This window comes from Colias eurytheme, chromosome 16 (assembly GCF_061535395.1).
Source record: "Colias eurytheme isolate Ceu_HAF_F1 chromosome 16, ilColEury1 Martin Lab GWU primary, whole genome shotgun sequence".
Classification (NCBI taxonomy): domain Eukaryota; kingdom Metazoa; phylum Arthropoda; class Insecta; order Lepidoptera; family Pieridae; genus Colias; species Colias eurytheme.
This window is the reverse complement of record NC_142995.1, coordinates 2232456-2520813: the sequence shown is the minus strand read 5'-3', so window position 1 is coordinate 2520813 and position 288358 is coordinate 2232456. Positions and strand designations below refer to the sequence as shown.

The 288358-nt window shown below is 33.3% G+C and overlaps 22 protein-coding genes, 2 long non-coding RNA genes and 6 other non-coding genes across 34 annotated transcripts in view; 15 read left to right on the top strand and 15 right to left on the bottom strand.

Annotated features, from left to right (window-relative positions):
• Nucleotides 1-530, top strand: part of LOC149901618 (uncharacterized) — a 7654-nt gene extending 7124 nt beyond the window's left edge. For both annotated transcript variants that reach the window (XM_090110943.1, XM_090110942.1), the window contains one exon: nt 1-530. This exon is cut by the window's left edge. In XM_090110943.1, coding sequence (XP_089967069.1) covers nt 1-313 — 313 coding nt within the window. In that variant the 3' untranslated portion in view covers nt 314-530.
• Nucleotides 531-3100: 2570 nt separating this feature from the next.
• LOC149901617 (uncharacterized) lies at nt 3101-6603 on the top strand. The gene is made up of 11 exons (XM_090111147.1): nt 3101-3254; nt 3411-3545; nt 3751-3900; nt 3974-4029; nt 4212-4442; nt 4643-4774; nt 4921-4991; nt 5111-5192; nt 5490-5614; nt 5822-6013; nt 6579-6603. Exons 1-11 carry the CDS (start codon nt 3101-3103, stop codon nt 6601-6603), a joined length of 1353 nt encoding a protein of 450 aa, XP_089967273.1.
• A 68-nt stretch (nt 6604-6671) lies between these two features.
• On the top strand, nt 6672-64739 carry Dhc98D (Dynein heavy chain at 89D). Its single transcript, XM_090110659.1, has 80 exons — nt 6672-6725; nt 7056-7148; nt 7387-7577; nt 10285-10483; nt 10917-11164; nt 11321-11465; nt 11631-11744; nt 12019-12199; nt 12512-12658; nt 12924-13006; nt 13183-13309; nt 13508-13750; nt 14075-14244; nt 14364-14551; nt 14781-14942; nt 15484-15684; nt 16624-16915; nt 17087-17245; nt 17382-17618; nt 17725-17978; nt 18198-18346; nt 18591-18700; nt 19373-19551; nt 19901-20096; nt 20203-20300; nt 20383-20518; nt 20594-20680; nt 20757-20899; nt 20970-21148; nt 21319-21501; nt 21685-21810; nt 22282-22535; nt 23098-23286; nt 24444-24616; nt 24821-24986; nt 25159-25317; nt 25477-25571; nt 26497-26754; nt 27018-27177; nt 27348-27446; nt 29390-29513; nt 30062-30246; nt 32848-32940; nt 46750-46902; nt 47469-47624; nt 47996-48166; nt 48607-48795; nt 49062-49191; nt 49502-49599; nt 49815-49940; nt 50211-50388; nt 50884-51014; nt 51316-51458; nt 51620-51712; nt 51834-51936; nt 52233-52430; nt 52545-52689; nt 52872-53089; nt 53264-53469; nt 53557-54075; nt 54209-54356; nt 54441-54576; nt 54909-55063; nt 55353-55571; nt 55845-56009; nt 56119-56227; nt 56492-56655; nt 56826-56921; nt 57153-57331; nt 57773-57932; nt 58283-58484; nt 58771-58913; nt 59258-59416; nt 60230-60401; nt 60874-61005; nt 61750-61909; nt 62306-62525; nt 62970-63149; nt 63854-64000; nt 64306-64739. Exons 1-80 carry the CDS (start codon nt 6672-6674, stop codon nt 64450-64452), a joined length of 13179 nt encoding a protein of 4392 aa, XP_089966785.1. The 3' UTR covers nt 64453-64739.
• Nucleotides 27480-27598, bottom strand: LOC149901616 (5S ribosomal RNA). The gene has a single exon (XR_016457650.1). It is a non-coding gene; the product is annotated as a 5S ribosomal RNA (ribosomal RNA).
• On the bottom strand, nt 30640-30758 carry LOC149901615 (5S ribosomal RNA). The gene has a single exon (XR_016457649.1). It is a non-coding gene; the product is annotated as a 5S ribosomal RNA (ribosomal RNA).
• TRNAA-AGC (transfer RNA alanine (anticodon AGC)) lies at nt 34118-34190 on the top strand. The gene has a single exon. It is a non-coding gene; the product is annotated as a tRNA-Ala (tRNA).
• A 2870-nt stretch (nt 64740-67609) lies between the features above and the next one.
• LOC149901612 (ufm1-specific protease 1-like) lies at nt 67610-71769 on the bottom strand. Its single transcript, XM_090111189.1, has 4 exons — nt 71634-71769; nt 71387-71557; nt 70326-70535; nt 67610-67767 (listed from the first exon to the last, which is right to left on the bottom strand). The coding sequence occupies exons 1-4, from the start codon at nt 71760-71762 to the stop codon at nt 67624-67626; spliced, it is 654 nt and encodes a 217-aa protein (XP_089967315.1). The 5' UTR covers nt 71763-71769; the 3' UTR covers nt 67610-67623.
• Nucleotides 71770-74356: 2587 nt separating this feature from the next.
• LOC149901610 (uncharacterized) lies at nt 74357-88017 on the top strand. Its single transcript, XM_090111146.1, has 18 exons — nt 74357-74603; nt 82953-82992; nt 83488-83514; nt 84161-84208; nt 84292-84330; nt 84420-84458; nt 84541-84570; nt 84655-84693; nt 84778-84816; nt 84896-84937; nt 85017-85055; nt 85140-85178; nt 85273-85311; nt 85473-85484; nt 86440-86478; nt 86851-86874; nt 87613-87651; nt 87989-88017. Exons 1-18 carry the CDS (start codon nt 74595-74597, stop codon nt 88015-88017), a joined length of 612 nt encoding a protein of 203 aa, XP_089967272.1. The 5' UTR covers nt 74357-74594.
• Nucleotides 75541-77961, top strand: LOC149901611 (uncharacterized). The gene has a single exon (XM_090110912.1). It carries the CDS (start codon nt 75549-75551, stop codon nt 76944-76946), a length of 1398 nt encoding a protein of 465 aa, XP_089967038.1. The 5' UTR covers nt 75541-75548; the 3' UTR covers nt 76947-77961.
• Nucleotides 88018-88427: 410 nt separating the features above from the next.
• LOC149901609 (uncharacterized) lies at nt 88428-90263 on the top strand. 2 transcript variants are annotated; one of them, XR_016457600.1, is made up of 6 exons: nt 88428-88493; nt 88836-88853; nt 88945-88980; nt 89340-89363; nt 89611-89640; nt 90072-90263. It is a non-coding gene; the product is annotated as an uncharacterized LOC149901609 (long non-coding RNA). The 2 variants fall into 2 exon arrangements; XR_016457599.1 differs by lacking the exons at nt 88836-88853; nt 88945-88980 and having other exon boundaries at nt 88430-88493.
• Nucleotides 90264-91142: 879 nt separating this feature from the next.
• LOC149901608 (uncharacterized) lies at nt 91143-92937 on the top strand. Its single transcript, XM_090111228.1, has 2 exons — nt 91143-91421; nt 92437-92937. The coding sequence occupies exons 1-2, from the start codon at nt 91407-91409 to the stop codon at nt 92749-92751; spliced, it is 330 nt and encodes a 109-aa protein (XP_089967354.1). The 5' UTR covers nt 91143-91406; the 3' UTR covers nt 92752-92937.
• A 2523-nt stretch (nt 92938-95460) lies between these two features.
• LOC149901607 (uncharacterized) lies at nt 95461-96749 on the bottom strand. The gene is made up of 3 exons (XM_090110843.1): nt 96632-96749; nt 96508-96550; nt 95461-96432 (listed from the first exon to the last, which is right to left on the bottom strand). Exons 1-3 carry the CDS (start codon nt 96644-96646, stop codon nt 95618-95620), a joined length of 873 nt encoding a protein of 290 aa, XP_089966969.1. The 5' UTR covers nt 96647-96749; the 3' UTR covers nt 95461-95617.
• A 23937-nt stretch (nt 96750-120686) lies between these two features.
• LOC149901606 (uncharacterized) lies at nt 120687-121713 on the top strand. Its single transcript, XM_090110925.1, has 3 exons — nt 120687-120779; nt 121009-121051; nt 121356-121713. The coding sequence occupies exons 1-3, from the start codon at nt 120765-120767 to the stop codon at nt 121664-121666; spliced, it is 369 nt and encodes a 122-aa protein (XP_089967051.1). The 5' UTR covers nt 120687-120764; the 3' UTR covers nt 121667-121713.
• Nucleotides 121714-127136: 5423 nt separating this feature from the next.
• On the bottom strand, nt 127137-134425 carry tamo (PUB and ZnF_RBZ domain-containing protein tamozhennic). Its single transcript, XM_090110960.1, has 7 exons — nt 134165-134425; nt 132449-132622; nt 132012-132211; nt 131456-131635; nt 130550-130682; nt 128968-130083; nt 127137-128591 (listed from the first exon to the last, which is right to left on the bottom strand). The coding sequence occupies exons 2-7, from the start codon at nt 132594-132596 to the stop codon at nt 128215-128217; spliced, it is 2154 nt and encodes a 717-aa protein (XP_089967086.1). The 5' UTR covers nt 132597-132622; nt 134165-134425; the 3' UTR covers nt 127137-128214.
• Nucleotides 134426-134657: 232 nt separating this feature from the next.
• On the top strand, nt 134658-135474 carry LOC149901604 (uncharacterized). Its single transcript, XM_090110646.1, has 3 exons — nt 134658-134789; nt 135127-135236; nt 135321-135474. Exons 1-3 carry the CDS (start codon nt 134727-134729, stop codon nt 135472-135474), a joined length of 327 nt encoding a protein of 108 aa, XP_089966772.1. The 5' UTR covers nt 134658-134726.
• Nucleotides 135475-135951: 477 nt separating this feature from the next.
• On the top strand, nt 135952-137112 carry LOC149901603 (uncharacterized). Its single transcript, XM_090110635.1, has 3 exons — nt 135952-136037; nt 136124-136233; nt 136774-137112. Exons 1-3 carry the CDS (start codon nt 135981-135983, stop codon nt 136925-136927), a joined length of 321 nt encoding a protein of 106 aa, XP_089966761.1. The 5' UTR covers nt 135952-135980; the 3' UTR covers nt 136928-137112.
• A 158-nt stretch (nt 137113-137270) lies between these two features.
• Nucleotides 137271-139039, bottom strand: LOC149901602 (calcium and integrin-binding protein 1-like). The gene is made up of 5 exons (XM_090111336.1): nt 138900-139039; nt 138708-138810; nt 138272-138419; nt 137992-138116; nt 137271-137614 (listed from the first exon to the last, which is right to left on the bottom strand). The coding sequence occupies exons 1-5, from the start codon at nt 138989-138991 to the stop codon at nt 137504-137506; spliced, it is 579 nt and encodes a 192-aa protein (XP_089967462.1). The 5' UTR covers nt 138992-139039; the 3' UTR covers nt 137271-137503.
• A 2470-nt stretch (nt 139040-141509) lies between these two features.
• mi (cyclin E-interacting protein minus) lies at nt 141510-148239 on the bottom strand. Of its 2 annotated transcripts, none has more exons than XM_090110818.1 (7): nt 147081-148239; nt 145332-145720; nt 144735-144890; nt 144059-144190; nt 143120-143672; nt 142245-142420; nt 141510-141970 (listed from the first exon to the last, which is right to left on the bottom strand). In XM_090110818.1, the coding sequence occupies exons 1-7, from the start codon at nt 148062-148064 to the stop codon at nt 141583-141585; spliced, it is 2778 nt and encodes a 925-aa protein (XP_089966944.1). In that variant the 5' UTR covers nt 148065-148239; the 3' UTR covers nt 141510-141582. The 2 variants fall into 2 exon arrangements, with proteins under 2 accessions (XP_089966944.1, XP_089966945.1); XM_090110819.1 differs by having other exon boundaries at nt 143120-143657.
• Nucleotides 148240-149711: 1472 nt separating this feature from the next.
• Nucleotides 149712-163306, top strand: Jabba (jabba). The gene is made up of 8 exons (XM_090111018.1): nt 149712-150022; nt 157362-157511; nt 158061-158212; nt 158577-158777; nt 159529-159663; nt 160222-160489; nt 160984-161017; nt 161325-163306. Exons 2-8 carry the CDS (start codon nt 157364-157366, stop codon nt 161350-161352), a joined length of 966 nt encoding a protein of 321 aa, XP_089967144.1. The 5' UTR covers nt 149712-150022; nt 157362-157363; the 3' UTR covers nt 161353-163306.
• A 777-nt stretch (nt 163307-164083) lies between these two features.
• Nucleotides 164084-164156, bottom strand: TRNAV-CAC (transfer RNA valine (anticodon CAC)). The gene has a single exon. It is a non-coding gene; the product is annotated as a tRNA-Val (tRNA).
• A 187-nt stretch (nt 164157-164343) lies between these two features.
• Nucleotides 164344-174752, top strand: LOC149901596 (trimeric intracellular cation channel type 1B.1). Its single transcript, XM_090111004.1, has 7 exons — nt 164344-164597; nt 168194-168350; nt 170711-170883; nt 171337-171436; nt 171826-171946; nt 173477-173635; nt 173903-174752. The coding sequence occupies exons 1-6, from the start codon at nt 164477-164479 to the stop codon at nt 173630-173632; spliced, it is 828 nt and encodes a 275-aa protein (XP_089967130.1). The 5' UTR covers nt 164344-164476; the 3' UTR covers nt 173633-173635; nt 173903-174752.
• Nucleotides 165234-165305, bottom strand: TRNAP-CGG (transfer RNA proline (anticodon CGG)). The gene has a single exon. It is a non-coding gene; the product is annotated as a tRNA-Pro (tRNA).
• TRNAP-CGG (transfer RNA proline (anticodon CGG)) lies at nt 170077-170148 on the bottom strand. Its single transcript has one exon. It is a non-coding gene; the product is annotated as a tRNA-Pro (tRNA).
• A 2259-nt stretch (nt 174753-177011) lies between the features above and the next one.
• LOC149901595 (UDP-glucose 4-epimerase-like) lies at nt 177012-188348 on the top strand. 2 transcript variants are annotated; one of them, XM_090110767.1, is made up of 8 exons: nt 177012-177150; nt 182565-182820; nt 183222-183335; nt 183797-183973; nt 185848-186028; nt 186993-187081; nt 187627-187819; nt 188207-188348. In XM_090110767.1, the coding sequence occupies exons 2-8, from the start codon at nt 182581-182583 to the stop codon at nt 188296-188298; spliced, it is 1086 nt and encodes a 361-aa protein (XP_089966893.1). In that variant the 5' UTR covers nt 177012-177150; nt 182565-182580; the 3' UTR covers nt 188299-188348. The 2 variants fall into 2 exon arrangements, with proteins under 2 accessions (XP_089966893.1, XP_089966894.1); XM_090110768.1 differs by lacking the exon at nt 177012-177150 and adding an exon at nt 182245-182482.
• A 451-nt stretch (nt 188349-188799) lies between these two features.
• Nucleotides 188800-191914, bottom strand: Mettl4 (Methyltransferase like 4). Its single transcript, XM_090111111.1, has 5 exons — nt 191641-191914; nt 191207-191442; nt 190678-190806; nt 189265-189602; nt 188800-188936 (listed from the first exon to the last, which is right to left on the bottom strand). Exons 1-5 carry the CDS (start codon nt 191845-191847, stop codon nt 188800-188802), a joined length of 1047 nt encoding a protein of 348 aa, XP_089967237.1. The 5' UTR covers nt 191848-191914.
• A 3037-nt stretch (nt 191915-194951) lies between these two features.
• Nucleotides 194952-196383, bottom strand: LOC149901593 (uncharacterized). The gene is made up of 5 exons (XM_090111145.1): nt 196297-196383; nt 196080-196169; nt 195555-195761; nt 195262-195352; nt 194952-195097 (listed from the first exon to the last, which is right to left on the bottom strand). Exons 3-5 carry the CDS (start codon nt 195699-195701, stop codon nt 194952-194954), a joined length of 384 nt encoding a protein of 127 aa, XP_089967271.1. The 5' UTR covers nt 195702-195761; nt 196080-196169; nt 196297-196383.
• A 102-nt stretch (nt 196384-196485) lies between these two features.
• On the bottom strand, nt 196486-196997 carry LOC149901592 (uncharacterized). The gene is made up of 3 exons (XR_016457627.1): nt 196888-196997; nt 196718-196817; nt 196486-196622 (listed from the first exon to the last, which is right to left on the bottom strand). It is a non-coding gene; the product is annotated as an uncharacterized LOC149901592 (long non-coding RNA).
• Nucleotides 196998-198651: 1654 nt separating this feature from the next.
• Nucleotides 198652-255828, bottom strand: LOC149901591 (zinc finger SWIM domain-containing protein 4-like). The gene is made up of 23 exons (XM_090111303.1): nt 255514-255828; nt 214714-214807; nt 212839-212966; nt 212014-212225; nt 211567-211647; nt 211106-211393; nt 210508-210635; nt 210206-210283; nt 209817-209909; nt 209330-209499; nt 208796-208905; nt 208186-208435; nt 207597-207747; nt 206778-206919; nt 206033-206256; nt 205753-205877; nt 204986-205164; nt 204282-204397; nt 203883-204033; nt 202787-203008; nt 201759-201881; nt 200978-201164; nt 198652-200564 (listed from the first exon to the last, which is right to left on the bottom strand). Exons 1-23 carry the CDS (start codon nt 255809-255811, stop codon nt 200434-200436), a joined length of 3681 nt encoding a protein of 1226 aa, XP_089967429.1. The 5' UTR covers nt 255812-255828; the 3' UTR covers nt 198652-200433.
• A 10430-nt stretch (nt 255829-266258) lies between these two features.
• Nucleotides 266259-275319, bottom strand: LOC149901590 (uncharacterized). The gene is made up of 17 exons (XM_090110793.1): nt 274912-275319; nt 274414-274590; nt 273788-273965; nt 273257-273436; nt 272836-273012; nt 272427-272545; nt 271717-271858; nt 271412-271482; nt 270978-271197; nt 270404-270595; nt 269725-269822; nt 268971-269090; nt 268518-268676; nt 268112-268189; nt 266991-267062; nt 266617-266793; nt 266259-266436 (listed from the first exon to the last, which is right to left on the bottom strand). The coding sequence occupies exons 1-17, from the start codon at nt 275188-275190 to the stop codon at nt 266365-266367; spliced, it is 2511 nt and encodes an 836-aa protein (XP_089966919.1). The 5' UTR covers nt 275191-275319; the 3' UTR covers nt 266259-266364.
• Nucleotides 275320-276973: 1654 nt separating this feature from the next.
• Nucleotides 276974-282319, top strand: LOC149901589 (uncharacterized). Its single transcript, XM_090110792.1, has 5 exons — nt 276974-277126; nt 278617-278854; nt 279690-279852; nt 280047-280208; nt 280630-282319. Exons 1-5 carry the CDS (start codon nt 277093-277095, stop codon nt 280753-280755), a joined length of 723 nt encoding a protein of 240 aa, XP_089966918.1. The 5' UTR covers nt 276974-277092; the 3' UTR covers nt 280756-282319.
• The last annotated feature ends 6039 nt before the right edge of the window (nt 282320-288358 follow it).

The window sequence follows — 288358 nt, the reverse complement described above, 5'->3', positions numbered from 1 at the left end:
AAATAGATTTAACATAAATGATTTTGGTGTACCTCAAGGCTCAGTTAATGGTTACAGAAATCCAAATCAAAGACAAGACATCAGCACTGATATAGACTATACAGTAAATCACCCTAACTTTGGCGATAGAATTAATAAAGTTGATACATTGTATGATGGGCCATCTTCATACAATGCTCCACAAAGCTCATATAATTATGAAAGGCCACAGCAATTAATAGATAATAATAAAAACTCCAAAATAGAAGATTTAGATAGTAATGAACCCAATGGTTATCCCAAAACGTCTCCACTAAGAAAATTTAACACGTAAAGATCCCCTTAACGTAGTACATAGTACCTAATGTAAATTTAAGAAGTCCAATTAAGGTTAAGGTATTTATAAGGAAATATTATTTATGTTATGTTAACGATGTAAGTTCAAATATTTACATTATTGTAAAGATAATTTGTATGTCGTTATAAGTTGTATGTATAATAAAGTAAAGTTAATAAAAACTGTGAATTTAACGTGTAATAAAACATATTGAAGAGTCGTTGTCCGTTGCTTATTTTGCCCCATATTGTCTTATAACCATATTATAACATTTATGTAAGTTTGAAAGTTTTGAAATTCATATTCAAATTCAAATTCAAATTATATTTATTTGCAAGAATGTACCTAGTTACAAATTATAGATGTTTTAATTACAATATTATGTGGCTAATACATTCTACCCATTGATTGAGTGTGCAAATATTGAAAAGAAAGTTGATTAGTCTAATTATTTAAATGTACACACAATGAAATAAAACAAAAACGAAAAAACGATTATTGACGCTACTTAAAAATTAATATCTCTCATTATGATTATTTATTATCTCATAATATAAGATCTCATAGTACAAATATTTCTTCCAAGAAATCCTTTTTTTTTTCAACAATGAATTATATTCGGGCGCTGACACTGTCATAATTATTTTGTCCAAATAAGATCACTGACATTTTTTGAGGTGGGAGGTGGGTGGGAGCAAGGTGGGAGGTTTAAATCCATATTCTAAAATGAGACAAATTACAATTTGCTATCGAACACAAAGAATCACGTCAATCGGATGTAAACCCACGAAGTTATCGAATAACAAAATATAGGCAGTGACGATCAAACACGCCCACTCACAAATCTTTTATGCCATATAATAAACGAGTAAAATATTATTTTGTCATTTGGCATGAATAAATCTGTGAATAAATCAAATTTATTAAAAAAAATCCATAGATGTTTTTTAAACAAATTTTAATTATTATCTGTGTTGATTATTATGAATGTGATTATGAAGCACTTATGAAGTATCCTATAGCTTCTTGCTTCTTGCCATAACAGAAAAAAAAAAAAGTATCCTATCCCGCTCTTTTATTCTTCATAAAAAAACGCGGGAATCCTTGAATTTCGAACGGATCGTTTTCATCGTTGCCATGACAACGGTATATTTATTGAAACTCAGTTGTTTTGTAAATAAATGCGTAGAAACGAAAGTTCTAATGTTTACAAAAATGTTTAAAAGATTAGTTTTAGGCCAAAATGTTGTCTAAATAATAGAAACAGTTGGATTCAGTTATTTTAATTACATGTAAGTTGCTTATTTTTAGTAAAAGATAGTTCACCTAAATCTAACATGCTCACATACAAAATTATCTTACTTGTGTTCTGTGTATAACCAAATAGAACCAAATATTAATAAATGTTTTAAAATGAAGAAGTTACAAACTTACATATTAAAGTTAATTTCTATTAAATAACTTCAAGTTAACTACAAAATGTTCAACTGGTCGGGGAGTTAAATATTTGATCGTTGTTATCGGTTATAAAAATTATTAAACAGTTTATAGTTTCCTAAATAAACTATTATATTATGTAGTTCAAATTATTAGTGAAACAAAGCACGGAAAGTATGGGAATTTTAATATTATTTATAGACTACTTTAGTAAACTTCTATACCTGCTTACTCCTAATCAATGGTCCTGTAGATACGAGAGAGTTTTATTTATCCTCCTTAACTACCATAATTTATTTTCCCTTAATCCAAAATTTCTTTTAGACGGAAAAGCCTTCGGAATTAAATTATTTATAGAATACTAGCGGTCCGCCCCGGCTTCGCCCGTGGTACCTACAATCAACATGTTTAAACTATCCTATCTCTCAAGTTGGATCGAATTGCACATGGTGTGCGAATTTTATTATAATCGGTTATGTGGTTTAGGAGTCCATTGAGGACAAACATTGTGACACGAGATTTATATATATTAAGATGCTGTGTAAGGTTATAGTCAAGTTATATATTATGTAGTTGACTCGCACTTAGCGTTCTGAAACATAAATTAAGAATTCTATCTAATCTAATGAAGAATCTAGTATTTTAATATTTTCAATATTGCTATTTTGTTCTAATTCGGAAATCATGTTTTGTATTGTTTTCTTTAATAAAAACAAGTCCCTCAAATCATCAATGATTTTTTTTTTATTTTCTTTAAGAAACCTTGCTTGATAATAATCAGCTGCAGTTGTTCAAATGTTAGGCGCATAGTTTTAGATTATTCCATTTTATTTATTACTAGCTGTGCTCTGCTGTTTTACCTGCATTGCTCAACCCCTATTGGTCTTAGCGTGATGATATATATATATCCTATAGCCTATAGCCTTCCTCGATAAATGGGCTTATAACACCGAAATAATTTTTCAAATTCACAAAACAACCTAAACACCGTTTACCATCGTTAAGTTATAAATAAGCATAAGAGATTACCGACTTTAAGTCGTAAATTGAATCGCATTTAATATTCATCATATGGTTCTAACGCCTAGCGTTATTATCAGTGTTCGTTGCAAATGCACGTGAGCAAAGGGAAACAGCAGATGTCCTTATGTCTATAATATATCATCAAGCTCTGTATTGAAATGTATAAAACAAACAGGAACCAAAATGTCCAGTGAGTCAGACAAGCATTCTTCCATGGAAGAACCTCTATACGATCTAGACATACGATCCGACCCTCGCGTGCAATGGATCAAGGAACGCATCCTCAAATTTATTGGCATGAACGATGAGGATCTCTTCTATAATATGCTGGACGAAGGCGATGCTAAGCAGAAACTGATGACATTCATTATGGCTCCAGTGTTGCCAAATGAACTGGGACTTGACAAGAAGACGTTTTATGTGTCTAAAATTATTGTGGATAAACTCATTCATGAGGATAAGGAGTTTACTGAGTGGAGTAAGTATAATATATTATTGTATTTGGCACCTTTGTTGCGATTGCCGCATACTGTTCAATTTTTCGTGAATGTCGAGGTATATTTTAAAGATAATTTTATTTTTTCACATTCGATATAATGCAATACTATTTAAAAATTATAATTTCATGTACTAGGGGTAGTTCCACCCCCACCACCGCCTCCGCCACCACCGCCAAAGAAGAAGAAAGGCAAAAAGGGCAAAGGAGCTCCCGAAGCTGAACCAGAACCGGAGCCGGAAGTCACCGCGAAGAGCATGAAAAGTATGAAAAGTATGAAGAGTATGAAAAGCATGAAAAGTATGAAAAGCATGAAGAGTATGAAACATTTTGCGGGTAAATAATCTTTTATTTAACGAGCTAAGACGCGAACGAGCGTTGTGTTAACTTATATTAATTCATGATAGGCACATCCTATGAAAGTTTGAGATTAAAATTTCAAATGAATTATAATTTAATGTAACGTTTGCAGAGGAAGCAGAAGAATTGGAAAAGGAAGAAATAGAAACAGTGGCTGCGGTAACTGAAGTCAGTGAGAGCGAAATGGAAACGAAGACATCAATAGATTTGCGTCTAGAAGAAGAAGAAATGCCACTTGTAGCCGAGGATTCATATACCTTCCCACCACGTTAGTATTTTATCGACTTGATAAGAAATGGGTGTTAAAATATATTAATTACCTACTGTTGGTATTTTTTTAGCACCAGACGATCTTGATCCAGAAGTCGATGGGACGTTAGAATTTTACACCGTTATTGTGAGTATTTTGAGAATTCTTCATCTTGCCAGATTCGTAACAAGTCTGATCGAAAGCCCTATAATTCAAGAATAGCTGATAATGATTAAACAAACTAGACAATAATATTCCATACGGTTGAACCTTAAAAAATACTTTATGCAAAACAAGACACACAAATGATTTTACTACTTCTTCTACAGAGATCAGTTCCACGTATAATTCAATATCCAAAATTAGTTCCAATATTCGGAGCTTTCACTCCACAAGTGGCGAATCGTAATCGTCGATACATATATTTTGTGCGGCAAACTCAAGAGGAGATACCTCTGCTCGAAACAGAAAGACTCACAAAATTGAAAATGTCAGAATATATTTTGTTGGGTTCAGTTAATGGAAAGGTTTTGATGAGTTTGGGATTGCAGTTGAAAGAGGTTTGTGTCGTTATTATAATTTTGATTGTGAGGATTTAAAAAGATATAAAAAATGGTTTAGTGGTGTTTCTATCTTAAATACTTTTAAGTATGAAAAAATTAGTTCTAGCTTCAGAATTGGAAAATAGTTTACACTTAACTAATTAACTATCAACTAATTTAAAATTGTGATTCATTTGAAAAGGAATGTTCTTCTTCAGGCATACATACCACTATTCGAGAGGCAATTTCGAGAAATAAGCACAATGAATGCGCAATCCTCGCACGCAATGCTGTCCAGGCAAATATCGTTTGCTGGCGAACATCATAAGATGGATGAAACTGCATCGGATGTAAGATTTTGAAAATTAATCAAAACATTATAATTATTAAATTAAGATACGAGGTACTTTTTTTCAAAGATGAGCTTCTTATGTCTTTTGAAATATTGTAGAGTATATAAGTAAATCGATTAATCACTAAATATTTCTTCATATAGGTAAACTATCTGCGGCCGTCAGATTACAGAAGGATGTCTAATATTGCTCGAGGAGAAAATGCGGAAAGGCGGTAAGTTGATCTATAGTTTTATAATCCCCTCTTATATCTTTTACAATCATATTTTTAAAGATACAATTTTCATAGAAAAAAATTGTGGACATGTGTGTTAATTGTTGTACGTTTTACAGAATGAGAAACATGCGTTCAGAATCCTTTACACATACTCATAAACATAGCATTACAAGACCAACATCTTCGATTACAGCTCATGTAAGTTCGTTAATAATATTTTCAAAACTGTTACTGCCTTTGAATTGAATAAACTTACCTATTGTTTCCTTAAATAATTTGTACTTCTTTAAAAGATCTTATTTGATCGATCATTACAAATTTATTTAAAGATTTACATAACTTCTCTTTCAACGTAAACATTCCCTATTCAATATTCATTCACAATCGGTTTTTTTCAAACGAATCTGATAAAGTTTTACCAAAATTAGTTGGTATAATGGCTATACAATTTCAATATATTCATTCATATTAAAATATATATTTGAATTTGTTTAGATGACATCATCACTAGATATACCATTGACGAAAACAGCTAAAAGCTCACAAAAAGCGGACAAGCAAAAGACTACGGCGGAAGAAGTTATCTCTGATATTAGCGAACTTGTTTCTATTGTTGATTGGTAAGATGTAAAAGTAAACGTTTTAATAAAAGTAATGTGAAAACATACAACAATTCTGTGAAAAGCTAACGTCAATTCCATGACGACATAATTAGCTCTAATGATAGCTGTTTTTATTTTGAATGTTTTAAAAGATTGTGGTGATATAGGCGAAAATTCTGAAGCTATTGAAGATATTGACGATTCACAATATTTGGGTAATTTCAGGACAATAGAACACATAGAGGGTGAGATACAACTGCCAATGCCAAATATACCAGCGCTAACAGAGCCGCATGCGCATATCGATGTTAATGATCCAGACTTTGTAGCTCAGTTGGAAGAGGCGGTTATTATGTGGCAAACGCATATAGATTCCACCATTTCTGCCTGTTTGGGAAAAGTGAGTATTAAATCAAAGTCAGTAGTTTTAAAGATATGATTAACTTCCGGAACTTAACTTTAAAAAGAAATGTGATGTTTTTTCCTTTTGAAATCATAAAAAAAATTATGAATAGAAAAAATTGACAGTGAATATACTGATAATAATATGAGAGGGCGAGTCACCACCTGCCAACAATTTTTTGCTATATCTTAGTAGAAAGGCAGGTGCCATAGTCTTCCATAGTCCTTAATTCCGGTCCATTAACATCCCATTCCATAGCCCAGTTTATTTTATTCCCTTATCTTGCAATAGTCCTACATCGGCCGCGGACTGCCCAGGGCTGTATTTCTATAGTGCAGTCATGGGCAGGCTGCGGCTGGTGTCCCACAACACAGTAAAGTTCTCGAAAGGGCCTCTGCGTGTTGGACCTGTGTCCCCACGTAAGCCTTCCAAAGGACCGGGTACCTTCCTTATGATGGTACCCGAGTATTATGGAATTGAGATACATAATAATTTGAGCGTTTGCGTCGTGAGTGAGCTAACAAAATAATGGAAAAAGGCAATTTATGTCAGGGACTTTACTAAATCTTAATTGTTCAGACACGAGAGGGAGAAGGACCGGTAGCTGAGTACAAGTACTGGCGTGAAAGAGATGCAGAGATATCGTTACTTGTTGAGCAGTTGAAACAACCAATGGTAGTGAAGATTATGGCTTTGCTTGAAAAAGCCAACTCTACATATTTAGAGGTAATTATTACTTGAACTTTTTGTCTAAAATTGATCTAAGATAGATCAATTTTAGACAAAAAGTTCACTCATTTATTTATTTATTTATTTATTTATTTATTTATGATAAGGTACCTTACAGCTAGTGATACAATTTTTGAAATGAATAAATACTAAGCTACGCCAATTAAAAGGTACACCAGTAGGTAGTAAAAATAATATTAAAAGGTACACCAGTAGGTAGTAAAAATAAAAATAATATACTCATGTTTTGTATGTCCTGTAATGTACTCACCATCATTTATCATTAAGATTTACTTCTCAATTACATGTTGTGTGATAAAATTATAGGGCTTCAACATTTATAAGGAGAGATTGCTAGAACAATATAATTTAGCTGGAGACAACTTGAAATTCCTTTCCACTTTGATGAGATTCTTTACTGTAAGTATAAGATTTTTTTTTATTTTAACTATCAACTTTTTATTTAACTTTTTTTAAATTTCAAAGTATGTAATTGTAAAGAAGCTTTTCTTTCTAAAATACATTAAATTGTCATCGTATCGCATAATTGTGAAGTCGTTTTTGAATAGGAATAGGTTTCACTATTTAGAATGTACCTACATAGATTTTATCAATCATAATTTTTATTTTACAAAAATATCAATTACCAACATTATAGGTGATAGAAGACGACTCACCACTGCAGCAAGTGATAGATATATTACCGGAACTAGTAGAGAGCATCTACATGATGTGGGTGCTCTCCAAGGGCTATCGGACGGATGAAACTATGGTGCCTTTGATGGCTCGGATATCCTGGGCTTTGTGCGATAAGCTCGAACGATTTCTTAATGTGCATAAGTTGTTTGAGTAAGTTTAAGTATCGAAGTTTTAGTTAGATTTGTTGCCCCGCTAAAAACTTCTTGAGCATATACAGGGTGTAATCGTTAAGTGTGCACAGGCGATTTTTCCGTAAGTATTACAGAGAACAAAAAACTTTAAACTGATATCGAAAGTACTTAACCTAATGAGTAAAATGGCGGTAATAAATTTTTAAAAATAAATCGAGAAATATCAAAAAAATTATCTTTAAACCCTCCCATACATTAAGTATGAAATATGAATATCCCATATACATTTAATATGAAACATTTTAGCTTTCTTTTTCTTTTTTTGGTTTTCTGCTTTAATTACTTCGCAAATTTGAAGTGACATTTTCCACGTTTTTCCGGACATTTTCACGCATTTTCCGGATATTTTCCGGGAATTTTCCGGACATTTCCCGGACATTTCTCAGGCATTTTCCGGGGATTTTTCAGGCATTTCCACGCAAAAAATGTTATTACTGTATTAAGGACTATATTAATGATAAATCACTTGCTGATGTGTAATAATGATTTGCTTATAATTGTTACTTATCTATTGACTTATTAGTGTATATTTATTTTATTAATGTATTTGACTTAAATTTAAAATAATTTTGGACTTTAAAGATAGAATTATTATTTGTTTAGCTGTAATATGTATTTGTAATTTCATATGCCTAACAGGCAGGATATGGCGGGACTTATGTTTGTATAAGATCTGAATTGTACCCATATTCATGAATAAAAATATTTGAATTTGAATTTGAATTTGAATTTTCCGTACATTTTCACGCATTTTCTGGGTATTTTCCAGATATTTACCAAACATTTTCCGGACATTTCCCTGACATAGCCTGTAAATGTCTGGAAAATCCCCGGGAAATGCTCGGAAAATCCCCGGAAAATGCCTGGCAAATTCCCGGAAAAAAACCGGAATATTCCTGGGAAATGTCTGGAAAATATCCGGAAAATGCGTGGAAATTTCCGGAAAACCGTGGAAAATACCTGGAAAATGTCTAGAAAATATCCTGAAAATGCGTGGAAAATTCCGGAAAAACCGTGGAAAATTCTGGAAAAACCCTGGAAAATGCCTGGAAAATATACGGAAAATGCGTGGAAAATTCCGGAAAAACCGTGGAAAATTCCGGAAAAACCGTGGAAAATGCCTGGAAAATCCCTGGAAAATGCGTGAAAATGTACGGGAGAAGCGTGGAAAATGCTCGGAAAATCCCCGGAAAATGCCTGGGAAATTCCCGAAAAATAACCGGAAAATGTGTGGAAATTTCCGGAAAACCGTGGAAAATACCTGGAAAATTTCTGGAAAATATCCGGAAAATGCGTGGAAAATTCCGGAAAAACCGTGGAAATTTCTGGAAAAACCCTGGAAAATGCCTGGAAAATATCCGGAAAATGCGTGGAAAATTCCGGAAAAACCGTGGAAAATTCCGGAAAAACTGTGGAAAATGCCTGGAAAATATCCGGAAAATGCGTGAAAATGTACGGGAGAAGCGTGGAAAATGCTTGGAAAATCCCCGGCAAATGCCTGGGAAATTCCCGAAAAATAACCGGAAAATGTCTGGAAAATATCCGGAAAATGCGTGGAAAATTCCGGAAAACCCGTGGGAAAATCCGGAAAATGCGTGGAAAATGTCCGGAAAATGCGTGAAAATGTCCGGAAAATATCCGGATAATATCCGGAAAATGCCTGAGAAATGTCTGGGAAATGCGTGGAAAATCCCCGGAAAATGCCAGGGAAATGCTCGGAAAATCCCCGGAAAATATCCGGAAAATGCGTGAAAATGTCCGGAAAAAGCGTGGAAAATGCCATTTCAAATTTGCGAACTAATTAAAGCAGAAAACCAAAAAAGAAAAAGAAAGCTAAAATCTTTCATATTAAATGTATATGGGATATTCATATTTCATACTTAATGTATGGGAGGGTTTAAAGATAATTTTTTTGATATTTCTCGATTTCTTTTTAAAAATTTATTACGGCCATTTTACTCATTAGGTTAAGTACTTTCGATATCAGTTTAAAGTTTTTTGGTATCTGTAATACTTACGAAATAAAACCGGCCAAGTGCGAGTCGGGCTCGCGCACAAAGGGTTCCGTAGCAGCAAATATAATAAATTACAGTTAAATCAACCTATCTCAAAAACTATAAGAGATACTTTGATCAAACCAAAAATCGTTGAAAGAGTTAATTAGCATGCATCACCTCTATTTTTTTTAGAATTTTATACCCCGTAGTTATAAAAATAGAGGGGGGGGGACATACTTTTTACGACTTTGAGAGCTGATATCTCAAAAACCGTTCACTTTAAGAAAAATGTTTTTTAGAAAACTTTATATCATTTTAAAAGACCTTTCCATTGATACCCCACACGGGTATGTACATCGAAAAAAAAAATTTCATCCCTCAGTTACATGTATGGGGGGCCCCACCCCCAATTCTTTTTTTTACTATTTAGTGTCATATTTTTGTAGCGGTTCATACAACACATATTCCCATCAAATTTCATCACTGTAGTACTTATAGTTTCCGAGTAAATCGGCTGTGACAGACGGACAGACGGACAGACGGACAGACGGACATGACGAAACTATAAGGGTTCCGTTTTTGCCATTTTGGCTACGGAACCCTAAAAATCGCCTGTGCACACTTAACGATTACACCCTGTATAGACGACATCTTATGATTATGCATTAGTAAACCAAACGAAGAAGTGCTCTCTCTGGCCCGCGCCGGGCAAAAGATAATGGAGACGTGGCATGCGCTGTATAAGGAGACGCGGCGTGGTATCGAGCTGAGTGGGAAGGGCGCGCGCTGGGAGTTCGACCAGCCGCTGCTGTTCACGCGCACAGACTATATCGGTACCGTGGGCCGCGACTTGGGCGACGCTATACAGGTAATTTGATAATATGGGTGCTAAAATAATAGCAGTTAGCAAATGAAGAAGTGCTCTGCCTGGCCCGTGACAAACGATCATGGAGACGTGGCACGCACTATACCAATAGAAGGCTTTGTTTATATTATACTGATGAAACATTTTCAAATATTGTAAAGTAAAACTTGTAACTGTAAGTAAATTACATAGAACTAAGTTAAAGTTAGTGGCAAGTTTTCAATTAATAGCTATCCGAACAGTCAATCGATGGAAATCTGTTCTTTATTCTTATGTAAATAATATTATATAAAGTAATATTGTGATTAAGTACTAACCTTGTCAATTTAATCTTATTTCCCAACAAAAAACAAACAAAAACACACGTTAAAAGTAATTTCTTCAATAACTTTGCTATTTCAACAATACAAAGCAATCATAACATTCAATTGTTCAGGTGCTAATAGACTTCGAGCGTATATTCGGTATGGAGCTCAAGTCCATTATCAGCGATCCGACTCAAATCGACGACGTTCGGAAACGTGTCAAGAATCTCGTCTATCCAATACGGACTATCGACTTTAGCGTGTTTGTGTTCGACAATAAGGAAAATTGGGACGTGATCATGAGCGATTTCTGGACCGAAGTGCGTTACCTTGAGGAAGAGGCTAAGAACTATATTAATGCGTGTTTCAGCAATTTGCGGTGAGTTTGGGAGATATTTATTTTATTTTATAAGTACCTTTCTGTTTCATTGCATTTTTTTATAAACATTATTTAACTATTAATATAATTATTGATAAGTCCATATCGAAATATGTCTTATCATCTTTTTATAAAATTTATTTTCAATTAATTTAGAAATGCGGAAGAAGCTCTAGACGTCCTATTAAAGTTTATAGAGTTCGACTTGCGAGATACGATAAAACGTCAGCTCGCAACGAAGTTCGACCTCGTTATGCGACAGTTTATCAAGGAATTGACCGCCATTGAAGACAAATTTACGGTACTTATAATTTTTTCCTGCTTACTTTAAAGTTTTTGGCGTTCATTTTTTACGTTATTAGTCAATTATTTTAATTTGCACATTTTTGATAACAATTTGTTTTAATTGCTGTGTTCACTTTTATTTTGTTTACCATTTTTATACTTACTTTATTCATATTTACAGCGGTTTCGTAAAAACCCACCCTTGTTACGTAATCATCCACCAGTCGCTGGCGCGATCTACTGGGCCAGAGCCCTCTTTAATAAGATGAAACAACCTATCATGAAGTTTCAAAAGGTATTTACTAAATTTAATAATAAATTGATATTTAAGGCTCAGTAGTTAAGTAATTCATGCTTATGTTATAAATGAAAGAGTCTGTCTGTCTGTAACGCTTTCACAGTTAAAAATATTATTAAATAAATTAGCCTAATCTAATGAACACAACACGTGAGTCTTAAGATACTAGTTACCTAAGTTCAAAACATGAAAATGCTTCTAGCTTCAGCTTAAAAGGTAAGAGATAGTTCTTAGATAGCTTCTAACAACGTTATATTACTTTGAAATACAGATAGAAAAATTAAACGAATGCGAGCAAAAGAAAGAAGCGTTTCTTCAATATAAAGCGTTCTCGAAGCTAATCAAGGAATACGAGCAGACGAAGTACAAGGAATGGGTCGATGGTGCGTCGCTCTTTGTGGACAATCTGATGAAGAAGAATATACTGCATGTGGTTTTTAAGAAAGAGGAAGGTAATAGATTAAATATTAATTAGTTCAAATAAAACAAGTGGCAAATTAATCGTTGTATGTTCCGTTAGTAAAATATTGACAAAAGGTCAATTCTGGTCATGTTTTTTTCAAATTAGCGATTAATATTTATTTAATAACAATAAGTACAGGTTAATAATTATCTGACTTGCATTTTGTTACATATTTTGGTTTGTAGGGCCATCCAAACTTACAGTAATAATACTTTTCTATTGGTCTTTACCTAAATATATGTACATTAAGCTTCCTAGAAGTTTCTATCGATTTTATCGAAGTAATTGCTCTTATATGTAGAAGCAGCGCCATCTGCCCAACGCGGTATGCAACTGACAGCAGCGGGAAAAGCACACGTCGCCAGGAAGAAGGCCTCAGTTCTATCTCTCCGACCTGTTGATATTGTTAACAAGGAGATTGCGGATAAACGACGGAGGGATAAAGCATGTATGTAGTTACTGAAAGAATAAGTTTAAAAAAAGTCTTTGAAATGTTTGGAATTTAAAATATTTTGTATGGTTCAGGGAACTACTTGCTAGCGTAGATTAAAATATAATAGGTTTAAATCCGTTAAAAAGTTTTTATTTCTAAATTTATAATACTCGCGTAAATTAAAACACAAGAAAATACTAAGGTTAATTGTTTTGAAATTTGCTGATAAGTTCATACAACTTAACAATGCAAATGTGAAATAATTTACGACTCTTTTCAGTAATGTTGATGAGAATACCAGGACAGCATTATGAAAATGTACGCTCACCAAGCTCTGTGTCTCTACTGGCTAAAGAAGGATTGGTAATTGTTTATATTTTATTTCAAGTGTTTTTTAAAGATCTTAGAACTAGAAAAAAAAAGTAAAAGAAACTCGCATAAATTTCGACCTAATGAGTCGGTAATAAAGTTCATAATAGGTTTCTGTTTGGAAAATATTAAAAGGAATTCCTATTGATAATGAACATGTTTTATACCAGACTGATGTCACATGGCGGGATTTAACGGTCCACAAATTGATGCAGGAATATGGTCTCGAATTTCAGCCCAATTTTGATAAGCACATATTTTTGGTAATTCATGAAGCTGAACTAATGGAAAAATTGGGTAAGGGAATCTTTATTAGAATACTGCTTTAAAGTCATTAAATTAGTTCCTTTACAATTTTATAGAACTCTAAAGGATGACTTAAAACATGGTATCTTTTTTTTGGTATCCTGGCAAAACATGGCATGGATATTTTAAGTCATTATTTGATCGTGTAATGAAAACGCCTAGAAAAAAATTGATACAATTTTTTTCCAGGATTCGACCTACCCTCCAACATTCGAGATGTTGCCATGCAAAAGGCGAGATTATACTACGAGCTAGAAGCGTTAGGTATAATCATTGAGAAGTACAATATCAGTACCACTTCATTGAGTCCATCAGAGACACATCTAATGAAGAGACATTTATTGGACATGGAGAGACATATCCTGCCTGGTCTGACGAGAATCACTTGGACTGCGTTAGGCATAAATGATTATATCAAGGATATTACTAAAGGTTAATATCGATAGGTTTAGTGATTTTCAAATTGATAGAGGACATGTAACTACACTAAGAAAAAAATAGAATAAAATTTGTTGTCTATACGATAGTGCATTATTTTATTTTACAATATAATAAAGAACATAATTTCATAGTCATGTGTACTAAATAAATATTATGACGAATTAGATGAAAAAATCAATGCTAAGAAATAGTAATGTGACCTTTATCTAAACTCAGATATACTAAATATTATGAATTAATATAATATTTCAATTAATAACACAAATGGCAAGTCACAGTAACACGTTCTACAAAATTATATCTCAATGATTTCAGGCCAAAACTCGTTACAAGCGGTCTACCAACAATTGAAAATGGTGGAAAAGGAGATTCAATTTCTCATTGATCAGTTGCAAGAATTCGATCTATTCCCATTTGTGAAGCCGACGAATTATATCGATCCAGTGACTAAAGAACCTGATGATACTTGGCTTTATCCTTGCAAGGTGAAATTTTTAAATAAACCATTTTTTACTGTACTGTATGCAAGTGATAGAAAAAGTCCTGTTTGTCATACGTTTGATGCAGTATTATTACCTTATCCTAATTTTGACTTTGATTTCAGACATACTTTGTCGAAGTTGAAAACGAACGCTTAGAAAGAATTGCCATGCTATCACGCATATACGAACGTATTGGTCCCATTCTAATGAAATTGGAATACTTGATACTAGGAACAAGTACGGGTCGGTCCGCAGTAATGACGGCGTACTACACTTACTGGGAGAAGAAAATTTTTAAATGCTTGGTGACGTAAGTTTTAAAAATACGCTTCTTGCTGCTTTTTATCACTTCTTATATAAAATTTTTAATATAGTAACTTATATACTAAAGGTTTTCCAATTTTCTACGTTACACAAAAGGCTATCAAAATAAACTATCCTCGAACTATGTTTTCTTCGTGCAGAAAAAATCAATTCTTCAAATGTTTTCATCATTGCGTCAAACTATATCTATTAAATTAATCCTAATTATTATTCAGGCTAACACTAGAAAATCTAGAGGCGTTCCAACAGTCCCTCAGCGAGAAGACGCCGCTGTTCCAAGTGGATGCTGTGCTGGTTCCACCAGATATTACTATGCGACCCACTCCTGCTGAAGTTTGCAACATTTTGGGATATAATATTAAACATTTTCTGAACAGGTTAGTTAATGTCTTGGTATTAGTTTGCATTTCTGGTTCTTCAAAATATCTGAATAAATTATGATCAAATACCGTTTAAATTCTTAGATTATTTCGAATGCCAATACTATATTTTAGTTTATAATCCTGTATTAAGTGTGCAATAAAGTATTTTTCATTCATTCATTCATTCATTCATTCATTCATTCATTCATTCATTCATTATATTTTTTTTAAATGAAAACTTCTTTAGCGGCGTTGAGCACTTTTTCTGTAATGGGTATAAAATCTTAAACTCGCGTCAGGACACGTGACCTGATCGAAAAAGCGTAAGACGGATGGATATCAAACATGCTCAGCATACAGTTTTCACTTCTGCCGGCGCTCCCGGAGTGCAACCCGTCTTTTTTTCTTTCCCTTTTCGTCTTGTTTATATTTTAGTCATATTTTGATAGAAAATGTATGAATTTAAAGACTTTAAAAATGGAATAATAATTTCGGATAATAAAATCGCGTATTAGAATAATTTTAAGGTTATATGAATGATACGTTTTTTGTGTAGATTAACAGCATTCCCTCGCTGGATGAAGAACACGTGTCTTCCATGTCCACCACAACGTGTGGCTGAAGCGACTGGAAATGAATTCTACGTGTTCTCATACTTTGAGGATGTACTTCGGGTTGTTTCTATCAATGATATGACGCTGCTTATACAAGACACTATCTATCGGCTAACGCAAGATATTAATACGTATATTCAGAAGTGAGTAAAAAGAAATTTTTGTTAGTTAATTGTTAAGTGTAAGCCGTTGGTTTTCATATAATAAGAATAGATTAAATAATAATTGTATTAGAAGAAATCCTTTGATAAAATATTTATCTGAAACTCTGTCAGGAAGTGATTTCAAACTTTTGTACGATTAAATTAAATCATAATTAATAATAGTTAACTCTTTGGGCGTGTCCACATGTACACGGCACGGCGCCGTCAACGCGCAACGATGCGATGTCGCGGCGCGGTGTGTTGCCGCGTCGTAGAAATTAACGTTGCCGTATCGTAAAAATTCACATCACTATGCCGCAACGTTACAAGGCACGGCAGCCTTGGCAGAGAAGTGGCAGTCTGTAGCACAGTGTGATCAGATTTAACAAAATTCTGCGATTTTAGCAGAATATGACCCCACAGAAATTCTGCTAGTTGCTTGGTTAATCTGCTAAAATATGCTAAACATTTTAAAAAAATCCTGAATTTCTGCTCTGCTGAAGGGTGGCCAAGGCAACACACCAACAAAAACGTTACATAAAATGGAAATGATAGATTTTTCTATGTTTCTAGCACAACTATTTCAATGAAACCTAGTTAACTTACAATAAATGTTGAATTATGTTAAGATTATTAATATTCTGCTAAAAATTTTCAACTTTATCTATTGTGCGGCGTATTATGCTAAGCCCTAAATCAGGGTTCATATTCTGCTAAAATCGCAGAATTCTGGTAATTCTGATCACACTGTGCTACAGACTGCCACTTCTCTGCCAAGGCTGCCGTGCTCCGTAACGTTGCGGCATAGTGATGTGAATTTTTACGATACGGCAACGTTAATTTCTACGACGCGGCAACGCACCGCGCCGCGACATCGCATCGTTGCGCGTTGACGGCGCCGTGCCGTGTACATGTGGACACGCCCTTTGTCTATTATAGATGGCACAAATACCAACACTTATGGGCGTTCGACAAACATCTATCTTGCGAAAAGTACATCCAAAAACATGAACAAATTCACAAGTATGACGAGAAATTCTTCTTCTTTGAAGATATAATAGCTGATTTACACAATCATGTTAAATTTGTTGATGTTGGAGCGATTAGAGTTAACTTGAGGCCAATTATAAAACAAGTGCAGGATCATGCGCAGGAATGGAAGAATATCCTGGGACACTGTATTGCTGCAAAAACCAGAATGAACATGTACGACTTGAAAAATCAGATAGAAGTAAGTACTATTATTAAAGATATAAAGTAAAATTTAGAAATTAAAGAGTTAATAACAGTCTTAATATGTACTTTATTTATTCCCATAACTCGCTTTGAGTACAGATGATTAATCATTAAATTTATAGTTGAAAGTGCCTACTAAATCAATCATTTATATAAATATTTGTAGCAACTTCGGACAACTATCAATATGAACATCAAGGGATTAGAAGACTTCAAACTTGTAATGGCTGCAATTGCCCAAGTGGCTCAATTGACTATTACAGCTGAAGTAAAGTATAGAGGCATGCAAGAAATATTCAATATGTTGAGACAACATAATATAGATGTAAGCCCACTTATTATATAAAAAAATTGCATTCTCCACTTTAAAAAAAATATATATATAAAATTGAGTTGATACTGAATACGATAGGTATAATAACATCATCAAGATTCTGAAACTAAATCATGTTGTAACTTAGGTTTCAGACGATGATATAGAGTTTGCTAAGAACCTAGAAAGTTCCTGGGGGTCTCTGTGCCAAACTTCACTGTTCCGAGGCAATACCCTCGAGCAGACAAAGGAAAAATTCTCTAAACTAAATGTAGTCGAAATATCTAACTTCTTAAAAGAGTTGGACGACTTTGTTGAAAAGTTCGACTCTGAAGGACCAGCTACTGTTGGCGATGATATGGATCGAGGATTGATATTGATGGAGGTAAAGTTGTATTTTACACAAAACACAAACCCTATTTAGAAATTAAATTAGAGGTCCTAATAAAAGTTATTTATAAAATTAAATAAAATCGCTTTTCAATTTACAGGAATATACTAAACACTTTGATGAACTTGAAAATCGTAAAAAAATGCTTCAAGCGGCGGAACAATTATTTGACAATCCATTAGCTGATTTCTCCAACTTCAACCGAGCTAAAACAGATTTTCAAGCAATGGAACAAGTTTATAAAATATACAAAGCGCAGAAGAATGCGCGAGAATTGTGGGCTAAGACGCTGTGGGTCAATTTGAACCCACAAGCTTTGGTAGATGGTATTGAGCAGTTCTTCAAAGAATATAGGTATGTATATTATATACTTGATGATCAATTAAGTAGTTTCTATACTATCATGTACCAATATATAAATAGCTTTTATCTACTATCAAGTTATTTTTCGCACGAAATGTTTACGCAGTATTTTAAATCGTTTTCGGTGCGATTAACCTGAATAACGTTATAAATAGATTACAGATAAAAAAAATCTTTAACACCTAAAATTAACAAGCACTATTATTACAGAAAACTACCAAAAGCAGTGCGTTTAACGTCAACAGGTCTCATGTTAGATCTGAAAATGAAACAATTCAAGGGTGTTGTCCCGCTCATGGTGTCGCTGAAGAACGAGGCAATGAGAGAACGACATTGGAAGGAACTTATGGCTAAAACGGGTAAAGCTTATTTAAATGGATGAATGAAAAATTCTTCATTAATTACATTATGCTAAATACAGAAATGCAAAAAAGAGCGATACAAGTAATTACATGTACAGAGAGCGGTCTTATCGCAGTAAGCGATTTATGCCAGTTTATGATAGAAAAAAATAATACTATAACGTGTTAAAATTAATAAACGATATATAAAATATACGATTCATATAAAATCGGTTGTTTTGAATTACATAATATCTTACAGGTCAGACATTCGACATGTCTCCGGAACGATTCACCTTGGAGAACATGTTCGCTATGGAATTACACAAATATCAAGATGTCGCCGAAGAAATCGTTAACCACGCTATCAAGGCAAGTTAAAACATCTATAATTAAACACTAGAACACAATCACACCATCTACAAAATAACTATATATAAAATAAACTTTGAAACTCCAATTCAATTGCACGACTCATGATGCGAAGCATCAGAGAGTGCTTTACGATCGAAAAATTTTTTTCGCCTCATTTTTGCAGCTATTCTTATTATTATAGCCTTGTTAGTTCACGGAATCAAGATATTTTGCATACTATTGTCGAGATAATTTAATGGAGATTAATCCCATACTTTTTAAAAATTGATTTACTTCAATAGAATTGGAAAAAAACACCGAAATAGGTCAAAAAATTTTCCTGTCCGTCATGTGTGAAACCTGAAAACACTATAACTTGTGAAAAAATCCATCATTTGAGTTAATTTTTTTTTTTAAATATTCTAATCGACGATTGTAGGTCACTGAATGCGAATGATTAATTAATTCAGTGTCGTTTAATTGCAATTAATAAAAAACGAAAACTACAATAAGTTTTTTTTTTTTTTATATTTCATAATTAAATGAGCATTATGAGTCGTGCACTTTTGGATTTTCCAAACTTTTTTATTCAATTCTCGATTCAAATTAATTTCTTCAAGATTAAAATATATTCGATCCAATATCAATCCTTTAACTTCTTCTTCAAAACATGCTCCAATTAATCTCCAGGAGCTAGCAATAGAGCGCGGCGTGCGTGACGTCCAAGAGACATGGGCTAACATAGCGTTCACGGTCACGCGGCATTTCAACCGCGGCGAGGACCGCGGCTACACGCTCAACCCGTGCGACGAGATTACGGTCAAGCTGGACGATGATGCTATGTCGCTGCAGAGCATGGCAGCTTCACAGTGCGTATTGGCACTGACACTGATACTGACATTGACACAGATACACATACAGCAAACAGGCCACACCGCATACCATAGCTACTCACAGCTACACACAAATACATACAGCTAAAGACACCGCTACACAACTGTTCACATCTACACACAGCTTCACACGTCGATATACTGCTACACACAGTTACACATAGGCAAGCACAGCTACACATCGCTCCATACCGGTATACACAACTACATATAGCTACAAACAGCTCCTCATAACTACACACAACTTCGCACATAGACACATTAATAAATGACAGACACACACTCAGTGATGAAGTGCTTGAAAACTTTTGATATTTTTTTTCAGATTCATCGGCCCATTTCTTACAGTTGTTCAGACATGGGAACGTCGTCTTTCATTAATATCAGAAGTAATTGAAGAGTGGATGGCGACTCAGAGAAAGTGGTTATATTTAGAGGGGATATTTGTTGGTGGTGATATAAGGACACAACTGCCTGAAGAAGCGAAGAAATTTGATGATATTGATAAGAATTTTAGGAAGGTAATTTTGACTCGAATCCCAATCATGTGTTACTCAACATTAATGTGTGTCTACCTATACAATAATATTATTATTATTCTATTCCTAAAAATAAGTGTTTGTATAGATTATGTTGGATACTGCAAAAAGGCTAAACGTCGTAGACTGCTGCACAATAGGTGGCAGATTGGAGGAATTCGTAAATTTGGGATTAGGATTACAAAAGTAAGTAAAACATTCAAACATATCTTGTTTCTTCAAAAAATAAACCGTTTCATATCAAATTTCTTACTTTCTTTATTAATAGGTGTCAAAAGTCATTGAACGAGTACTTGGATTCAAAACGCAGAATTTTTCCCCGGTTCTTCTTTATATCGACGGATGAGCTTCTATCCATTCTAGGTAGTAGCGAATGTAGCTGTGTACAGGAACATATGATAAAGGTAATAAATGAAATAAAAGAGTATTTTCGAACTTCTCAAGTTAGAGTTGAATTAAAATATGTGAAAATTTTATAGATGTTCGACAATATAAGAGCTCTTGACTTATACGTGGATCATACGAATCGACCAGTTGCAGCCAAAATGATTTCTGCTGAAGGCGAGGTACGAGATATTTTCTACAGTAAAATTTACGATACAAATAATTCAAAAACTTTATATTATTTTTGTCTTTTCATAGATAATGGATTTCCGATATGTCGTCTACACGGAAGGCAGAGTTGAAGACTGGATGAATCTAGTGCTTAAAGAAATGCGAAGAACCAACAAGTTTATCACTAAAAAGGCAGTCTTCTACTACGGAAAGAATTGGCGAGTACCAAGGTAAAAACATTTTTTTATGAATTCACAGATCAAAAATGTTGGTGATGTAAATAAATGTATATTGTTTCAGAACGGAATGGATTATGGAGTACATTGGCATGGTGTGTTTAGCAGCTAATGGCATATGGTGGACCGCAGAAACTGAAGAAACTTTCATAAGAATAAGGAAAGGAAATAAACGGGCTATGAAAGAACATCTAGAGCAGCAAAACGAACAGCTAGATGGATTGGTTGTTAAAGTTAGACAAGGTAAGGACCTAACGACTCTTAAAAATAATTTTAATAATGAAGTAGACCATTACTGTTAAATACAATAGTTATGTTACCTTAGCAATGAACTGATTTAAAACAATATTCCTTGTTCATTATAATTATTTTATGTAAGACAAAACGCAATTACTTGCCTTTGTGTCAAACAGATCTATCATCAAACGATCGTCTCAAATTCCGCACAATAACAACGATCGATGTCCACGCTAGAGATATTATTGAGGGTTTCGTGAGGGACAATATCACGGAAGCTTCCGAGTTTGAGTGGGAAAGCCAACTTAGATTCTATTGGCTGAAGAAGGACGACAATCTCTGGATTAAACAATGCACTGGTATAATTGAATCAATATTGGTATTATTTTAGTTTTAATGAATGAATGAAAATACTTTATTGTACACCATTATAATTAGGAAAAAGACATACATATGCAAAGAGACATGCACAAAAGCGGATGTATTATTATTTATTTCACTCTAACATGTTGTAAATTTATTTCGATTTATTTCATTCCAAGGTGTCTTCGAATACGGATATGAATACATGGGGCTGAATGGACGGTTGGTAATCACTCCGCTAACTGACCGAATATATTTGACGATCACACAGGCTCTTACTATGCAACTCGGAGGAGCACCAGCTGGTAATAATGTGCTTATTTTTTAACATATAGATATAGTAAACTATGTCTATATGTTCATAATGGCTTAAAAATATGAGATACATGCGGCGTTATTTCTTAAATAAGTGACTAAACCATACACAATATTTTTACATAATACAACAGAAAAATTAAATAGAAATAGCACGTAAAGCATATACATTAGATTACTAGATCACATCCCCTTCACAAATAATCTTCCTAGCAGGGGCTAGAGAACCAGAAAATACAAAAATTTCAAAATTATCCTATTGTAGCACGAATATCATTGTTAGTTTGATAAAGGTCTAGTTTCCGCAAATACACTAAAAGCAATTGTTATCCGACTTGTAAATTCGGGATTTTGAGCTTCCAATTGACAACATTTCATAATTTTAAGCTACTTGTTTTTTTATTTCAATCAAAACTTGATCAAAAGTAACCGGTGTTTTTGCTACACCTCACATTCCACAGGCCCAGCAGGCACCGGCAAAACTGAAACCACAAAAGACCTGGCCAAGGCACTTGGTCTCCTCTGCGTGGTCACCAACTGTGGCGAGGGCATGGACTTCCGTGCGGTGGGGCAGATCCTCGCGGGGCTGTGCCAGTGTGGGGCGTGGGGTTGTTTTGACGAGTTCAACCGGATTGATATCAGCGTTCTCTCTGTCATATCCACGCAGCTGCAGTGCATACGGAGCGCGCTGCTGATGAAGCTCAAGCGGTTCACGGTGAATTATTGAATTTGGCTTAACGTGATAGGATGACTTTTGTATTGATTGGATATATAGACACAAAACCTTTATCACGTAACTGTGAGGTTTTCGGGATATATTTTACAGCTTCCCTATTCTAAAAAAAAATGTGTGGTTTTATGAAACCACGGTAAAAGTGAAACTGTACGAACGGTTCCGAACACTGCTTTGTGTAGCGCATGTCGCGTGACGGTCGGCTGCCGAGTAGGTATACCTACTCGGCAGCCGCGATACACGCGACATGCGCTACACAGACCAAAAAGTTTGAGACGATGTAATAAAAGTTTCACTTTAAAAAAAGCTTCTTATCATTCTTTTTTATATATTCTGATTTGCTATCATTATAATATCATGTTACTGTTACGGATCTTACAAATTACAAGCCAATCTCTTTATAGTTGGAGTTGGAGAAAGAACTTTTATTTTTTTTTCACATAACTTTAGTCACATGGTGCTGGTTAATGCAGCAAGGTTAAGTCCTTCCAAATAGACATATTTATGTGTCATCATCATCTATTCATCGATTTGTGTATTATAGTTTGAAGGACAAGAGATCGATATGGACAGCAAAGTTGGTATCTTCATCACCATGAACCCGGGCTACGCGGGCCGCACTGAACTGCCGGAATCTGTGAAAGCGCTGTTCAGACCTGTTGTATGCATTTTACCCGATTTGGAAATGATTTGCCAGATATCCCTCTTCTCTGATGGATTCTTGACAGCAAAGGTAAATTCAATCAAGCCATTTTATTCAAATACTTGTTTTCAATAATCCAGTATGCATTGTATGTAATTTTTTTTCATTCAGATTTCTGATGATATCTGCAAAATTGTATTGTGAAGCTTTCTTAATATATTATGTGTAGTGTCCGACCGAAACTGGTTTCCAGGCCGAAACCGAAACCGAAACCGAATGTTCGGCCGTGGCTTCAGTTTCGGCCGAAACCGAAACCGAAACCGAAACTCACGTGGTCAAGTATGAAATTTTTAAAAATACTGAACTTTGGTGCATTTTACCTATTATTTTGCCTTAATTAGGGCATGAAATGAAAACATAGTATATTAAATTTGTTGTAATCATTTATCTTTCTTATATATAAAAATGAATCGCAAAATGTGTTGGTAAGCGCATAACTCGAGAACGGCTGAACCGATTTCGATAATTCTTTTTTTATTATATTCCTTGAAGTACGAGGATGGTTCTTATGTAGAGAAAACGTAAACATGTACCACGGGCGAAGCCGGGGCGGACCGCTAGTTTAATATAAAATAAAAAAATAATATTTTTCAAATCAAATCTAATAATAACAATTTTAATTTTTATTACTTTTTCAAATTAAGTTCTCAGTAAAATCAGTCATCTAAATCAAATCAATAATTGTTACTGTTACTTTAAATACTTAAGTTTTGGTATTTTGAGATCTTTCTCTTTATTAAAGAGTCTTTAATACTTTGGATTGGTATTTGTACTTAGAAGACTTTAGAAGAATAATCAGTCTCTTTTAGGTACCTCTTATATAAAAATAATAATTATTAATTACTATTACACCCAGTTCCAATCTCAACATAGATAATCAAAAATTGTTTCCACCAGCGTGGGTCAACCAACGTTTTGACAGCGTCCGTCAAAGCGTTGCCGAGGAAAACGAAGTTAGGCGAGCGTGAACGTGTGTGAACTAAGTTCACTGAACTTGCGAAATAAGTTTCGGTTTCGGCAAAAGTTTCGGCCGATTTTGGCCGAAACCGAAACTGCGGCCGAAACTTGATTTTTGGCCGAAACTCGGCCGAAACCGAAACCGAAACCGAAAGTTCGGTCGGACACTAATTATGTGTTGAAAATAGTTATATTGTATGTGAAGAATAATATTATACGTATGATTCTAGGTATTGGCAAAGAAAATGACAGTCTTATACAAAGTGGCGCGGGAGCAACTATCAAAACAATCCCACTACGACTGGGGTCTCAGGGCACTGACTGCAGTGTTGAGAATGGCGGGTAAGCTTCGACGAGATTCACCTGGACTTAGCGAAATTATGGTGCTTATGAGAGCACTCAGGTTAGTATATATAATAAATTTTTATGTTCTTTAAAAATAATTAAAGTTCCTTCTTGACATCGCATAATATTTCTCGCGTTTTCCGCAATGCTGTTAAATTTTCCATCATCATGATTTTGATTTATTTTTCCATTTCCCCAATATCAGTAACACATCTCCTAAATTATAGTTTGATAAATTTGTAACGTTTTCATAATATTTTAGAGATATGAACCATCCAAAGTTTGTGTTCGAAGATGTACCGCTATTTCTTGGTCTAATAAAAGATTTATTCCCTGGACTGGAATGTCCCCGCGTTGGTTATCCAGACTTCAATACGGCAGTCGTGGAAGTTTTGGAAAAAGATGGATATATTGTTCTACCGCATCAGGTATATAGAAACACTGTTTAGTTACTTAGGTAACAACGTCTATTTTAAATATACAATTTTCTATACGTACGTACATAATATGTATCAATAGATATTTAATCGATTCAAAACAACTTGAAAATTGCTTTATATGATTTTTTAAATTTATATTTATGTAACAATTTAATGAAAGGTGGATAAAATAGTGCAAATGTACGAAACAATGATGACGAGACACTGCACGATGCTGGTCGGACCGACGGGTGGAGGAAAAACTGTAATATTACAGACATTAGTCAAGGCGCAAACTAATTTGGGACTACCAACTAAACTAACGATTGTTAATCCGAAGGTTAGATTTTACGTATTTTTCCTTTTTTTGTTGTTGGCTTACTTTCCTTTAAAACTGATAAATGCCTAAAAAAGGTCTCTAAAAATACGATCCGCTGTATTTAAATAAGTATTGGAATTTTCCAAAAAGTAAACTCACTCTTTCTATGTGACTTTACAGGCGTGTTCGGTGATCGAATTGTATGGAATTTTAGATCCAGTAACAAGAGATTGGACTGACGGTCTTTATTCGAAAATATTTCGAGAAATGAACAGGTTTGATTCATATTTTAGTTATTTATAGTTACTATAGTGGAGCCAATTTAATAGGCAACATTTGACGTCTATCAATTTTATCTTCATAGGGTGGTAACCTGCATAAAAACATCGATTAAAGTGAATTAATCGATACGGACTTGAAACATTTGTCAATCGAACTTGAAACACATGTCAATAATTTATGATAATTTTTATTCCCAAGTAATCAATGCATTCGATTCTAGATGTCAGATTTCGATTTTTAGAGTAACGTCTTTGGTATTTAAAAAGAAAAAAGGTTTATTGACACAAAATTGTAGCGACGTCAGTTCTTTAAATCAGAAATTGTTTATTATGTTTAGAATGGTTTATCAGTAAAATCAAATCCTAAAATTACTTATATCGGTCATTATTATAATAAATATGTAATCGTAATTCAAATTCAAATTCAAAAATTCAAAAATTCTTTATTTGGAACATAATAACAAATTGTACATAAACTTAAATTACGATGACATCCGTAAAAGCATAAGAGCTGTGGCACGGATGCCAAAAATTGAAAAAAGTTAAGCAAATGTGCAGTTCTAACAAAACGAAATATCATGTTATTCTATGTCGTCGTTACTAGGTTACGTTGTTGAATTTTGTTGAACTGTCAAATGTTGCCTATTAAAATGGCTCTACTATACATATTGCTACTGAATATAAGGTAGGTACATAATATATGACTTCTAATTTACTTTTTACCTGTCGTCAAATGGAATACATTAATTTAAATAACGATTTATAATTAACTTAGTGAAAGCAGGTAGATGAATAGAGGTATAATTTCTAGTAGACACGGTCAACAAAAACTCTATCATAATGTTAGTTGCCGGGAGCAATAGATCTCACTTTACTGGAAACCAATTCATGATGAATTGATGTTGATTTCACATAACAGACCAGCAGAAAAGGACGAGCGCCGCTATTCCCTCTTCGACGGCGATGTAGATGCACTCTGGATTGAGAACATGAACTCAGTCATGGATGATAACAAACTGCTCACACTCGCTAATGGAGAACGAATCCGACTCGCGCCATATTGTGCTCTGCTGTTTGAAGTTGGTGACCTGAACTATGCGTCACCCGCGACAGTATCGAGGGCGGGCATGGTGTTTGTGGACCCGAAGAATTTGGGATATGAGCCGTATTGGAACAGGTCAGTTGTGACGTCATGAGGCTACTTATGCGCTGATATTACATTCACATATTTTGCTCTCCTAGATATGACACTGCCTATACAAAAAGAAATAACACTGCCTGTAAAGAAATACTCCTTGTCCTTCTTTGGTGTTCTAAAACATTAAATCGTTGTTGTGGTAAAAATAGTATCAATTTTAGAACACATACAATACTTTGAACATGATATTTATTCACATTGTATTCATGCCATTGAAACAAACATATATTATAATGTCCTAGATGGCTCCGTGGTAGAAATAATGAGGAGGAAAGGGAGCAAATGGCAGGTCTCTTTGAACACTATGTGCCGGGTGCTATCAATTACATCGTTTTTGGTCTATTCGGTCTGCAGCAGCAGACACCGTTGAAAACCATTGTACCGCAGACACCGCTCAACTTGGTAAATATCCATGGAAATATTCCTACAGATAGTTGATTATCCGCTTCCATATTCTTGCTATGACATATTCAATGTTCATAGTTCTTGAAATTCTTACATACATTTCAGTAATAACGTTAGTTAATAAGGTACTGTATTCTAATAATATTATCTGGTACATAAATATACAGGTTGTCCAGCTCTGCTATATGATCAGCGGTCTCCTACCAAACAGGGAGGATAGCAACGAGGAAATAGACAGAACGGTCGTGGAATGCGTATTTATGATTGTGAGTATAATTACTAACAAAAAAAGAATAAAAAGCCAACATCACGCGGTGTTCCCAGGCGGTCACCCATCCAAGTACTGACCGCGCCCGACGTTGCTTAACTTCGGTGATCGGACGAGAACCGGTGTATTCAACGTGGTATGGACGTTGGCATTTTGATGCGTGAAATTACAAATCTTATTTTATAGTCCTTTTCACCTAGGATGATTCCTGTGACACTTCATTGTGTTCCGAATTACGTATTTTGTGTTTAAAAAGCAAAAATAATTTTAATGCATAATATTTTTATTTTAAGGCGGCATTATTACCAAAAATATAAAAATGAAACGTCTTAAGCTACTAAAACAAAAACAGTATTGTTTAGTTTAATATAAGTAACGAAAAAAAAAATAAAATAACAAAAAAAAATAATACCTACGCAATTCGTGTACATGAAATCGAACGTTGAAAAATTATAGAGTTGGAAAATCATAATATAATCGACGCCTATCTTGTGATCGTTTGACAATCGCGTCAATCGTCTGTACGAGTCCGTCAGCTTTGTATATGTCGTGGCCATATCGTAAATTTGCTCATTTCATGATATGATTGGCCATTTCACGAAATGGTCGCATTTCGTGAAATGGCCAATTTAGTTTGGCCACATCATGATGTGGCTTGAGCAGATCAATGTTAAGAAATCGTTTCACGATATGGCCAACTAAACGCGCGGTTTTTTCATGAAATGATCAAAATTATTTGATCATATCGTAAAATAGTTACATTAATCATTGGTAGAGGCGCTGCAAGCTCTGTGTTTATGTGATAAGATGGCGGCCGCTGGCGAAATTTAATTATTCGCAGTTAAAAACTTCATAATTCGTTTAATAACAATATGAAGAAAGTCATAGCAAAGAATTTACGACGGTTCGAGTACTATGGAAAATGTGGATATCTTATATGTATTGAATTAATTATTAAATTATTACTTTTTAAAATATAAATAATTATTATTTTTTAAAAATTATTATTAAATTATTTTATTTAAGACGCATTTTTTCTTTTAGGATATATATTTATATATCCTACTATAGTATTATAATTGTTTGTTTTTTAAAAAGCGATCCGCTTCTGGCACTCGCCGGCCGCTACCGCGGCACGCTCGCTTTGCTCGCTCGGCTCGTGCGTTGTTCATCAAAATCTAACCTAACCTAACTGTTTTTTATTGCAAAAACGATTCGCTTCTAGCATTCGCCAGCCGCTGCCGCGGCACTAACTTAAATGACATTAAACCAGTTTTTAGAATATTCTGAATTTTTTTAAATATTTTATGGATTCTTTATATCTTATACGATCTGGCCAAATGTGGATGGCCAAATCGTGAAACGTTGACGATTTAACGATCTGATCAAACTATGTTGGCCATTTCATGAAATGCGACCATTTCGTGAAATGATCGATCATATCATGAAATGAGCAAATCTACGATATGGCCACGACATATACAAGTTGCATTTTTATATTGATACTTTACGTGGTATTCTGTTATTATGACTAATTGTTATTGTTCACTTTTTGTCACTGTTGTTTGCTAAGATTCCTTAGTTAATTGTTGGCGAAATGCCGAAATAACTAATTTTGGTCCTTTATTCAAATCGATTTCATTTCCATATAAAATATTATCGATTATCGGAAACAATTGATACGATTTCAGTGAAGGCAATCTCTACACGTGTCAACAATCGATATGTCACAGGAATCATCTTAGGTGGAAAGGACTATAGTACGATTTTAATTTATTTTTTGTTGTAAAAATGGGTGTTAGATACTTAATGTACATTAATTATTTTAAAATAATTTTTTTCATAATTAAATAATCATTTTCAAAAACATTGACATATAACAAAACTATAAACTTACTGTTACATTATTGTAATCCTTATTATGTTTTATATCCATTTTAGTCGATGTACAACAGCCTTGGCGCGGCGATAGTGGACAACGGCCGCATGGACTTCGATAACTACGTGAAGAAGGCCTGCCCCATGATGCTGGTTGAAGACACCACCGAGAAGAAAGCCACCACGAGTATGTTTATGATAGTTTTTAATTAAAAGACTGTAGACATTTATTTTTAATTTTAATTATTATTTAAGTTGAATTTGGTTTTGCTATATTTATAGAAATAAGGAATTATACTCAATACGGGAAATGAATGAACATACACCTAGATAAAATCAAGACTGATTTTATTTCATAACTACCCACATAGTAGGTAAATATGATCTACAGATAACGTAAATACACAACAGCATTGTCTCGTGTTGTGGTGTTGTTGCAATCAAAGCTAACTTCGGCATAGTTTGTTTGGATTCTTAGTTTGAACACAATATGCCAAAAAAAAAGACGGCTTGCACTCCGGGAGTGCCGGCAGAAGTGAAAACTTGATTATTAACGTTGAGCATGTTTGATATCCATCCGTCTTACGCTTTTTCGATCAGGTCACGTGTCCTGACGCGAGTTTAAGATTTTATACCCATTACAGAAAAAGTGCTCAACGCCGCTAAAGAAGTTTTCACTTCAAAAATAATTTTATCGAAACCTAATCATTTTACAAATCAATTTTACCACCGCAGAACACTTTCCCATGGGTTTCCCCACACTATACGACTATTGTCTCGAACTGAACACGAAGACGTGGGAGGCGTGGGAGTGGCTCGTGCCGCAGTACGAGCACGACCGCGACATGCGCTTCTCCGCGATCCTCGTGCCCACCGTGGACACGCTAAGGCTTACGTGGATCATTAAGATTATGGAGAGTGTATGTATAGTTTGCTAATGTGCATATTCATTGTGCACTTTCCAATGGGTTTCCCAACACTACTATTGTCTTAAGTTGAACACGAAGGCGTCGGAGTGGCTCGTGCCGAAGGTTTCCCCACACTTTACGACTACTGCCTCGAGCTGAACACGAATACTTGGGAGGTCATTAAGAATGGAGAGTATTGAGTATATCTTTTTATTTCATGCTTGTGCCCACTGCTATAGATTCTGGTCTTAACGAGTCTAAGAAAAGCTTTTCACATTTTGATAGATGTTGCTAAGAAGTTAACTCACCAAAAAAATATTCACTCGTCATTTTCGACACTATTAAAAAATAATAATAATGGACTACAATAAAAACTTACAAATTTTATAAAAAAATTAATCAAAAAGCCAACATCACGCGGTGTTCCCAGGCGGTCACCCATCCAAGTACTGACCGCGCCCGACGTTGCTTAACTTCGGTGATCGGACGAGAACCGGTGTATTCAACGTGGTATGGACGTTGGCATTTTGCTGTGTGAAATTACCGAACAGATTTTAAATAATGGCAAATATTAACATACAAATTGATTCATCGCTTATATAGGTCTACCAGAATCTGATGGCATATTTATATTTACGAAATAAAAGATTTTCATATGGCAATTTTATTTGACAACTATCAAATTGGTTGTCAAATTATTTGTCTTCTTTGCAATTGATGAATAATTTTTAGGATTTTGTCTAAAAAATCTTCGAAAATGTCGAAAAAGCCGCTGCGAACACAAGCAAGAGGTGTTGTTTATAATGTGTATAGAAAAACATTCGATGCAGAAGGGTCAAACACATCACAATTTTCAATTTTGAATATTTTATAGGTAAATTGGACTTACCCGTTTTGATACTTAAAATAAAAAATATTATAAGTAGGTAACTATAATATTGTTTGTTGATTACAATATAATTTTATGAAAACTTATTACAGGAGTTTCCAATACGGCTATTCGTCAAGTCCAAGCTGTCAAAGTCAATTTTATAATGTGTGTATCTTTAATACTTACGAAAATAAACATACATAGTTTTATTTTGTTTTTATTTTATTTTATAAAAAATGATTATCAATCTAGTTTTGATCTGCATTATCATTACATCCATATTTTTACATGGCATAATGATAATGAATATACAAATATAGGTATGTGTAAATAATATGTATTACATAGATAAAAGTAATATGTATATTATACATGTAAGCGTACCTACATGATATTAAGTGGATATCTCATTATTAAGTACAGTATTGTTCACTTGTAATGTGACTAATGATGTTGGGGACAAAATAAAAAATAAGCAGTATCAAGTAGGGTTGTAACGGAACTCCGCCTCCGCCTCCGTTACTGCGGAACTTCCGCAAAGAATTTAACCTCCGCCTCCGCATCCGCCTCCGCAAAATTTATGCGGAGTCATATCGGAAGTTCATTTACGATCACAAACAACTCGAAAGGAGCGACGCTAGGCGACGCGGCCGCTCGGCTGCGTGTTTTCAAGTGAAATGGTTCAGTCCGAACTTATACGTTTGCTAACCCTTTATGACTCGAATGTTGCAAGCCGAGTTGACGATGATGAACCTTCTGTGGCCAAGAGAGCGAGATTAGCATCAAATGCAAGTAATGTTGACCCAAGCACAAGTTTTGAGATTTTGTCACCAATACAAGGTGTGCATTCCAACCTGGCTGATATGTTGAAGAATTGCAGTGATGAAGAGGAATCGGAAAATGATAGCATGGATACCAACAGCAACCTCATGATATGGAAAACACTAATTAATGAATATAATAAAGAAAATAGACTCCAACTAAATGAAGATCCCTTATTGTGGTGGAGATATAACATTAAATATAAAGTTTTTGCTCCCATAGTTCGCATTTACTTATCGGCGCCACCAAGTTCAGTGCCAAGCGAACAGCTATTTAGTGCTGCTGGTTTAATTTACGAACCCTTGAGAAACCGCTTAGAAGGCGAAAAAGCCGCAAAGCTTTTGTTCGTAAAATATTTGTCTCTTGTCAATTTTGATTACTAAGATGAATCATGAACATGTATGTACAATTGTGCACATTATATTATATAATATAAATAATGGTTGCTGACTCTATTAATCATAAATTTATTTATATTTTCCCAACAAATTTCACCTCCGCCTCCGCCTCCGTTAACCTCCGCATCCGCGGAGGCGAACCTCTTCACCTCCGCATCCGCCTCCGCCTCCGCTAAGTAGGCCTCCGTTACAACCCTAGTATCAAGTACGTTCAGTCCATTTTCCCTAGGGTTGCACACTCAAAATTTTGATTTCCCAATTTGCCATCAGATTCTGGTTTACCTATAATATTATAATATCTATAACACGAGTAGGTATTCATAATTAATTATTAATTGTAATGCCAACGGAATTTTGATGATTTTTTACTTTGTTCTTCTAAACAATACCTAACTCTACTCTTTTCTTATTTTATTACTTACTTAAGTACTACCTACTATATTTTAAAACACATGGTGTTCAAAAAACAATAATATAAGGATAAGATTACTATGAATCTTACTAATAAATTACATTCCTTAGGTGGAAAGGCCAGTGCTTCTGGTTGGTGATACGGGAACATCTAAAACAGCAATCATCACGAATTATTTACGTGGCTTACCCCCAGAGAAATACGTAAGTTATTTTTTTATTACCTAATTAGGTTTCAAATTAAGTAGGTATACATATAAAAAATGTTTATTATTCACAATTTTTATAAGGTAATATAATTTTGTCCTTATCGTTGAACGTAGGTACTTATATACAATCATAATATAACATTATGATCGATGTGAAAGCACGTAGACCTATCACCTAAGATAACTAATGGATAAAAAAACTGTATAAATACAATACCTAGATAGTTAGGTACCTACTTTATAATGACTTTATTTGTGTAACTGTGATTATTCTTTCACGATTAAATAATTATTGATATTTTTTATTCTATGCTAATATGTAACATACTGTCCGCATTGTGCACAGTATATTATAACCAATAAAAAGTATTATTTATGAAGATACGGTCAATGCGCAGTGATGCATAAACAAAACTACCCGATAAATAAATTATTGATTTTTATAATTTATGGATTTTAAACCAGATTTATTCCTCTTTTTTCCTCGCTAGTGTTAATAAATAATAACGCTTTGCTATACTTAATACATTTTATGTGTATCAAGTGTTTATATATTATAAAACAAGGTGTTCATTAGACATCATGTAGAACATCTGTAACATTTCACGTCTGTATATCCTATATGTCTGTAATCCTGATAGGTATATACTATATCCCACCTAAATTTGAATTTGCGATCGCAAGGTCAATCGCCTTATAAAAATGATGTTAATAAGATCAAAAACAGTTCAAATATATTTTTTTTATTACGCATAATATAAAGTAGGTACTCAATGAAGAATGTATTATGTAATCGCAATGCAGTATTGTTATCCAATATATTATTTCTATATCAGTCCGTGAATTGTAATGTAACATCTGTTAAAATATTTTATACTTAGTAACATTAAATTTTCTAAAATATAGAAATCATAATACCTATTATTTCTAACTAGAAAAAGTATACACTCAAATAAAATTTTAATGAGATTAATTAGTATGCATGCGTTACTATAATGTGAACATTGAATGTTATAAATAAAACGAGTTTCTTGAAAGATTTATCGCATTTTATCTTGCTTTAAGGACATTTTATTACACGATAAATTTTAATACAATGCTATATAAAAATTAAAAATACATGTTCTAATCTTTCTCATATTATAATTGTTAATTTCGCACTGTCATTCACCGGGGGCGTAGCTCAGATGGTAGAGCGCTCGCTTAGCATGCGAGAGGTACCGGGATCGATACCCGGCGCCTCCAAGTAACATGATTATTTTATTTTTCATTTTCTACGATATTATTTATTTTTATTTATAAAATTATAATGTTATGAATAGTTAATAATATTATTAGGAATAGTTCTTTTTTATTTTCTTTGAAAGTAAGTGTACTGTACACACTTAACGATTACACCCTGTATAAAAAGTACCTAATGACGTTTAATTCCAGCTTCTTTATAGGTAACTAGCTGTTGCCCGCGACTTCGTCCGCGATTACGTCGTTTTAGGTCATTCGTCGTTTAAAAAAAATACGTGACACTTTATTTTTGAATGTTCTTAATTGTCTCTTATAAAATTTAACTACATTAAAATTGAACACTCTGAAAATCTTAAAATCGGAGAAAATTGAAAATCTGAGGAAAACATGAAGGAATGTGATTTAAATTCTACATTACTTAGTATTTCAAATAATAATCTAAATTAAATGTAGATTAACAGTTTGAGCGCACCGTTATAGAATATGTACCTAAGTATTAAATTACGTTAGTTTACATAGTAACAAAACAAAAACACGATGACTTTCTTTCGCGCTCGGTACCACAAACTAAGCATGTTAATGGTACGTGGCCCGCGTCACTTGACCCCCCGCGAGTTCCCCTCCTTTGCTATGCGAAAATACATTCGTCGCCCTGCTGTAGGAAAAATTGTAATACTGTGGCCTGGGCGTTATACACGCCCAGGGAGTTCCTGAGTGCCGATAGACGTCCGTCTATCGGCATTTATAACAAATATCACCATCTTGAGGAAAAGCTTCTAATGTCGATTTAAAACTGCATACATACGAATTAACCTGATGAAACATGTTCTAAAATTGTGAAATGAGTTCAGTTTTAAATTCGAGAAATATTGATAATTCTTGTATTCGACTATTCGTTGTAGTCGAATACAAAATATATTTAAAGAAACTTAGGTTGGCCTTCAGGCAAAAGGGATCCTATCAAATGGTAAACTTGACCTGGTATCTTAAAAGTAAGCATGAAAGGACCTTCTGATAATTGTTGAGCACCAAAGGATCATTTGAAACGCACTACTATAAGAGCGAATATTGTCTAAGAACTGTTTAGATTGCACGTCATGTTCCTCTAAAAGTAGTGATTTCAAAGGTTCCGGTGTATCTTCAAACGAAAGCCGACTCCTTACTCCACTTTAAAGCATTACAAAAATAACATACTACGTTAATATCGCCTATACAGAAGATGATCTGTAATCAATTGTGAGGTTATAAGAAAACCCACTTTTATATTTGTCGGACCCCACCACCGAATTCATAGATTGATCTTCTATGTTTACCTCTAAGTCATTAAGACTATGCGAAATCTGTCTGCAGTAAGAGGGGCCTCTCGCTATTCGTCCGTTTCCAGAGACCGAATAGTTTCAATTCTTAATCTTTCATTAAACAAACTTAATAATCGTTTTTGTCTCAATTAATTGTAATATTCGCGTCCCTACTCTAGTCATTGCTTATGCTCATGTTCATCTTCAAGAGATCGAATAATATTATGGTGCACCCTATCATTTGTCAAACGGTCTTCATATTGAGTAAAAGTTTCAGATTCTCGAGATAAAATGTGACGGCCGTGATCAGCTGTGAGACGTTATACCCTCTCAGTGAAGGTTTCGGTCTCACGGGATAGTACATGCCGTTCGCGGTCAGCTGTGAGCCGCAATTCTCGTTGTGAAGCGGTTTCAGGTTCTCGGCATAACACGTGTTGTTTTCGGCCTAGAGTATACCTCTAACGATTCTTGAGAACTCTTATTTCTCATTTTCTTAGCTTTGCTCGAATTTCGAGATAAAGATTTTTTAGGTGGCACTGATGCATGAAAATAAAAATTGAGTTAAAACGGACTGAGAGTGTAATCAATACATATAATAAAATTCTAGAAAAGTGGTGTCTGTACAATGAAAATATGTAAAAAAAAATTAGCAGGGGTTATTACTAAATCGATCCCAAACCCAAAACTGTCGTTAAAATTTTTTTTGTCTGTTTGTCTGTTTGTCCGTTTGTCCGTTTGTCTGTTTGTCTGTATGTTTGAACACGCTAATCTCAGAAACGGCTTATCCGATTTAAATGCTGTTTTCACTAATATATTGTGGTAATCTTCATTTAACATTTAGTGTTTATTTCATGTCAATCGGTTTATAAATAAAAAAGTTATGACCATTTAAGTATTCACGGAGAACATTTGCTAAGGCATTCTATGGTACACTATTATACAGTGTAAGATAAAACGTAAGTTATCTGTTATACGCTACAGTTATTTCTTTAAAATGTCCAGGTGATCATATCGAAAGTCCCCAAGGGTGGGGTGGGGGTGGGGGGGTAAGCTGAGGTAGTAGGGGGGGGGAGGGGTCAAATTAAAATTATGTTTATTTTTAGGTAAATTTTATACATAAAATGTCCTTTAAATTATGTCGTATTACATATATTTTTAAGCCCCGACGCACAAAAAGATGAGAGATAAGTGTTTGACCGCTATGTGTGTATCTGTTTGTTCCACCGTAGCTCGCTAACAGGTAATCCGAATTCGATGCGGTTTTTTGTTAGGCAGCATATTTTCCGACGCTGGTTCTTAGATAAAGTGTATCAAAATCGGTTCATCCATTTATTATACCTACCTATAGGGATAAAAGTGGGAATGAAAAAAATTAAAGTTGTCGAATCTAAGTGATATATATTAAATGAAAGTGAATGTTTTATCAAAATCGGTTCATCCATGTATTTGAAATAGGTATAAAAGCGGTAATAAAAAAATGAATTTTGTCAATTATACTCAAGTGACATATGAAATGAAAGGTCATGACGTGTAAAGTTTAATTAGACGTATTGAATCAAAATCGGTTCATCCATTTACTATACCTATATATAGATAAAAGGGGGAATGAAAAAAACGAATGTTGTCAAATATACCTAAGAGACATATTATATCAAATGAAAGTGCATAACGGGTGAAGTACAGTTAGTTATATTTTTATCCAATTCGGTTTTAAATCCATTTGTTAGACTACAGAGGTAAAAGTGGAAATGAACAATAATCGAATGTGGTCAAATAATATACTCAAGCGGCATATCAAAATATGAAAGGGCAACGTGTGAATTACAATTAGTTAGTTATGTTTTATAGAAATCGGTTCATCCGTTTATTACATATACATAGGGCACTTTAGGGTAGGACTGTTGATAAAATATCTATATATATCGAAATATCGATATTATTATTTCGAAATATCGATATTTATTACTAATATTTTTTGGACGATATATCGATAGTTCGGTATTGAAATATCGATATCGATGGTCGATATTTTTTTTAATAATTTTTTTTCCGTAATTTATTTAATCTAAAAAATCATCGTAAACTTAATGTTAGCAGTCGCTTGACAATTTTTTATCATCTGAACGAGTTGCTTCTTCAATCAATCTTTCAGTGCCTAACAATCTTAGTAGCCAAACAGCTGAACATATTTAAAACAAAGAGTATTTTTAAAAACTCTTACAGAAAAATATTGGTATTGGTATACATAATTGTCTTATTTAAATTTAAAAAGTAATTACCAAGAACTATAACCTACTACTTATGTACATTCATAATTTAATTTGTTTAATAAATCTACTAGACTATAAATTGTGTAATCATTTTTGAGCTGACTTACGATTTTTTTTTTAAATAAAGCCGATATATCGAAATTTTTTTCGATATATCGAACTCCGATACTGATATATTTGAAAATATCGATACATCGAAAATCCGATATTTTAAAAAATATCAACAGTCCTACTTTAGGGGTGACAGTTGTTGGATAAATAAACCAAATGGAGCATCAAACGACAGGATATGACGTGCAAATATAGATACAATTAGATATGGTTTACATCAAAATCGGTTCTGCCATTTACTAGGGGTGGAAAGGGAAGTCTGTGAAAGAAGAGGGGACATGGGAGCGAGAGGATAGCCACACCCTGGAAATTTTGAACTCTACTCATAGCCACATAGGCCTGGCCATTGGCAATTTTTTTTCCTAAATATACCTTCTTCCTTCTTCTTTTGCCACTGTGGACCATTGCAATTTGTGCACGGTTACGGCCCAACTTAAAAGATTTCAAGGAGCAAAAAGCTTATAGATATCAATATGATGTAGGAATGTAATATGGAGGTAGAATTGATAGCTCGGTCTCGCTCACTTGAAAATATTACATGAAAATAAGAAAATTTAATTATAAAAGAAAATTTAATAAAAAAAACCCAACGCAACGAAGAAAAAATTTTAGGAATAAAAAATTTTACAAACTTTCCGACGATCTTTAAAATTAAGTACCATTATAAAAGAAAAAATATGATATACATATTATGATAATGATGGCATGGCAGCCCCGAAGACTTTGTTTTTTATTTTTATAAATATTTAAAACTAGCTTTCCGCCTGCGGCCGTTTCCGGGATAAAACCTAGCCTATTTTGCTCAGTGAAGATGCAGCTTTCTGATGGTGAAAGAATTTTTGAAATCGTTCCAGTAGTTTATGCGTGAAAACCATACATACATACATAATTACAAACATTTCCTCTTTATAATATCAGTATAGATGGTATTTATTTTTAAAGATCGTCGGGAAGTTTGTGAAATTATTTATTCCTTTTTCTATGCACTTTTATTCGTTGCGTTGGGTGTTTTTTAATTTAATTTTTATTGCATGGTCTAAACGGTAATTAATTACTACATGCGTGAGACAGGAAAGATCTGATTTGGATTTGGTGCTGGATTTGATAAAAACTGAGTATCGATTAAGCTGATCAGCAGGCCAAGACTAATGACAGAGAATAGAATAACGTTAAAGAATAGAAACTACTATCGCAAATTTTTTACATAAACTCATGATATTTTAGTAATGGTTCGGTCACACTACCAACGGCGACGACGACTACGACCAAAATTGTCCTCCAGACAAAATTGGTTTTAAAAAAATATTAAAATTTCCCGTCATTGCGACTGAATGAAAATTTTGTTCGTGGTCGTCGTCGATGTCAATTAGTATCGATAGCGGATTCTATTCCTTTGCGTTTTGACGTTTGTCTCGGCGCTCAGTTGCTGCACGATACATTGTTAAAAACACACATACAAGAAAGGAAGGTAAATAAATTTGCTCCCCTCGACCCTGGTGCCTAAAAAATAATATGTCATAATTTAAAAGAAATTTTACGTAAAAAATTAATTAGGCATTTCTTTTTTATTTTTTAGCTCAGTTTAGTCATAAATTTTACTAACAGTTCTTTTAATTATTTATGGTAGTACGTGTTTACTCAATAAAAGTTAAGTTGTAACTACTATACAGTCACTATTCCACGCGGACGAAGTCGCGGGCACAGCTAGTAGACAAATATAATCAGAAAGCTTCGAACTCCTAAGCTATCGGAAGTTACACGTGTTATTGTGAGTCAACCATAAAAGATAGACATTTATGATGTCGGGAGATATTTTTTATATAATAAGGAGAACATTTCTTTCATACATGATTTCTGTGTAGCTTTAACCATTAAGGTTGCACACGCGACGAAAGCTTAAAAATGGAGTTACTGCTCTGCTCAGGAATATGAAAAATAATTGTACCAAGTTTCGTTTAAATCCGTCGAGTAGTTTTTGTTTCTATACCGGTTATACGGACAAAAATTTTACTGTTTGCTTCTTTGGAATCAGTGTCGATCCCTAATCACCCCGTGATAGTTATTTAGGAAATATATTTCATGTACAGATTTAATATACCTAAGTATACATAATATATTTAGATTCCAATTTCCATGTAACGTTAAATTCGACTATACAATAACTAACAGACAACGCAGGTTACTCTCGTTTCCGTAAGTTGAGGCGGCTACATATTCGGTCCTCATAACATCACTTTTAGTGAACGAAACGACAGCGCGGTTTAATTCGATGCCAACACCATCAGAAAAAAGGAAATATTTTTAATTGTGAAAAAATATTATGATTTACACTATTTTAATATAAAATATATGGCTGTGAGTGTGTAAAAATAAATCCAGCTAGTTTCACATCACACTTATGTTTATAATTAGCTATACGACATGAAAATATACATATTAATTACCAAGCAATAATCATACAGGTAAATACTGAACAAAAGTATTAACAGTCAAAGTTTATTTTTACTAACATTTAACAACACCCATGTAAATGATGAAGAAATGATAATTATCAACGAACTAACCTTTTCTATAATACTTAACACAGCACATTTTTTAAATTATCTTGCTCAACTCTGCTCAAAAATTTTAGGGTTTTGTTGGAACTGTAATGTGTCAAAACTATGATATATCTAAACTACGATACAACTTGCATGCGGAAATGCTCATTACAATCAGTGAATTTAAAGAATAACTAACAACAACTATTCAATTTTATTGAGCTGATGAATATCTTTTGCCTGGAAGAGATCACCGCCGCCTAATAAATATACTGTGTTTTCTTATAAAATCGTAACATAATTTCTTTTATCTACTAAATTTTAATAAATAAGTTCTTTTTGTTATTTTTATCTAAAAATGATCTTGAGCTTATATTAGGCAAAAGTATACATTAACTTTTTATAATTTCAGGACCGCACCTTAAATGGGGTGCTCGGAAAATATGCCTACGGATTATTAATAGAGAAATGATACCTACACAACAAAGTTATGTTGGTTCCATTTTATTTATAAAATATAATGAAAATGGGCAAATATAAAACATATTATGTAAAATGATTAAAAATAAATAAATGAAGCAACTACGATTCAAAGAAAACATCTTTTTCAGTGTGAAAATGCCCTAAGCAATCCTGGATGATGAGTAGGTATAATATCATGTACTCTCATTCCAGTACGGTCGGTACCTCGATAGCCATAACGATAAATATTATACAATACAATACAATACAAAATTCTTTATTTAACACACACATACAGAAGAAAAGAAAAGAAAAGAAACAAAAACATATAAGACAGATACAACATGTTAAATAGGCGGCCTTATCGCTTTCAAGCGATCTCTGCCAGGCAACCTTTGGATAGGATTAGTTTTAATTAAATACAATTAAAAAGAAAACAGACTAAAAATAAAAATAAAAAAATATATTTATACAGGTATAAATACTGATATTAATACATTATATTATATACATACATATATTAATACAAAAATATAGACTATAATACACATACTTACATACATGCAAATATATAAATATATATACATAAGTAAATAAATAAATAAATATATATATATATATTTAAATATATATCTAAATATATGTCAAATATTATAGCTGATTAAAGAAATGGTCAAATATGAGTTTTTTAAATATGTTTAGTGATTGAGCGCGTCTTATGCTTATTGGAAGAGCATTCCACAAGAGTATAGCTTGCACATGAAACGAGTTATGGTAAAATTTGGTCTTGTGAGGTGGAATTTTTAAAAGTAAATTTTCAGAGCAGCGCAGATTAAAGTCGGTGCTCTCTCGAAATTGGAATTTTTCCTTTAGGTAGCCAGGAGTTTTAGGATTAAACAGGACACGGTATAGGAGTTGGAGAAGGTGGGTATTTCGACGCTGACGTATTGGTAGCCACTTGAGCTTTGTCCTGTATTGCGAGACGTGGTCATACTTGCGCAAGCCAAAAATGAAGCGTATGCAAACATTTTGGAGTCGCTCAAGTTTGTCCAACTGGATTTCGGTCAGGTCGGGATAACAGACATCGGCATAATCGAGGATGGGAAGGAGGAGGGATTGTGCAAGAGAAGTTCTGGTTGAGATGGGCAAGAAGTTGCGAATTCTCATGAGTGAATGCGATGAGGCAAAGATTTTCTTGTTGAGCTCATTTATTTGCGGTTGCCAAGATAGTGTTCGGTCAATGGTGACGCCTAAGCTTTTAATGCTATCACTGAATGGGATTATGGTACCGTCCACAGTAATAGGGGGTAAACTAGACCAGCCTACCCTTGATATGAATGAAGAGCTGCCGATAATAATAGTTTTGGTCTTAGTAGGGTTTACTACCAAGCCATGAGATCTACTCCAATTCATGATCAAGGACAGGTCGTTATTTGTTGTTGCTATGGCAGACGGTAAATTTTCGAACGTGGACATTGTGTAGATCTGGAGATCATCTGCATACATGTGAGAGAAGGAAGTAAGCGAAAGAGAGATAGAGTTGATAAATATAGAGAAGAGAAGAGGAGAGAGGACGCCACCTTGTGGAACGCCAGCAGTGATGTCAGACCAGCTAGAAAATACGTTGTCAATTTTAATCCTTTGCTGGCGTCCCAACAAGTAACTTTTGAACCATACAATCACCGATGGAGATATATTAATTGAGCGTAGCAGTCCCAATAGGATGTCAAAATCTACGGTATTGAAAGCATTACTGAAGTCCAGTAACGTGAGAATGGTGAGCTGCTTATCATCCAATGCTGACCGTATATCGTCGGTGATCTTGGTGAGAGCAGTAGCCGTACTATGTCCGGGACGGAAGCCGGATTGGAAGGTATTTAGGATATTGTTTTTATTAAGGAAATAGCTTAACTGTTCATGAACTAACCGTTCGAGGACTTTGGATAGGAACGGAAGGATGGAGATAGGACGATAGTCGGAAAAGGAAGTAGGGTTTGGCTTTTTCGGCAATGGAACGACATGGGCGTCCTTCCAGGCATTAGGAAATATTCCGTTGCTGATGGAGGAGTTGAATATGTGGGTTATGACGGGAGCAAGGATATCTAGGATAGGAAGGATCATATTACGACCGATGCTATCACTACCGACGGCTTTGGATGAAATCGATGATATGCTCTTCTTAATACCACATACGGTGAATTGTTTGAAAGTGAACGGTTGATATTGAGGAGTCGGACAAGATGAAAGATTATTCAATGTGCGTGACTTAAGTTCTGGATTAAATACAAGAGAATTATGGGTAAAGTGGTTGTTCATTAGATCAATGTTAGTGTTAGGAGGGAGAGAAAGTTGCTGCTGTTAGCCAACTCCTAAGGACTTAAGAAATTTCCAGATCTTAGCTGGGTCGCCGTTCTCGACCGAATTGGAAACGTGGCGTCGCTGAGCATCTCTACACAAAGTATTGCAGTGATTCCGTATCCTATTGTATTTCTCCCTGTTAGCCGGTGAGTTGTTCGATTTCAATTTGGATTTCGCCCTATTTTTAGAGTTAATAGCCGCCTTGATTTCTTTAGTCAACCATGGTGCCGGTAGTTGTTTAATTCTTACAGGTTTAATAGGAGCATGAATATCATATAATTGCGTAAGTAACGAATTAAACACAGTGACCATATCATTGACGTCACTTGCACCATACACCTGCCCCCAGTCCAGCTTTTCAGCGTCATCCGCCAGACGATTCAAGTCCATATCACCAAAACTTCTCTGCATGAGGATTTGGGGTTTTGGTTTAGGGGATCGCAACTTGTAGGAAAGGAAAAGGAGGTCATGGTAAGAGAAAGCCTCGGCTGGTAACTGCCCGTGCTTGCCCACAAGATCAGTATTAGAAACAAGGATAAGGTCTAAAAGTGATGGAGAACAGTTTGGGAAGAAATGAGTAGGGTTGAGTGGAAGAACATGTAGATTGAACGAGTCAGCAGTAGAGAGTAGTCTTTTGGAACGAACATCATCCTTGAGCAAGCAAGTATTGAAGTCGCCCATAAGAACAATATGATTGTACGATGGTACATATTTCTCTAAAAGCTGATCGAAGGAGGAAAAATAGTCTACGTGACAGGAAGGACTGTAAAGGACACCGAGGAGCAATTTGGTATGGGATAGGGAAATCTCGATAAGGAGGTGCTCTGCCGCATCGGAGGGAGGTGGTTGGGACGAGCAGTTAAGAATGGAGAATGGAATATGAGATCGAAGGTAAATAGCAACCCCACCGCCTGTCCTACCGATGCGATCATTGCGAAGGAGTCGAAAACCAGGAATGGAGTAACAGGAGGAGGGAAGGGAAGGCTTAAGCCAGGATTCGGAGACAAGGATAGCATGGATATTATTATTGGATTCAAAAGACATAAGAAAATCGGGATAGTGCGCTGGAATGCTCTGCGCATTTACGTGAACGACGTTAAAGTTTTTTGGGCAGTCAGAGAAGTTACTTAAAAGTGTGGATTGAAGAGGAAGTGTAGAGCTATAGTAGCTATCTTCACTGCTGACAGTATTGTCAGATGAAGATATAAAAGAATGAAAGCTATCGTCATTTGACATAATTGTTAATAAAATATAGATATATATTTATATAAAAATAAATAAATAAATAAACAAAAAAATATTATAAATTTATACAAATAACCAAAAAAAAAATATTTAAAAATATGTATACCGGCATAACCTCTACCCAAAAGTTACCTTACGTACAAGATTTCGGTAATTTACGGAGTTATATAAATAAGTACACAACACATTTCAACGGCCAAAAGACTAGTATTCAAACATGAAATAGGCAAACTTTGTGATGGCAATTGCAACATTTGACATGTGACAAATATCAACTGAATTATGAGGGTTTAACTTATAGTAAACAATATATACAAGTACACTTACATTATTATTTAATAAACAAGTCACATAAAACTTAAAAGTTAACTGAGAATCGACATACCTAATAGAAAAAGTAAAGTTATAAAGTGATAATCGATATAATCTGAAACGGCGCAGGCGCTTCAAGTTGTATATATTAATAAAGTAGTAACAAGCTGAGGGAAAAGTTGAAAACAAATGATACATTACTAAGTACTTACATCTATATATATATATAACCACAAAAATAAGTATAGGGAATAAAAGAAAGAATAGTCTAGATAACAAGAAAGTTATAACATATAAGGGAAAAGGATTCCTACTACTTCTTGACTACTCTTCTTGATCTTTTATTATAATCAGATAACAGCAAAGTCAGAATAAAAATCATAACTTGTACAGTTGTGAGTGCAAAATTTATGTTTCATTTGGCAATAACATTTTTTTCGGTACTAAAACGTAGTAGTTTGATATGTGGTTGGCTGCCCCTCCTCTCCTTCCTGAAAAATATCCTCCAAAATTACCCGAGATACTTCCAATGATTGAACCATACGTTGGACATTAACTTCAGTCAAAAATTGACGAAGCGGATGATTACTAATTTCCACTTAATCCTTGCTGCCACTATCTTCATCATCAAATCATCAATTTTCAAGTGGTGTTGTAAAATTGTCAGCAGAAATAGTCTTCCAAAGGCGATATAATTTTATGAACATTGAATCTGTAAATAAAAAATCAAACGTTAATAATTGTAAATCAATAAAAAAAGCTACTTACAAATAAAATTTTATCAACAAACTACTGTTCCCAACGCACCTCAAAATCTTGTAAAAGTCAAAAAGAATTCATCATTTTATTATTTCATTCTAAAAGTGTAATATAAAACCATTATAAAACCAATAAAAAACATGAATTGCTATCATTATAAAAATAAATACCTATAAAAGTAACAACTTACCTTTTGTGGGAACGCATGGTGAAAATTCACAAAACACGAAGATTGAATTTGATATTTTTGGTTTTATGACATTTATTTTAATTTAATTTATTTATTTATTTATTTATTCAAATGCTTTATAAATATAAATTTATAAATAATAAATTTATAAAGAATAGAAACATTCAATCACGAAATTATGTGGGTTCGAGTCCCGCCTCGTGATCGAATTTTTTCTATTCTTTAAGTATAAATTTATAAAACACGAAGATTAAAAATGTAACCAATGAACACTATCAATATTAGATTAATTGTAATGGTGTCTAGTTTGACTTAAAATAATAAACATCTACCCTCACTTTTAAAAATGTAGTATAATCACACGAAATATAAGCGCACCTTATAGGGAAGGGAAGATATGGGTTAAAGAGTTAAATAAATAACATGATTATATTTAAATTATTAATTTTCAACAGTTGTTCAGTAGTGATAACATGTAAATTGATTTGATTTTTACGAAATCTCATAGATGGCGCTGTTTCAAATTTGTCTTTATACTACTAAATTCATTAAACTGTTTCTCTGCCCAAATTACGTAAATGACATAGTTTTTATTTTGTAAAGCTAGATAATAGCATGGCTTACTCGAAACCAACATTTAAACATGAGTCTTTAGATTGTACGCTGTCGTAGTACACGGAATATGTAAGAAAAATAAAGGTTCACAGCTCCTCCCGCGAATGTGATATCATGATAATATGTTTAAACTATCCTCACCCGACCTCTTAGGAATATTCATGCAAAATTTGAAGTAAATCTATGCAGTACTTTCTGAGATTAGCCCGGAAATACATACAGAAAAACAGACAAACAGACAAACCGACAAACAGACAAAAATTCTAAAAACTATATTTTTGGCTTCTATATCGATTATAGATCATGGATCAAGTATTCTTTTAAAAAAATATTCAATGTACAGTTTTGACTTTCCTACGATTTTATTATATGTAAATAGATAATAATAATTTTCGTGTATAGATAATCCAACAAATGAACTTTTCGTCCCGGACCTCGTCCATGGACGTGCAGCGCAATCTGGAGTCGGTCGTGGAGAAGAGGACCAAGGACACTTTTGGTCCACCGGTCGGCAAGAAGATGCTGGTCTTTATTGATGATATGAACATGCCCATTGTAAGTTTTTACCTATCTATATTCCAATTTTATCATAATTTTATGAAAGTTAACTGAGACCAAATAAACCGCTTTCTTATTGACAATGTTTATTCATTATTGTTTATTGATGTAGCTCATATATTTTATGAATCAAAAGGTTAAATAATATTATTATATTACCTATTGTGAAATAATATTTTTTACCATTTTCGTTATAAGCTTCTTACTTAACTACTCCCTTTGAAAATTTCCGTAAGTATATATTTTTTTCGATAAACAATCTCGAATTTCCAGGAAAAACAATAAAGGACTTTGATAATTATATTCGTTCAAATGATCCGATTTCCAATATAAAAATATTAGAAAATTTTATATCGCGATTTTTTTTATATCGAGCAATAATTGATGTTAAATATCGTGTTTCATGTTTCAATGAACCGAAATAATATTATGTACATACTTAAATACAATTATTACCAACGATAAAGTTTTATTTTAGATTGTAGAATTCTAAATGTGCGTAAAATTAAAGAACTTATAATTATTTCAATCATCACTTCTAACAAATTTTTCTCCATAAACAGGTAGACACATACGGAACACAGCAACCAATAGCGCTGCTCAAGCTATTGTTCGAACGGAAAGGTTTCTATGACAGAGGCAAGGATTTGAACTGGAAGAACTTGAAGGATATTGGGTTCCTAGCGGCCATGGGGAAGGCTGGCGGTGGTAGAAATGATGTGAGTTAAAAATATTTTTTAAAAGAATAAGACAAATGAATTATGATGACAAATTTATTAATAACTAGCGGTCCGCCCCGGCTTCGCCCGTGGTACATATTTACGTTTTCTCTACATAAGAACCATCCTCGTACTTCAAGGAATATAATAAAAAAAGAATTATCGAAATCGGTTCAGCCGTTCTCAAGTTATGCACTTACCAACACATTTTGGGATTCATTTTTATATTATAGATTACCTATAGATAATGATGACATCAAATTATTTCTGTAACTTTGTCAAAATCAAAAAACCTAAAATCAAAATCTTATAATACCAAAGAAATTGACAACACATTGTCTATTTATCTTTTAATAATAATTCATTCGTAGGTGGACCCGCGCTTCATATCGATGTTCTCGGTATACAACCTGCAGTTCCCCTCGGAGGCTACGCTGCAGCGCATCTACGTGTCCATCTTACGCGGACACTTTGCGATCTTCCCGGAGGACGTGCAAGATATCGTGGACAAGATTGTGCAGATGACGCTCGATCTATACAAGGTAGGTATTCTATATGTTGTGTAGCAGCAGTTCTAGAAGTTTAAAAGTGGAGTTTTGTCGTGCAAACAGAAAAAGGTAGTACAAAGTGAAACAATATCTGCCATACTTTCATCTTTCCATTCTTATATTCTAGAAATTTCAGGAAGTTTTTTAAACAAGTTGAATTTTGCCGTGCTAACCTTTTTCTGTATTTTGTCTGATAAAACAACAATGTTTATGTATGTTACATTAAATTTAGGAAATCTTAATGCACCGCATTCTAACTCAGCTTGAATGTTCTTTAATTTTGAAACAAAAAAATGTCTCGATTTTGTAAAGTATTATTTCCCATTGGGTACGATGGCATTGACATCATATTTTGTATGCAAAAAAAAGAACAAGTATGTTGCATATCGTGATTCGTGAACACGGTGAAAATTATAAATTTCATCGATATCCAGATAATAATAGTGGACCTGCCGCCCACGCCCGCCAAGTTCCACTACATATTCAACCTGCGCGACCTGTCCCGCGTGGCGGCCGGGCTCTGCCTCACGCACCCCAACTACTTCGGGGAGCGCCGCGCTGTCGTGCGCTGTTGGCGGAACGAGTTCACACGGGTTATATGTGACCGGCTTATCAGTGTGCAGGTGACTGGAAAAAGAGGATAAATATGTACAAAACAAATAAAATATTAACTCTGGAAATTGTTTCGAAATGAAATTGTCGTTAACTTTGACAATTATTGTGATGCAAAAAAGGTAAATTGATGGATTTTTAGGTTTTCCTGTTATAAATGATACTACCGTTTGTACCAATCCTACTGTTACTGTGTATTTGGATACCGAACCTCATTTTTTCCCAATAAAGAATCTTCAAAAAAATCTACACTAAAATACTTATAACAAATAACCAGGACAATGAACTAATGCGCGGGCACATACAAGAGCACGTCGCAAAATACTTCCCAGAAGAGGAACCGGTTGTGCTCGAAGAGATCGTCGTTCCTGAGGAAGAGGAGCCTACTGGAGAGGAGGAGGAAGATGGTAATAATATACAAACAGCAGTAATAATTAGCTTTTTCTCTAGGCTCTTTCAGGTGGATCCGAACTTAAATTTAAAAAATATTGCTTATGAATATCAGAAATAAGCGACACGAACAACATATCAATTCAGAATTTTTGTCCATCAAACTCTGCTGGTAAAATAATTATTGAAACTGATCGAGTACAAAAATTTGCTTACATTCAGACACGATCGTGGTAAAAATTTAAAATTTTTATCATTATGACATCGTTAAAACAGCACAATATTTGATCGCAAACGTAATGTTTATGGTTTTGATATAAATTTAAGAATTCGCTGCTGAGCTAAAACCAAAAGCTGAAAAGGTTGAAGAACAAGAAGCGGTCATAGAGGAAGAGGAGGAAGTTGAAGTTGAGAAGCAGCTTACCGTAAGTAAAGTGTAATTAAATTTATAACACAAACTAAAACGTAAAGAAGTAAACAAGAAAGATATTTTCTCCATAACTTTCAATTATTTATAGAATTTTTGAGTTATTTGGTCATCCATCAAATGAAGGAACTTCAGGAGAATCTTATCAACAGTAATCACATAAAACGTTACGGAATGTATAATAATTATGATTTTATGACAAATTTATTTTAGTTGGAAGAATACGTGCTCCGTGATCCGCTCCTGTTTGGTGATTATCGAAACGCTCTCGACGAAGAGGAGGTGCGCTATTATGAAGATCTTTTGGATTATGAGGCGGTCTATTTCCTTTTTCAAGAGGTATGTCATCAAATACAAACGTGTATTTGATTGTTGCAGCTTGTTGAGCAATAATTGTTATTCCTATTTGATATTTTGTAGTTTAAGTGTCATGAGCAATTGCAATTAATTTCCTATTCTGTAATTACTTTTCAGAATTAGTTCCCATTCCGAGACGCCGTTAATTAGCATAGAGAGTGTTTTTTGTACTTTATTTCAAGTAACTTTGTACGAACTTTCCACCCTGTAGGTATACCGTATAAGTATCTAAGACAGCTCACTTTATCGCAGATCCTGGACGAGTACAACGAGCGCGTGGGCAAGATGTCGGTGGTGCTGTTCGAGGACTGCCTCGAGCACCTGACGCGCGCGCACCGCATCCTGCGCACGGACCGCGGCAACGCCATGATCATCGGCGTCGGCGGCTCCGGCAAGAAGTCCATCTGCCGCCTCGCCGCCTTCGCCGCCGGTAACTGTTGTGTTGTCAAACTCAAACTCAAAACATTTATTCATTCAATTAGACTTCTTTTAGAAGCACTTTCGTCATTACATATTTTAACATTTACCACTGATTGTGGCGACGTGACGTGATGTGATGTGACGTGACGTAACGTGACGTGTCGGAGTGTGCTATTTGTAGGGATAGACTTCAAACTGGTCAAAGTATGAATTACATAGATTTACCCCCGTAAACGGGTTCGCCGCTATGATGTTTAAAAATTTACTACATTACCGCTCACATCTTATATATAAAATTCTCGTGTCACAATGTTAGTCTGCATACTCCTCCGAAACGGGTGGACCGATTCTCATGAAATTTTCTGTGCATATCGGGTAAGTCTGAGAATCGGCCAACATCTATTTTTCATATGTACCACGGGCGAAGCCGGGGCGGACCGCTAGTTTTTTTATAATAATGATATAATTTAAATTAATCAAGTTATTGTTCCTTGTCCCGATGCAGGGTGTGAGATGTTCGAAATAACAGTGACGCGCAATTACAATGAGAACACATTCAAAGACGATATGAAGCGGATGTACAACCAGCTCGGCGTTGATGGCAAACCCACTGTGTTCCTTTTTACCGCGGCTCAAGTATGTGACAAAGTTATTTATATGCGTTGGATAGTATTTTGGTAATATGCGTTAGTAAATTTAGAACTGCTTGTGTTCAAATGCTTTAGAAACTGTTGTCACATTATTTAAAAAATGTAGCGTTAAATTTTGCTCTTAGCTTAAAGAGATGAGAATTGGAGATTCAGGTGAGATTGAAAATATAGATTGCTATGATTTTCTGATCATACTTTTCTCTGTGTCATCTAATTTTTTAGTAGCGTTTTCTTTATCAATTTGATAATATACGTGATTTTAATATCACTTTACTCCTTGATTCTAGATATTAGAAGAGGGTTTCTTGGAATTTATCAATAACATTCTTATGATCGGAATGATTCCTGCTCTTTTCGGTGACGATGAGAAGGACGCCATCATTAATGCTGTTAGAAACGAAAGCAGTGAAGCGGGATACGGCGTTGCTAAGTAAATTATTATTAGAAAATAGGCTTTGTTCAATATCCATATTAAATATTCCACATAAAAAGACTGTAAAATTTCCATATTCAAATTTTTCCATGTCAAAGCAGATGATTAGATCTCTATGAAATGTGGTACTGAGACAGATTACATAAAATTGTTTTCAGGGACGCAGTATGGAACTTCTTCTGCAACAAGTGCGCCAACAATCTGCACGTGGTGCTATCTATGTCGCCCAGCGGAGATATATTGAGAAATAGGTATAAAATAACCAGATTTTACTGTCAACTATAGGTTTCATTATTACCCCAACTCACTGTTTTACTTTCATTTGTTTCATAGTTTTAACTTTGTATTATCAACTCCTGTTTGAAATTTTAGGTGCCGAAGTTTTCCCGGCTTAGTGAACAACACCACAATTGACTGGCAGTTCCCGTGGCCAAAGCAAGCGTTATTAGCTGTTGCTAATGTATTTCTAGCGGATGTAAGCAAATAAACTCCATTATTATGGACGCTGCTTTCAATTTCTTGTGTAACACCAATTGACGATGATAATTATTTATTAAATCATAAAATAATGTTGGGTTCACAACATACTGCATACATGTATTTTAAGAACAGTTTTTTTTCATTGATATTATTTTTTATGCTAACCCTTATTAGATTTGCTAGATGTATAACCATTTCTACGCTTGCAACATATATAAAAGCTAAGTAAAAACATTTCTAAAAAGTCCAACAATTCATTTTTTGTTATTCACAATAAACGATTTCCACCAGGTGGAAAAAATCCCGGAAGAGTTTCGTCCAATCATAGTAGAGCACGTGGTTCACGTTCACATGTCGGTAGCGCGATACTCGACGGAGTTCCTCTTGCGCCTGCGCAGGAACAACTATGTCACGCCCAAACATTACATGGACTTCCTGACTAACTATCTGTCGCTGCTGAATGAGAAAGATGCTTTTATTGTTGCTCAGGTAACATTTTAAACTATATAACATTTTAACTATAACAAAGGACATAAATGTTGCAGTTAAATACCTAAATCATAAGGAAGTGATACTATACCTCTAAAAACTAATGGCTTGCAGTGTGAACGTCTTATTGGTGGTTTAGCAAAAATAGAAGAAGCTAATGTACAATTAGAAGACTTGAATGCCAAATTGGCTGTACAAAAGGTGATTGTAGCGGAGCAAACTAAGGAATGCGAAATATTACTGAAAGAGATTTCAGTGGGTATGTAAAATTTCTATTCCAACTACAATCATTAAATTTATACATTATTAATTCTTAAATGTCAGAAATATTAAATATTAACTTATTTCTATAATGAAACATTCAAATGACGCAAAGAACTATTTGACAAAAATACCCGTGCATACAAACAAACAAAAACAACTAAATATATAAACACACAGCCACGGAAGCAGCAGTAGCGAAACAGCAAGTGGCCGAAGTGAAGAGCGCAGAAATAACAGAGCAAAGTAAAGTGATAGCTGAAGAGAAGTCGGAAGCAGAGGAAGCGCTTTCCGCCGCACTACCAGCGTTAGAAGCGGCTAGACTTGCTCTAGCTGATCTCGATAAGAATGATATTACCGAAATTAGGTCTTTCGCTACGCCGCCAGAAGCTGTGCAGGTGAAAAAAAATATTTTGCGTAAAGTAACCCATAAATCAATAGTCGTTGCTAGGTAGATTTGTTATATGATAGCACCGTTCTTTGTGACATATTTTTGTACATGTTTTTCTATTTTTTGTTGCATATGAAGTAAGTATGTCCATTAAAATACAACTTGATAATAATGTTCCTAGGTTGTGTGCGAATGTGTAGTAATTATACGTGGCATCAAAGATGTAAGCTGGAAAGGAGCTAAAGGGATGATGGCAGATCCGAATTTCTTGAGAAATCTTCAAGAAATGAACTGCGACCTGATAACGCAGAACCAAGTTAAAGCTGTAAAGGCACACATGAAGAAGAGCAAGAAACTAGACACTATGCAACAAATTAGTAAAGCGGGGTTAGTTTAATAAGTAATTAATTAGAGATGTTTATTTTACAGTACACATTGTATTATTTATGAATAATATTTCTAAAATATCCACAGATACGGTCTACTTAAATTCGTGATTGCCGTACTTGGATACTGCGCAGTATACAAAGAAGTGAAACCCAAAAAGGACAAAGTAGAATCACTCGAGAAGGAATACACAGAAGCGTGCAACTATCTCGCGTCGCTGAATCGTGAAATTGACAGACTGCAACGTACTTTGAACGGACTCAACACGAAATATGAAACTGCAATGTTGAGAAGACAAGAACTACAAGAAGAAACAGATATTATGATGCGAAGATTGGTAGCAGCCGATAAGCTAATGTCTGGTCTATCGAGTGAACAGAAACGGTGGACTTTGGACTTGGCAGCATTATACGTGGAACAATCTAGATTGATCGGGAACTGTTTGCTTGCTTCTTCTTTCTTGAGTTACGCTGGACCATTTTCATTCTCGTTCCGACAAACTATGATTTATGAGGACTGGTTGGGTGACGTGCTCGAAAGAGGTATACCACTGACGATGCCTTTTACGATTGAAAGGAATTTGACTAACGAAGTTGAGATCAGCGGGTTTGTACCTTTTCTTTCTGTATGTTAAAATATATAAATTTAAAAAAATATAGAGTCGGATTTTTTTTCGCGATGTCGAGATGATAAATTAGATTTTTACGTTTAACGTTTAAAACCTTTCCTGTATATTTAGGTGGAATTCAGAAGGTCTCCCGCCAGATGAGTTATCAGTACAAAACGGCATCTTAACAACCAGAGCATCTCGATTCCCGCTCTGTATTGATCCTCAAACACAAGCGTTAACTTGGATCAAGAAGAAGGAAGCTAAAAATAATTTAAAAGTGTGTACTAATATCTGAATAAAATCGTAAATTTATTATGATAAAGGTTGTAAAAAAAATTTCATGTGCATGTTTCTTTTGTAGGTTTTATCTTTCAATGATCCTCAATTCCTACGACATTTGGAAATGGCTATAAAGTACGGAATGCCAGTTCTATTCCAAGATGTCAACGAGTACATTGATCCAGTTGTGGATAATGTGCTCGAAAAAAATATTAAAGGTAGAAATTTATAATCATTTTATAAGCAACTTTTGAACCTTTTCTTTCATGAAATGTTATTTTAGCGGTATTTACAAATGCTGATTCTATAGGTGTTATCTTCACGCGAACTATCGAAGACGTTATCTTTTCTGAAGTTTTCTAAAATCCTTTAAATTTTACCTAAAATTTGACACAAATTATAATAAAATAACATGGAAAAAAGATGAATGAAAAAATATGATGAGTTCCTACAGACCTATACATCTTATTAAGCATTGTATTTATCTGGTGACCCAAACAAATTGAGATTCGTTCTTCTTTTGTTTTTTTCATTTTCTCCCCACGTATAGTGGAGAGTGGTCGCACGTTCGTGATGCTGGGCAGCTCTGAGGTGGACTACGACCCGAATTTCCGCATGTACCTCACCACCAAGCTCGCCAACCCGCAGTTCAACCCGGCGGCCTATGCGAAGGCCGTTGTTATCAATTATACTGTTACCGTTCAGGTATTTGGAAATGCTCTGTATTTTTTTTAATAACAGTTTTTCGCAATGTGCTCTATAATATTATGGGGTTGGATTTTGTGATCTTATCGTATTATTATGTTATATCGTATTTGTTTTAAAAGCCAATGCAGTCGACATAAAATATAACTTCCTCCTCCTTTTTAGAAGGCAATTAAAAACTATAATTTATTATGATAATGCTGGCGATCTCGAAATTTTTAAATATTTGTTCTTTATTCATGTCGCAATATTAAAGACCAATATTTGCAAACGTTTATTTTTTCGCCAGGGTCTAGAAGATCAGCTCCTCAGTGTAGTCGTACGAGCCGAAAGAGCAGATCTAGAAGAGCAGCGAGAAAGTCTAATCATAGAAACGAGTGCGAACAAAAGTTTGCTTTCGGGACTCGAGGACTCGCTGCTGCGTGAGCTAGCCACTTCCACTGGTAACATGTTGGACAACGTGGAGCTGGTCAATACGCTAGAGAATACCAAGTCGAAAGCTGCTGAGGTAATTTTGCAGAAGTTTTGCAGAGTTTGCAGAGTTTTAAGATTAGTATTAACATCTATTCTTTTGGGCTCGAGGACTCGCTACTGCACGTATGGAGTAAGGAATATTTCATCTCAAGTAATCGTGCTGATTGCTTTTCGATATAATAGAACGTAATAAAACAAAATATGTCTAATGTTACATTATCACAGCAACACGAATGAGCAAACAAAGTCGATGAACTTATGTCTGGCAAGGTTCTTCTTAATGCTACAAATCTACGATTGTTTGTAGGTAATGGAGAAATTAGAGCTCGCAGAAGCAACAACGAAAGACATAGAGAAATTGAGAGATGGCTACAGACCGGTTGCAAAACGCGGCTCCATACTTTTCTTTGTCCTTTCTGATATGGCCGGCGTCAACACCATGTATCAGTACTCGCTATCATCGTATTTAGATGTAAGTATCACTGCAGATATACAATAACTTATTTCCTGTTTTCATTCAAATACTTTGCACTTTTTGATTTTTAATTTTGGTGAAATCGATAAAATATATTTCCCTACAGGTATTTTCCTTTTCGCTCCGTAAAGCGATGCCAAACGTCATATTGGTGAAGCGTCTCAAGAACATTATCGACATGTTGACGAAAAACGTGTATGATTATGGATGTACAGGTGGGATATTTTTTTTTATTTATACTTTTATGGTCAACATAATTTTTTGAGCTATTTGTAAAAAAGGGGTTGCTTTGAGTGTGAATTTTTAATAATAACAACTGTACTTTCTTATTTAATAAAACAAACCTAAATAGCAGTTTAACGCAATTTGGGGAAACATTTAAATAAGAACTTTTTAAACTTAGCTACATATTATGGTTGCAATCTTATCTCAAATAAGAAAAAAAGAATAGATGAACTATGTATAAAATTTATTCTCAGGTATATTCGAACGCCACAAGCTGTTATTCTCGTTCCAAATGGACATAAAGCTGGAACAGAGCGAAGGCAACGTGAGCCAGATGGAACTGGACTTCTTCATCAAAGGGAACATTTCACTGGAGAAAGCGGCGAGAGCGTGCCCCGCCAGTTGGTTGCCGTCGCAGGTTTGTTATTTAATTTCGATGTTATTTACTTTCTCATGTATTTTTGGGAATGCTCGATGTATTCTTACACGTGAATAGCCAAGTGTGTGCCCACCAAATTAAGAATATTCACCTTGCACAAAAGTAATTATTTTTTATTATCGATTTTCGACTGTCTTCTCTCGTTGCAGGGTTGGCAAGACATCATGAAATTGAGCATAGACTTTCCAGAAACGTTCGGAGACTTGCCGGATAACATTAACAATAATCTTGAGCAATGGCAGGAGGTTTGCTACACATACGCTTAATCTTTTATCGTATTCTATCGTAGAGAAATTATCATTTTATAACGATTCTTCTACCATACCTTTCTGATTCCTTTAACCACATATGCTGACTAAAAGCTAGTATTTTATAGTAGCATTACAGAATAGTTAATGTAGCATACAACCTTCTTTTTACCCTGTACCATGCCAGTTAAGCCACGGATCATTAAAAAAAAGTTATTTCGCACGTAGTGGTTCGACAGCGACGCGCCCGAATCGTCCGAGATCCCCAACGACTACCGTTCCCGCGTGAACCCGTTCTCTCTACTCATGCTGCTGCGCTGCTTCCGCGTGGACCGCATCTACCGCGCGCTCACCGACTACATCACCGTCACCATGGGCGAGGAGTACATCACGCCACCGGTTATCAGGTAAGCCTTTGTGAAAACAATAGTTTATAATATGATTGATGAAGAAGCAAATAATATGGTTGCATGTTCGTTCTGACTTCTTCTTCGTCTGCCAAAAAGTATGTTATTTTTATTTATTTATTTTTTATTCATTTATTCAGAAAAAAGAAACTTTTACATTTCTTAAATACTTAGTTACCAATTAAATTTAAAATTCAAAAAAGTAATTTTCAAATTACAAATTTAATAAAAATAACGTCAATAAGAAGGTCATTTAAAATAATAACGAGTCTATTCTAAATTGGAAGGCTCATGCACAGTTAAATTAAAAAAAATCAACGAATCATATCGTCAATGTATGTGAAAAATATGTGCCATAGCACTAATTTTCAGGTCCATCTCTCATCTGACGTTTTCAGCTTAAAAATATCTATCGTTTCTTTAAGTTTTAATTCTCTACAGCCTCGACATGATATTCGAACAAACCACACCCTATACGCCGGTAGTGTTCATCCTGAGCCCGGGCTCGGACCCAACTGCCGATCTGATGAAGCTCGCGGACCGCTGCGGCTTCGGCGGCGGCAAGTTCAAGTATCTCTCGCTGGGGCAGGGGCAGGAGGGGGTGAGATAATTGTATAGATTTGTGTTATAGTGATAATTTAAATAAGAAAAGAATGTACGGACCGCTGAATAGGATTTTATCAAATGATATGTAAATATTTAATGATAACTCCTCAGTTCTCAAAATATCTTGAGCAGATTCAAATTACAATATCGATAAAAAAACATTCAAGCACTTCTCGCTTGGGCGTTTCGTTTTTTACGACTATCTCTTCTTCATAATTTGATTGCTTGTAAATTTACAAAACTCTAACACTGTAACTTAGTTCTTTATATTACATCTAATTTACTACATATAAAATATTTAAACTGCATCTGAATTGCAATTTGATCCTATAAATTCTCCACCAGGCTGCCCTATCCCTGCTCGAAGGCGCCATCTCCCACGGTCAATGGCTGATCCTGCAGAACTGCCACCTGCTGGTGTCGTTCCTGCGCGAGCTGGAGAAGCAGCTCGAGATGATGGAGAAGCCGCACCCGGAGTACAGACTCTGGCTCACCACGGATCCCACGCCCACCTTCCCCATTGGTATACTGCAGAGGTCGTTGAAAGGTGAGGATAGTATGCGAATAGAAATTAATGGAAATATTTTTTTAATTAAAATATTGTTTAAATTTAAACTTACACTTGGTGGAAAAATAAGTCGATTGTTATAAATGAAATTTTAAATGTTCGTTACCTGTGTGAAATCAACTACACTTACTGTTTTTTAGGAAAATACTTAAGATAAATTCGCTGATTTTGACCATTATAATTCAGTCGTAATAGTTATGTTTGATTTCAAAATAATTTAATTCTAATAAGTTTAAATATAGTTGACTATCCTGTAATATTTCAGTGGTAACGGAACCGCCAAACGGGTTGAAACTGAACTTACGGAACACTTACTTCAAGATGCGTGCGCACGCGCTCGATGAATGTCCACATCCGCAGTTCAAGAAACTTGTCTACGTTTTAGCTTTCTTTCACGCAGTTGTACAGGTAATTCTTTTTTCTTTAGCTATTATTAATGTATACAATATAATAATATAGAAAAAAAAATTATTGGTTTTTGTAATGAATAAGCTGTATTTTGTATTTTCAGATCTATTTTACAATTGTATAATTTTTTGGAGTTGTTAAACGTTCAACTCATTAAACGTTCATTTGCCACGGCCTATAGATAACAAATTTATCAAGTTTTCATTACTATTCTTCTTTTTTTCACCCAAATTAAAACTATAATTACAAGAGCACAAACACGTAGCGCCGTACAGTCTACAGATGAGTTGAGCTATCTGTAAAATGTTCTGCCTATAGCTGGTTATGTACATATGTTTGGCTAGGAGCGTCGCAAGTACGACAAGATCGGGTGGAACATCGCGTACGACTTCAGCGAGTCGGACTTCGTGGTGTGCATGCAGATCCTGCAGTGCTACCTCGAGCGGTGCCACGCCGCCGCCGGGCCCACGCCCTGGGCCACGCTCAAGTATCTCTTTGGAGAGGTGGGGATTTATTTATTTTAGGATGTTGTTTTTGAAGTGAAAACTTCTTTAGCGGCGTTGAGCACTTTTTCTGTAATGGGTATAAAATCTTAAATTCGCGTCAGGACACGTGACCTGATCGAAAAAGCGTAAGACGGATGGATATCAAACATGATCAACGTTAATAATCAAGTTTTCACTTCTGCCGGCACTCCCGGAGTGCAAACCGTCTTTTTTTAGGGTTCCGTAGCCAAAATGGCAAAAACGGAACCCTTATAGTTTCGTCATGTCCGTCTGTCCGTCTGTCCGTCTGTCCGTCTGTCACAGCCGATTTACTCGGAAACTATAAGTACTACAGTGATGAAATTTGATGGGAATATGTGTTGTATGAACCGCTACAAAAATATGACACTAAATAGTAAAAAAAAGAATTGGGGGTGGGGCCCCCCATACATGTAACTGAGGGATGAAATTTTTTTTTTCGATGTACATACCCGTGTGGGGTATCAATGGAAAGGTCTTTTAAAATGATATAAAGTTTTCTAAAAAACATTTTTCTTAAAGTGAACGGTTTTTGAGATATCAGCTCTCAAAGTCGTAAAAAGTATGTCCCCCCCCCTCTATTTTTATAACTACGGGGTATAAAATTCTAAAAAAAATAGAGGTGATGCATGCTAATTAACTCTTTCAACGATTTTTGGTTTGATCAAAGTATCTCTTATAGTTTTTGAGATAGGTTGATTTAACTGTAATTTATTATATTTGCTGCTACGGAACCCTTTGTGCGCGAGCCCGACTCGCACTTGGCCGGTTTTTTATTTTCTCATCTCGTAGGTGATGTACGGCGGTCGCGTGATCGACGACTTCGACCGTCGCGTGGTCGGCACGTACATGGATGAGTACATGGGCGAGTTCCTCTTCGACAAGTTCCAGCCGTTCCACTTCTACCGCGATGCGCATTGTGACTATGTGATACCGCCCGATGGGGAGAGAGAAGAATATATTGGTGAGAGTTTGGCTGGTTTTGTTTTTAGTTGCTCTGAAGGCCGAGACAAACGTCAAAACACAAAGGAATAGAACCCGCTATCGATACTTATTGACATAAGCGTATGATGTTTTGCTAAGGATTTGGTCACCCTACCAAAGACGGCGACGACCACGAACAAAATTGTCATCTGAGCGTTATTCGTTATTCTATCCGTCTGCCATTTGACTCAGCCTGCTGGTTTTCAATAGAAAAGATATTTCAGAAGAAATCGATAATTTGTGCAATGATTAACAATCACAATTTATACTTTATCATAATATACATCAGCTATTTTATATTTATTATCTAAAACAGCCTTTACCAGCTCAATGCTCAATCAAAAAATAAGCCTTTATCCAGACTATAATAATTTATATGCGTGCTAAATTTTATCAGAATCTGATCAACAAAATATATGTTTCACTTTCAAAAAATGATTGATTTTTTACAGATTTCATCGACACCCTACCACTAGCGAACACACCAGAAGTGTTCGGTCTCCATCCAAACGCCGAGATCGGCTACTTTAGTCAAGCTGTCAGAGAGATGTGGGGACATTTGATTGAACTGCAACCACAAACCAGTAAGTAATTAAACTATAGCAATAAAATCTCCTTAATTTTTGAGTCATCTTTAAATTTTACTCTACAACATGTATTTTTCCCATTATTTTTCCCAGTAATTATCCAGGAATAATTTTTATATTATAAGATTAAACATGTGTAGATTAGAAGGTAACAATAATATGTAGGTACTTAGCCATGTTAATCACATCTTTATTATGTTTAATGCAACCAGTAAGGAAAGCAGAAGGTAAGTTACTTTTATATTGAGACGCATATTTTTTGTACTGTTGTATTTTTTAATCCAAACATTATATTTTATGCTTTTGCCACCAGTCAGGGAACCGGAAAGTAAGTTACTAACTTATTTATTTTGACATGTGTGTTGGTTTAATTTGTATTGGTATGGATTTTTTTATTTCTTAAATGAGAGTGAAATTCAAACGGGAATTCTTTAATTTTCTTAGTTGGTTGAAGTTTTTTTTTACATTAAAATTTCTATCGTTTTATGACTGATACGTCTTGTGTATTATTTTTCTCTTATTTCTGATCGATGAATGTAATTAGCGCTTATTGGTTTCTGTTAAAGATTTAATTACCTTTTTTTATTGTCGATAGGGAAGCGCTTGACCATAATCTCGCCTGATGTTAAGCTGAGTTAAAATGGTAAAATGGTACGCCCTTCCCTAGAAGATATATGTTCACTCTGCGCTTGAATACTCTGATGTTTAATACATATTGTCTCATATATTTCATCCCTTTAGGCGATAGCGGCGGCACAATGAGCCGCGACGACTTCATCGACATGATCGCTGTGGACATCCTCAACAAGCTGCCCGCTGAGTACGAGATCTGGCGCGTGCGCAAACAGTTCGAGATGAACATGACGCCCTCCGCTGTGGTGCTACTGCAAGAGCTAGAGAGGTAGGGCTCTATGTAGGGGATTGTGATTTCTAGCTAGATATTACTTAGGTGGAAATTTTCTTTCAGATTTTTATTAACTAACTATTTTTTCAAAGTAGCGAATTGTTGTCAGATTTACAAACTTTTCACTTCCAAAAGCCATCGGTTGCCACTTTCCAGATTTGTAAACTACCCCACATGGAAGGAAATTCGTTCTAGACTTTCAAATTTAAGTTTCACTTCCCAAGAGCAATCTGTTTTCAGATTTATGAACTACCCTCTCTTAAGCTTAAGAGCGCATTGCTGAATTTTCAACTACCCTATCTCGATATCAAAATATTTTCAGGCTTTCTGTCTACAAATAAACGAATTGTTTACAAACTTAGTAAAGTACTCTCAAAAGCGATATTCTCCCAGATTCAACCGGCTCATAGCGAAAATGCGCAGCACCCTATCCCTCCTCCGCAAAGCGCTAGCGGGCGAGATCGGCATGGACGCAGTGCTGGACAACGTGTCGTACAGCCTGTTCAACGGGCAGCTGCCGCTCGTGTGGCGCTCGCTCGCGCCCGCCACGCGCAAGGGGCTCGGCGGATGGATCGAGCACTTCACCGCGCGCGCGCAACAGTACACCGACTGGGTGAGTGTACACACAACGTGTAAAATGTTGCACCTGGTTTATAGCAGTACATCGGCTGCGTGAAGCACTGCGGGCTGTAGGGTAGTTGGAAATTTTGGGACTTGTGATGCGAAATTATTCCCAAGTTGCTGGTTTCAGAACGATTTATTACAGCATATGGTGGATAGGTCCATCGTCCTATAAGCGAGTTATTATGTTTTATTTTATACGTAAACTGGACGCTTGTCCTGGGCCCGACTAAAATTAACTGAAAAAAAAACAATCCTAACTCTACATTAATTAGTAATATAGCTTTCTACTGCTGAAAGAAATGAAAAATTACTTTAGTGTTACTTTTTTGAATTTAAGCAAATTTTAATTTTATTTTTTGCAAACATCAAAAGAATAAAATCTTCGCTTTAACCTTAATCTGATACATGCATTTATATGTATATGATGATCCAGGCAACAATGGAGGAGCCGATAGTGATCTGGCTGTCCGGCCTGCACATCCCCGAGTCGTACCTGATCGCGCACGTGCAGATCGCGTGCCGGCTCTACACGTGGCCGCTCGACCGCTCCACGCAGTTCACCAGAGTCACCAAGTATCTGGTGCCCGATGATATCGAGGAGCGGCCTGTTACTGTTAGTGAACTGTTTGATGTTTAGTGTTAGAGTTGTGTGCTTAGTGTACTGCTAGATTAATTTGTTAGTGAGCATTTATTTATTGTGTACCTACTGCTTAACTCGGTAGCTATAATTTGGGTTAGTGTACTGTCTGACTCATTTTCTCATGTGTTCATGTGTTTAACAGTAACACTGTTTGACTGATTTTGCTTCGTGTACTGACAGCTTAATTTGTTGGCACCTTTTTACTGTGTATTGTGTAGGCGTCACTCATTAGCTATGTGTTGTGTTTAGTGTACTGTGTACTGTATAGTTTCTTTTAAATGTACTGCTCAACTCGTAAGCGATACTTCACTGCCTGAATAATAATTAGCGATACCTCACAGCTTGACCACCTTTAGCTTGCACGTATTGTTGGTATTCAAATTACAATTACATTTGTGTTTGTGTTGTTTATTTGATGTTATAATACACTAGCTTTCCGCCCGCGGCTTCACCCGCGCAGTCAAAAAAAACCCGCATAGTTCCCGTTCCCGTGAGATATCCGGGATTGCGTCATTTTCCCGGGATAAAAAGAAGCCTATGTCCTTTCTCGGGTGTCAAAATATCTCCATACCAAATTTCATGAAAATTGGTTCAGTAGTTTAGGCGTGATTGAGTAACAGACAGACAGACAGAGTTACTTTCGCATTTATAATATTAGTATGGATGTATGTGCACAGGGGTGCTACGTCCGCGGGCTGTACCTAGAGGGCGCGCGGTGGGACGCGGCGGACGGCTGCCTGCGCCGCTCGCACCCCAAGGTGCTGGTCACCGAGCTGCCCATCATGTACATCATACCCATCGAGTTTCATAAGCTCAAGCTGCAGGTGAAGCTACAGCCTAACATTATCGATACTTCCGACTAGACATTGTTTTAAAAATCTGCTCAATTTTTTTTACAAAAAAACTAAAATGCCTTCAAATTGTCTAAACTTAAATAATTAATTAAAAGATTTAATGCAAATGAGCGAGATTTATACAAAAAAAAAATGATTTATATCATTAAAGAAATCCATTTTTTCATTGCCATACACCAAAATTATTTTTATATTTTTTTTTATTAGGTATGTTATGTCTGTGTGTGTGTAAATGTGAGTTTGTATGTGGTTCTTTCTTTCTCAAACTCCAACAGAACACGCTACGCACGCCCGTATACACTACCTCTCAGCGGCGCAACGCGATGGGCGTCGGGCTCGTGTTCGAAGCGGACCTGTGGACGGCGGAGCACTACAGCCACTGGGTGTTGCAAGGAGTCTGCCTTATTATGAACACCGATTAATTGTTATTATATTCCTATCTACCTTAGATAATTATTAAAACTACCAACAAAAAAGAATCAAAAAATCCCAAAAAGTGACTAAAAATATTCATGTCGAAGCGAAAACAAGCTTATTACAATCATTTTAAGGTGTATTCATAAAATGTATCAAAAGCATCATATTTGAACGAAAAAATTAGACCTTATTTATATGTAGTCGAATTTACAAACCACAGCATTTTTGAGTACTCAGTTGTTATTAAGTTGTTAGGTATACGAATTAATAATATGATGCCCCAAGCTTCATCATAAGTCTTAGATCATTAAGTAATGGATAACACACGCAGGCGTTTCCCCTTTTGCCGAGGTATAAGATTATTCGAATCGAAAAATCTTATGCTTTCATAAAAACTACTTGCGTAATCGATTACGAACACTCTGCGTATTCGTAAAACATCGAAAGGACGTCTGCGAGTGCTCCGCTAAAAATGCCGTTTTGCACTGTCATGTCTTGCAGAAGCAATTCAAACATGTCGAATATTAAAAAAGATGGAATAACCTTTCATTTGTGTATATTTTTTTATTTTTTTAACGTACATTTCTAATTAAATGCAATTTCTAATAATCGTCGATGTATCGTTTAGCGATATGATCAAGACAAATAATCGAGTCATGTGTTTACTCGATCATTGATGCGGCTTCACGAGACTATCATGGAAAGAAAATATACAAATTTAATCTTTATGAACTAAGAGATAAAGTTGAATTTAAAACGCGATATTGAACCGCATTCCCCACGAGACTATAAAGCGATGTAGCGAGACTATCTTGAAGAAAAAATATACAAATTTAATCTTTATGAACTAAGCGATAAAGTTGAATTTAGAACGCGATATTGAACCGCACTCCCCACGAGACTATAAACTGATGTAGCGAGACTATCTTGAAGAGAAATTCAAATTTAATCTTTATGAACTTAGTGATAGAGTTGAATTTAAAAACTCGTCGCTTAAAAGGTCGTAAATTTTTACGACTTTCTTAGTGACGGACTGCTTTTAACTTGAACGTCGATAAAAAAATATTTTTCTAAGTATAATTTGAAATGAGATGAGAATTAATCTTTATTATATTACAATTTTACACAACTGCATAAAAAGGAGTATAATGTTTATTTTGTAAATCTTGTATATATTTATTAAAATTTACGCTCGGCTACTTTTAACAGGCAGAACATTTTAATCGTACGCAACCCTTCGTGCGCGAGTCCGACTCGCACTTAGCCGTTTTTTTGTAATGTTAATCTTGTAACCTTTCTATTAAGTAATTTGTTTATATGTATGTATTAATATTGCGTATATTTCAGATTTACAAAAAATCGAATTACAATTTTTATTATATCTGTAGCGACACCTCGGTACAGAAATAAAAAAAGACGGGTTGCACTCCGGGAGTGCCGGGAGAAGTGAAAACTTGATTATTAACGTTGAGCATGTTTGATATCCATCCGTCTTACGCTTTTTCGATCAGGTCACGTGTCCTGACGCGAGTTTAAGATTTTATACCCAACGGCCAACGCCGCTAAAGAAGTTTTCACTTCAATAAAAATTTCTTTACCGATATTTATTTTATTGAATATAATATGTGATGTGTTGAATAAATACATATTCAAATACAAATAAAATGGCGTTTTATTGTTTTTTCGTATGCATATAATAATGATGAAAACGTTACAAATGACCTAGTATGTAGTATTTTTTATGAATATAATATTAATGTTATTTCTAATTTCAACAAAATTATTATTTTTGTAATATCGATATGGTTACATCCCTTTAGAGCGATTGTATTATTACGTATATGTACAGAGATTTTTCTGTGTAATCGATGTATGTGTGCAAAAACATGCTAGTCTGCCAATTTTGTATTAGTTTGAGTTTGTAAAGACACAAATTATTTTTGTGAATGTGTGATTGTTTTTCAAAGTGTGAGTTACCCTCCCCGCACCAAAATCGGCAGAAAGTTTAGTTAGAACATTTGCCAGCGTGCTCCATCCATTACTTAATGATCTAAGTCATAAGTATTATAACATCATAAGTACATTGTAAACAAACGTTCTTCTTAAAGTTATAATTAATATTATCATAGTCTTAATTAGTTGTTTATATTATCTAAAAACCCAAGCATAATTTTATTTCTCTTACCGATACCTTCTTGGAAATAATTTTAGTTGGAAATGATATCTTATCACAAGCTGTTTGTTTTGCAGAAATATTTTTAGTTTTTTATAAGATAAATGTTAACTTTAATTTATTCAATAAAGACTGATTAAGCTTTACCATTGTTTTGTTTTAAGTACACCTCATCTTTACATTATAAATGAATTGAACCAGAATAAGCTGATTTCAATCTATACTTATAATAAATCTGTAGAGAGGCCAATTCTGTACATGAAATATATTTAAAAAAAACTATGAAGGGGTGATAAGGGATCGCTACTGATGCCAAAAATGCAATCAGTAAAATTTTTGTCTGTCTGTCTGTCTGTCTGTCTGTCTGTATATTCGTTATAGAAACAAAAACTACACGACGGATTTTAACCAAATTTGGCACAATAATTATTCTTCATACTCCTGGGCAGGTTATAGTAAAAGAATCATGTAAATCGGTGTAGAAACACCAAAATTATACATGAAATACGCTATAAGTCATCGCGCGTGAATACAGAATCATGCAGCCATAAGGATTATTTTTGTGTATCAGTTGCCGCGTTCGACGCGCTTCGCGGCGGGAGCTATAAAAAGGCGGCGGGTCTGCACCCGTTTCGCGTTGTCATGGCATCACGTGTGAACGGCTGAACCGATTTCGATAATTCTTTTCTATTATATTCCTTGAAGTACTAGGATGGTTTTTATGTAGAGAAAACGTAAATATGTACCACGGGCGAAGCCGGGGCGGACCGCTAGTATGAAATAAATCCATACTAATTTACTACTATAGTATTATATTTGTATGAAGTTTTAACTGAAAACAGTAAATTTGTCCAGTGTATAAACTGCTTAAGAAAGCAGTTTATATATAAATCATAATTTTATCTTTAAAAATGTTACAACCTGACTGCAAAAAATTGACTTGATAATATATATTCACCATAACATAGATTCAATAATGAAATCAAAACTGTATTTAAATAATTTATTGCACACATTTAGATTTAACTTGCGGTAAACATAGATTATAAAAAGATGAACTTAAAAAATCTTTGAGAGGCTGCCATTTCACCCAGCCTTTATTTTGAAGGAATTCTTTTGTTTTCTCTGAGCCCACATAGTGTGGATCCTGAAACAGGAAATATTAAAATTTGAAATTTTTAAATAAATAGCAAAAATTGTTATGTATCAAAACTTCCCCTTCATAATAGTTTAACTGTTTACGATGCCTGTATGTTTTTTTATCCTTTTCACACCTAACTTGGCAAGTTGGTGTGAAAGGGATAAAAAAACATCAGGCATCATTCAACGTCACATTTTCTTGTTACAAGTTAATTGTCATAGTGCAATCTCCAGTGTATTAGATATAAGCTTCTTGGTCTTACATATTCCTATACTTTCTTATTAAATATATTTTTGCAGTGAAACTTCATTAGGCATGTTCGCATAATGGCAATATTGTCACGTCCGCGTTGTGGAGTAAGACAATGATTTTGGTAAATCTGAATTTTGCCAAAGAAGTTTCACTTCTGACATGTGTCCTCGGTACACACACTATACAGTATACAGGGTGTAATCGTTAAGTGTGCACAGGCGATTTTTCCGTAAGTATTACAGATAACAAAAAACTTTAAACTGATATCGAAAGTACTTAACCTAATGAGTAAAATGGCCGTAATAAATTTTTAAAAATAAATCGATAAATATCAAAAAAATTATCTTTAAACCCTCCCATACATTAAGTATGAAATATGAATATCCCGTATACATTTAATATGAAAGATTTAAGCTTTCTTTTTCTTTTTTGGTTTTCTGCTTTAATTACTTCGCAAATTTGAAGTGGCATTTTCCACGCTTTTTCCGGACATTATCACGCATTTTCCGGATATTTTCCGGGGATTTTCCGAGCATTTTCTCGACATTTTCCAGGCTTTTTCCGGACATTTCCACGCATTTTCCGGATATTTTCCAGACATTTTCCTGGCATTTTCCGGGATTTTCAAGACATTTTCCGGGAATTTCCCAGGCATTTTCCGGGGATTTTCCGAGAATTTCCCGGAGATTTTCCGAGAATTTCCCGGGGATTTTCCGGATGTTTCCCAGACATTTTCCGGACATTTCCCTGGCATTTTCCGGGGATTTTCCACGCATTTCCCAGGCATTTTCCGGACATTTCTCAGGCATTTTCCGGGGATTTTCCAGGCATTTTCCGGATATTTTCCGGACATTTTCACGCATTTTGCGGATATTTTCCTGGTATTTTCCAGGGATTTTCCACGGTTTTTCCGGAAATTTCCACGCATTTTCCGAGCATTTCCCAGGCATTTTCCTGTTATTTTCCGGGAATTTCCCAGGCTTTTCCGGGGATTTTCCGAGCATTTCCCGGGGATTTTCCAGGATTTTCCAGACATTTTCCGGGAATTTCCCAGGCATATTCCGGGGATTTTCCAGATATTTTCCGGGGATTTTCCGGAAATTTACAGGCTATGTCAGGGAAATGTCCGAAAATGCCTGGAAAATTCCCGGAAAATATCCGGAAAATGCCTGGAAAATCCCCGGAAAATGCCTGAGAAATGTCCGGAAAATGCCTGGGAAATGCGTGGAAACTTTCCGGAAAATGCCAGGGTAATGTCCGGAAAATGTCTGAGCAACATCCGGAAAATCCCCGGGAAACGCTCGGAAAATCCCCGGAAAATGCCTGGGAAATTCCCGGAAAATGTCTGGAAAATCCCGGAAAATAACCGGAAATTGCCAGGGAAATGTTTGGAAAATATCCGGAAAATGCGTGGAAAATGCCTGGAAAATGCCCGGAAAATGCTCGGAAAATCCCCGGAAAATATCCGGAAAATGACAGGGAAATGTCTGAAAAATATCCGGAAAATGCGTGGAAATGTCCGGAAAAAGCGTGGAAAATGCCTGGAAAATGCCCGGAAAATGCTCGGAAAATCCCCGTAAAATATCCGGAAAATGCGTGAAAATGTCCGGAAAAAGCGTGGAAAATGCCACTTCAAATTTGCGAAGTAATTAAAGCAGAAAACCAAAAAAGAAAAAGAAAGCTAAAAATCTTTCATATTAAATGTATACGGGATATTCATATTTCATACTTAATGTATGGGAGGGTTTAAAGATAATTTTTTTGATATTTCTCGATTTATTTTTAAAAATTTATTACGGTCATTTTACTCATTAGGTTAAGTACTTTCGATATCAGTTTAAAGTTTTTTGTTATCTGTAATACTTACGGAAAAATCGCCTGTGCACACTTAACGATTACACCCTGTATACTTTTTTTTTACTTGGCCAATAGATAATATTAATCCTTCAACAAGTCAAATTATAAGAAACTAGCTTTCCCCCCGCGGCTTCGTCCGCGTTTTCAAAGAAAAACCCGTTCCCGTAGGATTTCCGGGATTAAACCTATCCTATGTCCTTTCTCGGGTATCAAAATATCTCTATACCAAATTTCATGCAAATTGGTTCAGTAGTTGAGGCGTGATTGAGTAACAGACAGACAGATAGAGTTACTTTCGCATTTATAATATTAGTATGGAAGTATGGATATTCATACATTTACAGGCTCCTGAAACACAGCGAAAGCTATATTAGGAGTCTGGGGTCCTCTTTTTTGTGTAATGTATTTTGGTTCAATAAATGATTTTTATTTTATTTTTTTTTTTTTATACTTACAACAACCAATAAACTTGAGTTAGCCCCATCATCATGTATTCCTATGATCCCTTTGGAAGAGCAATCCACATCACCTCCCATCATAACAGGAGAGCCATAATTTATAAAATGGGTTTTTAGCGCATCAACTATGTTATCTAGACCTTCTCCTTTGTTCACGTGTAAAATTTTACATGGAATGTCATATAGCTTGTCTATCACAAGACATACCTGTAATTTTAAATTGATACTTAAATAAAATAATAATATGTATTAAATGATTATAAAAAAGAGATTACAAAATGTTCATTTTCAATTAAATTACCACATAAATGAGGAGGGTCGGAACAAAAACCGATAAACGACATGCTGTATTTTTTTCTTTTTTTTTTGTAATTTCGATGCTTTTGCATAATTTTACACGATAAGCTTATTGAATCTGTTCTAAAGCCGATGAATCTAGTAGAAAAATGCGCTTCAAGTTAAATGATCTATACAGATACCGATAAATCCACTGATGAGGTAAAAGAAAATTGATATCTTAACAGAAACCGATAAATCCTACATAAATTTGATAGATTTTTATAAGGTTGAGACAAAAACCGATATATCAATTTTTAATTTTTATTTATTTAATTCCTCATATACTTAGTTTTAACCAAAAATGTTAATGGTTTTTTCACAAAGCGATAAATCCTTAGTTGATTTTTTCAAAAAACGATAAATCCGGATAGTCTAAGCAAAAACCGCTATATCCATTTTTTTTTATTTTTTTTTTCGTTTATTAATTCACACACGAATCTGTTGATTTGGCCACCAAACAATGTTGCTAATGTTGATATATTAAGATTTTCTACTCTCTTTAACCTAAAAAAACAAAGAAATAAAACGTTTTTTCCGATTTGTCAAAAATCTTAGAAAGTGGATTTAGCGGTTTTTGTTCCGAAGCTCCTCAAATAGATTACAAGTAGTTTATTTAAATCCGATATACTTAAATTAATATGTAGATATATCACTCACTTATTTAACACTTATTTTTTTACTTATTAAAAATTGTTACCTACTAAGTACATAAAACTTACTTCAAAACTACCAATCCACTGTCTTGAACCATGAAAAGACTTCGGTTTATCCTCCAAATCAACTAGTATTTTTTGTATCTCCCTAATTGTTGGTACTGAAACATCTTTATTAATGTTGTGTTTCATCCAGGAACATATTGTTTGCAAAGTTCTATAGCCACAACCCCAACCCTGTAAATAATATGGAAATATAGGTTATAAAATATGTAAACGTCTAAGAACATAAATCGTAAAAATCATACAATACCCTATCATCAAATCCATCACATAAATAATGGTAATACTCATAATTTCCATTTACTAAATAAAAATTATCTTTAGAAACATTCTCATCGCTTTCGTGTACGTTTAATAACAAATTCAGTGACTTTGACATTTTAATTTTTTTCATTTGACAATTGACATTCATTAATATAACACTTGGCATTTAGTCAGTTACCAATAAGTGTCAAAATAATATAATATAATCCTAAAAATATAATATAATCATATAATCCGATATGAACACAAATGGATACAGTATAATTATCGTGTTATTTAAAAAGATATCTACATTTTATTAATTAAATTGTCATCTAGATCTATTCTGTAAACTAGAACTGGTCCATTGAAAAGTTACATTTGGGGTTGCATTTTTTAGAGGACGCAATTTTATTTTTTTTGATGTGTAGGGGGGGTCAGTGTGAAGCCATCACCAAGTTTGTGGGGTCGCCACCCTTGTCCCACGGCCGCCATCTTGAAAATAGCGGTTGATATGGTTTTTACGATTTATCTCTTAAACTATTTATTTGATAAAAAAAATTGTTTACATTATTTGTTGCAAATTAAATACTCTACAACTTTGATCCTGCAACTTTTTGTCGTAGAACTATAAATAAAAAAGTTATAAGCGAAAATGTTCAGAAATTAGAGATATTTATATTTTTCAATAAAACTTTTTTTTATAATTTTACGTAGAAATGATATTTGACCATTTTTGTAGATTGTTTTTCGAGGAACAACTTTTATATACAACATTTTTTCATTAATTAAATAGCTAAGGTTTTACAGCGCTCCGAAGTGAGTACTAATTTTCAGTACTCTGAACTATACAGTATACTTATATTATGTGTGTACTAATAATAATTTGTCATCAGTAATGGTTTTTTTTGTTATTATAATATTTTTAATAATTAATTTTGCAATATCACTAATAATTAATTATTGAATCTTTTCCCCGCCACCCAGGAGGTAGAGTCTGGAAGCGCGACTTTTTTTTACGTCGAAAAGCAGGTCTGAAATGTTCTGCAGTGTGCGTCTATTGTTCTGGAGTATGAGAAAAGAGCCAATAGCCAATATATTATGTATAGTTAAGAGATAAGAGTACTAAAAATAGTACTCACTTCAGAGCGCTGTAAAACCTTAGTTATTGACGTTATGAAAAAATGTTGTACATAAAAGTTGTTCCTCGAAAAACAATCTACAAAAATTGTCTGATATCATTTCTTCGTAAAATGATAAAAAAAAGTTTTATTGAAAAATATAAAATAATGGCTCTAATTTCTGAACATTTTCGCTTATAACTTTTTTATTTATAGTTCTACGACTGAAAGTTACTACACCAAAGTTGTAGAGAATTTAATGTGCAACAAATAATGTTAACGATATTTTTTTATCAGTTAAATAGTTTAAGAGATATATCGTAAAAACCATTTCAACCGCTATTTTCAAGATGGCGGCCGTGGGGACAAGGGTGGCGACCCCACAAACTTGGTTTTAGCTTCACACTGACCCCCCCTACACATCAAAAAAACAAAATTGCGTCCTCTAAAAAATGCAAGGTTAGGGCTAAAAAATGTAACATTTCAATGGATCAAACTATTATATTTATAGTTAAGTCACAGTTATAGTACTAGTACCACAGACAGTAGTGTACCTATACTAGGACGGTGACTAGGACTAAATCGGAATTTGAAACACTGATCCATGATTCGAATTCGCATATTTTCAAATTTCGTTATAATAATAATATTTTACTGCGTACTTTACTTTAGGTGATTAATTTAGATTCAGGTTTACTACGCTATCTACATTATAACTGTGTGGGTTGAAATAATGACAGATGAAGATAATGAAAAAAGTAGAGCAATTCATTATTCAGCCAGAGAAACCAATAGGATAACTGGATGAAGCCCAGGGCTCTCTCCATTCTGTGTATTTTGTAATTAAAAAGAAACTGACTTTCCGTAGACCTTCCTTGCCTTCGCTGGGCAGCCCCATGGTAATGAAATGTTTCAACGCTGTAAAAAGTAACGATAACTGACTTTGGAATTCTTTACCTGTACCTAGATGTTATGAAATTATGGTCTAAATTGGTTTGCCCTGCTATGTACAATAAAGCATAAATAAAATACATATTGGTAGACCAGCTAACTCGAAAAATACCTATAAACCTGTTTCCCTAGTTTTTCCTTCAAAATAATAGTACTTAAGTATCTATGTATTTATAATTTTATACCCTTATTACTTTTCATTTATGTATTTTATGTATTCAGTATTATTTATTAGGTACGTTCCATAGCATAGCGTAACAAAAAATCGTAATTTTTCTCCTTTACTTTGGGCTGCCAATTTATAAAATAGGTAATGTAAAATTTTCCAGATCGCTAGTCGCTACATAAACTACACAGGGAAGATTTTTTTGTTTGCTTGTCGACAATTAAAAATGAATGTGATTTTATTTCATATCGATAAAAATCTGTGTTTTCTAAAATCTATAGATTAGGTAAGTAGTTACCTACCTAAGTAAAATCTAAAAATTCTAAATCAAGAAAAAATCAAGAATACGTCTGCTAAAAGGTACGTCTGCTCGAACATGATTATATTCCTACGGAAGGTCCCAAAAAATTATAAGAAAACTCCTAGCATCAAAATAATCATACCAAAATAAACAGACTGCAATAGCAGACAAACGACCGCGAGATCAAGATCAATTCCACTGAAAAATTTAAAACAAACATCTCCAAATCCCAGTATTAATATCTATTTGTGCACAAAACAATTATCGGAACTCATCGAGGAAAAAAATTAACACGTTTGTCAATGTTTGGTAATGTTTGTTTGCTATGAGCGGGGTTATCTCAACGTATAAAAGTCTTTGCGCCGAATAAATCGACGTTATTCTATTTTTGACTGTTAATCTTTACTGTTTGTGTTTAATTTTTTAAAAATGAAAGCGGTACGTATTTTTTTACCTTCTTTTTTTAATTATTGTCATTAATCGATAATCACATTTACATATTTATTTACTTGATAGATAAATAATTAAAAAAGAGCATGTGTTCCTAACATACCTGTCAGAAGTGAAACTTCTTTGGCAAGATTCAAAGATACCAAAATCGTCCTTCTTCCATGTAAAAACAGCAAATTAGGATTAATTTAAAGACGATGAATTTCAAATAATAATCGACTCTTTTATGTACATGAAATCAGAAATGCTTAGGTAGGTACCTAGGTGTCTAGCGCTAAATTATGTTATGGCGCCAAAAATATTATTATAAATTATTGTCATGATATTTTGTTTGCATTATGAGAATTCAAGGCCAGACTGAAGTATTCTTAAAACTTGACATTTGATGCTATGAACATCTATTATTATTTATCTGTAACCTTATCAAAAGTCGCTAAGTATAAATAAAATAATTAATTATGTTTAATGTACTATTAAATATTGTAATACTGTGCTATTACCTATCATCTCCATTAAAGTTACATTTAAACCATTTTTGGGGTAAACGTGATGTTTTACATATTTAAGTTAACTCTAATTTGAAACAAGGTTAAGTTAATTATGAGGTTTAGGGCCGATTTTTCAATGCTTGGATAAAACTTATTCGTCGAATAATGTATAAAACTACCATTATAAAAACGTATTCTAATAATTGCCCGTATTTGACAGTTTATGTGACATTTTAATATTATCGTGTAATACTTTATTGGAGAGAGATGCAAAAATCCCACGGGGGTCGATGCTTGTTTGTGGTAGTGAAAGCACGTGTTATTGAAAAATTTTTCATTATAGTTTTCTATTTGGTGTATATTTCATTCAAGCTACGATTTTTTTTGTTTTTATTGGTGGTGGTTGTATTGTATAGTGTTTAGTGGTAAGTATACTAATCTAAGTATGGATATCCCTCCGGATCCGCCGGATCCTCCTGATCCTAACGATCCCTCCCAAAATGTACAGACTCGCCTTCCACACAAAAGGCATTTGGACGATGATATTTCAAACGTCACAAAACTAAAAAAAACTTCTGTGGATAATAATCCTATAGCGGCATCTATCCAGACAGTTTATACTCACCCTATGTTATCTGAGGGTGAAAGAAGGTATTCGGAAGCAGACACTGGCCCATTCCTTGTCCACTTATGTAAAAATGAAACTGATCTTGCTTCTGGTTCAACTTTGAGATCTGTAAAGGTAGGCCAACTTTTAGTTACTAATGGTATTAATAATATTAAACGTGATGGCATTAAAATGATAGGTAGGAATCGAGTCTCTGTTGAATTCTCTAATGCTGATGACGCCAACAAGTTTTGTCATAATCCAATATTGAGTAATAACAATCTTACTGCATCCATCCCTACCTATAATTTTTCTCGCATGGGAATAGTTAGAGGAGTTCCTACTGACATTTCCATGCAAGAATGTGTAGAAGCTCTAGAGATTCCCCAAGGCTTCGGAATGGTGTTAAAGGCCCGTAGACTCAACCGAAAACGAAAAACTGATGAAACTACTGAGTGGATTCCGACGACCACTGTTGTCCTAACTTTACAAGGACAAAAATTACCCGATAGAGTCTACCTATATAAATCCTCCTTAATTATTGAGAAATATCAACTTCCAACTATACAATGCCGGAAGTGCTGCAGGTTTGGGCATATCAAATCCCAGTGCCGATCAAAACCTCGCTGCTTCCGGTGTGCAAAGGACCATGATGGCATTGATTGCAATGTTTCTGAGTCTGCCGCTTCATGCATCAGTTGTTCAGGTTCCCATCTTGCTACGGACCCAGTGTGTCCTGAACACTCAAGACAAAAAAATATAAAACATATTATGTCTGAGGAAAACATTTCTTACTCCGAAGCTTCCCTACGTTTCCCCATGTCCCGCAAATCCTTTGCTGATGCAACCCGTCAAACCCCTTCTTCTTCAATTACATACTCTTCTCAAAATCCGCCCTCTTCCCCTACCTTGTCCTCTTATAAGAAAACCGTTTTCTATATGCCTCGTCCTAGAGCTCCTCTTGGAAAAGGCTATGACAAAGCAACCCATAATAACATTGTTCGAGATCCCCAACTAGAACCGCAAAACGGGTGTGCCTTATCAGGCACTACCCCTATTACCAGATCTCAAAGAGAGAGCAACGTCCTCATCTCCTGCCTGACATTTTTCTATGACATCATTAAAACATGTAGTGATGTCGACTTACCGCACAACGTGAAAGAAATGTTATTCAGAATTCTTGACACTATCAGATTAAATAATGGCTCCGAAGAGCCTGATACAATGGAATGCTAGAAGCGTTCGACCAAAGAAACATTCAATCATCAGCCTTATTAACGAATACGACCCTGTGATATTTGCCATATCTGAGTCGTGGTTAGTTCCTAAGACTCGTTTTACCATCCCAAATTATGTGTGCTTACGCAATGACAGAGCCGACGGTTATGCCGGTGCTGCTCTGATTATTAAAAGATGTATCCCCTTCTCCCAAATCCCTATTCCCAATCATAGTGAGGATATCAATGCTGTTGCAGCAAAAGTTTTTGATTTTACTGTTTTATCTATATATATCTCGAAACCTTGTTCCTCTTTAATTCCTGATTTGTACTATATATTCTCCTCTCTCCCCGGTCCTATTTTAATTTTGGGGGATTTTAATGCCCATCACACCTCATGGGGCTCCCATAAGTCCGACCTATTTGCTGTATCTCTATTAGAACTGTTTGATGATCTCAACTTATGCATTTTAAACAATGGCTCCCCTACTCATATTGTTTTACCTAATCAAAATCCTAAAAGTGTTGTTGATTTGTCCTTGTCTTCCCCCTCCTTATCTCTGTCCTGTAATTGGTCCACTCTCCCTGATTCCCATGGGAGTGATCATTTTCCTATCCTCCTCTCCTTTGACCATAACATCCCCGAAGCCCAATATGTTCCGTCTCTAAAATTCCACCTGTCTAAAGCTAATTGGTCTAATTATTCATACTCTTTAGAAAATAAAATTAATCTTTTTCCCCCTATTTCATTTAATAATGTATTGCTTGTTTATTCCCAGTTTGAATCCTCCATCCTTTCATCTGCCAATGCTAATATCCCTCAGAAAAAACCATCTCATTATAAACCCTCTACTCCTTGGTGGGATCAGGAATGTACAGATATTGTTCGCCAAAGATCTGATGCGGAAAAAGTATACATTTCTAGTATGACACCAGAAAATTTCCTAAACTTTAAAAAGATTTCAGCTAATGCGAAAAAAACTCTTAACTCCAAAAAGCGTTCTGGATGGCTAAATTTTTGTGAATCCCTCTCTCCTAAAACCTCTCCTTCTCTAGTCTGGAAACAAATTAAAAGGTTTAGAAAGTCATATTCCCCAATTTCCTTAACCTCTAACAATACCTCCCTTTGGTTAGATGAGTTTATAAATAAATTAGCTCCTACCACCGTCCCTGCCTCTGACCTATTTCCCTCCTCACCCTCCTTTCTCCCTCCCACAAATAACCTAGACTCGCCTTTTTCCATGGATGAACTCTTATGTGCCCTTGATGGACTCAAAGATTCATCTCCTGGTATTGATGAAATTCCCTACTCATTTTTAGTCCAATCAACAGAAAAGACTAAGGTATTATTTCTTGATTTAGTAAATTATTTCCTTTCCACCGGCTTCATTCCTCCATCCTGGAAAACCCAAATTGTAATCCCTATCCTTAAACCAAACAAGAACCCATCAGATCCTAACAGCTATCGCCCAATTGCCCTGTCCTCCACTTTATGTAAAATATCGGAAATTTTATTAAAAAACCGGCTAGAATGGTTTGTTGAACATAACAATATCCTGGCTAAATCTCAATTTGGGTTCCGCAAGGGATTTAGCACTTTAGATAGTATTGCCGTCCTCACTACTGATATCCAAATTTCCTTTAAAAAAAAGCAGTTCCTTGCTGGAGTCTTTCTAGATATTGAAGGTGCTTATGACAATGTTATTCTTCCAATACTCAGGCAAAAATTGCATCAGCTGAGTATCCCCGAGAGGTTAACAAGGTTCATTTGCAATCTTCTTATGTGCAGATCAATCCAAGTAAGAGTTGATGGATCTTTAAGCTCTCCTAGATCCATTTGGAAAGGTCTCCCGCAAGGATCTGTGTTAAGCCCCCTTTTATATAGCCTGTACACCTATGATTTGGAGTCATCAGTAAATAGTTTTTGCAACATCCTACAATATGCCGACGATATTGCGTTATACTGCAGTTCATCCTCTATATCTGAAATAGAATGTAATTTAAATAGTGCGCTCTACTACCTACATGAGTGGTTACACCCACATGGCCTATCTTTATCCGTCTCAAAAAGCTCTTGTGTAATTTTCACCCGCAAAAGATTAGTTCCTCCTTTAAACCTTTTTTATAATAATGATCCCTTCCCTTTTCATGATAATGTAAAATTTTTAGGAGTATATTTAGATTCCAGAATGACTGGATTAGTCCATTCAAATTACATTGCTAAGAAATGTGAGAAAGGCGTTAACGTTTTGCGTGCGTTGTCGGGAGTTAGCTGGGGCGCGCACCCTTTCTCTCAGAAGCTCCTGTATAATGCTGTGGTCCGTAGCCACTTTGATTATGCTTCATTTTTATTGGAACCATGTAATAAGACCGGCAATCAAGTTTGGGACAGAATCCAATCTAAATGCTTAAGGATTATTCTGGGTGCTATGAGATCCACAGCAATTAACGCCTTACAAATAGAATCCGGTGACCCCCCTCTTCATTTTAGGAAACAGTACTTGTGTGATAGATTTATTTGGAAACTTTTTCAAAATTCTTCCCATCCTCTCCTTGCTAGATTACAAATTTTACATGGTTTAGTTGACAATAACTCAGCGTTCCCCCTCTTAAAATCCTACTCATTTATTTTAGCATTACCCTATACTTTGTATAAATCCCCCTCCAATCCTATCTTTTGCTCTCCTTTTGAATCCCTTCTTTTTCGCCCAAATATTGAATTTTTTAAAATTTCAAAACAATCCCCCGACGCCAATCATAAATTCAACAGCATTTTAGCTGAAAATTGGAATGGATGGACTCCAATTTTCACTGATGCTTCAAAAACCTCTGATATTGAAAACGTGGGTATAGCTGTCTGGATGCCAAAATTTGCCATTATGTTGTGTCGTAAATGCCCTCCAGTAACATCTACCTTTGTGGGCGAGGCTTTAGCTCTGTTAGAAGCGGTACTCTACGTCCTATCTCATAAGCTGACTAAATCGATTATTTTCACAGACTCCAAAAGTTGTTTACAGGCATTGACTTCTAATCAATTTCGTTCAAAGGTGAAATATCCGGTAATTATTAAATTAAAAGAAGTCCTGTTAGAATGCAAAGTAAATGATATTGATGTTACCTTGGCTTGGATTCCTGGACACAGTGGTATCACAGGTAATGAGTCCGCCGACCTGTGTGCTAAAGCAGCCATTAATATATCATCAGAGACTCATGAACTTACATACTCACATGACATTGTTGCACTTGCGCGCCCTAGACTTTTTGAAACATGGAAGGATTTTTGGTCTATGTCAAGTAGAAGTAAGGGCAAATTCTACCGCTCTATACAAAATGATATTCCTCCAAAACCATGGTTTTTTAAATATAAGGACATCCCCAAAGGTGTTACCTCTACGATCTGCCGTATTCGACTAGGCCACGCAAGTACTCCAGTGCATCTAGCAAAAATCAGGGTGAGGGACAACTCAATTTGTGAATGTGGTATTGATGAAGCTGACCTGGACCATATCTTTTTTAACTGTACAAAGAATTCTTCCCTATATGATAACCTTCCTCCTACCGTTCCTCGTCCTACTAACATGCAATCCCTCCTTTCATTAATTAGTACTCGATTTGTTTATGTTATATCTAAATTTATTATCTCTAACAAAATAAAACTGTGAATATTTATCAAGCGTCCAAATATTGTAGATTTTAGTTTTTATGTTATACTTTGTACATAGTTTACTGTTCGTCCTTTATAACAATTAAATTAACCTGGTGTTGGGAATTTCTATATATTGTGTGTGTCATTTTTTTGTTGTAGATATCTGCGCTTGACTGATACATTTCAGTTTCTTATAAATCTATGAGATGTAAAACTATCCACAACGTGACATTGGCAAAATTGTGGCAACGCAGCACTGCCATTTATAAAATAAATTGAATTACTTTATTGGACGGATAAGTTTTATCCAAGCATTGAAAAATCGGCCCTTAACCATACATGATACAATTTTACAATCTTGACATTAACCATAAATGTAAGGTTATCCCTTATCCTAAGTAAATAAAGGAAATACATACATAATTTTATTATTGTGGAAAATGAGATAAAAAAAAATGTTATGACATGGTTATGACCTTTTACTAAAATGATAAACAATTGTCTAATAATAACAAGTTAAGTGTTTCTTAATAAATTTAACTATAAATTGGTAATATATTTTATTTTTGAAATTTGACTTTTCTTAGGGCCGATTTTTCAATCCTTGGATAAAACTTACCCGTCCAATAAAGTATTACACGATAATATTAAAATGTCACGTAAACTGTCAAATACTGGCAATTAGAATACGTTTTTAAAATGGTAGTTTTATACATTATTCGACGAATAAGTTTTATCCAAGCCTTGAAAAATCGGCCCTTATAATATTTGGATGGATATTAATAAAAGCAGCTGTAGTTTAGTTACAGCTTGTATACGTAGTATATTATTATTAGTCTGTGGTTACAGCCTACAGGAAACTAACGATTTAAACTATTTAAACGACCGGCTTGGTGTTAACGTAACCACTAATCTTGAATCTGGTACTCAGTTAATGCATGTTTAAGAGCAAATTATTTGTCTTCACCTGTCCTTTATTATTCAGAACTTAGCCGTTTTTTAAATATTAAAAACCATCATCGGATGTGACCACGAATATTCAGTTATGACTAATTTTTCTAGACTTATCTACACAGGAAAATGTATCAAATGTGACAGTTTAATATCGATAAAAGTATTTCTTAGAACATCTTCGTTTTCAATTTTATCTTATCGTGACAATACCAATCGAGTCTAGACTCATTACCTATATATAATATATTTTATTGTTCATAAACTGCAACCAATGCTGTTATTATTTTTAATTTCTCGCATAGTAACGCATTGATAGGTTCCCGCAAAGAGTTCACGGCTAAGAGCTTCAAAAAAATCGTAACTAACTATTTTTCCGAATTTAAAAATCCGGTTCACAAAAGTAAAATACAGGAGGATCAAGATTATCTTAATACTATTATAAAGGCGAAAGTTTGTAAGGATGTATGGATGTATGGATGTATGGATGTATGGATGTATGGATGTATGGATGTATGGATGTATGGATGTATGGATGTATGGATGTTTGTTACTCTTTCACGTAAAAACTACTGAACCGATTACAATGAAATTTAGCACACATATAGAGGGTATCTTGGATTAACACATAGGATAGGTTTTATCCCGGAAATCCCACGGGAACGGGAACTATGCGGGTTTTCCTTTGAAAACGCGGGCGAAGCCGCGGGCGGAAATCTAGTAAACTCAAACTCAAACTCAAACTCAAACATTTATTTATTCAATTAGACTTCTTCTAGAAGCACTTTTGAAACGTCATTAGGTACATATTTTTAACATTTACCACCGATTCGGAAAGCAGTATCTACGGAGAAGAATCGGCAAGAAACTCCATAGTTGCTCTTTTATTTTAGTAACCATATAAAACCAAGGGTTTAATAATTTAAACTGTAATCAAGCCAATCAAGCTCTGTTATCTGTAGAGCTTGCTTTTGGTGTACCAAAGAAGAAAGTCACCAAAGAAAGCAAAGTGCACGAAAAAGAGAAGATATCATTTTTTGCAAAATGATTTCGAAAATCGAGTTTATTTTTTTAATCGTTATTAATTGCATTGAATATTAATTATCTAATAACTAGCTAGCAAAGGCTTAATCGTCTTTGCAACTTTGTTTTGGGGCTTGCCCTTGTCATCAAAAGTAAACCCACATAGTTAGTTCCCGTTTCCTTGGAATTTCCGGGATGGAACCTCTCCTGTATCATAGGATAACCAAGGCCGTACCATATTTCATCTAATTTGGTTCAGTGTTTTATGCGTAAAGAAGAGACAGACAGACAGAGTTACTTTCGCATTTATAAGATTAAATAATTTAGTTGAGAGCATAGGAAAATGAGGACAATATGATGCATTCTAGCTATTAAAATCTAAAAATAAATGTTTTGTTTTTACAGGTACTTCTTCTCGCGGTTGTCGCACTCGTGTGCGCCCAAGGTGAGCGGCAATTATTAATTACATCAAATATTGATCTATGTAGAACAGTCCGAATCCTCCAATGTCACATTGGTGCTAATAAACGATTTTCTATATCTATTGTTACTTGGCAAATGTTTAACGTCTCTATTTTTGACCTTAAATAATTGTCACAAACGATAAAAAAATATAGTTTCTTTTCATACCTAATATTCCAAATATGATTTGCGTAAACATTTATAGAAAATTCGCAAACAATAATCACTACATAGTATAAAAAAATACAATGTATGCTTAAATCTTTAAAACCATGCAACGGATTTTGATGCGGTTTTTTTTTTAATAGATAGAGTGATTCAAGAGGAAGGTTTTAGTATATAATTTATTATGTTTTAGACAAAGCGGGCGAAGCCGTGGGCGGAAAGTTAGTCATTTTTATTTTGAAAATTTGTAAAAGCTTGCAATTTATTTGGCCTGTTACCTTGTTATTGAAAATACTTTTTTCTCTTGTTACAGCATTCGCCGGCCCCTTCAGAGGTCAAAGTAAGGAACCAGACTTTGATTTTTACAATTCCACGTTATAATATTTTACATAACTGTGTATTTACACAGTTATCTACATATAAGCAATACTTTCTTCTAAAGCTCCTGAGGCATCATGAATTCATGAGTCAAACTGATGTATAATAACTTACATCATGCTCTTTTTATAACCTATTTATAAAGCCCTTGATTGTTGATAACCCTTTATATTATATCTGAAGGTCTTATTGAGAAATACGTGTATTTATACACATTATGCTTTTTTAAAGTTGTGTTGCATGAAGCCTGATTGAAAAGGGTTTGGGAACGGTCTCTTCACTCAGATTTTACACGCAATATTTTTCACTATGCTTAAGTCATTGCTTTGCATGCTATTACTACTACACCTACTCATATTATCCTTATAAAATTTATAAGGATAATATGAGTAGGTGTAGTAAATTTATAATATAAATCATTTAATGATGTACATAATTATCACCAAAATAGATGTTCAAATAAGTATAAAATCAAGTCTGGATATCAAACTTTACAAATAGAATAATGATATAATTTGATGTCCAATACTAATAGTGGACCTACCTACCCAAAATTTTAATAATTTAACTAAAAATATATATTTTTACATATATTTATTCATTTTCAGTGCAAGTATGGGATAATTATAGATATAGCCCCATCGATCCGAACCGCGGTAATTTATATTATTTTAATAAAGTTTATTATTGTCTCAAAATGTAGTATATTCACAACCATTCTTATGCATTTTATTTACAGTATATTTTGGCAACTATAGACCTTACGATCCATCTATGGGTAACATATTTTTATTATTTATTTATATTATTTTTTTTATTTATATTTAATTAATTTGGGTATTATTACAACATTTCATATTTTTGCAGTGCATGTTGTCAACAATTATCCGAATGATCCATCACAGGGTATGAGTAAGAATATAAATAATTAGATAATTAAATAAATAAAAAATGGCAAGAATTAATTTTTAAATTATTTTATTTTCAGTTAACGTTGTTGATAATAATCCTTCTCAGGGTATGCATTTTAAATATTAATTTGAGATCAATACAATAGATACGTTACCTACTTATTTAATTTATTAAAAAAATATATTTTCAGTTCACGTAGTCGATAATAATCCGAATAATCCGTCTCAGGGTATGAATTTTAAATGATTTTTTTAATTTACAATAATTAATTTAACTTTTAATCATAAATTAATTACAAATAATTTATTTTCAGTTCACGTAGTCGATAATAATCCAAATTATCCGACACATGGTATGAATAAAACATTTTTAGATTTACAATATTTTTTTTACTTTTAATAATAAATTAATTATAAATTATTTATTTTCAGTAAACGTAGTCGATAATAATTATCCAAACAATCCGTCTCAGGGTATGAATTTTAAAATATTTATTAAATTTACAATTATTTAACTTTAAATCATAAATAAATATAAATAATTTATTTTCAGTTCACGTGGTCGATAATAATTATAATGATCCAAGCCAGGGTAAATAAATAATTATATTAAAATATATTTAAAAAATTATATTAAATATTAAATTAATTCATACTTATATTTTTTGATTTTCAGTTCATGTAGTCGACAACAACTACAATGATCAAACACAGGGTATGATTTAATTTGATAAAATAATTCAAATAAATGAAATACAGTACACTAATGAGTCTGAGTAAATGAATATAAAAACATCATTCCCTTTCAGTACACGTTGTTGACAACAACCCTTACGGACATCACCAAGGTATAATTAATAAACAATGCTTTCTGCTTTATTTAAACCAAAAAAAAATAACTAAACGAGATAATAAACAAATAAAATTCACAAAATTGAAGCCAATCGTTAGGCACTTTTAATTTTTTAATGATTTTTTTTTTAATTTTTACCTTCTTTCTTTAAAACAGGTAACGGACAATGTAAGTAAATTATACAATATATTTTAATATTACATTTAAATCAAAGCAATTTTTTATTAAAATGCATTATATAAAACTTTTCATAAAGAATAACATCTTGTTATTTCATCAATGCTTTTTTGGTATATATCTACCTATTTAAATCATTGCTCTACAAATTGGCTCTACAAATCATTAAGAGTATAGTAATCGTGGTAATGACAACCGTAATTATAACTTCATTCATCCGATGTATATCTTTAAAACTAAACAAAAGTTTAATTTAACATAATTTAAAGCATTTTCATACGCTTGCAGTCTATAAGATAAGACAGCTGAAGACTAAGATTATGTAATCTGTAGCCTGTAGGTTATCAAGTTTTTTATTTATACGTATGTAAAACACTTCTTATAAAAACATTTACGTATTTCTTTGAATAGATACTTTGCATATTATTAAAATCTATATCAATTAAAGTACCTGCTACCCTAAGAGCATCATAATAACTAAAGTATATACATAGATGCTTGCATATTAACATAGATATCTACTAACGCCATTGCCAGTCATTAAAATTAATACTTTCTCTTGCAGGGTTGCATGGGTATAAAAATAAGGTTTTTGTGTATACTTGACATTAATGAACAAAAATGTGCTTCCAAGACACATCCTATTAAAAAAAATGTATGCGTGTACTAGAGTACACACGTAAGAAGTGAAACTTCTTTATAACCTTAAAAATGTCACAGGTATGGCGTAACGCAAAAATGTCACGCGTACGGCGTAACGCAAAAATGTCACGCGTACGGCGTAACGCAAAAATGTTACACCAAATTTTTGTCCCACCCCGATAAAGAAGTTTCACTTCAAATTTAATAATATTATTATTCAAGTTTAATAATATTATTTCTGAATAACAAAATATAATTTTACATTAGTTTTTTTTTAATTAATGGTTCATTTGTTTTATTTCAGTTGTCGAAGATCAGGGATTCTACAGACCCACTGTGAACGGTAAGTTTGGCTTTTTAATTTGAGTAATTTTTCTCAAGACAAAAGAAATAGAAAGATACCGGCTGAATTGATTCCTCGTTTTTTTGAAGTCGGATAAAAAGCTAAGTGCTAAAATTAAAATACAAAAGTTTATAGAGAATTTTTCCATAATTTCACATCTTCAAATTACCAACGAATCGGGTTTCTTAAAATAAATTGCGTAACTAAATATTGTCCAAGATAAAACAGATTATGCAAACTGCGGGTTATCTCGTTTGCTATGTAAACAAATTCTATTGATTTAACAATATTTATCTCTGTATGACTTATTTCTTAGAATTTATTTTCAAAAAATATTGTTTATTAAGCATAATATTTTGTTTTATTTTACAGGTAACAACCCGGGACAAGGTGGTTGTAAGTGTTATCCTTTCCTATCCTACTAATATTATAAATGCATATGTGTTTGTTGGTTAATCTTTCACGTCTCTATGTTCACGTCACTGCAGTTGTGTTTAATGAAATTAAGCACACATATAGAGGGTAGGTAGGTGTTTGGGTCGCAGAGCTAGTTAAGCAAGCAAGCAAAGAGGGTAACTTGGATTAACACATAGGATAGGTTTTATCCCGGAAATCTCACGAGAACAGGAACTTTGCGGGTTTTTCTTTGAAAACGCGGGCGAAGCCGAGGGCAGAAAGCTAGTTATTTATGATTACGTATGTTTGTGTATGAAAAAAATGTTTCGTATTGTTGTAAAAAATGTTTTGTCTTGTATTATTAAAGCGAATGATTGAAGCGATAGCTAAAAAATTTGAAACCAATGGTCATTTCTTGTCATTTGGCTTGCATTCTACTTTATAATATTATAAATGCGATCGTAACTCTGTCTGTCTGTCTGTATTCTTCACGTCTCAACTCCTGAATTGATTCGAGTAAATTTTGATAAAGACATACTTAGGGACCCGCGAAAGAACATGAGCAAATTTTTGAAAGTCCACGGGAACGAGAACTATGTGGGTTTTCCTTTACTACACAGGCGAAACCGCGGGCAGAAACAAGTTAATAAGTGAATTAATAAAGGCATCAGTACAATCCTTATACTTTTAGGATGTGTAATTTTTTTGTAATTATTCATAATTTTTTTTTTATTTCAGTTGTCGAAGATCAGGCATTCTACAGACCCACTGTGAACGGTAAATTTCAATTTAATTCTTCTATAATATTTTCCTTTTTATTTAATTCAATTTCGATACTAAAGTTACAACAATTTTAAAATGAAAACTTGCACTTTATCAATCTTAATAATATAATTTTTCCAAAATATATATCTAAATTGCGTCTTTTAAACTAATTTTAGAACTTTATTGTCTAAGATAAAACAGATTATGCAAGCTACGGGTTATCTCGTTTGCTTTTTAAATAAATTCTATTGATTTAACAATTATTATCTCAGTGTGACTTATTTCTTAGAATTTATTCATTTCTTCAAAAAAATATTGTTCAATAACTCTATGCTCTTTTATTCTACAGGTAACAACCAAGGTGGCTGTAAGTATTAAATTATTTAAACATTTTTGTTTGTGTGCACACTGCACATACTTAATGTGTGTATGGAGTGTCGAAAAGGGGAATTTGTGTTTCTGTGTATAAAAGTTTTAGATATATTATTATGTACAAAGTAATTTAAAATTTAGCGTGTTGTTGTTGAGGCGTATGGGTAAATCCACCTACATACATATTATAAATGCAAAGATGTTTTGTTAATTTTGTTTATCTTTCTTTCACGCCGCAACAGAGTGATTTTATTGATTTAAATTTGTCTCTAGAGATAGTGAAGATCCTAGAGAAGGACATAGGCTTTTAGCAGCAGTAAAAGATTTAATTTTCAACAAATGATACTATTGTACCTTAAATAATAGGAAATTACAGCATTACATTAAAAAAACAGTAAAATAAATTATGTCAATGTCCTGAAATACTGTTTTGTTTATTTTTACAGTTGTTGTTGATGAAGCTTTCGGCAGGCCCTCAGACCGTAAGTATAATCAAATGCAACTTATAAAAATAGGTTATATTCTTACTTTAAAATACGAATTTAAAAAGTGCTTATTATTGAGTTAGAATCACGACAAGAACTGAACGGATTTTGATGCGGTTTTCAGAGTTTCATAGCTAAATACGACTTTTCCGTTTCACATAGAAGATCGATTCTTTCTAATCTTAAAAATAATTGATTATCATTAAAATTGTATTTAAAACATATTATTAATAAAATCACTATTATCTTTGCTCGTTCTTAATGAGGATTATTTTTAGTTAAAATTAAATTGAATTTTATATTTTTATCATAATATTAATATCCATATTATTTTTACAGCCAATAACCAGGGTGGATGTAAGTATTTATTTCATACAAAAAAATAGCTAATACATATTATTATTCACCAATTTGCTTATTCACTTCATTACATTTTCATCTATTTCAGATCAAGTAGATGAATTCTTTAACAGAGACCGTAACCGTATGTATAAAAATAAATTAAATATCTGTAATATAAAATTAATTAAACAATTTCTTGCCCAACTTTAAGACGTTAAACTCTAAAATGCTGTTAAACTCTGAAAATCACAATCACAATGCCCTCTTTAATTAATTGCCGAATGGTAAAATAAAAATAATAAATAGGCTAGGTACGGTACTTGATTAAATAAACAAAACTTGTATAGAAATCAATATTTAAAGAGAAAATAATATAAGCACTACAAAATGTGAATAGTGAGATACCAAAGAATATTAGACTTTATCTAAAGTTATTATAAAACATTGTCTAAATTTAAACAATACAATAATATTTAAATTTAATACCAAAACCTTTTTCAGCTAACGGTGGATACGAGCCAATTGGTAAGAATAATTATATAATAAAAAAAATACGTAAATAATTAATTATATACGAATCCCATAAAATTACAAATAACTATTTCCAAAATACTTGAGGTATTTAACCAGATAAAGTTCAGAAAAAAATCCATATAGGCAAGGCCTATCAATTACCGATCGGTATTGCCATAAGATTATAAATTAAAAAAAAATAGATTGAAAATCAAAATACATATTGAAATAATTAAATTATTATATTTCTTCTTTTCAGACACGCAACCAGCTTTCGTCGATGGAGCTTGTATGTTCCCTTTTGTTTATTTTCTTAATCCTTAAACTAAAATATAATACAAAAATACATTCCTACAAAAATAATATAAACAGATATCTATAAAAAAAAATTATAAAAATGTAATTTGTATTTGTAAAAAGATAGAAAGGGTTACCTACATTATTTAAACAAATGATGAAATTATCACTCCCTCTATAGCTTTTTGCAAAGAAATATAAATAGAAACGATTTTAAACAGTTCAGATATAATTAATTTACCATGAAAAAAAAACAGAACACGTAATTCAATATTTTCCATTCACAAAATACATATTATTCTATTCAATTTAAATACAATAACACCCTATAGAACCACATTAACGACCACCAACAATAGCTTTTTAGAAAAATATAAAAAATGTTTAAGTATGATTTTTTAAACTGTTCTTTTATTTTTTCAGACAACAGACCTCACGCTCGCGGTGGAAACTAAACAATAAGAACATCCAGCCATATTCAGATTTCTTCTTGAATACGCTTATGTTATTAAATATAATGATAACTAATACCAGTGACTTAAACTTTACATCTTTGTAAACTCTACCTTCAATAATAAATGTTTAAAATGAATAAAACTGTACAATTATAATAGACTATGTTGTTTTATTTAATTTAAGCCTTTTAAAACAATTAACAATGAAAATATGATATATCCTTACTTATAGATTAGAAAATATGTAATATGTCTTTAATAAATTAATCATCAGAGAGCCTTAGCACACAAGTAGATTTTGGAGCACAACATAATAAATTATACATAGATAAATATTATTATGGTAATAAGTACTTAGTTACTGTTTCAAGCATTAAACAAATTTCCTTCATTTTTTACATCAGAATTTTGAAAAAGCCACTAACTAACCTGTATTTAATTTATTTATATGTATACTAGCGGTCCGCCCCGGCTTCGCCCGTGGTACATATGAAAAATAGATGTTGGCCGATTCTCAGACTTACCCGATATGCACAGAAAAATTCATGAGAATCGGTCCACCCGTTTCGGAGGAGTATGCAGACTAACATTGTGAAACGAGAATTTTATATATAAGATTTATTAGTTATTTACTAGCTGCTCCGCGCTGTTCCACCCCCGCGGCTCCTCTCCTGTTGGTCGTAGTGTGATGATATATAGCCTATAGCCTTCCTCGATAAATAAGCTATCTAACACCGAGGGAATTTCTCAAATCGGACCAGTAGTTCCTAAGATTAGCGCGTTCAAACAAACAAACTCTTCAGCTTTATAATATTAACTATAGATTTTTAAATCTTTTTACCCAAAAGTTACAATGTATTTAAAGGATTAAACATAATACACTAAGTAAAGAAAATCTATCTAATACCACAGAATACAATATAATAGTAGCTAAATGCTAATACAAGATGGACTTATTGTGGTACAGAAATATTGTTAAACATTGTATCAATATGTAAGCTTAAAAACTAATTAATAATAGGTACTTAACTAAATCACTTACATATTAATGTCTTTTAATTTCTTATTAATAAATTAATTGCATCCGTTTCTTATCTCGAAGGAAATCTACAATAAGAGATGTAATTGTAACAATTTTCTTTATTTCCAAAGAAATAATTAAATAATTGACAGAATGAGGCTCAAATTGTCGTGTGATTTTTATTGTTTTAATAGTGTTTGAATGAAAGGATAACTGTAACAATGAGTATATAAGGATGTGTATGTTTTAATTGAATTATAAGGAAGTTGATCCTACATCAAGATGGCAAGATTTCTGGTGAGTGCATTCAATGTACTTATAGCGAATTCATTTAAATGTAACCTAATATATTTATCTCTTGTTAAATTAAGAGTTATTTCTAATATTTTTCTAAATATATTATATATTTATTGTACCTAATTACGTTAATGCGTCGTTTTGTAATAAAAATGATTTTATATGTAACTAGCGGTCCGCCCCGGCTTCGCCCGTGGTACATGTTTACGTTTTCTCTGCATAAGAACCATCCTCGTACTTCAAGGAATATAATAAAAAAAAATTATCGAAATCGGTTCAGCCGTTCTCGAGTTATGCGCTTACCAACACATTTTGCGATTTATTTTTATATATAGCTAGCGGTCCGCCCCGGCTTCGCCCATGGTACATGTCTATGTTTTCTTTACATAAGAACCATCCTGGTACTTCAAGAAATATAATAAAAAAAGAATTATCGAAATCGGTCCACCCGTTCTCGAGTTATGCGCTTACCAACACATTTTGCGATTCATTTTTATATTATAAGATAAGAAGATGTAACGCGATAGTAAGGACCTATATAGTTCTCAAGGGGCATTAACAATATATTAACCTCGTTGTTATTAAAAAGTTTTTAAATTATTGTGATCTATAGTAGACTGTAGAGCGCGGCCTTATGCCATTGAGCTAACTCTAAATGCTTCACATTTTATTCCGAGTTTTCATAGTCAAACGCCAAATCCATTTCCCACTTTTTGAGTGTTAGAACAAGAAAATCTTTTATTCATTTAAATTAAAAATTAACTTCTAAATTGTGTAAACCAAAAACAGCTAAAGGGGTTGTTTAACATATTTTTTTAAAGAACCTACTTCAATAATTCTTGCTCTTCACAAAACGGAAAAATTGTTTAAGATTTTTTATTTTATTGTACCAATTAAAGTACTCCACAGTCCAATCCACCTATACAATATTGATACCCTTTATCTTTTATCTTTTAAATAATTTATCCAATTGAAAAAGATCCTAGTAATAAACATAATGTTTAAATCTCCACAGGTATTGACATGCGTCTTGATGCTGGTATCAGCGGCACTAACAGAAGAAAACTCTGAAAACCCGAATAATATGAATCATAACATGAACCCTGACATGAACCACATGAATCCAAACATGAATCACATGAATCCGAATATGAATCACATGAATCCGAATAATCCAAACATGAATCACATGAATCCGAGCAACGTAAACCAGAATATGAAGCCGCCTGGCGACGCACCAAAGCAGCATAACCATAATACAACAAAAACGCAAGATTTACCAAAGCCACCAGAAAAACCTGAAACCCCAACAACCGCTGGAAAAAATTGAGTCAATAAATAATATTTTGTGTTAACGGTATAAGTTGTGAATAATATAGATGTACGTTTTGTATCTATGTATGTTTAATTGAGATTAATTTGATCTACGATGACATTTACGCTGTTTACGGACTCGCTATACTTACAATATACCTATGTATTGACTAATGATAGACAAATAAATATTGCAACATTATTATCGTGTCTTTATTTAATTAATAAATTTATTAGGACAAACTTTTATAATATGGTTATCAATCGACAACGTATTATTTTCCGCGCCTCTACCTTCTTGCGACATATCCAAGCTGCCGTCTATCATACATCAAGGGTATCCCTTGTAATATATAATTAAATACAGGAACTGTTCAAGCTAACCAATAAAGATTGATTCATATTATGTGTTTACATAAACACTAAAAAATAAGTATTCTCAAAATGCCTGCAAAAACACTAAAAAATATATGACTGGGAGTAAACCAAATCACCAACAATCTATTGATGTGTTAATTACATTCAGTATTTAAATTTAGACTTTCGTTAATATGCAAAATGTGAAATGAACGTTGTACATGTTACAGTTCATGAAAGTTTTCAGGAAGAGTTGTGGCAATAAATTTAAAAATTATTACGTGCTCTGCTACCTTCTGTAGCGAAGCAGAATATTTCTTATCAATTATAAATACGAAGGTAACAGTTTTTTTTTAATTCGACGATAATATGTTAAAGATCGATCGATCTATAAGTATAAAATGCAATATCTAAACATATAATTCCCTCCAGTAAAAGTCCCTTTTATATATGTATTGTATTATATATGTATTGTGCAAATAAAAGGGATCTTTACATGATTTATATCTCGAATATTTCTTATTTATTTACAATAACATAAACATAACAATAAACATCTTGATAACATTAAGTCACGGTCTGTATTTATTTTATTTAGAGATCCTGCAATAAATTATGAAAAAATTCTCACCAAATAACTAATACGACATGGTTTATTACTAAGGTATTAATTTTAACATACAATTTCAAAAATTCAAAATAAGCAAACAAATGAACCAGTATTATTACTACCTTAATGTTAATTTATTGTTAAAGCCGGCTACTCACGTACCTGCCGCAGGGGCAATATTGGAACAATCTAGGTTGCACGACGGTCGGAGCAATTTCAGCCGTTGTCTAAATTGCCCCGGCTTGCCTATACACTTTACAATTATTAAGGAGCCAAATAAGGGTGCAATTCCAAAATTGCCCTTGCTTCAGGTATGTGAGTAGCCCACATTACATACTAAACATACATAAGAATAAATGCAAATATACCATTCTATAATAATTACACTATTTGTTCACAGTAATTAAAATGTATCTGTAATTTAATTACTCATGAAATTGAATGGATAATAATTAACGATTCTTAATTAATTGCTATTGTTTTTTAAATCGGTTAAAATTGCACGCAATATGAGACAAGAGATGTGTTATTTTGAAAGACATTAATTACCTATAATAGTAATGAATAATTACTTCTGTTACTATTTACGTTCAAATTATATCGAAGTATTGAACAGAATATATATTTTTCAAATAAAAAAATGTGATAAAGTTATAATGGCATTTATTTAATCAATGAAAATTGATTGATTAAAAAGTAATTGAAATCTGAGCCACTGCCAAAACTACTTAAGGCACTTTATTGGTCTCAAAAAAATTTCAGTACCGTGATTTGGTTTTTCCTCATCGATAAGTTGACTTTCGTATATTATAATCTGTTATTTAAAATAATAAAAGAACCAAAAACAAATATATGAGAAATTAAAAAAAAACTGTTACAACGATTGTATTACTGTAAAAATAGTGAAAATTGTTTCTATTTGTTATACCTAATATATGTACCTATACCATTATATTTTTCATTTATTATTTTATGTAATAATGTAAACGGACCACTCAAAGCATCATATTTAAAATTAATAAACAAAAGGAAAACGCAAACAAAAAAAGCTAAAAATAGTCTAGTATAATAATAAAAAAATAATTTATTTCCTAAAATTTCAAGTGGGCAACGCCTAAACAATTCGTCGGATATAAAACAAGGGAAACCTATATTTGCATATGGAATCTCAAGGAAATATTTGATTGCTGTTTCCTATTAAATCATTGGAAATATCCTATTTCGTAAGAATTTATTGCTGTAATCATCCCTAACTAAGCCTTGAATAAAAAAATTATCAAGTCTCTACCTCAGTTGGATTGATTAAATTTATTTTCACTTTCTATGTATAAATAACTGCATCTGACTATATCTTATATGTATTTTATAATTATAAATATTTTTTAATAGAGTTAAATAAGTATGTATTTCATATAATTTTTAAAAGACACCATGTATTTAGACAAGGAAAACTAAATGTTGAATACGTTAATATTAAAAATGTTCATCAATATTGATCCATATATGTATAACAAATTTTTATTAGGTTAAGGAGTGGCTTTGAGATCAGATAACTTTATATTATGTGGTTAATAATGTATAATTTCTTTCTTCATGTTATAATTATAATTTTTATTTTATCTTATAGCAAGTTATGCCACATATTTTTATGAATGAGCAGTAAATGTTTGTATTGTGTCATGTGTGGTGTTTTATGTTCTCTTCAATGTAAAATATACAATTTAATAATAACACTCAGACGACAAAATAAAAACAAAATTTAAAACAATTTCGATGCAGTTTATTTAGATTATATTTACACAGTCCTTATGATAATCTGCCGCTAACCATTTCTATAAGGGTTGACGAAATGGATGTAGAAATTAAAATTTTCTATCTATGACATTGGGTGTCTAATCACTGTAGTATGGTTCGTTTAGTGACCGTAGCCGTGGTATCCGTAGCCACCGTTGCCGGCGTAGCCACCGTGTCCGGCGTAGCCGCCGTAGGCGATGGCGGGAGCGGCAGCCACCACAGCGTGAGCACCGCCGTATCCGCCGAGACCACCAGCACCGCTTCCCAAGAGGAGAGCACCGTCCTGAGCGTTCCTGGCTACTGAGTCGGCGACGGCCTGAGCTTGGGCAGCGCTAGCGGCGACGGCGGCGGCTTGGGACCTGGCAGCGTTGGCGATACGAGCGGCTTCCATAGCACGGGTGTTGGCGATCGCTACGGCCTGGACACGGGCGGCGTTGGCGACGCGTTCGGCTTCGATGGCACGGGACAGTTCCAAGGCGCTGGCGGCGGCGGCGCGTCTCGCGGCTTCCGCGGCTCTGGCGTTCTCTAAGGCGGCGGCCTGCGCTCTCTGTACGTTGGCGATGCGAGCGGCGTCCAATGCTTGGGCGTTCTGGATGGCGTTGGCTTGTCCGGCTCTGGCGGCGACTTCGGTGACACGGGCGCTCTGGATTCCGGCGGCGGCTGCGTTTCCGATCTGGGCGGCTTGGACGGCCTGGGCGTTTTGAATGGCGCTTAATTGTGCGGCACTGACTGCGCCGGCGTTGTTGAGTGGTGCGGCCGAACCGGCACCTAATCCAAGACCGGCGCCTCCTAGCCCAGCTCCGCCGTAACCGCCGAGACCAGCCCCTCCGAGACCGGCTCCATAGCCTCCGTGGATGGGAGCCGATACGATCACTGGAGATAGGTATCCGGTTTGGGCAGTGTGTGAGTCCGCAGCAGGCTTCCCTTTCGTCGCAGCTGAAACATTTAAGAGATTATCATCTGATGCTCTGATAGCCAATACAATTATATCGTATCATGTTGCTATCTAACCTTCTCCTAGTACTTCATACGCCACTGCGAAGACAAAGAGAATCTGCAATGGAAACCATAAGTTTTTAACAATTCGAAATTTATAATTTATCAAAATGTCCTGTAATTGTCATGCCTCTCTTACCGTAAGTCGAGACATGGCTAAGTTTGGTTTGTTGGTTTGCTGCGAACACACTAGAACAAGCTGTGTTGTTGTAATGATGCCTTCCGAAAAGTTACCTGCATTTTTATACTGCACCGAATTAGAATTAACATCGAATTAACAATTCTAATAAACGCCCTATTTGAATAATATTATTTGTTCATGTAAAAACCAATTGCGGACCGGTATGCAAGAACAGCTACGGTCCACCACCCTCGTAAGCGCTTTACGCAATTGGAAATAGTCAAAATCAGGTCTTATCGCAATTTCATAAATATTAAAATTGCTTACGCGTATTCGTTGAAAAAAACGCGATCTTCTTGGTGAACTGTGCACGAACGTGGGATTCAGGTACGGAAAGAGCCCTTAGCAAATATCCTCAAATATAATGACAAGGTTAACGAGATGATTATGTATTTACAGGAGCGTTAATTGTTATGAAAATAAGAGAAATAACGCAATAGCTGTCAATGCGAATAATTACATAGTAATTTACGATGATCCACAATTTACAATGTAGGAACTTAACGGTGCATCAAGCATTCGATTGTTTGGAGTTCCTCTGAGCTATTACTTTTTATAATTAAATGATTTCATTAACATCCAATTCAGTTACATCTTACTTAAAATATTAAAATTTCTAATCTATATAACATATATAGGTTAGAAATTTTACCACAGACTAATAATAATAAAAGTAACCAAATTTAAATTCATAACAAATAAACTATGTCGCTGAAAAATCACCATATTAGTCTTCTTAGTTAAAGACTCTAGAGCAAGATCCGGTGACTATTATAAAAAGATTATAAATTATTATGAATGAAATAATCGACTTTATATCTGAATCTTAATTGATATCTATCTCAATTCATTCATGAAGCAATAGACGTTTTTCATAACTTAATAGTTAATTGATTATGCATGTAGATTACCAGGAGAAAGTAAGAGTAATTGAAATGTTCATTTTATGGTAAAAAAGCTGTGTATAGTTAGAATAATAGATGCAGCATGCTGAATGCTAAGCACAAAAAATTTAGGTCAGTCATAATTATGCTTATTCTTCCATAATCATTGCATCTGCTCGCTCGTTCGCTTATCCTCGGATCAAATCCAATCCTATGTTGTATGTGTATGTATGTTTGTTACTCTTTTACGAAAAAATACTGCTGAACCGATTACAATGAAATTTAGCACACATATAGACGGTTAATTTGATTAACACATAGGATAGGTTTTATTCCGGAAATCCCACGGGAACGGGAACTATTCGGGTTTTTCGGTTCGCGGACGGAAAGCTAGTGTTTTATACAGGTTTTATATACATTATAATATTGGGGCCATAATTTTTTATTTACTATATTGGAAATTATCTTTTATCCACAACTAGCCGATCCTCCCGATTATCCGAGATATAAAAAAACATCATAAAATATAGCCCATAAAAGAATTTTTGAAATCGGTCCATTAGTGTCAGAGCTTATTCAATTAAAAAAAACAAACAATCAAATCCTTCCCTCTTTTATAATATTTTTGTGTAGACTAGATTCACGACCAAAAAACCCTTTCAGAAAGACCTTGATCAATATTGTGTCGCTTAAGAACAATTATATGAACAAAGCCACGGTCAAAACATAATTGCTAAAAGAAATCAGTACCCGTTTATAACTTCACGCCCGATTGGACTTATTCATGAATCTTATAAGGATTTTATGTAAGCAGCTACCTGACCGCTTATTAAATGAAAAACTGCATGTCAAAGTGTCTACCCAGTCTGTACGGTAAAAAGGAAAAATACAATCGCGTGTCATTGCTATTCGTAACTCCAATTAGCTTGGGTAATACGAACGTTAAATTGCTCATTCAGAATATAAAAAGTGTAGCCATGCGTGAAATAATAAATAAAAAAATAACAATTTGAAAATATCGATGTATCCTCACAGTTTTAATAGGAAACGCTATGTTAATTTATTGCTCTATCAGCTATATTGACTCATATCAATTTGTTAAAGTTATAAAACAATATTATTTTATATTATTTATTGGTTACGTTTTCGTGATAATTTAATTAAAGGTTGATTGATGAGTGTATTATATGATAGAACTAGAAGTTATCACCTACTATAATCAAGCAATTAAACTAAATATCAAATGACTGGAATAATTATAAAAACGAAATTATTGATTGCATTTTAACTAATATCGTTACAAAAATAAAAATAAAATTTCATCTAAGTAAACAAACCTCAAAATGCATTCACAATATCTATATGTGACGTCATTACCTATTTATAACGGCATAATATACTTAGGTAGGATAAGTACATCATTAAAAATCTGTTATATTAACGATGTATGTATGTATTGAATAGCAAATTATGGTAAGGAAAATTTGGCTTTAACATTTTTATGTGTGTGTTGGTATTATTATTATAGAATAAAGATGTATTTTATAAATACATACTGGCCATTAGACAACTTTTCTAATAATTTGAATGAACAGAAATAATAAAGATGTTCTTTCGTTTTATATCTATTTGATTCTTATGTTAATTGCCAAAAAATGCGTTAAACACCTACAGAGAAGAATCAAGAAACACTGTGAGAAATTAATAAAAAGCAAACAAGCTGGTAAAAATATTTGCTAAGAATGCTTTAGAAGGTATAATAAAATAGTACAATTTAGAATCGCAACTATAATAATAAACTTTCAGATAAATTACTACTTATAACCATTGATTTTAGATTTCCTCATCGAATAAATGTGTCAGTATTTTTCTTAAATTTCTAATGCTCTAGATTATTTTTTTATCCCAATTCATTCAAATTTTTTAAGTTCAAGGTAAGTTAATTATGTTTTACTGGGAAATGCGTTTACGCATACCGAGAACCCACAGGAAAGAGCCATAGGTCATGTAGCTCCCACTTCCAACTGTGCAGTTGACTACCGACTATTTATATACTGCGATCCATCGAGCGGCTTTCAGTGGACCTAGACAGTAGACACGTCTTGGTCGACTCCGACGATGAGACTACAAAAGCAAAGCATGACTGGACTGGTCTATAAAGACCTAAAGAGAAAAGTACACCGTCTTGGCCAGCGAAGACGAAGTCCCTTGTTCCACGTCCCCGCGCCCACACCGGTGAGCGCCCGACCATCCAGATCTTCAAGTCAAGCGACAGCCATGGTTCGTGATCCCAGTTAAGGGGAGACGCCCTTGCGCAAGTCGCTACCAGGGCGAACCTTCCGTTCACCCACGCGCCCGCGTTTAGATGTAGTAGCCCTTCAGGCTAACATCGTGAGTCGCCAAACAAAAAAGCCGCTTTGAATGTCAGGTACTTGTGGAATTCATCCACGGCTCCATTGGGCAACCTATATAATATTGGGCAACCTATATAATATTAGACTGTACAGCTGCAGCTGTCACAGAGCACGGCGACTCATATTATCTTAAAGAGAAAAATTTTAAAATTTGAAGAATAAAACAGAAAACTATTCCATCGATTTAAATTTTTATTTTCTATTAGAAAGCCACGTTTTTAACGAGTTAAAAGTCATTTTTTTATGCCCAAGTGAAGTTAACCCAAGTGAAGCCGGAGCAAATAAGACATACATACTAATGAAATTTCTATAAATACTTACGACATATTATGGAAAGTCATTCCCACGCTAAATTATTCTTTTCTAAAAAAAATAGATACGCTAAATATTTATTCTCGAATCTCTTTTGATCTGTATCAGCAGGACAAATTAATTAATAAGATGTAAATCTGTTCGTAAATCAAACACAAAATGAAAATTCGAAGGAACTAGTTCTTAGATTGTTTGATAACGTTATTATGTTTATTAGTATGAGGCAGACACGCCTTTATTCAATTTTTTAAGAAGACCATATATAGGTATATACAGGGTGTACCAAAAAGTAGTGATGAACGGAAGCTGAGAGGTAGAGGACCTAGAGGGCTATCCGAATCACCCCCATGTATGTTATGTGATTTTTCGTATTTTCGGAGTTATGACGTTTTTTTCAATTTTTCACCTATCGCCGAGTACGATGATATTTTCACTCATGCTGACGTCAATGATTGCGCAAGATGCTTGATTTTTTTTGTGTGCTAAGCTGAAAGATAGGCCAATTCAGTATGGTAACATTTACTATCGTTAGATCTTTGAATGGAATAAAAAAAAGAATTAAATGGCAAGAAAGATAAAATTACCCAGTATGTTCACCACTTCAAGGGCCCGTAAAAAAATAAAATCACATAAAAAAAGTTTTCCGTTTGACTTTTAAAAACTTGCTCTATCTATCAGATAGCTACCCTGAAAATTTCATTTTATTATTCAGAAGGCTTCAATCGAAAAATTTAAATCTAAATGTGGTAAGTGCAAAAATTGAATTAACATGATGATCATTAAAACCAATAAATAGGTGTTTAATTTCCAGAAATTTTTAAAATAACCCCGCTGTTGCTCAATGCAAGTGCGACATCACCGTAAAAAGTTGTCTTTTTTAATGTCTGAATGCCCTTTTATCATTTTTAATGGTTTCTTCTGCTACTATGAATTTCCGGGTTATTTCGTCCAAATTGTGGCATTCTCTCAAGTAGCCGAGGTCTTTTTAGTATTCCCATTGAAACAAATCAATGGGGTTTAGGTCGAGGGACCGTAGAGGCCAGGCTTTAAGGCAGGCGTTACCGGCGCATGCGCAGGCTGCAACGACCAATCCATCTTTCAGGGTATCTTTGCCCTTTAGCCTGGCCTGCACGGTCTCCGGACACAAACCCTATTGATTTTTTTCCGTGGGTATACTACAAAGACGAGAGACTGACGAACAGACAGATTTTGTTAATTTATTTGTATATATATGTATATGTAGTACAGATAATAATAATTAGACGATAAAAAGGTTAAAGACCTTGTAATAAACACGTGTATAAACCAATTCAATGTTATTAGTAATAACTAATGTTTAGTAATAACTAAACATTCTAGTTTTTTTCTCGATTTGAGCAACCATTTTTATTTTAGAATAGCTACAAAAAAGAAATTATAGTTCTGCCTTACTTGACTCCTACTAATGATATTAAGCAGAACATCTATTACATACATTTCTATAACTAAATCTTATGTATCTCCTAATCGTATCTACTTATTGTATTTTTGTCAATGTATTCTATACTTCAATAAGTACACCTAAATGTAGCACATTGTCGGAGAAGGGTAACATCGTTTTTTTTTTACTCTATTATCAACATAGCAGTTTTACTATAGTTATACGATGTCTGTTGACGGGTTAAATTTTTAAAATACTTTAAGATTTTCTGCTAGGGCACCCTTATCTCTTAAAGGTATAAAATATTGTTTAGCTATGACACAGAATACTTAATAGTAGCTAACGCTACCTATGACCTATTCTGAGATCCAAAAATAGAAAATAAATAGAGAATAATTTTATATGTAAGTAAATAGATTGCTACTTTATATTATATCCTAGGAATTCTCAAATTTCCAACCATGACAAACGTCTAAGAGTTCTTACAGACGAACGACAAAACTGCCGTCGACGTGCCGACGACTGTCGTCGACATGTGCCGACGGCTGAAGTTGCCGTTCGTCTGTTAGAACTCTAAATCCAAGAATTCATGATCCATAAACAGAGTCAGTCGTTTTTTACAATAAGTAACAAACGGGACATATTATAATCTTGTATTTGGTGTTTTCTTAAAATGTTAGAGTCGTTTATGTGTCACTGGTACTGTAACATGCAAATACTCGATAATTGACACACTTTGTGGACAAGAAAGACATGGAGATTGTTATCTTATATTTTTGAGAGTTGAACTTTTTTACATTTAAGTTCAATTTAATTTTGAGGCTTTTCATATTTAATGGGTATTGTAAGATATTTGTAAATATGATTACTTATTGCATTTTCATGCAAAGTATACTAATCCAAAGTGGCTGGATATGCTGATTGATATAATTAATCAGCTGAACAAATATTTATTTATTCAAACACTCTTAAGTGGAAGTTAGTACAATATAAAAGCAAAATATTTAATACACCAATGGCGCCTGACTGTACTTAAAATGAATTCGTAAATTTGCATGACAACTCATTTCAACATTAAAAAATTATAAACAATCAACTTACGATAATATACCTACCATAATCATGATGTTTTAAATGTTTTTATGATAATATACTAGTACAAAATACGGGGAAGTGATAAATGAATATTTTGAAAACATAAAGGTTAACAAAAATAATAAATTCCGAATAAAGATAACATACTACATAAATAATAAACATTGGAGAGATCATGTGAATAAGATATATCATTTATTATATTATTGTTTTGTTTATATACCGTTTGATTTCATGGTTTGTTTTTGTTTACTTAAATGACTGTATTCATTCAGCTTTTATGTACTAAATTGGTAACTGGTTTTATAAAAATCGAGTGATTTCCTATATAATAATTAATAATCATTCTGTTTTTGTTACTATAAACTTTATATTTGAAATCTTTTTAAATTTGGCCCTGTCTATTAAAAACGTAGTTCTATTATATCAAAATAAAAAATAGATGATACATAGGCACGTTTGCCAGTTTCATAAAAATTGCGCACCAACATCGACTCTACGCCTTTCTCGTTTTAAAAAGTGAGTCAAAATAGTCAATATAAGACCATCGTCAAGTTCAAGGGAAGCACTCTCTTTACATTGAGTTTTCAATTTGTGTTGTGATTTCCACATGTGAACCATGGATAATATAAGGCTTTTCTTATTAAGGGTAAGATCTTAATAATATCTAAGTTAATAAATAGTTAGATTCCTCATAGTATAGTAGTATAGAATTCCTCATAGTATTAAAGAGTTTAGTAGTGTTAAATTTAAAAATTATGTAAAAAACGTATTAGTTCAGAGAGCGTATTACAGCATTAAGGAATATATGGAAGATAAAAACCCATGGAGGGTTGTCGCGTAAAAACCACAGGACAGTTCTTTGTCATATTATGATAATATATACGTACAGTTACTTACATATTTTGTAAAATTAAAATTGTAATACTGAAATGATTTAAAAGAGCAACTATGGAGTTTCTTGCCGATTCTTCTCCATAGATACTGCTTTCCGAATCGGTGGTAAATTTTAAAAATATGTATCTTGACGTTTCAAAAGTGCTTCTCGAAGAAGTCTAATTGAATAAATAAATGTTTGAGTTTGAGTTTGAGTTTGATTATTTTAAGATTTTTTGAGATTGTTTATTCGTTTCACACTTACAAAAGAAATTTTCATTTTACAATCGACTAGCTGCTTACCCCGAGTTGAGCCTGGAAAAAACCTATGTTAGTTATAGTAAGCTTTCTAATGCTAAAATATTTTTTTTGTCGATCTAATTGATAGAGTCGTTTTGAGTGCTTTTGTTACAAAATAAAGCTAATAAAACTCTTGTGTTTTTATCTAAATTCCTTCGAAACGGTTTAATCCATTTTGAGGAATTAGAGTTATTGCTCCGCACGGTTTAACCGAAGCAAAAAAAAATTTGGGACCAGTTTGGTAGTTTGGTAGCGTATAGATTTGAAACAAACAAACTGCACATTATTAGTGTAGATATAGAAAATTAAGTAGTCTAAACAATATTTCCCTAAACAAGTTTCCCATCTGTAAATGATATAACATGAAATTAATTGTATTATGTTTATCTAAAGTATTAATGTAGATTTGTAGAGCATGTGTTAATCCAGGTTATAAGCTATTACTCGCCAAATTTCGTGCTTCCTTCCTAATTTATTAATCATATCCATTCAATAACCTGAAAATAACGGATACTTATAGGCTAGTTGTTAAACTTGCAATTAAGAAAGGATATAGTTAATTATGTTAAATTCAAATATTAATAAAATTTATAAAAGTTTGTTTCAATCATTTTTATAAAAGGATCAAGCAATAGGACGTAAATATTTATGATGTACTTATTATATTTGTATGTTTATCAGCCATCCGGTTCCCATAACACAAGCGAAAGCTTAGTAGTGATGCAACGAATACGAATACGAATATTCGTATTCGCCGAATAGTAGACATTTACCGAATATTCGTATTCGGCGAATATACGAATATTTAAAAAAAAATATTTTTGTACGCAACTCTATTTACTACAGATTTAAAAATCGCGCGTAAAAATATGACGTGTGCAGAGACTGCTGATCCTATATCTACTGGCCTTTTGGCGAGAAGATGTCCATTTTCCAAGTCAAAAAAAATCGCCCAAAAATATTTTTCGCTGAAGCCATGTACAGTTGCTTCGGAAAGACTTTTTTCAACGGCTGGAAACATCCAGACTGAAAAAAAAACGCCTAAAACCAGAAAATCTACGAATTTTATGTTTTTTAAATAAAAATTTGCCTATTGTAAATTTTAATAATTAGAAGAGTAAACATTCATTAAATAAATAAGTCTTTTATACCAAGGCGAGATATTCGTATTCGTATTCGTATTCGCCGAATAGTAGGTTTCATATTCGTATTCGTATTCGTATTCGTAAAAGTAGTATTCGTTGCATCACTAAAGCTTAGTATGTGATCAGATCGTGCCGTGTGTGAAAATTGTCCGTGTCGTGTTGAAATATTTATTTATTTATTAAAATTTAAAAAGTAAAAAATAATAAATTACGATAATGGCTCTATAATTCGATATTTGTGTCGCAATTTGCAACATTACTATAATAATATAACATTTTATATTTAATATTGATGTTCTAATAACACTATAAAAAATATGTGTTTAGCTTAGGTACAAAAAGATGAGAGTTTGATCTTTCTTTCATATATTTATTTTTATACGTATGTATTTTAAATTATGGTACCTACAACATATGAAAGCGACATAAATAGATAAATTACGTGTGTGTAACTCGTAATAAGTACGTATATATGTATCATCAATAGTCAATACCAATTAAATGCGTGTCGATTTGTAATTTTCATTAATTAATTATTAATTACATGAAATACAAGCATAAATAAGTAGGATGAAGTAAAGGATTTACATTCTCCGCTAGTTATTTCAAAATTTTGAATTTAAACATAATGATAGATACCTTTATGCTAGTAAAATATAGATTACTAGCTTTCCGCCCGCGGCTTCGCCTGTGTTTTGAAGGAAAAACCCGTTCCCGTAGGATTTCCGGGATAAAACCTATCCTATGTCCTTTCTCGAGTATCAAAATATCTCTATACCAAATTTCATGCAAATTGGTTCAATAGTTTAGGCGTGATTGAGTAACAGACAGACAGACAGAGTTACTTTCGCATTTATAATATTAGTATGGATTAAAATTATGCATTATACAATATAAATAATATAATAATATAGATCTATGATACCTATATCATGAAAAAAACTCTACAAGTGAATTGAAATGCAAGTCAAAACAATTGTAAAAACATGGAATATTTTAATAAACTAACTGTATGCAACTATACATATTTATACAAAAATAAATACTTAGAATTTACTGATATCAATACTTAAGAGTATTAATTACTATTTCTGCCATTCACTAAAATAACCTTGCTGTACATAGGCCTAGACTGTAATTCCTAGGTATTACTCATATTCCTAAAACATAATACGTGTTATTATACCATTCTTATATGTATAATTATAATGATGTCGTCCAGAGCCGTGCAATAGCCATAATAATTAAAAGCCTACTTAAAAAATATGTTTGTGTTGTATTGTGAAATGAATTAATTAGCTACGAAACTGCTGAACCGTTTTGAATAATTATTTCAGCAGGAGGAAGCTTCATTACTTCTCGGTGAAATTTTATTTATATGACAATGATTGCAAATTTGAAAAAAAATATATAAAAAATATTTTACAACTACTTTTCCTCTGATATAATTTGTAACTTCCTTCCTTTTTAGTTTTAGTAACTGACATCAATGAAGGAAGCACTAATATATTTTATTTTTTTACAGATAATCCTGACTTCAATCATAATCAGCATTTTAATTGCAAGAGAGACACAAGCATACAGCACTATACCATCCAACTCAAGACATTCAGATGTATCAAACTATAACACAGGGACACAAAGAAGAAATTGGTCTAAATCACAACTGTCAAATTTGCCGCCATACTTAGTATTAAATAGAAAAACAGGGTCATATTTTCCATATTATAAGTTCCCATATGAAAATAGCTTAAGAAGAAAAACCGTACAGACTGCACCGAGACGGGGGAATGGTATTTAATAAATTTGTTACAAAATACTTAATCGTTTTATTGTATTTTTCCTGTAGTGGATACCTATCTAGGTCGTTACTTTCGAATCAAAAGCCGAGGTTATCTGAAATCTGATCTGCGACATAGATAGCTTTCAGAAGTAATAAAATTAAATATTATTTGTTTATAATTTATATTATTGAGAGTATGATACTAAATACACTTTAAATATAAAAAAAATGTGTAACTTTGTTTAAGTATATAGTCTAATTTATGAAAATATGTAGATTTGCCAAACTCATTCAAAATTGTTCAATCCACTGCGTCGCCCAAAGAGCCTTTGTTCCAAAAGTTTACAATTTCCTTGTCGTGTAGCTACAAACATCCCTCGGATGAAAATAATTGGATCCAAAACTCGGAAACATAAAAACCATGTAATCATCGCACCACATCATACTTACGAGTAGAATGAGTAGATAATAAGTAATACGTAGGTATATAAATTAATTAATTTAATTAGGGTTAAATAAATGAAAAATTAACCAACAGAAACTTGTGTTATTTTATTGCTGCATATAATAATATGTATTACGCTGAAACTGGTATATGCACTGCTAAATCTATACTTAATATTATAAAGTGAAGAGATTGTTTGTTTGTTTGTATGAACGCGCTAATCTCCAGAACTACAGGTCCGATTTGAAAAATTCTTTCGGTGTTGGATAGCCTCTTTATAAGACCATCAGGAGCGGAGCACTGCGGGTAAAACCGCGGAGCACAGCTAGTATTATATTATATTTCGTTAAAAAAAAACTTTTATGTATTCGGCTTAGTAGATACTATGATACCACTTAAGATTCAAACAAAAAATCTCCCGAATTGCCGACTTATACATAAAAAAAAACTAATAGCTTACTAGTAACTATTACGAGTTCATGGGCAATATTCAATCAATTATAATTTATTACACACCCAAATTTTCATTTACGATGTATAAAAACAATTTCCTTATTACTTCTAAAATACATGTTTTCAACATTTATAGATTAAGTAGTCATTGTAAAAAAGTGCGTATCGAAATCTTATAAAATATAATACATAATATAATATATAATATTTATTTATTTATTTAATACTTAATATTATAAAGCTGAAGAGTTTGTTTGTTTGTTGTGAACAGCGCGTTCAAACAAACAAACAAACTCTCAGGAACCGATCTCAGGTCCGATTTGAAAAATTCTTTCAGTTAGATAGCCCATTTATCGAGGAAGTCTATAGGCTATATATCATCACACTACTAAGACGAACAGAAACGGAGTACTGGGGGCAATATCGCGGGGCACAGCTAGTATGTTATAAAAATAAATGAAGAATAGACTTTTATTGGCAGATGATTTTGAAGAGTAGTTCTGAAACCAGTTTCTATAGAGTATATAGACCACACTAGACCGATGAACCTTGAGATGTTAATGACTGCAAATAGAAATAAACCTTTGAGGATAAAAATGCATACACTTTAGCTATTTGCTCTTGGGCATAATATAATTCCCGTAACTGATACTGGGACAAAATTTGTTTCCTTGAAAATTAAGTTTTAAATCTTATATATAAAAATGAATCGCAAAATGTGTTGGTAAGCGCATAACTCGAGAACGGCTGAACCGATTTCGATAATTCTTTTTTTATTATATTCCTTGAAGTACGAGGATGGTTCTTATGTAGAGAAAACGTAAATATGTACCACGGGCGAAGCCGGGGCGGACGGCTAGTCTTATATATAAAAATGAATCGCAAAATGTGTTGGTAAGCGCATAACTCGAGAACGGCTGAACCGATTTAGATAATTCTTTTTTTATTATATTTCTTGAAGTACGAGGATGGTTTTTATGTAGAGAAAACGTAAATATGTACCACGGGCGAAGCCGGGGCGGACCGCTAGTATTGAATAAGATTATTCGCAAGCAAATTTTTTAATATTATATTATTTCTAAATAAAAACTGTTTTTCAAGAGCTTTCTTTATTTAAAAGAGAATAATGATATTCCTAATTTTTGTAACACGTTCAGATCAAAAGCTCATCAATAACCTTCCATGAGTTGTTTTGTAAATACAAAAACAGTTAAATCTTCAAACACTAACTCACTAGTATATAAAATCTACACGATTTCTTATTTCCTATTTCCCATATGATATCATTTAATATTTCATTGTAACGTTTTTAAAATCTTTGGTTTTATTTTGTTTGTGTTCGTTGTTTATGTTTGTTTGTTTTTATGGTCACTTTGTTTTTATATTTATTTTACGAAGGTTCATATGATTTACATGATATTAATTCAAAATAATGGAAATTTATTTTATTCATTGTATAATGTACCTACTTACATGCTGCATTGTTATTTTTCCATAATAATTCTAAGTAACTACGTAGGTATCTCCACGTACATTTTTCCAGCTTAGGTAGTTTTTTGAATCAAGCATTTAGTTCTTTTCTATGAGAACTACTTATAACCACAATAAAACCTATAACGTAAAACTGTTCGACCAAAAACACTTTAAAATTATATTACCAAGATATACAATATTTCAACATTTTAAGGATTTGTAAATGGATCTTAATTGCATTAACCGGTTTATACAAAAAAAACAATTAATTAATTATAAGTTTATTTTATTAAATAACTTAGAGTTTAGACAAAACACTGGCAAATACTCATAATATCTTCCACAGCTTCTTACTATGAAGAAAGAAAAAAAAGCATAGGGAAAACAAATGTTAAATCTTATTTTATTTTGAAGTATTGTCACAGTATTACAATATTATTTCCTACAGTAAGGAATCGCCTTTGATGTCGCGCGATGCCGCCGCCAGCGTAGGTACTTACGCTGCCACACGAAAATACGCTAGGGTTGCAACAAATGGGAAATAAAACAATTTTGATTATTAATATTATGATGAAATCATTTATTCATATGTACATTCAAAATAATTGCGATTATTAAATCTGATGTAATTATTTGTTCATAAATATATAATTACAGATATTGCACTGCTAAATATTATTTACGTGGACACTTTATTTTTGGATGTTCTTAATTGTATATTATACCATTTAACTAAGTAATGCATTCGCATTGGGATTTACAATCTGATTAGAAAATAATGAGGACAACATATACATAGCTTTGATTTTAATTCAACAGATACAATTAATACAATCTTTCTGAAATATTGTTTCCTTCTGGGATTTCAATGTAGATTTACATCCGTAAACGGAACAGTTTTTGCGCGTCATAATAGAATATGTAAGTACCTATGTATAATAAAATTATTACACAAAAAATACGACTGCGTCATCCTTTCGCGATAGTTAATGCAAACTCAGTGTGATTGCATTAAGCGGCCCGCGTCGCCCGACCCCCCGCCAGTTCCCCTCCGTTTCTCTGCACAAGTACATTCGTCGCCATACTGTAGGATGGTAATACTGTGGTATTGTCCTAAGGTATTTGTCTATGTCATGAAAGCCAAATGAACAATCACCTCTCACTTATAAAAGACTAGCTGTTGCCCGCGACTTCGTCCGCGATTACGTCGTTTTAGGTCATTCGTCGTTTAAAAAAAATACGTGACACTTTATTTTTGAATGTTCTTAATTGTCTCTTATAAAATTTAACTACATTAAAATTGAACACTCTGAAAATCTTAAAATCGGAGAAAATTGAAAATCTGAGGAAAACATGAAGGAATGTGATTTAAATTCTACATTACTTAGTATTTCAAATAATAATCTAAATTAAATGTAGATTAACAGTTTGAGCGCACCGTTATAGAATATGTACCTAAGTATTAAATTACGTTAGTTTACATAGTAACAAAACAAAAACACGATGACTTTCTTTCGCGCTCGGTACCACAAACTAAGCATGTTAATGGTACGTGGCCCGCGTCACTTGACCCCCCGCGAGTTCCCCTCCTTTGCTATGCGAAAATACATTCGTCGCCCTGCTGTAGGAAAAATTGTAATACTGTGGCCTGGGCGTTATACACGCCCAGGGAGTTCCTGAGTGCCGATAGACATTTATAACAATCTTATATTAATATCACCATCTTGAGGAAAAGCTTCTAATGTCGATTTAAAACTGCATACATACGAATTAACCTGATGAAACATGTTCTAAAATTGTGAAATGAGTTCAGTTTTAAATTCGAGAAATATTGATAATTCTTGTATTCGACTATTCGTTGTAGTCGAATACAAAATATATTTAAAGAAACTTAGGTTGGCCTTCAGGCAAAAGGGATCCTATCAAATGGTAAACTTGACCTTGTATCTTAAAAGTAAGCATGAAAGGACCTTCTGATAATTGTTGAGCACCAAAGGATCATTTGAAACGCACTACTATAAGAGCGAATATTGTCTAAGAACTGTTTAGATTGCACGTCATGTTCCTCTAAAAGTAGTGATTTCAAAGGTTCCGGTGTATCTTCAAACGAAAGCCGACTCCTTACTCCACTTTAAAGCATTACAAAAATAACATACTACGTTAATATCGCCTATACAGAAGATGATCTGTAATCAATTGTGAGGTTATAAGAAAACCCACTTTTATATTTGTCGGACCCCACCACCGAATTCGTAGATTGATCTTCTATGTTTACCTCTAAGTCATTAAGACTATGCGAAATCTGTCTGCAGTAAGAGGGGCCTCTCGCTTAGGGTTGCCAACACTTCATCATCAAAATATAGTATTTTCCAAAATAAGGTGTAAAAAATATAGTACATTTAAAAAAAATATAGTATTTTATGGGAAAAACAAAAAAAATAGACAAATATATATTTATTTTTATAAAAACTATATTTTTTGCACTTCTTGCACTGTGTAACAGCTTTTTGGTTAAAATAAAAGTGCCAAGCTTTGTCAAATTCAATTTTTAAATTAATATAAATCAAAAGCTCATTTTTTATTAATGATACACTACTTCTGTTTCTTTCTTCTCGCCACTGGTATACAGGGTGTAATCGTTAAGTGTGCACAGGCGATTATTCCGTAACTATGTCAGATATCAAAAAACTTTACACTGATATCGAAAGAACTATACCTAATGAGCAAAATGACAATAATCACTTTTTAAAAATAAAACGAGAAATATCCAAAAATGTTACATAAAACGCTCCCATATATTTTATTTCCCATACATTTTGTATTCAAAGCAAATGTTCGAAATGACATCCTTGGTTTGGAATATCTATCTATATCTATTTACATTTTACAGTTTCTAAATGAACTTTCATTAAAATTTGCGAAGTAATTACAGCACAAAATCAAAATATAAAAAAAGCAAAATCTTTTATATTAACATTTTTCGACATTTCTCGTTTTATTTTTAAAAAGTTATTATTGTCATTTTACTCATTAGGTATAGTACTTTCGATATCAGTTTAATTTTTTTTGATAACTGTAATAGTTACGGAATAATCGCCTGTGCACACTTAACGATTACACCCTGTATGCGTTATATGCATAGAAATCTAAATAACAAGGCACATAGAAGTGCTATAATATTCGTATGAAAACCGCTGTCGCCAAAATCAACACATTTAAACCGATAGCTAAACAGTACACACAAGTAAACTATGCCTTTTATTGGACAGCTTGATTTTAGTGAAAACTAACTTAAATATTAAATTAAGCTTTTTAATATGTATCCTAACTCACGAATTTACGGTTTATTTTAGAATAACATCCCTAAGCATATGAGACGTTTTGTTTATTTTTGCTCCAATACGCAAAAATTCGGCTTTTCTACAACAGAGGTTGTCAATTTTCAATAGATATAACTTTGAACATAAACTCATAGAAATAAGGTTGAAATTTGTGTTAAACGTGATAATAAGAATGGTCATTGTCATGTGGCATGGTAACCACCTGAGCGGCGACAATGTCACGCGCGCTTACCACTTCTATTGCCTTGTTATTTAGATTTCTATGGTTATATGACTTATAGAGCAGGCTCCAAGGAGATGTTCGTTTGCAAAAATAGCGGACCTAAATCTGACTTCTGATATATATTGTATAGGTCCCAGACATCCTATAGACAGATGTTGCCAACCAGTTTTGTGGTCCCCCTGCCCGCACCCCGGTAATTAAATATGGCATACAAAGAAAAAAATAAAAATTTCCAAAACATGCCGTGTGGGGTATCAAATGAAAGAGCTTATTGAGTAGATCACGAATATATAGCATACTATATACATTTCTTACACTTTCTCTAAGATTTTTTAGAAAATTTACGAAAATGGTCCATTTTTGAGTTAACTTTAAACCACTATAGATTGAAAACTCATGAATATATTTTTTAAATTATTATTTTAAATAATTAACAATAGTCCATTGTTTATGATTCAATAGTTCGTAATATAATATAAGTGAGCTATGTGGTGGATTTGATGAAAATAACTATATACTATATGAACTTGAAAATATACTCGCCATCTTTGAATGCTCCCCCCACTTCCCCATGCAACTATTTCACTGTACGAAATATTGAATCGTAAACAATGGACTATTGTTAATTATTTAAAAAAATAATTTAAAAAATATATTCATGAGTTTTCAATCTATAGTGGTTTAAAGTTAACTCAAAAATGGACCATTTTCGTAAATTTTCTAAAAAATCTTAGAGAAAGTGTAAGAAATGTTATAGTATGCTATATATTCGTGATCTACTCAATAAGCTCTTTCATTTGATACCCCACACGGCATGTTTTGGAAATTTTTATTTTTTTCTTTGTATGTCATATTTAATTACCGGGGTGCGGGCAGGGGGACCACAAAACTGATTGGCAACATCTGTCTATAGGATATCTGGGATCTATACAATATATATCAGAAGTCAGATTTAGGTCCGCGATTTTTGCAAACGAAACTCCACTGAGAGTCCGGTCTATTAGCCATCTTAACAATTAAAAGGCGCGTTCTTATTTTTTTTTAATGAAGGATTTGTTTGTAACATTTGTCGGTGTTGAAAATATAGTATTTTTGCGTACTATATATGTTTTCAACAGTATATAGTACGCAGACCCGAAATATAGTACAATACTATATATTATAGTACGGTTGGCAACCCTACTCTCGCTATTCGTCCGTTTCCAGAGACCGAATAGTTTCAATTCTTAATCTTTCATTAAACAAACTTAATAATCGTTTTTGTCTCAATTAATTGTTAGGTCCACAGTGCATTTTTACGTGACCTCTGAAACACAAAGACTAGGTACATTCATAAATTACCTAACTAAAATTTATTACACTCACTAGGTTTCCACACACGGCTTCGTCCGCGTTTTCAAAGAAAAACACGCATAGTTCCCGTTCCTGTTGGATTTCCGAGATAAAAAGTAGTCTATGTCTTATTCAGGGACTTCAGCTAACTACATACCAAATTTCATTGTAATCGTTTCAGTAGTATTTGAAAGAAAGAAAAAAATCATTTATTTCAACACACACAAACACACAACACATTTGCGTGAAAGAGTAACAAACATCCATCCTCACAAACTTTTGCATTTATAATATTTATAGTATACTAGTATACTATTTATGTATATTGTTTGAAAATAACATTCTACAATAAAAAACAAGAACCATAAAACCAAAAATACTTCAATAATTTGCAAAGTTGTTCCGAGCCCCTTCAAAAGCGTAACATACGTGATTTTACAACAGTTAAATTTTTTACTCAAATTAATGTCACCATTACCACTGTATAATTTAAAATAAAAATATATTAAAATACATCCAGTTTCCTTAGAAATAATAATATAAAAACATAAAAAAACATTCATAATGGCAACCTTATACGTATACCTACATATGTATATGTATTTTATTTCAGAAGGCCGATTCCATTTAATTCTTGGTAATGAAAAATACCCACTACAAGGGGAATTGTGTTACTTTCCATCACATTAATTAAATGATATTTTTTACGTATTTCCACGTATTCATACAGGAAAATTTTTAATTTTATAAGATTGTGCGGAACCGGTAAAGCAGTTAATAATAAAATTCTTAATAAAATATAATTATTTTCTGCGGTTATGAATCCTTATTTTATTTAATTATTTTATATACTTACTTGAGCTCATACTTGTAGCTTCTGTAACTTAACAATCAAAATATATTTTTTGTAATATTGTGGCCCTAAAAAGAAGGACTAACAAATTACATAATTTATATATAAAATAAATCGAAACGTCTGAAAATACCAGTTATATTTATGGCTTATAGGTTATACAACTCCATCGCGTTCGTAGTCACAATTAACTAAAATGCTACAAAAAATTGACATTATTGAGATCATAAACCGTAGGTGTATGGTTACAATATGTAAAAGAGGTAACCTCAGGCACATATTTGTACTGTACTTTTGAAATTAAAAATAAAGTCAGTAAAAAATCTGATGTAACTTCTGAAAGAAATTGAATCCACCAATATCAAATCAAAAAATCTGTTCTAAATAGCAATTTGTCTCTACTTCCACTATTTTATTTATATACAGACACACCGATGACGCATCAAGTTTTGATGATGATTACCAAAAACAAATCGAGTTATGTTAAAATCTTATCACGTTTCAGAATAATTATATTCGTCAGTTATACGGCTATAACGTAGTTAAAAACCGGTGCAAAAGTACACAAAAGAATATGATATAAACGTGGCAATGACCACAGTTTCACAGAAAAAATAAGTGCACATTGTTATTAAACAAAAAATTAATGGAAACATAATATTAAGTTATAATATTAATAAACAATGAGCGTTGATGAGAATCTCGTGACCCCAAAGGTGCATAATTACTAAAACAATCCTTGCAATGGAGATTAGATCGATCGTGTATAAATAGTATGAAATATGCTTTGTTTACGCCGATTGATATTTCGTTATGTTAGAATTTAGATGGAACAAGGAATGATAATAATGTGATAATGAATATCCGCACCCTCTTAGAATCTGATAAACTATGACGAATTAAGCGAAGATCCAAGAATAGAATTGAATTAACTTTTATAATTCCATGGACGTATAAAAAAAGACGGACGCCGTTTTATGAACAAACAACGTGAAGCCACCGTAGTAAGCTAGCGATCGTGTAAAGACAATGAACACGCACACACTCTCACCATAGTAAGCTAGTCGGCCGCCATTACGTCGTGAACTACCGACTGATTAACTGCGTCACTGTTTCACAAAAAATATTTAAAATGCCGTCTTGCGTGGTTAAATGGTGTCGCAACAGTACAATTTTAAATAACAAAACACAAGGGATTCATTCCACAGGGAAGCAAGTTATTTCTTTTATGTTTTAATGACAAAATTATTACGGCAAAATTTATAGAAAAAAATACAGCCGCCATTGTCATCAACACAGCTGTTGCCATGGCAACATGGCACACACACATGGATATGTCGCCGCCATTATTAAGCTTCACTCCATGTATAAGCGATATACCGTCCGTCTTTTTTTATACGTCCATGTATAATTCAATATCAATTTTCTTAAACTTTTATTAATCTTTCAGATTGACCAAAAATATGATTTCTATCCCATGTAAATGAATATTAACAGTATATATAGGTGTCTCGACACCATACCAACATCAACTTTTCTTTTATTGTTCTTTTTTTTCTTATCCACATTTGTATAGAATAGGGTAAATAAATCAGACAATACATATGCACAAATTAACCATAACAAGCGCAAAACCAGTTTTTAATAACACGGTTGTCATAGCAACACTATTATGGATGAGTCTCTACCATTCTCTACAGCACTATCTTATAAACAATATTATAAGTCTAAGACAATATTATTATTATTTTTATATGCATAGTTATCTATTAAACAGGAAATATACATCCATACGGATACTATTAAAAACTTAGTTTTGCTTATCTGTAGGTATCCTAACAAAACTTAGCTAACTAAATAATTTGTAAATTACAAAATTTAAATGTAATTTATTTTCCTGGGCTGTATTTATAGTAGGTACTTTATAAGTTCGATATCTGCCCAAATTTTCTTGTTATAAACTTATTTTATGCAATATTGCGAAATTTCGTTTCTCTACAAAACTTGTAAACATGACTGACTTAATTATAAATTACTATATTATTGTGCTTTTTCATTCACATTTTATTTTGATTGAAAAACCAAATAAAGCGGTAAAACTTAAGAAACTTAAGGTATTCTTATGAGCGGGAAATAATACATTATGTTGATTGATAGAGCACACAATGTAGAATAGTATTTTCCAAAGACTAATAAAAGTTATCCTTTGAATACTAAGTTTGAATATCTGTAGTCTATCAGCCGTACAAATAAAAACTTGCTTATTCAAACCTTATGCAATGCATAGATATGATAAGAATAAATAAAGAATAAGGATGTCATAATTTCTTACAAATAAATTTGGAATAACGTCGATGTAATTATGCTCACGCTATGCAATAGGCGCGAAGCGGCAACGTCGCAATTCATTCACAAAATTATGAAAAACATTGAAATTGTCTACGGTTAAGCCTTTGTGCTGTCATTTTGCTGACGCTCGTTTGACTTCGTCGAATTTGTTGTGAAGTTTCATCATACGATGTTCTGTTTATTTATTTTTTAAATATTTATTGGAAATAATTTAAATATATCATTAAATATGCAAGCAAATGATAGATAACGATATCCAATATTTGGAGAACAGAAGATAAACCCACCTTGAGATAGAGAGTTGCCAAATAACTGGTACTCAAAACATACAACTCCAGGCTTAGAAGATTTATATTTTCAACGAAAGTGTAATAGTGTGTGATAAGTTTAGAAATAAGTTTTATGTATGTATGGTTTGGCGCATGTTGTAAATACTTAAATAAATCATTATAAATATCAAAAGGGTTTTTCATAATTTCGTATATTTTGACATTTCATACAAAATTTTCCATTTCAATAGGTACGTAATGAAATTATTAATTTGCTCAACTTTTTCTACTTCTCGTATTACTCTCATTGCTATTATCTCAAATTTAGATTGAAAATTACTTCTAAAACTTGTAAAACACAGCACAATGTACTAAAAGATATGTTATAACTCGGTTATGTCAGACTTATACTAGGGTGGTAGCCGTAATAAGGACGGAATAGCATTAGTATGAATACTTATTACGAAGTTATACTAGGTTACATTTATTTCGTGTTTATTTGTATGATTTTTCCTTATTCTTAGTTTATTCTTTGCATAAAATGTTATAACTCGTTTATTTGTACGGCTGTATAAATTTAAATGTCCATTTAGTCTATGACAAAGTATCATTTGTTTTTTTTTTTTTTTTTGTTTATATCTAATCTATATGAATGGTAGTAATTTAACATTTAAATAGTTACATAAATTAAAAGGTACAATAGTAATAAAATATATGTAAACAACACTCGGAAAACTATTAAAAATTCGTCATAGCTACAGATAATAAACTGACAAAAGTCGGTCACGAAAATCCAATCTGTTTTTTTTCGCAACCAAAATAAAACAATAAAAGTATCACTCATCACTTAAAAAATAAAATATGGGGTTCATTATTATACATGTACTAGTTTATCAGATTCTAAAAGGGTTCGGATTTTCATTATCACATTATTATTTTACCTAATAGGTAAAAAATCACCATAAATTACCATAAAAAATCGTTTTGATAACGAGAAATTTTGAAAGTTCTCAAATAGGCACTGCCTTTTATTTAAATCTATACTTCAAAAAATAAATCTTGGTTTCCACTTATTTTGGTAGTATTATAATAATATTATGTTGCATCATGTTTGATTCGATCCCAAAAACTTGGAACGAAAAACCTGTGACTAATAAATTATCTATTTTTAAAGGCAAAAAATACCAAAAATATATAGATATGTAATTAGTTCGTTTACAACAATTAATAGCGATAACAAAACTGATTAGATGTTTCCAAAAATCCCAAATAAGAACCAGTTCTCCCATTGATTTGTTTACTAAATTAACATAACCTGTAGCTATCGCCAATTTAAATGGCCACGAACTTCTATTACCCATCCTGTGTTACTGTTAAAGTTCAAAAACAATATATTTCATAACTGGCTAATACTTTAATAAGAGAAGAACCTAAAAAAGAGAGAGAAAAGCTAAATATTCTAATGTCAAATATGGAAACAGTATTTTTGATGTAATTATGTACATGATGTAATAAATTTACCATTAGATACTTAATAATTATTTAATCAAAACAATTGACACTATTTATAACTCTTTAAGCTCACTGTATAATTTTTTTCAGGTACTTACCCATATGAGTAAACTTAATAGTACCTAAGAGATTATATTTTGATAGGTGTAGGTAATATACCGACTCAATAAAATCTGCTTATGATTTTTTATATTGTGAACTATTGAGTCTTGATAGCAATCAAATTCATATTTTCCAGGTTGATACTATTTAGTTCAGAATTCATAATTCAGGTATGATCGTTATGCGACTGTAAACATCATGAACGTGCTTTTTCACATTTTTTTTTATGACGCTCAATTTAATTTATGAAAATCTCACATCGCCATCGTCATTATAAACTCACAATATTGCAGATAACGCATTAAGAATTGCAGTCGACATTCATTGAATTCATAGACCTGTGCCAACGTTTATAAAAAAAACAATGTAACGAACTGGTAACCTTCCTTCCTTTTTGGATAGTGATAGCATTGCGCTTTTCAAAGATTTAATATTATAACCGGATAAAACCGCCGCGGCCGGCTATTAATTTATATCTGATTTAGTTGCACTTACATTGAAACTCGATTGCAAAATAGTAATGCAACTTTTATATCTTTCAGGTTAATTACTTTTGTCTTTAAAAAACTTTCGATGACAAGATATTTTTATGTTCCCTTTCACTTGTTGTAATGTCTATCTGGATTATGAATATAACTTTATTGTTTGGAAATATAACTTGCATATAAGTAGTGTTATTACATTGTAAATGTGAAATTTTGTAAAAATTAAAAATTAACATTATTTATTTATTTATTTATTTATTTATTTTGAAAACTTATTTTGAAGCTTACAGTTTGACTTACTCTACTTATATCTATGATACAATACGCCAATTACGAGTTTTACAATTATTATCAATTATATGTATATTTAAAACAGTAACTTATTAAAGAGAGATTATAGTCTCTTACGAGGGTCTCGCACCACTACAAAATCGCGGGCTCCAGCTAGTATATTATGTTTTATGTCCTTGTTAGATATGATACATAAAGAGGAAAATTACAAACACACCTCTAGGTATATGTATAAAAAATGAAACCCGTTTTCCTTGGTCATGGCATTACGCGTGAGCGGGTGGACCGATTTCGATAATTCTATTTTTATAATATTCCTTGAAGGTTGATTCTTATGGAAAGAAAACCATGTACCACGGGCGAAGCCGGGGCGGACCCTTAGGCGGACCGCTAACAATTAATAATTTACTACCCATCATTCAAATATCATACACTAAATAATTGTAGCTTTTTGTATGAAAAGTCTTAAGGCACAAATTTCATTTCTCTTTCAATCGAATAGATGGAAGTTAGTTTGACAAGTAACTCGCGGTAGACATTTTCCAATATTCCATATTGCCCTTACAACTACAGCATCAATTTAACAACAAGAAGATTAGAAGTACGTCACACGAGATGAGATCAAATCGCGGGCTGCCCCCGACCTTTCTGTATATAAAATGGGAAGGAGCAAGCTCAACATCATTCCAAGTTTGACTTTCGTTGTTGACTCGTGAAAACATACTTAATTCAAAATGGCTAAACTTATGGTAAGTTAGTGGTGTGAAAACAAAGATTCACAAAGACATTTATCATATCTCGTGCATAAATCTCTGTGCTGAAATAAGTTCTCTGAGTTGAATTTATTGTTATTAAAGATAATAATTAATATAAAGCAAAATATCCAATTTGTTTTTATCTGCATTAAATATTATTATGTATTTTATTTGTTAATTTTTGTACATGTTTAATATTACAACAAAATGTATCTTTTTACAGATTGTTGCCTTAGCATTAGTTGCGGTTGCCGTAGCTCACCCAGGTAAATATTATATTACTTTTTTATATCTTTCGTTGGATTTTATTTAAATATTCATATCTTACAAACCTCTCGGGCCATTAAATGTTAAGAAGTTGTTACCGGAAGATTAATTATAATTAATTGAACAATTAAATTGTTAACTAAGAATTTATTTAAATAACTCGTTCAGATTTCAAACAATATATTATATTATTAACAAATAACTAACTAAGAATTTATTTAAATAACTTATTCACAAAAAAACTTCAAGTTTTATTTACCGTTTAAACGTTTATTAGCATCCTAAAGGTCTCGTGCTTTCCAGGATACGGCGGTGGTGGCCAGAGCTACGGTGGACATGATTCTGGATTCGGCGGTGGCCACGATTCTGGATTTGGTGGAAGCCAAGGTGGATTCGGCGGTGGTCACGGCGGTAACCAGGGAGGTTTCGGAGGCGGTCACGGAGGTAGCCAAGGTGGATTCGGAGGTGGTCACGGAGGTAGCCAGGGCGGTTTCGGCGGTCAGGGCAGCCAGGGAGGTTTCGGCGGTCATGATTCTGGTTTTGGCGGCGGTCACGATTCTGGATTCGGTGGACAGGGAGGACACGGACACGGTCACGGACACGGACACTACTAAACTCAAACTGTGATTAATTTTTAATAAAGTAATTTTAATTTAAAGTATACTTTTTTTTAACAATACTTATACCTTCTGCAAATGTTCAGATCTCAAATAAAAGAAAGACGTGGTATCTATTCTGTTCGAAAATAAAAACTAGTTATTTGATTCGGTTCAGGACCAGCTCTGTGTAAAATAGAGTTAGAATGAATAAGCTTAATATTTATTCGAATGTTTTTGATCAATATAAACTAGTAGGTATGTGATGATTTATAGAAATGAAAGTTAAAATTAAAGAAGTACTGTAATGTTAAAAATGAAATGGAAATAATTTGATATCAACTAAAAGGTGCAGAAATAAAATTCTTATCCTTCTGCATCACTTAAATTTTCACTACTTTTAGCTAATAAATAAATATAGATAACATTATTGTTAGATAACTTACAGCTCAATGAAGCTAACACAATATTCCCGACACAGAAACAAATCGTATGATACCCAATTCCAATACCTTCAGATTAAAATATGTTATGTGATGGATGGTCGAAACATTATATTCTCGGTAGCCATGTGAAAATGCAAAGGTTGTATTGTCACCTATCCTATTATTATCCTATTAATATAATTTTATTTTTTATTACATAATGTGAAAGTTTGTATGGATGTATGGATGTTTGTTACTCTTTCATGCAAAAACTACTGAACCGATTACAATGAATTTTAGCACACATATAGAGGGTAACTTGGATTAACACATAGGATAGGTTTTATCCCGGAAATCCCACGGCAACGGGAACTATGCGGGTTTATCTTTGAAAATGCGGGCGAAGCCGCGGGCGGAAAGCTAGTCCTTCATAAGTAGGTATGTAAAGTTGAATTAAATATCCGTTTAAAGTGGGTCAAATTAATTCTAAATACAAACATACAAGCATACACACAAAGCGTTTTAAAAAGTACCCAACCTGATTGAGATTCAAAACTGTAATAAGTGATTTTTGCCCAATGAAAACAGATATTATTTATCTGTGACAATGTATTGAAACAAAAAAATACGCTTTTGTTAATCGATTTAACCACTTCAATTGCCATTAAATTTAGATAATTTTGAAGTGGAAAATTTGATAAGTTATCAAAAAATAAGAGCATAATATAATATGTATTATCTGATAAAGTTTATTTAGGACTAATCTTAAATTCCGAACAGCAGTGCGCACATATTATATAGGCTTTTGACTCGTAGAGATATGAAAATATCTGTAACACGTGCTGTTATTTATCCATACTAATATTATAAATGCGAAAGTAACTCTGTCTGTCTGTCTGTTACTCAATCACGCCTAAACTACTGAACTAATTTGCATGAAATTTGGTATGGAGATATTTTGATACCCGAGAAAGGACATAGGCTACCTTTTATTGCGAAATATTATGTACCACGGGCGAAGCCGGGGCGGAACACTAGTAAATATATATAAATAAAACTTGAGAGGTGGAACGAAGCTCTATGAGAGAGAGAGTCAGACAGAGAAACACGCGCACTTTTGATTTTGGTCTTAATTCTATCTTTAGCCCACTGTAGCCCCCTTTCGTAACGTGCGTTATGGAACTTCGTTCCAAAAAAATATTGTAGCTATTTTATTTTCGTATGCAATGGATTAACGATAGATAAAAATTTGGCCACAAGCCGCAAGAATATTATGTAAGTAATTAATTTAACAATCATATTTCTTTCCTATTTCTATTCCGCAATGCATTGTAAGCCTGGCCCAAAATAATTGAGACAGTACAATAATTAACTGGAACTACAATATACATATATGTATGTATAATAAGTAATTATCCAGTGCCTAAGAATTTATATAAAAACGTAAATATTCCTCCATATAATGATGAAAACATAATATCGTAAAAACCTCAACTAAATAGCTTCGGAAATTCCTTGATGTTTACATCTATACTAGGAATTTATGAATATTATAAAATTATTTATGAAGACATACTTAGTACCGGTGACCTGAGTTAACTTTAGCTCCTAAACAAGAAATACATGTCTTCTTTTTGTGAAACAATTATATTCGTTACTCTGGTAGGTAATTAGGTACCATTTTTATGGTTCCTACTCAGCCACTTGATGATCAACTAGTTTTATGGCCAGTCCTAAGCTATGAAGGTAATAATAAGGCGAGCTGTAGGTATGATTGGCAAGAAAAAGCATCGCTCTTTTGGATTTATTAAAATTTATTATTAAAAATTAGATAAACTGATTGATATGACTCACAATGATATGATGATTATTATTCGCAAATAAGAATTCCGTAAATGTTCGTTTTCAATTTATCTGCGCATTTTATAACATCACCACTGCTTGAACGGTGAAGGAAAACATCGTGAGGAAACCGACATGTCGAAGAATCAAAAGTTCGACGACATGTGAACACAACCCACACATGGCCAGCATGGTGGATTATGGCCTGTATCCTCCACAGGAGGCCCGTCTTAGCAGTTAGAACGTATACGGGCTGATGATGATGATTGATGATGAAATTCGTAAGCAATAGGATATAGGAAATGCAAAATATCTGCAGACACTCTTTGTCTCTAAATTAGTAATTATCAGAGAACAAGTAGCGACTGATCAACAAACTAGTACGCCATAACCTTTCCTAGCAAATATACGATAAACATTTTGTTTTGTTTACAATCATAGAATTGATAACCTTCTTCAAAGCTGTCAAGGCCATACTTCTATTGGATCTTTATTAGGTTCAAATCAAGGCCTGTATTTGCTTGTTTCTTGAGTTAATATATAGGCACAAACAACGTTACTACTGACTGAAGATCTACCTTTTAACTGCCCAGGAAGTATAGGAAATCTAGGAATTCATAAACATTTCACTCTCTTCAAGATAATGTCGAGAATGCAAAGGAATAAATAAAGTTGACCCCGAATCGATAGGGGACAGAAAATGAAATGAATGAAATGAATAAAATGAAATTAATTTATTCGCAGAATAGTGGTTACATAATTCTTCACAACTGAATTGGTCACACGCAAACGTTCGATTGGAATCCGAATGAAGTAAGAAACGGTCTTTCAAAGCAGACTTACAAGTCGTAAATGGAGAAGATAAGTCAATTATTGGAAAAAATTTGGATATAGTTATTTGGGTGAGCTGCGTAAAATCGGGTTGCGTGGTGGAGCACTGACGCCCTTTGCCTTATCTAGGGACCTTTGGAAATTAAGTACAGTTACTTAATCTCAAAAGGTCCCTAGATAAGAGGTCCCTCACATTAGAGATCATTATAAATTTTAACCCGTAGAATAACTAAGTCAATTGGAAAAATCTGGATATAGTGAGCTGCGTAAAATCGGGTTGCGTGGTGGAGTACTGACGCCCTTTGCCTTATCTAGGGACCTTTGGAGATTATGTAAGTGTACTTAATCTCCAAAAATAAATCTCTAAACCTTCTCTTATCTAGGGATAAGAGAAGATCCCTCACATTAAGAGATCATTATAAATTTTAACCCGTAAAATAACTAAGGCGTAACATTGGAATAGAGAACAAAAACAACATAATTAATACTGTTTATATTAAATATATTAATAATTTATTATCTAATATTTACACTAACATTATTTACAGATCAATATGTTTATACATGTTTTAAAATAAAAGGCATCTATTCTAACATTAAAGCATTTTTAGAAGGCGAAAAACGAACACTATTATTAGGGCCTTACTAACATTTTTAATCTGTAATCCAATCTGTGTTTTGTCTCTTTCACACTCATAGAGACAGAATACAAATGATATTATTTTTATTAGTAAGGATTTTAATTTTGAAATACACAAAATTGATGGTAACAACGCATTTATAAAGAAAAAAAATTACTCCAATAATAATTAATAATAGTTTTGTACTATAGAATTAAAAGATAAGAACCAACTTCTTTGTTAAGTTGATCTTTGATTTTCTACAGATGTTTGATTTCAAAAAAATATAAAATTTTACTGTCCATAGGAAAAAACAACAAAGAAATCATTCAAAAGTTAGAAAAAATAATATTACATACATATTATAATATATTGCTATGGAAATTCAATTTTAAAATATTGAGTAAGGAGAAAAAAGAAAGATGATAGTAGACCTTCATAAGTATATCAATTCGGAGGTTTATGAAAATTAAAGATTAATGAAAATAAAAAAGAGCATGTGTGCCGAGCATGTGTGTCAGAAGTGAAACTTCTTTGGTAAGATTCAAAGACACCAAAATCGCCGCCTTACTTTATGACGTGACGGTATTGCCATGACGCGACCTTGAAATTTTACTCTCAACGCGCCTAAAGAAGTTTCACTTCAATAAACACTATAAAAATAAGAAATAAACAACGTTATTACCATCCAAATATCACTACATATCCTAAACAATCATTACCCTGTCACAAGCGAGTTAACACAATTTATATAATAAATAACAATAAAGACTTTAATTTGAACAACAAAATGACGATATAACAGAGGAAACATACATACATACAAACATTTATTAACCAATAAACAGTATAGAATTTTGATTCAAAACTTAGTAATTATTAACATTTCGACTTTGCATCGTAAACTTTAATGAGAAGTAGTAAATATTTAAATACATTTTATTTTTGAAAATCCAAAAAAATAAAAAAATATGAAAAAAAGCAACATGATAAATACAAAACATAATGCAACTTCATAATATTGGCATCATTAAATACATTTCTTCAAACATTATTAAAAAGTGTACATATTTTATAAGTTATGCTAATAAATTATTCATACCAACGCCATCTTCTGGATTAAGCGATCAAGATCTCTAACAAAAGGCGCCAAAATAACAAACACAAAAAGGTAAATTTGGAAGAAGTAAAATCACTACATTTCAATAACAAGTTATTGTTTGAAAAAATAATATTTTACAATTTAAAAAAAAAAACAATCTTTAATGTTCGACCGTATATTTTTAATATAAATAACGCCCGGAAAATTTCCTACCATTTTAAATAGTGCCGCATTATATTTATAAATATTTATTAATTATTATTTTTGTTTATTTAATAACAATTAAACCACATCGAATCAGACCCTGAAAAATGAAAGGGTTCTATTCCTGAGCATACTCAAGCGTAAGAGAAAAAAAAGACTCGATTAGTAAAGTATTTCGGTCGCTATCGTGTTAACAAGAAAAAGGATCCGCACATACAGACACACGGACGTCCAAGACAGAACTTTTTTAAACTGTTTTTTAACTAGTTTAAATAACAAAAATGACATCAAAAATATCATGAACGTTAAAAATAGTGTTTTTTCTTAATATGTGTGTGTATGTATTATCTTACAAGTGCAATGTATGATACATAAAGACATTTTAAGTTTGAAAAATCAGATGTTTTGCGTGAAGTGACAGTAGTACCCACCTCAACGCTTCGCTTATGAGGCGTGCAAAATATATCCATATAATAATTTAACAACCGCTTGCATTCATTAATTTATTTTGAAACAATAAAAAATAAAAATAACATTCCCATTAAAAACACTCACTATCAGATATATGGAAAAAATCTTAAAAAAAAAGTTAAAATACAATGGACAGATATTAAAGAACGAAATAAATTATGAAAACATTCCCAATACACATTTATTCCAAACTCGCATTAAAATCGAATGCAACGCTAATAAATATACGATATTGCCGTCCTACTCTAGCCCATTAACATTCCCTATTGTCTGAGCGAAACAGAGATAATAATTTCAGCTAGGACTACGATCTAAATACAAACTTATAAAATGCATTTTGAAAATGCGTCTTATTTATTTTAGAACGCAGCTATAAAAAGGTTATTTCGTTATATATTCTTCGATATGACTGAATAAAAAACTAGACCTCACTTAAAATCCTATATTTTTAGGTTATATTAATTTCTTGACCACTCTTATAGGATCAAAATAGATTTAGATATAGTAAAAAATCTAAGTCAAGTCAATCGATTAAATCCGGCTAGGTTATTTAAAAATAAACTTTAAAACATAGAGCATAAGGTGTAATTTGTGTTATTGACTACAATTTACTTTTAATATTGATTTTTATGGGAATAGCGAGAAAACATACGCTACAAATATGAACTATAGGATAAAATATTTAATTGACCTGTACACAAAATAATTTCTGATATCTATCAATACACAAACACAAAATGAGATTTAGAGGCATGTGTAACTATAAAATTACGAACGACTATCTATATAATAGTACATATATGTGAGGTTTGACAAAACTCCTGTATTTATATCGACTACGTTATAGTCAAAGGGGGGGAGTTATGTAAACTTTAACATAGGCTTCTTAAAGATTTGTATTAAAATAACAAATATTTTACTGAATCACACATATTGCTACCATATTAACTCATATAAAGAAAAAACCGACCAAAATGAGAACCTTCTTTTTGGCAAGTCAGTGAAAAACTCGACTACCCTCAAAATCAAAGTTTCCAAAACTACCCCCAATTCAACAAAATAGTCGATAATTCAAATATAAGTGGGGCAATGGTCCAAACTAGTGCCGCACGCGTCACAGGCCCTCGCTTCCCGCTTATTAACCAACGTACAAGCCGGACACTCCCTCCCACCAGATGTTAAGGGCTCTATTTCTGGGCCCTTTTTCGACTTACCGCACATTTCGCACGCTTGCAAACTGTCCTTGTTCAAATACGTGCATGTACCGCATTGCCACTTTCTCGTTTGGTTCATTTGATTCATTTGATTCGTTTGATTCATTTGGTCCGTGTGATCCGTTTGAACTATTTGCCGGTCTGGCGTGATTCGTTCGCCGTTCTGTTTCCGTGAATCCGGTTCGTCTAACGATACTATGAGTTGAGCTTTGTGGTCGTACGGTGTGCTTGAGCCTGAAATTGGATTTTAACTTGTTAAATTTTGAACACAATAACAAATAATTTTCAAGTTGTATAATGAGAAAATGATTGAATATTGTCGATATAACTGGAACACTACTAGACGAATAACGTTGCTCACATGTCTATTAATAATAATCTAATTAATTTTTATTAGAATAGAAACAATGATTATTAGATACGTTCTATTATCACCTAATTAAGTTTAAATACATGAGTAAAATTGCAAGTAACAAAATAATGATGTGTATGGTTTCTATCTTATCCCAAATTTCTTTCACCTTTAACAACAACTTCTCCTTAAAACAATGCAAATTTGAATTTTTCAAGAATGTCTAGTGCAAGTTTGAAAACATGTAAAATAACTTACCTGCTACACTTTTAGAGCTATGCGGCTTGTGTACTCCATTTTCCACCGGCTTCTTAGACCTATCCATTTCAGAAGCTACCAACTTCACCGGTTTCCTAACTTCTTCTTTCTCTTTCTTTCTCAACTTCTTCTCTTCACTAACTTGTCCGTTAGTCTGCTTTATAACTTCTTTCCTATCTTTTATTTCTTTCTTCGTTAATAATTTCACTTTGTCCGGAGCGACTTTCTGTGTGACTAGACCATCGGCTTTTGGATTTCCGATCGCTTCTGTTTTCTTGACTCTTTTCTCTTCTATTTGTCTCTTAGCTCTCTTCTTCTCTTGTTCTTGTTTTAGCCTCATTAAATTCTCGTTGACATTAGCGGTTCGGTACATTTCTTCGTCGTACGATCTGTCTAGATTTAACGCTTGTAACCCATCCTCTAAATCGAGTGTAGTAGGCTGGTATTTAGATCTCTTTTCTTCTCTATCCAGTCTATCTAGCGTTCTTGAATCCCTGTCTAGAGATTGCGAAAACCCACTCCTACTATCTCCTTCTTGATGCTTACTCGATAGATTTCTAAATACATAATCCCAACTTTCATACGTCCCCATGCCGTCTTCTTTCGCCTTACTTAACGTAGGTTGTGTGTCTGATCTTGGAAAGCTCGGTAACGACACATCACTGTACGTCGTTTTGGAAGTTTTCTTTGACTCATGCCTGTGCCGTCGTTTATCGTTTCTTTCTATGTCTTTTTCGTAATCTAATTCGATCAATTGTGCGGTCGGTACTGAGGGGACTGATGGCAGTCTGTACTGTGGTGGATATCCATTTACCGGTACATTTGTCGCGTGTTTTATTGGCGCGTAAACCGGTGTGGGGATCATATATGGGGCCTGTACGGAGTAGTAGTAGGGTACGTATGGGGCCATAATGGGGACCGGGTTACATTGAGGGACTTGCATTGACATATCTGGTGGATACATCATCTGAGGGAGCATGTTCTGCATCATGTAAGGGTGGATTAGGGGTTGTATCGGTTCCTCTATTTCCGGACAGTTACAAGGGAGAGGGTAGTTGTTATCCAGCGATCGTCGAGGGTCAGATTGTGCGGGAATGTTCGAATAGATTTCTGCTTCTGCAAAGAAATATACAAATGTAAGTAACATAAAAAAATACATTTATATACAACTAGCTGTTGCCCGCAGCTTCGCTTGCGTGGAAAAGATAAATTTTCATGGTATGTATAAGTTTTCATCCCCTATTTTACCCCTTTAGGGGATGAATTTTTTAAAATCCTTTCTTAGGGGACGCCTACGTTATGACATCCTACGCGATACGTCCAGTGGTTCGGGCTGTGCGTTGATAGATCACTATATCAGTCACCTTTGAGTTTTATATATATATGTATGTAGATTTACACATGTTAAAAATTTGGATATTATTCAAACAGTCAGTATTTTCATTTACAACTATCTTAGCTTCTTCGTTTAGCAGTTAGACATGAAATACATACATATTATATATTTTATTTTCCATTTATGCATTTACCTTTAGGTAGTTCATTTTTAGACCAAAATAGAACATAGCACATAAAAATTTACCTTCAGAATATCCAATAAGCCTAGTAGCTGCAGTACTAATATCTGACGGGAACGAAGCCCGGTCCCTCGCGATCTCAGCCCACGACACTCGACCCCCACTGCCCCATACTGACTCCCATATTTGGGACATTATCTGTAACAAAACAATATGGATACAAATTAAATATTTAAGCTTAAACATATATTTGTTTCTTTTATGATAAGCAAAAAAACGTAACGAAGAATTTTGTTTAATCCTTAAATAAGAAATATTCAAATTAAATAAATAGTTTGATATGAAGGATATGTCATCGTAAAACTATAAACACCGTTAGATTATAAAAAATGAGATTATAAAAAGTATTTTTATTCATTTTATATTTTTCTTTTTGAAATAATTTTAATGAGGCGTGCACTTTTGTATCCAAACTGTTATTTAAGATTGCGATTATGCAATAAATGGATTGAATTTATGTATGGGATTGTCATATGGAAACACATATGGGATCGCGTGTGGCAGTATATGCGAGAAAAAATATTGTATAACACCCGTAATAACTCAGGCCCCGGAACCACAGGCACAATAGAAAATCTATTGTGTCGTGGACCGATCGGGCCACTTAAGGCTCAATGGGTTAATGACCATATATGAGCAAATAAATATATTCGAATTTGAATTTGACGACGCGGTAGCCGACGGTCCCGGGTTCGATCCCCGGTCAGGGCAAATATTTGTGTGATGAACTCAATTTTTTTTTTTTTGGGTCTGGGTGTTATCTATATATGTATTTATTAAATATTATATTTATCGTCCCCTAGTACCCACAACATAAGCCTTAATTGAGCTTACTGTGGGACTAGGTCGATTTGTGTAATAATGTCCTATAATATTTATTTATTTATTATTTATTATTTGGGATGTCTCACCTGGCACTCGCACTGTGCTATAAGCGCGTCCCTCGAGAGCGCGGCCGCCATGTCGGGGCACGCGGGCCCGTCCAGTGCGAGCCGACCTTCACCCGCCGCTCGGTAGCCCAGCGCGTGTAATAGAACCTCCGCGCCTGTTAGGTTAGCTTCCACTTCGTGTTTGTAGAAGCCGGAGTATAACTGTATGGAAATAAAACAAAAACACGTAATAACTCAGGCCCCGGAATCAGACACAATAGAAAATCTATTGTGTCGTGGACTGATCGGGCCGTTCGGGGCTCAATGGGTTAAAATATGGGTAACAGAGCTATTTTAGCTTTAGGATTTACAGTCGTGTAAAAGTAACTGTGGAATTGTTCAATAATGATTATTAAACTGCGAGAGTCTAAATATCAAATTCATAATTTAAACAAACATATCAGACTTGTTTTGTAAGGCCGATTATAGACATAGAACAGAAGCAGAGCTGTGAATTAGGATTCATCTATAAATTTTTCTACCTATTTCAACAAAATCCATCCATCCATCACATCCACAGAGTATGACGATAACTTACCCGTATAACCTTATACTCCTTCCTCCAGGGTTGAGCGAGTAGATTGCCAGCGTACCTAGCAACAGCCGCCCATCCTATACCAGCTCTATACGCACTATAATCAGGCAATTCGTTGATCGTACGTTGGAACACCTTGCCGGTTTCAGAGAGGCCAAATTTACACTCGTGAGGCACGAGACACAGGTATTCTGTTATGTAACCTGGAATAAAAGTTGTAACAATTTGAAATAACAGTAATTGAAAAAGTTCCTTTAAAAGATGTATGATAAATTCTAGTACAGTCTTATTTTAATAGAACCACAGTTAACTTGAATAGATTCTGCACTTTGCAGAAATAGTTGCACAACTTGCAATTTTTATATAATAATTCATGATAAAACAAACTGCCAATAATCTCACATAAACTTCAAATAAAATTCTTTTTAAATTAAACATACCTTGTAGCTTCTTTTTCTGTTGCAATTTCTCCGGACTATCATCGGTCTCCAGGTAGCTATAGTGCGCGTCCTCTATCCGCCGCCAGAGGGCGGGCAAGCGCTCGCGCAACCCAACATCGCCCATGCCGGCACACGACATTATCACCATTACAATAATACCATGTGCGGTGCAATCTGAAATATAATTTTTATTTATGATTCTTGAAAGTTATAATAGAAGTAAGAGAGTGGTTCAAAACAAATATTTTAGATACAGAAACCTGCAGAATTTACACAAATGCTTACAAAGACTTTGCCACAATAATTTTATACTTACATAAGTACAAAAAGGATAGAGTTGTATCTCCAAAAACGTAACCAATAGCAACATGAAGGGGATGTCACAAAATAATGAGAATGGAAATTGTATGAAAATCAATTATCAAAGATGATAGATTGAATATCATGTATGTCATAATATCATTTATGTGTGTAGTAAAGTTTCTGCAAAATTAAGTATTTAAAAAGTTATCTATTGATGTATATCTCTCATGTTATTTGTACAATGATCTTAATTTGCCTAATGAATAAAAGATTTAACTCTGTGAATTCAATTATTATTTTTATAATTGCACACCAGAATACAATATAAACAAATACATTTATTTTTTATAGGTATACAAATATATAGGGAGCGATCTTATTACCCACAAATTAATAAATTCCGAATAGTATAGGTAAACTAAAGTGAACGTTTTTTAATTACTTAAAATTTCAGTTTTAAATAAGAATAATAAGCAAACAAATTAAAGAAACATATTATCAAGCTGTTAAGAAGCTTCTTCACTAAATTTCCGGAATATTGTAAACAACAATCAGTTGTTAAATAAAAATATTTACTGGTATTCGAAACGGCTGGCTTATCAGCTGATTAAGTGCAATGCTCTCTGACTCACTCCATTGATTTCCAATGACAAAACACAATACAATCATGTTTTTGTGATGACTTAGTACTTGTTATGTTTAGTTCATTCTGAAATTTCTATTCGTAGACTAGCCAAGCTTCCGATCATGACAAATTTCATATTATTACTTTTTCTTTTTACACATACATAAAAAAATTACTCTTTTGTTTCCAAACTTAAATACAATATTTTTATTTTTTACCATACATTTATTAAGTTACTTCTGTTATAAATTTTCAAAATATGTATGTATAAATAGATTAAGAAATTATTGAACCAATTTTGATTAGAACCAATTTCCAATGAAAGTGGTTACTTTATCTTTATAATTGTACTTTAATGTATCACACTTATCAGTTTCTGATATCTAGACTTAGTTATGATAACATATTATGAGAAAGTAACATATAATATTAGAGAAATAAGCCGTTATAAAATAATATTTTAAGCTTAAACAGACCTATTAGAATCTAATATGAAAACAAAAAGAACTATTCGAAATTTATTTATGAAATAGTACGAAAATAATCAATTTTAGCTCACTAAATTTAAACTTATTTAGCTCTTCCGTATAGGCATAACCTTCAACTTTAAAACTTTAAAAAATAATAACAAAAATATTGACGCATTTTGCAATAAAGTTAAGAAAAGTGTACAGGTGCGTGATAAAAATGCAAATTTTCATCAGACCGCGTCGTGTGTGACGAATCCATATAGTACAGTAAAATATACGTTTAATTGTATAGAAATAGCCACGAATTAATCAACTCACCCTGCAGGAACTCATTCTTTTCCTAGGTGTCAAAATTATATCAATGCACTAAATGTAGAGCGGACAAAAATAGTATACCCAAAATAACAATGCTGTGAACTAGTTTCGAATACTATTGATTTTTACACTTTAGTGAATATATAAGGTATTAAATTAAAATTAATAATTTATTTTATATCCACTGAATACAAACGAAAACACATGTATTTCAAAAATCAAAATTAGTAATATTGTTTTGAGTTTTGACGATTTGACGTTTCATTTTGCTGAACGAAATACATATGTGAATGTGTTGCCAGTATAATATAGTTGGATTCAAAAAGAGATTTTGTAGAGACCTAAAAATAAACATAAATAATTATTGTAATTAAAAAATATAATATGTACTTCGTGTGTACTTCTATTAAATAAAGTAAATACACCACAGAACATGCCAGTCAGTATTCTGTCCTTGTCTTTTCCATGCAGTGTTAAAAAAAAAGCCAATCTGTCATTTAAAATCTCGTATATTTTGCACAAGCATAAAAATTTAAATCTAGTTTTCTTAAATTAAATTAATAATATGGTTAAATATATTGCTTTCATGGATGTTATAAGGCAAGAGGAAATAGAAAAGTTTTATCAAGTATGTAAAGCTACGCTATTAAAAGGCTATGGACATACATTGGCCTTAAGGCTTTTTTCCCAAAGACTTGAGTAATTCAGTAATATACATATTTGATATTATACTTATGTACAAGTATTAATGAGTGTTAGGTTTATTACACTTTTAAATAGAAATGCAGTCTGCATCCACGATCGTTTAGCCATAGTACACGTAGTATTTGTATTCTCTTTGATAGTACGGCCTTAGCCTACTGTAGCAGTACCTATATTACTTGCTCTGTTGCTACATACTACTATTTCATACCTATTATTGCTACAAAATAATTACGAAATATAGACGTATGATTATTTTACAGGCATGTCAAATGCACAGAGAATATTATAAAGGATATCCTAAAAGCTACCATCCTCTTAAATACTTTAAAGAACCTGAATATGCTTTCCAATGTCCATCTGAAATGTCTGAGTAAGTAATCATTAAAGCTTATAATACAGACTGTAGAATAACATTGCAATGTACCTATTAGCAATAATGGTATTTAAATTTCAGGTCTTATTTGAGCTTTCCACCTTATCATGTGAAATATAAGCAACCCGCTATTTTGCCACCAACGATTGGTCGAACCTCTGCCTTTCCACAATTACCAAATCGTTCTTTGGCTGGACGATTTAATAAACCAGCTTGTAAAGCATTTATAAGATAGCTTGTTCGACTTCATAATAATTATGATTGTTTTTTACATACAACTTACGCAATAAATAAAACATTTGAATGGTTTACGTTAGTTTTTTTAAGTGAGAGAACGCAGCTTTATTTATTTAAATTTTATATTTCACCATTCGTGTTCGCTCTACATAATTATGATTTAATATAACTTGTTTGTTTCTATTGTAATTATTGTAATTTAATACATGTAACTAATGTAGGAATTTAAAAAAGAGCGTGTGTGCCCAGCACACGTGCCAGAAGTAAAACTTCTTTGGCAAGATACATTTTACTCCCAACGCGCCAGAAGTTTTCACTTCAATCTGTGTCTTACAAAAACAATAAAGAGAAAGCATTTTATTTATTTTTTATAGTCTGTGGATAAGACTGACAAATGCTGACAAATTCCTTTTTTAATATGACAGTTCTAGCCGCCAATTTTAAATCAATTTTTCTTGTTTTACACGTAAACGAAATTTTTTGTAGCATTTAAAATTCTCCAAGATGGATATTTATTTTGTTGATAATGGACGATTAGATGAAATTGAAACATTTTATGAGGTAGGCTCCAACACATTGTTCTTTTATTTGGTACAGACTTTTACTTAATGTTTCATAAAGATTCTCTTAGTATTTTTTAACTCTAGGCTTGTCAGCGATATAGGGATTATTATAGAGGATATCCAAAGGCAAATCATCCCTTACTATACTTTAAAGATCCTGAATACATGTACCAGTGTCCATCTGAAATGACACCGTAAGTTTTCATATTATTGGGTTTTATCTATATCGATCTAGACAAACTGCTACAAAAAAAAATCATCAACTTATTAAACGAAAAGATTTTTAACATCATTTTAATTAAATATATAGCTATATCTTCGCTTTATTATAAAACTAGCGGTCCGCCCCGGCTTCGCCCATGGTACCTACATGTTTAAACTATCCTATCTCTCAAGTTGGATCGAACTGCACATGGTGTGCGAATTTTATTATAATCGGTTAAGTGGTTTAGGAGTCCATTGAGGACAAACATTGTGACACGAGATTTATATATATTAAGATTAAGATATTATAATAATCGGTTAAGTGGTTTAGGAGTCCATTGAGGACTAACATTGTGACACGAGATTTATATACCTACATATATTAAGATTGACGTTGTGAACAGTTGTGAACTACAAATTTTGACGCCTTTGGCTTATATCTCCCTACTATTGAAAAACAAGCACATGCGAGATTTCTTCTATATTTCGTTTAAATAACATTTAAAATGTTATCTAAACTTTAATTTCAGTGTCTATCTATCGTTCCCATCATACCACGTGAAGTATAAGCAACCTGTGGTGTTGCCAGGCGAGACGGGTCGTACAAGTGGAATCCCATCATTGCCGGATAGAACGCTGGCTGGACGCTTCAATAAAGCCGCTTGCAAAGCTTTTGTTAGATAAATACACGTCGCCGGCTAAGTTTCCAAGTAGTTAATGTTGATAATATGGTACCTAAGGCCGCTTGTCTAAACACATTTATTGGCGTGAAAATCAACGGTTAGTTCGATGTGTGTAGACATAGTGGTATACATATAGGTCAACAGCCCCCATAGTTATCCATACAACACTGACCACCGGATCTACCGTAGATTTTCACGTAAAAAAAAAGTGTGAAGCGGCTTTACTCACATAGCGACGGTTTGGCAACGTCGCCAATTTGGACATTTTCATATTAACTGCTTGGTTGTAGCCGGCGATGGAGCCAAGCGTCAGTGATAGAAAAAATATCATAAACACACCGGAAGCATAATTACTAACTCGATGAATTTAGCTGTAATAAACAAACAAAGACAATTACAATAAAGAAATTAACAACAATTTCAGTCGTTTATTTGTCCAATCATTGGCTATTATTTGCATAGTGTGTGTAGTAGTAGTATTTCTTGTTGATTATCTTATCAAATTAATTTAATTTAGATTATTTGGGTATATTTCTGGGAAATAGAGATAGTAAAAGATTTTTTAAATTGTCGATCTTTAAAGCCGGAAATAAAATGATGACGTAAATTCTGGTATTCTCGATATGATGAATTGAAACTCTGAAAGACCGATGCCGCCAGAGTGATCCAATTTTATTTCTTCTAATATCTGAAAAATAAAATTGTATAGGTAATAAATATAATTAGGACTTAGGAGATATGCAAATTTTAATAATTATAATGTATAAAAAAGCCTTAAAATCGATTCTTATAATTGTTCATTTAGTTTTTTTAATAAAGGTACCTACGGTAATTTATACCTGAGCGAAGTACATATTACACTAAATTGTTTTCTCGTCTAATAATTACATGTCAATTTTTACTTTATTTAAATTAAAATGTTATTTTTTTATCTCCCCATAATACACGGGTACCGCCATAAGGAAGATACCCGGTCCTTTGAAAGGCTTACGTGGGGACACAGGTCCAACACGCAGAGGCCCTTTAGCGAAATTTTAATGTGTTGATTATTATTATTCTACTTACGATGTTAGCAATTTTCAACTTCGACTCATTATCTAAACAGTGGTTCCTGTTGTGGACGTCCCAAGTCAATCTGTCTATTAAACGGCATATATCTTTAGCCGTGATTTGATTGTCCTCATCGATATCTGTAAAAATTATGCTATAAATAAGTACAAGAATAATTATTATATTACTAGGTATTTCACAACATTTTGAGCCAACTCTGTTGGTTTACAAAATATGTTTACCATGAATGAGGCTTGACCTCATCACTGTATGATAATAAATTAACACAAAATACCATATATTCTAAACGCCCAAGCTGCTTTGACTTCGCAAGGGCACTCGGTACTCATGGCCGAGCACAGATCCAGTAAATCCTCGAAGGAGAAACAGTCATCATTTTGTGAAGAAAACACGCGGAAGATCCGGTCTTGGAAGGGATTGTTCTGGAAATTTGATATGGTTTAAATAATATTTTCGTTTTTATTGGTGTGTAGTTATTGTCTCTTTAATCAAATTTTTCAACCGTGGGTATATTATGGTAAGTTATTCTGGTATAGGTAAATTACTGCCAAATATTATCAAAATCCGCTCAATGGTTTTCACATGAAAGACCAACAAACATACATCCATGCATACTTACAAAGGTTCGCGTAATATTAGTTGGATTGGTTAATTCAGTTTTATAATTATTAAAAACTGTTGACTGAATCTAATAAAATGCCCTTACTTACTTTCAGCACTTCGAATTTATTTACGATCTCCTGTTTGGTGAATCTATGCGCGAAGTTGTTGTTTACTTTTTCAGGATCAATGGAATGAAATTTCTTCAATAAGCTGGAAATAATATTCATAAAAATAGGAAATTAAACAACAAAGAATTTGTGAAGAATTCATTAAATTAAAAAAAAAGTAATTATACTCACTGATATATTTCTCCTTTATTTAAATACGTTAAAGACGTATAGTCTTCTAATACATCTTCAGTTAGCAAATGTTTTACTTGGGAAGAGCCCATTGTTATGATTGAAGATTGTATTCATTTCGAAGTAATTACTGAATATCTTATCTATCGATTACTTTATTAGATTAGACGCAGTACAATACATATAAGTGATAAAAATATATGGAAATGGTATTTGCACAAATACCAATTACTTACGTACTATAAAGGCATTTTTATTAATTTGTATAAAACTCAACATGTCTATAAATAGTTGGGATTTGTAAGACAGCTCAAGTTCAACACAAAATTAACAATTTTTTTAATTTGAGTATGTAATAAAACACAAAATCTTTAAAATAATTTATTACATACCTACTTCAATACATCTGAGATCGGTCTCAGTACAACGTTCATAAATACGCAAGTAGAGCGGGATAGAAAAACCTCAACATGTGCCATCCTTTTTCAAAGATAAATGAAATCCGAATTTAAATACAAAAAAATTGTCGCTGGCTGAAAAAATAATCTTAAAATCTAAGGTTATTTTTATTTTGAAAAGAATTTAGTTCTATAAAGTGAGACGGCAACACATTGATATTTTCTATACCCTTCTCTTTCACAACTCAGTGCTTAGTCATTAGCATTACACACGTAAAATTATTTACAAAAGACGGATATCTAAAGAAACTCAAGTGATTTTACATTTCCATGCAAGAAATATTCGCAAAAACTTGTGATAGAATACGCAGGGGCAAATATGCATTATATGCGCGGCGAGGCGGGGGAGAGTACCGACCACAGATCACAGAAACTAAAGGGAGATATGGTTAGGGGGCGGGGCCGGTGTCGCAGCAATATGCCCAAAAAAAGAACAAGCTGTAGTGGTGCTGTATACGTACGTCACTTACAATCTAGTGTGCGAACGAATAGTCGCTCTCATATTTTTGTGTGATGACACGCACACAACGCGAAGTATTGTTTTGATTTTGTTTACTGCAGTTGTGTGCGTATATTTGTAATGAGACACGGTTTCAGCGCAAGCGATGGGCATCTCTCTAGATCTCTATGGTACCGACCGTTCCATTTCTTTCTAACTTTTAACTCGTGCTCTTTCTTATCCGGTCCCCGCCTCACCGCACATACCTAGGGCGCGGTACAGCGGTTCAGGTCAAGCTATACAATAATAACGTGACACATGACAATATAATTTATCTACAAAGTTTTCTTACCTCTTTTAGTACGAATTCGGTAAATGTTTCTTAGAAACTAACGAGTCAAGTCATCAAACAAGAAGTAATACTACTAGTAATTATCAAATATCAGTAAAAATGTTATATTTAATTCACTTGAATTTTCATGCTTCCATCGTCATCAACAAACTAAAAACTACTTCCTAAAGAAAAAAATTGTGAGAATTCCAATAAATTTTATACTAAAAATATATTAAGCATTTAATAATGAAATCTTAAACAATAGGCGAATGTAAACTGATCATAATCTGATCATATTTGACTAAACCTAATAGTGACAAAAGAAAATTCGGCCTGCGACAGAACATAAAAAAATAATTAAAATTAATGGATAACTCAAAAGCTAAGGAAGAACATTGAACAGACATTGTTGCTAATTCTGTTACAAGAATTAATATAAAAACTAAATAAAGACTACATACTTGTAACTTTTAAACTACTAGAACACATTTAACACTACAATTTTGTCAGTTACTAGGTAGAGATTTAACTTGGTTATAATTATTTATTTCGTTATTGAAGGCATTTTTTAAGCTATTTTGAAATATAATTAAGAAAATTCTTATAACAGAATCATCAGCAATGCATTATAAAAATAATGTATTCAAACAACTGAACACAAAAAGCACATGTTTTTACGAAACAAAATTGCAAGCAAAAAATAACAACAATATTGCATATTAAAAAAAATATTATAGAAATAAAGGAGATGATAGTGCAGTTTTTGTGATAGATCTTAATCACTAATATTTATAAACAAAATTAGTTATTACATTGTTATTTTCTATGTAATTAATTTTATAGATATCTGGAAAAGCACATACTTAACTTTTCAGATGTCATGTCGTTTTTAAAATACCTTTTTGCAAGTCAATTCTACAACTTTCGACCAAATATTTTGATTTGCCAAAATTAGACTATAACTGGTTTTTTGTCTTGCCATAGTGTGTAGTGTAGTGTAAAACAGTAAAATTATTTTGATAAGTTTTCTTCCTTACTAAGAATAGGAAAGACTGTGTTAAATGCCATTTGAAAATTACGATTTACTTGGAGAACTTTATCAATAACTGTTAATTCATTCTACCTTTGCCTGACCGATATTATTAGCCCGAGTATTAACTGAATTAATATTATGTTATTTAAAATTATTCAGAAATAACAAAAAATAACTTACAGGTTGATGGATACAGCAAATTTCACACTCAAGATGTCTAAAATATTGAAATATTTTTCACAATGACGGATGGATAAATATCTTGCTACAGATTGCTTGAATTCAACAACCTTACATTTAACAAACACAAAATGTTAACGATCACAAATTTCCAAACAAATTTCCGCCACAGTACACAAATACACTGCACTAATCCACGAATCACATACAAAATAAATACCAAAAATCACTAGATACACTCATCGTTTAGGAAACTCCACATTGTCAAAGCTAATTTGCCGTCTTGCTCTCATTTTAGCCGCTTCTTCAAACGACGGCATTGAGTTCGATCTAAACTGTACTTTATCAAACATGCTCGTACTTGAATTCGAGTCAATATTAACCAATTTATCTTGTAGTATGTTCTTCGAAGCGCTTTTCGGTTCTTGTACTATGTTTTTATTCGTACAGTTCTCTTTAATTTGGGAGGTTAATGTGTGGGGTTTAGATTTCAACTGCTGGTAAGCTGTCGCTGATATGTAGCCTGATATTTTGTTCGTTTCGTTCGCTAGTTTTATTTGTTCATCCTGGAAACATTCTTCTACCGTTCGACCTTGAATTATGGCGAATACGTACTGCCTTGCCAACCTGAAAGCAGACATTCACATTAATATTATTAATATTCAATTAAGTGATACACATTAAAATTGGTTTATTATCATAACTTAATGACAAACCTATAAACTGTAGACATTCAAAGGTTGGGTAACAGAAAATAAATGTATTTAATCAAATCATCTTTATTTCTAAAATTTCACACTAGAAGTAAAATCAAAATTAACCTAGTTCAACAATAATGTGTATGGACTTCCCGAAATAATATTATAAAAAAATACTTTTTTTTAGTAAACAACAAACTCACTTGAAAAGCGTATCTGACGTGGAAAGTTTAGGAGCTGCCAATTTAGCAGCATGAGGCGGTAACGTCAGCAATCTTCTAGTTAGCTTGGCTAATGACGATGCTTTCTCTTTGAAGCCCGGGGAAGACATTCGCCAACCGTGGAGGCGTAGAGCTTCTGATACTGCCCATAGCAGTTTCTGTAATATAAATTCGTTATCTTATCTTCTTCTTCTTCTTCTTCTTATATATAAAAATGAATCGCAAAATGTGTTGGTAAGCGCATAACTCGAGAACGGCTGAACCGATTTCCATAATTCTTTTTTTATTATATTCCTTGAAGTACGAGGATGGTTCTTATGTAGACAAAACGTATTTATGTACCACGGGCGAAGCCGGGGCGGACCGCTAGTATTATATATAAATCTCGTGTCACAATGTTTGTCCTCAATGGACTCCTAAACCACTTAACTGATTATAATAAAATTCGCACACCATGTGCATTTCGATCCAACTTGAGAGATAGGATAGTTTAAACATGTAGGTACCACGGGCGAAGTCGGGGCGGACCGCTAGTAAGCAATATAAATGAAGGAAAAATTCAAGCATCTGTATCTCATTTGATTCTCATTTTTCTTCTCATTTTTAAAGCTAATACCGCAGAGCTATAGGCAAGAACTCCTTCATCAAGATTTACTTTACCAAAATGCATTTAAAACATTTTTATAAAATGTAATGAAAGAACTTTATATGAATCCTACTGTGTTGATTATAAATTCGAATCTTTACTATTTGGTTATGAAATGGGAAATATTAAGTAAGTATCTTTTATTTCTTTTTGGATACCAAAAAAGCCATATATTTATAACTTCTATTTACAATAAAATTAAAATTCCTACCTTCTTATGCGTTTCATTCAACTCCGCACTATTCCTGGTCGACAACATTTCTGAGGCTCGTCGATTGAACGCCACCGCCTTAGCACTACCAAAATCGCCTCCAAACGACAGACTCTTTGCTATCTTACTCCTATTAGCCTCCACATCATCATCAAAGGGGTCTCTTTTCCTTTTCAAGAAGTGATCGCTCTGCGTCCCATCCATACTTTTAGTTTCAGCTGATCGTACTGGCGAACCAAATAAAGCCCGTCTCGATTTAATAGCTTGATTCGGCACTGACATACTAGATACACTGGGCATCGGCTTTCTATTCTCCGGACTTATGAATAACGCTCGCTTCAAAGTTTCTCTATTTGGCTGTGTTTTGGACAAGTTATCGTCCAAAACCAGCCTTCGCATGGCTTTTTTCTTACTAGAACCGCCAGTTTTCGGTGTTTTCGCGGGTGTTTTTTTGCCTGGCGTCTTGCGTGACGGTGTCTTCTTGCCTGGCGTGCGTTTAGTTCTAGGGCTCTTTCGTTCGGCGGAATTGATCAGCTTTCTGTGCGGGAAGTAACTTGAAAATTGAATTAGTCAATGAGTGTTATAAGCCATAGACGGTATAGAAGCATTATGTTATGTGCTTTAATAATTTGGCGAAATATTGAAATTAATTGTTTAGTTAATGCAGTGCTAATAAATTGAGATTTTTGTGCAATAAAAGATGTTATTTTTTTCATTGATAGAGTAAAGTAATAATTTAACAGACTACTATTTCTAAATTTATTAGATAGATTTTTTTTTATGCAAAAATGGTGTTATAAAACTGTACAGTAATATAACAATAAATTAATCAAATTTAAACTGAGTCAGATAATACATTGTTAACTTTGCTTATCAAAATAAACTTCAATTCACTGTATTTTACAAAATTACTGAATTTCTAAAAATAATAATACTTACTTCTTATCAATGAGGACCATTTTGCTAGTTGAAGTCTGCGCCTTCTCTCCAATAGTGGCTGCACTACAGAATGCTTGTCGTCTCCGCGCTAAATGTGATAGACGACGCCCGGGTGATTTGGCTTGTGCCATTCTGGAAAATAAATTATATTATTGAAGTGAAGTCCCACGACCCCTACAGATGCATTATGCATACATGTGTTTAACTGATTGAAACACCTCCACCGAAAATTAGAACCAAGGACCACGCGCATCAATTATATCCTTAACTAGCTGCGCCCTGCGGTTTCATCCACACGGCTTCGCTCCTGTTGGTCTTAGCGTGATGATATATATTCTATAGCCTTCCTCGATAAATGGGCTATCTAACACCGAAAGAATTTTTCAAATCAGACCAGTAAGTAGTTCTTGAGATTAACGCGTTCAAACAAACAAACTCTTCAGCTTTATAATATTAAGTATAGATAATTATAAAAAGAGCAACCAGAAAATGTGAGTTATTTATCTATTTCCACAAAATATTGCAAAGTACACTCAGTTTGTATTTGTACAGTAACTAGGCATTCGTTGGTTTAATTGAAACATCAACTAAGGAACAATTAAGTTTAATTATGCTGTCAGTTAACCTGCAATAAAATGGAAAAGAGCATAAAAAAGGATCAGTAAATCAAACTTACTTAATTCTCAGAGCTTTTCGTTTGCTAGCGCTACTAGGGGACTGTAAGCCCCCAGAATATATATTAACACTGGTATCTGTTTCCGCACCAACAAACCGTTCAGCATATCTTTGCATTAACATCTCATATTTCTCTGTGTGATTTGTTAGATTGTAACTGGAAGGGTAAAGAAATTATAGTATGGATCGAATAAAAATGTTAACAATTAGTTTTTTGACGTGATTTTTTCTTTTGACATGATTTATTGTTAACCTAACCCACAAATTATTTTTACTACATCGAAAATCAGTATTGTGGTTTTAAAAAAACCACAGATTACCTTACTCATATATCACATAAAACTGTTTTATATATTTTACTAGAGGTCCGCCCCGGCTTAGCCCGTGGTACATATTTCGCAATAAAAGGTAGCCTATGTCCTTTCTCGGGTATCAAAATATCTCTATACCAAATTTCATGCAAATTGGTTCAGTAGTTTAGGCGTGATTGAGTAACAGACAGACAGACAGAGTTACTTTCGCATTTATAATATTAGTATGGATTAAATGATAGAATAGTATATAAAATAAATAATTAGCATAAAAATTTGATACTCACTACACATCATAATATCTGCACTTCAATAAATCCGGCCATGCATTCCCCTTAGCCTCTGCTTCGGAGCAAATTTTCAATTCAATACTTTTGTCATTTATACTTGAGTTACCATCTTCACACTTAGAAGTATTTCTGCTAGAACAACTTATTTTCTCAAGTTCCACAGTCGATTTTGATACATTTTCCGCAGTTTCTTGGATAGAATGACATATTTCCGGTATTTGGATGAATGAAACCTTTTTGGTTGGTGTCATAGAGTTTTCCTCTATATTTATTGTCTGTTCTTCATTGAATGTCGGGAGAAAGGCATAGTATTTCTTGAGCATTTGAGTTACGTCAGTCTTTAGTGTGGTCACTGAGGGTGGGGGTAATATACCTTGAAGTGTTTCCTATAAAAGAATAAATAAACTTATCAATGAATTTATGATAAACTAGCTGTGCCGCGCGGTTTCACCCGCATTACTCCGCTCCTGTTGGTCTTAGCATGATGATATATAGCCTATATTACTCGTGGATAATGTAGCTTTCGAATGGTGAAAGAATTTTACATTTTTTTAAAATCGGTCCAGTAGTTTATGAGCCTATTCATTACAATCAAACAAACAAAATTTTCCTCTTTATAACATTAGTGTAGATAGGAAAATATCACATAATTATAATTAAATGTTATCCAATTTATGTATCAAAATAATGTTAATATTTTAATGTTGTTACAAAACTTGTACATTGTTGTCTACAAAGAATTTGTTTTTTTTTTTAACAGCTCAATGTTTATTTATATTCTTGTTCTGTCTAACAGAAACAGCTGTCTACATTTGACTTGAACAGCTTTCTCATGTGCATACTTCACTGTCACTATCACTACATAGTATAAAACAAAGTAGTATAAAACAAAACAAAGTCCCTATTTCCCTATGTCCCTTTGTATGCTTAAATCTTTAAAACTATGCAACGGATTTTGATGTGGTTTTTTTTAATAGATAGAGTGATTCAAGAGGAAGGTTTTAGTATATAATTTATTAGGTTTTAGACAAAGCGGGCGAAGCCGCGGACGGTAAGCTAGTATCGTAATATAATGTATGAGATTAAGTATAAAGGAAAGAAGCATCTTAAAATCTTAAAAAAGTGGATATGTTTAAGTCTTGTAGTCATACATTTAGTCCAGAAGTCTACACTTTCTTAATCTACTATATAAAAATAAGTCGGGTTTTCCTTCCTGACGCTATAACGCTATAACTCCAGAATGCACGAACCAATTTCCACGGTTTTGCATTCGTTGGAAAGGTCTCGGGCTCCATGAGGTTTATAGCAAAGAAAAGGTGGCTCTGGTGGCGAAACGGAGTTCGCGCGGTTTGCTAGCATAGTATAATATAAGTTTCACCAAAATGAAATAGTGCGCATCCATTAATATTATTAATATTTTATTGAAGTGTGATCATTAACTGTAATTATTGTAATAATTTAAATTGTTTACACAATTGAGATATTTCATGTGCATTCCTCAGGTAATGTTTACATATTCAATACATTTCAACATAGATAATGATAAGAGAAGTTAGATAATATTGTTAATGATGCCAAAAACTAACCTAGTTTTGCAAGTCTTGTTCACTTTGTTAATTAGGTTAGCTTTTAATGATAATACACAAAACATAACCTATATCTTAACCTTAACATATATCAATTTTTATGTTATTTATAGATTTATAAATAAAAGAGAGCATGCACAAATAAAGCAGTGCTACAAACCTGAATCCTCCTAACTTTTTTCTTTTCATATATCTCAACATCTTTCAAAAACGTCCAAAATGGTTCAGGTTCTGGATCATTATCAGTTTCATCACCGTCCGAGAACATGTCTGGCGAACGAACACCACTGTCAAATGAGGCTTCTAATGAGGAGTAGCTCTGCTCCAAATTCCACTTTGAACTATCCATTGTCTCAGTTGAGTCCTTGTCAAGTTTATCCTGGTATTGAGAGTCCCCACTACTCTCCGTCCTGCCGTTCCTCGAACCACTGGTACTCCTTTCATCTACATTAAATGCCTGAATACTTTTTTCGCTCGTCTGAATTTCGCTATCGACTCTCGATTCCGAATTTTCGTCATTATTTAAAACATTAGCTGTGCTCAATGCTGTCAACGGATCCACGATGGGCTTCAATTTCTGCACATGCTTTAGCGTGCCATTGAACGAAAGCTCGCTAATTGGAAGTTTGAACACATTTTCATGAACAACGTCCCGAAACATGGGCACGCTGTCCACGGCGTTATTGCTGTTTTCCATCATAGATGTTATGAAAACAGGTTTCTCACCCCCGGATTTGGATTCTTCTGAAAAAACCCGAACCTCGCCGAGGTCAGACTTGTCAGTCAAGCATTGTTCTGACGACGACCCCACAGATGATGTTATCAAGTAAACACTAGACGATTTTTCTATCAAAGAATCACTATTTATATCTTTTTCAACATTGTCATATATTTGATGAAGCGAATCACTGACTGGTTCAATTAATTGCACCCCATGTTTATCTAAATTCGCTGGGACTGCAACAGAAAGGTCAATGTTCCCTCCACTGTTAGAACTGTCATAATCACGACTGCTCGAAGATGCAGATTGCTCACTATGCCTATCGTCAAAATGTTCTCTAACATTAAAACTTCTCATATAACGTTCATATAGAGAAAAACTATCACTCATTGAAGGGCAATTTGAGTCTTCAAAGGATTCCATCACCACTACTACATTGTCATATAGACATCCAATTGTTGACAAAATACAAACTGAACAAAAACATTTTTTAACTTTGAGCCATTTTAAAACGAAAACTTACAAATACACTTATGTTTATCGTTAGTTTAGGATGATAATGTGTATTTACTATTAATAAATGGAAAGATGCATGGCGCCTAACCACACGCCTAACTGTGCGGCGACATCTTTATTTTTTTTTATCAAACGACGGTAACTTTTTTTACTGAACTAAAACGATCTCGAATACGAGGTTTTACGGAATATAGATGCTGCTAATGGTTGCTTGTCTGTTTGTTTGTTAATAATTGTGTCAATAAGATTACATTCATCCTTATCTTTAACAAATATTTCGTTTTGTATATTTATATAAATTCACCCGCTGACCTTGAGTTTTTAAATGAGTGGGTGAGTTTCGGGATTTTTATTATTTAATTGCATATTATATATTTACACTCATCTATCGTATTGAAATATAGTATGTATGCTTTGAACGTTGGTTTAATGGTCTAAATTCTTAGTATTTATGCGAACTTTATGTTATTTCTTCAACTTAATATTTTGATACTATTAGCAACCTTAGATTATATAACTTTGCAATCAAAAAGTAATATAATATTCGAAATCGTGTGCGCAAAAATATGTGGGAGACTACGCAAAAAAAGGGAAACAAAATATCTCGCGTTTTGGTATGTACAATGTACATAATATTATATGCAAATTTAAAATTTATGTGTGCAATAAACATTTTTTATCGTCTATCGTCCTACACTTTTTGATTTGATTATTTGCATACACAGTTTGCATATTATTATGCGAATATGAGTGACCTGCATAATAAATGACATGTGGTTTTGTTAAAACACTCATTTTATCATCATCGTCATCCCATTATAATACACACACAAATACACATATGATCAATATCGTGGGATTCAGGATAATTTATATATTTTTTTTGTTTTGGATAAAAAACATAATTTTTCTGACCACTGCGGAAACTTGAATGATAAGGATTTCTTACAAATATTTTAAATATTTTCTAAAATCTAAGTTACAGATTAATCGGATTAGCCTGTGGGATTGGATTAGCCATGTTATGAGATCCACTAGTTCTGTAATGAGATCTTATAATATGTTATTTGGAAAAGTTCATAAACATGTTCTTAAGCATGTTCTGTAGTTAAATTTGGCGCGAAATGTCTCAGTGCCATGTATGTGGCTGGGCGGCACACTGCTCGAGATCGTATTATAATCCAGAAATTTCTGGCCACAGCAGATAGAACAAATAAAATTTCTCTAAATAATTCACAACGACCTAACTTGTACAAAGTTTGGAACAAACCTCTAGGAAGACCACCAGTAGTTGGTAAGTGATCAAACTGTGTCAGATTGCAAATTATTGTAAATGTTCGAAGACCGCTACTTGTTTCAGCATATTTTTCATTTTTGTCTCATTTCTGGTGTAATTTTTGAAATCGTATGTGTGCAATAATATCATACCCAAAAGGATAAGTATCCAGATAAAAATTTACCAAAAAAAGATACAAAACAGATGTCTTCTTTCATCTGTCGAATTGTCAAAATATGTCATACGTCATTATCAATTATTACTAGCGACTGGCGGTACTAAAGCAAATATTTCTTTTCATTCGATTTATGTTTCTACCATAGGTTTCTACAATGAATAATAGTTAATTGAAATCGCTTTTAAACTCAGATTATTTATTTATTTTAGCGAATTAAATTATTACGCTATCGGGGGTTTTTGTCTAATACATTTTTGTGATAAGAGTATTCGTGATTTTAAAATTTATACCTACTTTCGGTTTAATAAAGTTTGTACGATACGCATTCTTCAATGAGTTCTGTTGAAGTTATAATTTCAAATTAATTCGCTACGCAGTTTTGTGCCTCTTCTTGACACCTAAGCTATTGCAGTAAGTAATTTTGAACTTTTTTTTATTTTGGATGTAATCTATTAATTTAATTTGTTTGCTTCAATCTTATCTAGTGATGAACATGTTCTTTTGAACCCAGCTATAGAATATCTATCAATTGAAAATTTTAAGTAAATCAATAATATTATGAATCCACTATTTAACCTATATTGGATTCAGAGTATCGTTTCTGAGACCATGTAATTGAAGTTAGTATTAAAATGGATAATATCTTCAATCTTTATAGTTGCGAAGACTAAAGATGATAATTTTTTATAATTTTCAATCTTGAAGGAGCATAAAAGCTTATGAAAATTTGTAATTTATAGAATAGAATTACAGAACAGCTAAAAACGCTGTATGACAACTACCCCCATTTTTATGAAATTAACTATCAATTTTTAATAACCTTAATATTTTCGATATTTGATTTTTTCCCAATAATTTACTGATATAAAAAGTAAAACATGAAATATTTCATATTAGCAGCAATGGTTTAAATAAAATATTTTAATAAATACATACTTATAAAGAATATTCATATTTTTTATATTGACCATTTCTTATATATCTATGAAATGGGTAATTTGTTTTTGTAATAAGATAAATTACTTTTGTATAAAAGTTAATTGCAAAACCAATTAGCATAAATTTGCACAGGCATTAGATTTATTCATTTTTTTACTCACATTTTATATATTTGATATTTATTAAATTCAAACAAATATAGTGGATAAACTAATGTACAGTAAAAGCTCCTTATTCACGCTTCTTTCATTTGCGGAAAAAATGCGACCTACTTCCTGTAATTCACCGCCTAAAATTCTTTATTCACGGATCGAATCGGTACATTGGTATTACATATATGTATTTACCTAAATAAAACATCATTTGTTATCATTAGTAAACGTCTGAACTACAACTACAAATTTATAATGTCGACTAAAAAAAAGAAAAACGAGTCAAAAGTGTACCAGTATGTAACTGCAGCACCATGCAGTAGTTACACATTGGTAGACTTTTTTAAGCAACTAGTAGTTAGCACATATATAAATCTATACTAATATTATAAAGCTGAAGAGTTTGTTTGTTTGTACGCGCTAATCTCAGGAACTACTGGTCCGATTTGAATAATTCTTTCGGTGTTAGATAGCCCATTTATCGAGGAAGGCTATAGGCTATATATCATCACGCTAAGACCAACAGGAGGGGAGCCACGCGGATGAAACCGCGTGGCGCGACTAGTTAATAATAAAGAGGATAATGTGAAACACATGGTATGTTTAACAAAGTCCAAATATGGTAGCAAATAATCTAATATTACTTAGAAAAAGCAACAAGACTGACAAATTAACATGTAGAAAGAAAGAAAATGTATGTCTTAAAATTATTTCCATTTAGAATATTGTGTTAAGACTTAGCAAATAGTTGATATGTATGTAAATTTGATAAACATGTTTGTATATATGTGAGGTATGGCATTATCATTGCATAATTAATTTTCTTAATTATCTTCCACCATACAAACAAATACAAAAAAACAGTTTACACACACATACGGTGCTTTTTTTTCATGTATTGTATACCAATGTAATTGTATCCTGAACTTTTATTTTTTATCATAAAACCAATTAACTTTTATTGAAGTGAAACTTCTTTATCGGGGTTGGAAAAAAATTTTGTGTAACATTTTTTCGTTACGTGTGACATTTTTCCGTTACGCGCCATCTTTTTCTTATCCCTACCACGCGTGATTCGACGTATTTCTGTAAAGTTGCATATAGTAAATTATTTTTGGAAAAATAAGGTCATAAAGAAGTTTCACTTCTTACGTGTGTGCACTGATACATTGCACAATTTTTTTTTCTTTTCTATACTTTAAGGGTTGCCTGATAGAGATTGTTACCTAGCGATAAGGTCGCAATTAGCTTTAATTAACCATTTCAAATTAGACTTTAAACAAAATGCATGTGAAATGTGAACATTGCAACTTAATATTAATTAAGTACTTTTAGATATTTGTCTCGGCTGTCTCCATATCAGCCTGATTGCAGTAACCTTTGACATTTGGTAGTGTTTATTAATGCTGTTGACTAGTGATAACACTCGGCGTTTCTTGTTAGTGCAGCTATGTATTTATTTCGTTAAAATTTTTGTAAAATAAATCAGTATTTTGTTATATTTTCTCGGTTTTTTTTGTATTATAGCAGCTAAGTTAAGACAGCACAAGATAGACACAAGATTTTTTTCATTCATGAGCCCAAGAAAATTAGGTACTAGATCCATTGGTAGTAACTTATGCTTGTTACAAATGTTAGAAAAATATATCTTTTAAAAATAAAGGTAAGTGGTTAAACTACATGTAAAAAACAGCTTGTAGTTTTAATATTTGTATTTGAACTTTTAAATTTGAATAGAAAATCGAATGCCATTGTATTCTCTTTGCGCGATTAAAGAATAAAATTTGTTACGCAAGAAAAAACTGGGTTCCTAACTCAAACTCAAACATTCATTTATTCAATTAGACTACTATTTAGTAGCACTTTCGAATCGTCATTACATAGTATTTTTAACATTTACCACCGATTCGGAAAGCAGTATCTATGGAGAAGAATCGGCAAGAAACTCCATAGTTGCTCTTTTAAATAATGTCAATAAATTTACATAGTATGTAACTTATATCTACCTAACTACATAATATGCCAAAGAACTGTCCTGTGGTTTTTACGCGACAACCCTCCATGGGTCTTTATCGTCCATATATTCCTGAATACTGTAGTACGCAGTACGCTCTCTGAACTAGTACATTTTTTATGTAAGTTTTAAATTTAGAACTACTAAACTCTTTAATATTGTGAGGAATTCTATTGTATAAGCGTATACCTTGACCCATAAATGAATTTTTAACTTTAGCTAATCGGAAAAATGGCATTTCAATTCTATTCTTGTTCCTTGTGCCATAATCGTGTCTATCTCCTACTCTTGTGTGTAAGTCAGAGCTTTTGTGTACATGCAAAATATTATTAAATATATACTGTGATGGTACAGTAAGGATACCAGTATTCTTAAAATGATCTCTTAGTGAGTCCCGAGCACGTAAATTATATATAGAGCGAATGGCTCTTTTCTGTAAGATAAATATAGTTTCTATATCTGCAGCCCTGCCCCACAGTAGAATTCCATAGGACATAATGCTATGAAAGTAGCTGAAATAAACCAATCTAGCCGTATCTTCATCGGTGAGATGCCTTATTTTTCGGACTGCATATGCAGCAGAACTGAGCTTACCTGCAGCGGTGTTGACATGGGCTCCCCACTGTAGTTTCTCGTCCAATGTTAACCCTAGAAATACAGTAGACTCAGTAGGATGCAATACCTCCCCGTTCAAGGTAATATCTCTGTTCAACTTTTTTACATTAGGAAGTAAAAATTCAACACAATTGGTTTTTTTGGCATTTAATAATAAATTATTGGCAGTAAACCATTCAGATATGTGTAAAAGAGCACTGTTCACTTCGTCAACATTTGGGTCATGCCTATCCACATTAAAAATTAATGAGGTATCATCTGCAAACAGAACTATTTCACACCTATCCTGCAAATACTAACTGATAATAAATGTATGTATTGACAAACACACAGACAGCTCCCCTTACTTTCATGCTCAATGAAGGAGCCCGTATGATATGTTTACGTCCGCGCTGCGCCCGCGCACGTTATCGTCGTGCTGCAGTGAAAATAATCGATATTATCGTAATTGTGCCTTGTGAACAATATTTTTCGATAAAATATTATAAAATAGGCCTCTGTGTTGTTCGCTTTTATCTTAACGAATTGTGCTTGCATTTTAAATTTAATAAATATTTTTTGTGTAAAAACAAGTAATTTCGATTGGTAGGTATTTTATATTGTAAAAAAATATTAATGTATTTAAAAATTGTAATTTTTTGCACATTTTTTGAGGAGGAAGTAATTTAATAAAGACGGTGAGCAAATAAAAATGTAAAGATTAAGTTTAAATCTACTTATATAAATTTCAATAAAGAAAAAAAAAATACATACAATAACAGAAAATGGTGTTGCATTTTTCCAATGATTGAAATGTCTAGTTTCCGCACAATCGTATGATAATTTTTTATATTTCCTAATATTTATAATTTTTGGTCATAAAGGGAGATTCGTGAGATTTTTTTTCCTTTCTTTGATTTCATTTATTCTAGATACTATTAGTTTTATACATGTTTCGATTTTATTACGTTTTACGAATATTAATTCAAGAAATAATATGATAGTACTTATTTCTTATTATTATAATTCATAATTGCGTCAAAGAACGACATAATTCTGTCTTTAAAAATTAATAGGTATTTATATAATATGTACTTTATAGTTTGTGCTATACATTGGTAGTCTCAGAGATAAATAAATACCTCTAGATCTAGAACATACCGAAGACTATGTTATATTTAACCGTCTTTATTGTGTAGTTAATACCAATCGCACCGAATATAATTTCAGAAATAACATTCCAAATCCAAATACCTAATTATGAAGAGCATGTGGGTATACCTAATAAGCGGTACTATGGCCTATGAGATAACATGTAACTAAAGTAAATTTATACGTTAGTAATTGGCATTGAATGAAGCTCTGGCATTGAAATTATTTGGATGTAAAAACGCTGCCGGGTCTATAATTTGAAGTCATTATGTAATGGTAATTCTGTATACGATTTTTTAAGACGCGTACGCGCTTGTACAAATAATTTATAAGTGTCGTTTGAAGTTTATAATTTATATATAAGTGTCGTTTGAAGTTTATAATTTATAATACGCTGATTTTTTGTAACACTTATATATATATGTGTTTTGGTAGTACCGTTTGGTCGTAATAATTGGTGTAAACTGTAAAGGGTAATGATTTGAGTTCCTTAACTTTTTTTGCATGTGTGTGATGTGGGGTTTATCTTCGCCAAGAGGTGAAGTGTTTATACTTACGAAATAATAAGTTTAATTGAAGGTACATTAATTAATGTTTAGTAAACAAACATAAATAACACGGATATAATATAATATTATGTGACCGTGTAGATAGGTACAATACGATGTAGTATTATACAGATTACAGAGTGTCTCATTTTGTATTTTTGTGTAGTATTGCCGAATAAAAACAATAATTTATCGCCATGTTAGTATGAATAATATTAGATTTCAGAATTCTAGACTCAATCGATTGTGTTGTTTGTTGAAAAAAATTGGTCAATTGTAAACATTAATAAGGGAGAAAAATTTAAAACTCCATTTTTATAATTTTGAAAGCATTTGTTGAGAATTTTCACACTTGCTCATCATTATTTGTTATTCGTTATCTACTTGAACATTGTACTTTTTATGACACACTTATTATTTCTTGACACACGCCATCGTGTTTTAAATCTTATCTCAGAACATTGAGATTCTTCGCCTTACAACTTCATTATTGCTGTAATAAGACTAAGATTTCTGTGGTCGAAATTCGACCACATTCTAACGGCCCACCTGCTTACCAATAGAAGTACAAACATTCGACATGCATGCATGCAGATAGCATTGTAATATTATAACAACAAAGATATAATATGTACCACTAGGCACTAGCTGTGCCGTGTGGCACCCGCTGACGAACTTCAGCTATAGCCTACGTCACTGTTAAGTATGATGAAAATACTGAATACATTGAGTAGTTTTCCCGTGAATCGTGATTTAATCACCATTCAATTTCACCGTTCAATTCATTCAACTTTTGCATTTGTAATATTAGAAGGATTTATATACGTAAAAGGTACACCGTACACTCAAGGAAGAGAATAGTGAAGACGACCCACTGCGTATTAAAGTATAGATACTGAACCAATTATTTATCGATTGTAATTTGCCCATAATAGCATATATTATTCACCTTTATATCGAGGCTAGACTAATAACTAATTAGCCACAATCGGAAACATGTTTCATTAATTAACACGCGGTTATATTTATCTCTACCCTCTGTGTAACTTTTGAACTTTGTTACAACATTCTAAATATTTTTATCGTTAGATAACTGTTTACTATGATGCGTGTTGGTTGACAATTTCTAGAAAGTACGACGGCTATGTTATAACGTTTGAATCGTATCATAATTTTACTAATGGTATGAAATATGAATGGTAGTGTGCCGGTTAGAGTCTGTAGATACTGCTTTACAAACTAGTGGTAAGTACCTAGCTAGGTTGGTTTATACGGAATTGATTTATACTTTGAAGGTACTAAAGTACTTTTGAAAGAAGAAAAATAATTCAACTCCAAATATTAATCTTTAAAAGTTTGAGTTTGGATTGAATTCGTTAAAAAGTTTCAATTTTCAAACAGTCGGTGTTTGAGTAGAATATGCCATACCGATACCTTGATTTAAAACACAAAATACTTTTGTTATAGTTTGTAGAGTTCTTACTTCTTATATTATATTCGAACATTTTTCCACACTCGCAATTAATTTTGCAATTGGGGTAATATTTTCATAGGTTAGTTTATAAATTATATTAAACTAGGTTTCCGCCCGCGGCTTCGCCTGCGCTGTCATAGAAAAACCCGCATAGTTCCCGTTCCCGTGGGATTTCCGGGATTGCGTCATTTTCCCGGGATAAAAAGTAGCCTATGTCTTTTCTCGGGTATCAAAATATCTCCAAACCAAATTTCATGAAAATTGGTTCAGTAGTTTAGGCGTGATTGAGTAACAGACAGACAGACAGAGTTACTATCGCATTTATAAAATTAAATAAGTATGGATATCTAACTACAATTGATATTTTTGTCGATAATACTAAAATTATTGATTAGGTATTCGAATCATTGATATGAAGGAAGGCATAAAATATCGGTGACGAATTTATAAAATGTATGTAAGGAAGCTGTGGTCGTAAAAAGATAATGTAAATAAATATTGATGCCAATATTTTATATAATTTGTTTATTACGTTATAAAAGCGGTTTATCATATTGGATTACTTTTTCGGCATGGATATTGTAGGCGTGAACCAGGTACTCGGAATTTGTTTTGATATTGTAAATATGTACTTCTTCAAATTACATATTATTAGTAGATTGAGAGTAATCAATAATGTTTGAAAAAAAAAAATAGTTATAAATTATAGTCCCACGCACAATTATATACTTAGGTTCAACAGAGTCCATTTGGCGTTGTTTGGGCACGAAACTTAATTCCATACAGCGTTAATATTTGCACAAAAAACATTTAAAATAAGCTACACAATAACATATAATATTTTGTACTTTACTTATCATTTAATACCATTTTCCAGTTATGGAAATACTATCGTTCGTCAAAGAGCTGGTGAGCGGGGTAGTGGAGCACGCAGCGAGCTACCGGCTGGGGCAGACCTGCATCAAGTATGTCGACAAGCTGCTGTGGACCGTCGAGAAGTGTGCCCGATGGGCAGTTCCACCACCATGTAAGTGTTCTCTAATAGGTAGTAAGAAATACTATCGTTCGTCAAAGAGCTGGTGAGCGGGGTAGTGCTACGCGGCGAGCTACCGGCTGGGGCAGACCTGCATTAACTACGTCGACAAGCTGATCGGACCGTCGAGAAGTGTGCCCGATGGGCAGTTCCACCACCATGTAAGTGTTCTCTAATAGGTAGTAAGAAATACTATCGTTCGTCAAAGAGCTGGTGAGCGGGGCAGTGGAACATGCAGCGAGCTACCGGCTGGGGCAGACCTGCCTCAAGTACTTCGACAAGCTGCTGTGCACATACTTGCCATATTACATATAGAAGCCAAAGTTATTCAATAGGTACTTAAGTAGACACTGGCATAAAATGCAAGAGCGGGCATAAAAAATATGTAGACTGGGTTATTATCTGATGATGTATATTTTGATTCCAGTTTTGATAGTACAAAACGTTATAGTCGGGTCTCGAAAATTATAACTAGATTAAGAATGACAAACAACTTTACTGCTACTAATATTCAGCAATTGATTTTGTTATTGCTCTTTCCAGTGGATCAAGATGAAAGGCAACAACCACAACTAATCAGACCCTTGCCGTGGGTGTTCTTTCTGATGCTACTCATACTACTTCGAGTTACCAGAGAGTCAATATCCCTCATCAATTTGGCGTTCGGGAAACCACCGTTTAGGTCTGCTGATATGGTAAGTGCTTTTAATGAAGTTTTACTGTATTTTTTTTAATGTGGTTACTGGGAGTCCAAAGATTAAAGCCTCCCCGTTATATAATACAATGAATACATCGCATTAAAAATCTGTTAAATTTGTTTAATTTCTAAAACATACAAAAAAAAACTTTTAATTTTTTTTTCACACAAAACACCTCCTTGACATACCCAATGAAACCATCCAAAATTATCACTAAAACATAGATTTCGTTGTTATATGTACATATTTCGTTTTAAAATTCCAGTTTTACAAAGCTGCAAATCTTGAAAATTTTATTTTTTGCTTCTGTGCCTAAATTTAAAATTCTTGAGTCATATTGATACGAGATTTTTTTTTCAAGGTATCCTTCATACAAAGCAAGCGTCGCTATCTACGCACGCTAAAGTACCAAGGCACGCGTATGATGCGCGCGCGAAGCGAGAACACGACCGAATCCTGGAGGAGCAGCTTGTATTCGCTCTTTCAGTTTACAATGTGCTTCCGAAGACATCATTATGCAAATAATAATACTACACAAGCTAGCAATAATGATGAAGTGCTGGTAAGTTGCTTATATTATGTGCTGGTTAGCATATCCGATAGATAAGTTCCAGAAAATAATAACACCACGCAAGCAAGATAACCACGACGTAAATTACGAATATGTTCTGGTTTCTTGTTCAGGTTATATGACAAGTATACAAATGATGTATGAACATTTGTGCAAAAAAAAATTTTTTTGTCAATAAAGATACATTTTCAACAAGTGGTGAAACCGGCTATGAATATCCTTATTTCAAAGTTTGTGATATTTACTACTTGATGTAGTGATTAGTTTAACTCTGCATTAAATTGTGTATTTTGAAGTACATATTTGCATTTTTATCGCACCACACTTACAAAAAAATGTGTTTTTTATGTTTTAATATTCTTGATAGTTTTTTATTCATTTTGTGTGAAAGTGATTAAACAAGTATTCTTTTATAAATTAGTTATTTAATAAAAAAAAGACGTGTGGCACTCGGGGACTGCCGTGGTAAAGCTATTGCATGCTATGCCTTCAAGCCACACCTCCGCGCCCGTCCCCGTGGGGAGCGTGAGGTTTTTTCGTTACGGAATTTCTGGATTCGGTCCCCGCGCTCAAGGCCCGCGATAGAAGCTATGCAATAGCTTCAAAATATTTGAAATATTTGCACTATTATCACACCACAGTTGCAACTAAAAAAAGTGTTTTACTTACTTTTGTATACATATATGTTTTTTTTGTCAATTTCCTGTGTAACTAATAAAACAACTATTCCTCTATATTACAGGTAGTAAAACGCACAAAACGCGGTCGTCAATCAGCCAGTCCCATGGCGTCCACGAGTGAGACGAGCATGGAGCGACTCATTGAGAAAATGATGGTCGATTTGGATGCTGATTCCGATGAATCTTCCAGCTATACGGTGGGTATTAACGAATAAAAACTAGAAAAAAAAATTGGTTGTCTGTAAAGTCGGTTTACTGACGTTAGTTGAACGTGACAACGGCCGATTGTGCTTCTTTGTCGCTCGTTCCGCGCTCTCGCTTGCACTTCAAGCCTTACGGAACGCCTCAGAGCGAGGTAACGCCGCATGAGTCATGTTTTTTCGTGTGTGCAGCCGGCTATGGAATTATAAGACGTTGTCACGTCAAAAGAAAGTATGATTAATGTGACTGTAATTTAAAAGAATGGTATATTAATTTCTAATTTTCATAAAATTAAACATTTTCATAATTTTTGTCTACATTAAAAGTATCAATTTTTAATTTGTAATGATTTTTGTGCACATTAAAATTATCGGAACGGTTGGCTTCCTTTTATGAATATGCAAATATTTCTAAAGTATATGAATTTAGTTTTTTCCTTAAAAAGGTTTAGATCCATCAGTGTTACAGATATGAAAAACATCTGCCCATAACTTACGTAACTATATTTTGTGACGAATTTTTTTACTCATAATAAATACATATATCGTTTACAGTTAACAAACGCAGCGAGCCTCAAAAGCGAATCAGAATACACAGAATCTGACCAAGAATTCTACAGAGAGTCAAACAACAGTTCAACATTACATACTTCCACGCCAGAAAGGGAGTTAGTGGAGTTACGGGAAGAGAAAAGGGAGTTGAGGGAAGAGAAAAGGGAGTTGAGAGAAGATAAAAGGGAGTTGAGGGAAGATAAGAGGAGTGAAGTGAACACAATATTGAACTTTATACAAAGCGAACGGAATGGACAGAATCATAAAATTGGTGAGTTTACCAAATTCAAAACTCAAACGTGAAGCGAAGCTTTGAAATAAACTTCAAAATTTTCCGAAAATTAACTTTCCGCACCCGGAAATTTTTTTTAAAATATATTTAATTTATAACCTGTACTTTTATTACATTGATCATTGGGCTAAATTATAAGGATGGAATCGCTCTAACAAACTTTATTATTCAAACTAGTTTTCGCCCACGACTTTGTACGTGCATCCCCGTTTTTCCCCGTTCCCACAAGAATTTCGGGAAATCCTTTCTTAGCAGATGCCTACGTCCTAACATCTACCTGCATGCCAAATTTCAGCCCGATACGTCCAGTGGTTTTGGCTGTGCGTTGATAGATCACAATATCAGTCACCTTTGAGTTTTATATATATAGATGAAAGGCAAATGTATGAAATGTGTGTGCAATTTAAACAGACTTGAGCACATTGACATGTTGAAGTGTGTGTAATATCACTAAATATATAATTTCTTTTCAGCAAATGGAAGTTATACATTGCCGGCCAAAGAAAGGTATTGCCCTGAATAAATTTATACAAAAGTTCTAGAATAATAAAAAAACATCGGTTTTTCTCCACGATGTAGCTTAACACCTCAGGCAGTTATTTAAATGGCGCCGTTTAATAAACGGGCTAAACGCTTCTTTAAATAAGTTGATTGCACCTTTCAGAAAAATTTGAATTGAAATAGATATTGCTTAAGTATAATAAATATGTTATTAAATAGAACTTTGAACTTTCAATTTTTTTATTGATAACATTATTTACTGACAAAGATTGTCAATAGATCAATTTATAATTATAGTGTTTATTTTTTCCAGGATTCCAGAAGGGGAGTTAATATATTGAAAACTAAAATCTAAAAAAACTAATCTATAAGCTATACTATTAATTTTAACTATTTACTGTTTTTATAACTTATTTACACTCTATTTTAGACGCATTTAAGCAACGCTCAATAAAATTGAAAACTATTTTAATTTTAAACTCCTGCTTTTTCACTCTAACTTATTACATTTTCAAAGAATAGAAAGAGACAGCTATATTTATCATTTTTAATTTAAGGTGTTAATTTTTAAGTTATATTTATGGTTCCTAAACGATAAGTTTCCATAGACAATACCATATGACAGAATTGCTTTTTATAAAAAAAACTAATTAATTTTACGCATAAACATTTTTTTTAATATTATGGTATTGTGTGATGGAAGAAAGTTAAGTCATTTATTTGTATCATACATTGAACAAAAATTAGTAGCTAGAATTATTTTTTTATTATGATAATGAATCTCGTTATTATGTCAATTTTACAAAAATGTTATATTTTTATGTCTTATTTAAATTTAATATTGTCATAACTGACGCAAATTTATTTTTCATAGAGGTTAGAGGCGGGTCCTTTTTAAAAATAAAAGAAAAATAGTAATTTAAACTAAAGGCAGCTATTGTTTGTTGAAATTTATTGTTACTAAAAATTATTTATGAATTTTAATGTTTTTTTTTTGATAAATTTAATAGTTACATATTTTATTTACAAAAGTGGTAAGGCTAAGCAGGCACACTAATGTAAATCAGTGTAATATATAACGAAAAACGATTCTGTAATATTTTATATTAAATTTAGTTATATCAATATAAATAATCTTTAAACTTTAAAACTTTTAATTAATTTTCTGTTGGTTTAATTTTCTTATGAACGTGACAGAAAAGGTTCTTTAAAAATTATATTTTATATTTAACTCAATTCTTTACTTATTGCTTACAATTTTAATTTGTTATGTATTTTACGGTCATTGTTGAATAGAGCGGAACAAATTTCACGCAGATTAAGAGTTATAAGAAAACAACAATACGTAAGGTAATTTCATATCTAATCAAAAAATTATTTCTTGCAGGAATATGATATAATGCCTAACGAATGTTTTTACAAAATTATCTTTATTTCAAGTATCTTAAAAATGACTATATTACTGACTAAATAATTCCTGACAATTTTACAATATTTTCATTTGTAAATCTATTTTCTTCTCATAAAAACATTCCTTTATATTTTTCTATTTGATGTGGAGGATGAGTAATAAGCATATCAATAAAGATTAAAATTGAAATTATCATCAACACTAAATTAGACTGTTTCTTCTTATACTTTTTTTAATAATTGTTAATTTTGAATGAACAATTTCCTCAAAAGTAATTCTATATGTTCATAGTTCATACCCAACATGAAAAGTACACGGACCATTTATAATTTTCAAAATATTTCAGTAGTAAGAGCATGTAATATTTTGTTTTATTTTATTCGACTCGATATGTTGGTAACCTAAGGTTGAATTTGGTTTCATGGTTTTATTAATTTCCAAGTTTAAGTAATAAAAGTAATCAATTCACAATATTGTAATTGAAATTAAATTAAGTAACTAAGGTAGCTAGCTTTTTAAAATTAATGAAGTTATAGTTTGGAGCCTTTCAATGTTGTGCCTTGTGAACGCTTTCAATTGCTAAAACATGTTGTTATCATCTGAAAATAATTGTTAAGTAAAAATGCATTTTCTTAAAAAAAATATTTGCCTACTCAGTTGTTGAAATCTTAATAAAAACGGTTCAGTTGTGCTGTATATTATAACTTATGTGAACAAACTCGCTTGCTATTTTCCCAAAGCTTTGGCTGTGTCGTATCTATAAGACTGACGAGAAATTAACTGCAACATATTTTTAACGATTTTCTCGAAATATCATAATATAAATAATTTATTTTTGTAAGTGATAATGTTTGTATTTATTTGTAATAAAATTATGAAATTATTGAGTGTTTTATTCTTAATTATTTTGCTAGTTTTAAGATTAGAATATAGAAAATATCGGTAGGAGGTATGTTTAACTTTTTATACATAGTAAATTAGAAAGAAGCCATCAATATAAATTAAAAACTAATAAGTTAAGATTTCAAACCTTTTTCCTATTTACAATAATAATATCCGTACCACAAAAAGTAGCTTTCTATTAATTACGAATAAAAAATGACCCCCTGTAGATAATTAATTATTATGATCAGAATGAATTTTAAAATGAGGGAAGGTCAATGGGTTATCAAATATCGAATGTATCGTTATTACAAAGAATTAATGTTCAAAATAGTTTAAAAAAAACTTCGTTAGTGTGTAAAACTTTACATGAATATTTTTACATATTATTTTATTATATTTGGTCAATCTTGTACTAAGTACCTACGTTTATAACTCGGTAATACGGAATACCATAGAGATCTATTTTGTGATCTGTGGGTAATACATACAATCGTTGCAAGTTTTAGGTAGCATTTATAACCTGTTTGCAAACATATTATTATGTGCTAGTTATCTAATAAGTAAGTACTTGAACATGTTATAAATAATACATGTTATATACTTGGTAGGTAACTACTTAACCCTTACTTAACCATTCTTCAAAGACAATATTTTTTGTTGCTAAAGTGAATTTGCTATACATATTTATAATTGTAGGATTTTATCGCTTTAATTATTTTTTGTATAAAATATTTGTTCATAAATTCTTTTTTACAAGAAAAATAAAAAAGAAACTCTGTTTCCGCCCGGGATCGAACCGGGGACCTTGTGCGTGTGAAGCACACGTGATAACCGCTACACTACGGAAACTTGTCGTTTGATTCTAAAATTTTGAATCATAAGCAGTACATACTCGATTGAATATCGACTTAATAAAAAAAGAATAAATTGTAAACGTACCAAATGTCCACCGTGAGTCGTGACAGAATGTTCGGGCCGAAGCGACCGCGTTCTGCTGACCAAAATAATCCAAAAAAATTATCTTTCTTCGGCTAGATATTTAGCTTTTAGCCAGTCTCGCGGCAACGTCGCCCGCGGTTGGTCGCGGACACATAGTGTCACGCACTCGTCGGTGTTTAGTGTACAGAAATCCGCTTTTTTAACCTCGAAGCTACTTAAAAACAATCACCATGGATCCCGAAGCATTCTTAGACCTGGCCAATCAGATCATTAAACTGAAAATGTATCCATATTTCGACATAGCGCATTCATTGCTTTGCGCTCTAGCTGTGAGAGAGGATTTAGGGTCTGGTAAAGTATAATATTATATTTTATATATTTTCCCGCCAATTATTGCGTACATTTCCGCATCTCGCTCTTTATAAATTTGAATAAATGCAAACAATTTACTATTCCAAAACGACCACAACGTTGTACTAAAATAAATACACCTATACAAGTTAAAAATAGATTCGTTCCCTGTATTATAAAATGAACCGCGTGTTGGATTAATGGGATCAATAGAGCGTTCCTCATAAATTTTCATTTATTAAAATATAACTTTAAGCGAATAAACAATACTTTTTTATCATAACTGTGATGCAATTTTAAGTCGTTGTTATCCGGTTTAATCATAATATATTAATTATCTAAGATTATCAACCATGAATTATTTAGCGCTCAATGTATTATCAACTAATTAAACATTACAGATTTCATGCATTTCTTTGCAAAACACTTATAATATTAGGTTATGTGCGAGATAAGAGCCGGAATACTTGATATGCTGAAAGGACAAATTGCTGAAGTACACGTCACAGAGAAGCAACAGATGGCGCGAAAATTAAATATAAAAATACGTATAGTGTAGAGATTATGAAATAGAATAGGTATTTATTTGTTTGTTTCCCGGTCTGAAAGACATAAAATAATAAAAAGGTACTTCACGGGCTCGTCCGGGATTTGAACCCGGGACCTCTCGCACCCGAAGCGAGAATCATACCCCTAGACCAACGAGCCACGTCTAACAATTGCGAAATTAACGACAACTTTACCCGCGTGCCACGTCATCGCTTTTGCGATACAGTGGAAATACTATTCAATGAAAACTTATTTTTACACCAACTCTATAGGTTTATAGCAAGATATTTAAACTTTAAAAAATAAATAGCAAATACTGAATTTAACCACTAGCTTTCCGCCCGCGGCTTCGCCCGCGTTTTCAAATAAAAACCAGTTCCCGTAGGATTTCCGGGATAAAACCTATCCTATGTCCTTTCTCGGGTATCAAAATATCTCTATACCAAATTTCATGCAAATTGGTTCAGTAGTTAAGGCGTGATTGAGTAACAGACAGACAGACAGAGTTACTTTCTCATTTAAATATTATGTAAGTAATATTAGTATGGATTTAAAAATTGAAATAAGGAAGAAGATTTTCAAACAAACAAACTCTTCACCTTTATAATATTAGTAGGTATATTATATATTAAAAAACATTCTAGCCTTCTCGTATGACTTCTAAATTCTAATAAAAAGAAGCAAAATTAAATTTTAATTTGTAATAGGTTCGAATAAAAGGAATAATAGTTTACAGTAGAAGTATAAATTGTAATAAAACTATTAACACACTATATATTATAATTCAATTAATTAGGAAAATATAAATTGTTTCCACCCGCGGCTTCGTTCGCGTGCACTTTACATTTTCACCCTCTATTTCACACCCTACAAGTTTTGTTTTCGCAACATAAAGTAGCCCATGACCTTTTACAAATTCTTAAGATATTTAATGAAGTCGACATTAGACAGATATTTACGAATTTATAATAATAAAATAAATATCTAAGCTTCGAACATTTTTGAGACATTGATATGGAAATATTTTATCATACAACAATGGCCAAACTATCAGCAGTTTAACAAATTGTCTACATATCCAAAACTAGCTTACCGCCCGCGGCTTCGCCCGCTTTGTCTAAAACCTAATAAATTATATACTAAAACCTTCCTCTTGAATCACTTTATCTATTAAAAAAAACCGCATCAAAATCCGTTGCGTAGTTTTAAAGATTTAAGCATACAAAGGGACACAGGGACAGAGAAAGCGACTTTGTTTTATAATATGTAGTGAAGTACAAACATGATTTTAACTTTATTTCAATGATTTGACTTACTTCTAAACTCTACAGTTTTATTATCTTAGCATTATAGATTTTGAAATTCTATTTAATACGTTACAAAGTAATTTAAATGTGAGCAATGACTCAATTATTTATTTTAATCATATATTACTAGGTACCTAGTCTTGTCTTTTGACAGTTGATTTACGATACAGTGTACCTAAACTTGTTAAAAAATTTAGTATTTATTAGTATGCAGAGAACATGTAAAGTTAATTTATATTTAGCGCACGAAATTGTATTCATAAGGTACCTATTAAGTACATCATTATAAAGGTAATGGTAGCCAATATAAATTTTGAATATAAAAGTTAAAAGAAACAAAATATCCTATTATAGATAATTAACGTACCCTTGTAGATAATTACGAGCCAGAGGATTTTTATGTTACTAATTCTAGAAGAATGCTCAATTGACAAAATATAAAAACAAAATAGTTTGGAAAATCCAAAAGTGCACGCCTCATAATTTTTTTGTAATAATTATTTATTAATTATTATTTTTGTTTATTTAATAACAATTAAACCACATCGAATCAGACCCTGAAAAATGAAAGGGTTCTATTCCTGAGCATACTCAAGCGTAAGACGGTAAGAGAAAAAAATAATTTGGAAAATCCAAAAGTGCACGCCTCATAATTTTTTTTTAATAAATACATATTTATTAATTATTATTTTTGTTTATTTAATAACAATTAAACCACATCGAATCAGACCCTGAAAAATGAAAGGGTTCTATTCCTGAGCATACTCAAGCGTAAGAGAAAAAAAAAGACTCGATTAGTAAAGTATTTCGGTCGCTATCGTGTTAACAAGAAAAAGGATCCGCACATACAGACACACGGACGTCCAAGACAGAACTTTTTTAACTGTTTTTTAACTAGTTTAAATAACAAAAATGACATCAAAAATATCATGAACGTTAAAAATAGTGTTTTTTCTTAATATGTGTGTGTATGTATTATCTTAGAAGTGCAATGTATGATACATAAAGACATTTTAAGTTTGAAAAATCAGTTATTTTGCGCGAAGTGACAGTAGTACCCACCTCAACGCTTCGCTTATGAGGCGTGCAAAAGACTCGATTAGTAAAGTATTTTGGTCGCTATCGTGTTAACAAGAAAATCCTCCGCACATACAGACACACGGACGTCCAAGACAGAACTTTTTTAAACTGTTTTTTAACTAGTTTAAATAACAAAAATGACATCAAAAATATCATGAATGTTAAAAATAGTGTCTTTTCTTAATATGTGTGTGTATGTATTATCTTACAAGTGCAATGTATGATACATATAGACATTTTAAGTTTGAAAAATCAGATGTTTTGCGCGAAGTGACAGTAGTACCCACCTCAACGCTTCGCTTATGAGGCGTGCAATTGTAGCAATGTCTACAGCAATATAAATTTATAAGCAAATCTTAAGAGTAGGTAATCAAAGGAAAACTCATCCAATCCACTAAAGATGAACCCATAATTTTTTTCTTGCAAGAAGAAAGGGTTACCTAGGTACTTAAAAATTAGAAACGCTGGCTGAAACGACGACTACGACGAATAAAAATTAAAACGAGCTTGCTTGATTATCAGTAGCTAGTATAATCTGCCATAAGTCTACCTATCTGTACCTATATCCAATATCCATATTGTTCTGCTATGTTTAAATAATATGGTTCAAACATTTGAGACCTATACTCATAATAATAACCTAAAAACTCCCTATTTCAGGTGCCCAAGCGTTCTCACGCAAGCACCCGCTGTCCTGCTGGCTGTCCACCATGCTGGTGATATTCGCGGGCGGCATGGTGGCGAACGGCCTGCTAGGGGAACCCATCCTGGCACCACTGAAGAACACCCCACAATTGGTCATTGGTACTATTACTTGGTAAGTGCGTAAAGAGTCGTAGCTAGTATATAAATATATTATGTACTACCACAGACTAATAATAATATACTACGTATACAAGTACTACCAAACTATTTACTAATCTCAAACTTGAACATTTATTAATATTCAATTAGACTTCTTATAGACTTTTGAATCGTCATATTTTTAACATTTACCACCGATTCGGAAAGCAGTAGGTATCTATGGAGAATCTTTGGAAGGTCCTACATTTTGGGTAAACAATTGATTAGCAACAACGTTGAATCAACGTGTTGCTATAGACTTGGTGGCAGAGTTTCTGTAACTGTAAACGTGTTTCTGTCAGTACTACGAGTGGCAGATTGAAAAGTTACTGTCGCAGAGCAGCAATATTTTCAGCAACATTGTTGATCAATCCTCTGCAAATGTCTACCTTGAATACGAATATTTAGTCTCCAGTTTTATGTCACAACTAGCTTTCCGCCCGGGGCTTCGCCCGCTTTGTCTAAAACATTATAAATTATATACTAAATCCTTCCTTTTGAATCACTCTATCTATTAAAAAAAACCGCACCAAAATCCGTTGCGTAGTTTTAAAGATTTAAGCATACATAGGGACATAGGGACAGAGAAATCGACGTTGTTTTATACTATTTAGTGCTATCACGATGAATATATTATTTTATTCATTCTCTGTCTTTGTATTTTATTGAACGTTTCTGCTTCGCTGATTGTTTTGAAAGTTAATTTTTGACTCGATCAGTTATATAACCCTATAATGCAGAGGTAACTTAGTAAGCTGTAAACAGTAAACTGCCACCTTTTATCTGTTTCAATGAACTCAATTTTCCGGGATAAAACCTATCCTTAATCCAGTCTTAATCCAAGTTACCCTCTATAAATGTGTGCTAAATTTCATTGTAATCGTTATTAGTTTCATAAGTATTTGCGTGAAAGAGTATCAAACATACATACATACACATATCCATCCTCACAAACTTTCGTATTGCACGCCTCATAAGCGAAGCGTTGAGGTGGGTACTACTGTCACTTCGCGCAAAACATCTGATTTTTCAAACTTAAAATGTCTTTATGTATCATACATTGCACATTTAAGATAATACATACACACACATATTAAGAAAAAACACTATTTTTAACGTTCATGATATTTTTGATGTCATTTTTGTTATTTAAACTAGTTAAAAAACAGTTTAAAAAAGTTCTGTCTTGGACGTCCGTGTGTCTGTATGTGCGGATCCTTTTTCTTGTTAACACGATAGCGACCGAAATACTTTACTAATCGAGTCTTTTTTTTCTCTTACGCTTGAGTATGCTCAGGAATAGAACCCTTTCATTTTTCAGGGTCTGATTCGATGTGGTTTAATTGTTATTAAATAAACAAAAATAATAATTAATAAATATTTATTAAAAAAAAATTATGAGGCGTGCACTTTTGGATTTTCCAAATTATTTATAATATTAGTACAATATTAGTAGGATAGGATAGGATTATTAAATATAATTATATGCTGCTAACGTAAAATGTGCATACCGACGTATGTATATTATGTGTATAAACTCATAGAGATAGAGGTAGAGACACATTTTTTTATTAACACATGCGATAAAGCAGGATAACTTTTGGTAATCCAAAGTTAGAATAAATATATAAAATGAAATCGCAAAATATATGTAAAAATGTTTCACCTTTAAAAAATAGAAGCTCAATACTGCTTCGACAGGGCTCGTCCGGGATTTGAACCCGGGACCTCTCGCACCCGAAGCGAGAATCATACCCCTAGACCAACGAGCCACATGAGACGAGCTTAAATTTTCACTGCGTTTTCATTAACGCATTTTATTATAATACCTACCTTTTAATTCACTTACATGCACTTATACAGGGTTACTTGTAAAACACCAGCAACCTCGCAGGACAAGATAGCTAACATCATAAGTAACAACATTTGTTCTACGACTTTACACACATCACAATTAAAGAGCCAATTAAGGGTCCAATTTCAAAATTGAGTAGGTAGCCGGTTTAGTGGTGGGCCTGGAAACGGGCATCTGCTGGGCGGGACACGCGGTAGAGTCGTAACCGTTCCCGCAGTTCCGTCCAAAGCAGCGCGATGGAACAGAGTGGGGTTTTAGTCGGTAAAAATCCGACATAACCACGGCTCCATCCCCGGGAGCCGGGGGTTATAGATTTCCCCACTATAAAAAAAAAAAGGTAGCCGGTTTAACAACCGAGATTGTACCAATATCGCCTCTGTGGTAATGTACGTAAGTAGTATAGTATTAAGCCATATTACTACTAGTATTATATTATCTGTGATATTAGGTACTATATATTTTTTTATTTCTCTTTCCAGGTATGTAGTATTCTACACACCATTTGACGTCGGCTACAAAGTAGCCAAATTCCTCCCAGTGAAGGTAGCTGCAGCTGCCATGAAGGAAATATACCGGGCTAAAAAAGTGTATGACGGTGTCAGCCATGCTGCTAAATTGTACCCTAACGCGTATATTATTATGATTGTTGTTGGTAAGATATATTTTTATTTAATACTAGTGGTCCGCCCCGGCTTCGCCCGTGGTACATATTTAGTATCCTATATCCTTCTCCTGGCTCTAAACTACCTCCCTGCCAATTTTCAGCTAAATCGTTTCAAGTAACTAACACGATATTTAAAAATATCAAAAGCGACTCTAAAATGGAATAATATGTATTTTCGCAGTGACGATTAACTACCGTATAGAAGAAATGTTTTTCGTAATCTAGTCATTATAATTTATAAAAATTGCACAGTAGTATTAAAATTCATTTATTTTGAGTAAATTGGGCTAATACAAGAAGAAGATTGATACACATTTCCGATTAAGATGATCAGAAATCTAGATTGAAGGTTTCTAATATTAAGCAAATTTCATTAATCAACTCTATGAATAAAATTTTAATTTTATGTTGAAAATTGATGCTCAATTTCTAAATTTTCAGGTACACTGAAAGGAAACGGTGCCGGGTTCACGAAGTTGGTTGAAAGGCTCATTCGCGGTGCCTGGACCCCAACTGCCATGGAAACCATGCAGCCTAGCTTGTAAGTTGATGTATTTTATTAAAAAAATAATAAAAACGTCTAATATTATGTAGAGAAGATCTGTTGGTTCTTTAATACAAAGATACTTTTCCGATAAAAAAAAATCTTTTATCTTTGTCAAAATTATAACATGTACAAACAGCTAGAAATAAAATATATTCGGACAATTTACCACTTCATTCGCAAAACTATTCAAATATTTCGTTGATATTGCTATTAGCGATAGTGTCGCCCTCTAAACAGAAAAAATGATTTTATAAAAAAAATTTGAATCGTAATTTTTAAGAGATCTATGTTCACAAATATTTGACATATTTATTGGTTTTATAACTATAAACACCGTCTCTTAATCTGTAAACATATTTTAACCGACTTATAAATAATTTCAGCTACACCAAGGCATCTTTGGTAGCCTCCATAATCTTCGTGTTGGACAAGAAGACGGATCTCATCTCGGCACCGCACGCTCTCGTGTACTTTGGCATTGTCATCTTCTTTGTTTACTTTAAGGTACGATTTTACGATTTAACACGTTCACTGCGGCATGTCCAGTATCGGGCCATCAGCGACTACACCACAGTGCGGCGCCCAAAATCGCAGTTTTCACCGTGGTGCGGCGAGGTTTTTTATATGTTAATCAATGACTAGAAAAGAGACAAATATATTTTTGTGATCACAGTTTGAAGTAGGACTCAATTTCGTTTAAAAATCGTATGGCAAAATATTAGACACACGCATAGAAAAGAAACCGTTTCTTTTGTGTGCGGCATGTCAAATATTTTGCCATGGACAAGCACCTCATGCCGCACTGTACTGCGAGCGCGCCGCGTGTCAATCTCGCATAGTGATGTACCAGGACCGCACGCGTCGTTATCAAATTTTTAAATGACAATGATACCTTAGAGGCTTTAGTTTTTTTACTTTCTTTTATTTCGTAGCATAAATGCAAAAATGTGATGACAGTTGTGAAAATAATATAAAACATTAAAACAAAAGTTAGTGAACAAATTAAAACAAAAGTTACTGAACAATTTCCTGATAGTACTCTATCAAGTACCTTGTTTTATATGTGTTTTTTTTTTGTATCGACGATCTCGTTATCTGTTAACAAACAGACTGAAATATACAAAATTGATTTATATCGATATCGATGTTTTATTTTACAGTGTTTCCCATCGCTATTACTGTAAACATGCCGTATCAACGCAGTGCGGGATGGCAAATAATTTTTCACAAAATCAGGGGTTTACATTTTCCCTCATATCTTTGAAACTATTGAGTCAAACTAAAAGCTATTTATGCGGTATATACAAGACTATATATACTATTAACCGAAAAAAAAATTTTTGAAATATCTTGAAATTTCATGAAATTATTAACCTTCAAAGTCAGTAGGTGCGATGTGATAAAAATGGCTCATGACGCACAGTGGTGAACTTGCCGATGTGAAGTATTGAAGACATGCCGCAACAACGGTAAGTTTGGCATTTTAGGTGCCGCAGTGAACGTGTTAATTTTGGGTTTTAAAGTGAAACTTTTATTACATCGTCTCAAACTTTTTGGTCTGTGTAGCGCATGTCGCCGGCACTCGGCAGCCGACCGTCACGCGACATGCGCTACACAAAGCAGTGTTCGGAACCGTTCGAACAGTTTCACTTTTATCGTGGTTTCATAAAACCACACAAATTTTTATAGCATTAAAATGTTTAGAAATACTTGAAAAAAAATTAAGATAAAAAGTCGCCCAAATTCTAGAGCTTTAGATATTGTTTTAGAATACAAAATACTTCTAGATTTTTGCTTATGTGCTGCTCTTTCACACCTATAACTACTTTTGAAAAGATTTGGTTGGAGATGGGTTTAAAGCGAAATAAATACCCTATACTATTTATCCATGTATCCCATGCAAAGTCAGCGATAAAAAAATTAGCTTGTTTTTTAATGTGTAAATCAAATTTATTATGACGCTCCAGCTAATCTCAAATCGATTTATACACACACTTTTTACAAACACTAAAAAATGTTTTTCAAAAATTCCAGCTATCATCCATCCTCCTGGGCATCCACGATCCCTTCGTGCCGTTCGAGAACTTATTCTGCGCACTATTTCTGGGTGGTATCTGGGACTCGCTCGCCAAGCTCCTGGGCAAGGGACAACCTAAGGAAGAGACGAAAGACGCTAAAAAGACTAATTAGCGTGTGAGTATTTGAAATTAGAACGCATTTTTTTTTTCTTTAAGGATAAGATGATATTGGCTGGCTGGTTTATTTTTTTTTGTAAATCGTCGTTCTATTGTTCTTTTTAAACTTTTTTTTTTGGAATGTCACTTGCAAAAATGTCACCTACATAGACAACGTAAAAATGTATCCTTTATAAATTATAATATCTTAGTGAACTCTTAGTTTTTTTTTCATTGTTCTTCAAAATTTTTGATATAACTAATACAATTTTTTTTACATTTACAGTTCGCAAAGTATCATAACATCTACACCGACGCCCGACCTCTTGCGACATGTTTTTACGTAAAAAATAAAAAATAAAAAAAAAATTGTAAAACCCTTAAACTTGAAAAAAATGGCACAACGACCAAAGTTTTATTTTAGTATATTTAAGTTTGACTAGTCATAAATCATTATAATGTCATAAGTTTTATGAAATGTAAGACGTTTATGTTAGGTTATGTATGTTTTTTGACAATTAATTTGTGCGTAAATTTTAGTAAGTAGTGTTTCCATGATTGAATTTCAACTAGTGTTGGCATTCATAAGAAATTGGTTAAAATTATGTGTTGTGATGTTTGATTTTAGGAATGTTGTGATGTTTGGTTGTTAAATCATATACTTACAAAGAAAATGTTACCATATTATCTTGTGTCTTCCTATTTTTTCGCCATTTTGACAACGCACAAGTTTTGCCGCGCAAATAGTAATTACTTTTTTACCAGTTCCTCATCATCAAGTATTATCTGTGTGTTGTTTTATATTAAAAAAAACAATGAGCATTGTATTTATATTACTTTAAATTTACTTCGAAACGAATTGCGATCAATACGACTTCCTTTTTATTTTTAATAATTAAATGATACCTAAATAATTAATCAATTTAATTTTTAATTCAACCTCAATAATTTTGATTCAAGTATTAAGACATAATTAGTATTATTTTTTAATGAAACATCTGACCAAATCGCGGGGTGCAAGCGGTGAGGATCACATGTTTCGTTAAATTCATATAATTATAAGCCATTTTTGCAATTGTACTTAATAATCAATAATATGACATAAAAAGGAAGCAATAAAATGTTTTATTTAATAATCATCGTCTTTTATTTCTTATTAATACCATACAATATTCTTACTCTATTGCCTTAGTAGGTAAGTATACGTACTTATTTTTTACTTAAATTACATAATATTTTCGAACGTGAATTAAGTTTCCATTGCTTTATACGTAAAAGCAAATAAATGATTGGATTGAATTCAATGACTCTATTAGCTTTTTTATATATCATAGATTGAATTGGCTTTTTTAAATCGTTGAAAAATTCTAAATAATCTGTAAAATTATGAGTTAAATATTATGTGCTTGAACCATTAAAACTGAACCCAGAAAAAGCACTCCAAAAATGTAATGTGTTGAAAGCGATAGCTTTCTTTCTGGTCCCAGTCGCAGTTGTATCGCCTTCTCTTATAATAAGAATTACAAAAACACGCTTTGCTAAGAAAACTCATTTATTTCTTGTATTGTCATTTGTCACCGTTAATTTGGCGATTTGTCTTAAATCTGTCCGTTTATCGATCAAAATCAAGTTTGTAGGAGTCGGTTACATACCTATGAACGAAATTACAGACATACAGTTGCTGCTTGAAGCTAAAACACATAAATAAGCTTATAAAACTTAAAAAGCTTAAAAAGTTCATCGAGTGCCTTTTCTACCCATTTAGAACAGAAAAATAGTGCCATTAGCTATAAGTAGGATGGGAAATGAACATGGAATCTCAACAATAAAGTAACAGATTTATCTCAATGGTCTCAAGGCTAGTAATGTAACGGGACCGGCGATCTTGTACCACTGACCTATCGGCGGACAACGGTGAATCGAGGGCTAGACGGTTTTGAGCTCGGTTTTGAGAGATTCGTTTGTTTATCTAGAGTCTTATTTGATTTTCTTTCCTTTATTCCATTTTTTTTATTAATGTTGGATCACAGATAATTTAATACTGTGTTAGACAAATAAGTACCTAATGTGTAAGCCTGTGGACGTAGTATATTATTATATTACTAGTCTGTGCCTGTGGTGTAGCCCGTGTAAGCAAAGCTGGTTCTACTTTATCATTTATGTGCAAGTTTACTAAAAATAAACATATTTAGAACAGATTTAATAATAAAAAAGTTTAATGTCTTTTTGTTTTATTAATAAAATGACTTAAAAAGTAGACACTTAAGTTAGAGGATAGAATACTTCAATATGTAGAGTTCTAATAAGGGCTTACTAGGAAAAGGAAAAGAGAGAGAAAAGGGTATACATTCTTAATTAATTGCAGCCAGCAAGTTTAATTATTATAATGATATGTTATTGCTATAGTTCTGATATAATAACAGCTGTTACAATCGTCACTGTTATTTTAGCCGCTCTATCTCTATGTATATCTAGAAATCAACTGTAATTCATAAAAGCTTGAGCTTTTAGTAAATAAATGAATAATGCAATATAATTAGCGAAGTGCATAATATGTGACGCGAAAGCAATGGCTGACAGCAGGGTTATGTTCACACAACTCACAAGGTAAGTTGAGGTCACTGACAAAATGTGGCTGCATGTCACACCGATACGAATGACCTAGCCAAAGTAATGTGTTACGGTGTGTAGCGGTGTTCGTTCTTCGTTGTATAGGTATGTGGAATTAAAATATGTACATAATTCAAAATGCTGATGTATAGGGATGTACGATCTTTTTTATTACATTTTTAATTATATTATATCACCTGAATCTTTACTTGTATCAAATGCAAGGTTTTTAGAAAATATTAAACAACGCTTTAATACCTATATTAAATTAGAACTCTATCGTGCGTCATTGAAAAAGCTTCTTTCAAGAGCGCTTTTGAAGTCTCCAAGATGTTAATTAATTTATATTTGCCAGAACTATGGTGGTCTTGTTTCTAATGTGGTGATGCTGAACTGATGATATTTAGCAAATATTTTTAGAAAATATTAAACAACGCTTAAATACCTATATTAAATTAGAACTCTATCGTGCGTCGCGTCGTTGAAAAAGCTTCTTTCAAGAGCGCTTTTGAAGTCTCCAAGATGTTAATTTATTTAATATATTTGCCAGAACTATGCTGGTCTTGTTTCTAATGTGGTGATGCTGAACTGATGATACAGATTGCTAATGGTCAAATAATGTTAAAAATCTGCCGATTATTATCGTATACAAAAGTAAGTAAAAAAACCCCATTTTCTCTACATAATTGATGTGTAGATAAGCTTGAATTATTTATTTATCGGGCATCCGTTCGGCTCAGTGTGACTGTCTGCCATGGTAAGTCAGATGACGCAGTCAGTTCACCGCAGACTTGCGGACATCGCTCGATAATAATCAGCCAGTCAGATGCGCGCGCGCTGCCCGTCGTGTTGACGCGCCTTTCGCGAAATAACACTAAATCCGATTAAAATAAGTGCAATATTAGTTAATGGGATACGATACACGTAAGTATTTAACAATATAACGGTATTATGAGTGAACGGATGACAATAACGGTTGCTCTGATACCGGTTTGGTTTCGTTTCGATTTGTGTGTATTTTATTTTATTGTTTCTCTCTTTGTAAAAACAGCATTTAGGAAATAAGGAAAGTATAATGTATTTAAGTGGACCACAAAAAAACCATGTTTATTTCATAAAATATTTTTTATACGCTTAAATAATTAAAACAATAAATTCTTTAAACACTAATATCAGTATTAATCTAGGCATGAAGATTTAATTTATATCGAAGAATGAATCACTTTCCGTTTGTATTCGCATTGAAGCGTGTTATTCTAAGAAGGCCTGCGGTTTAAGACTTCTAAACAGGCATCTTTATTTCTTGCATGGGCGTAGCCACGGTGGGGCAGGGTGGGGCACTTGCCCCACCCTGGCTCTGACCTGGAAGGTACCTACCCAAATCTAAAAAACTTATCTAGGTACTGACAACAAAACTAATATCCGTTAAAAATTTCTCACTCGAAAGTTGTTGTCAGTCGACACAAAAAAATGCGATCTAAACAAAAAGCTTGCGCTTCTATGTTACATGATTTAAACCACTTTTGGTGCCAGAAAAATTAGTGTAGTACTGTTACCCCATTCAAAGCTGTTTTTTTTAGCCAAATTCGCACTAAATTTCCCATCCAATTTCACTTTTGTTTTAGGTTAAGTTACTGACCATAAAAGCACAAAATGCTGACAGATCCAGGTGGAGCTACGCTCGCAATCTTACATAAAAGTTTTTATGAAAGATATCTCTCCGATATCGCGGAAACTATTTTTTTAAATGCAAAAAATATTAAATGAATTTTTGTAGATAGTAAAATTTAACAAGGTATAAACCTTGTAAACTTTATCGTTTATATTCGGATGCAAGAATAAAATAAAAGAAAATGAAAGGAAAATATTTAAAAAAATGTATTAAATTTTTTTCTATATATGTACTTAAAAAAAATAAAAAATTTTGCATGCATTGGAAATTTCTTCTTCGTTTTCATTACATCCGTAAAAAAACTTTTGGCCTGCCACGTCACCCGCCGAGCGGCGGCATTTCTACATTATACGTAGAACAACTCAAAAAATATGTGCACTAAAAAAAAAATTCAAACAAAAGTTGTAGAGAATAAAGTGATCTAAAAACTATGTACCTACATACTTATTTTAACGAAAAACTGGTTCATTAAATAGGCCATAAACCGTAAATAGTAAGTTTTACAAAAAAGTTTACAGAGTATAAAAGATGCGAAATTTTACTTTCTACTAAAAAGTCGAAGTAACTTTTGCCCTAAAGTAGATAGTTTTCGAGATATCGGTCAAAAACTATAAGATTGCGAGCAAAGCTCCACCTGGATTTGTCAGCATTTTGTGTTTTTATGGTCAATAAGTGACCATTAACCTAAAACAAACATGAAATTGGATCGGAAGTGCAAGGTATTTACTGAGTTATGTCTACCATTTGAAATGGTTTATTTTTCCATTTAACTACATAGACATGTACTAAACATGTCTACCTATATTTTATGGTAAAAAGGAATCTTAACATAATCGTATTAGAAAGATAAACTACATAATATAGGGATGAAATTTGCAACTTATACGGCTGTATCTTTTGTTTGTGTTGTTTTATTCATTATTATTTCAGATTGATACCGCCATGCGTTCTTGAAAAAAAAGGTATTTTTAGACAGACGGACAACAAAGTCTGCCTGTCTGTTTGTCTGTCAACACCCTTTTTCTCAAGAACGCGTGGATGTATCAAGCTGAAATTTATATCGAATACTCAAGTTTACGGTCTCTTAAAGCTGTGAAAAAATCAAACTTATAAGCCTACGCAATCAAAAGATACAGCCGTTTTATGCTGCAAATTATCGGAAATTTCGACATTCGCAAGGGAATCAAAACCTACATTGTACTTCCCGTGAACACAGAGTCTTGAAATTTGGTTAAAAGCAATGTCTTATAGCACAGATAAAGGAAAAATTGCTAAAACATACATTTTAGAGTTAAAACATAATAAAAAGTAGGTTTATTCGGAGCCCTTGTTGCGCGAGTCCGACTCGCACTTGGCCGGGTTTTTTTTTGCCCCACCCTGTGCCCATGGCTGGCTACGCCCATGATTTCTTGGGTTACTGAACGCAAAGCTCACAGGATGCAAAAAGATCATAACATAACCGGGAGTCGTCTTATTCGTTCCAGACATTCCACATTTTTGTCATTTATTTTTTCATCATAACTAGTTACTTAGGTACATGGCAGAAATATCGCTCATTTTGTATATTGAAATGATGAGCTTCCATTTATAGTTTTTGTAAATTAAAGTAATCTATATAAATATCTGTTCTAGTGAAAGGTGAAAATTGAAATACAAACGCGAAATTAATTTTAAAATAATATTTGGTGCTTTATACCAAATATCCTATCGGTTTAATAATTTTTGCACACATAGGTATTTAGGTCAGGTGTTCAATAAAATATAGTATAATTAATTATACTATAAATAAATAATTATGCGTATATCTTAAAAACTTGATTCAGTTTTTAGACATAATAAATCTTGATGGTAAATATCAATTCAGCATCAATAAATAATTAACAAGGAATAATTTATAATAAAAATATATTAGTTACAATAATAAAAAAATAATAATGATTAGGTACTTATATAATTATTAATTAAAATAAATAAGAATTTTAAAGAAGTTTGGGACATGGGCTTCCTATGCGGCCTGCGGGGTCAGGCCATAATCCACCAAGTTGACCAAGTGCGGGTTGGTAGATGTCAGGCGTCGCGTCGCGCGTCGTCGAACTTTTGATTCTTCGACATGTCGGTAGACGGTACCCCCAGAATTTGACCTTCACCATATGAGTAGGTAGTGGCGATGTTAACAACAAGCGCAGATTAATTAAAAAAACAATTTGTTTTTTTCGCGCTCGCCTGGAATCTCCAGACATATCGATTTGAAGTCCGACGTTCTCACCAGCCACCAATAATGTATGAAAATTCAAAATATCGTAAGTAATAATTACTTCCAAGAACAAGTATATTTTTCTCTGCATGGAAAATAGCGGTTTATTATTTCTACTTAAGTTAGTACGTAGAGATAAAGATCAGATAAAATAATTTTGTAATTTCTCCGTATCATTACAAGAAAATCTAATTAAAAACATCAAACATTTCCTACACGTTTATTTAGTAATTTAACATGAATTGATAAGACAATTACTATATAGAAATGTTATTTATTAATCGGAAACAATCACATATACCTAGATCTCTACTTTTATATGACGTATGTACCTATGTACCTACTAGGTACATTAAAATAATGCTGGTATTGGATTCATGTGAAATGCTTAGGTAGGTAGGTACTCATTGATACACGATTATCTCGTCTCACTATGTATTTATGAAAAATTACATTATAAAATATTAAATAGCATTAAAGCACTGATCATCATACAGCAATTTTTTCATCATTTCTCAATTTTGTGAAGAATTTTACTTCTACTCAATGAAGTCTCTGCATTCTTTTACGTAGGCTTCGTTTATGATTCTATTATGTTGATGTACTAGTTTTTTCCTTCCTCTTAACCATCTGCATTAGCAATTATCGTAAGATGATATCATTGGAGTTTTAATTATTAAATCGTGTCGGTAAACCGCTTCATTCATCAACTAATAAAATCTTAAATAAATTGGATGGATTGAAAGAGAAATTTTATAAATAAATAAAAAACATACACTATATATAATATAGAATGGAGAATATACACATAAAAATATAAGTTACCTAACTTATATTTTTATGTGCGATGCTTATATTTTTATGGAGAATATACACATAAAAATATAAGTTACCTAACTTATATTTTTATGTGTATATTCTCCATTCTAGTTAGTTACCTAACTTATATTTTTATGTGTATATTCTCCATTCCATATAAAATATAGTGTATGTTTTTTATTTATTTATAAAATTTCTCTTTCAATCCATCCAATTTATTTAATATTTTATTAGTTAATAATGTTTCCAAAAATCATTTTACATATAAACGATTTTTTATGTACCTAACTACCTATCTAATGATAGCTTTGAATTAACATTGATTCATTATTTATGTCTTAATTTATAAATAAAATTATTTAGCCAATCCTATATCCAACTTTTTAAATAATTATAAGATATTAATTGAACTTGAGTCTTTCAAACACAGATGATAAAATTTCTGAAGTCCTCAATGACATTACTTATAAGATTCGGGACAAAACGGTAAAACATCTTCACAAAAGAGCTCCACTCAGCTTCACCTTGATAGCTTTTAGTACGATTTGTCTAATTTTACAAAAAACAACATAAAAAAATATTTGTTTTATTAAAAGTCTTCCTGCGTGACCTTACCTTGCGTATGGTATTTCTATAAAAATAATTTCGAGGCTTAAATTATTGCAGTCACGATTTCATAAATCGATAATTAGCTATATTAAATATATATGAAATAAGCAACAATATTAAAAAATATTTGTTTTGTTAAAAAATATAAATTGTTAAGAGGCCAAAGCTGCAAAACTTTCGTTATTTTTTAAACCGCGCACTCGTGTTGTTAACTGACAACTATTCAACACTATATAATACGATGTAGAGACGTACTTAACAACACATCACTCTGAAAATTCTTTCTTGAAAAAAAAAAAAACATTCTTGGAATAGCCATATTTATTAACCTTTTCTATAAAATTGATAAAAACTGACTTGCCCTAAAGCATTTTATCCAAAACGAATTATTCTGATTCAACACTGGCTATTATAATATGAGCTTTACTTCCGATAAAATAATCAAGGACAGTTTTAATTGCCATTTAACCGAAAAATCACGTGCTAACATCCTACTAATAATGAATCCCATCAGCAAATATTGATATAGGTATTTCCTCAATCGAAGACGTGACTGCGGTTAACAGCAGTCCATCCAAGACACGATTTTTATTGCACATTGTTTGGTTGAAATGCGTAATAAACCTGATGTCAGAATACATTTAATTTTATTATGTGTATGCAAGATGTAATTAGTAATTACTAATTTCCTATTGAGAGTGAGAGAAGTGGATTTCCGATTCCTTTGAGCCGTTTTATTTAAGAGCAGCAGAAAGGTGAAACGACTATAGTAATGTAATTTAAACTAGTTACAAAAAACTAGAAATTCGTCGTGTGTCAAAGAACAAACATGGAAACTTTTTTAAAAATTTAGTATTTTATTGGTACCATAAACATTATAAAAATATAAGTATTTTATGTAGGTAGGTTCTGATTAAGGTTACTCTAAGATACAGCTGCAAATTCTTGTTCTTTTCTCTCGACTAAAAGCTATTCTTCTTCCAGATTAAACGGCTTCACCATGCCACAGTTCCACACAGTATTAGTGACAGGCGGAGCCGGGTACATCGGCAGTCACTGCGTGGTAGATCTCCTCGAAGCTGGCTACGATGTAGTTGCCATAGACAACTTTGCAAATGCAGTTGAAGGCGAAGAAGGCTCCCCAGCGTTGGACCGCGCGGAACAAATCACAGGAAAGAAAATCACGTTTTACAAAGCCGACCTTCTGGACAAACCGCAAATAAATGATATCTTCGATAAGGTAATGATCGCTATCGGTTATGTTATTGTATTGCTTTCGTATCGGATAGATAAAATTGAAAAATGATATAGAATTAGTAAACGTGTGGATGATAGCGGATGCCCTGATTTAAACTTTAAATAATAATTTATTGTAGAATGAAATGTTTCTTTTTTTGTTTACAATGATGCAGCTCAGCATTTCCGATTCGTCATATTTTCCTCATAACTTTTTCCTTGATCATAATAAGAATCACTAGACTACATCATTGTTGGGTTCAATGAAGTTCTCACTTCTTTCTCTTTGATTTATTTTCGTTTTCCTAAATGAACTCAAAAGGATCAAGAGCCAATATTTTTTAAGGATATATAATTTAATATTTTAGCCATAAAAGTTTAAAGTATGATGAACATTTCTTACAGCACAATATAGATTGCGTGATCCATTTTGCTGCACTGAAGGCAGTGGGTGAATCGATGCAGCAACCGTTACTGTACTACCAAAACAATCTACTTGGCATGCTCAATCTATTGGAGGTAAGTAATTATACTTGACAAATACAACTTAAAATACATAAAACCTTTCAAAAGCGTGCAGGATACTATTTTTATTTGATTTAAAAGTTGTTAGTGAATTTTTTTTTTTTTTCGAGAGTCGAGAGAGCTTAAACAGACACTATCCTTAAATATGGCCCCATAACCTCTCAGATATATATTTATCAATTCGAAATTCGAATCGATTATATCAATTCGCTTTCTTGCTACTTTATTAAGTATACATAATAGCTGTGCTCCGCGGTTTTACTCGCAGTCGGCAGTGCTCTGCTCCTGTTAGTCTTAGCGTGATAGTATATAATCGATAAATGGGCTATCTAATACTTACCGAAAGAATTTTCAAATCGGTCCAGTAGTTCCCGAGATTAGCGCGTTCAAAGAAACAAACTCTTCAGCATAGAATATAGACCAGTCATTAGAAGATTTCTACATATTTTCCACAGATAATGCGTTCTCACAACTGCTACCAAATGGTATTTTCCTCTTCCTGTACTGTATACGGGGAGCCAGAACATCTACCAATTACAGAGACGCACGCAACTGGCAACATAACCAATGTTTATGGAAGAACTAAGTACTTCATTGAGGAAATGCTGAAGGATTTGAGTGCTGCTGACGAGGTAGATTATGATTTATCTTGTTTTAATTAGTGATTAGTTATTTTGCGTGACTTTCGCTTAGAATAGACGTTATTTTATGTCCTAGAAGATTTTAAGAAGATAGTACCATTGATTCTTTAAAATAGTTTGCTTATAGCCATTAAAATGGCTAGAGCACAATCTCTATGGAAAATTTTAATTCAATGTAAGTTATGGTGTCGTTAACTTAAAATTGCGTATTCGTTTAATATAAAAGAATATTTAATAAGTTGCATATTATTATTCGACCAAGCCAACTAGACGCTCGGGTGGAATGCGGCCTCCCCGCCCGCTTACCGCCTCAGGTACCGTGTTCGCCTTAGTACGGTTCGCAGCATCGACGCATTCGTATGTTTCGCATCGCTAGTTATTTCTTTACTTTTTATTGAAATCGTTAAATCTTGTTATTGACTGTTAAGTTTTTTGTTGTTATTTGTTTAAGTTTTACTGTGTTGTTATTCCTATGAATAGCCCTCGAAATGGGGAAAAATAAGACTATTCATAGCGGAGAGCGAACAGTGATATTACGAGTGTTACATTTTTTGCTATCTGTACCCGAGACATGGGCGGGTGACGTCACAGTTGAAAAGGGTCTAGTTGGCTTGGTCACGTAGTATGTAATTATAGAAATGTTTATTCATTATGAACATTATACTACAGTGGAATTACATTTATTTACGTGTGTATTTATGAATGAATAATTAAGGAATACTTTTGTATCTACGATGTGAAAGTGGTCTCTGGTCTTATTAATACAATCACATACCATAACGTTTGTACGCGAGCAATAATTAAGACGAATGGCAAAGGAATAATACATTAGGTATTTTACCGTAAATACAGGCTTTGTAATTATTTTTATAATAAACTAGCTTTCCGCCTGCGGCTTCGCCCGCGTTTTCAAAGAAAAACCCGCATAGTTCCCGTTCCCGTGGGATTTCCGGGATAAAACCTAGCCTATGTTACTCGTAGATAATGTAGCTTTCGAATGGTGAACGAATTTTTAAAATCGGTCCAGTAGTTTATGAGCCTATTCATTACAATCAAACAAACAAACAAACAAACAAAGTTTTCCTCTTTATAATATTAGTGTAGATAGCTACTTAGTTCTTAGTACTTGTATATCTATTGGTATGGACAATTTATATGTAGGTATTAAATTATTGGAACAGTTTTATTTTGCTCTACTTTCTAGTTTAAAATTTAATACAATCGATGATAGAACAAGAAGCTATGAATTTAGGTACCTAACTATTTACCTACAGCTATAGAAAATATTTTTTCCTTTTCCTATTAACAATTTTCTCAGAATTTTCGCTGAAAGCAGTCAACAATTGTGATGTAAAATAGATAGCACGTGTTTTTCTGATGATATAATAGAAATGTCTTTACAACCGGTTTCCTTCACCCACTGTGATGAACGTAGATGATAAGTTCAAGGACTGCTTAGTTCCGCAATTTAATTGTGTCGATGAAAAATTTTTTTCTTATTATAGTTTTATGATTTATCCTGATTTATTAAACACATAATTAGGTGTATAGTTTTATTATGTTACCTCATTAATATAGGTCAGCTCTATTTTGGAAGAGAAACTTCTAAAAAAAAAGTTCTAATTTCGGAAAATGATTCGATATGAGTACATATTAGAATACTTGTAGCGCATTAACATGATTTAAAAGAAGCGATTTTCAGTAGACATTTTATTAAATTGTTTACGTAAATTAGAGCCATAATTTCCCATATCCTATACTTTGAGCGAATGAGAAATAGGTCAAAAACTGTGTGAGACAAATAATGTCCCTTTTCTTTGCCCTTGTTTGTCCATAAAATTTTATTAAAATGGTATAACTTTCAGAAATGGAACATAATATCGCTCCGATACTTCAACCCAGTGGGAGCGCATCCATCAGGGCTCATTGGTGAAGATCCCACGAAAGAGTTCACAAACCTTATGCCGTTCATGGCCCAAGTGGCCCTGGGAAAGAAACCCGTGTTAACTATCTTTGGAAATGATTATAATACGCCTGATGGAACAGGTGGGTATTTGTTAGTGTCCGACCGAAACTGGTTTCCAGGCCGAAACCGAAACCGAAACCGAATGTTCGGCCGTGGCTTCAGTTTCGGCCGAAACCGAAACCGAAACCGAAACTCACGTGGTCTAGTATGAAATTTCTAAAAATACTGAACTTTGGTGAATTTTACCTATTATTTTGCCTTAATTAGGGCATGAAAGGAAAACACAGTATATTAAATTTGTTGTAATCATTTATTTAATATAAAATAAAAAAAATAATATTCTTAAAATATTAATAATAACAAATTTAATTTTTATTATTTTTTCAAATTAAGTTCTCGGTAAAATCAGTCATCTAAATCAAATCAGTAATTGTTACTGTTACTTTAAATACTAAGTTTTGGTATTTTGAGATCTTTCTCTTTATTAAAGAGTCTTTAATACTTTGGATTGGTATTTGTACTTAGAAGAATAATAAGTCTCTTTTAGTTACCTCTTATATAAAAATAATAATTATTAATTACAATTACACCCAGTTCCAATCTCAACATAGATAATCAAAAATTGTTTCCACCAGCGTGGGTCAACCAACGCTTTGACAGCGTCCGTCAAAGCGTTGTTCACAAAGTTCACTGAACTTGCGAAATAAGTTTCGGTTTCGGCAAAAGTTTCGGCCGATTTTGGCCGAAACCGAAACTGCGGCCGAAACTTGATTTTTGGCCGAAACTCGGCCGAAACCGAAACCGAAAGTTCGGTCGGACACTTGTATTTGTTCAGAACATTTTGGTTTGGTTCAAAGGCCTCAAATATCTTTTAATTTAAGTTTACTTATTTTGTAAATGCATATAGGCACTAGGCAGTTACAGCTACTCGTCTGAATAATAGGTATCTATATTTTTTTAGATATGCATCTCTGATTCTAGACTTTTATTTATTAGGTTACTAAATTAAACTAGTAAATAAATAATATTCATATCTATCTTCAGGAATTCGAGACTACATTCACGTGATGGATCTTGCCAATGGCCACGTGGCTGCATTAAATTTATTGAGCACCAATCACATCAGATTAAAGGTATGTTTTTAAAAATTCTAGCATTATTATTGCTAATAATAAGAATCCATCTATAATTTTATGATAATAATCTTAAAATTATATAAAACTAGCTTTCCGTCCGCGGCTCCGCCTGCGTTTTCAAAGAAAAACCCGTTCCCGTAGGATTTCCGGGATAAAACCTATCCTATGTCCTTTCTCGGGTATCAAATATACCAAATTTCATGCAAATTGGTTCAGTAGTTAAGGCGTGATTGAGTAAAATACAGACAGACAGAGTTACTTTCGCATTTATAATATTAGTATGGATTCCGTTAATTTAAACGGAAAAAGAATTAGAAATTAGGGCCATTTTTATCACTGTTAAAGTCACTATACCTAGACTTATTCAATACTTTTTGCGTAGTATTTTCAACCATTATTTTTAATGTTATCTAAAATTAAAACTAAAGAAACATAGGTATCTAGGTAAGGAAACTATTTTATAAAAAATTCAAGTGCCTACAGGCTATAGCAATACCGTGGCTCACTAAATCCATTTTACGCTATATTCCACATATTTTCAGGTATACAACCTAGGCACAGGCCGAGGCGTGTCCGTCAAAGAGCTAGTAGACGTCTTCGAGCGGGTCACACAAACGAAAGTCCCGGTGAAGTACGTGTCCCGCCGGTTGGGGGACATTACCGCTATGTGGGCGGACGCCACGCTTGCTAAGACGGAACTTGGTTGGACCAGTGCTAGGAGTATTGAGGAGATGTGTATGTTTATTGGTATTTTTATGTATTAATGGAAAGATAGTAGGTACAAGTTGTTTATTGGGGCTTTTGAGTAGTTAATACATAAGTAAAGGGACTTGGGGTGAAGCAAAAACAACTTGGTGGTGCCTTGGTAGTGTCGTTCATACACGTGTATGATAATAAAATGAAGAGAGCATTGGAAAGCGCGAATGTTGCTTTTGGAATTTATTCAAGTGAAACTATAAGTATAATTTATTTGCACAAAAAATTATGCAATTAATTTACTATTTAGTTATAGTGTATTCTTCAAAAATACAAAAAGTGGGTCAATTTTTTTCGAATTAACTACTTAACTATGTATTATGAATGAATTAGTTATAAAATTTAATTAGTTAATCCATATTACAGGTAGCGACTTCTGGCGATGGCAGACAATGAATCCCGACGGCTACCCCAAGAAGAACAAGGCCAGTGTCATAGTGATGAACGGAAAGAGTTAGTGTCACGCATTTTATAGTTATGTATTAATAAATAAGTATTTTATATTCGACACATTTGTTTTATTTTAATCTTTTTATATGTATATAGTTTTCCCGCATATTACCTAACTAAGTACTTTTTAAAAGTTTTCATGCCATAGCCACTTAAAGATCCAATATTAAAATGGATGATTTTTGATGATCATCAATCATATAAGTTTTTAAATTTTTATAGAATAGAAAGAATTCGATCACGAGGCGGGATTCGAACGCGCAACCTTTCACGTATTTTTTCTATTCTTACAAAATGTATATTTATTATTTATAAAGCATTTGAATGCCATAAAACCAAAAATATCAAATTCGATCATAAATCATGATGATTTTTACAGATTTTTTGATGTGTATAAATTATTATTCATTTTCCCACAATCTCTCAAGAAAAATTGTGAAGGAACATTATATTTTAGGAGTAGGTCATAAATGAAAAACCATTTTAAAATAAAAAATATTTATTTCGAATCACGTTACATCATACAATGATAAATGTTGCCATTTCAAAGGTTCATATCCAACACTGGTAGTATTTGGTAGTAAATATCTTGCAAATAATTCTAAAACTTTTGGCTCTGTAGTTGGTATGTGTGGAGAAAGGAGATCTGTAAAATACAAAATATTAGTAAGAAAACAATAATTTATTATTTATTTTTATTTTTTTTTCTAAATTATACCTATATCATAGAATACAAGATTAAAAAGAACAGACAAGGGTGCTTCACGCATCTCAATTTGATTTCGAGTATGCGTGTTTATATTTACATATCAATATAAAATATTAAACTTTTATAGACATAAAAGTTATTGAGAATGTACGATTGTTATTAGGTAGGATAAAAGTTTCAAATGCATTTGATTATTTTTGTATACATATAAACTTAAAGAGTATGTACTTTTAAGTATAGTTTTCACACTGAAAAAGTTACTCACCCAATAAAGGAGGCTTATGAGAATGCAAAGCACTTGGAATACTCGCAATCAACAAATCCTCAGGCACATTAACATTACCAACTTTACCAATAATAATTCTCTCATATGGCTGTTTCTTAGACCCACTGCCAAACGCACAAATTGGTTCTAAATCTAAAGACACCTTAATCCAATACCATGTAGTTACATATTCAACTCCCCATTTGGGGAAAATAATCTCTCTTATAGTTTTAATGTTGCTTGGGGCGTTGGTACACCATACGGCGATTATTGAAGTGTCTGATAAAAGTTGTGTGACTGGTATGGACGCTATGTCTTCATTGTACATCATGGAATAGCTGTAAATTTTTGTCTTATTAATAAGAAGTTTGTGAAATAAATTGAAGTGAGAATAGGACAGGCAATCTATTTGAATGTAGGTGGTCTTTAGCTACAGAAATATTACAGTAATATTGATTCTCTTTCAAGACGTGTACTTTTTAATTATTAGAAAGACATAAATTCATCTATATATTACAATAACAATTTATATAGAACAAAAAACATTTTGAATTCCATCAAATAGGTGATTTTCAAACTCACTATGATTATTAACTAGCTTTCCGCCTACGGTTTCGCCCGCGTTTTCAAAGAAAAACCCGTTCCCGTAGGATTTCCGGGATAAAACCTATCCTATGTCCTTTCTCGGGTATCAAAATACATATCTCTATACCAAATTTCATTCAAATTGGTTCAGTAGTTAAGGCGTGATTGAGTAACAGACAGACAGACAGACAGAGTTACTTTCGCATTTATAATATTAGTACATATTTTTTCAAAGCTCATGGAATATCAAGTTCAAGGAAAGGTTTCGCTAAAAAAACAGCAGTGTTCTAGGAAAGGTTTAATAATTATTATAATTAAGTAGTTTAGAAATTAACTAGAATAAGTACCACTTATATTCCAACTAGCTTACCGCCCGCGGCTTCGCCCGCTTTGTTTAAAACATAATAAATTATATACTAAAACCTTCCTCTTGAATTACTCTATCTATTAAAAAAAATTAGTTGTTTGTAAAGTAGGTTTACGATCGAGATGTTTACGTGATAACCTAATGCAGTGGCAGCGCTCGAGATGAGACGGGAGATCGGTCCGTCTCTCTCTCGTTATAACGATCGCGCTCGTGAGGTTTTGGTGTGACACAAGTTTCTGAACATGTCACCCGACTAAAACGATTTTAAAAACGTTATCACGTTAAAAACCGCATCAAAATCCGTTGCGTAGTTTTAAAGATTTAAGGATACAAAGGGACATAGGGAAATAGGGACAGAGAAAGCGACTTTGTTTTATACTATGTAGTGATAGTGATAACAAAAAAATTTTTTTTAATAATAAAACTATATTTATATGGGTGCAAACGTGGAAAACAATTACCCCATTTTATCATTTGCTGTCTTCAATCTCCTTATATACTTGTTCCACCAGGGTGGGTCTGCGATTACAATATCATATTTGTTACCACTCAACTTCTTACACTGTTCCTTTACACAGCCACAGAGAAATCTGAAAGTTGACACCAAATTAAATATTTATCTCAAATTGTTAGTCAAGAAAGATATTTAATAAGAAAAGTAAAGGAAAAAGACATGTCAAGTGAAGGAGGAAGACATGTCTACTATACAAGCTTAGGAGAAATTAATGTGTTAAGTGCTTAAAATTGTATCGATATATTTAAAGTGCCCTTCATCCATACTAATATTATAAATGCGAAAGTAACTCTGTCTGTCTGTCTGTTACTCAATCACGCCTAAACTACTGAACCAATTTGCATGAAATTTGGTATGGTGATATTTTGATATCCGAGAAAGGACATAGGCTACCTTTTATTGCGAAATATGTACCACGGGCGAAGCCGGGGCGGACTTCTAGTTTTAAATAAATATGAATTATGAAAGCTTCATACCTACATTTCTCTGGTATAAGATAGTCATTATCTTTAATTTTACATATCAATGGTTTGTCTGAATTATTTCCACCCGACATCCCTTGATAATCAATAGCTGTCGATTGAAATAATTTCTGTGAAAGATCTCTTACAGCAGCGGTTTCCAATAAATCATATTTACTTTTTAACTTCAACTTTAAGTCTTTTGGTAATATGTCAGAAAGGTTGCTGTACATTGCTTTTATTTTTATTGCCTAAAATCGTTAAAACTTGTAATTTATTAATGAAATGATATAAAAGTTGTGTTAGATATTACATTACTCTTAAAACATTTATGAAAACACATGTATGTTCAGTTCTTCAATTTAATTTTAAAGACAAAGTTTATAAAAGGGTTAATCAGAACTATTAAAAATAAAGAATATTTAAATAAGTATTTTTTTCTTAATTACCTCTTCAATAAGAGCATCATTGTGTTTTCTTTTTCTTGAATCTGATTCTTTTTTGTCACATTTTATAGAGAATAACTTTGGAGATATACTAAATGAATTATCACTGCTATTATTTAAATTCCCACTATCCACATTTTTATATATGTTTGAAATGAAATCTCTATGATCAACAAACCGTAGGTTATCCTTATGAAATAAAATACTCATAATAACAGATATAATGTCGAATTTTTCTACTGTTAAGTGTTAATTAATTACTTTATTGTCATTTATTTTCTTCGGGGTTTCTTTAGAGAACTGCCGCACGTATTATAGGTTTTTTGTGGGGGGGGGATGGGGGGGAGGAGGGGGGGACCCTCCCACCAAAAGGGGAAAGTTAGGAAACCAATAGTTTTGGAGAAAATTCAATTTTCCTATTCTAACCTCAAAATGTATGGAATTGGTGTAAAATAATTTTAACTAAGTATTAGACGATAGTAACATATTTTACGATACATAAATAAAATACAAACAAGTTGTGAAAACCTACGTAGTTTTTTTTATTTGAGTGGGAATCGCCCTAAAGTCGCTTCTGGCACTCGCCGGCCGCTACCGCGGCACGCTCGCTTCGCTCGCTCGGCTCGTGCGGCAGTTCAAAAGTTAACCTAACACGCTCGTCGCTTCGCTCCTCGCTACCTATTTAGATATTAAAAATAAAAGTTTAATAGTTTTTTAACCTACCTACGTAGATTTTTTTTGTTTGAGTAGGAATCGCCCTAAAGTCGCTTTTGGCACTCGCCGGCCGCAGCGTAAAGTCACAGTACAGTGAAATGAAACGTCTTGGTCCGCTTTTTTTGCACAACAAAACGGATAAATGCACTTTTTTCGCACAAAAAATTATTAACTTTAAAAATTAATAACTAAAAAACTACAAGTTTCCTAACGATAATATTTTGGAATTACAATCTTACATTACCTAGCTAACTAAAAATATAAATATTTCCAACAAATTCGTGCGGCAGTTAACTAAAGCCAACCCTTTTCTTCTTCTTCTCATAAACTCTATTAAACTACAATATTTACTTTCTGATAACCTTTGTTTATTGTTATGACATTAGTGACAAACGCCGCATTTTATGAAATTGACACTGACATTTAAATTGGACATGATGGGAGGAATTTTGAAAATTCTGCGATTTTAGTACTTATACTGGTAGAACAAGGGTAGAACTACTTCATTTCACAATAATTAGTATATTACTAAACATTCATAGTAAAAACACGTAATAAACAATAAGATTCGACATATTTGATATTTCATATGTAGGATTACGGGAAATCTTTGAAATTCTCATTTCCCTGATTTGTTCATTGACTATATACCTTAGATCATTAAGTAATGGATAACACACGCAGGCGTTTCCCCTTTTGCCGAGGTATAAGATTATTCGAATCGAAAAATCTTATGCTTTCATAAAAACTATTTGCGTAATCGATTACGAACACTCTGCGTATTCGTAAAACATCGAAAGGACGTCTGCGAGTGCTCCGCTAAAAATGCCGTTTTGCACTGTCAAGTCTTGCAGAAGCAATTCAAACATGTCGAATATTAAAAAAGATGGAATAACCTTTCATTTGTGTATATTTTTTTATTTTTTTAACGTACATTTCTAATTAAATGCAATTTCTAATAATCGTCGATGTATGGTTTAGCGATATGATCAAGACAAATAATCGAGTCATGTGTGTACTCGATCATTGATGCGGCCTCACGAGACTATCATGGAAAGAAAATATACAAATTTAATCTTTATGAACTAAGAGATAAAGTTGAATTTAAAACGCGATATTGAACCGCACTCCCCACGAGACTATAAAGTGATGTAGCGAGACTATCTTGAAGAGAAAATATACAAATTTAATCTTAATGAACTAAGCGATAAAGTTGAATTTAGAACGCGATACTGAACCGCACTCCCCACGAGACTATAAAGTGATGTAGCGAGACTATCTTGAAGAGAAATTCAAATTTAATCTTTATGAACTTAGTGATAGAGATGAATTTAAAAACTCGTCGCTTAAAAGGTCGTTAATTTTTACGACTTTCTTAGTGACGGACTGCTTTTAACTTGAACGTCGATAAAAAAATATTTTTCTAAGTATAATTTGAAATGAGATGAGAATTAATCTTTATTATATTATAATTTTACACAACTGCATAAAAAGGAGTATAATGTTTATTTTGTAAGTCTTGTATATATTTATTAAAATTTACTGGCAGAACATTTTAATGGTACGGAACCCTTCGTGCGCGAGTCCGACTCGCATTTAGCCGTTTTTTTGTAATGTTAATCTTGTAACCTTTCTATTATGTAATCTATACTAATATTATAAAGCTGAAGAGTTTGTTTGTTTGTTTGTTTGTTTGAACGCGCTATTCTCGGGAACTACTGGTCCGATTTGAAAAATTCTTTCGGTTTTAGATAGCCCATTTATCGAGGAAGGTATATATCATCACGCTACGACCAACAGGAGTGGAGCCACGGGGGTGAAACCGCGCGGAGCAGCTACTTTGTTTATATGTATGTACGAAAATTGCGTATATTTCAGATTTACAAAAAATCCTGCTTTAAGGCTAAGGTGGATTGAATGCTGTGGGAGAAAATCTGAGAATGGACACCTCGGTACAGAAATAATAAAAATTTCTGGACCGATATTTATTTTATTGAATATAATATGTGATGTGTTGAATAAATACATATTCAAATACAAATAAAATGGCGTTTTATTGTTTTTTCGTATGCATATAATAATGATGAAAACGTTACAAATGACCTGTGTAGTATGTTTATGAATATAATATTAATGTTATTTCTAATTTCAACAAAATTATTATTTTTGTAATATCGATATGGTTACATCCCTTTAGAGCGATTGTATTATTACGTATATGTACAGAGATTTTTCTGTGTAATCGATGTATGTGTGCAAAAACATGCTAGTCTGTCCATTTTGTAATAGTTTGAGTTTGTAAAGACACAAATTATTTTTGTGAATGTGTGATTGTGTTTCAAAGTGTGAGTTACCCTCCCCGCACCAAAACCGGCAGAAAGTTTAGTTAGAACATTTGCCAGCGTCATGGCCAGCGTGCTCCATCCATTAGTCATTACTTAATGATCTAAGCTATATACCTATTATAATCAAGATCAATTATAAAAAATACTTTACGCTCAAATATAGGGCATTCAATGTCACTCAGAGTGATAGAAATAAAACAATATTAAAAGTATTGCTTAAGTATTTATTTCTAGTTTGTATATTTTTATTACTACTCAGGAGTCAGGGCACACATACTGTCCCGTAAATATTGGATTATTCATTGTGAATAAAAACATGTGTGGTTTCATAGTGCATGAGTCCCTCGTATTCTGTTTGGTTATTGAAGGAGCCTGTATAATTGAATCTTCCGAAAATACACCTGAAAATATTACAGAATATACTTAACATAAATTAAATTTCTTATTAAAAAAATAATTATCATGTGTTACATATTTTGTATTACATTTTATTATATGCTTATTCAATATTGTATACCATTACCAATATATTTTACTCATACTGAACCATAATGAATATACGTACATGTTAAACAATTAACAAAAACACCATTATTATTTATATTTACATCTCCAAAACTTATACATTTCCTGGGCATCATATCACAATTGTTTTCCTGAAATTAAAAAAAAATGAACGCCTAAAATGATAAATAATATAGGTAATGCTAGCAACAGAGGAAATATTCTTGCTTGTTGTTTCTCTTGTATACTTACTCTGTATTTATAACTAAAATGAACATATTTTTTTAGTAAAAGCTATATTATTGTATAAATGCATGCACTAAGTATACATGTAAGTATAAAAAAATATTTTACCTCTAAAATAAGTTCATTTACAGCTTCAAATTCAATCTTTGGTGCTTTTAATTCAGACACTGCTGTAAAACATGGCTGTATACAACTTGTAGCAGCATTAAATCCTTCCTTGACTAACTTTTTGAATAAATTATAAAGAACATCCATTTAATTCGGTACTAGTATGACAACTTTAAAATATTTATTTTGTAATGGCAATTCTAGCATCTGTAAAAGTTTAGAACTTTAGAGAAAATCTCTGCTGTAGCATTTAGAGAATATTTTGGACAATAAATATGGAATATTGAGAAATTAAGGTTTTTAAATGAGCATAAATAACTCAAACAAAAGAGAATTAAAAAAAAGATTGTATGTGCCGAACACACTTGTCAGAAGTGAAACTTCTTTAGCAACATTCAAAGACACCAAAATCGTCGCCACTTCATAACGTGAAGGCATTGCCATGGCGAGTCCTTGAAATTTTACTCTCATTGCGCCTAAAGAAGTTTGCACTTAAAAAAATCTTTAAATAATCTATTATTTTACCCTGGCTTCATATTTAATATCTTCAGTGTAACTAAATGTATTATAAATTGTCATAAGTGGTCCACACATGTTACTGGCATACCATGGCATCTGAAAATATAATAATTAAGTCAATGAGTAGGTAGGTACCTACTTCATGATCATTTTCAGTCTTATTTCTAGCCTTCTTATAAAAGTCTTCATTAAAATAATATAATACTCAAAATAATATCTTTACCTGTAAATTGCTTATATTTATCAATACATATTTGGTAGTGCTTGAAATATATTTTTGAATATCCCAGCTTTTAAGGCTTCTTTCGTCATTTACCTAAAAAATAATAATGTTATATTCACTATTTTTCTGTTTCTAGTTTTAGAGTTTAAACTATAAAATTACTTACAAATGCTTACCCATTTACAAATATTTTTCTTAGCTTCAGAATTTTTGAAATCAACTTTTTCAATGTCAACACGATGAGAACTCCCTAGCTTGTGTTCAGGTGATAGAAAAACCTTTATTTTTGAGTAATATCCTTTTATATCCTTTAGCTCTTTGCTTATCTATAAATAGTTGTAGATTTTAAGTTGAGAACTATATGATGCAGATAAAGTTATTATTAATAAAAATATTAAAAGGTTTAATTGAGCTTGTTTACCTGAAGGTAATTATTTGTTTTGCGTCCATTTTCTATCAGAGATATAAGTAATTCTGTACCAACAGGAGAAGACAGCCAATTGCGAGTCTGTTCGATGCAACTAAAGTGAATAAATTTTTAAAAGATATGCGAATATTATAATTCAGAACATTAATGGTAATTTATGTTACCTGTCGAAGCATTGTGTAAATGGATAATTTATTAAGTGATGTTTGTATAATAAAATATTAAACACAACTTTGATGAAGGAATTATAATTTTGTTATGATTTCAACTGCCAACATGACATTAAACGTCATTTTCATTCGTATTTATATTTTTTTACTAAAATGTTACACAAGGATGGAAGCAAGCAATTTAGTTAGTTTGCTTACTTAGTTTTATACAGTGCGACACAAAAGAGATGAAAATAAATGAGGGCGCCACCGTCGCTCATATAGCAACACTGATACTGCGACGCAAGCGATCTTGATACTATAGAATAAAAATCCAAAAATCTATATATCTAAAATAAATACCGCGATTTAAACCGTTATAATTGTTTCATTGTAGCAATAGTGTAAATTTAAGACAAAAATACATTAGTATTTTAATTGACCTACCTAGGTCAAATTTTACTTAAATGTATTTGGAATTAGTTATTTTATAAAAATCGGTCAAGTGCTTAGACTGCAGAGGCGCACATAGAATCAAACATACAAACAAACAAGCATACATGCAGCTCAAACACATTACCCTCTTTCTGGGTCCGTCGGGTAGAAAAAAAAAGGCGATTTGAAAACCACATATTTTTATTTTTTTTGTAGATAAATTTTGTACATTAATATAATTCATCAAAATCTAAATATTCTACTCCTTCAAAGGACTGATCATCACTCTGTTTCGAAGTACTGGCAAGAGGGTACGGGGCATCTTCAGTATCTGTAAATATGATACAGTAAATATGATTTTTTTTCTTATGTTTTGATTGATTAATATTGATAGATAGCTGTATGAAAACAGTTATCACTATACTATGTAGTTAAATCTAAACTAGGTACTTTATTTGGTTGGATTGGATATAACTTCTTGACTCAAATTGTGCTGGTCGCACTATAAAAACTAGTTTTTGTTTACATACAAATAACCTCAAATTAAATTGCGAAAACGTAATAATCGCCATACATACATACATTAAACACTCGTCACTAATGGAATATTCTATTTTACGTAGTACTGAGCAAAAATAAATGGAATCTCACCGGTATATTCTGCTGTACGTTTGTAAACGTTTTCCAAATCATTCAATAAATTTCCAGCTTGAAATTCGGACAAACACCGAATAAAAACTTTATACACCACATCACGGACACCGCTACGTTTAACCTTTTTCATGATGTCTCCTTTTTTATTTAAATTTCTTGTTCTAAATAACAATTTTATCTCATTAATTCTCCACTTCACGAAAAAAACAACAAATTTTTATTCAACTTGACAGCTACATTGCCAATTCAGGGTTGCCAGGTAATGAAAAACGAATTAGTTCCAAAATAATTAATTTCATCTCTTTTATGTCGTACTATAGTGGTTTTTATGAGTATCTAGAATTTGACTTTGAATTGATGATCTTGTTATCAGTTTGCATAAGTTTTCTTCTGTCTTATTGTTGAGAATCATGTGTCTCTCATCCCTAAAAAAATTGTTGCAGTGTAGTGAATATAGACACTTTAAAAGAAAGGCTCAGTTTATTGGGCCTGTATTTGCCATTGCTATGGTTTTCCAGAATGTTAGTTAAAATCATAATTTGAGGAGTATCAATAAAACAAAGCTTATATTTTAAGAATATAGACACTTTAAAAGAAAGGCTCAGTTTATTGGGCCTGTATTTGCCATGGCTATGGTTTTCCAGAATGTTAGTTAAAATCATAATTTGAGGAGTATCAATAAAACAAAGCTTATATTTTAAATTAATCATATATTGAAATTATTATCACCTTTTTCAAATCAACATTGAACGGTGTAGTGTCTACGTTTCACGTAAACACAATATTAATGTGTAAACATCGTGTGTACAAAATTAAAAAAGAACAGAACTTATATAAAAATGGCAATACCGGCCTGTGTTTATGATAAGAGTGGACTCGCCTGAAGGCACTTAAGGTTTTGTTTGCTTTTTTTTTTCTTTACTGGCAAGTCACAAGCTTTTCTGACGACATAAAGTATTATTACCCTCACATAAATACAGGTTGTACATTAAAAATAATTTGTATGAATTTCTAACACCTTGTAAAAAATTAAAACACAGACCGGCGAAGGCTACAAATTATTGCTTTTTTGTTTATTATTAATCGAAAAGAATTTTACAGCTAGCAATCGTACGATGATTAAGAAATTCAGATAATATACCTAATATTCTTGCAAATCCTTTAAAATCAGTCTGATCTAGTTATTAATATAAGTTTTATGGAACTCTACAATCTCAACATTTCCAAATACCATTTGCTATTATTGAAATTTAACTATACCTCTGGCAGTAATAAAATAAAGTCGTTTTATAAACAAATAACAATCTTGCATGTTTATTTACCTATAATGTTTTAAATAATTTTGACACAGAACAGGGTTGGCGAAAAACAAATAACATAATTTGATATTGGCAAGTTAGGAAAATAAAATCTATTATTTTGCACAACCCTTACACACCACAAAAAGTACAAAAGTCCCTCATTCTTATATACTATTCATAATCATTTTACTAATGTCTGCACGCTATCCGAACGTCACGCCTAGCTTTAAATATTAATGTTTCTATTTATATAAATGCACTTCTTGTTACAAATTTATAACTATAACTCTTAACACGGATATCAAATAAAAAAAAAACCATGAAAAACAAAAAACGAAACTGAACTTGATTTTGGAACAAGAACGAAAACAAAAATTGAACACAATAAAAAAAACATTCCATTCAAAATGAAGTAAAAGCAGCAAATACAATTTCAACATTGAATGTGGCCTACACATACGAATACTCAAAAATACTGAAAGAATAGTGGCATCGCTTATCTCAATATTTTGGAAGTAACTTATATATATCTCTTTGGTGCTGTGTCATTATCCCACTGTGTTATTGGACGCTATATTTCGGCGCGTATGTTACAAGCCCCGTTACAACAAAACAGTAATTTCCGAACGATTCGCGCCATTTCTAACCTAGCGCTCGTGCTAATTCCTTATTTAAAATATATCTAACATTTCCAACGAGCTATTCCTAACCTTAATTATATTTACAAACTATTAATCTATATACAAAATGGAATCATTGAGATCATACAACGTTATCTACTTAAGTGATATCTACGAGGTATATAATCTAGACGTTAAATAAAATAATACTTCGAAATAGACTGGTTTGGTACAAATGAGTGCGTCTCGCGAACTAGCATGAGGTAATGATGTAGGCAGAATCATTGACGGCACTTGTATGCAGATTCGAGATTGTTAATATGGCAACACTATACCATATGTCATTGTGCTAAATTGTACTAACATTGAAAGCTTTATATACAATTATTGCCGTTTTTTTCAACTTATTTTTTTTTAAATACGTACTCAATTTTTGTACCGCCAAAGTCCATACCGTTTTACGAAATAAAACGCCTCAAGCGTCTCTGTATATACACGCTATTGCACATATACCACAATGCTTATAAAAATAACGATGCTATGGCCTAATTTCAACCGAATCTTTCTTTAACGAGGAACATTAGTTTCTTCTTGCCTTTGTATTTGAGTTTGATTTCTTGTAAGAGTGCCGCGAACTGGTGTGGACCGTCGTGTGCCAATGCAAAAGTATCACGGGCTTTACCTGAAAGGATGATATAAATAATTATTTTCTATACATTTATGATAGTGGATTTAGAGAGAAGTCTTCTTCTATAGAAAACGAAACAATTTTGATTTCTATAATATGATATTTTGTAATATTGGTTAACTTCCTTAACTGTATAACTATGAGTTGCCAATTAAAAAAGGTTTCATCTTTTTGGATATTTATTTTATTCCCAGAGAGAATGGATTGCCTTGAAAACGTTTATTACCTTCCAGAATGCCCACTAGAAACAACCTCTCTTAAAAATAATATACTTGAAGAAATTACCATCCATCAAAAACTTAGTACACTTAAATTCTTTCAAACCTTTTAAAATTTGTAAAAAAAGTAAAAAAAGTTTAAACTAACACATAAACAATTCACTAACAAAAACTACCCTCCAAACTCACCAAGAAAATCAACAAAGTCCGCATAGTGTCTTGGCGAGATATGCGCCAGTCGTGCGTGAGTCGTGGACGCGTACGCACGCAGCGCGGCTTCCAGCAGCGGGCGGAGCGGCGTGGGGGGGCGCGGGGGAGGGGGGCGCGAGCGGGAACACCCCGCGGCCGCTACACAGCAGCGGCGGAGGACGTCCGACTGTGGGGATAAATGAAATAAAATTAATAATAGCATTGAAGGTAGTTTATAAACATAATAAGCTTGGTAACACTGGTCTAGTTGATAGCTTGAAGGTAAAATATAAAAATATTAAGCTGGGTGACAGTGTAAGAATTGAATTTGTAGGTAGTTAGATAATTTTAAATGTAATAAGTGGAAAATAGCACTATTAAATAAGTAGTAAAATAAATACACATTGAAAAAATAATGTTTGTAAAATATTTGTACATAAGACAGGATTCGAAGCGTAAGGTTAATATGGATGTGACCTAGTAATGACAGCATGGGAAACGATGATCCTGCCTCATTTACTTTAATGTATTAGGGAAAAAGGTTATAGGTGCCTGGCATTTATTTAAAAGACCTTTAATTAATAAAGTGCGAAATATATTTTCCCAAGAAGCAAATCATAAAACGTCTTTCATCTCTCTCTTTCAAATTATATATGTATGTTTATCAGATCTGGTTTTCATAACACAAGCGATAGCTTAGTAAAGGATCAGATCGTGCCGTGTGTGAAAATTGTCTTGAAATATTTATTTATCTTTTATCTCTTTCACAAGTTATACTCACAAGCACAGGCGCGCACTGCACGTTCTTCACTAGCAGCGGCAACATCGCCTGCAGCTCCGCGCGGCCCAGCGAGTGCGCGAGCGCTACCGCCCAGTGGATGTCTGCTATTGCTGGGTGACTGTCCTGTAAGTGGAGGTTGGTTAAAATGTGATAAAATTATTTGGATTGTTATTTAGGGGCAAGGATCTGTTACTGTTGGCATGGTGTTAATTATATTCAAATTATTTTAAGAAAATATACGTCTTTGCAAAAAAAAGTTTTGGTTGAATGTGAGTGTTATTTTAATTACGCCTATATGGAGTATTACAAAATATTTGGAAAATCCAAAAGTGCACGCCTCATAATTTTTTTTAATAATTAATTATTATTTTTGTTTATTTAATAACAATTAAACCACATCGAATCAGACCCTGAAAAATGAAAGGGTTCTATTCCTGAGCATACTCAAGCGTAAGAGAAAAAAAAGACTCGATTAGTAAAGTATTTCGGTCGCTATCGTGTTAACAAGAAAATCCTCCGCACATACAGACACACGGACGTCCAAGACAGAACTTTTTTAAACTGTTTTTTAACTAGTTTAAATAACAAAAATGACATCAGAAATATCATGAATGTTAAAAATAGTGTTTTTCTTAATATGTGTGTGTATGTATTATCTTACAAGTGCAATGTATGATACATAAAGATATTTTAAGTTTGAAAAATCTGATGTTTTGCGCGAAGTGACAGTAGTACCCACCTCAACGCTTCGCTTATGAGGCGTGCAATAAGAGTGTGTTTAATACAGACAGAGAATTTTGTTTGGGTTTGACATGGTTTTGCCTTAAGTTTACTAAACTAGTTATATAGGCGTGTTTGTATTACCTACAAAATAGATTTTTATTCAAATAATTTATAGTTTCTGAACGATGGAGTAGGGTGGTGAGACGGAGTTATGTTAAGCGGAATAGGCGGGTGCGATACGCCTGCAACCGCTCTAGTCCGATCTGCAAACTGCTGCAACTCAGCAACAGCTGGCTGGGACCCACCTGGTTGTAGTGCAGGTGCAGGTTGCGCATGGCCAGCGTGGCCAGGCGCATGGCGCGCGCGGGCTGGCCGCGCTGCTCCATGTAGCGGGCCACAGCGAACAGCTGGCTGGAGGCGAGTGCCCCGCGTGCAGCAGCCCCGCCTACAGCTGCACATGCTGCTTCGAACGCGCCCGCTGAGCCCTCGCACACAGATAGTGCGCTGAGCGCGCAGCCTGGCGGGTCCTGTGAAGACAAAAATGGTTGAATATGACAAAAAAATCGTAAACATTATATAGTAAAAAATATACTAATAAACAACGAATGTTACAAGTGTAAAGGATGATAGCTATACAAAACTATTTTAGCAAAACGTTTGATTTATTAGACCATCAAATTTTATCAAGAAAGACGTTTAAAATAGGTATACGGGTTAGTATATCGATAATGCGCATCGTATTTACAAAAAATAATTTGGAAAATCCAAAAGTGCACGCCTCATAATTTTTTTTAATAAATATTTATTAATTATTATTTTTGTTTATTCAATAACAATTAAACCACATCGAATCAGACCCTGAAAAATGAAAGGGTTCTATTCCTGAGCATACTCAAGCGTAAGAGAAAAAAAAAGACTCGATTAGTAAAGTATTTCGGTCGCTATCGTGTTAACAAGAAAAAGGATCCGCACATACAGACACACGGACGTCCAAGACAGAACTTTTTTAAACTGTTTTTTAACTAGTTTAAATAACAAAAATGACATCAAAAATATCATGAACGTTAAAAATAGTGTTTTTTCTTAATATGTGTGTGTATGTATTATCTTACAAGTGCAATGTATGATACATAAAGACATTTTAAGTTTGAAAAATCAGATGTTTTGCGCGAAGTGACAGTAGTACCCACCTCAACGCTTCGCTTATGAGGCGTGCAATTGTAATCAACTTGTTGAGATTTTATAAAATATTTCTGTTAAAATTTATTCCGATTACTGTGGGAGTTCCACAAGGATCTCATCTGGGGCCATTGTTTTTAATTTTTTTCGTAAATGATTTAAGAATCGTCATATTGATGAATAATTAAATTCACCCTAAAAATGAACACATAAATAACATACCTTAGCCGCACACTGCAAAGCAAGCGTTCTCGCACACGCACTAAGTTTCTCTTGTTGCTCGAAGCTAAGTCCGAGTCGTAATGCTGTTGCGTGCGACATTGCTGCTGCCGCTACAGGACCGGTCGCTTCTGTTGGTGTGAATAGCTCATACCTGGAAGAAATAGAATAGGAGTTAAAATGTGTGTGAGGATGTATAGTTATAAGACGTAAAATTTGTATGAGTGGAAATGTGAGATTTGTAAAAAAGAGTATGCGTCTATATTTTATGTTTCATTGAGCAGTTTTTATGTTGATTTTTGTGAAACAGTGTTCACGTAGATAGTAATAATTATTGAGACAGTTTTTATAAAAAAACGAAAAAAAAAACGAAATTTCGTGATATTGGATTTGGACGCTTACCAATTCTGCATGATGGATAACAGCGCGTCTAGCCCAAGTTCTGTAGCGCACGTGACAAGCCACCGGACCATTTCCCGCCTTCTCCAGTTCACGGCTGATAATGTCATCCGTAACACCTGCAGAGGAAAACTTATTAGTATTAAAAATAAAATAAAATTAATGTATCCAGAACGGGGGAAACATTTAGAACAACTGTTATGTTTTTTATGTTTAAATTTTGTTAATGATACAATAAAAAAGTTCGAATTCATGATATTTTTGGTTTTAAGAGCAAATATTTTTACGAGAAATTAACAATTAATTATCTTTAACATTATTTGTGTCGATTTGCAGATTGAAATAACAATTTTTTTTATTTGGTTCGAGTCCTGGTCGAAGCGAGTGAATTTTCGAAAATCTTTGAATGCAATAATTATATTTCTTTTTAAAAATCAAAAATGTTTCCTTCCAGCCAAATTTTGTTTCCAGTATTTCAAGTAATTTCCTTCCGGGGCCTATCAAAAATTACCACACTGTATGTATATATAGAAGTAGGATAGGATTACCAAAGACCTGCCTATTCACCCTCCCTCTCACCTGCAGGCCCAGCTCGAACACAACAACCAGCAGGTGCCCGTGCCGCTGTGGTACACACGCACAGCGCACGTGCCGATTTGGCTCGGTCTGCTAAAGACCTGCCCGATATCCCCCCCCCTCCCGCTCACCTGTAGTCCCAGCTCAAACGCCGCAGCGAGCAGGTCCCGATGGTGGTGCGGGGCGTCAGGCGGCGCCGCGTGGCGCAGCGCGTCCTGCGCGAGCCGGAACAGCTGCGCCGCGGAGCGCACGTGCCGCTGGGCTGCTGCTAGGGCTGCGCGGAGCCGGCTGGGCGTGCCGCGGGCTGCACCTGGTGGTAAATAATAAATAAATAAAAAACGTGACACTCGGGGACTGCCGCGGTAAAGCTATTGCATGCTATGCCTTCAAGCCACACCTCCGCGCCCGTCCCCGTGGGGAGCGTGAGGTTTTTCGTTACGGAATTTCTAGATTCGGTCCCCGCGCTCAAGGTCCGCGATAGAAGCTATGCAATAGATTAAAATCTTTAATGAGTATAAAAATTACAATACAATTACAGTGTGGCTCTATCTTCCTAGGTAGAAAAATCCTGTGTAAGTAGTGGTATAGTAATTAAATATTAATTGATAAGCTGTTTTAGGTAGGTTAGGTTGATTTTAACAATCGGCGTTTTTTTAGATAATTTAAGAATGTTGATCCCACTTCAGATCTATAAGGTGGGTTTTAATACATTTATCAGTTCGGTGTAGTTCAACCGGCACCACGTTATGATAAATAATAATTAACAGGCCATTTTAGAAGTCATTGCGAAAGTTAATAAGACTTTTGATCGAAGTATCATCGAATTATATAAATCAAAATCTTTATCGAATTACTAATCAGACACAAACAAACAAAAACAAATAATGTTATTACTCACCAAGCAGCGCACTAGCGAGTGCCGCCTGCTGCTGCTCGGCGTGCTGCAGCGTGTGCCAGGCGCCCGCCCCGCCCGCGCCCGCCCCGCCCCCGTCCAGCGCGTACGCTTCTTCCACCATTGCCAGTCTGGGAACAAGCATTATATTTACAGTAAGAAATATGAAAACTAGAAAAGATTTGATAAAGTAAATTTTCCCATGTAATAGTGGAAATTACAATTACAATTAGTAAAAATGTTCAATTTCCAGTCGAGTTAATGTTAAATCTACCTATCCCCTTACCTCATAGCTCTCAACCCAACCCGATACGCAAGATCCGGGTCACTTGGCAACAGCGCCAGAAACAGGAACCTTGCGAAGGTATGCGCAGGCGCAGACCTCGGGTGCACTTTGGTACCGAGACAGGACGAAGGGCCCCCCGCAAGGAGAGCCCTAGCTACCCGCCCGCAAACACCCGCGGCGGCTTCGCCCTCTACTCGTTGGAGCTGGCTGATTAGACGTTCCTCCTGGAATGGCATTTTTCGAGTTATTAAAGGTAAAATAAAAAAAAAATTGTTTATTTCTTTTAAACAAGTTTTAATCTTGGGTTGGAGGTAAGTACCTTCATTTAAGTGATAAATTTCACTTGTGTTAGAAGGCGCTTCTAATAAAAACAACATAGCAAGAAGGACAAAAACAAGTAATAATGGAATCCATATATTTTAGAGAGAAGACTGAAGATTATCTCTGGAAGATTTATTTGAATTTAAAAAAAAAATGTAATTAGAAAGTCTTTAAAAAAAGGTTGTGAAAAATATACAAAAAAAAAGTAAAATATAAACAAGGAATCTACATTCAATGAGCTACACATGTTTCATAGTTAACTATAGGAACTGGTACTTTTTGTTAAACATTCACTTTGGCATTTCTACAAATTGATTACCTGAATTGAAAACATTTTGCAATTAATGTTTCTTTGAACTACAAATTACTTCTAAAATGTTATTTTAGTATCTAGTATGTTTCCATAATGTCATTAAATACGAACCTGCTTGCAATACCTCTCCTGAGCATACAAGCCACTCGGTAACATCCTCTGCATGCCCAAGCCGAGTAAGGCAGCTTCCAATGCTAAAGCTAAGTACGTTTCTTCTGGGTTTTTACTGCCAGCTACAGGTACATGTTGGTATCTATGAAATAATAAATTAATTAAATGAAATTAGAAGGACAATAATAAATTAATTGATCGAGAAATTCCCTAATTTCTCCATCAATTAATTTATATTTGGGTATCAATTAGGAAGGTATCAAAAGGTGTCAATGTGGTTAAGAAACCACAATTTAAAGGCCCATTAAAGTGATTTAAAGAACTATTATAATCACATAACAATTAATTTCCACACTTAAAATGCAATTAAATTAATGTTTAATTTGAAATGTTTAATTTGACTTCAAAAAAGGGGGAGGTTCTCAGTTCGACCGTATTTTTTGTTACCTAAGATATTTTCCACTGGCTATATTATTAGTTGTCATAACATCTTATTAATATATATAAATCTCGTGTCACCAATGTTTGTCCTCAATGGACTCCTAAACCACTTAACCGATTGCAATAAAATTCGCACACCATGTGCAGTTCGATCCAACTTGAGAGATAGGATAGTTTAAACATGTACCACGGGCGAAGCCGGGGCGGACCACTAGTAATTACTTATGTTTCAAATCTTTCATAGTTCGATCTGATCTGATCGTCTGGCGCGAGGCACGCATCTGCACGCACCAGATCGCTTCGAGCTTCAAACATGCACGTGAAACCGCGCAGCAAAGCTAGTTTTTATAGTAATAAACATCTAGGATTTGCTCATACCTAGGCGGTAGACCAGTATTAGGCTCCTCGTCTATATAAGTGTGCAATCGTGGTGACGCTCGCTGATCGTCTGGCGCGAGGCACGCATCTGCCAGGCATTCGTACACGCACCAGATCGCTTCTAGCGTCCAGCCTGTCCAGCATCTGCTGTCTGAAAGCATGAATATTAAGTTATTATGGGCAATTTAAGATTTTAATTTAATTTTAAGCGAGTTTGAAATATGAATGTTAGGTAATATGGGGTTAGTTTGAAATGACAGTGTAAATAAACAGTCGTTAAATTATATTCATGGCTTGTAATATGACCAAATGTTATCGTTTTATAGGTTTTACTTTTTGGTTGTTCTGATAAAAAAGGTCATGAGAAAATTGCCCGCACAAATTCACAATGTGGGCTCTTTCAATTTATGCGTTTCCAGAAGCCCTGTTAAGATGTCGCAGGCCACCAAAAAAATGTGTGTTAAGTCCCGTGCCTCTTGTGGGGTATTGAGCAGATGCACTATAATACGCTATACAAGTTCGAGTTATTCGACGAGTTGCTCGAGTTGGTTGAGTGGGTTGAGTGGGTCAAGTTGAACCGAACACTAACCTTTCCCAATACACCGGTGGGTATGGCTCAGCGCACACGTGTTCGCGCTCTGCAGACACGAGCCCGCGTCCATGTGCGCGCACACCAGCGACAGCTTCACCCGGTCGCACTGCCCGCCGCACGACTCACTCGCGCACGAGCTCGAGTGGGTTGAGTTGCTCGAGTGGGTTGAGTGGGTCGAGTTGGTCGAGTTGGTGGAGCTAGATGCCTCACCGCCACCCGCTTCTTGCCACTTTTGTTGCGCTACTTCCTAGAAATTTTGCGCAATGTTAGATCGGAACTTTATTTTAGTTCGTTGTGTGCTTTTGCTTACTTTAGGCTTTTTGTGTCTTATTCAAATTGTCAATAATTTTACACTAGCTTCAGCAACGAATGATAAAACAATTGTCATTAAAAAAAAATGTTTTTGTGCAGGGCAGGATATAGACTAAGAGAGTGGCATTTTTTTATTCGTAACATGTTCTGTAAATATTGCTATGAAAATTTACATAATTTACTTAAAAATATTTTGTTAAATCAAATTCATTATTAACTATTGCGCTTCATTTTGTCATACACAAAAATTATTCCATACAATTCCCAAATACAAATATTTTAAGTTAAATCTAACCTGTCGATGCCGCATAGCCCTAGCGGCCGCGACCGCAAGCCGCAGCGCGGCGGGCGCGCGGCCGTGCGCTCGCAACGCTTCTATCCGCGCCCCTACTACTGGCAAATGTTCTGGAAATAAGGTAAATACATGAGATAGGGAGAAATTTAATACAGAATTATAATAGTTATGAGGAAAATAATTATTGAAAAGTAAATCACGCTTTATTGCACAATGCACACAAAAATTACAGTTTACAAAAAGAATAAATACAAATGTACAATAATTGTTACTGTTTTAGCTCTAGGTGTTGTAATTAAGATTAATACCTGATAGAAGTAATATAATTTTACAGACTTTTTATGGATTTGTTCAAAAAGATTCCATCTTTTTTTAATTTAAATGCAATTTGTTAAATTTATTTTACGATGTAACGACCTTCTTATTCTTTAATTTTTTAGTAATATTTATGAGCATTTTAAATTTAGCTATTTTACTTACTAAAAATTAATTTGCTCATTTATTTTTAGGTATACACAAATAAGAAAAACTAACCATGCCACAAAGGCTGTCCAATATCATTGAACTTCGGATACGCCTGTAATGTGGTGGAACAAGCTGAAGCCCCAGCTTTGTCCAATTTATCCGGGTCACAGTATTCATCAGACCCCAAAATGTTCTTTAGGTGTTCATTCTCCCACGATATGTCCACTGCGTCTAATGCTCTGTAAAAAAGATGGTTAATTTTTTATTCATATATTTGATCATTACTAGACAAGCTAGGGTTTCAATTTAATGGTAGTTAGGTCAATAAAAATAAAGGCTTTTGGTTTAATATTACGAATAAGTGCCGTCAAAGAAATTTAACGCTTTTGAGTTGTTTTATCAACTCTTCAATGTATTTTTCTAGATACTTTTAAGCGTTTTCATTATTTTTATTGCCCATATAAAGCTTTCGTGCATTCTTCTGTAGATTAATAAACTGTTTTATAACAAAATTTAGTATTAATATAAATTTAAAAATGTAGGTTAAAAAACTTACTTGTGAAATACTGTTCTAGGAGTGAGTTGTGGCGCCGACCTCTGATTATGAAGCCTTAACCGTTTGCTTGCTCTTCTATATTCACGTTCATAACTGAAATATTATTAATTTTAATTAGAAATTAACTTTTTAATAAATCTATTCATAATTAAAATCATTTTTTTAATAAAACGAACACACTGCTTATATACATTATTATTATAATACTGCACATCATTTTCTGATCATATATTATGATCAGAAATGTTGTAACAACAGATTACACTAAAGTATTCCATGTTATAGCATATTGACTTTATTAGTTCTTATGAATATGATATACAACTAACACAACGCTAAAAACTTTATACTCTTACGCTACTAAAGGTACAAATAACAAGAATACGTACTTATTAGGCCTAGATTCTTCATCCGAACTTTCCGAATGAGAATGCATTTCTCTTCTCTGACGTTCTCTATGCCTCTCCCTGAAATAACAAAAAAATGTAAGATATTAGTTACGCTCATTAAATTATTAGTTAAAATCTCTACGGCTAGGCTCTATTTTCTCATTTTTTTAAATTTAAAAATTTAACATAACAATAACAAATTTTGTCTCCAATATTTATTTTTCAAAAAGCACCCACTATTATTGCGTATATTGTTTAAACAAAAAGATCAAAATTCCTAAACATTATAAAATGATGTATACCTGTCCCTCTCCTCCCTTTCCCTAAGCCTCTCTCTGTCCCTCTCTTCCCTATCGCGATGCCGCTCTCTGTCTCTGTCACGGTGGTCTCTGTCGCGGTCTCTTTCATTTCTTTCCCTTTCCCGCGCATACTGAAAATTTAAATCTATATTATTATTACGGACAAATAATTAAAAGGAAAAAATATATTTGTAACATATAATCTATGTATGTATTTAAAAACCTACACCAGATTATTTCAAGGTTTTATTAATATGGTATCAAAAATTTATATAGATGCAAATAAAAGTTAGTTTAACATTTAACATTTAATTTTCCAATCTTTATTTAACATTTACATTCAATTTATGTTCAGAAAATGTTACAACGAAATAAAAACAAACAATTATGTACATTTATTTATTAAGAATCTTCATTACAGATACAAAGGCAAATCAAATGTCCATTGTTGGTAGGAATTATTTTCCATACCAGAGGTAACATTTTTTCTGCATTTAATCAATTCAAAAGCGTTTCTAACGAAATCTAGTTATCTAAATAATTATGTTTGGAAAGTATAACACAAGTACAAAACAAAAAGTGGCCTAATCAAATAACTTACCAATGGAAACGATCTATAATCCGGGTCTTCTGTCGGACAGACTTCCACGGCAGACCATTTCTCTAGCAAATGCCTCCACTGCATCCTATGGCACTTATTGCTTCCAGGGTCCAGCACAATGCTGACCCACAAGGCACCTAATTGTTCCCACAGTTGTCTGCACTTCTCCGTCATGGGGGTGTTCTGGTTCCTCCATAAAAGTAGCCGAGGGTCTGATAGGAACTGTTCTGTCATCAACATGAGCATTCTGGGACCGTTTGAGTCTTGGGCTCTTAGCATTTCTCGTACCTGTAAAGTGACTTTAATTAAAACAGGATTTTGGGATTTGAAATCAAAGAAAAATTTAAAATTAAAGTATGTTTGGAGAAATATTTTACTGAAAATTACATTATAATTAGTATACTCCAAAGAACTACAAAATTATTATTTTGATAAAAAAACATAAAAAAACTATGACTTACCTTAGAAAATAATGAATTTAATTGTTTATTTGCATTGTAATAAGTTCCCTGTAATAAATACGCTCGCACTTGTTCGCAAACCTGTAACAAAAACAAAAACTACATGAAAATTTGATTACTTGCAATTTATTACAATGAAGAAGATTAATTATTTAATTGCAGTTCCATTTATGAATATTATTAGGTGTGGAAATGTTTCAGTTTTGAGTCTGACAACGTAAAACGCGACTCGATTCATGTTGACAAATTCTTAGCCTGTCTGTTTGCGCTTAATTTAATAACTACTGCACCGACTTTTCATTCTGCATTCTGTTTTCACAATTGATAACGTGGTTCTCGGAGAACAATACACAGTGTGATTATCAAGGACAGTTTTAGCATATAAATTGTTAAATTTTAGACAACGTGGATAAAGAAATTGACAGAAAGCTACTTATAAATGCTTACCTGTTGCTCATCCAAATGCCACGCATGGTGCGCGTCGGGCGGCGGCCCAGCCGTGGGATCCGGCGCTCCACATATCCTGTTGATCGCGGACCTCGCCTGCAGCACCTCGTCAGCCAGCCGCTGTGCTGTCGGCAGAACCTCTGTGTGGTGCTCTGCTATTAAATACTGGACGAACTTTTGGAGCTGCTGCCTGTCCATTTGGAGAAGGGTTTCTGGAAGGGAAATTTTTTTTAATAAACTTCGTTGCTTGGGAAGTTTGGGTTCTTTTATAGGGGTTTAATAGCTATCACAACAACATAATATGACGCTTCTATAGTTTGTTTCTTTGTATCTATAAGAATCTATAACAGGTCTGTATTGATATTATTGATCTACATTAAGATCTTGTTTGTTTGTTCTGTTATATTATTAGTACAAACGATGCATTCAGAATATGTACAATAATAATAACATGTAACAATAATATTTAAAACTGGTAGTGATACAATTAAATCAATATGTCTCTATATTATTTCAGGATTTTGCAAATAATGAATCTTTACTCTTAAACAATATGTCTCTTCCTTTTCTTATGATCCATGTACCTTGTTTATTATAGCACATGGCTCATTTTTAAATAGCCAATTATCTCATCCTTGAAGTCATATTTTATGCTCTATGGTAAATTAAGAACTATTTGCAATTCCTTTCATTGTGATCCATTACCACTAAAATACATACCTTGTTTATTATGATTACATGGCTCATTTATTAACAGCCGATAGATATCCTTCAAGTCAATTTTTTTCTTTCTAATAAAGCTACTTCATGTAGCCATAAACTGACCTGATATAGGTACCCGCAGTCTTACAGAATCCGCATTCCTGATGCGGTACAGCGCTAGGGCGACGACATGTTGGCACCAAAAGATGTCGCGCGCCTCGCAGCTGCATGTTACACCGGTGATCTTGCATCTGCAAATGAAGGTTTAGAGATGAGTGATGGTATAAAATCATTATTAAGACCTGTACCGTTTTCCACACTGGAATACTGCTATAAGAAATGCTAACTCCCTTGGTTCTGTATTTTTATCCTTTATGGTATATGGTTACAAGTGGTGAATATCACAGCAGTTATTTTGTATCTGTAGGTAATAAAAGTGGAGTAGACTAACTAACGTAATAAAGTAAAGACGTGGCTGTAGAAGTGGCTGTATGTCTTTATTTTATGCCATAAAGGATAGACATACACATACCATAAAGTTCATGGTATACGTTGTTCACGTTGTTCAGATTACAGAAGAAGTTATGATGTCTTTCATGAGTAATCCTGTATATTGACAAGATTACTTGTTTTAGGAATACTAAGGGGATTGGAGATGACTCAGACTAGCTGATCTATCAAACTATGTAAATACTGGCTTTACCTAAAATATACGTTAAAATAAAAGAAGAATTTATGTTGCGTGTCGCACCAACAATGTTGCACTTGTAGATAATGAGTGATTGATTTTGGCTAGTTTGCAGAATAAACAGGACACATACGAAAATATTTTTGCCTAAATTATGTTTAGCAGGAACTGTTTTCTAGTAACATTGTAAGAATTGGTTTCGTTTCTACATTGAACAGACTTCAGTCTATATTGCAAAATATCATTAAACATTCAACTAGATATTTTTACCTTTATCTAGTTTACAATTGATAAATTGTCTTCTATTATTAAAGATTGCGTAGTTTATGATTTATCTTTAAAATCACATATCCATGACCATGATCAGCACGTGTCGAAAATAGCTTAGCGAAAGATTCTGATAAATCGATACTATGCGTAACATATTAAATAAGTAACAGTTGATAAAAATAATTGTTAACACAACATACTGCTAGTTGCTACCCATCATTATTGAAGATAGCATTTAGATTTTTAATAATTTAAAATACTCTATATACATATGTAAGTATGAATTCCAATTCAATATTATTTCATTAAAATAAACGCTCCAAGACATTTGCGAGCTTTACTTGTTTTTGAACATGTTACAAGGAAACTGGTACCCGTATAAACTTATATCTGATTTAAAAAGATGTGACAAATTCGTAACGTTTACCAGTTTCGATTATTTAAAACAACCAGTATAAAACAGCATTCAGTGTTATAGAAGCATGAAATTAGTTTCTATAATGCCGTATTCTTTGTTTGGGGCTGGGTTCAATAAAATTGGACAAGCATTTACAATCTCCAAGGTGACAAAGTTTCGGGTTACTGACAAAAGATATTATTCTGGTACAATCCCTTGTGATAATAAAAGAAGTTTTTTAGCCAGCATCCTGGTTCTAACAATAGATCCAGGCTTTTGTGTAAATATCTTAGTGCTTTCTTCTGGTGCATTTTATTACGCTGAACGTTTATTTTTATACATATATTCTTTAGAAACAAAAGTGAAGTGAAAATAAATTAAGTACGTGCATGTGTAATAGTAATTCTATGTTTAACGCTTAATTGGTAGAAAATATTTTAACTTTAGTTAAATGTTAATTAAAACGTTCGATCAATGAATCGCAAATTCTCCATTGTAAAAAAGTAACTATTTTAAAAACGTTAAATGTAAGATGAGTCGTGAAAATAAAGATTACAACTTGTAATTATTAACCTCGATTGTATAGATACAATTCTTCCTCTGTTTTTGTTTTTATGAAAGCAATAGAGAAAGTTACACATACCTGTCGAATGAAACTGTGACCCTGTATAGCCTTTCAGGTTCCGAGCAGGGAGGCACGGCAGCCGGCGCCCTCACCACCCCACTTAAATGGAAACCTGTAAACAAAAGAGTTGGCGAGTGGATCATTTGTCCCAATTAAAACAAATGGGTGTACCTCAGGGCTGTGTATATGGTCTCAAAGATTATAATGTTTATGAGAGTAATTTTATTTTACCTATCTACACATAATGTCCTCAGAATAAATATTAACGTTTAAACAAATGCTTTATTTAAACTAACAACTACAATATTTGTATACAATTTTTACAATGTACGTATGTGTTCTTTGTAATTATTAGATTGTGTCTATATGCGTGTATTCATTTTATGTATTTTGTTATGACAGTACTGTAAACACTGTTAATATCAATAAAATGTAAAGCTACATAAGCTAGTAATAATGCTTTAGTTGATAAAGTAATAATTTATAGGATAGCAAGGCCTTCCAACTAATTCAACTTGCTAAATCCGACAAATGCGACTTTCTGTTAGATAATATATTTGGCCGGATTTGGAACAGATTATATCAAGCGGTGTAATTTAAAGGTCAGAGTTTCACTTTTCACGATTAAGTCAGTTCCCAGATCGGTGTTCTTGTGTAAGAATAATTGCTCTTAACCAAATGTCAGCTGTATAATTTGGATTGAACAAGTCATTGCCCAAGGATAGGGCGCCTTTGTTACCGTAGCCCCAAATAGGCAATGAAGCATTACCTTCGTGGCAAAACGTGGTAATTACTTCACGTATTTATGGTGCTGACTTAAAGGAATTTTCGGTACAAAAATCGCATTGTGTTGACTTTTTTAAAGAAATTAGAACGCCGCTCTCTCGGTTGACATTTTCAACAGAGTGATTTTATATAACCTTTAAAAAGTGAATTTGAATAACCAGATTAAACGGTTGATTTATATTGACACCAATTTTTTATAATTTCACAGGTAACGGAAATCCAGTTTATTTTCTTATTTACCAACCAAATACATATAAGTAAACATTTAACAGTAAATTATTTACTTTACTCGTTCACTAACACGCATATTTAGTAAATAAGTTCTATGCTACATTGTAGTATTGTTAAAGTTTACAAAATATGAGCTATAGTTTGAAATTTTTGTGATGCATACGGTTTTATGACTTCATCCTGTTTCGATCGACTTGTAAATATTGTGCTTTGCTATAAGCACTAAAATCTTGATTTGTAAATATTTTTCCGAATCGGTAACTTCTGAATGGTTGAATCTATAATTGTATTTAATGTTTTCGAGACGATTATAGATTTAATTAGATGTGGAATAAGATGCTTCTAATATTCATACTTATAGTCACAAACTATTAATCCAATATAGATGAAATTATAATTAAATCAATATAATTTATGTGTGGAACATAAAAATAACAGCGTCTCTCAGTTATTTGCACCGGATTTGACCATTTTATCTATTTTATACCAATTTAATACATGTTAATGTAACTATGTCAATCGTACTAGAAATTTGCGGAATCTGTTAACTATTTCCGTAGATTATGTTAATAAATATCCGTTTATAAAACTAATTTAGATCAAGTAACGTTTCTTTTTATAAAAGGGTAGGTAGAATATTTTAGGAGTAGCTCTTAAATAACTTGACCAATTTATAGTTCCGTGAATAATAATTTACCTTATATTGCTATGTCAATTGGTTATTGATATTTTATTGATAACTCTATCAGCCATAATGGTTTCTTGAATACCGGCTGTTCTTGTTTTGATTTCAAAACCACAAATTAATTTATTATGATTATGACAATTACATTATGTATTATTTTTTCAACACAAGTCTGTTTACAGTACTTGAATTGATTCCTTATTATTTATACGTACATTCTATTTATATAATATTTAATCAATGAATTGCAATTTATTATCTTTGTGTATTTTTAAAGATATGTCCGGTTTAAAAATTATAAATATTTTGTTCTAGATAACAAAATATACATTTATTGCTTTATAATGTAAGGAATAATCGAATTATGGCTGTTTTTTAATCGATATCGCATTGCGCGTTCAATTACGTAGCGATAAATTGATCGATGTGAAATCGTGAACGAACAAAATCGAGCTGAAGAATCTATTGATCGGAATAAAGGTAATAAAGACTATTTTTGCACGACATAAAAAACAAATTTGGCAATCGAGACGGAAGCAAACTGGTACTTGAGAAAAAGGCAGGTTTGTAAGAAAAAGTTGTAAAAAATAGCGGCGATAGTGCAGCTGCTTTAATATTGCGTTGCGACGAATGTTGATTTGTTATCGTATAGCCGTTCAATACAGCTGAGTACACAAATGTTGTTGGCACAAATTCAACTCTATTCTCTGGGGATTACGGAATATATTGATTTTCACCGACGCCACGGGGTACGTTCGGTAATCGGTACGTACGCTTCGATAAGGTTCTGATTGAAATTACTTATTTTTACAGCTGCGTTTTCGTGTGAAACGTAGAAATTGAAGTTTCCAATTTAAATTTTGTTTGCCGAAATTGTTCGTGAAATTTGATCTGGATTTACCTTTATTTTACCAACATTAATAATATGTTGAACGCTGAAGGGTCCAATAAGTCCAATAAGTCATAATAATATATAATAATATATATATATATATATTTTTTCTTTTCTCTTTTACTTTTTACAGCCACCCGCGTTCCACTAATTAAATGTATTATATATCTATCCTCTACCTTAGGTGGCCTGGAAGAAATGGCTGGCCTGGCTTTTAAGCGATAAGGTCACCTTTTGTACTTCGCATCCAAACAGATATATATTATACTGTACATTGTAATATTAAATGGTGTGGTACAATAAATGATTAAATAAATAAATAAATAAGTCCATGTTAACGATAACTAAAAAGCTCGATCAATTAGTTTGATTGTTCATTGAACATTAAATTGATTGTTCACGAATATTCTAATGCTCAGGAACAATCAAGCATAATAACCAAAATACAGGCATGCACCATTTAAATTTTATCATGATAATCTTCAAAAAATGAACGAGCTACTAATTGCTACGTTTAAAGAATTCTATGCTTCGTGTCCTCTTAAAGCGTACGTGAGAAGGAATATAGCGGCCATCTTGGAAGAGCACGTTCTGTTAAACTAATCAACATGAATTACATCGTATTCATAAAAGTAAAGTACAGCTTACAAAATCATTTCACTGATATTATGCATGTCTGGGATGAGATAATTTTTTGTAAGGTTTATCACATGTTTTGTTTATAGTTACGTGAATGTGAGCGTGGTAATTTCAAAATGTGGAATTTAACAACTCGTATAGTTTGATATAGTTCAGAATTTTTATTGGCGATTGATAAGGAAGTGTACATACTATTATTTAATTAATTATCTGTAATAGTGCAGTTCTCGTCAAACAACTGCTCTGTAGTATTAGGATAAAAGTGCAGATGATTTGCAGTGCATTTATATTCATAAATGCAATAGAAAAGGAAGGATAAACAAAAAATCTGAATATAGAGAGGCAATGAAGTTTGACAAGAACTGTAAAGTGTAAAATGTAAATAGAAATAAGTGGACATTATTGGCCTATTCTCCAGTATTAGCGCTATGATATCTTACAAACGAACACTAAATATGAATACCTTTGTAATGTAATTAGTTTCAACTAGATACTACGTTAAAACTTAAACAATTCTGACCCTGAATAAAATCATCACATTTATACAACAAGCATTTTGATGAACATATGTAATAGTTCTTGTTCTATTCATGAAACATCATTCATAATCGAGCTAAGGAGGAAATACAAATTGTTGTCTATTTGTTATGGATACACTCAAATTCTACATTTGTATAGTTATTTTTTATGAGCCAAAGCACGTGCTTACTTCTTTAATTTTACTTGATGAACTAGAATAGAAGAAGAGGAATGTCTTTTCGATTTTCAACTGTTTGTCAATTATTTCCAAAAGTCATAAGGAGATAATATGCCCTAAAAATCAAACTCGGCAAATTGTTCACATTGATCAGAACATTCCTCTGTTGACAGTTGTTCCATATCATCAATCGTTTGCCAATTAAAACTATAGATCAGCTGTCAAGTAAGTTTAAGATAATATTGTACATGTTTCGTAACGTTGGCGCAGCGTGTTTTTCTTCTAGCGACCTTGTTTACTATTCAGGTCAGTGGCTAGGTCAAGGCGGCATTGTATAAACTATACACATACCTTAATTACATTTGTTTCTTACATAGTAACTGTATACAGAGATCTGTGAATTGAGTGGACTTTTGGGCATAATTAGGATTTGTTATTTTTCATCGTTGATATTTAGAGATATTTTAAAATATCCGTGTATCTTGTGTGGTGGTGTCTCACACATTGATGTTAATGCATTTGTTTGAGATTGCAACTTCCGAAAATTGCTTATAAAACTTACTTCAAGCGTAGAGTGAACGGGTACCTACTAGGGAACCGCGTACCATCTTAGACCACATCGTAGCTTTATATCAGGCGGCGTGTGGTCAAGCGCTTCACTATCTACTGTAAAAAAAACTGTTTAACCGTTGTATCATCAGCTCTTTTCTGCTTAATTGTAATTTCATTGTCCTGTATAACCGGATCAGTTCTTAATACATCTTTTACTTCAAATGTATCTTAAGAACAATCTTAATCAGTTCTCTCAACTATATCCGTAGGCTCAATCGTCTAATTCCTCACTAATTCAGAGGTATCGTGTTTTATTTAATTGGAATAGGCTCAATGAATAAGTTATAAATAGATGGTCATTATATTTTAATAACGATCAAATATTATTCGTAATTGATTAATTTAGGTGGTTATTACTCAATTATTAATTGTATAATAGGTTAGGTCTAATATTCATTTATTAATTTAGGTTAGTGGTGTATTATAACCACAGTATTACCATTATTTCCTACAGTAGTGCGACGAATGTACTTGTGCAGAGAAACGGAGGGGAACTGGCGGGGGTCGGGCGACGCGGGCCGCGTAAAGCAAACACGCTTAGTTTGCTTTACCTAGTGCGAAAGGATGACGCAGTCGTATTTTTTGTGTAATAATTTTATTATACATAGGTACTTACATATTCTATTATGGCGCGCACAAACTGTTCGGTTTACGGATGTAAATCTACATTGAAATCCCAGAAGGAAACAATATTTCAGAAGTATTAATTGTATCTGTTGAATTAAAATCAAAGCTATATATTATATATATTATGTTGTCCTCATTATTTTCTAATCAGATTGTACATCCCAATGCGAATGCATTTCTTAGTTAAATGTTATAATATTCAATTCAGAACATCCAAAAATAAAGTGTCCACGTAAATAATATTTAGCAGTGCAATATCTGTAAATATATATATGAATAAATAATTACATCAGATTTAATAATCGCAATTATTTTGAATGTACATATGAATAAAGATTTCATCATAATATTAATAATCACAATTGTTTTATTTCCCATTTGTTGCAACCCTAGCGTATTTTCGTGTGGCAGCGTAAGTACCTACGCTGGCGGCGGCATCGCGCGACATCAAAGGCGATTCCTTACTGTAGGAAATAATGGTAATACTGTGATTATAACTATTAAATTGAAGCTGATTATAACAATTTACGAAATAAATTTATGTACAAGTAAATTACAGTGAATATCTGCAGAGCTATTTTATATAAACACGTGATAAACAAACAAAAAAATTATTAAAGCACCAAATGAAGACCTCGTTCTTTTTTGGGTATGTGGGTTAATCTCCCAGGATTGTGACTTGTTTCTTTTGGGACAAAATAATATAACAGTACACTGTACATGAGCTGAATGGGTTAAAAACAACATAAAATGGGTTTCAATTCCGCAACTAAAGTATGTAATTGACAACATTCTTAGCAGCTTTTTAATAACTTCCTTGAATAAGATATTCAAGCTTTTCACGATTGTAGCAAAATAAATGAAGGCCTCTATAAAACGAAGAAATTACCATATTTCCAAATAATTAAACATCCCGTATAATAATGCCACGAACTGGAAGTTAAGTTATTACTCGACCAATTAACGACATTTAAAATAGAGCTATAAATACGAAATTTATTAAAATTAACTCGTACATTCGGGTCTTTAGAAAGTTGTCCAAACAATTTTATAAGGACGGCTTTCAAACCTGTCAATATATTGTCATATCTCACTGTTAAATGCTAGTTTGGAGAAATTCATTGGCCAAATACGCTACGCCTGAATGTATATTTCGGAATCCAAATAAGGAAAAGGCCAAGTTATTTTTAAAGCTTACGGTTATTTATAAATGTATAGGTTATTAACGTCTAATATTTTTATTTTGGAAATGATAATAACGTAAGTGAAAGAGTATCTCATAAGGCTTTTTTGGGGGTATTAAGGATTGGATATTTATAAAAAAAATGAAAAGCTCATTCGAATTTCGAATATAAATTCATCGTCATCTTATATATAAAATTCTCGTGTCACAATGTTAGTCTGCATACTCCTCCGAAACGGGTGGACCGATTCTCATGAAATTTTCTGTGCATATCGGGTAAGTCTGAGAATCGGCCAACATCTATTTTTCATATGTACCACGGGCGAAGCCGGGGCGGACCGCTAGTTTTCATGTAAATATATTGCATATAATATTAATTTAATTAAATGAATATATTTGTACTTGTTTCTTTGGAATATCCAAATAACATACTTACGCAATTAGTTATGGTCTGACCACTTTAATATTCATAATGATATCATTAATAAACTTAATTTATCGTTGTAAACCCATTACAAAGTCAGTTTTATAAAATACAGTTAAGCATAAAGTTAAAAGTGTAGGCGAACGCATACTTACAGTTAAATATTGCACACCCATTAATTAGACAATCTTACAAAATTCAACGTCCCAGAACTGCTTTAAACCAGTAATTTTTGGGCAAACGCCATAAATTCAGCAGGCAATAGCAGTTGGCGTGGGCTGAAGCGCTATTCGCTTTTTATTTACGATTACACTCGCATCAAGTCACATTATAACTTTTGTGCGCGACTGTATAGTGAATTTTAATTTTTTCGTTCCCTCGCTGTGCTATCTGTATTGTCGGTTTTTATTGTCCTTTGTTATAGAAATTGGTGATTTTGGCCTCGTATGGCGGTATTTTATTGCGTCTGTCATACGCAGGCTCGAGATTACCAGCTGGTTACATTGTATTTTATTTAACGTAATTCCTAAAGTGATTAAATGCGAGCTTCGCGTTTATAATTTCGTTTCAATGAAGTAAGTCTAAATTAGCGCGGAGTATGAAAGCAAAATGAATTTGATGCGAGCACATGATATTATTTACTATCTAATATCTAGTGACTGTGTACGAATCAGATGTCCTACTTTCGGGTTACGCTCGCAGCGCGTCTGTGTGAGTGGGTCTAGCGCGGGCAAACCGGTTTGTTTACATTAATCACCGGGCGCTGTGTGCACCGCCGTGATCGATGTGTGAGTCATATCTTTACGTCACTTTGTTTACATCGGGGCTAGTGTGCGTCGAATCTTGTGTAGTTACGGCACTGTGAGTGTGGGCGGGAGTACGTCACGCGCGCACGTGCGCGTGTAGGTGTGTTCGCGTGCGGCGTGACGTCACGGAGCGTTTCGTCACGCGTGTCGTGGTGTGCGCGGGGCGATTTACCTCCGCGACTGTGTGCGTTGAAGCCCGTCAAGTCAATGTTACATTTTTGTGACCTTAACCGTCGTATTGCAAGACTTGTCCTTTACGTAATTATTATCGTGTTCCTATTATAGGTGACATTACTTAATTAGGTTTTACACGCTCATTATGCTTTAACATGCAAGTATTCAAATAAATCGACTAGGCTTATTGTCTAGAGACAATGAGTAAGTAGATTGTAATAAAAGATCTAAATTCTTAATCATTAAAGTTCTTCGATTTGCTATAATAGGAAGTGATACCCTTCTTTATTATATTAATAATTTAATAAAGGCTATTACCATATGCAAAACCTTGATATCATACATAAATATTAAATATACATAGTGTAAAAGTATAATCACACACAGTAGGTACATTATATTTATATTTTATAGTGATGACACGAAAAGCGCACCTGCCAGTTTCACAGGTGTCTCAAATCTATTAACACTACAAAATATGCCCCCGCTTGGACCCTCGGTGTTGCCACCCTGAGGGTGAAATATCTTTTTCTTTTATAAGAAATGCATGAATATAAGAATATCGCAAAATATTCAATAAGAAATACTATAAGAACAGATTGCAAACTATAAACTGAATGTATACATATAGGTATTGTGAATTGAATAAAAAATATTAATTTAAAATCATTATAATATGTATGTATATTTTGTTATGCATTATTTCATCGTTACATAATTTAATGTATTAAATCAAATTATGCAAAGGAATGATTGCGTTTATATGCAGATATTTAATTAAATGCGTATAAAATATCGCAAGTCAAGACTGATACAATGAGTTTTAAATTTCTATAATTCTCACGTTCCTGGCACACTTGTTTTCTTGTAAAAAGCGGTAAACATTTGAAAATGGAATGTCTTTACTCCATAGTCTATAGTACTCTATACTGTATCATTATTATGACAGCTGTCAACGTACAGCCAGGTATGCAAAATGGCGGGAAAAAGAACGGTGTAAACGAACCCTCATCCACATTTAAATATCCGGACGTTGCTTTGCATGTACAATGTACATAGGTAGCTGGAAGTCGAGCCGAGTGCATTTACATGTATGCGGGACAGATGGGAGGCTAATATATTCGGTTACGTTTCAAAACGTCCATTGTCTGAAGCTGATTATGTCGTTAACTTCCTTAATTGCCAGTTAAAAAATACAAATGTGCCGCTCAGTGATCGTACATTACAATTTACAAAGAGAAGTTATTACCGTTGTTTTATACTCTGTTTGACATTGTGTTCATAAAATATTGTGTTTTCAACACATTATAATATTTGTAGACATACATTTTTTAAACTATTGTTAGTTATTTAACTTTACGAACTTCCTTGGGTGAACCCGCATAAAAATACTTTTTTTATAGTGTTAAAACAAAAATATCAGCCAGTTCTGTACTAGTTAATAAATTAAAATTTCCTATCAATTAATTACTACATGTTGATTGTTGACATCATACAAATGAAATATAATGATGAATATTTATTTAATTTTACAGTCGATCCGATGGTTTCAAATGGCATGTGAACAAACACAATAAAATATATTTACATGTAATCGCGATTACAATTTAAATAAATTTAAAACGTTATTTTTATTTTAATTAATACTTAGTGTCTGTGGAGTTTTTATTTTATTCATTGTTGTACTTATCTTTTATAATACATACATAAGACTATTTAAGCATTATTTTAAACTAGAACTACTAGAACTAGATTTCTTAAAACCGCTTTTATCAGACCAATTACTACTTAGTCGAGTACTTAAATCTATCTAAGAACGAAAGCGACCAGAAAATTATTAATTATTTTATCAAGACTTTAAAATTTCTAGAACTTTAAGTAGGTATGGTAACTTAGACGGAGTCGCGGGTGCTAGCTAGTGTAGAACATCTAGCAGAAGTCCTTTTTATCATCGATTGTATCTTTTGTATAGAAAATAACCAATTGAGTCCACGAGAAGCTATTGTGCGATTGTGTTCGCACAATGACTTTATTTTTGTCTTAACCGATGTGAAAAATGGCGCATATTGTTCGCACTTATGGATTTACTTATCATGTTTAATCTGCAAAGCTCGAAAGCTTATATTTAAAACGTATACTAAGTATTTAGTATGTATTTAGATATTGGTGGCTTAAGTGAAAATAAGAAACAATTTATTCTATGTTTGGTAAGCAGATAGATTTTATAAGAAACTATAATTATTATTAACTCTTTTAAGTAACGAACCTATGAACTCTGTCTTCCATTGTGTATTACTTTCTCTACTACAAGACGTGCTTCCCATTAAGGTGCACTCACACACATCAGTCACCGTCAAGTCACCGATGACTGATCGGTGACGGTTTGTGTACGTATCCACAAACACCAGTCACCGTCATGTTGTCCGTCAGTCACGTCGCCGGTTTGACTGAATCATTGAACACATACATCAGGTTAGTCAGTGATTAGACGTGTGTCACGCTAGAGAACATGTAGCAATTGACGGTAGCACGACGCTGACTGAACTGAGACGTGACGGCACCGGGTGAGTGGGGATAAAAGTATGATACATGTATGGAAAGATTATTTGACGTGCCTGACCGGTGACGTCACTGATAGATTTCGTGCCGGCGACTGTCGTGTGGGAACAGAGTCATACTAGAACTATTGATACATATTTTTTTTTAATCCTGTCCGGTGACGTGCCGTGACGGTGACTGATGTGTGTGAGTGCACCCTTAGACGGTACAAATTCGACTGACGTGTTCCAAGAATCGCGAGCGATCCGCGATTGAAAATTCTCAACACCACCCAAATACCCGCATACTTTTTACATGTATGTATTTTCTCATTATAAACTTTAGCACGTTATGAATACGATTTATCAATAGTCAAATACCGTTATGGTACACACCGGTATTCCACGAACACTTCGTAAACATTGACTTACTGATACGAATGCTCTTTGTTTTGACACAGGTTTAACATTCTTCCATGTTGTTTAAGAACGAGTCGTGGGACTTTGTCCGCTTTAATGAGGTTTTGTATGGACATTATTGCCCAAATAGGAGAAGCTTAAATAATTTAAAAACTCAAAATATTTCCTCGATTTTGTTTACCGAAGTAATATTAACTGGTTAGTGTCAAAAAAGAAAAACTTATTCATCATAAGTAAATCAATTTATTTTTATGAATAGGATGCATACGTATAGGTAATTTAAACTCAAAATTCTGTGACGACAAAAAAAACTTACTTTCCTTATTTCAAAATTCACCACTTTATAAAGCAAATCACAGGAAAACGGCATAAAACAGTTTACAATTTTAATAAAAAATTCTCAATTGGCCGATTTGAAAGACTACAAATTACTTTGTATTTCCGTTTCCAACTAACATGCGATGTGTCCATCAAGCTAAGGGTGTGTTCACATTACCCGTGCCATAAAATCGCGGCTCTATTTTCGCGAAACATAATGACAATATTATCAGACTAGGCACGCTAGAGGATAATATAAATTTATATTTTAATGTATGTTAGTGTGCCAGGTTCTTCGAACATTATGCTAAAAAGCGTACTTTATTTTTCGCATTACATACTTTTATAGGCGTAATTTTTATCATAGCTTACTTGTCATAATATTTAAACACGTACAACTGTAGTAATTACCTATGTATTTCAAATATAATACATACCTTAATTTCTAGCAACCCCACTTGTTTCCTAAAAGAACGCCTCTTATCGTCCTGTGTTCCCAAAAAGAAAGCACACATTTCCTCCACACAAGCTTGTTACGTATTCGGGTGCGGTCCAGCGATTGATCAGCGGGGTCACTGACCGCTCTCCCCGCGCATAATTTGAATTCGCGGCATATTATCGCGGGCGGCCCTAATTGGATAACAATGAGCGCTGGCGCCTCCCCTACGTACAAGGATTATCTGAGTCAATACGATATTTGAATTTTGTTTTCTTTTTTTTTTGTTATCTGTGATTGCCAGTTAAACCAATTCCATATTTGAATTCGTACCAATTGCTTTTTTTATTGATGATGAAAAATGGTACGTAATCGTGAATGGTAATTTAATGTAATATATTGTTTCAAAAAATTATAGTTGCCCAAAAGCTATAGGCAAAAACATAACAATTTTGTTTCCGAAGTAACATTAAATTAACACAGCGCAAAATTATAAAATGCTTTTATTAAAATTAACTTTCAAATTATGTGTATTTATTTCCATGGCCGACCCGGTTAATTGCAAAAATATTGTACCGACATTACTTTTAACGTTACAATCGGTAACATTACTATCGATTTGTAATAAAATTAAAGCGATTTTCGTTTTAAGCGTTCCCATTATACCGAAATACGTACAATTTCATAAAAATTTACGTTCTGAGTTTACGTACTGTGGTATATAGCACTATGCCGGTGCATATTTTCATTTTTATGGTATCTAAAGCGCTGGGGGGAGTAAGCTCTGTGGGATTTGATACTTGGCGCATTTAGGTTGATGGCAGTGCGCATGCGTGCTACTAACAATATTAGATGGGCGCCAAGGGTGGCAGGGTTGCCATCAATAAGATCGACAAGGGACATCGCTCTCTGACAACCCTAATTTTTGGGGAAATCTGGGCAGTTATAGTAATTTCCCCTTTATCCCCCCAATTACTAATGTACTAGAAAAGTAAAATATTATCGAAAGCTTGCCAGATTAATTATTTTAGGCACAGACTTATAATCCGTAAAAAAGTACCAATATTCGACAGCTTTTCCAATATTAAATGCGACATCCAATATTCCATAGACATCACGAGGCTCGCAGAGCGGAAGAACTAACAACCCTGGGTGGGAGTCATCACTGAAATTCTATTACGCGTTTTATACGCAGGGAGGCGACCATTATACATAGAGCTGTGACATTCCACGCGTCCCATCAAGTTTGTTAGCACGGGGGGCTCCAGGGAGATCGTTGTAAAACATTGAAATCCGCGTTTGGGGTGAGGGTAGTAAGGACTAAGGACTAAGGACGATTCGTTTCGCGCTGTTTATTTTAAACTAGCTGTGCCCGCGACTTCGTCCGCGTGGAATAGTGACTGCATAGTAGTTACTACTTAACACACAATTATTGAGTAAACACGTCTTGAAACACGTACTATCATATACAACTAAATTATAAGTACTTACACATTATTATAAAGTTAAGAAATAAAATAAATAATAACACAAAAGAACTGTTAGTAAAATTTATTACTAAACTGAGCTAGGTATAAAACTTAGGTACAGAAGAGTTCAAAATTTCCAGGATGTGGTTATTCTCCCGCTCCCATATTCCTTCTACTTTCACAGACGTTCAACTTTTCCCTTTCACCCCTAGTAAATGGCAGAACCGATTTTGATCTAAACCATATTCCTTCTACTTTCACAGACGTTCAACTTTTCCCTTTCACCCCTAGTAAATGGCAGAACCGATTTTGATCTAAACCATGTCTAATCATACCTATATAATATTATGTACATGTCATATCCTTTCGTTTGGTACCTACTCCATTTGGATTATTTATCCCCACTATCACCCCTAAGGTGCCCTATATGTAATAAACAGATTAACCAATTTTGATAAAACATGACTAATTGTAATTCACACGTCATTTGATATGCCGCTTGATTATATTATTTGACCACATTCGATTATTCATTCCCACTTTTACCGCTATAAATCAATAAATGGATGAACCGATTTTGATTAAATATGCCTCATCATACTTATCACGTCAGGTCATGCCCTTTCATTTGATATGCCACTTGGGTATATTATTTGACAACTTTTATTCCCACTTTTATACCTATATCCAATAAATGGATGAACCAATTTTGATAAAATATGTCTTATTGTACTTTACACGTCATGTCTTTCATTAGATAAGTCACTTGAGTATATTTGATAAAATTTATTTATTTATTCCCACTTTTACCCCTATATCAAATAAATGGATGAACCGATTTTGATAACATTGGACTACTTAATTGTTTCTGACAGGTCATCTTTTTTCATTTGATATATCACTTGGGTATAACAGACAACATTCGTTTTTTTCATTCCCACTTTTACCCCTCTATATAATAAATGGATGAACCGATTTTGATTAAATACCTATGCCTCATTATACTTCTCACGTCAGGTCATGCCTTTTCATTTGATATGCCACTTAGGTATATTTGACAACTTTTATTGCCACTTTTATCCAATAAATGGATGAACCAATTTTGATAAAATATGTCTTATTGTACTTTACACGTCATGTCTTTCATTAGATACGTCACTTGAGTATATTTGATAAAATTCATTTATTTATTTCCACTTTTACCCCTATATCAAATAAATGGATGAACCGATTTTGATAAAATTTGACTAATTGTTTCTGACATGTCGTCTATTTTCATTTGATATATCACTTGGGTATAACCTACATTAACAACCTACATTAACAACTAACATTCGTTTTTTTCATTCCCACTTACCCCTATATAATATAATAAACAACTAATGTAACAAAAAAACGCATCTAATTGGTATTACCCGTTAGCGAGCTACGGTGGCACAGACAGACACGCAATACACACATAGCGGACATAACACCCCTCTTTTTGCGTCGGGGGTTAAAAATAATACCTACGACATAATTTCAAAGACCTTTTATATAGAAAATTTACCTAGAAGTAACCATAATGCTACATATTTGTGCAGGTTTTAGACTTATGAGCAAAAATCTAAATAAAGGTCCTTTGACCCCCCCTACTACCCCCTCAGCATAACCCCCCCCCCCCACGCTTGGGGACTTTCGATATGATCATCTGGACATGTCAAGGAATAACTTTAGCGTATAATTTTACGTAATAAAGTAATTCATGTATAGAATGCCTTAGCAAATGTTCGCTGTGATTACTTAAATGGTCATAACTTTTTTATTTATGAACCGATTGACATGAAATAAACACTAAATGTTAAATGAAGCTTACCACAATATATTAATGAAAACCGCATCTAAATCGGATAAGCCGTTTCTGAGATTAGCGTGTTCAAACATACAGACAAACAGACAAACCGACAAACAGACAAACAGACAAAAATTTTTTTAACAACAGTTTTGGGTTTGGGATCGATTTAGTAATAACCCCTGCTAATTTTTTTTTACATATTTTCATTGTACAGACACCACTTTTCTAGAATTTTATTATATGTATTAATTAATTAATTAATTAAAAATAATACCTACGACATAATTTCAAAGACCTTTTATATAGAAAATTTACCTAGAAGTAACCATAATGCTACATATTTGTGCAGGTTTTAGACTTATGAGCAAAAATCTAAATAAAGGTCCTTTGACCCCCCCTACTACCCCCTCAGCATAACCCCCCCCCCCACGCTTGGGGACTTTCGATATGATCATCTGGACATGTCAAGGAATAACTTTAGCGTATAATTTTACGTAATAAAGTAATTCATGTATAGAATGCCTTAGCAAATGTTCGCTGTGATTACTTAAATGGCCATAACTTTTTTATTTATGAACCGATTGACATGAAATAAACACTAAATGTTAAATGAAGCTTACCACAATATATTAATGAAAACCGCATCTAAATCGGATAAGCCGTTTCTGAGATTAGCGTGTTCAAACATACAGACAAACAGACAAACCGACAAACAGACAAACAGACAAAAATTTTTTTAACAACAGTTTTGGGTTTGGGATCGATTTAGTAATAACCCCTGCTAATTTTTTTTTACATATTTTCATTGTACAGACACCACTTTTCTAGAATTTTATTATATGTATTGATGATTGATGATTATAACTGCGTGTGCGGTGCACATGGCGTCGCAACATGGTTGCGTTATTAAGAAATTTGATAAGCAAATTTTTGTGTGTTGCAATCTAAAGGAAGTGTTTATTTATCGTTTTTAATCGCAATGTTGAACTTTGATAGTTATAAAAACTGCTACTGTTAAAATATTTTTTTTTAATATTAATTAAAGGCACAATACTAATTTCATGCATGAAACAAATTATGTACTTAAAATAGTTTTAATATCAAATTGAAAATAGCTACATAGTAGTAAATTGTGATCATTATGAAAACTAAAAGAACAAAGTCCAAATTTCCAACTTTGAAAATGCTTCAGATTTTTCTATGAAGAAGTATATTCATAAAAGCAAGTCATGTATCATACGTAAGAGCTGGTGATTTGCAACTATGCATCGTTACTATGGAAACTCACTTTGTAAAAAGTAAACGATATGATAAATTACCCCTGTGATAAATTGCAAGGCCTTAACAAAAAGTCATGAACTGCAAATAGGTTTCTAGTTAATACTGTTGATACGAAATTTACATATTTTTGAATATGTATTCTTTTAAAGTTCTGTATCTAAAATTAATAGAACGTGAAAAACAATAGATACTTGAAAATAAGGTCCAACATTGGTAATCTTTTTTTGCACTGATACTATTATTTAATTTAAGTTTTGACTAGGCTGGTTTTACATAACAAAGCTGACAATGTAAGCGCCAATGCAGCTATGTACAGCAAACAGAAACTCAAACTAGATGGAAAATAAACTCGATCACAGTTATTTCCCATCGAGTTGCCTTCGAGTTTCCATGGTAACGCACTAGTTGGAAGCCATTTGCGCCGCTCGTAACCTAATCAGAACGTATGGATCTCACCGGAAAGATAATTATTCTTTATTAATGGATAATGGATTCAAATGAGATTTTTTCACCCATGGACGTGGAAAATTGAGATACTGTTTCGTTAAAATTTATATGGAAATATGGAAATATTTAACATTTTCAGCGACATATGAAGTTGTATAATCCTGTATGCCTTTATGGGGTTAATAGATGCATTTCACGACTCGTCTGCTATGTTTTCGATGCGAGCAAGTGCTGCCTTTTTATTCCTTATATATTATTCTTACCTCTTCTTTTCTACAATTTAATAATATTGTGCAATAATGCTCTTTACATTAGATTTTCTTTATCAATATACTCTTTTCCTATTTCCACGTTTTTTATCTCCATGGCCCTTGCTAACATCTGCTTGTTGTTCGTTCGTTCGTTTTCGTTGCTTTATCCATATCTATAGAGTCCAAGGTTCACAATACATAATGACAATAATTTAAAACAAAACCCCTACCGTATGTTAAACACGTCTGTTTCATCACCTGTCGCTGATAAGGCTTCCTGGTTCGATTCCCAGCAAGATAAGTGACCTCTGTAACGACTTTTGCTAACGTATTTCGAGATACTTGTGCGTAAAGGGGGGAAGATAATGGTCGATGGAACTAATCTATATAGTTCTGTTTGTAATGGGATAGAGGATCTATAAGTTTATTTTTATGATTCTTCTGGGTTAAGGCACCATTCCAAAGAATTATATTCTTAACCAGGAATAACTTTGGATGTACATTTTAGATTATTTAATTGCATTCGCTTATGATTAAAGTGATAGTTACACGCCTCCTATAGGTAGAAATCTTATTTATGTATATATTTTTCAGGTTGAATTGATTGCAGTGGAACAATTTAAGCACATTCTTTCACATGATGCTAAATTATACCACACACAGGACAGATAATGAAGAAGTGGAACAAGCTGTTTAATATTACTTCAAAAAGCACGTAATAAAAGAGAAACTGAATATTTAGTCAAAGTATATAAAATAGTCCTTATCTGCTTAACATAATTAGAAAACAGTCACACACAGTCGATTGTGTAAGTCTCCTAAACGGGCACTTTTAAGCCATACGTGCCTAAAGCAAAGTAAATGACATTACGTGTCCATATTCCATATTATACAAAGTACACGCTTACTTAATCTGTACCACAAACAAGGGTTGTGGGTTGGCTGGATTAGGATTCCGTGTGTCTTGGGGTCAAAAGGAAATGTGCACACTAAATATCCTTTTTTAGGCTTGTTTTAGTTCCTTTGATTTTGTAATCTTCAGAACCAATATGTATAGATTTTTTTTTTTTTACATGGGACTATTATAACATCTTTTGAAAATGTGATACTTCTTCATCTTATATCGCATCAGATGTTCTCTATAGTCGACCCAATGTACTATACTTACTTCGAAATTTCACCTTATATACTCAAACTCAAACATTTATTTATTCAATTAGACTTCTTCGAGAAGCACTTTTGAAACGTCAATACATATTTTTTACATTTACCACCGATTATAATATATTCATGATAGGTTTTATATTCGATTGTTCTCTAACCTATATGGCTCGTCTTGTAGCGTGGTAATGCCAATGTAATTTTACCCCAAACCTAAATAGAACTAGCCTGAATTGGTTCGAATTTTCCACGCTATTAGTTTCTCGAATAAAAGGAGACATGCCTACCAATTTGCGGATATGTTCTGGCATCTACTGAACTATATTTATGTATTTGATGTGGTCAGATTTCAACTATGCGCTTTTATGTAATGTGTTTATACGAAATAAAGATATGCATAAAAATTGGCATGATTTTAGCTATCTAAGCTTCTTCATTCTGCAGGATTTCGTTTTAGTTTTAAAGAAATAACAGCTCATATAACATTCTGAACACGTTTGGACATTTAAATTGAGGTTTTAAACTGAGTTTTTGTATAATTGTAAGCAAGACGCCATCCAGACTGAATAAAGACGTCAGAGGAGACTTAACATGATTTAGGCTTTATTTTGATGAAAATTTTAGCGCTTTTAGAACCGCTTGTAATTCTATCACATATGCATGGCATCAGAGAATTTCTTCCAATGCTGCTATAATACGCGCAAAATTTCCATATATAAAAATCGTGTTACAGCTGCTCGAATATCGAACGGTGCGTTCAACAATCCAGTTATCATTATCACGTTTAAAATAGAACGCACGCGAGCGGAGTAATCGGGTGAAGCTTTATCGGCCAGTATAAGTAGAGCCCTCGTTTAGTATCACCATTTCCCCGCAATGGCCCGTTTTATTAGCGGGGAGGGGGGCGAGGGGGAGCGCTGTGCCGGCCGCCCTGAGGCATGCTCGTGGATGGCCAGATAAGCAATGCCATCCCCACTCAGAACTTGTTTGGTGCGATAACTTGCTATTGTCTGCTCTGGGTGGCGTCTAAATCGCTTGGGTTGGATGGTTTTTTTATGATTGTTTCTATGTTGTATGGATATGTATAACTCGTTACATTGTATTTTTTATGTTAGAACAGACAGTGCTATAAAATTACATTGTAAGTAAGTCGTGGTATTTCAACGTTCCAGTGCCTACATTTTAAATGGCATTATTACTTTTTAATTAACATATTTACACAATTTACATCTTAAAACAGTTGAATGTAGAGAACTTAATTTAGAGAGCCTACAGCAACATTGCAAACAACTTCGCAGTGAACGTGCGCAAACATCGCAAAATTCTAATCGAGCTGAGAATCCGGTCCGATTAATCTCCTTAAGGTCCGACCAAAACATTAGCCCGTCGCAATATACAAAATGCATAGTCCGTCCATCCACATAAATTCGCTCCAATTCAAAGGAGTCGAGACTCAAGGGACTCCCTACCAAAGATCGATATCAAGAACGCGCCAATGTGAGCTCCCCTCGTCCAATATCCCAGACCTCTGCCATTTAAAGCGTATTACTCAATAACTGCAGATTTAGTACACGGGGAGGTGCCAAGAGGTCAGCTTACATTGGTCGCTCTCGTTTGTAACGACAGAGCGCAACGCATCTGTGCTTTTTACATTTAAATGTGTAATTTCGTGGGGGGTGGGCTTGCAAGTGCAACATTGACGGCTGCCTTTTGTTGTGCCAACGATATTTCACTTTTTTATGTTTATTAAATTTAGTTTAGTTTGATTAAAAATTAAACTACTTATATGCAATTACATATAAAATATAGGAACTTGGACCAAAACTAATTTTATAAAGGGTTACCTGAACATTATCAAAGTGCTTTATGAGATTTTTAATGAATTAATTTATTATTTTTCACTCCGAAGAAATTCCATATGAACAAGAACCAAACGTATATTACGTAATTATATAAAACTTCGAATTAACAACACATCTCAAAATATGTTCTATTCCAGCATAGTCAACGTCCATTTTAACTTGAACCTCACTAATTATTTGTGCGTCCAACAAAAAATTGGCTGACGGAATCCTGACAAAGACACCATTAATCTTCAAAAGTGTCTAGAATGTAAGGAATTGGTTTAAAGTATTTGAGTTAAATTTAGAGAAACTCATGCGTTTGAAATTCAAGCCAATTTAGTTAAATATAAACAGCGACGTTTTAGATAATGCTCAGACATTTTAAAGGATGGTCAAAGTATCACACCAAGAATGCAACTAAGTATTATTTCGACAAAATTATTTTCCTTTTAGATATATTTGAAGTGAAACTTCTTTAGGCGCGTTGAGAGTAAAATTTTAGTCGCATCATGGGAATACCGTTACGTCATGGAGTAAGGCGACAATTTTGGTAGCTTTGAATCGTATCAAGTTTCACTCCTGACACGTATGCTCGGCACACACGGTCTTTTTGCCTAGATTCCTATAGTTTTTACAAATACAAGTTATAAACAGCATTTTTTAACGCGCCCATTCGCATGTGAATCAAATGCTCTAAAACGCTATAAGGAAATTACATTTTAACCTTGCATATCAGATGATTGAGATCAATAACAGGTAAAGTCATAAAGTATTACAAAACAGATATTTATTTATCATATTACATAATTCTCAGTTATATTTAAATAAACGTGATTTACGTCATATCGTTTTCCCTTGTGCACTATTTATTTTCCTTCCTTTTTAACCGACTTCAAAAAAAAGGAGGAGGTTATCAATTCGGCCGGTATGTTTTTTTTTTTTTTATGTATGTACACCGATTACTCAGAGGTTTCTGAACCGATTTACGTGATTCTTTTTTTGTTCGATGCGGGATGGTGTCGAATTGGTCCCATAAAAATTTTATTCGGATAGGCCCCGTAGTTTTATTTTATGAGCATTTTTGTCTGTATTTGTAAATGTTGCAAGTGCAAGTTTGAAGTCGGTTGTTTTTAACGCAGTTATTGACTTGTTAACGCGTGTTTTTATTTTATTTAAATTATTTTGAAAATAACTTGATTTATTGATAAACTTACTCCGTAAATGTTTTTATAGCACCATACGAGACATACCTGAAACAAGAATAAAAAATAATTTATTAAAGTCATACTCATGGTAAACAATCGAACAAAAATCAACTTGAAAGAGAAATGAAAAAAAAATCGCTAATGCGGATAAATTGGTTGATTAATATGTCCAAGATAATATTATAACAATTAACAATTGTGTGTTAAATCTAAATGCTTATAAATTCTTCAATTTTATTTTACAGTATATTTTCATAATAAAAATTAAACAATTTTTAACCAATATGAATCGAATAACTGATCGCAGTTCCGTTCATCAACAACATCAATTAACAAACGTACTTCATAACAAATAACAATATATACCCAAAGAAGCTACATCAGTACCATCAAGTACTTCCTCCTCTTCAAGTGAAGTGTGTCCGATGCGTTTGATCATCTCACCAGATGTGTGAGAATGAGATAAAAGCAGTACTGATAACGGAATACTTGGTACAAATCGACTTTTGTAGAAAGTACATCTTGTAGTGTCGGGAAATTTAAAAGATGAAAGAAGAAAGATTAGGTTCATTATTCACTATGTTACGAAAATCTTACGAAAAAATACAAGGTAAGTACAAATATTCTTGATAGACTGTTTCGTATTTTTATTTTTTAATTGGTCCTTTACGGTATGATAAATAGCAATATAGATTTATTGGATGGGTTTCATCGCGATGTGTTTAGTGGAAGGCAGATGAGTCCTAAGGTCGCATATTGAACAAGGTATGCTCCTAGAATCTTCCTAGAATAGTAATATAATCACGTTTCTGAGATAAATTAACACGATTAAAATAAGGGCTTCCAGTCTTGAAGACTTAATTTCCTCTGGTGAGTTCTTGTTTGATATTCAACGACACGTGTTAGGCTCTACTGAGCGTAGAGACCTGGATATCTAGTTTATCTTTCAGGTATTATATACCATTTTGAATCCTGGTAATAAGCCATTTATTACATTAGCATTTACATTGTACAAGACATTTATTACAAATGCTACAACTATTCCTACATACAAGATAATGATATCAAAATTGAGACTTAAATTGGGTATATGATCTGGTAAAAACATGGAACCATTGTGTAAACACAGATAATTTGTTCATATTATAGCTAAAGTTTACCAAACTTTTCCCCACCTGGATTGTTGAAATTGATGGGTATTTTTTACGAAACGAAAATATTACCTATACTTGTAATACCAATTATGTATATCTTATCGTAACGAAAATAAAAATGAAATTTAAAAACCAAAAAACTAATAACTGTGAGCGCCCGAAAACAAATACTTTAATTGGACATATAACAAATTTATGAGTCATGATTGGTGCCCAATGACTATCCAGAAACGAAGCACCGAATTCAAATTGAATCCATTCAGTGAGTCGTTCAAAATTGGGTTCTGTAAGCCTGGGATTAGGGATTAAATGCAGATCGATATCGGTTTCGTCCTGCTAATGTAGCTGTAAGTGAATAGTTTCTTACTGAGCACGTATTCTACGTCGTGTATACTTTAATCTTCAGGATCGGGCTTATCAGGCGTGATCTGTACCGGAGGTCTGGGCTTTGGGTAGGTTTGTAGATGGTTATGGCCTCTAGATTGAAAGGATTTTCAAATAAACGCGTAGATAGAATGTCAGTGGTATAGGATGTATTAATTTGATAAACAAATTAAACTAGTAGATTGTAGTAGGGGTAAAAAAAAACAAAAATATTCAATTACATCAAACCTTGCATCAAACAATAGAAAAAAATGATTGATAGATAATAGTGAAAACATTATGAGGTCAGTAAATAAGGCAATATAAATAACCGGTTTGTTGCATCCGTAATGTTACAACCGGTTCCCATTGTGTTCTTTTTATCCGGGATCCGGGTCGACCCGGACACTAATTGAAATGCTCTTGAGTCCTGACCTATGTTTTGGACAAAAACGTTTGTTTAGTACATTTGTCACAAAAATGACATCTTGGAAAGTTGAAACACTTGTACATTGTAATGAATAGCAACAATGTTAATACAATCAGACATTGATCTAGAAATTAAAACAAGGAGAATCTAAAGAAATTATAACATTATTGAGTACACCAAAATAGTAATTAATCACAAGTCCATGAGATTACATCGTACCTAAAACATACAAATTTTACATCTGTGGAATGCTTGCTACCTCTATCTTATTGTATACGATCTCTTTAGAATTCAATTTTCTGAAACTGCAAGGACATTCACAAATAAATCGTAATTATCAAAACCACGCTTCGAAATCCATCGCACGAACGCATTTGCAAGTTCCTAGAACGAGTAAACACGCTGGCGTTTTGTTCGCAGGTAGATTTACAAAAAGCTATACAAAAAATCCTTTCTCTATGGGGGTCGGTTAGCTGCAAGTGTTTTTCAACCCTATTCCACCATTCAGAAGGGTGCTATTGGAATGTGGGTCTACAGCTCCGTGGGGTCTAATGACACGTGAGGGGTTTTTATGATTCTTTTTTAGTCGCAGTTAATTAGTGATTTCGCTTCAATCCGTTGCATCGTTGTCTATGGTCAAAGTTTTGTTCGAAAATGTATGTATGAATTACAAAATACCATATTCTACCAATTCTTAATAGAATGAGGCACAAATTTGAACTCAAAATTTTAGTTTTAGTTTATTATCTTGGTGAGGCGGGAACATAATCAACAAATTTGAGATTTAGTAAGGTCATGATTACAGAGCGGATAGGGCGTAAGCAATCTATTATAATTGATGTGTATTTACAAAAACTAGCTTTATAATCAATGCAAGAGATATGATTGGAGAATAGAATTCATTTAGATGTAATAATTGTTTCCTTTTAATTACTTCAATACAAAACATTCTCAGTCATGACATGGTCATGACTCATGACATGTACATTAAATTGTAGTGTTTCAGAATCGTCCATTTAAAGAGAAGTCTTAGATTATGTATTAGATAATTAGACATACATAGTGTGCTGATAATTCAATTTACACTGTAATTGTAATTGCTCCTGTATTTATTGCCACGACTTCAATTTTTCCATCACGTTCAATGATAAATTTACGTTTCGCATGATCTTTTTTACGTTGTAACGTCATTTAAATAATGAAGGTTGTTAAACTGCTTATACAGAGCAGAAAAAATGAAGCGGAGCTAACGTTGATTAAACAGAGAGTGTGAAGCCAACACTTTGTATAAAATCCTTGGGATGAACCAGCTCAGCAAGCAGCAGGTATTAAAAAGATTAGTTTAAGAGTAACTATAATATAGCTTGCCAATTCTTTTTCGTAGAAGTAATTTTAACGTTCGGAGAGAATAGAATTATCAGAATTTGTAATGAGTTTTTAAGCTATTGCATAGCTTCTATCGCGGGCCTTGAGCGCGGGGACCGAATCCAGAAATTCCGTAACGAAAAAACCTCACGCTCCCCACTACGACGGGCACGGAGGTGTGGCTTGAAGGCATGCTATGCTTACCGCGGCAGTCCTCGAGTGCCAGACGTCTTTTTTTTGTACTATAAGATCCCCTACTTGTGATTTGACTCCCAAATACACTGGAGATCCCTGGCCAAAAGTCTCATTAACCAAAAGGACAAAATATTGAAAATGTCACCACTATGCAGTTTGCATGCTACGTTTTAGTGTTAACGCTCAAGCGATGAGATTCCCACAAAGACCAAGAAGACACGGGAAAAACAAAGTCCGATGACGTCAAAGGAATACTGATATCATATTTAAGAGCCTATAATTTTCTTGCCAAGCTCTAGTGCCAAGTGTTATTAAGTTACCGGCGCCACTGTGACCTAATATCATTTTTATTATGATAAACGTTTCTGGCCGGTTGAACGAGCTGTGTTCTGGTGTAATTTATAATTTTTAATGGCCCTCCTTTCTCTTAATTAATATCGTATTATATGAATGTCTAAATTATCAATGTGAAAATCGATACCAATATTGTATATGTGATAATCTCTTTGTTGTTTTGTACTTTCTTCACGATCTTTAAGTAATATCGCGTTATTTGGTAATACGTATATGGTGTACTTCTGGCAATGGCATCATATTAATTCATAAATCCAAAGAGAACTATCAAGAATACTGCATAATTTTAAATTCACAGTAGGTAAGTTTCTCATCCACCTACTCAAAAACATCAGTTCCAATAACAAAGACATCAAATTATGTATAAAAAATATTGGAACAACGCCTAATACTGAAGGAATCAGGTTAAATATCAAGTTTTATCTTCCCCCTCGTATAAAGTTTCTTGATAGCCCACCGCTCCGTGGGGTGGGGGCCGCCACCTGCGTCATGGTTAATATTAGGCTGAATGATTTTCACATACGTTCGGATTAAGAATATGCAGCTCTTTTATTTTTAACGTCTCGTTTCGAGAATATTAATTTTAGACCGCATAGGATGTACGAATCTGTCAAACTAGTCTCAAATGCGACTGGTCTGTAATTAAATATTTGAAGAATTTTGAAGAGGTCATACACAATTTCGTGGGAAAGCAAATGTGACCTACTTTTCAAGTTTTATCATATCAAATTTCCTTTACCGATTCCAGTTTTTACTAAACTCATTATGTATTTTATTTATACCTGCAAATTGCGACACGATCTTATACAAGTGGTCTTATAAATAAAACGTTATGAACAAAACCGCAAAACTCCGTCCATAATACCTCTGTCATTGTACTAGGCATGTGCGCCGATCGGCGTGGCGCACGCCGCCGGCCGTTTCAGTCACGCCGACGCCGCCGATTTTTTTTCCGGCGTCATCGGCGTATATAGTTTAAATAAAGCATTAGTATTTTTAAATATATAATAATAACTAGCGGTCCGCCCCGGCTTCGCCCGTGGTACATATTTACGTTTTCTCTACATAAAAGCCATCCTCGTACTTCAAGGAATATAATAAAAAAAGAATTATCGAAATCGGTTCAGCCGTTCTCGAGTTATGCGCTTACCAACACATTTTGCGATTCATTTTTATATATAAGAAGATAAATTAATATATTGCTGCACAATCGTGAGATATGCAAACTCAGAGACTATTTCCTCGCAATGTTGGCTATGCAATCCATGCTGAAGTCATAGAATGTGACAAAGGACTCACTCCCCTGTCCCTGGCCAAACAGGACTGGCAAAAGCCGGCAGTGCTCAGCATTTCCGACAGGGAGGCCATATGGAAAGAGAAAGAGCTACACGGTAGGTTTCACAGGATTCTGCATGAACCTCATGTAGATTTCTTGTCCTAGGTTCACTGGCTGCGTTTTGGTGACCTCTTTGGGGAAACCGAGGGTTTTGTCTGTGCGATACAGGATCAGGTGGTAAAAACGAATAATTATCGGAAGTACATCATAAAGGACGGGACCCAGAACTTATGTCGTATGTGTCACCGTCCTGGAGAAACTCTCCGACAAGTTACTTCCGGTTGTTCCATGCTCGCCAACACTGAGTACTTGCACAGGCACAACCTAGCAGCTAGGATTATCCACCAAGAGCTCGCTCTGAAGTATGGCCTTCTTGACGGAAAAGTGCCTTATTACAAGTACGCGCCGGAGCCGGTCCTGGAAAATAACCGTGCCAAATGGTACTAGGATCGGCCCATCATCACAGACAGGACTATTCTAGCGAATAGACCTGATATTGTGGTGATGGACCGAGCAACTTCCAGGATTTTCTTGGTAGACATCACTATCCCACAAAACGACAATCTTGTTAAGGCCGATTCAGATGACATGTGCAAGAAACAAGTACAAAAGGTAATTTGCATATTATTTGTACTTGTCATTTATATTTTGCTCGTACTTCCCTATTTTATAATTCCTTGTTTTTTTTTTTCTGATTTTGATTGTCGCCAATGGTATAAATAAGAAATTTAATGGAGATTTAGGCGTATTTTACTCATTTTCCCCATCCACGCCGATTACGCCGATGACGCCGCCGCCGCCGGCAAATAAGATGCTAGACGCCGCCGCCGGTCAAAAGAGCATCGGCGCACATGTCTACATTGTACACTGCGGACGGTCTAAATCGTTTTTCATTCGACCATAATATTGTCTACAGGTCTTTGCTGCGGTTGAAACGCGATTCGAGACGCTTGACTTTAAATTTCATAGTTTATAGGCTCGAGAGTTTTGGGCGAGGGTGAAGGGACTTCATTTTCGATTCATTCTACGATTACATTAATGAAAGCGTGTCATCTTCGGAATTAGAGCAGTGGATGACGTAAGGCTTCATAAGTGCAGTGCTGATGGGAAGCCATACTGTCTGTTTGCAACAATGTTGTTATTTTCAAACAAGACTGCTTCTTCATTCCTACTGAAGCAATAAAAACCCTTTCAGTAGGTATCTAATAGCGTTTTTACTGTAGACTAGTTAGTACAGGGTATAGTTATGATTTTATCCGTACTGCGAAGCGTTGATTGAAAAATGCGTCGGCATCAAAGGGAAGGTAACGGGCCAATTTATTTGATTATTGGTACAATTTATTGCCCAAAATTACAGTTGATGGTTGCGGTGCGTTTTGGGTCGATTTGATCGCGCTATCGGATGGTTATTTATAGGGGGAATAGTATCGAAAATTAATAATTCTTTGGGTAAACTTCTCCTTGCAATCTAATTATCATCCGCTTATATTTTATGACTATTGTATATTATGTTGTGTAAGTTGTATATTTTTTTTTTTTGTTTATTATTTCAACGATGCTAGAGTTTTAACCGTTTCTAAGTTTCTTTTTATTTAATTTTAATTGGAAAGTACATCACTACATTGTAGAATATCAGAAAATAACTCATAAATTATTTTTCCTGTTTCACTTAATCACAGTACATTTGGGTAATCAAAAAAATACAAGGCTCACAGCAAAAACGCGTTATGGTTGTTATTTTTCGCTTAATTTAACGGACATTAACTTTATATCAGTAGATCTCGAATTTGCACTTCAATTACTCCGAAACTACTGTTCCCAAATTAGCACGATACAAAAATAGTGTAGGTGTTAACAATTTACTTCCTGCCGTTCCGACCGAGCTTAATTACTGCTACTGTAGTTAGTTGATCATTCCTATAAAGTTTTAAAACTTTAAAATAGACTATGGTACCTAAGTGCTTATTACATGAAATATTTCAAATCAATATAAGTATTTAGAGAACAATGACATACATGCTTCACTTTATTAAATAAACAGTTTTGGGCAGCGAAAAATACATGGAATCATGAATGAACTGACATAGAAAAAAATATGTTTGATTACAGTTATATTAATATAGTACAAATTACATAAGCAAAATCGCGGCTGCACTAAATAATTAACAAATAAATACATTTTTCTACTAACCCAGCAGTTTTTTGGTAAAATTTATTATAAAAATACTAAACAGACAATTAAATGAATTAGTTATAAGTTTTTGTCTTAAAATCTTTTAAACAAAACATGTATTTGGTATGTGCTCAATTTAACCCATTGACCACCGTAAGGCCCGATCGGGGCGCGACACAATAGATTTTCTATTGTGTCTGTGATTCCGAGGACTGATGGATTAAATAAGAACTTATTTTAATTAGCAATTTACGTACCTGCTTGCTAAACATCATACCCCTTATAAAGATTTAAGATAAAATTGCATACTTGCATAATTGCATAATTGCATCTTGGATTCAACGATCGCATAATTCGCATATGAATAATAAATGAAAATTAATGGCCGAAATTTATAAATAAATTAAATATTTAAAAACGTTAACAATAATCGTCATTATGAAACATAGCTAAGAAATTATTATGAAGTTAATTCGCAATCCTCAAAATAAATTTACAATTTCAATAACCCACGACTAAATTGTCTTTTCGCATTAAATCAACACTTTGTAGTTTGTATGAGTAACTCGATAAAATGAAGGACATGGAAGGGAAACCGAAGGCGGAAAGCTAGTCAAACATAATATTATAGCACTGTATAAAGCAAATCCACAATTCCGACCTTGTATCTTCCTTTAAAGCCATCAATTTAATGATACCACTGACCCAACCATCCAGATGGGCCATTGTCTTAAAATACACGAAATATGACCAATTTAAAACCTTAACAGGCTCTGTATCCGGTGGAAATTACACAGTTACAGCGTACATTACCTGCTATGTATGAATGTTATAGTCGAATGCCCTAATATATGGAGCAATGTAATGCAACGAGCGCGTTGAGTGGTAAGCTCTGCGTGGTTAAGAATTTGAATGTACGTGGTTGGTAAACGTGACTGTTTAAATTTTTGAGTACGTATTGTTCGTGTAATATCATGATAATTTAGAAGTACAACGTCGAAAGATAATTCAATATGAATTTTATAATCCTCACAATCCTAAATTGAATTGTCATGAAAACGATGAGGACTGGATTGTATTGAACCCTTCAGAGAACCCTTAATAAACATGGCATTCAACAATATGGAAGGTTTTAAAATGTCTTTTAAATTGATTCTTAAAATCCATCTTTTCACACCTAAAACATCCTACATAGTTATCCGAGCGTTTTGAATTTTGGCCAAAATTGTAAGGACCCTTACAAAAACTCTGTTGTTAGGAATTTCTAGGCCAAAAAATTAAGAGGACACAATACTACTTCAGCCCAGCACTTAAATATACAACGTTAAAGTTACGCAAATAACCATTATCAAAACTGATAGACACGGCCCAGTTCGGCTCGACACAATTTTGATAGTCAGCGTGACTGTTGCTATATGATAGTGGATTAAACCATAGATTATTTGAACTATGAAGTATTCCAAATTCCTCCAAAAGTAACCAACGTACATGTTATTAGGGTTTTGAAATAGATGCAATCGCCTATTTGTATGAAAACGGAAGTTCGTATTACGTGTCGAAGGCAATAATTTCGTCCTGGGAAGCGGGTACATGGTTTTGAAAGTTCTATTTAATACAATGTAGCATACCTAATTAGGTATTTAACCATCTGTTCTACTGTCAGGCAAGAATGAGCTGATGTTATTTTCTAAAGCTTTGCATTTATTGGGAAGAAAAAAATATCGTGATATAGATGCTAGCAGAATTTAGAAGAAGAATATACATTGTATACTCGTATTTAGTCCTGTGTATTTGTTATTTCATAGAATTAAAGATCAGGCAAGGGTCGTGATGGTTTCAAATGCGGAGAGGTTACGCTGGTGTCAATTGTACCCGTGTGTTTTAAAAACATTTTCCTTTTTATTGAAGACTAGCTTTCCGCCCGCGGCTTCGCCCGCGTTCTCAAAGAAAAACCCGCATAGTTCCCGTTCCCGTGGAATTTCCGGGATAAAACCTATCCTATGTGTTTATCCAAGTTACCCTCTATATGTGTGCTAAATTTCATTTGATTAATGTCTCTTTATAAAGCAAGGGAAGCATTTGCATTGAAAAATTATAAAACGTCGCGAATATGATTCATATATGGACACCAATGGAATCAGATATCACATTGATTGATAGAGAACACTGAATGTCCATACACCATTAATCAAAGCCGATATGACATGTTTTTTCATGTCAAGTTGTTGGGAATGTCACGTTTACATAAACTAGAGATAGATTTTATTTCTATTTATCGTTAGACATAATTTCATCAGAATTAATTTACTTTAGAGTTTAAAGTTAAAAAAATGTTTTCTAATGAAGCATCGTATAGCCAATTATTGTATTTCATAAGGAAAGATATTACTGTTATTTAAATTAGGAGTAATTTTGACCAAATAATAAAACATGAAGAAGAAGAAATAGGAGATGGAATGTTAAAGAATATTCGAGTGCCACTGCATTAGGAAAACTAATTTTGCATCAATCAGTACTGTGTAATTAAGGTACTCATCCTTGAGAAAAATGAATAAGTATTGTATATTTCTTTTCTTTGATTCTTTACCGATGCCGTGGGATATGGAATTCAAATTTTTTCGTTATGTTCCAATCAATAATTAAATATTCCCACATCTAGTGATGTGAAGCGTACAAACTAAATGGTCAACAATGGACCGCCCGTCAGACCGGCACTATCATTATAAATGACAATAACTAATGATACGGATCTATATTACAAAACCGCTCCGTCTTCGGTGTGATGGATATCCATTTCCATTGTAACATGTATTTAGAGTTAATGATTCAGGCTCCTTTTAATTGATGCGTCTGAATTCAAATTCAACCTTTTTGCTAGAATCTAGAAGGTTATGAAGAAAATTTTAACCCGTTTTTTATCAAACCTTGGTGTATCAAAACAATGGGGGAGATTTATTTCCATTAACTAATTAAGATGATGCGATATACTTATAAGCCGAAGTATAAATTAACACTAAAGTACATAGTTTAATACTATGTACAAATCACTTGAGAAAACTTATCTAAACAAAGGCAATAAATAATCCAAGATCGATTTTGATGTCTATTGCAATAATTACGAGTATTTATTGTCCATAAGTGTGACCCGAAATGTATGTAATTGTTAAAAGACAGTAGAACACGATGATTAAATGACAAAAGCGCTAGAAAATTAATTAAAGTTTGAGTTTATTCAACGCAGTTGTTTTGGCAGTGTTTTTAGTATGCATCATCATCGAAATTTCTATCAAAATCGGAACCAGAGACTTAATACGATAACGATTTCCTAACTGTCTGATTCATCTAAATGTTCTAGATTCTTCCAGACTATTTTAACAGTGGTCTACGCAATAACAAACAGAGCAATGCAAGGGTCAGTGTCAAATATAGTGACGAGTTAATTTTGTCTTCCTGTGTCTGATTGGTGCTAATTGTTGACCCCCTCACCCTCTGCGCCAATAATTGATGCCTGACCCAAGATAACCTCGCTATTCCTACTTATAGCTCCATTCGTTGAACCTTTGACTCTATTCGAATTAAGTAATATTAAGTATTAACTAGGTACCAAGCTGCAGTGTCTATTTTAATTTTTAATATTCTCAGCACAGTTCAAGACAATATAGATAAATTGTGGGAAAAATATTCATGGAAATTCATTTATAAGAAATATTGTGACGTTGGAACTAGGAACACAGGTTACGAACGGTATGTAACATTTGTTTTATAATGCTGTGGTGTATTTATTTAGTTTTGTACTTTATCGATTTCCAAACAATACGTAGCCAAACACTATGCTAGATAAAAATATTCACTTCGAAAGATAATATATCAACTGGTAGCTATAGTTTTCTCTCTAAGATTGAAAAATGTATCTGATATAAAATCTAGTTTAAAAAAGCAGTTCCTGTGAATTTAATAATATATTTTTAGTTCTTGGCAATTCATAAAATTCCTTACTTTTATTTTATGCACATTGTCCGTAACATAAACCAGAAACTATTTTCTTATTAAATATTAAATAAACCAGGAAATTTATTCCTTACCATATATGTTCCACTAAAGCTGACAGAAAATTTATTAACTTCTCAAGAGATTTATTATAAGTTTTATATAGCTAAAACAAGAATGTTGAGTATGATATCATAAATAAGGCCATTACAATATGGCATACCTATCAATAAAATCATCGTAATCATCAAACAAAATCTTAAGTACACATTCGACAAATAATTTGGCTCAATGCTCGTCATGCAATTTAAACAAACCATGTCGATTGGCAATCGATATTAAAATAATCGCTTCACGGAAGTTTAAACCCTAAAGACGACAAATTAAACCTATAGTTACAAAAATGCCTTACCATTAAGATTGGATGAGTGGGCTGTAGAGTGTAGATACTACATGTATGTGTCAGCATTTACCATTTGTTTTTCCTTCCCACGACAAATCATCACTTACTAATTTATACAGCAAACTACAGATCTACCAGAGGTCTTATTTAATTAGTAACTTTTATATCTTCGCTTCGGTTATTTTTGTCAGTCATAAAATAAATCAAATTAGCTGACCACTGTTAAACGAATTTATAGTGAAGGGACGTTTTTCGACATTTGATGCATATTTACAAACAAAACAAAAAGTAGTTGTTGATAGGAAATGTGTAGAAATCATTGTTTTCATTGTTAATCTATTTGGTGCTCGAGAACAAAAAATAAAATGTTAAGGTAAAGCGAAGCAATTTGTCAAGAACATCAGTCTTTCTACAAGCAAGAGCAATAAAATATTTCCAATTGAGCTCACCACAAATCATAAAATTTAAACGCAAATATCAGTTAAATAGATTTCAAAGGCTTTATGCTCATTGCGCATCTGTTTAAACTCCGTACTATTTATGTTTTACAATCCATATACCGTCCCAAACAATGGTTCCATCGAATAGACTGCGATTACCTCTTCAGAACCTCGTTTGCCTTCAACAACTCAAGCTATACAAAACTAGCGTATAACCCAAATCGTACTCTATTCCCATTTCAAAGGGTCCTTTGTGGAACTGCCAATTGGTTGAGCGCGGAGGTGCTTACAACGTGTCTTTGTAAGCTGACCAATAATGGAGAGCTTCTCCTCCCCGCGGATCGCATAGAGCGTCAGACAAGAATGGGGTTGTCGGAATAAATATAGAGGTCAAGTTAGGCTGGTTTACGGGACGAGGTCACACGACAGAGCGACTCTTGTACCGGCACTGTGAAACTGTTGGTGGACAAGGCTCCTTTCAGCGGACACGTTCGTATGTCCGTTTGCTTAGTACATCTTTGTTGCTATGAATCGCGATTGTGCTAACAGATGGTAGCTTTTCACGGTACCGTAGAATAACCACACTGTTGGCTGAATGACTGTCAATGTTGATTTGTTACAATCTTTTTCATTTGTGGAAAAAAGGGCCATTCAAACTTCTTCACTTTTGCATTTGTTGTTTTAGGACTATTGACTCATGGAATTTCTTCCAAGGCTGTGCTTAGATAGTAAGAATTCCATAATGTATTTATTGTATTGTCAGATATTCGAATTTATAGTACAGACAGATATTATTCGAAACGAGTTCTGTGGTAATTGTTTTATAATAGTCTAGTTTAACTATAGACATTCCGGCTTATCTTGACCGGTATTTAAAGCTATTAAAACCAAATTAGGATGATCTCTTACGTGGTTCGATTGTAACGTTTCTAGCGTTACAAATTTTATATTATTTTATGAAATTGAAACCACAATGGTTGCGTGAAAAACCAGCATCATTACTATAAAAGTCGTTCTGATACAACTTATTTGTAATGCTTATATTGTCGTGAGCGAACTATAAATTGGTATTTATTCTTTCATTGTTTATATTATTGCCACTTTATACGTCATTCCTTGCATTAAGTTTTTCTAAATAAGGGATAGTTACAATGAATAGATTGCGGGAGGTAAGAATTTGACCTTTCAATTGTGAATGACGCACAGCAGTGACGAAAAATTATTGAGTGTAATTTTTAATAATTTCGTCTGTCAAATAGTATTGTCGTGAATTGGTGATTCATGAGCGAATCGTAATCGGGGGTCAAGGAGATATTGTTTGAGCGTTAGAGCATCTAGTTGTGACGTCATGCTTTATATAACTGCGTTTCTGGTTTTGCTCCAAGCGCTTTTTGTTGATGTCAAGTTTCATATAAGGTTTGTGTCCAAAATATACTAGAGTCTAGACTCTAGACTATTATAAGATTTGTTGGGATTTAGACATTTTTCTTATCGAGATCTTGGCTAAGTATAAAGGGAAACACGTGTACATATCTATGCGTTGATAAATATGTATAGTTTATCGTTGACTAATATTCTGCCCACCAGAGACTAAAGAGCAGTAACAGCCCTTTTGTGATTTTTCGTTTTATTAGTGATTCTGAAAGCGGGTTTCTTAAGCTTTCTATTGAATTAACTTACTTATTTCTAAGACTATAAGAATGGTTTTTATTTAACAGTTTTCACTTACTGCAAACGAAAAAAATTAACAATTTGGCGTGATTTCCCAACTAAAATACAGTATAAATTATACTGCAGATTAAATTTTAAGGTTTCATAACTAAAATGCAGTAAGCAATATAATTTTACAGTTCTTTAGATAGTTTTATATTTCTGGAAAAAAATTAAAAAAAAAATTAATACGCAGTAAAATTTACCGCCATACAAGATATTTTTACTGCAAATTAAGAAAATACAATTTATTGTCACGAACTCCCAACTAAAATGCAGTAAAATCAAAGCTTGTCGCATTTTAGTTGTGAATACTTAACATTCTTTTATCATTATAAACTGACTAACACGCAGTAAAATACAGCATTACTGCAGATTAGTTTGGATAGCATAACGACACAGATATGATTATTCCTAGCTAAAGTGCAGTTAATGTTTTAAATACTGCAACTGTGAACTAGCTATTTTTCTTACTGCACTAGTAAATTGAACACTTTTTTCTTAAAAAACTAACTAAAATGCAGTATTTTTTTGACCTTACTGCATGTTAGTTGGGTTTCTTGACAAAATAACTGATCCAAACGCAGTAATAGGGCTTTTTGCTGCATTTTACTAAGTTTAAAATGGTATTTTTTACAAAAAAGGCTATGCAGTAATAGGCACCAAAAAGAATAAATGGCCATAATAAATTCAGTTATTAAGATATATTTTTTTTTATTGCTTTAACGTGTGAACCTATGCCTTTACAACCTTTCTGCATTCCAATTTTTTTGCTTATCATTCTGTTGATTTTTTAAAATCAATTCTTAACTTTAAATGCGTTTTACTCGAAATCGTGATTTTGCTGTTACTGCACTTTAGTGTATGGTGGGCAGTATTATAGACGATATGTTTACTTCTACTTGATGATACTTAGTTTAAAACATCATTGGTCGCGGTACACTTAAATCTATCCGCGTGGCGTACCAAATTGGTGCACAAAAATAACAAGGCACATCGCTAATAATAAAGGAAGATTAGAAAGAAAATCCTAACAAAGAAATTCAACAAGGATTTCACTTCTAATCTCATCTTTCGTAACAAACATGGTTTCTCTCTTATCCCTTAAAATTTCTCATTTATAGCAGACATAAGTCAAAAATAAACGCTTAACTATTCCAAGCACACGCCAACAAAAAGCCAAGTTCTCAGGAACGTAATGATATCAAAGATCATCGGATGAATCATGGCAGCTTGAGCAATAAACCTCAAACCTTCTCAGAACCGCGGTTTGTGAGAATTACAAGTTATCATTTTTTTCAAGCTCTCACTCTACGTGCTTATTAGCCCTTTACATTTTCATAGTTCTGTTTTCATCTGATAATCTCGTCTTGTCTTTCTTATTCTTAGATCTTCACAAAGACTGTTCTCAAAAAGCAATGTGGTTTAAAAGCAAAAATCTGTTGAATGTATAGATATGTGTATTGATTTTCTTACGATCTCAGTCTAGAATAATTCTAATTAATTCAAGAACAAACAAGAAACATTACTTCTACAGTTCTACCACCATGCACAAAACAGTCCTTCTATCTAGTTTCTATTTCAATACATATTTCCGTAATTCGCTTCCCTACGGCATCATGCAGTGGAATAGAACCATACAATTATAATAAGCATAGAATATTTAACAATATCAGCTATAGATTATTCACTAGCCAACTGTAATGGCTCCTACATTTTTAACTACACGTTTCCCCGTGTCCATGCATGGCATTGCTAATGATGTATGTATTTATAGTATTTATTATTTAGTATCATAAGTTTATGAACACGTAGTTCCTGTGGTCATATACAGGGTGTCCCACTGTTGGTATACTAAGCTCAAAGGAGGTTATAGTTTTGCATACGTTGAGTACGTAAAAAATACTTATAAAATTCCAGACCCATTTTTTTTTTCAAATAGATGAATTCTTAAAACTCTATGTGTACACCCAAAACAAGCAACCCGCCCAACTTTGCCACCAGCACGTGAGCTATCGTTTAAGATTATGTTTTCATACACAAAATGCTCTCATTAGAGAAGCGGTAGTAATATGCCGGCTGCGCGAAGCTAGAGAAGAAAACATGGATTTTCAGGAAAAATTTAGCAAAAAATATTTGACGTAATTTTGTTTAAGTATTTTTTACTTGATCAGTGTATGCAAAACTACAAGTTCCTTCGCTCGCTTCGCTTCGTTCCTTAGTATATCAATAGTGGGACACCCTGTATATTTAATATCATTCTCTTGATCATACAACTTCAGTTGGAAATCTTTGTTGCTTTCATGCAAGAATATATTTGCTGAAATATGGAACAAAGATAGATTATGCTTTGGAATATTTGAAAAACCCTTTTTTATATGTAACTCACAGACTATAATCTCCGCTCTGAAGTTGGATATTCTATCCTTCTCTATCGCATTCAAAATTGCATTTGCTTCTCCACTTGTGACTTACTTCAGGCCGGTCTAATCTGCCGCGAACTATGGTTATTTTGTGAAGGCAAAATACGTATCAAAAATAGAGAAGAAATCGCGCAATAAACTCCCATAACTCGTTTTAAAATTAACAATGATTGGCTATTGGTTCCGTCTATGTACATTAAATTATAATACAGACATGTTATTCAAATTATTTAGTAAATAGATATTCAATGGGGACTATAATCCTTTCAATTTTGAATATAAAGCAGGTACCAACATTGGCAATAAATAATATCAGAAGTATAGCAATCTCAATTTAAACTGGTTTCGATAGATTCGTTCATACAATATGAATTTGCATACATTTAAATTATGTACTGCATTTCTCTCGATGAAATTTGCATGACAACGTTTCAAATATGCACATGCATATAAATATAAAATATACAAGTTCATCAAGCATGACACTTTGTTTGATCAAGTTTTTAAGTTTTTTGTTTTGTAACAGATGCTAGCTAATGAAGAGCATAAAATATATTAATACTAGTGGTCCGCCCCGGCTTCGCCCGTGGTACATATTTTGCAATAAAAGGTAGCCTATGTGCTTTCTCGGGTATCAAAATATCTCCATAGTTACCAAATTTCATGCAAATTGGTTCAGTAGTTTAGGCGTGATTGAGTAACAGACAGACAGACAGAGTTACTTTCGCATTTATAATATTAGTAAGGATGTTCCATTGGAAAAACTCAATCGCTCATAGAATTTTTTTACCTTCTGAGTTTAAAATTAAATATATTATGAAAGAGATGAAACATTTAAGAATGACACTTTTATCTTTTATGTAGCAAAGAAAATTTTTGATGGATGCAACAGGAAATGAAAACTTGTTAGGGTACAGCGAGTGATAAGGCAAAGCCCACGCGAACGAAGTCGAAATCTATAATAGCTAGCCTATTCAAAATTCAGCAATTTTATAATTTTTCAAAATATTGAAATAATTTTTCAAAGTAAGTATATAAATTATATGATAATAAGAGTGTTTTTACATAAAATCAATTGCATTTGATTCGACGAAATTGTATCTAAACTTTCTTTTAGTTGATGGTCAAATGTAACATGCGATCCTGTGCATGATACATGCAAGCTTGACACATGCATCGAATTTGTTCTTTTATTCAAGAATCTGTGTCCGTAACCAGTCTCCTAATGATGCCAGCAAGCACCTACTAAAAATAAAATATATATTAAGCATGCGGCATGACAACAAATACCTACTAAAAATAAAATATATATTAAGGGGGGTCTCTAGATACAATAAACGTGATTTTCTATTATAGACGATAGTACGGAACCCGTCGTGCGCGAGTCCGACTCGCACTTGCCCGGTCTTTCACAATAGGTAGTCATACTACCTATAATCTATTGCATAAGCATGTACATCTTCAGTTACTAAGATTGATAAGCAGGTAGGCATACAGTTCTATTTTAGGATTTTAGATAAAATGTATTCTAATAGGTTCATATTTAAAAGTGAAAGTTTATTTAGATGCTTTTACTCAATCACGATTTTCACATAAACATATAGGTATACAAGTACATTATCTAGGTATTCAAACATAGAAATCTAAATAACAAGACACATAGAAGTGCTGTAATGTCATAATTCGTATGAAAACCGCTGTCGCCAAAATCAACACATTCAAACCGAAAGCCAAACAGTACACACAAGTAAACTATGCCTTTTATTGGACAGCTTTATTTTAGTGAAAACTAACTTATCTATTAAATTAAGCTTTTGAATATGTATCCTAACGCACGAATTTACGGTTTATTTTAGAATAACATCCCTAAGTATATGAGACTTTTTGCTCCAATACGAACAAACGTGATAATAAGAATGGTCGACTGTGTCATTCATTGTTATTTCGATTACTATGGTGACACTCGTAATACTTGTAAATATTCTATAATTTTAAGGAAAAACGGCATTATTTCGAAAAAAAAATATTTTCCGATGAAATATTATTCCTTTATAAGTATAATTACAACTTGTGGAAGAATTTCCGCAATGGGAATTGCTGAAACACACCATGTATACACTCATACGTCTCCAGAGCAACTGAACAGTGACGAATGCACTGGTGATGTGCAAATCACCTGAGTGGCGACAAGGTCACGCACGCTTACGACTTCTAGTGTCTTGTTATTTAGATTTCTATGTATTCAAAATTATAAAATGTAGGTAGGTATCTAAAAAAAATGGTTTTTTATTCGATCGTAACTAGGGCGGGCGGCTGCTGCCTGCTTGTGACAAAATTGTATAATTCAACTATTAAATAATACAGAATAATAATGTATTACATAGTGTGTGACTTTAAAATTAAAACGCGAAAATGTAGCATCAGAACTAGAAGCATAGTTTTTTGCAAGCAATTAGGTATTATTTGTATACGTAGTATATTATTATTAGTCTGTGGTATTATCTATATCCATAGAAACTACAACAAAATATCAAGTCATACCTAACTGGAGAACCTCAAAATTCTCTAATGTTCAAGTAATTATAACATATTTTATTTATCCATTACAATTTCTCAGAACACAAATTAACTTTACGCTTATCGTACTATTAATATTTGTTGTAGGCGAGTGTTATTGACTTATTTCTAAGAATACATTCAAGTTTCAGCATTTGGTATAAAGTGGGCGCGTCTTAGATCGAAAGAGATAGGATTGTGGGAATCTAATAGATACGCTGGGAACGTGTCTTTATCGACATATAGATTACCAATTTAGGTCGAAACAGTCGTGTCGAAATCACAATGGCTACCAACATTTTAGGTCGCATGCACCATAAATATTATCATCATTCCTTCGGGGCATAACCCAGCGCGGCCCAGCCGACTCAGAACCACAATGTGTACCGCCTCGATGCAAGATAAGCGTAAATGAATATATCACTCCCACGACCGAAATATTAACCGGCCAACTCGCCCGACCCCATGATATTAAGCAGGCAATTAATATGTTTTATTCGCATCCGTCTACGGGGACATTAAAAGCCACGGCTCGCCTCTCATGAGCCTACGTGAACCGCAAACTAAAATCCGGTTGTAATTCCCTATATAACGGGACATCCAGTTATGGTAATGTCAGCCGAATTTCACGACGTAGTTTCGAAAGTAGTAATTCTGATCGCAATAAACCGAGGAAGTGGATGCAGAATGCAGCGTGAGATATACTGATGTAAATGTACCTACGCGGATTAATTACCGATACCGGCCGTGATTTCTCGTATCGACCTCACCGCACTAACGAGTTTTAAAGTTGTTTCGCTGGTTTGTCCGAATGGCTGGATTCGAGGGCCTTTTCTGAAGCCCTAATCTCTCGACGCATGAATAATTTCCGAGAGCTATCGATCGCACACGTCGAGGTTTTTATTTATACGGCGGGGTGGGCGAGGCGCGTATTAGTAAACAGGCGCAGGCGCGATCAGCGGACACTCACCGACTTGGAGGACGTTCTCAACACAGCCGGCTTCGAGCAGCTTGAGGCCGCGGCAGAAGGCGATGTTCCTGTGGTCGTCGGGCGGCGCTCGCGCCAGCGACGAGTACATGCATATGTCGCGCTCGTCTCTGGGGAACGACCAGTAGACGACGCGCCGCTGCACCGGCTCGGGGATGCGTTCGTAGCGCTCCTCGATGCGTTGGAACGGGATCGCGGCGGCGACTATCTTCGCGGTGATGTCGAGTAGGGTCGGCGGGGCGCGCGGCCGGCAGCACGCGCGCGGCGCACACGTAGACATGGCGCTCGCTCGGCCGCCCAGCGCGGACTGACGTGCCTCCGTTCCCCGCGCCGAATTCCCCCGCCGCGCCTCCCCCTGGGGGATGTACGCCCCGGATCGACAATGCAATAAATTATTCATTTGACAGCCATAATGTGTCATATATTATTAAAAAGTTGGTATTTTCTGTCGTTACTCGCTATATCAGCTTTCATCATTTATGATAAGAACAACATGAAACGGTGTGAGTATATAACAAGGCATTCTTGATGGTTCATAGAGTGAGTTTACTTTATAATATGAAATTATAATGGAAAAAGGAAATAATAAAAATATTATTACGCAATCACTCATTACACGGTCACGCCAAGAACGTGTAACGTGTTTATATTGTTTGAATAACATAATTAATTAGTTAATATTCATTTCTGATCGTATTTATAAAACATAAGAATACAAACAAAATATTTTTTACGGATTTTAATCTAGTAAAAATGCAAAAAATAATTAAATTACGTAGTCATATCCATTCTTACCGCAGTTCCTCGCATTACACAAACGAAGGGGAAAGGCGGGTGGGGTGACATTAACAGCTGATGGCTGCGGGGGGGCGGGGGGCCGACGTCAGGTGTCCGACTTGCAACTCAGCTGAGATTTGTGTTACAGCGCTGAAGCCGCTGACTTGACACTTACGTACAATGACCTTTATTTGTTTATAATTTTTTTTCTAATTCAGCGATGTAGCGGCTTAGTTTTAATTATCACACAATGCGCAATGGTAGGTACGTATCAATTATAATTATTATATTGTACAGTACATGTAACAGCGCTGCAGCGGCTATGTGATCATGTACGTTGGGAACATGTTTGTTATATTTTCATCATCAGTGAGATAACTATATAAATGAGTTCATAATTAAATCTGACAATTTTTACAGCGCTCCACTACTGAACAAAAGCATTGAAGCGCTGTATTGTCACGTACGTACAATGACCTTTATTTATTTATGATTTTTTTTTACTATTTGAATTGTATGCAGGTATGTATTGTTGGAGGCAGGTAAAATATTTTGTAAGTCAATGTTAGCGGTTGGTTTAGTGCAGTGGTCAAGTAGGTATATGACAATGAATTATTGTGATGTGGATTTTGTGCAGTCCTAGTAGGTATGATCGTTTTATAGTATTTTCCATTCAATAGAAACGTTTGAATTTACCCGTGTAGATATTAATGAAAAAAATACTACAAACAATCACTCGTATAAAATACTTGTAAGCTCTAATTTTCAGCTACAAATACATATAGCCAATACCTATAGAAATATACATATATACAACTCATGATCGATGTACGTACCTACCTACCTAGTTATTGAAACTAATAGATAATTTTGTTACTGAAAAGTTACAACCACAGCCACAGGTTACATCAAACGTGGATATACATATATACCTATCAATTGAAATACAATTTCACAATAGTACAGTCACAGACTAATAATAATATACTACGTGTACAGTATTACCTGTGTAATTGAAATGAATTGAAATTCGTAATTATAAACAAAGAATAAAATATACCTACCTACCCTAGGTACCTAGTTTCAATTTTTTATTTAAAATTCAATTTCATCACAATGTATTATCTATTATAGCGTTAGCTACTACTTATTAATGTAAAAAGTGGGCGAGATACATTAATAGTAATATTATCTCAATGGCGAGATATAAAATATTCGAATTTGATATTCTAAATTTTTGAATTTAGAATGTGTTTTTGACATAAATGTAGCTTTTAACTGAATGAATAAACACATCACTCTCCTTTCCGGACAAGATTGTTTTTTTTTTGTTTTTAATCTGTGGTGTTCAGAATTAATCTGTTGTTAAATAATTAATTTTCCTAAACTATAAATAAGTAGGTACTTCGATTTTAAACAACAAGGCGATAGTCCGTTTTCTAGTAAGAATAATAAAAGTGAACAAACGAAGTGAATTTATTTTTTGTACATCACGAATAAAATATGTAGTTATATCTAACTAGTTACTTACATCTATTAATTTGATAATATTTAAAACTGAAAAGGTCATTCCGTTTAGTAGACATGGCTCAGTGGTTTGTGACCCTGATTTTTGCGCTAGAGAGCCTGGATTCGATCCCAACTTGTAAGTTTAATTGCGTTTTTGTTGACTTAAGGTTTAAAGTATTATAAATTCTGTTCATACTATATACATAATATTATATTATGTTTTAATAGTTCGATCAAAACTTTTAGCAATTGTATAGCTATTGTATACCTATCATTTTAAAATTTTGAGATTAATGAAATTTTAAATTCAATTTACTAATGTGAATAGATTTAGATTCACTTCCTTTAGATTTTGGAACAAACACAAATCAAAATAAGTAAAATAACCTTTATTATTACCATAGGGTATAGATATTCTCATGCAATTTGAAAAGCCACTAGGTATGCTTTTACAAGTCTCTATTTAAACATAGGTATATTTACAATTTCAATTCATCTCTATTAACATGTGAAAACAACTTTACCTTTTTAGTATTTTTATGCGAATAAGGTACATAGGTACATATAGGAAGAAAATAAAGAAAATCGTTTCTGTAATTTTTGAGTTGTGATTGTTTTATCATATAATGTTCCTGTTCATAAAATAAGTACCTACTTAATTATAAAAACAAGACAATTTATCCAAAATAAATAGTAATATCCAACTGTAGGTATATAAAGGGTAGGTATATAAATTGGACCAAAGAAGGTTCCATATCCTTATTTAAAACAAAATCAGGTAAAATAAACTTCATGCTGCAGATAAAATAATTATAACACCACAGTTAATATAATACTAGTTTACAAGCGTATAAAGCGCTGCAGCGGCTGTAAGGTCTGTTTATCTGTCTCGAGCGGAGGCTAGTAGATGCTATATATATGTACCTATAGTTATATACTGAATTACGTCAGTCAGCTGATCGGTATGACTATGTCGTGGTCATATCGTAGATTTGATCATTTCATGATATGAGTGGCCATTTCACGAAATGGTCGCATATCGTGAAATGACCAACATAGTTTGATCAGATCGTTAAATCGTCAACGTTTCACGATTTGGTCATCCACATTTGGCCAGATCGTATAAAATATAAAGAGTCCATAAAATATTAAAAAAATTCAGAATAAATATATTCTAAAAACTTGTTTAATGTCATTAAAGTTAGTGCCGCGGCAGCGGCCGGCGAATGCCAGAAGCGAATCGTTTTTGCAATAGAAAACAGTTAGGTTAGGTTAGGTTAGACTTTGATAAACAACGCACGAGCCGAGCGAGCAAAGCGAGCGTGCCGCGGCAGCGGCCGGCGAGTGCCAGAAGCGGATCGCTTTTTAAAAAACAAACAATTATAATAATATAGTAGTAGTTTTTTAAATTATTTTATTTAAGTCGCATTTTTTCTTAAATACATATAAGATATCCACATTTTCCATAGTACTCGTACCTCTTCGTCGTAAATTCTTTGCTATGACTTTCTTCATAATATTGTTATTAAACGAATTATGAAGTTTTTAACTGCGAATAATTTAATTTTCGCCAGCGGCCGCCATCTTATCACATAATCACAGAGCTTGCAGCGCCTCTACCAACGATTAATGTAACTATTTTACGATATGATCAAATAATTTTGATCATTTCATGAAAAAACCGTGCGTTAATTGGCCATATCGTGAAGCGATTTCTTATCATTGATCTGCCCAAACCACATCATGATGTGGCCAAACTAAATTGGCCATTTCACGATATGCGACCATTTCGTGAAATGGCCACTCATATCATGAAATGATCAAATCTACGATATGACCACGACAACTATATAACAAGGTTAAGGACAATTATGTTATGTGAAAGTTTTGTGCGAAAACGGATGGATCGTTTTTGATGGGATATTGTAGAAAGATAGGTCATGGATGCTTTGTCTTGGTTTAGAAGGCGAATAATAACAGAGAACGACACCAATAATATAGATTTAAATAAGTTATTTATTTGTTTACGTTTCTGATAGGTACCTTTTGGCTTTTTTACATAAACCGCTTACAGTTCTGAAAAAAAATTACGTTATCGTGAAGGACACAAGAGAATACTACAATAATTATTAACGTGTCGAGTCGACCGACTTAAAAAAAGATATTATGAAAAAATGCTACTTCTTGTCAGTTTTACATAGATCGAGTTTATTAGCTATAAAAATAAAGCCTCACATCATACAAAATATACAAGCCAGCCTTTTTTACAAACGCAAATAGCCTACTCAAAATTGAAAAGTCTGTTTTTAAATGTCAAAATAACAGTTTTTTAATAAATGCGCATGCGAAAGTAAACACGTTACCATTTTTGACAGGTTTCCACCGGTATATTTTATCTGTGATTATAAAGACTAAAGAGCAACGCAAGAGCAACGTTAGCAACCATAAATTTGGAAAAATCAAAAAGTTGTTCAACACGGACACAGCTGCGGGTTTCAAGTTTCAACTAAGTAGTAATAATGAATACCTTACCTAGGAGGATCAAATCGGAATAAATAACCATTTCACCAATCGTACGTCAACGTCATCAAAAATAAATATACATAATTTCAAATGAAAAACCGATTAAAACACCCTTAAATCAATTACGATTTTAATGTTTAAATTCGATTAATATCGCGGAAAATAGCAATTTCTGCTAAATAATAATTGATGTGAATGCTGGCCACTTCAATAAATTCAATTTTCCGTATTGATCGGGTAAATTGGGCCGCCTTCCAAGTTTCTCGATTCTTTATTGTTTATTTAAATATAAAACCTTCATCTGCCAACTGTGTTGGAACAAAAATGGATTTATCACATTGTTTAAGGGAAGTTCTCAAGTTATTTCTTAAGTATGTACAATTTTATTGTTAGGTATTGTAAGTAGAGTTAAGTAGAAATGGAAAGTAGGTACTCCTAACTCCACAGGCATAGATACCTATTAAATAATTTCGAAAATTATTTAAAAAACTGATTGTAACATTTGGACATTATCAAAAATTTGCATTTTCTCTCCTTTTTTAAGTATTTTTAATGATGTAGACGACATACCATCTACCATCACTACATAATACGTACCTATACACCACATAAGACCAATTTGTATATAGTTCAATATGTAAAACTATATGTATAATATAGCTATATACAGCTATACCAACCTTTAAAACACAAAAAAAGTACATCCTTTTGACCAAATGTAAAAAAAGGTTGTAATTAAACCAAAAACATAAAGTTCTTGTCTAGACTTGAATCCGCGCTGAAAAAACACGAGGGAGGCAGTAGGCACCACCCTTCTGAATGAATCATGGAGCAATCAGCTCCGTCATTGAAACTATGCACTATGGTTTTCATACATTTTTAATACTGTCCAAGGCTTTTCAATACACATGTTACTTTACATGGGCTATGTCGTTTTATCATCATAGATTATAGAACATTTCATTAATGATTAAGGTAGGTTTTACCGGTTCTCCCGGGTTGACTGTAGTTTCTAATTAATAAAAATGTAGACTTGCTGGATGAGTATGGAAAAATATTTTTTGAACGGTCAAGTAGTTTTTGATTACTTTCTTTTGATACAGAAATAAAATCTTCGCTCTCATGTACATTGTATTATTTTCATAGGTACATCATATTATTTTCACGTGACAAAATTACATACTAGATAATATTTTATGTGAACGTTCATTGCGATAAAATCTATAATTTTGTTTACAGTAGGACTTTTAATTTTGTTAAAGTTCACCAAGTGAAAGTCCAATTTAAATCTATTGTGCTGTTCCAAATAACCCGGAAAAAGCGAAGGACAAAAAATAAATAAAAGTCGCTTCAATTTTAAGCTACTTAAATACGAAAGCCTATGTGGCTATATGTTTAGATAGCTTATTATTGTTTCTTACATAGAAAAAACCGCATAGTTCCCGTTCCCCTGGGATTCTGGGATAAAACCTATCCTATGAGTTTATCCAAGTTATATATATGTGCTAAATTTCATTGTAATCGGTTCAGTACTTCAGTAGTATTTGCGTGAAAGGGTAACAACTAACAAACAAACATACACATACACATACATCCATCCTCACAAACTTTCGCATTTAGTAGGAAGGATGTATTAATACTACCCTCAAGGGTCCTGACTATAAGTCAAGACATATATATTACTTATCAACGTTCAAAATAAATAAATAATTTACTTCAAAATGGAAGCTCTTATATTCTCGGATTAAAGTTGTATTATTGCCAATTAGGGTTAGCTTGTGACCCAGGCGGATATTTCCAGATCCATTAGGAATAAACTAGTATCTTAGTGCATCTAGATTTTAGCCCTATCTAAGTGGTAATTAAATATTTAACTGGACTTTAGAGTATCACTCGAAATAGGCATTAAGTTTACAATTAAATTATTTGAGAAAGGCGTCTCACTAAAGCCAAGTGTATATGATATTAGTAGGAAATAGCCAATAGGAAATATCTTTCGATGGGCGTCCGAAATTTTCATTTTTTGCAGGTTTAACAATAGATACTTTCTGAAAGATTAATCAACTGTTCTAATTTCTAAACTAAAATTGATTAGTCATTATTTCGTCGGGTTTATATTCACAAAGTAAAACAGGGATATTTTAGATTGGATTATTAATAACTAATTTCTTGGTTGTTTTAATTATAGAAAATACATATACAGGGTGTCCCAAAACTCAACGTCAAGCCAAAACGGGGTGACAGGATTGATTGTAACCATCATGAGAAAAATCTAAAAAAAAATCTATCCCATGCATTTTGAAAATTATGGGCATTTAAGAAAAACCTAAAAATTTGGTCAACCTGTAACTATTTTTCGGTTATTGTGGTTAATTTTTATTATTTTTGTTCATTTAAACCTTGGAACCGTAACCCTAAATAACATTTCTAGAATTACAGTAAAAAATAATGACACAATTGCCCCAAGTTTCCTTGAATTGAAGACTATTTGTTAAACTATGAATTTAAAATTTTCTAAATTTGTCGACTTTGACGGCCCCTCCTTTAAAAAAAATGTACTAGAGTGCCTTGGCAAGTGCCATTAAAAGTTGGCGCATTTAATCAGGATTGTAAAATAGTACAATATTTGTTAGTTTCATACAAAAAAAAATGAATAAAAAAATAAAAACCTCAAGTAACCCGATTTTTGCTAACCCATTTTACTCAATTAAAATGTTTTTTATTCGCAAAAACTCTAGGTAGGTTCTTAATTTTACGGCAAAATGATGAGAGAGATAGACAGTGGACATGTTTGCCATGAGTGAGCGAGACAGATAGTGACGCCACGCAGTGAGACGAAGATGCGTCGTTTAAACGAGTGCGAATGAAATAGATACAGACGCCATACCAAGCAAATGGCTACGCTACCAGTTTGACATCAGTTAGTACGTTTCGCTCATTCGTCTACTGCGCACCTTTCCGTATTCGCTTGTGTTGATTTAGTACTGACAACTTTGGCTTCTCTTTTTGGACTTGGATTATTGTGAATTGGACTTGTTGATTACATACCGGCAACTTTGGCTTCTTTCTTTTGGAATTGGACTTTGGTATTAGCATAATACCCTTGTTATCTACGATGCCTACTCGCTATACTTCACAAGAATATGCAAACATGCACCTCATTTATGGGGAATGCAGATGCAACGCAAGTGCCGCCGCTAGACTTTATCGTGAAAGATATCCAAATTTAGAGCGCTATCCGGATCACCGCGTGTTTGTTAATGTGCACCGTTCACTCACGGAGAGCGGCCATTTCCCGAATCAAATGCGGGCTGGAGGTAGACCTCGCATTCCTTACGAGGAAGAAGTGTTGCAAGAGGTCGCAGATGACCGAAGTATTTCAGTTCGTGGAATTGAAGAAAGAACGGGAATACCCAAAAGCACAGCACATCGTGTTTTACAAAGAGCCGAAATGCATCCGTTTCACGTACAACGAGTTCAAAGTCTTCTCCCTCGAGATTATCCTGAAAGGATTTCATTTTGTAGAACAATGCTACAGAGGCATAATGAAAATCCCCAATTCATCCAAAAAATTCTCTGGTCAGATGAATGTACATTTAAAAAAGATGGCTACATAAACTTACACAATTTTCACGAGTGGCATGTGGAGAATCCACATTTAATGCGAGAAGACAGATCCCAGTATCGCTTTAAAGTAAACCTGTGGACCGGAATTTTAAACGGCAAAATTGTTGGGCCTTTTGAGCTGCCTGAGAACTTGAATGGCACGAATTACCTACATTTTTTACGAGAAAATTTACCAACTTTGTTAGAGGACGTACCACTAGCAGATCTTCGCCACATGTGGTATCAACAAGATGGCTGCCCAGCGCATTACGCAGTGCAAGTAAAAAATTTCCTTGACCAGAAATATCCGGGAAGGTGGATTGGACGTTCAGGCACTATCTCGTGGCCAGCCCGTTCCCCAGATTTAAATCCCCTGGATTTTTTTTATTGGGGCGTTCTCAAAGAAAAAATTTATTCAAAGCCCATTGAGAGTGTAGCCGATCTGCGAGAACGAATTTCTCAAGCTGCTGAGGACATCAACACTCGAGGATATGCCCGGCAAATAAGTAGATCTTTTTTAAGAAGATGTAGGGCGTGTATTGAGGCTGATGGCAAACAATTTGAACATTTGTTGTAATAAATAATGTTATTTCCCTATCTGACTTTTATTTCAATAAACCTAAAGTAAACTAGGTCAAGATTTTTAATTATTTTTTTAATTTTACTTACTTTTGTTGACTTTGGTAAAAGTGGCGTCACTATCTGTCTCGCTCACTCATGGCAAACATGTCCACTATCCATCTCTCTCATCATTTTACCGTAAAACTAAGAACCTACCAAGAGTTTGTGCGAATAAAAAACATTTTAACTGAATAAAAAGGGTTAGCAAAAATCGGGTTACTTGAGGTTTTTATTTTTCATTCATTTTTTTTAGTATGAAACTAACAAGTATTGTACTATTTTACAATCCTGATTAAATGCGCCAACTTTTAATGGCACTTGCCAAGGCACTCTAGTACATTTTTTTTAAAGGAGGGGCCGTCAAAGTCGACAAATTTAGAAAATTTTAAATTCATAGTTTAACAAATAGTCTTCAATTCAAGGAAACTTGGGGCAATTGTGTCATTATTTTTGACTGTGATTCTAGAAATGATATTTAGGGTTACGGTTCCAAAGTTTAAATGAACAAAAATAATAAAAATTAACCACAATAACCGAAAAATAGTTACAGGTTGACCAAATTTTTAGGTTTTTCTTAAATGCCCATAATTTTCAAAATGCATGGGATAGATTTTTTTTTAGATTTTTCTCATGATGGTTACAATCAATCCTGTCGCCCCGTTTTGGCTTGACGTTGAGTTTTGGGACACCCTGTATATATATATATATATTGAAAAAATCTGTGGAATACGTAGTAATAAAAATCCAATGTTATTACAGAGATAAATAAAGCGATTTTTCTGAACGCATTAATGTGTTTCGATATCCGACATCGAAATACATTAATGCCTTCAGAAAAATCACATTGTATAGAAACAATTTCATGAACAAACATATCCCAAGGAAATTAATTATTTGTGGATCGAATGAGATTAAAAGAGAATTTTCATTAAGCGAACCGGTTAGGTAAAAACTGAAAACTATTAGATGTTCGTTGGCGCCAATTTTTTGCGTCGACCACAAACTACAAACTTCCCGCCGCGAATCGATAACGCGTTCCAAATTTAAACTGTATGTCCCCGCCATTTTTGTCGGATCTAATGAACTATTAAACTGTAATTTGGCTGCGCGATGGGTCCGCGCAAGTATTGATCGGGATTGGGGCTACCATTTTCTGCCAAGTCACGGATTGGCATCGCTGGCGATTGTGGAACTTCGAGAGGAACCCGAGCCAACTGCGACGCTCAAGTCTTAACTCCCAAGCATAGCGTGTTGGCAAATGTTTTGCGAGCGTCAACTCATTCCTAATTTGGAAGTTTTGCTTTTTTTGTAGAGTGGTTGTGACAATCGATTTTGTCACAAATTGATCATTTCTTTATGTGATTAATTATTGTGTAATTTGTTTATTCTAATATTAAATTGTATACCTAATTTAATTTGTTGTGTGTACCAATACATAGAAATGTATATGTAACGTGTGTAATATTAATTATACTTAATTCAACGAACCTAAATGACTTTAGTACGTTAATTATAGCTTATATGTAGTAAAATAATATAAGAGTATCTATTGATCTTATTTATGTTGTATTTTATCAATCAATTTTAAATGATTTACTAAATAGGTACCTAGCTATGTTGTATGTAACTATCTATGTATAATACTGTATAAGTATATAAACAAATAGGTTAGATGAAAAATAAAACAACTATTCAGTTATGATTATTTATTTAAATGTACAAAAATCCAGTAGGTAGCCGTAGTTCAAAATTCAATTATACAGTAAAAAAATACATTATACATTTTAAAAATATTTTTTAAGGTCCTGGCAACTCATTATACCGTACAGGATATGTCAATTGATTGCCCCGGTCCCAAGAGTATAATTCCTGAAAAAAGAAAAAAATGACATTTACTAATTTGAAAAAAGCGCCATCTATTTTCACAATTTAAATTATTAAAGGAATAAAATTCAGAGACAGCTACGTAGTACAACAAAAAAACACTAGATGGCGCTAAATTAAATTACAACGCCATCTATCGGTTACTCTTGGTATTATGATTATTACCTTATGCGTATGATCGTATCCCAGCTGTGTTGTTTTTCTGAAAGGGTTTGTGAATTGCAGCGAAACTTCAACCGGTTTATTTTGATACAAATCTATTGCAACTGTTACTTTACTGTCTCTGTCTGTAGCCGAATCGAGAGCATAAAGCACACCGCAAACTATAAACATTTCGCCTACCTAAAAAGTAAATAACATTTTTGTAAGTAATTATTTTACCACAGCTTAGGTATTTCTATACATATTTTTGTTAGACTATCAACTATTCTATGAAAAGTTGTGTGAATAAAATTCTGGGTTCTGTAAAAAATATATTCGTGTAATATTTTAATTCAGAATAGAATTTGGTGTAAAGCCAAAAACATCATAGAACTTACTTGTTTATGGTTCAATGAAATGTTCCAGAGATAATCTATATTTAAATCGTCTTTGTTAGGATCAAAGTTTAGCTGAAAAGGAATACAAATGTTGATATAAATGATAAATACAATAATGGAAATTAATTATATTTGCCGATCGATTGGCCCTATTTGCTACTGTTTATACAAAAACGTAATATATTATAATATCATGCTAACTGTGCACAAATCAAATATTCGATTCGTTACATGTTTGTTACTGATATATTTTAAAAACTAGATAATGATTTCGATTATCCCAGGTTTTAATGTGACCCAATTCTTATTGAAGAGTGCTTGATTACTATCTACTTCAAATATTACGAAAGTTCCTGTTAAGTATGATTGCATTAAATTAAGGTGAGGATGGAATCTTTAGACTTTAAGTGAGTAACAGAATTGTTCAGATTTTAAAATCAAACGTAATAGTCCGGGATACATCGCCCATTTTTGCAAGTGATTACTATCAAGCTAATTTTTCGTGAGTAGCTTTATTTTGATGAGATGCCCAATAATTTCATGTACGAAACTCTCGATTGTGGTAGCTACCAGAGGAAACAAGGATAAAATATTTTGATTTGATGGTTCTCAAATATTAATTACTAACTGAATGTTTTTTTTTTGTTCAATCTCAAGATAATTATCTAAATTATTCGAAAAAATATTTGTCCTACAAAATGTATGGTTTGATCAAAGAGTCCCCCTTTCCAATGTGTATCGATAACGAAGTCATCATAAATGATTACTAACCAGCTGATTTTTTTATTTTCACTTATTTAATACTTATATAATTCAACAGACATATTGTCCTACAAATTGCGTAATAAATATTTGAGAACCGTCAAATCAAAATTTTTTATCCTTGTTACCTCTGTAAGCTACCACAATCGAGAGTTTCGTACATGAAATTATTGGGCATCTCATCAAAATAAAGCTACTCACGAAAAATTAGCTTGATAGTAATCACTTGCAAAAATGGGCGATGTATTCCGGACTATAAGCGAAGGCAATATAGCTAGTTTTAAAATTTACTAAAGCAGTCAAAAATAAGTTAAAAGAGACTTTCATCGACTTCTTTCAGTCTGTTAGTAAATGCATACCTTAGCAACGGCTGTGTTATTGGAACCATCGATAGAGTAAATTGCCCAAAGCCCGTTGTCATCGGCGCTAAAATCAACCTGAAAGATATTTTTCATTAATTATTCATTATTTCCAATTCATTTTTTCCTATGCATGTTTTTTGTACCATATTACCTTACATAATATTATAATTACCTACCTACTTACTTCCAATTTTCGAAATATTATTTGAATTTGATTTTTTTTGATTTGGGCTAAAATTGTAATCTTTAGTACTTACCTTTTGTTTTTTACAAGAAGCGAATATGAAAGAGAGTTGCAAGAATATATACTTAATCATCATATACATAAATTGTAGATCAAGTAACAATAGTTACTTAAACTACAATTTATGTATTTTAAAAATTATTCTAATTACTTAAGTACCTGATTGTGCTGTGCCGTATAGAGCTTCCCTCCCGCATGGGGTAATTCTACAGATTTTATCCTGCTCTGCGTCAAATCGTATCTGATGATATCTCCAGGTTGACCTGATTCGTTGGCTTGGTAGAAGAATGACCCGCTGTATACTATGTGGCCGTTACCCTGAAAATATATAACTGGAGTTGAACCTAAATCCTAAATATGATCGTGACAGCAAAAAATTGACGCATTTGTAGAAATTTTTTTAGAAATACACTTTTAACAGAATTTTCAACTAAACCAGCCTCAAAACCATTTTAAAACCTATATTTATCAATAATCAGTAATCTAATGAAAATCGAAAACCAGTAGAATAATTAAACAACAAATAATTACTTTATTGACACGATTCTCCTCTATATTGAATCCACAAAATATTTTCGAAATATCATTATCAATTTAAATTCCATTACTTACAAAGAAAGGCTTCTGCAGCTTATGAAACTCGTCTACATGATCCTTCTTAAAGCTGGCTTTTGTTCGATACTCCCGAAGTCGCTCTACGTCATTCTCTTGGGTTGTCCACAGTTTTTCTTTCTGTAATTATAGCATAATTGTTATTACATTTAAATCAAATATCTTAAATTTAAACAAACAAATACAAAACACATTTTCTTGTTCTAGATTACGTAGAAGATATTATAATCTACGTATTTTTTTTTTATTTTTTTTTATTGGTAATAGGGAAACGCTTGACCACAATCTCGCCTGATGTTAAGCTGAGATGTGGTCTAAGATGGTCGATGGAACGCGCTTAACTAGAAGGTACCTGCCCCCCTAGTCAAGTGGCTTTCTGTTAGCGTAGCGTTCAATAGAATAGACTACGAATGTATGAGATTGACGTAAGCTGTAGATACGTTTAAGTGGCTTTCTGTTAGCGTAGCGTATACGTAAACGTATCTACAGCTTACGTCAATCTCATACATTCGTAGTCTATTCTATTGAACGCTACGCTAACAGAAAGCCACTTGACTAGGGGGGCTGTTCACTCTACGCTTGAAGACCCCCATATTGTACCCCCATATAGTATTGTAGTATTGTATCTACATAATGTAAAATCTAAGCAAGTATGATAATGGTAATTGACTGTAAATTGAAAGCTTTTTTTGATGTATGGGAGCTTTACATCAAATAGAAAAGCAAGGTAATTTATGGAAAATATGTGGTTTACTTGAGTTTCAGTAGCATTAGAATCTCTCAGCCAGGCGCCAAATAGCTCATCTTTGTAACGATGATACACCGGCTTACCAATCGCGTAAAGTTGACAATCTGTTTAAAATAAAATAATATTTAACTTTCAATTGAACACAAATAATGATATCAGAGAATTTGGAGTAAACGGAAGAATATATCTATGTAGGTAATCTAGAGATAGCAATAGAAATATATCTTTGAATTTTACACAATTTTCTATTTAAGTTATTCATCTAAGTAGCTATGTAACTACGAATGTAATAACCATTATTATAACAATTCTCCAACTCATTGGCTTCCAAATGTGATAAATATTATAGATTCGTACACATGAGAACACCAAGAAGACCAGTAACAAAGCTTCTTCGCTTAATATTATGCGTAACTAGCTTTCCGCCCGCGGCTTCGCCCGAGTTTTCAGAAAAACCCGCATAGTTCCCGTTCCCGTGGGATTTCCGGGATAAAACCTATCTTATGTGTTAATCCATGTTACCCTCTATATGTGTGCTAATTAATAATAATAATTTCATTGTAATCGGTTCAGTAGTATTTGCGTGAAAGAGTAACAAACACACACATACACATCCATTCTCACAAACTTTCGCATTTATAATATTAGTATGATAGGATAGGATAGGATTTAGCGTTTCACTTACTAGTGTTCCTCCTCGGCTTATACCCCGTAGTACCATTCATAGTAGATATGAGAAGCAAGGCTCTATCACACCTCGGACAGCTAGGACACTTCTGAACTTGGCAGAGTTCCTCGTAAGACGTGAGTGTTGGTGGTCTGGAGCCGTACTCCATGGGCTGCTGCTGGACTGGCATGTGCTGGTTTGGACCGGGGTCTAGAAGTAATGACGAATGTGTAAGGTACAGATGTATAGAAGTTATGTCGTATGTTTTAGGTGAAATAAGGAAGAGGATTTATTTATAAGGTGATGACTGATGAAGGTAATGTACGATGAAAGTGAACATTTATATTTTAAGCGATGGCAAAAGGATTTATATCTCAAATGCTTTAAGACTAATTCTATCATATTATTAACAGTGTGGATTAAAGTAGGTATCTTAGTACTTGAAAAACGTAAAAAAATAATTAATGATAATTATTAAACCTACACAATATACATATTCGCTTATGATCCACCATATTTCTAGATTTAAGTAAAAGTAAAAGTATCTACAATTTACTATTGTCATCTTATAATGTAACAGAACTTTACTTACACATCAGACGAATATGTCCCTTCACGGTCTGGTTATTAAGCTCATTCTTGGCTACACAGCTATACTGTCTAAGGTCATGTTCTCTAACATTAGGTATCTCAAGTCTCATAATCCATCTCCAAGTATCTCCAGTGGTGGACACTTCAGTTTTTAGCCTGGAACCTTCTATGGTCACTCCGTCTACCTCCCAGGCGAAGACTGGTTCTGGCCATGCTTGGACCTAGTGAAAATCGACTTTAGATTCCCAAATTTTAGTACTTACGAAATATAAATACAATGATTCAGTTTTCAAAATGATAGATTAAGCTTATTGACGAAATTTTTATTACACACAATTATGTTAAAGTTTAGTAAGATAAAAGAAGTTTGGCTAAACTTACTTATTCATTTATATGAATAATTGTTTCCACCATAATATTCCAATATATTCTTACCTCACATTCTATTTTGACGCTCTTATTAAAAACGTAGACGATGTTATTTGGTACTCGTATATATGGACTAACTGTAAAAATAACAAAAGTAACTAAGTATTAATATTCGTAAAAGGCAAATACAACTGTATTTTTAATTTATACTTATAAGATTTTTTAATTAATTAAGGTTATGAAGAAGGTTTAACGGAAGTTCTTTTCATAATTATTTCTCTTTAGTTTCTCTTATCAACATAGCATATTGTCATGCTATAAAAGCGGTCTACCTTTATAAGGAAAAAACAAAAGCCCAGATAAATACTCACAATGCACTTCAACGTCAGTTGTCTGGTTGGCTGGTGGCTGCATACCGTTGTTGGCTAAACAAACATACTTCCCAGTGTGCCATCTCGATACATGAGGTATATTTAGTACGTGACCACTTACTGATGCGTCACGCCATGAACCCTGGAATGAGAAAATTAAATGACTCTTGAATTATTGCTTACTAATATTAAATAAATAAAATAAAATAAATAAATCATTTATTTGCACCATTAGATATATCTTACAAAAATTTAATGACCCAGGCTCCTAATATAGTTGTAAACTGTTTTTCAGGAGCCTGTGTTCACACTAATTTATATTACACTGTTACAATGGCGTATGTACACGAATTTATTCAGCTTTAGACATAATTTATTATAATATTATTTGTTACATTTCAACATATTATAAATGATAAAGTGTGTTTGTTTGTCTTTCTTTCACGTCGTAACGGGCGATTTTGTGACATGATTTTTGTGTCTAGAGATAATAATTGAGAGGCTGTTTTATGATAATGATAGTAAGGAATGTACTTTAACCACGCTTGTAGTTACTTGCAGTGGCAGTGCTACCCCAGATTATTTTCTTATGTAACCGAAAAAGAGATCTTCATGCTCTTTTTGTAAACTAACGTAAACGAAAATAGTTATATTATATTGAGGGCGTAAATACATGCTCATTTCCTAGCTCATGTAATTATTAAAAGAACCTGTATAATTGGTGTTCCATCAGCTCTGCGCCACTCTATAGTGGGCTCTGGGAACCCTTTGGGGTTACAGTCCATACGCATCGTATCGCCTTCTCTGACGATCAAACGTGGGTTGTCAACTGTAATGTAGAGTCACTTTTTAGAAGTCGTTAGTATATAAAATGTAGTCCTTCCTCGTACTTCTTATTACATTTTTTTTTCGTTTTTTATTGCTGAAGATTTGGATTGAACATTGTCAATTCTTGTTGCAAGATCTGCGCTCAAATATGATTTTGATAGTGTCTTTTTTCACACAGTTTTGGCAATTTGGCATATATTTCTATTCTCTCGTTTATGCGATTTATCTTTAAATTACAGTTTATAAAATGAGGTAGAAGACTAGGCTACTTATAATATTCTAGTAACTTACGTGCGAAAGAAGGTGGAATGAACAGTTGATTTTCCTTAGTATAGTTGTATATGGATAAGCCAGGCATACCCGGAAGGCCATCTTTGCCATCATTACCACGCATTCCTTTTGGTCCTTGAGGTCCTCTATCGCCTTTAGGCCCTCGTAAACCGGGAGGTCCTGTTGCCCCTGGCTTACCTTAAGAGACAATAGAAAAGATTTTAAATTTAAAGGTGTTGTTGGATATTATAATTTCAAATGGACAAGTTAATTCAAAAGAGGATTACAACTTATTTTTATTTCAAAAATATTATAACCCAACACTCGTTACATTAATGCCTATTCAGATTATTCATTTGCCACATTAATTTACTTTTAACCAATAAGTAACGTTTAAATTGTTGAAAAATATATCAAATATTTTTTCGAATTTCATAATTACCATCTTTGCCATCCCTTCCGTTTTTCCCGGGGCTTCCATCGTGACCAGGTATACCATTAAGACCATCTTTACCGGGAGCTCCGTCCGCACCGTTTCTTCCAGATAGACCATCTAATCCCGGTTCTCCAGGCACACCATCTCTGCCATCTAGCCCTGGATTTCCTGGGAATCCCCGTTCTCCTAGAATAGTAAAAGCACGTATTAGTAATTATGATTATTTTTATGAGTTATAATTATTTATATTATGTATTTGTCTGAAAGTGGAGAATACAATATAGCTAGAAGTTCGTCTTTCTGTACACGTGTAAAATTACTGTGGAAACTGGAAGCCTTAAAATAGAAAAGGAAATAATCACGGAAATAGAGCGAAGGAGGAGCGGAAATTTTCCTGCAACTTAATACAAGTGTATTTGAATGTTACCAATAGCTAAGTATATCGTGTATGGTTAATTTCGAAAATGTTTGAAATTAATTTTCGAAAACTTCTAATTTTTTACTTCATACAAAACTTTTTTTACATAATTATGAAACCTTTTGGTCCGGGTGGTCCCACGGGACCTCTGGCACCATTTTGCCCCGGTAGTCCAGGGAGCCCAGAGTCCCCTCTCTCTCCTTTCGGCCCAGGGTCACCAGTCGGACCTTTTGGCCCTTGCACACCCGGGGGACAGTAGTCCTGTGTTGCTTTACAGAAGCCCTGTACGACGTTGTACTGAAACATGTTGTTTTTCAGCTTAATATATTATGTCACAAAACACAACCTTACCTACTACTTCGAAATTTATCTTTACGAGTGTCAAAAGAAAAAGCCTTTTAAAATAAATTAATTATTCAGTTTAAAATGAACCATGAATCGTGTCGGAAGTGGGTTTTTATTACTACAATTTTGGAAAGTTAACTATAAAAGCATTTACAAAAGCTCTAGAAAACACAAAGATCCAATAATAAAACCCACATCATGCTTTGCTCATAATTGCTTCGTCCAGACTGATCCACGATAAAAATAAAACAAAACATACTCTATGTCATTCAGTTTAATATTTTAAGCTTAGTGAAATATTTTTTTAAATCAGTTCGATACTTTCGGAGTCTATTCATTTCAAAATCTGTCCTCTATCTAATATTGGTATATATGTGATGTTGTACACTAAAATACTTACAGGAACTCTAGAATAGCTAGTGAGCCACACCCAGGTGTCACCACCAGGAGCTGGTCCCTTTGCACCAGTCTTCTTCATCTCTGCTGCATCTTTCTCTTCCAATTCCGCTCGCATTTTTGGATTGAAGAATTCTACATGTGGTGCAACCGTGTTATCATCTTGGATTGGTGATGGTTTCTGGAATGTTAAAGATTTATTTCAGACAGAGAATTTAAAAAGCTAGAATAATTGGAAAAATACCTAACAGGAACGATAAGAACAAATTAAAATAGAATAGTTTAAAAATGTTTTAAATTTTTTTTCCGTTACCAGACCGTTATAGATTAAAGATGTATTTTTTAAATTTATTTTGACGATCTAAAAGCGCGTGATTAGTTAGCGTGTTTATCGTCATTAGTTGAATCAATAAATGTTCCAGTTTGATTTAAATTATTACTAATCGACTGCAATAACGATCCAATAGAAACATGTTTAATAATAATCTAATACACAACTTACCAGCATAGCATCTCGTTTTAACCTATGCGTAGTACAACTAATTTGACTACAGTACGTCCTAATTCTCTCCTCCAATTCATTGTCTATCGCTAATTTCATTAAATTTCTAGCTTCTAACTCTACATCTATACTATATTTCCTATCATTATGTTCTATATAACTGTACGTGTGTATAAGTAATGATAAAACACCACAAGCACAAGCGAAAATTGAGAGCTTTCTGCAACACGGTGGAACCTCGACGGCTGTTAACTTCTCTTTACACTTTATTAGCTTCATTTTTCATTTTCTCACTTTCACTTTCCCTGTCTTTAAAATTTGAATCAGAGTTAATATCCCGATGATAATCTTTTTCTATTTTCGAGATATCATTAATTGTATTAAAGTTATACAGTCTTCCAGTAGGAATGGTTTAGAACTGAGTTATCTGTAATCCGGACCAATATATTATATATAGGTCTTCCGGTATGATACGCGTTGCACAATAAGCAGATAACCAATTGTGTCCTAGCCATTTAACTGATGGAGAGATCCAATCGGACATTTGACAGACGTGCGTAAGGGACCAATTTGTAGTTTAGATGAAAAATACTTAGTATAATTGAAAGCGTGTTCTATTTAAGTTCTCCGTTGTTCCGAAAGTGTTTTTGACAATGTTTTGGAAATTGTAAGTAGGTATTAATATGATTTATGATTGAGATTTGAGAATAATAATTGGCGAATACATTTTATTTTTTATAATATTTTTTTCAAGTGAGTCGAGTTTATTAAGACGATGTTTTCCCGCGAAAATTGCGATTTGTGAAACGTCTGCGACTTGCAAGTGTGAGTTTGTAATGATTTTCTAATAAATAATATGGTGATTTTGTAATTAATTGTAAGTAGAGTGTAAAATTAGTATTTTAATTTGCATGTTGCAAAAATGTTGTAATCAAACAAGAATTTTGATTAGGTTTTCCCGCGAAAATCTCGAATTGTTCAAATCTATACTAATATATAAAGCTGAAGAGTTTGTTTGTTTGAACGCGCTAATCTCGGGAACTACTGGTCCGATTTGAAAAATTCTTTCGGTGTTAGATAGCTCATTTATCGAGGAGGGCTATAGGCTATATACCATCACGCTACAACCAACAGGAGAGGAGCCACGGGGGTGAAACCGCGCGGAGCGGCTAGTCAAAGATAAACAGATATTTACATTGTATTATGATCTGTGACTTTCTAATCCTTCTTCCAACCTAATTAATAATATAATTTATAAAAGTCCTAATAAACAAGTTCAGTCACTACAGAATCCTTATTTCATTAAAAATTTATCTACCTACATGAAAAATAGTAACCAATGTAAACTATCCTCTGAATAATGATTAAATAGGTATTTAAATGTTTACAGAAACGGAAAATATTAAAGTTGTAAAATTATCTTCCACCACATTCTGAGTTCATGTAATTCATACGTCTATAAAGATACGTGACCCTTAGCATTTTAGCCCTTATTTGTGCCGGTTCAATTATTATTGTAACACCTACAACTAAAGAATAGTCATGTTTCGATAATACACTATCCTTTCATTATTATATCTATATGCTAATAAAGCTGAAAAGTTTGTTTGTTTGTTTGAACGCGCTAATCTCGGGAACTACTGGTCCGATTTGAAAAATTATTTCGGTGTTAGATAGCCCATTTATCGAGGAATGCTATAGGCTATATATCATCTCGCTAAGACTAACAGGAGCGGAGCACTGCGGCTAAAACCGCGGATCACCGCTAGTAATACATATATAATATCTCTTATAGCACAGGAGCTTTTTGAAGCTTAATTATTAATTGTTTTATTTCCCTAAAGTTTTATGGAAGGAACTTACACAAGCTTAAACATATAAAAAAAAAATTTTCGATCGTAAAGCACTCTCTGATGCTTCGCATCATGAGTCGTGCAATTACAAGTACACGTCCACAGACATGTATCAATAATTAATATACATGTCTGTGTACACGTCCTATTCCATATATCCATGTTACAAGCAACATCATATCAATAATGTACTAATTTTTACACAGCTTGAACTGTCTCTACTGCGCATGCGCCAGGAACTATGTCAGGGACGTAACATGGCACATCAGCCAAGGTCACTCGTGTTTAGTTGTCACAGACGAGTGGAAGGTATCTCTAGGTTTCTACTATGAATTTTACTCCACCGTTCGCGAGGTCTCCAGGTATGTTTTTTAACCAGTTTTTACGTGAATATGTTATAAGTGTTATATAAATCAATTTTATGAAGTGTTCGGTCTAGTGGTTTCTTTGTAGTTAGTGTTATGCGTTCGCATCAGGTTATGTTGGTGAATAGTTCAGTAGTTCAATAAGAGATAAATTGGTAATTTAATTGTGAAATCATATCGTGAAGGACCATTTTGTTTCCTAATCAAAAAAAAAATAAGTATCATTCGTTTGAATGTCTTCAGAACTTACTGAAACATTTAAAATTGTTAATATAAGGAATGCAAATAAAGTTTTTATGCAAACCTTTTTTTGCAAAACAATTGGGCATTGCACGTAAGATACCCAGTATAAATGTCTATTAGGTAATAACTTAGAGGTAATAATAACATTTATTATTTAATTTTCATTGTTTTCTTCCATTTTCATTGCCAAAATATTCGAAAAGTGTAGCTCGCAACATTTCATATTTCACGATAATAATATTATGTGTTTAAATCGATTGTTCAGCTCTAAAAATATATTAGAGCACATATTTTAAGATCTGTCTATTAGTTGGTATGTGACAACTGATCTGAAAGAAGAGTTTTTAAATGTAATTTCAAATTTGCTTACAAGATTTATTTCTTATATTTTGTATTATTGAAACTTCGTGCTATAATAATTTGAAAATGCTGACGATAATTATTTATAGAGCCTAGAGGTGTTTAACAAAATTCTAATCTGTATTTTGTTAAATTTTCTGAAAAAATATGTATCAGTATTTTTAATATTTTCTACATATATTTTAGGCGTTTGTCATAGTATGGCTTCAAAATCTAAACATACTATATATAGCATGAATAAAACCCTGGTTATAGTGGTTCTTTCACGCGATAAGTTAATTAAAAAGTTTGTGGCTTCGCTTGGATCTATTAAAAGTTAAAACGTATTTGTAAGAATATTAAAATGCACGCATGTATTAATATTTTACATATCAATTATTATTACAATAGAAACAAAGGTGAAAGAAAAAGGAAATAAAGTGAGATGAATGATAACAATAATTATTTAAAATACTTATTTGAGTTTTACGTAAAACATCGAAACTAAATATACTTTGTACGAAACAGATTACGCATGTTATTAAATTTTTTGTTAATAATATTAATTATAAAATGGCCAAGTATGGCCAAGTATTTCTTATAAGAGCCAAGGAGGGCAGAAAGTTTGACATAAGACTATTTATTTAATTTTTAGTTATATAGCATTCAAATGCTTTACAAAAAATTGGTTGTCTGTAAAGTCGGTTTACTGACGATAGTTGAACGTGACAACGTCCGATTGTGCTTCTTTGTCGCTCGTTCCGCGCTCTCGCTTGCACTTCGAGCCTTACATGGAACGCTTCAGAGCGAGGTAACGCCGCATGAGTCATGTTTTTTCGTGCGTGCAGCCGGCGCTATCGAATTATAAGACGTTGTCACGTCAAAAATTTCGTTTAACTTTCCAGCATGCAGTATAGAACCGTTAGATGACTACGAGGCACCCAGAGCGCCGCTGCTCCGCCAAGTATCCCTTGATGAGGAACGCCAGGATGACTGCCAGGGTCACTGGAGAGGACCCTACCTCGAAGGGGAGGAGGAGGAGAAGGGAGTGAGGCTGTTCAGAGCAATGCTATTGCAGCATTTGAGGCTAGAGGATATACGACCTCCACCGTGTTTGCTGGTCCCTGCGAATCCTGATCAGAGGTACATTTTTTACTTGGTTCTTTATACGACTGTTTTATAAGGTACTAAGTTATGTTTAATAGCGTCGTGAACGTGTTTATTACTTGCTAAGCCTAATATCCATAATTAGGTACTCTATTCGATAAGAATCCGCATCTAGTTTAGCTTTGTCTATAAAATTGGTTCATGTTAAGCCCTTAGTATGTACGCATTAATAGTTTACTCTTCGCTAGTATTTTGTTTTCATTTTAACACTTATTTTACCTCAAATGATTGCTGGTTGTGGTTGATGTGTTTGTTTATGGGGTTAGTGTAATTCGGTTCATTAAAAAGTTTATTTTTGTTTCTAGGCCATGGTATTCTTGCGATGATCTTCATTGTTTTATCAGGTGATTTGAAGTGTGGATACAGTCATCTTGCTAATTGTGATGTCTTTTAACCGTTTGTGTCATGTAGGCTTGTAGCGTCGTCTAGTTTTGTGTGTGAATTTGTTTGGATTTAATCAGAAAATAAGATTGTACAGATGCTTTAAATTCTCACTATCATTGAAGCCTGCTATGTCGTTCCCGACAAAAATATGACTGGTACAGACTGGACTCGAACCTTTATCGGATATTATAGGACTATGCTATTGTTGCTAGTGTTACAGGAAGGACTTATTGTTAAAATGAAAGGCGGAAATCTGGATTAATTCATTTATTTACTAATATTCAACAGTTTAAAGTATGTAACGCTCGTGATAAAAGAATACAGAAGTATTTTTTTGTACAATACCAATTCAAACAGCACTACAAATATCTTTAGCTGAACTTTAATGATTGCCTCATTTATTCTAATAATAATAATTATTTAACAGAGGCTGGTGGATGTATTGGCGAGATTGGCGCGCGTTAGAAAAAGCCGCAAAACGGTTTAGGGAAACAAAAGCGTGGGCTAGGCTGGCGGCCAGAGCTGAACATATACCCTTGCTGAGTTTGGATGAGGTGGCCTTTGAAGATATTATGCAGGAATTGTGCCATGTTAGTACATGTATATTCATTTTATTGTGATAAAAATAATGCAGTCTAATCGAAAAAGGTTAATAGTATATTTGTTCAAAATAAAAAAAAAATCATGGTTCGCGACTATAAACTTCGCTGTAAGTCACATCACAGTTTTACCCTTCCACGCAACCCTAAAAATCAACTAATATACAATATTTCTAACATTCCAGGCGTGCGTGCACCTCGAGCAGAGGGCGCTAGTGATCCTCGCGTTCCTCTGTGAAGTGTGTGCACGAGCGGTGCGTGTGGGCGGCTGGTGTCGCGCGGCGGACTGGGCGGCGCGGCACGTGGCGCAGTGCGCGACGCCGTGGGCGATACGGCACGGCGGCTGGGTGTGTGTTGTGTGTGTGGTGTATATGTCACTAGCTAGTAGCTACTCGCGAGTTGTATGTAGGTACACAACGCAACAGCTTTGAAAAATCCCTGGGTTTAGTTCACTATGACACCGACGCTTACACTGAAAGCAATCGTCTACCAATTAGATTCCACTATGTTCCGTCAAATCACTCGCAGTGGTGGGGTTTCGGGTATTGTTTAGAATTCATCCGCGACCACTAAAGATTAACTACTTTCAAGATAAAGTAGAAACAAATTATAGCATATGATACTCGGTAAAGATGTTGTGTATGTCAAAAAAATGATCAACTATTTTTTGTGAATCGTGATACGATTCAGACCAGATAATTTTATTTTAATCCGGGGTAAACAAATGTGTATTCTTATATCTCTTAACAACGTCATATCTTATTACAGAGTAACGTAGTCGAAAAAGCCAGTGGTACTCGAAGAGATGACACCCTCCTCGCCGGTGCTGCGATAGCTGCCCTGCTTGCATTCCTACTCTTTTGCAGAACGAGACTCCGCGTCACTTTGTATTGATAACTCATAACAGACTGTATTCGAGTTGGTTTTTTATCTGTGGTATTGGTAGTAAATGGTTTAGAATGTTTTGGATGTGTCGCTGCTAAGTTATCTTAATATATCTGTACTTTCACCAACCGTTTAATTGAAGCCTAGCCTCTTTAAGAAGTGGTCTTGTTTAACTTTTGAGTAATGACCTGAATGATATTCTTGAGAATGAAATGTTAATGAGGCTAGGATCTTTATTAAATAGCTGAATAAGCCACAGATTAGATATTAAGATAATTTCAAAGCGTATAGTGAAAAGCAGAATATTGAGAACTGAGTAAATGAATGATTGTTATGCGGGATTTGAAAGGTGTGTTTGAAAGACTTCAAATAGGGTTTATATTCAATGTTGTAGCTATTATTGTATACTGCTTTTTATGTACTGGTGCATTTACACATTCGTGCGAATAGCGACGAATTACAGTGCAATCGCTATAAATAAATAACATCGTTCTGTTTTTCGCATAGTCATGGTTTTTCGGAAGTAATAAAATGGAACACGAATGTGTGAAGAGTAATTCGCTACGACACTCGTATACGAATGTTTTGTCTACGAATGTATACGAATACATTGTGTGTGCATAGTGTCGAGGCGAATTACGAACACGAATGTGTAAATGCACCATTACATATTATGGATATTTTGTATTGCCTAGTTTTATATCTATGTAGTTATGTATTGCAAGTTTTCAGTAATTAAAAATAGCTTTAGGGTGTGGAAGTATTTTATACGAAAATATGTTAAATGTAAATATAGTAAAGAGTGTTAGATAATTTAAATTCTATTTATATTGGACGCATTAAAAATATGTTTCCTATTTTAGGTATATATCATTTTTTTGTACTCAATTAAAAATTCGTGGTGGAAGAAAAGGGAACATGGTTAATAAGTAGGCCGAGACGTCTAAACGTTTACAAAACATTTTGATAAAAATTGGACTGTAAAATAATATAATAAGAAATAATAAGTACTTAATTATAAAAAATAATTTACCCTATTCAGGGGAGTCATTGAAATATTCAGGGGATGCATTTTAAGTAATAAAAAGTATAACAGCAATATTGTATAGATATAAAATATAAAAAATAATGTATTGGGATGATATATATTTTTTTTATTTAAGAAATAATATATAATTTATACACACATATATGTGTAGCGTATTTGTAATTTTCCTTATAAAGTGGTTATAGTATCTTTGTCACATTTTAAACCTAAATGTTTGTGTAAAGAATTATATTGCATAAAGAGGTTTATAACTTTATAGCTCTTAGGGCCGATTTTTCAATGCTTGGATAAAACTTATCCGTCCAATAAAGTATTACGCGGTAATATTAAAATGTCACGTAAACTGTCGAATACGGGCAATTAGAATACGTTTTAAAAATGTTAGTTTTATACATTATTCGGAGAATAAGTTTTATCCAAGCATTGAAAAATCGGCCCTTATTTATTATAATATATTCCGCAGTCCGCTCCATTTTAAGTAGCGATATAATTAAACCTGTAACTATGTTTATTTCACACATTATATGTATACCTATGATATATTAAAATATTTTATTTAGATATGAGGGTTTTATTTTAATTCCTAATATAATTCAGATATATCTAGCCTTGATTATGGAGTTGAAGTCTCCGAAAAGAAGATTGATTGTCGATATAATCTGTGTCTTACTTATTAGATTTCAATATCAGTCTTAAACGCAGTTCCTTCAAGATCCAAAAGCTCTAACAATTAAAAGTATAACCTATTTATCTGTGGTATAACAGACTTGCTGTGGTTCATAAGATTCGCAATAAATTGAACCAACTGAATTTAATGGAATAAGGCAAAGTGGAAGTTTTGAATAAAAATTTAAATATTAGTAGATATTAATTACAGCAGTTCAATATATCTATCTCTATATAGATTAGTGTATATCTATAACTAGAAAATAGATTATTTATTTGTGTTTACAGATAAAAAGCAGGTTTTAACATTTCTTAATTTAACTTACATTATTCCTGTAAAATTACAGATGCACCAACAGTAACTAAATTGCTTCAGTTAAGCATTGATAATTTTATTCTATGCGTATTCTTGCTCTATGTCAACAAATCTTTAGAAAACACCTTTTCTAATTTCAAATATTAACATAAAGCACTTCTTATTGAGGGAATAAATAAAAATACAATTTACTATTTTATTATTTTTATTGTAATTTTTCATAATACCGTCGACGCCCGACGCTCGACCCAATGCTCTTTGCGTACATTAAATAATTTCAAAATTCTAATTAAAAACAAGTGGTTTAAATTGGATGACAAACGATTACAATATTCAACAATCAATAAAATATTTAATCAGGGTAACAACCGCATTTTTATGGATGAAAAGCCAAATAATCTTATGTCTAAATTATTCGTTTGCGATTGACTTGGCTTTACATCCATAACCCTTGTCATCTTGGCATAATTTGTACTATCAGACAATTAACGCACTTATTGCAATCACATCTATTTTACCGAAACAAAGAGCTCACTACATTCGTAATAATATTGAATAATTAGCTAAAATAATACTGTAACAATACCGCGTCGAACCGAAAATATTAAACCATCGAGAGCCACCCGAAATATTCTGTTACAACATGTCAAAATTCTATCTTAACTACGTTTAAAATCAATAACATTTTTAGTTTTTTTTTACTTAATTAATATCACTATACGATCTACGCTGTCATCTCGATACCGAGATCTGCGGTTAGATGTAAACATGTAACCAAACTGCAGAAAGTCTAGCAAAAATACTAATGGCTACGATCATTTTATCATTAAAATTGCATTCGAAACTTCATATCGAAGATATTTTTGTAAGACAAGAAATGTTCGAAGTAGAATGAAGATATAACATGTATATTATATAATACTGTATTAATGAGAGATTTCTGAGGTATATACAGGGTGTCCCACCATCGGTATACTAAGCTCAAAGGAGGTTATAGTTTTGCACACGCTGAGTACGTAAAAAATACTTATAAAATTCCAGGCGATTTTTTTTCAAATATGTAGTTGAATTCTTAAAACTCTATGTGTAGTGTGTACACCCCTAACAAGCAACCCGCCTAACTTTTCCACCCACACGTGAGTCGTGAGCTATCTTTTAAGATTATGTTTTTATACACAAAATGCTCACATAAGCGAAGCGGTATATGCCGGCTGCGCGATGCTAGAGAAGAAATCATGGATTTTAAGAAAAAATTAGCAAAAAAATTTTGACGTAATTTGGTTGTTTAAGTATTTTTTACGCGATCAGTGTATGCAAAACTACAAGCCCCTTCGCGCTTAGTATACCGATTGCGGGATACCCTGTGTATCTACAGTTAAATTATGACTATAGTTGTAATGTTAACAGAAACATCAACATTGACTATACTACTCGAACGATCAAAATGAATACATCCAACATGAAACCTTGTAATTCTAAACAAAATATTGTTGGATTAAACGGAATCGAATCTAACCTTAAAATAGGACCGCTTGATCTAGTGGTTTTTAAAGTGCACTTTCGGAATTACATAATAATATAATTGATAAACCATTGATATCAAAACCTCAGAAATCAACTATTAATAAACCTATACTGTTTATAAAACTTTTCACCTAAACATATACAAACTACAGTGAATCCTTGTGAAGTTGTATTATAAACGCTATTATAATAAAATTGGTCAATTCTTCTTATTAATAAATATTATGATTTGTATAATCGATGATATAGTAACCATCTACTCTATTCAATAAATTCTAAACAAAGATACATATGAAAAATTACAAATTAAATGTATCTACTGAAAAAATATATTTCCTATTATATCTAGCAACGATCAAGTTAAATTATGACATATTTTTGCAAGTTGTGATGATAAAATGAATCGAGTACAGCCATAATAGAATGAAATATTAAAACATTAGATTAGATGCAACCTCTACACTATACGCTACGAAAAATGTACCTATCCTGTAGATTTTCATAAAATTAACATTAAAAACTCGAATCGAGATGCATCAGCTCAGAGAAAAATCTACTCCTTTCATTTTCTTCGACACCTTAAAGCTTTCGAGTTAAAAAGGGGACTATGATATGAACAAAGCGATACAAAGGTTAACTAAGTTATTGGTGTTTGTCATTTGTGTCGTAGAAAATGGAACGACTCGTCACAATTCATTAACCGCGTCTCGTTCATAATTTTATATAAAAATCATCACTCTAGTAACAATTCTACTCGAATATCAATATTGTACCTCAATTTCTGTAAGGTAGGTAACATTTTAAGTTTAAATTTAGCTTTAAGCCTAATCTTACACTACGGAGAAGTCATAGGGGTTAATTTGTATTCGTTAAAGGTATCAAATGGCTAATATATACTGTACTTTAAATTGTAAAGATTCTAGTCGTAACAAACCTGAGATACGAAGGCAACTAGCTCTGCCCGTGCTATGAGTCGAATGAGTTCTGCCCCCCTAGCCAAGTGGCTTTCTGTTAGCGTAGCGTTCAATAGAATAGACTACGAATGTATGAGATTGACGTAGGCTGTAGATAAACGTTATCTACAGCCTACGTCAATCTCATACATTCGACGTTATCTACAGCCTACGTCAATCTCATACATTCGACGTTATCTACAGCCTACGTCAATCTCATACATTCGTAGTCTATTCTATTGAACGCTACGCTAACAGAAAGCCACTTGGCTAGGGGGGCTGATTCCATGACGTAGCTAAGGACAGCGCACAGTACAAGTGACGCTGTGATATGATACAAACCGATACTCGATCTTATAAAGTTAACTAGAAATAACGTAATGGAAGGATATTTATTTTACAGTTTCTAATCGATAGTTATAGATATAAGAGATAGATAGAATCCGCTAATATATTAAGATTGTAGCTTACGGAGCCGTGTCGATATAAATAGGCATACACACGTTGTAATTGGTGCTTTCCAGTATAGTAATACATAATATTAGTTAAGAATACATAGCACTCTACGTCACTCTAAGTTGTTAATATCAACGTCTTAAGAAATCTTTATTGGAGAGAAAAAGTTATTCAAATCTTAGAATAATAAATAGAAATAGAATGGCCACGTGTAGGTCGCACAGTTACGTGTTTTTTCGTATGTTTGTACATTACATCGTCTGATACCCGATTGACCTCGTGGCACTGCTAGGCGAACTACAGAAGGCTATATTAATCCAACCTTACCTATCGTGTGAAAAACGAGCCTCCAATTCTTACTTGAAGTATTTCTTAAGCACATATTCTTATCACAGAATATCATTGAATTTCATTGTCTGGTACCTACAGATATGTTATGTTACTCCCTATTCCAAAAATTATAATTTGATAAAATGTTAGTGTTGGCAAAATAATTCATATTAGAGTTCAAAGTGGGCTTCCAACAATTTATCGAGCCACAGAGATTTGGTTTTAATACAATCCAATCTAATTAAAACTTTAATTTTTCAATAAGAACAAGAAGTTTGTAATATATAAACTTTATATAAATAATTAAACATTGCTTCACATACATTTCACAATTTATTTTCATTTTCAATCTTCCAATTCTTATTTACCAATTTGTCGGGACCATACATATTTAAATATATGGACCATAATATTATATATTTTATTAGAATTAAATTTGCCAATACTATATAACAAAAGAAAATATGAATGTTTTGCGAGTAGATTTTGAACAATTGTGCGCATTCATACTTTTGAAATTATTACAATGGCGTGGCATGTTATATAAACTTTTTGTTAAAGCTAAACAATACGATTACTGACTAATCTAGACTATTTATTGCTATGTCAAATAGGCGGGTAATATTATGGGATTCAACAATTGGATTTCAGTTAAACGCCTCAAGTCGGTGACTGGGATCAAAAAGTTGTTCACTTTTATCCTTATTAGGGCTAATTTTTCAATCCTTGGTTAAAACTTATTCGTCGAATAACGTATAAAACTACCATTTTAAAATGTATTCTTATTGCCCGCAATTGACAGTTTACAGGTGACATTTTAATATTATCGTGTAATACTTTATTGGACGGATAAGTTTTAACCAGGGATTGAAAAATCGGGTCTTAGACATATGAAACTAGGCAATAAGTTACTACCTATATTTAATCTTTAAAAAGCACACATTTCATGAGTAAAATATGTTACTTTTTACGAATAGTTCAATATTTACATAGGTACAAACTTTTATGGGTCAATTCAACAATCTGCTAAACATAAACGACTGTTTAAAATAATTAAGCTTTGAAACCTAAAATGTTCCAACATAAAAACTTACTATATAATGATATATTGAGATAATACATAAAATCTATAATGACATAATATTAAAATTAATTTTGCGTAATTGGTCAACTTAAAAAAAACACATATTTCTAATAAGTGATAATAGTAAATTCCCTCGACCGAATTGAGGTATTCAAATGCAATCAGTTTCTCTACAAACAGACAGTGATTTAGGAATGGGTTAGTGAAACCTACGGACGGTTTAAACCATGTTTAACAGTTCAGACGTTTAACCACTGACTAGCGATTAGGGATCACTTTTTCACAGCTACGAAAGCTTTATAACGAACGTTTAAAAGAGCAAGAAATACATTTAATTTCCCACTATATATAGGTATTTTCATATTGTTTGCTTTTTCAAAAATTCGTTCAAAAATAAGCTTTCCGCTGAAAAATGATCCCATTTTAACGCAAATAAACATAGTCTCTTAGTGCAAGAAGACAACCTTTTAGAATAAACCGTGTATAAAACCAGGGCGTATGAACACTACATGTGTTGTGTTGAATATATTATACGAGGCACATTATTTTTTTTATTAGTTTAATGTTTCGATATATGCATGATAATTCCAATGCTTTCTATTTCCCCGCCTGTATACTTTATTTACACAAATTTTGTGCATACGCAATAAAAATCCAATTAAACGTGAAAGAGAAGAAAAACTATATATAGCTACAAGAAAACAACCCACGTGCTTAGTAATTAAAATTCAGTGCATATCTCTAATAAAATACATTTTCATTAAATTTAACAAATTTTCTTTACGTATCAGTACAAAATTTTACAAAAATAAACTCAAACCAACGATTAATTTTGTAAATATTATTCTCATTTGAACGTAATTTTAAAGCTAACACATCGTAAAGCACAAACTATTTTATATTCTACACTAAATTATCCGGATATCCACTATTATTAAAATTTACATTAAAAACGTTCACTTTCAAATGATTCAGCAAATAATCAACGTTCTATAAAACCTATTTTAGTTCATGAATCTCGTTGAGCATTTTAATTCAAATTTTAAATTATTTTACACTAAAAATAATATGTACATAACAATTTGACGAAAATTTGTCTTTAATATCTATGTATAAAGGCGCTTCTTGTACCATATTAAGCCTAAATCAATACAATAATCGTTTAATAACATACGTATGGTGTAAAACCTACTTTTGTTTCATGGTTTAACTATAATAAAATCAACGATCTCACT

What these genes read in the sequence shown, in the direction of transcription:
- LOC149901617 (XM_090111147.1), top strand. Translation starts at nt 3,101, where the DNA reads ATGCTGGACGAAGGCGATGCTAAGCAGAAACTGATGACATTCATTATG. An exon ending in GGAGAAAATGCGGAAAGGCG is followed by an intron (nt 4,992 to 5,110) that starts GTAAGTTGATCT and finishes TACGTTTTACAG; the next exon opens with AATGAGAAACATGCGTTCAG. An exon ending in CTTGTTTCTATTGTTGATTG is followed by an intron (nt 5,615 to 5,821) that starts GTAAGATGTAAA and finishes GGGTAATTTCAG; the next exon opens with GACAATAGAACACATAGAGG.
- Dhc98D (XM_090110659.1), top strand. Translation starts at nt 6,672, where the DNA reads ATGGTAGTGAAGATTATGGCTTTGCTTGAAAAAGCCAACTCTACATAT. An exon ending in TAACGATTGTTAATCCGAAG is followed by an intron (nt 25,318 to 25,476) that starts GTTAGATTTTAC and finishes GTGACTTTACAG; the next exon opens with GCGTGTTCGGTGATCGAATT. An exon ending in GCTTACCCCCAGAGAAATAC is followed by an intron (nt 32,941 to 46,749) that starts GTAAGTTATTTT and finishes TTTCGTGTATAG; the next exon opens with ATAATCCAACAAATGAACTT.
- LOC149901612 (XM_090111189.1), bottom strand. Translation starts at nt 71,762, where the DNA reads ATGTCAAAGTCACTGAATTTGTTATTAAACGTACACGAAAGCGATGAG. An exon ending in GTGATGGATTTGATGATAGG is followed by an intron (nt 71,558 to 71,633) that starts GTATTGTATGAT and finishes TATTATTTACAG; the next exon opens with GGTTGGGGTTGTGGCTATAG. An exon ending in AGTGGATTGGTAGTTTTGAA is followed by an intron (nt 70,536 to 71,386) that starts GTAAGTTTTATG and finishes TTAAAATTACAG; the next exon opens with GTATGTCTTGTGATAGACAA.
- LOC149901610 (XM_090111146.1), top strand. An exon ending in CCCCATCGATCCGAACCGCG is followed by an intron (nt 84,209 to 84,291) that starts GTAATTTATATT and finishes TTTTATTTACAG; the next exon opens with TATATTTTGGCAACTATAGA. An exon ending in TGATAATAATCCTTCTCAGG is followed by an intron (nt 84,571 to 84,654) that starts GTATGCATTTTA and finishes ATATATTTTCAG; the next exon opens with TTCACGTAGTCGATAATAAT.
- LOC149901611 (XM_090110912.1), top strand. Translation starts at nt 75,549, where the DNA reads ATGGATATCCCTCCGGATCCGCCGGATCCTCCTGATCCTAACGATCCC.
- LOC149901607 (XM_090110843.1), bottom strand. An exon ending in GTATGAAGTACTAGGAGAAG is followed by an intron (nt 96,433 to 96,507) that starts GTTAGATAGCAA and finishes TAAATGTTTCAG; the next exon opens with CTGCGACGAAAGGGAAGCCT.
- LOC149901606 (XM_090110925.1), top strand. An exon ending in GGTTGCCGTAGCTCACCCAG is followed by an intron (nt 121,052 to 121,355) that starts GTAAATATTATA and finishes CGTGCTTTCCAG; the next exon opens with GATACGGCGGTGGTGGCCAG.
- tamo (XM_090110960.1), bottom strand. Translation starts at nt 132,596, where the DNA reads ATGGTGATAATGTCGTGTGCCGGCATGGGCGATGTTGGGTTGCGCGAG. An exon ending in AGGAGTATAAGGTTATACGG is followed by an intron (nt 131,636 to 132,011) that starts GTAAGTTATCGT and finishes ATTTCCATACAG; the next exon opens with TTATACTCCGGCTTCTACAA. An exon ending in TAGCACAGTGCGAGTGCCAG is followed by an intron (nt 130,683 to 131,455) that starts GTGAGACATCCC and finishes GTTTTGTTACAG; the next exon opens with ATAATGTCCCAAATATGGGA.
- LOC149901604 (XM_090110646.1), top strand. Translation starts at nt 134,727, where the DNA reads ATGGTTAAATATATTGCTTTCATGGATGTTATAAGGCAAGAGGAAATA. An exon ending in AAATAGAAAAGTTTTATCAA is followed by an intron (nt 134,790 to 135,126) that starts GTATGTAAAGCT and finishes ATTATTTTACAG; the next exon opens with GCATGTCAAATGCACAGAGA. An exon ending in TGTCCATCTGAAATGTCTGA is followed by an intron (nt 135,237 to 135,320) that starts GTAAGTAATCAT and finishes TTTAAATTTCAG; the next exon opens with GTCTTATTTGAGCTTTCCAC.
- LOC149901603 (XM_090110635.1), top strand. Translation starts at nt 135,981, where the DNA reads ATGGATATTTATTTTGTTGATAATGGACGATTAGATGAAATTGAAACA. An exon ending in AAATTGAAACATTTTATGAG is followed by an intron (nt 136,038 to 136,123) that starts GTAGGCTCCAAC and finishes TTTTAACTCTAG; the next exon opens with GCTTGTCAGCGATATAGGGA. An exon ending in TGTCCATCTGAAATGACACC is followed by an intron (nt 136,234 to 136,773) that starts GTAAGTTTTCAT and finishes CTTTAATTTCAG; the next exon opens with TGTCTATCTATCGTTCCCAT.
- LOC149901602 (XM_090111336.1), bottom strand. Translation starts at nt 138,991, where the DNA reads ATGGGCTCTTCCCAAGTAAAACATTTGCTAACTGAAGATGTATTAGAA. An exon ending in AATAAAGGAGAAATATATCA is followed by an intron (nt 138,811 to 138,899) that starts GTGAGTATAATT and finishes TATTATTTCCAG; the next exon opens with CTTATTGAAGAAATTTCATT. An exon ending in TTGGGCGTTTAGAATATATG is followed by an intron (nt 138,117 to 138,271) that starts GTATTTTGTGTT and finishes TAATTTTTACAG; the next exon opens with ATATCGATGAGGACAATCAA.
- mi (XM_090110818.1), bottom strand. Translation starts at nt 148,064, where the DNA reads ATGGAATCCTTTGAAGACTCAAATTGCCCTTCAATGAGTGATAGTTTT. An exon ending in TGCAGATATTATGATGTGTA is followed by an intron (nt 144,891 to 145,331) that starts GTGAGTATCAAA and finishes TTACCCTTCCAG; the next exon opens with TTACAATCTAACAAATCACA. An exon ending in CGAAAAGCTCTGAGAATTAA is followed by an intron (nt 144,191 to 144,734) that starts GTAAGTTTGATT and finishes TTTATTTTCCAG; the next exon opens with AATGGCACAAGCCAAATCAC.
- Jabba (XM_090111018.1), top strand. Translation starts at nt 157,364, where the DNA reads ATGGAAATACTATCGTTCGTCAAAGAGCTGGTGAGCGGGGTAGTGGAG. An exon ending in GCAATAATGATGAAGTGCTG is followed by an intron (nt 158,778 to 159,528) that starts GTAAGTTGCTTA and finishes TCTATATTACAG; the next exon opens with GTAGTAAAACGCACAAAACG. An exon ending in ACATTGCCGGCCAAAGAAAG is followed by an intron (nt 161,018 to 161,324) that starts GTATTGCCCTGA and finishes TATTTTTTCCAG; the next exon opens with GATTCCAGAAGGGGAGTTAA.
- LOC149901596 (XM_090111004.1), top strand. Translation starts at nt 164,477, where the DNA reads ATGGATCCCGAAGCATTCTTAGACCTGGCCAATCAGATCATTAAACTG. An exon ending in GTCATTGGTACTATTACTTG is followed by an intron (nt 168,351 to 170,710) that starts GTAAGTGCGTAA and finishes TTCTCTTTCCAG; the next exon opens with GTATGTAGTATTCTACACAC. An exon ending in TATTATTATGATTGTTGTTG is followed by an intron (nt 170,884 to 171,336) that starts GTAAGATATATT and finishes CTAAATTTTCAG; the next exon opens with GTACACTGAAAGGAAACGGT.
- LOC149901595 (XM_090110767.1), top strand. Translation starts at nt 182,581, where the DNA reads ATGCCACAGTTCCACACAGTATTAGTGACAGGCGGAGCCGGGTACATC. An exon ending in ATTTGAGTGCTGCTGACGAG is followed by an intron (nt 183,974 to 185,847) that starts GTAGATTATGAT and finishes TATAACTTTCAG; the next exon opens with AAATGGAACATAATATCGCT. An exon ending in CCAATCACATCAGATTAAAG is followed by an intron (nt 187,082 to 187,626) that starts GTATGTTTTTAA and finishes ACATATTTTCAG; the next exon opens with GTATACAACCTAGGCACAGG.
- Mettl4 (XM_090111111.1), bottom strand. Translation starts at nt 191,847, where the DNA reads ATGAGTATTTTATTTCATAAGGATAACCTACGGTTTGTTGATCATAGA. An exon ending in ATGATGCTCTTATTGAAGAG is followed by an intron (nt 191,443 to 191,640) that starts GTAATTAAGAAA and finishes TAACGATTTTAG; the next exon opens with GCAATAAAAATAAAAGCAAT. An exon ending in TCATAAGCCTCCTTTATTGG is followed by an intron (nt 188,937 to 189,264) that starts GTGAGTAACTTT and finishes TGTATTTTACAG; the next exon opens with ATCTCCTTTCTCCACACATA.
- LOC149901593 (XM_090111145.1), bottom strand. Translation starts at nt 195,701, where the DNA reads ATGGATGTTCTTTATAATTTATTCAAAAAGTTAGTCAAGGAAGGATTT. An exon ending in TAAATGAACTTATTTTAGAG is followed by an intron (nt 195,353 to 195,554) that starts GTAAAATATTTT and finishes TTTTAATTTCAG; the next exon opens with GAAAACAATTGTGATATGAT. An exon ending in TTTTGTTAATTGTTTAACAT is followed by an intron (nt 195,098 to 195,261) that starts GTACGTATATTC and finishes TAATATTTTCAG; the next exon opens with GTGTATTTTCGGAAGATTCA.
- LOC149901591 (XM_090111303.1), bottom strand. Translation starts at nt 255,811, where the DNA reads ATGTCTACGTGTGCGCCGCGCGCGTGCTGCCGGCCGCGCGCCCCGCCG. An exon ending in ACTCGCTAGTGCGCTGCTTG is followed by an intron (nt 205,165 to 205,752) that starts GTGAGTAATAAC and finishes ATTTACCACCAG; the next exon opens with GTGCAGCCCGCGGCACGCCC. An exon ending in TGCACCTGCACTACAACCAG is followed by an intron (nt 201,882 to 202,786) that starts GTGGGTCCCAGC and finishes CTCCACTTACAG; the next exon opens with GACAGTCACCCAGCAATAGC.
- LOC149901590 (XM_090110793.1), bottom strand. Translation starts at nt 275,190, where the DNA reads ATGAAGCTAATAAAGTGTAAAGAGAAGTTAACAGCCGTCGAGGTTCCA. An exon ending in CTAGCTATTCTAGAGTTCCT is followed by an intron (nt 273,966 to 274,413) that starts GTAAGTATTTTA and finishes AACATGTTTCAG; the next exon opens with TACAACGTCGTACAGGGCTT. An exon ending in GATACGATCATACGCATAAG is followed by an intron (nt 266,437 to 266,616) that starts GTAATAATCATA and finishes TTCTTTTTTCAG; the next exon opens with GAATTATACTCTTGGGACCG.
- LOC149901589 (XM_090110792.1), top strand. Translation starts at nt 277,093, where the DNA reads ATGAATTTTACTCCACCGTTCGCGAGGTCTCCAG. An exon ending in ACCGTTCGCGAGGTCTCCAG is followed by an intron (nt 277,127 to 278,616) that starts GTATGTTTTTTA and finishes TTAACTTTCCAG; the next exon opens with CATGCAGTATAGAACCGTTA. An exon ending in CCTGCGAATCCTGATCAGAG is followed by an intron (nt 278,855 to 279,689) that starts GTACATTTTTTA and finishes ATTATTTAACAG; the next exon opens with AGGCTGGTGGATGTATTGGC.